The 270,581-nt window shown below is 34.4% G+C and overlaps 18 protein-coding genes, 3 long non-coding RNA genes and 3 pseudogenes across 44 annotated transcripts; 14 read left to right on the top strand and 10 right to left on the bottom strand.

The window, feature by feature from the left end:
- Window positions 1-3,635: 3,635 nt before the first annotated feature.
- On the top strand, window positions 3,636-7,120 carry LOC132610507 (geraniol 8-hydroxylase-like). Its single transcript, XM_060324822.1, has one exon. It carries the CDS (start codon window positions 3,682-3,684, stop codon window positions 4,369-4,371), a length of 690 nt encoding a protein of 229 aa, XP_060180805.1. The 5' UTR covers window positions 3,636-3,681; the 3' UTR covers window positions 4,372-7,120.
- Window positions 7,121-12,390: 5,270 nt separating this feature from the next.
- Window positions 12,391-15,058, top strand: LOC132610485 (geraniol 8-hydroxylase-like). Of its 2 annotated transcripts, XM_060324801.1 has the most exons (3): window positions 12,394-13,049; window positions 13,309-13,593; window positions 14,353-15,058. In XM_060324801.1, exons 1-3 carry the CDS (start codon window positions 12,453-12,455, stop codon window positions 14,956-14,958), a joined length of 1,488 nt encoding a protein of 495 aa, XP_060180784.1. In that variant the 5' UTR covers window positions 12,394-12,452; the 3' UTR covers window positions 14,959-15,058. The 2 variants fall into 2 exon arrangements, with proteins under 2 accessions (XP_060180785.1, XP_060180784.1); XM_060324802.1 differs by lacking the exon at window positions 13,309-13,593 and having other exon boundaries at window positions 12,391-13,049.
- Window positions 15,059-56,529: 41,471 nt separating this feature from the next.
- Window positions 56,530-62,571, bottom strand: LOC132611165 (uncharacterized). Of its 5 annotated transcripts, XR_009571490.1 has the most exons (15): window positions 62,534-62,571; window positions 62,334-62,393; window positions 61,734-61,814; window positions 61,113-61,165; window positions 60,902-61,029; window positions 60,711-60,789; window positions 60,500-60,626; window positions 60,257-60,414; window positions 59,990-60,113; window positions 59,596-59,909; window positions 59,367-59,509; window positions 59,049-59,108; window positions 57,991-58,065; window positions 57,105-57,149; window positions 56,530-56,712 (listed from the first exon to the last, which is right to left on the bottom strand). It is a non-coding gene; the product is annotated as an uncharacterized LOC132611165 (long non-coding RNA). The 5 variants fall into 5 exon arrangements; XR_009571489.1 differs by lacking the exon at window positions 59,049-59,108; XR_009571493.1 differs by lacking the exon at window positions 59,049-59,108 and having other exon boundaries at window positions 59,367-59,463.
- Window positions 62,572-64,055: 1,484 nt separating this feature from the next.
- LOC132611292 (phosphoglucan, water dikinase, chloroplastic) lies at window positions 64,056-75,472 on the top strand. The gene is made up of 19 exons (XM_060325716.1): window positions 64,056-64,531; window positions 66,047-66,641; window positions 67,026-67,112; window positions 67,188-67,319; window positions 67,429-67,554; window positions 67,674-67,852; window positions 67,995-68,079; window positions 68,598-68,765; window positions 69,236-69,288; window positions 69,458-69,666; window positions 69,792-69,910; window positions 71,641-71,711; window positions 71,846-71,963; window positions 72,711-72,797; window positions 72,885-72,971; window positions 73,068-73,144; window positions 73,275-73,431; window positions 73,587-73,698; window positions 74,328-75,472. The coding sequence occupies exons 1-19, from the start codon at window positions 64,305-64,307 to the stop codon at window positions 75,230-75,232; spliced, it is 3,594 nt and encodes a 1,197-aa protein (XP_060181699.1). The 5' UTR covers window positions 64,056-64,304; the 3' UTR covers window positions 75,233-75,472.
- A 1,625-nt stretch (window positions 75,473-77,097) lies between these two features.
- Window positions 77,098-82,582, top strand: LOC132610362 (uncharacterized). The gene is made up of 5 exons (XM_060324665.1): window positions 77,098-77,718; window positions 78,608-78,796; window positions 79,544-79,645; window positions 80,313-80,758; window positions 81,958-82,582. Exons 1-5 carry the CDS (start codon window positions 77,244-77,246, stop codon window positions 82,576-82,578), a joined length of 1,833 nt encoding a protein of 610 aa, XP_060180648.1. The 5' UTR covers window positions 77,098-77,243; the 3' UTR covers window positions 82,579-82,582.
- A 6,343-nt stretch (window positions 82,583-88,925) lies between these two features.
- Window positions 88,926-92,658, top strand: LOC132608889 (uncharacterized). Of its 2 annotated transcripts, none has more exons than XM_060322666.1 (6): window positions 88,926-89,379; window positions 89,624-89,836; window positions 90,335-90,526; window positions 90,649-90,732; window positions 90,857-91,305; window positions 91,990-92,658. In XM_060322666.1, the coding sequence occupies exons 1-6, from the start codon at window positions 88,926-88,928 to the stop codon at window positions 92,617-92,619; spliced, it is 2,022 nt and encodes a 673-aa protein (XP_060178649.1). In that variant the 3' UTR covers window positions 92,620-92,658. The 2 variants fall into 2 exon arrangements, with proteins under 2 accessions (XP_060178649.1, XP_060178648.1); XM_060322665.1 differs by having other exon boundaries at window positions 90,646-90,732.
- A 101-nt stretch (window positions 92,659-92,759) lies between these two features.
- On the bottom strand, window positions 92,760-100,697 carry LOC132608890 (MACPF domain-containing protein At4g24290-like). Its single transcript, XM_060322667.1, has 7 exons — window positions 100,159-100,697; window positions 98,240-98,478; window positions 97,017-97,215; window positions 96,826-96,903; window positions 95,984-96,167; window positions 94,428-94,594; window positions 92,760-93,671 (listed from the first exon to the last, which is right to left on the bottom strand). Exons 1-7 carry the CDS (start codon window positions 100,420-100,422, stop codon window positions 92,946-92,948), a joined length of 1,857 nt encoding a protein of 618 aa, XP_060178650.1. The 5' UTR covers window positions 100,423-100,697; the 3' UTR covers window positions 92,760-92,945.
- A 4,292-nt stretch (window positions 100,698-104,989) lies between these two features.
- On the bottom strand, window positions 104,990-105,436 carry LOC132609292 (uncharacterized). The gene is made up of 2 exons (XR_009570788.1): window positions 105,298-105,436; window positions 104,990-105,091 (listed from the first exon to the last, which is right to left on the bottom strand). It is a non-coding gene; the product is annotated as an uncharacterized LOC132609292 (long non-coding RNA).
- Window positions 105,437-106,429: 993 nt separating this feature from the next.
- LOC132611305 (anthocyanidin 3-O-glucosyltransferase 2-like) lies at window positions 106,430-108,992 on the bottom strand (annotated as a pseudogene).
- A 7,471-nt stretch (window positions 108,993-116,463) lies between these two features.
- On the top strand, window positions 116,464-118,965 carry LOC132609478 (putative UDP-glucose flavonoid 3-O-glucosyltransferase 3). The gene is made up of 2 exons (XM_060323461.1): window positions 116,464-117,560; window positions 118,264-118,965. Exons 1-2 carry the CDS (start codon window positions 117,001-117,003, stop codon window positions 118,802-118,804), a joined length of 1,101 nt encoding a protein of 366 aa, XP_060179444.1. The 5' UTR covers window positions 116,464-117,000; the 3' UTR covers window positions 118,805-118,965.
- A 1,188-nt stretch (window positions 118,966-120,153) lies between these two features.
- On the top strand, window positions 120,154-124,066 carry LOC132609480 (probable aldo-keto reductase 2). Of its 6 annotated transcripts, none has more exons than XM_060323468.1 (5): window positions 120,154-120,520; window positions 121,719-122,045; window positions 122,697-122,869; window positions 122,939-123,041; window positions 123,413-124,066. In XM_060323468.1, the coding sequence occupies exons 3-5, from the start codon at window positions 122,814-122,816 to the stop codon at window positions 123,749-123,751; spliced, it is 498 nt and encodes a 165-aa protein (XP_060179451.1). In that variant the 5' UTR covers window positions 120,154-120,520; window positions 121,719-122,045; window positions 122,697-122,813; the 3' UTR covers window positions 123,752-124,066. The 6 variants fall into 6 exon arrangements, with proteins under 6 accessions (XP_060179451.1, XP_060179450.1, XP_060179447.1 ...); XM_060323467.1 differs by having other exon boundaries at window positions 122,690-122,869; XM_060323464.1 differs by having other exon boundaries at window positions 122,286-122,869.
- Window positions 124,067-126,633: 2,567 nt separating this feature from the next.
- Window positions 126,634-128,815, bottom strand: LOC132609481 (uncharacterized). The gene is made up of 3 exons (XR_009570862.1): window positions 128,299-128,815; window positions 127,919-127,984; window positions 126,634-126,959 (listed from the first exon to the last, which is right to left on the bottom strand). It is a non-coding gene; the product is annotated as an uncharacterized LOC132609481 (long non-coding RNA).
- A 388-nt stretch (window positions 128,816-129,203) lies between these two features.
- On the top strand, window positions 129,204-132,175 carry LOC132609479 (probable aldo-keto reductase 3). The gene is made up of 4 exons (XM_060323462.1): window positions 129,204-129,440; window positions 130,886-131,083; window positions 131,635-131,807; window positions 131,874-132,175. Exons 1-4 carry the CDS (start codon window positions 129,408-129,410, stop codon window positions 132,049-132,051), a joined length of 582 nt encoding a protein of 193 aa, XP_060179445.1. The 5' UTR covers window positions 129,204-129,407; the 3' UTR covers window positions 132,052-132,175.
- Window positions 132,176-132,755: 580 nt separating this feature from the next.
- Window positions 132,756-135,233, bottom strand: LOC132610326 (putative late blight resistance protein homolog R1B-17; annotated as a pseudogene).
- Window positions 135,234-137,929: 2,696 nt separating this feature from the next.
- Window positions 137,930-140,849, bottom strand: LOC132610579 (oil body-associated protein 1A-like). Its single transcript, XM_060324901.1, has 3 exons — window positions 140,636-140,849; window positions 139,144-139,547; window positions 137,930-138,233 (listed from the first exon to the last, which is right to left on the bottom strand). Exons 1-3 carry the CDS (start codon window positions 140,755-140,757, stop codon window positions 138,058-138,060), a joined length of 702 nt encoding a protein of 233 aa, XP_060180884.1. The 5' UTR covers window positions 140,758-140,849; the 3' UTR covers window positions 137,930-138,057.
- Window positions 140,850-142,759: 1,910 nt separating this feature from the next.
- LOC132610473 (uncharacterized) lies at window positions 142,760-144,227 on the top strand. The gene is made up of 2 exons (XM_060324760.1): window positions 142,760-143,139; window positions 143,698-144,227. The coding sequence occupies exons 1-2, from the start codon at window positions 142,815-142,817 to the stop codon at window positions 144,093-144,095; spliced, it is 723 nt and encodes a 240-aa protein (XP_060180743.1). The 5' UTR covers window positions 142,760-142,814; the 3' UTR covers window positions 144,096-144,227.
- A 6,814-nt stretch (window positions 144,228-151,041) lies between these two features.
- Window positions 151,042-164,028, top strand: LOC132610086 (transcription factor bHLH128-like). Of its 2 annotated transcripts, none has more exons than XM_060324344.1 (6): window positions 151,042-151,647; window positions 160,232-160,545; window positions 161,368-161,505; window positions 162,239-162,304; window positions 162,994-163,062; window positions 163,647-164,028. In XM_060324344.1, exons 1-6 carry the CDS (start codon window positions 151,230-151,232, stop codon window positions 163,701-163,703), a joined length of 1,062 nt encoding a protein of 353 aa, XP_060180327.1. In that variant the 5' UTR covers window positions 151,042-151,229; the 3' UTR covers window positions 163,704-164,028. The 2 variants fall into 2 exon arrangements, with proteins under 2 accessions (XP_060180327.1, XP_060180326.1); XM_060324343.1 differs by having other exon boundaries at window positions 160,223-160,545.
- Window positions 164,029-165,886: 1,858 nt separating this feature from the next.
- Window positions 165,887-168,618, bottom strand: LOC132610303 (GDSL esterase/lipase At3g26430-like). Its single transcript, XM_060324611.1, has 5 exons — window positions 168,184-168,618; window positions 167,381-167,590; window positions 167,116-167,285; window positions 166,733-167,003; window positions 165,887-166,540 (listed from the first exon to the last, which is right to left on the bottom strand). Exons 1-5 carry the CDS (start codon window positions 168,530-168,532, stop codon window positions 166,275-166,277), a joined length of 1,266 nt encoding a protein of 421 aa, XP_060180594.1. The 5' UTR covers window positions 168,533-168,618; the 3' UTR covers window positions 165,887-166,274.
- A 33,283-nt stretch (window positions 168,619-201,901) lies between these two features.
- On the bottom strand, window positions 201,902-219,801 carry LOC132609580 (uncharacterized). Of its 7 annotated transcripts, none has more exons than XM_060323635.1 (6): window positions 219,458-219,801; window positions 216,726-216,840; window positions 216,351-216,443; window positions 214,936-215,136; window positions 214,122-214,347; window positions 201,902-201,918 (listed from the first exon to the last, which is right to left on the bottom strand). In XM_060323635.1, exons 1-5 carry the CDS (start codon window positions 219,745-219,747, stop codon window positions 214,132-214,134), a joined length of 915 nt encoding a protein of 304 aa, XP_060179618.1. In that variant the 5' UTR covers window positions 219,748-219,801; the 3' UTR covers window positions 201,902-201,918; window positions 214,122-214,131. The 7 variants fall into 7 exon arrangements, with proteins under 7 accessions (XP_060179618.1, XP_060179615.1, XP_060179614.1 ...); XM_060323632.1 differs by lacking the exon at window positions 201,902-201,918 and adding an exon at window positions 208,230-208,369; XM_060323631.1 differs by lacking the exon at window positions 201,902-201,918 and adding an exon at window positions 212,969-213,346.
- On the top strand, window positions 202,884-241,248 carry LOC132609575 (putative late blight resistance protein homolog R1B-16). Its single transcript, XM_060323624.1, has 6 exons — window positions 202,884-203,001; window positions 203,728-207,754; window positions 207,833-207,891; window positions 208,004-210,707; window positions 239,859-239,996; window positions 240,866-241,248. The coding sequence occupies exons 2-3, from the start codon at window positions 203,753-203,755 to the stop codon at window positions 207,860-207,862; spliced, it is 4,032 nt and encodes a 1,343-aa protein (XP_060179607.1). The 5' UTR covers window positions 202,884-203,001; window positions 203,728-203,752; the 3' UTR covers window positions 207,863-207,891; window positions 208,004-210,707; window positions 239,859-239,996; window positions 240,866-241,248.
- On the top strand, window positions 233,642-236,181 carry LOC132610321 (uncharacterized). Its single transcript, XM_060324626.1, has 2 exons — window positions 233,642-233,842; window positions 236,056-236,181. Exons 1-2 carry the CDS (start codon window positions 233,642-233,644, stop codon window positions 236,179-236,181), a joined length of 327 nt encoding a protein of 108 aa, XP_060180609.1.
- Window positions 238,709-240,922, top strand: LOC132610317 (transcription factor bHLH128-like). The gene is made up of 3 exons (XM_060324624.1): window positions 238,709-239,017; window positions 239,859-239,996; window positions 240,866-240,922. Exons 1-3 carry the CDS (start codon window positions 238,709-238,711, stop codon window positions 240,920-240,922), a joined length of 504 nt encoding a protein of 167 aa, XP_060180607.1.
- An 831-nt stretch (window positions 241,249-242,079) lies between the features above and the next one.
- Window positions 242,080-256,052, top strand: LOC132609576 (putative late blight resistance protein homolog R1B-16; annotated as a pseudogene).
- Window positions 252,791-264,793, bottom strand: LOC132609577 (uncharacterized). 6 transcript variants are annotated; one of them, XR_009570881.1, is made up of 7 exons: window positions 264,468-264,792; window positions 260,182-260,296; window positions 259,807-259,899; window positions 258,394-258,594; window positions 257,580-257,805; window positions 256,967-257,102; window positions 256,401-256,796 (listed from the first exon to the last, which is right to left on the bottom strand). XR_009570881.1 is itself a non-coding variant. In XM_060323627.1 (6 exons), exons 1-5 carry the CDS (start codon window positions 264,764-264,766, stop codon window positions 257,590-257,592), a joined length of 924 nt encoding a protein of 307 aa, XP_060179610.1. In that variant the 5' UTR covers window positions 264,767-264,792; the 3' UTR covers window positions 252,791-252,979; window positions 257,580-257,589. The 6 variants fall into 6 exon arrangements, 5 of the variants coding, with proteins under 5 accessions (XP_060179610.1, XP_060179608.1, XP_060179611.1 ...); XM_060323627.1 differs by lacking the exons at window positions 256,401-256,796; window positions 256,967-257,102 and adding an exon at window positions 252,791-252,979; XM_060323625.1 differs by lacking the exon at window positions 256,967-257,102.
- Window positions 264,794-270,581: the final 5,788 nt, after the last annotated feature.

Below are 270,581 nucleotides of genomic sequence, written 5' to 3'. Positions count from 1 at the left end.
TAATGAGTTGAATGACTTTTGTGTTACAAAGATGAAACTTGAGTGACTTTCCAGTTACAACACAAAGTTAAGTGACTTTTGTGTTACAAATGATGAAAGTTGAGTGACTTTCCAGTTACAAAACAAAGTTAAGTGACTTTTGTGTTACAATTGCGATAGTTGAGTGACCTTCCGAGAAATCAACTCCTTTTTGGTGCTAACATAACCCCGTTAATTTCAAGGCAGAGCATATATATATCTAATACTGAGTTCGGATGAACATGTTACTGAGGAACTACATTCGCCCCCGCAAATCGATCAGTGTTTGATGGAATTTGTATTATCAAATACTCCCCCACTCAAATTAGCTATCGTGTTTTTTTTTTACACGCTCCTTAAGAAATATTACTTTTAGTTATGTCTTAATTAAGATATAATCTATCCTCGTTGAATATTTACTCTATTAATATATCGTCCCCATAATTGAGGTGTTTATAGTCATCAAGAACAATTACTACTAAGGGCAAAATGGAAAAATATAATAATTTTGTCTTGGACTCCTAAACTAACAAATAATGAAGGAAATTGGACCGGCCAACATGTGGGCCAACCCTATCCACATAAATAAAATAAGTAATACTTTTTTTATATATTTAATATTTACAAAACACAAAAGGGGAAAACAACGGTTAGGACTATAACCATTCTACTACAGATAATTGAGAACGAAATTCTGAAACACTGTACGATCATAGACCGTGAACTTTATAGAACATGTGATTGAACTGTTTGACGGTAAAACAAATTCGATGATCCTGCAAACATACGTGTTTGATTTAAAAATCACGACAGATAATTTGAGATGAAGAGAACGGGAGCATGAGAATAAATAATCTGCATTTAACACTGATGGACAAAAGTAGTTATTGTATACCAAACAAGTTAGGCCTTTGATAATAACTCTACATCCATTTTCAGACTATGCAATTCAATAGGAGCATGAGAACAATTACTCAAAAGTTAGGCATTGTGTAATTAGTCTACAGCTGTGTATAAGTTGACTTTTGAAGTTTTTAAAAGTTCATGATAAATATAATGATGCGAAAGTCTTAATGGTTTTCAAATAATGAAATTTGTAAAAAAAAAAAAAAATTTTAAAAAAACCTTGCTTAAAGCTCCATTGTTTTCAGCCAAGCAGAAATTTTTAGCCAAAATAACGAAGCTCAAACTGTGTATCCCTTGTAGATATGTTAACTATTTGTTTCAACTGTGTATTTTTTCTTTTTCAGGTTGAATTGTAAAACATTTGACTAAAACTTTGTCAGTTTTAACCAAATAAAAAAATCAGCTTAAATAGTTGATTTCGAACCAAATTATTATTTTTAATAAAATTGATCGAAAAAGATGATCTAAAATATAATGAGTTTAAAAAGGAAAAAAAAAATATTTTCAAAAAATGCCATGTGAACACAAAAATCACGTGACTAGCGCGTGTGTGTCCCTGGGATGAGATCATCCAAGGGCAACGACTACTCAACCCGTCCGGGGGCGGAGCTACCTGGTCCCGAGGGGTGTCAAGCAACACCCCTTCGCCGGAAAATTACGTTGTATAGGTATGTGAAATTCTGATTTTATACATATATGTATTACTATTGACACCTCCTTTAATAAGTTGAGGGCTTAGCTGAGTGGTTGAGGGGTATCAAAGGTTCAAGCTAACAAGGTTGTGTGTTTGATCCCAGTTGGCAACATGCTTATTTTTTTGACTTAAAAAAAAAAATTGACACCCCTTGATAAAATTTCTGGCTCCGCCACTGAACCCGTCCATGTTTATTTGTTCATGTTTGATTTGACACACCAATTAAGAAATAATAAATAAAATAACAATTTTACTATATCACTCTTAATTATTATAAGTCATCTAATGTTGGGATATGAATTGGAAATAATTAAAGCACTAATAATAATGGTAAAACAGATATAAATTGATAAATTATCTCTTAATTTTCAAACTGGACAAGTAAAAATGAACGGAAGGAGTATTAAATAGCCAAGCTAATAGGGACAATTAAGAGTATGAATAGTTTACAGGGTACACCTAATAACTCTTACCAAATTTAGGAAGGTTTTTAGGTGATCCCGATTAAATGCTTCTGTATTGGATTCCTCTACATTTTATTATTGATAAGCAATTTGACGTGTTGTCATTTTTCTAAATGAGAATTTCATGAGTTAGAGCCCGTTTGAATTAGCTGAAAAAAGTGGCTTTTAAGCATAAGTGCTTAAAGTATTTTTTAAGTGCTAAAAGTTATTTTATAAATAAGCAGTTATATGTTCGGATAAAAGTATTGTTGCTGGAAAAAAAATTGTTGATTTGTTTGATACACAAGTGTTTTTAAGCACTTTTTTTAAGTAGTGAGGGTAATATTGAAATTAGAAGAAAATATAAGAGATAAAAGAGTAAAATCGTTGGTCAAACCAAAATGTCTTTTAAGCCAAAAAGAAAAAAGTTGGGGTTTCCCAACTTCTTGTTTTTGATTTATTTTAAGCACTTTTTAATTTATTTTAAGCACTTTTCTGTTTTACCAAACACCCAAAAAAAAATTAAAAATAGCTTATAAGTTGCTTATAAGTTGTTTTCAGCCTTTTTGAGTGTTTGGCTAGCCAACTTAAAGTCATTTTGTGCTTAAAATAAGTTTAAAAAAATAATAGGGCTCGTTTGACTTAGCTTATCTAAAACAGCTTATAAGCTGCCCAAAAAAATAAGTTGAGCTACCCAAACAACTTATAAGCTGCTTAAAATAAGCCCATCCAAACAGGCTCTTAGTCAAGTTTCTAATGTTTGATACAAGTATTTTCCAAAGATAACATCTTGTATCATGTCTCACTAACATGCGGAAGTCATTTTTCTTATATAATTATTTTAACTTGCAAGTCCGTAGCACTCACTCCAACTAACACGTAAACATTATTATTATCAATATTCTTTGTTGCTTAAAAGTATATCAAAACACAATCCAAAATGTTGATATCGTTATTAATCTTCAATTTTTTTTTTCTACTAAGTATTTTCTACTGACCGACCAAACAATCAGAAAGTACTATCCATGAAAATATTTTTCATGAAAAATAATTCCATCATTCCAAAGCAATTATACGTTTGTCATCTAGATCTCAACCAACATATGAGACCACCAACCGGTGTGGTGAAATATAATGGATAAGATCACTCTATCATCCTTAACTAGAAGTTTCGGGTTGAAGCCTTTAAAATGAAGAAATTCCTAGTGGGAAAACACTTCCCTCTTTTTAAGCTCTACACGACGCAAATCTAGATTAGATTGAGTTTCAGGTATCAGATTATTAATGGAAGTCATGTAACACATACATAGGCGGATCCAGGATTAAATTCTATGGATTCAATCTTAAGATTCTTAGTATAATTCCGTCGTATTTTAAAATTTATGAGTTCATGTCTACTATTTATTGCAGTTTTAATAAAATTTTACACATAAATTTATGCTCCGAGTCGAAAGTTGGGGGTTCAATGGAACCCCACCTAGCAAGCTAGATCCGCCACTCCGCCACTGACTTAATTACACATAAATATGCGTTCGGAATTGGTACTAGAGCATGCAACTTTCTTACACATCAACTTTGTGGATCATATCAAAGTTGAAGGATGAGAGTGGGAGAGGCATAATGGATTACTACACACTTGTACTGGGATCAATTTTTGCCTTGAGTTTGCTATATATTCTAGCAAAATTAACCAGCAGAGGTAGCAAAAAGCTTCCACCAGGGCCATCACCATGGCCAATTATTGGAAACTTTAACTTGTTAAGTGCAAAACCTCATAGATCACTAGCCAATCTTGAACAAATTTATGGTCCAATTATGAGTTTAAAACTAGGACAAATAACAACAGTAGTCATTTCTTCATCAGCCATGGCAAAACAAGTCCTTCAGAAACAAGACTTAGCCTTTTCCACTAGATTTATCCCTGATGCCCTTCAAGCACACAGCCATTGCAAATTTTCTATGATATGGCTTCCTGTTTGTCCTCAATGGCGAACGCTTCGGAAAATCTGGAACACTTACCTCCTCTCTTCCAATAGGGTTGATGCAAATCAACATCTAAGGTCTCAAAAGGTGAAAGACTTGCTTGCTTATTGTGCAAAATGTAGCCAAGAAGGTCAAGCTTTGGATGTAGGTCAAGTTACTTTCAAGACTATTTTCAATTTGATGTCCAACACCCTTTTCTCCAAGGACTTGGTTGACCCCTTTTCGGATTCAAAGGTAGAACTGAATAACATGTTTGTGACAACTCGACTCCGTGTTATGATTTTTTTTTGTGTACTAAACGGTGCATTAAACATGCTGTTAATATAACTTTTTATGACATTTTTTGAAATTTAAAGGTTGAGTTGAAAGACGTGATCTTGGGCATTATGCATGAGGTTGGGAAGATCAACCTAGTGGATTTTTTCCCTGTACTTGAAAAGATTGATCCTCAAAGAATAAGGTATCGCTCAAAGATTCATTTTGGTAAGTTGTTTAAAATTTTTGGTGATTTGATCGATGAGAGGTTGGAGGAAAAGAAAAGGAACCACAGTGAAAAGAGTGATGTTTTGGAAGTATTTCTAAACATTAGTGCAGAAAATCCCGAAGAGATCAATCAGAATCATATAAAATCCACGCTCCTGGTCCGTGCTTTTCTCTTTTATCCTTTAAATTTTAGAGATGCAATTTCCTTACCCCCTCCCAGGCTTCCCAACCTCAATTTTATTTTTAAAATGTCCATAAAGTTAAAGAGGAAAAATAAGAATTGGGAATACTCTTGGATTTGTTGTTGCCTGATTATGCTAATAGTGTTGCAAAAGATTGTGGGTGAACTAAAGCTCAATTACATATAAATCAACTATAGAAGAAGCAAAAACACTAGGATTTAGCGAGGTTCAGCCAAGCCTACGTCTTTAGGGCAAAAAACAGAGAGAACTTTCCACTATGAATGAGAAGAATAGTAAAAATTAAAGAATCGGAAATTACAACCCCTATAAATTAAGTCTCAAGTATCCCCAAACCTACAAGAAAATGAATTTCTCAACCTACAAGGATAATGGATTTTTCAAACCTACAAGGCCAATAGCCTACTAGAAAATATGATGTAACTAGCCTACTAGAAAATCTTGAGATACCTTGACTTGAATTCTCTTCGTCAACAAGAACAACACCTCTTTGCGTTACATTATTTTGAGGAGTGACAAAAAATAGTTATTTATTTATCATATATACAGCTTAGCAACATCAAGGATAGAACTCACAAAGGATGAGCGGCTTTGGCTAAGGTGATACCAAACTTCTCCTCCAGCTGTCTAATTCTTTTGGCCCAACGACTGCTTTGAGTTTTCTATTGAAGAAATTCAAGAGTGAGCCTAACATCTAGAATAGAAGATGGAATAACTCGCAAAGGATGAGCGGCTTTGGCTAAGGTGATACCAAACTTCCCCTCCAGCTGTCTAATTCTTTTGGCCCAATGTCTGCTTTGAGTTTTCAATTGAAGAAATTCATGAGTGAGCCCAACATCTTTGGGACCATTCTCAAAAGTGGCAAGTCAGGGCATATTCTTCAGCCAGCACCAAATGAAATCAATTCAAAAAATTTCCCTTGCATGTCCAAGTTCGAATTCCAAAACCAAATTCGATCGTCCACACGTTAATTAATACTTGTGATCCCTTCGGTATGATGTGGTCACACAATTCAACATCTTGCAAGCTATACTATATCTTTGTCATACATCAACAACTACACGTTAATTATTAGAAATAAGAAAATAATTTTTAAGAATCAACTAATATCAGGTTACCACTGTCGAAATATGTGCCAGACTATACTAGGATACCATCGTCGCAAAGAAGTGACTCCAATAATATGTAACAATTCAAGCGATCATTTTGAGCACACTTTTGATATTGTTGTTTAGGGGCAGCCCGATTCACTAAGCTCCCGTTATGTACGGAGGCTGGGAAAAGATCGGACCACAGATGTCTATTGTATATAGGTTGGGATACAGGGGGTTCAGACAGATTTTAAAACAAGGTGAAATTCAAAAATAATTATTCAAATTTTTGTATCTGGTACAACCGCGGCGTCTAGTTTGTGATCACAAGGTTAGGTGACCTGGTGACTGAGCACATTCATAGATAAATGGATCACGATAACGGAGAAGTCGATACATGTTGACCACCGCGATCGCGTGAAAATACGTACTCTACACCTATGAATATTCTTCAATCTTGAGCAGTGCCAGCTTCATGGTGAAACAAGTAAGGCACTTGCTTTAGTTTGCCCCCATCCCCCCTTCCCTTTTTTTTTTCGAAATAATAGATATATAGATATTTTAAACTCTCCTCCTCATTATTTTGTCCAATATAACAATCTTTCTTTTCCCTTCTCTCATAAGATTACATACTTTCTGTTCTATTTTTTCTTACTTTTTTTCTCCAATAGTTTAAAAGTTCAATAGTTCAAAAGTTTTATTGGTTAAATTTGAGATCATTAAATGGCGACAATTTAAAAAGATTTTGTCTTAACCTTGAATGCTCCTTACAATATAATAGTCCCTCTAATATTGATTGTTTAGACTTATTTTCTAAACTAAAAGTGTGTTGAAAAAAATAGTACAAGCAGAAAATAATACTCTAATTGACATATTCAATTAAATAAAAAGACTTAATTTTTTTTCAAATGTTTATATTTCTTATAAAATAATGTTATCAGTTCATGTAAAGTTTTCTAGAAAGAAGTTTTAAAAATTAAAATTGAAAAATCTGACCTAAAATCAACTATTCTTAAGAAAGATAAAATGAGTTGACAATATTAAATTCAAGGCCTCCCAATAAACCTAGCCCACTAAATGCTTAGAGCCGCCCCCAATCTTGAGTTTCACTAAAAAATAAACATTTTTTCCCTTTCTTCTCGTTTCCTTTAATTTTTCAAATTCTGCAAGTCAATAATTGGAGCATAACAGTATGCATTTAAGACAAATGGACAAAAGTACTTGGTCCAGACCAAGAAAGCTACACTATAGTTAGGCCTTTTGTAAATTACTCTAACTTTGTGTATACTTTTCAATCTTGATATTTTTAATATTTCATGATAAATACAGTTTACTAAAATTATAAAGTGAATAAAATGATGAGACTTACTGAACAAACAAAAAGCCCGTGCCAGTGTTACTTGGTGTGCGGTGTGCCTGTCCGAGAAGATAATAAAAAAGAATTTCCCGTCGAAATCATTTTGAAGGCTTTCATTATTGTGTTATATTATTTGATCACTTTAAAAAATATTCTCTCCGTTTTAAAATGATTGTCTTACTTTTCTTATTAGTTTGTTCCAAAAAGATTGACACATTTCAATATTTAAAAGGAATTTAACTTTATGATATAATTTAAAGTCACACAAATATGTAAGACTTATTTTGGACCACACATGTTTCAAAAGTCCTCCTTTATTTTTTAAAATCTGTGTCAAGTTAAACTAAAATAATCTTTTTAGGACGGAGGGACTATATATGACTAACACGAGTGTGAGACTTTTTTCTATTTCTTGTATTGGTGGATTCAAAATTTGTGGACCTAAAAGAGTTATGATTTGAATCCACTAATTTGTCAAATAGAAAAAAGCCTCACATAACTTGTATTAATTGAGTGAGACATATTTTTTTTTTTTTTTTGGGTAATGCTGTATTTTCTACTTGTTATTAATAATTTTATCGTGTTGCCACAAAAAGGGATATTTAATAGTAGTAATTATATCTTACTCCCTCGATCGGTCTTCTCCGCCCTTTTTATGATTCCCAAAGAGACTGCTGAACAAGTGCCAAATGACATCCATGAGAATCGGAACATGACTAGGTCAAGTTAAATGTATTACTCCTATTTGTGATAGCTACAGGTGATGGATTCATTTTTGTATATAGGGGGCTACCCTTTTATTTCATCTCTATCCTATTTTTGGCAACAGTAGCTCTATTATTGTTCTTGTATTTATTAAAGAGGTCAGGTATAACCCTCGCCTCTTCTACTGGTTGATCCTATTTGATAGTTCAATATATGACACTCAGATCCATCTGAGTATAATTTATTTTAAAAAATTCCTCCATTCTGGTTCAAGTGTCTTTTAAAATTTTATTTTAGCACGTTCATTAAAAAAATATTATGTACAACATGTAACTCCCCACGATGTATGATAAAAGTGGATATCCAAAAGGCTTATGACTCAGTTGAGTGGTGCTTCATCCAGCAAATACTGATAGAACTGGGATTTCCTGCGCAGATGGTGAGATGGATTATGTTATGTGTGCAAACTGTCAGTTACAGCTTTCAAATTAATGGCATCTTATCAGACAACATGGTGGCCAGAAGAGGATTGAGACAGGGGGACCCCAGGTCCCCTATTTGTTTGTCCTTCTGATGGAATACTTGAACAGATGCCTTGGCACACTGAAAGAGGAACCTGATTTTAACTATCATCCGAGGTGCCAAAGACTGGGGATTACTCACTTATGCTTTGCGGACGATCTCCTCATGTTTACAAGAGGAGATGTCGGGTCTGTCCAACTGCTAAGGGACAGATTTGATATGTTCTCTGAGGCATCAGGTCTGAAAGCAAATATACAAAAGAGTCAAGTTTACTTTGGGGGGGTTAACAATGATACAAAGGATGCAATTATTTTTGTACTTGGGTACGAGATAGGTGAACTACCTTTCAAGTATCTAGGAGTGCCATTATCTACAAAGAAGCTCACTGTAGCTCAATGTCAACCGTTGGTAGACAAGTTCACAACAAGAATCACATCATGGATAGCTAAAGGACTGTCTTACGTAGGCAGAGTCCAGATGATTAGATCAGTCCTGTTTGGCATTCAAGCATATTGGTCCCAACTCTTTCTCCTACCTCAAAAAGTGATCAAACTCATAGAGGCAACATGCCGAAGCTACTTATGGACAGGAGAGGCCACCATATCAAAGCGGGCACTGGTCGCGTGGGAAAAAGTATGCCTTCCAAAGGATGCAGGGGGTTTGAACTTCATCAACCTTAAGGTATGGAATCAATCAGCCATATGCAAGCTATTATGGGCTCTTAGTCAACAGAAGGAGAAACTCTGGATCGCATGGGTGCATACATATTATATCAAAAATCAAGATTGGCTGACAATGGGGGTGCCTAAACAGGCCTCGTGGATGATCAGGAAGATATTTCACATGAGGAAATTCTGGCCAGTGCTTACAAGCAACCAAACACTATTTAGCAGGGACAAATTTCAGATTCAAAATGCATATAAGATGCTGCGGGGGGATATCTCGATAGTACCATGGAGAGGACTAGTTTGCCACAATGTAGCTTGTCCGAAACATGTGTTTATTCTCTGGCTAACACTCCTGGGCAGAATACGTACCAAAGACCTGCTATTGAAATGGGGGATGGGCATCAATCGAACCTGTGTACTCTGCGACAACCAACTGGAGACCTTGGACCATCTTTTTTTCGAATGCACATACTCGCAGGAGGTCTGGCAGCAGATACTGAACTGGTTGGGCTGGAAACGAAGTATTTTAGCATGGGCACTGGAATGGCAGTGGGTACAGCAACACAGCAAGCCGAAGAGAGCTAAAAATATGTTACTAAAGGCTTGTTTTGCAAGCGTGGTTTATGAAATCTGGTGTGAAAGAAACTGTCGGGTATTTCAAAACAAGAAAAGTACGACGGAAATGTTAATACATATGATACAGACCCATATATGCATACGAGTTAGACGAAATAGGAACCTTTTTGATACTATTTGTTCTTTATAGGAGTTAAGTATTTGGTAGGAACCATAGGAGATATGCGATGAGCAACCGGGATGTGGTGCGCTCAGGTTATGTAAAGCAACACTTTGGTGATTAATAAAAATCTGTTAATTGCCAAAAAAAAAAAAAAAACTTGCCCTTATTTATTTTTTTATTGGGAAGTACTACTATTAAAGATAGAGTATTATTATTATTCACTTTTTACCCCTTTAATAGCACGGGTAACACTAATAGAAATCAGTAGTCTTTAGCAAATCCGTCGAAACATTTGGATTTTCGATAGATGAAATGTCTATCGGAGAAGCTCCAAAGGATGATTTGCCCGAAATCAAATGATTTTTAGTAGTGTAAAATTGGAAAAGAGTAACCACTTCTATCTTGATATTTATTTTGATAACATCTTTTTGAATTAAAAAGACACTTAAAATGGAACGGAGGGAATATATTTATAAAATATTATTAGCAACGTGGTGGTTATTGACTTGTCCATTTTCAGTGTTCTGATTTTTAAATGTATGACACATACACCAGTATTGTATTCCTCTACTTCATTATTACTGACAAAAGAGGGAACTAAATCATCTTGTCATCTTTCAAAATTAAAGGAAGGTGTGTGAGAGAGAGGCATAATGGATTACTATACACTTGTGTTTGGATCAATTTTTGTTTTGAGTTTTCTTTATATATATTATAGCAAAAATATGTAACAGAGGCACAAAAAACTTGCACCAGGGCCAGTTATTGGAAACCTTCACTTGTTAGGTACCAAACCCCATATATCATTGGCCAATTTTGCGAAAACCTATGGTCCAATTTTGAGTTTAAAACTAGGAAAAACGTCATTTCTTCTTAAACTGTCCAAAAATGATGTTTCTCGGACTATATGATTTATCTAGAGTTTTTGTTATTTTTTTAAGACGACGAGGAGAAAATGTAGTAGACCATGTAAACTCGTCTACTTTTCTTTCTCCTTTCTTTTCGGAACACGATAGATTTATTAATATCACATCACATAATTAAAGAAACACATGCAACTTTAGAAACTACATGTTAATTAATTACTAGAAATATAGAAATTACGTACTCTACACAACTGTGAATAGTTTTCAATCTTGAGTTTCATTAAAAAAAAAAATCTTCTCTCTTCTCGTTTCTTTTAATTTTATCCGCACATGCAAGTCAATAATATAAAGGAGCATGAGAACAAAATGCATTTAACATTAATGGACAAAGTAGTTATGGACCAAGAAAGCAACTGATCGATAAGTTATAGGCCTTCAGCAAATTACTCTATGTACTCTTGATATATATTTTTCAATCTTGATATATTTAATTTTCATGATAAATAATATAGTTTGCTAAATCAAAATATACAGTGATTAAACTGACGAGAAATATGTTAATATTTTGCAAATGAAATTTGATAACCTAGAAAGTGGAGTAAAGGTTACCATGAATTAAAACAAAATTGAGATAAGTTTAGATTTAAAATATTGGATGACTAAAGTAGTTAAAAGAGATCAAGAACAAGAAAAATCTGGACCTACTTTGGTAACACTTGTGGAGTATATGAAACCATCAATCAGACAAAATATGTTATATATGGTAGACTGCTAGTTACACAAGGCAAACCAGTAATTAAGATACAAAAAGTTATAATCAAATGTCTGCCCTCAATTATTTGATGGGAAATCTGGAAAGTCAGATGTGCAGCCAAGTTGATGATATCATTATCAATGAATACAATATCATAAATCAGCTTAATTCTTCTTTAAATTAAGAAATAGGCAAAACAATGAAGAATATGACTTACATTTTAAACGAAAGTCAGATGATACCTTACGCTTTCTTTTTAAAAGAATAGGCGCGATGCATGGATCATATCAAAGGAATGAAAGTCAGATTGTAGCTTACATTTTAAATGTATTGACCACACACACGTGTATTGGATATATTCCTCTACATTATAAAATATACGGAAAAGGCTCAAATATGGCATCGAACTATCAGAAATGGCTCATTTATGTCACTCGTCAATAGTTTGGCTCATTTATGCCATTGAACTATCGGAAATGGCTCATTTATGCCACTCATCAATTGTTTGGCTCATTTATGCCATCACCCGTTACCAAAATGACTCATCCATGTCATTTTTCATTAAAGCCGGTTTTACAATACTAGTTATTACACGTGGCCTCCAACTAGATTATGGTTGTGGGTGGGTAGGGTAGGGTGTATGGGTCGGATTTTTTATTAATTTGGGATTTAAAATTGGGCTGGTTTAATTAAACGACGTAGACCTCTAATTGGAGGCCACGTGTCATATCTGATATTATAAAACCGGTGTTAATGAAAAATGGCATGGATGAGTCATTTTGGTAACGGCGATGGGATACATAAGCCAAACTATTGATGAGTGGCATAAATGAACCATTTTCGATAGTTCGATGGCATAAATGAGTCAAACTATTGATGAGTGGCTTAAATGAGTCATTTTCGATAGTTCGATGACATATTTGAGCCTTTTCAATTAAATATAAAAGAGGTAAGCATCTTTTATCTTTCAGAGTTGAAGGAAGGGTGTATGAGAGAGAGAGAGAGAGAGGAGAGAGAGGCATTATGGATTACTATACACTTGTGTTGGGATCAATTTTTGCCTTGAGTTTTCTTTATACTCTAGCAAAATTATGCAGCAGAGGCAACAAAAAACTTCCACCAGGGCCATCACCATGGCCAATTATTGGAAACCTTCACTTGTTAGGTGCAAAACCCCATATATCACTGGCCAATCTTGCAAAACTCTATGGTCCAATTATGAGTTTAAAACTAGGCCAAATAACTACAGTTGTCATTTCTTCTTCAACCATTGCAAAACAAGTCCTCAAACATCAAGATCAAGTTTTTTCAGGTAGATTTGTCCCTAATGCCCTTCAAGCACACAACCATTACAAATTCTCTGTGGCATGGCTTCCTGTTTGTCCTCAATGGAGAACACTTAGGAGAATCTTGAACACAAAAATCTTCTCTTCCAATAGGCTTGATGCAAATCAACATCTAAGATCTCAAAAGGTGAAAGAATTACTTGCTTATTGTGAGAAATGTAGCCAAGAAGGTAAAGCTTTGGATGTAGGTCAAACTGCTTTCAAGACTAATCTCAATTTGCTGTCCAACACCCTTTTCTCTAAGGATTTGGCTGACCCTTTTTCGGATTCAAAGGTAGAGCTCAAGAACTTGACTGTAACACCCTGACCCCTCGTTTTGAATATTAAATGGTGCATTAGATATACTACAATGTTGAGATAACTGTTTACGATTTTATTTTTATTTTTTTTGGATTCAAAGGTAGAGATGAAAAATTGTGATTGTTACACCCAGACCACTTATTTTGACTTTCTTTTTGTGATTAAATGGCGCATTGAATGCAATATATTGTTGTTGTAACTGTAATTATGACCCCTTTTAATTGGATTCGAAGGTAGAGTTGAAGGACGTTATTTGGGGTATCATGGCTGAGGTAGGGAAGGCTAACCTAGTAGATTTTTTCCCCATACTTGAAAAGATTGATCTTCAAGGAATAAGGCGTCGCACAACTATTCTTTCTGGTAAGTTGTTTAAACTTTTTGATGGTTTGATTAATGAACGGTTGGAGGAAAAGAGAATGTTTCACGGTGAAAGAAGTGATGTTTTGGAAGCATTTCTCAATATTAGCGAAGAAAATCCTGAAGAGATCGATCATAATCACATCAAGTCCATGTTCCTGGTTCGTATTCGTTTCTAATTAGTTTATGAGTTTAAGTTGATATACACTGTCATCCTAACTCCCCATCATTTATTGGCTTTGCCATTAATTACCATCAAAAGTTAAAATGATTTTAATATAGTTACTATTTAGGAAAAAATAAAGATTTCAGATTTCATATTGTGACACCTCAATTTTCTTCACTAATAGAAGTATTTTACATTTTAGAGGTAGCAAGTTTTGTTCTCTCTTTGCTGCTATAGGCTTCCCAACCCCAGGATTTTTTTGGATATCTATATATATATATATTTATAAAAATGATAAAAGAGAAAAAGAATCAGACGTGCATGTGACTCGTTGCTAGTAAAATATATCGAATCAACCCTATTCTCCAATCGAGTAAAGAGTAACATTTTATTGTAAGTCAACTTAATAGTATAAAATTTCTTTATATTGTGGTGCTGCATTAGATATCAACACTTTCGAAAAATAAAGATTCAGGCTTATTACATTGAACGGTTGGAATAACGATGATCTTAAATTTGTTTATCGATTATCGAGATTATTTTACCATGTATAGGAAGTTGTATTCAAAGGGTAAGAGAACGTGATATACTTGTTTAATTTGATCCAATTTATTGTATATGTAGGATTATTTGTTATGGTGATTTATATATGAAGTGATCTATTATAGTTTCTTTTAATTACTGTAATTTATGATTTTTTTTCTTTTTAGTTCTGTAATTTATGGTTATATACTTTCATGTACAAATGTTATAGGACCTATTTGGTGCGGGTACAGATACAACTACAAGCACATTGGAATGGGCAATGACAGAAATACTTAAACAACCTCGGATTATGAAGAAAGCTCAAGCTGAACTTGCAGAAATCATTGGAAAGGGAAAACCAATAGAAGAAATTGATGTTTCCCGACTCTCTTACTTGCAATGCATTATCAAAGAAACCTTAAGAATGCACCCACCAGTTCCCTTGTTATTACCCCGCAGAGTGGAACAAGATGTTGAATTGTGTGACTATATCATACCAAAAGGTTCACAGGTACTAGTCAATGTGTGGGCAATTGGTCGAGATTCTACCTTTTGGGATGACCCTTTAGTATTTAAACCCGAGAGGTTTTGGAGCTCAGATTTGGACATGCGAGGAAAAGATTTTGAGTTATTATCATTTGGTGCTGGTCGAAGAATATGTCCTGGTTTGCCACTGGCATTGAGGATGGTTCCAGTAATGTTGGGCTCACTCTTAAATTCCTTCAATTGGAAACTTGAGGCAGATATTGAACCAATGGAATTAGACATGGAGGAGAAATTTGGTATAACCTTAGCCAAAGCCCATCCTTTGCGAGCCATCCCATCTCCTCTTTGATGTTGTTGCCTAGTCGATGAATATTTATTTGTATTTGGTGTTTACAATGAACCAAACATCTTAGTCTTAATATATATGACTTAATCATGATTAATTGATACATATGCGTATGCAACATATATATATCTTGCAATGCTATATGATGTTTCTCAATGAAATTAATTGTTGTTTACAATCATCCTCGCTATTCGAGCTTTGCCTCATCTAAAGTTATTGGCTTTTTCTTTAAAGGAAAAGAGGATGAAAGTTAAGAAGACTACGATGATCAAAAGAGGAGATTGTTGTGCAATATTAGTTTCCTCATACATGTAGCAATGTTCAAACCTCAAAGACATATGTATGTACACTTCTATATATGAAGTTTTGTATATTGGTCGGAATTACTTGAAACAACATATATAACACGCTTTGGTCCCTCGTTTTTTTTTTCCCTCCAGAAGCTTCCCCTTTTACTTCCTTGCTGACTCGAACCCGCAACCTTCAGATAAGAGGTGGAGGGTGCTTACCATCTGAGCAATATAACACGCTTTGGTACTTTGTAAATTGGAGATTGCGTAAATTCTTGCCTAGTCTCTTTCTCCCTTTACTTCTCCTAACATGAAAGACTTGTAGATAGCATCAAGCTATAATCACATAATTAAAGAAACGCGTTAACATCTAGGCTACACGTTAATTATTTGCAGTTAGAAATTGACCTGGCCACTAAAATAAAAGTTTGACAGTGATACAATTTAAAGTATTTTAGACATATGTGATACACTTGCGACTATAAGTCAACCCCCCAAAAAAAATCTACCTGAAAATAAAATATGATAAAATGACAAAGACCCCGTTTGGATTGGCTTATAAGTTGCTGAAAACAGCTTATGAGCTGTTAAGCTGTTTTCAATTTTTTTGAGTGTTTGGCTGGCCAGCTTATAAGCTGTTTTGTGCTTAAAATAAGCTCAAAAAAATAAGTTGAGGCAGCCCAATTTTTTTTTTTTTTTTTGGCTTATTGCTTTTTTTAAGCTAAGCCAAATGGGCCCATAATATAGATGTTTTTATTTAATCGTTTATTTTATCATTGGTAAGAACATCAAGATACGATCGATCTAAAAAAAAAAAAAAGATACGATCGATCTTGATAAGTTCGTAATTGTTTTCTCTACGCAAAGTCAAAATTTGCAAATCTAACTTTAATATTCTTAATTGTATTGTATCAATTATACTTCATTGATATAAGATGTTATATGTATTTAATTTAGAGTGAGAGCAGTTTCAACTATAAAAGAACCCCTTTAACAACATTCACCCCTACGTCAAACTTGCAGGTTAACGGAATGGATCAAACAAATTAAGATTACTGTATCATAATAGAGATAATATAAAATATGAACTGTAATGTCAATGATATAGTGAAATTACATTGTGCATTAGATATTTAATCTAAGTTCAATTGCTCGATGCTTAGGTGATTTTGATGCCAGTTGATTGGGTTTATTATTTTTATTTTATGTTTTCCGGAGCATTGGAGCTTATGAGAAAAAAAATGTAATAACCAATAAATAATAAGGATATCTTAGTCAAAAACCGATAATATTTGGTTTGATTTGGTGTTAAACTAAAAAAGAACAGAGTCAAACCGAACCAAACCGATAAACATATACGTATTTAAAATATGTATATGTTTAGAAATTCAATACTAATTCAAACAATTAGAAAGTAAAGTTTGACCAATTTGTGTAAACTGCAAGAACACCACTAGCAATCAAATGGTTTAATGGATCTCAAAATTCATTCTTGTTCTGTCGCATTAAAGAACAAGTTATTAAATCTTGATCTTGTTACAAAATTTGTTCACTTTCTAACTAAGCATTCCAGGTAGTGAATGAATACTTTTTTTTTTGTCGAATTAGCTTCACTTGCTTTGTCCTTGTGTACTTGTATCAATTTCATTGCATTACAAAATACATCCTTAAAACCCACAAAAATTGAACCAACCCGATAAAACTGACGAAACCGAAACCGATAGAATTTCTATTATAATGGTTTGATTTGGTTTCAATATTTAAAAAAAAAAAAAAAACTGATTTAATTGGGTTGGTTTGATTTTAACCAAAAATCGAGTCAAACCGGACCATGAACACCCTAACTGGGAGTAATTGCAAGGTTTATCCTTCCAATGGACTGGTCTTTAATGTTTATCCTTCAAAATGGTTGGTTTTTAATTTTTGTCCTCCAAAATCAAAGTTATGCCTAGCTGGGTATAGGTTCGTTAAGGATGCTGGCATAATTTATGGATATTATAATGCGCAATTTATGCCCCTCTAAGCATAAGTTCGATTTTAAAGGACAAAAATTAAAGACCAGCACAAAATAGAACAAAAGTGCAAGTGACCCGAATAAGTGGGCCAAACCCACAACTGATTATACTTTTTTTTGCGCGGATTGCCCTTCATTTGGGGTGGTCTTTATTTTTTCCCTTCAAATTAGTGGTCTTTAAGTTTGTCCTTCGCCTAATACCCTGAGGTTATGGGTTCGAACCCCAGCTCAGTAAAAAAAAAATCGCAAAATTTTTCCTCAAGGCAGAATTTTGCAAATCTGTTCATGCAAATTCTGCCTTAAGGCAGAATTTCAGAAGGGCAAAAGTTAAAGACCACCATTTTGAGGGTCAAAAATTATAGATCACCCCGAGCGAAGGACAATTCTGTAAATTGCCCCTGAATATATCTGTTAAGGATATTGAATTGGGCTTAAAAGCTGCAGAATTAGGGGTGGGTGTTCGGTTCTTCGGTTCGGTTTTATCAAACTTCAGTTCGGCTATTTCGGTTTCGGTTTTTTGAAGGTGGACACCGAACCGAACCCAACTAGTTCGGTTCGGTTCTTTCTGTTTTGATTTTTTGAAGTTCGGTTTCGGTTCGGTTTCGTTTTTTTCAATTCGGTTTTTTTGATATGATATTAGAAGTGATTTCATTTACACTAATTCATAATCTCAAAAGCAATAAAACATAAAACTAATAAATTGAAATCAAAATCAAACAAACAGTATACACAAGAACAGAAAATCATAACCATGATATAGAATTACTAGGTGTTATATACATACAGTAAGAATAATTAATAAAACAAATAAAGGACATACATTAATCCTAAATTTTGGTGGGCGTTCGGTTCTTCGGTTCAGTTTTATCAAACTTCTGTCGGCTATTTCGGTTTCGGTTTTTTGAAGGTGCACACCGAACATCGAACCAAACTAGTTCGATTCAGTTTTTTTGGTTTCGTTTTTTTGAAGTTCGGTTCGGTTCGGTCCGATTTTTTAGTTTTCGATATTTATGCCCAGCCTTAGCCAGAATGCTGGAGAAGTGCACAAGGACTACTAGGTAAAATATAGTTGAGATTTATATTTTTAGCAACTTCGCATCAAACTTGAGTTTTCATGTTTAAGTTGCAACTTCAGTTCTTCTGGCCTGAAGTTGGAAAGCCCAAGTCTAACGTCAAGCCTCATATCTGAAGGGACAATTTGCTCGATTGCCGTTTGTTGAGGGTGGTCTTTAGTTTTTGTCCCTCAAACTGCTGGTCTTTAATTTTTGTCCTTCGCCTAAAATACCCTGTGTTATATCCTATTTTAATCGAAGTCAAAATAGCTTACAACATCCCGGTAATTCCGGGGTTAATTAAAGTTAGGGAGTCGCCACCTAATTATTTATGGTGAATTAGGACACCTAAAGTTCATTAATGTTATTTTTAAAGTTAACTCTGTTTTAATGTCTACGAAACTTAAGATTCTAGGTAAGGGTTCAATTAGTTTAAAGGGAAGGTATTAGGCATCCTTTAAGACCCATTAACAATGGTTTACCGACCGGACTGAGTAAATTAAAAAGGCCAAGTGTTTGAGAAACAAGTAGGCAAGTACTTAACTATAAATATTTACAAACCTCAAATGAATTAAGAAGAGGATGACTATCAGAACACTGTAATATTAAAATATATAAAGTGAAATTAAAATAACATTTGATATAAAATGGACGTACAGAAGTTGGCCTTTGACTTTAAAAAAATGTTGGACTCACAACTTACTTTAGAAGCATATAACGAAAGCATTTTAAGAAAATAGTTGGCAGAAACATTATTTTTTGACATGGCTGAAGCTAAATTCCAAAGAAAACTCTACTTGTTTTTCATTTGAAGGAGACAAAAACTATTTTTAAGAAAATGAATTCGAGTTCTATTCCGATTACGCAGCTTACGGTTCCTTTTGGTATAGGAAAACAATGCACATTTGATAAATCCTGGGCTAACAGCAGTGAAACTCTTAAACATAGGTCATTTTAGAATTACCCATTCTTACCCAGATTAGACATAATTTTAAAAATCCTTTATCCGATATTATAATCCACACGATAGAATGAATAAATAATTTGTGAACTAGGAGGGATGATCCTATGTGACAAATGACTTACTTAACAACTAGATATATTCCTAGTCGTCTGGGTCAAAGATCTCGAATTCAAAACACTTCAAACTTCAAGCCAATCACAAACACAAAAATTTAACAAACAATATCCATGGCAGCAACTAGAAGGCTAGCAAATATATAATTATGGATAGATAACTAAAGGAAGAGTATAGCCAAATGTTATCATTTTCTTTCTCGAATCTTCAGTTCTGTTCGGATGAATTTTGAGGAACTAAGAGGCATAAAGGAGGATGTGGATGCACATTTCAAGCCTTTGCGGGGTGACGTCGAGTCTTAAAGTAAGACTCTTCGACTCCGGTGTATCATGCAAAAGAAAAGAAAAGAAAAAAGTAGGATTAGAGCACGGCATAATTTATAGTATTCGCGATCATCATACATGGAAAACTTAAAGATAATTATCATATGCGAAGGAAATATCCAGCCCAAACAAAAGCTTACAGCCGAACTGATGACATATAAAAATAAATAGAATGGACCGTAAGGCCCAATACCAACAAAGCAGTTAAAGGAAAACAAGTGCAGGCCCAATAACGTGTCCAAGCAACAAAAGAAACGAATAAAGTAGGCCCAAAATAAATGGAGCAGTTTCAGTTTGGTCACGGGCAGAGATGGCTTAAAACAATATGAAGCAAGAAGAGATAAGATGTGATCTAAGGAAATCAGGTTTCAGATCTGAGGACAGTGTAATGCAAGTAGTGCAAGATCAACATTTTGGTTCATGATAAACATTTCATTCACAACTATAAAGAAGGCATAAATGGACATAATTCATAAGCACATTTTAGGCTAAGGTGACATTTAGACATGGGAATGCAAAAGCTGATTTTTCATCACACACTGTTTCAGTTTGGCGGTAAGACCACTCTTTAAAACTTGAAAAAATTAGCATCTTAACCAAGCATATATTAAGACTTAGGAAAAAACCATTTGGTAGCACCCTATCTTCAACATATAGCTTATTTTTGGTTTAACAACTCAACATTTAAGAATTCAGTCAGAATCATATATAGATTAAATGCTATCAAACCTCAAGATTTTAATTACCGACTTAAGGACCTGATATTGACACCTGAGTAGATAGCGATCTACAACATATTAACATCTAAGAAACACAAGAATACTATATAAGTGATTTTGCCAAAGTGATTAGCCCCTTTTAGATTAAGTTATACTAAACTACCTTATGAGCTAATACTATATAACTCATACATGATATAGGCAGAATGTCAGTTCACTTAACCAATGGCAGTACTTAACAACCCTTAAGCATTAAAACTGATCAAACTTAGCATATTAATGATCCATGTATCAACAACCAAACGAGAGATCATACTAACCATCATTAACTAACAAATGAGCAGAAAACAAGCCAAGTGAAAACACATAACTAAACTAAAAGTGAGCTATCCTAGCACTTTTACTACTTAACAACAAAACAAAATAAATAGGCGTGCCTACATAAACAGATGACCAAATTAGCTAATTTTAGACTAAGATAACAATCAAACATGTACAAACTATCATAAACTAAGCACAAACAGGCTATTACTTAGATCTTAATATCGTGATTACATGAAAATGACTCGGAACCAGAACTTCGACATAATATTTTGACATAAGCGACTGGCTAAACAAAACAGAGAACCAAACAAACCTAAACATGATGAAACAAAATCCTAAACCATGGCTTCCAACAAGTCAAATAAGCATTACTACTATATATTTCAGGAACTAAAAATGCAATGGTCTCAGATATTACCTTTTGTTGGTGCAGTGAACTGGGCGTCGAGGCCTGATCTACACTCGATTTTAAAGTGACAGCAGAAACGATAAACGACTTAATCCTTCAAACTGAGTATTCCCAGGTATAGTGAAAAAAGTGTAAATATTTTTAGGAGGGGTTCAGGCGGCTGAAGAGAACTCTTCTGTTGGATCAAAACGTGAGTATTTATAGGATGATTTAGGGTTTGCCTGGTTCGAAATTGGGCTGGACTTTAACATCTAGGGTTTAAAAAAAACGAATCCAAATGGATCCGTTGAAATCTGGCTATTGAAGGCGTTTTTCAGCATATTTCAAATGGTTGACTTGGATTTTATCTGCAAATGGGTCAACCATCTATGGTCTTTTAGGGTCACATGCGTTTGAAGCGATAAAAGGAACGCCTTTCTCTGTCAATCGATAGAAAGCTTAGACGAAGCAGACGTAGAGACAGTTTGTGTGCCAAAATGGTGTAGACACGACTGCTCGTGGTTAAAGAGGAGTGTATTGTAGCCAGAAATGGAGGAAGGAGAGAGAGAGAGAGAAGCTGCGGCGTCTGTTGAAGCGATTAGGTTTAGGGGGTAGAAATGTAGAGGTTGGGCCGGTCGGGTCGGGTAGTTTTTAGGCGGGTAGTGGGTATTGGGCTGGTCTGTTAAAGATATGGACTGGTGGGCTGGGTGGAATCCTAATTTGGCCCTTTTCTTCCTCTAATTAATTTATTGGACATCTTCATCTTAATAATTTGGACTAGAATTAACCACTTTCAAATATATAATACAACTTCTTATTAAAATAAATAACCGTGCAATAAATATTGAAAATATTAATATAGTGCTTTCTTAAGTAAATTTGAAATAACTCGTCCAAATTATTAACGATCAAGAAGTGCAGATAAAATTAATTGAAGGAAAAGTGGGACAAAATTGTGTGTCAACACCCTGAGGTTCTGGATTCGAACCCCCACTTAGTTAAAAAAATCACAAGGCAAGGCTTTGCAAAAAGTTATGCCTTATGCGGCATACTTTGCCTTAATGCATAACTAAAAGTATACCCCATACGGCAGAACTTTACCTTATAAGACAAACTTTTAGTTATGCCTTAAGGAAAAGTTCCACCTTATGGGGCATACTTCACTAAAAGTCTGCCTTATAAGGCAGAACTTTTCCTTAAGGCATAACTAGAAATTTGCCTTAAGGAAAAATTCCGTCTTATGAGGTATACTTTTAGTTATGCCTTCACTAACAAAGTCTATGCATTAAGGAAAAGTTATGTCGTATGGGGCATACTTTTAGTTATGCCTTAAGGCAAAGTATGTCGCGTAAGGCATAACTTTTTGCAAAGCCTTGCCTTGCGATTTTTTTTTTTTTTACTGAGCGGAGGTTCAAACCTAGAACCTCAGAATATTTTCGGCCACCTTTTCAAGTGAAGGGCAAAACTTAAAGACCAGCAATTTGAGGGGCAAAAATTTAAAGACCACCCCAAAAGAAGGGCAATTCGCGCAAAAAAAATGTGTCTGAAGTTTGAATTGTAATTAGAACTTCAGACCTTTGAATTTGAATTTGGGCTAACCAGTTTTCAACTTTATAACGAGCTAAAGATGGATGCGATAAGAATGTCGTAGGTTCAATTGAATTAATTTTTTTTTAATTAGATAGAACATAAATTTATATGAAAGAAATTAGGAAAACTAAATGAAATACCCCCCAAAAACAAAATAATTACCCGCCCCATGCCTCTTCTAAACTAATTATCCGTCGTACCCCCTCGCCCAAAATTATTTACCCGACGTGCCCCCATCGTCCAAACCCCTTCCTCCATGATATCATCGCAGTATATTTATATATTATGATGGTATCATGGAGGACTAAGAGAACAACTGAAGTAGTCCTATATGATTGTCATACCCCATTTTAACCGGGTTAAAGTAGAAGTACGACATATTGGAGATTCCTGTTTTTTGTTGTTTTTAAGGAGTCGCCACCTAATTATTTATGGTGAATTAGGACACCTAAAGGTTAATTAAAGTGATTATCCTAAGTTGATTTTATTTTTAAAGTCTACGAAACCAAAAGATTCTAGGTAAGGGTTCAATTAGTCTAAAGGGAAGGTATTAGGCACCCTTTAAGACCCATTAACAATGGTTAACCGACCGGACTAAAATTTAATTAGGCTAAGTGTAAGTGTAATGTTATAGAAAAGAAAGTAGTTTTGTAAATATTGCTAAAATTATAAATAGACATGTAAGAATGCTATTTAAAATAGGACTTATCGAAAAATGATAATTTATATAAAAAAAGTACTTCTAATGCTATTTTGAAAATACCACTTATAAATGTTGTTAAGGTTTTAAACGAAAGTATAATAATGTTATTTAAAATAATACTCGTAGAAAACATAATAATTTGTGTAATAGAAGATTCTAAATGTTAAATGAGCCTTAAAGATATTGCTAAAGCCTAAAATGAAAATATAGTAATATTATTCCAAAAATAAGATTCGTAAAAAATAGAGTAGTTTGCTTATGATTAATAGCCTTTTTTAAAAAATGATTTGTCAAATGTGACCTTTAGATAAAAATGATGTTATATGAATATTGTGGTGTAGAAATGCCTAGACTTATATTCCTAAATAAGATGAAAAGTCCATAAATTTCTTTCTATTCTTTATCACTCTTTATTTAACCAATTTCGGCTAAAAATATGTATAATTGGGTAAATCTTGAAAATGTTTATAAAATATAATTGGATTCCTATTTAATGACGTTTTGAAATTCATCAGCTAGTAAGAATGAAAAATGATTCCTTTAACCCAAAAATATTTAGTCATATTATTTGAAAATCAATTACTCGAATAAATGTTATAGATACTATAAATAGTTTTTTTTTTTTAAATAGAAATGAATGTGATTTGTGGAATTAACTACCCATACTAAACTAAAACCCTTGATGTTACTAAAGTTTATCTTAATTGACAAACACAAATGTTAGTTATACAAAGCAAATAAAATACACAACAATAAGAATAAGGAAGAGAGGAAAATGTTAAATGGATCTGGCCCATTTAATTTCTTTGTATTGCTGCTGCGGGTTGTTCTGTATAAGGCTGACTCGAGAGAAATTATGTTGGGCTTTTGTCCCAACGCCAAAATGCGGGAGGAAATGACGAGTCGCTTGGACTCGTATGCGAGATGTCATGCACAAAACAAGAAAAGGAGGATTAGTATATAATCAATAATAAGACTAAATGTGTATAATGTAAACAAACAGACCAGTGGACTGGGCATATACCATGTAAATTCAAACAGATTCTCTATCTAAACAGTGTCGACATTTAGCAATTAGGCAGAATGGGGAAGTGTCAACATTGGGCATTACATCCAGATCATAGAACACAAAAACAGAGGGATGAAAGAAAGAGTTCAGGAAGAGGAAAAAGCAAAGAGGAAAGCAGCAAGCGTAATGGAAGCAGGTTTGGCAGTATGTGAATGTGTTGGATTCAAGTCATAGTAAAGGTAAAGGACCAGTGTCGTATGCATTTACTCCATTTATCCCAAGTCCACAGAACATACCAAGAAACAGAGAATGACGTAAAGAGAGAAGAAAGAAAGGCCTATAGGATTTTGACGTAAACGAAAGAGGCAGTATTATAGAACGCTGCATAATTTTCCTAACAGGTTACATATATCATGAAGGTGTGACAAATATAGCATCCAAGGAAAACAAAACACGGAGCAACAAAATTAAAATTAACAGGAAATGGTCCAAACAATATGAAGCAAGAAGAGATAAATTGCGACTTAAGGGAAACAGATTTTCAGATCTGGGGACAGTTTGACGCGAGCAGTGTAAGATCACATTTTTGGTTTATGACCAACATTTCATTCACAACTACGAAGAGGGCATAAATGGACAATAATTCATAAGCATATTTTAGGCTAAAGCGACATTTAGGCAGGGGAATGCAAAAGCAGCATGAAGTAGCTATCAAATTAAAACCTCTCTTGGCACAGATAACTTCAAGAAAACACATAAAATTTCAGCTAGCCTTTAGCATGTTCAAGTATTTCATTTGTTTGCAAATTATTCAGACAGAAGCACATACACTGGGTCTAGCAGGTTTCAGGTTTCGAATTATGACTAAACTCCTCAAAGTAGGCTGGATTTTAAACATAAACAAGACTCACGACACGATCACACTAACACAATGAAATCTGGGCAAAGCATGTAGGTTTCTTAATCATATGTCTTCTAATACATTTACCCTGAACATAACATGCTTGAATGCAATATATTTAATGATTAATCAAACCATGGGCATTGTCTGAGGCTTCAACATACCAACAGATAAGAAGGAAACAGGTCATTTGGGCAGGTTTCGAAAGAAGGAGATTAATCAATTCATAAAGCTAATTAACCATCTAAAATACATATACTTAAACCTGAAGCAGGATAAACAAACTGAAACTTAATTAAACATGATAACTATACTAGTCAAGGCACAAGCATTATGCTAAACAAGTAATAAGATTAACTATACTAAGCATGATCACTAGATTAAACAAAAGAAACAAAACAGAAGCCTAGATACTGTGCACGTAACTGAATCAATCAAAAAAAAGACACGATGAACAGAATTGTACAAACAGAGCACAAAAGCACACAGCAGTCCAAAACATGCTCAAAATCAGTACTCTTTCAACATGGACAACACTTGTATATATTTATCATAACCAATAACACCTACATATACACAGATCAACTGGACCAGCTCATAGAAAAATACGAAATAGCAGTGATATGCATGAAGGCAGCAAACTGGAGAATACTGAACAACAGACCAAGCAGCGTATCACATTTAGTGTTCTTCATGTATATATGTCGGATCTTTATCAATTAGGCAGAAAGGTCCAGTACCAACAAAAATAATTAGATGAAAGCCAGTTCAGGCTTAAAATCATGTTCGAACAACAAAAAGACACAGATAAAACAGGGCAGTTTGAATTCCCATACGCAATATACCTAAGATATACACTCTACGGTATATATATCAGATGTATATCGAATGTATAACTTCTTCTTAGCTTGATAACCCGCTGTATATCCTATGTATATTCGATTTTAAATCGGTTCCAAGTCCTAGAAATTCAGTCTAAATATTCAAAACCACAGTATACGCTTTTCAAATTATTTCTTAGCAATTAGTATTCTATCCTAACAGCCCCCAAACATCAAACAAACAATACAACAACAAAGAAAATACATAACTGCTAAAGATGGCAGAATAAATTAAATTTTTAACCAAAGCAGAAATTAAAGACTACGGGCGATAAATGTGTCGAAGTTTACCTGTTTTGTGCGCAATGAACTGGGATGTCGAGGTCGTCGAATCTACTCGAACTCGAAAACGATTAAAGTAATTAAGGCTTCAGGTTAGAAAGTAAAAATAGAGTAATATGTGGCTATATTATTGATCAAAATTGATGTTTTGTAAGGGATTTTTTGGGTTCCAAATCCTCTCCCCTTCGTTTCCAGCTTCTCCCCCTTTTTATAGGATCGCGATTGGTTTTTTTTAAATGGAAGAGGAGCGGGGTCGTGAATGGGGGACAGAGCGTGGGAGACAGGAGAACGTGAGGAGCAGGGTCTTGAGGTAAATGGGAATGGCAGAGGCGTGCGGCAGGAGGGGTGTCGGGTGAAGTGGGGGGAATGTGAGGATAGGAGAGAGGAAGGAGGAGCGACGAGAGAGGGGAAAGGAAAGGGGGTAGGCGGCTGAGGAGATAAAAGAGGGAAGGGGAAATGGATTAGGTTTTTTTAGGAAATATAAGTGGGCCGGGTCAGATTAAGGATATGGGCTGGTCCGTTTGTAGTGGTAAACTGATTTGGGGTGTTTAATATATGGGCTGATCCGTTTTGTTGGTCCGAAAATGTGGGTTGGGTATTAAAATGTAGGTTGTTTATTTAGGTGGGGAAATAATATTGTATTGGTATTTTGGGCCATTAATTTGGCTAAAAATTGTTGTTCCTTCCTCCGCTATTTAATTATTTTTTGGGCTTCTAATTTAATAACTGGTAAAGATGATGAACAATTAATAATGTAAAAAATAAATATTTTGCAAAGTGTTGTCTTGTAATTAATTTAACGAGTCCAAACCCAAAAAAAAATGAAATGATGACGAATCATTTAAAATTTGTGGTAAAGTAATACTTGTAATGTTAAAAATAAAAGTAGCGAAAATAATAGTAGTGAAAATAAAGTATTTAGCTCGTCAATAAATTTAGACGCTCGAGTGAATAAAATTAAATAAAGGAGGGACAAAATTGGGTTTCAACAGATGCCCCTCTTCGACCGGAGATGATGTAAGAATCTTCGGGCGAAGAAGTTGACGTAGTAGCCAATTTTGTTTGGACCGACGAATATGAGTTTGTAAGAAAGTACGGTTTAGGAAAATTGATGGAAAATATTGTGAGGACCGAAAGAATTATGGAAAATTATGGTTGAATCTCAGTTTCGAGTTGCCTACATATCTCGGGCTGCACGAGAATCAGGCCATGTGTAGTTCGAAAGTTTTTGTGGATTCATAATCTTGTAGGGGTTGCAGACAGATGACGCGAACGTTCAAGAATGTAACATATGCTTATAGCCTCCTAATTATAAATGTGGCGCGCAACACACCTTTAAGTAGGACTCTACTAGGCACGATGTGAATTCTTCAAAGATGCCCCAGTGTTGAGTTATGGAGACACTGGGGGTGTAGAAAGGAACATGAGATTGTGAAAAGAGTTGATTGAAATAGAGTTTTAGTTGGGAATATGAAAGAGAATTTAACCTACGTATCACGTTTTTGTGGACATAGGCGGAATTGAGTTCGAGAGTAGATTCGTGACCTTCGCTTGTGAGTTTGACATTCCTCTTCAGCAAATTTTCCCCAGTTCACTGCGTAAGATAAAGTTCCACGTTGTGTTGCGCCTCTGCAAGTTGTACTTTCTGCCAAAACTGAAATTCATGTCAAAATTAGTAATAAGGTTGAAATTATAAAGAGTGTAAAATGATAGTAAATATGAGTATGGGAATGAAAATGAAGCCGTATGGCCAATGTTGTCTCTGGTTGTCTTCAGCGACTTGAATGAATGTGTGATGCGTATGCCGAGGATGTGATAAGGTCTCTAGTTGCGGTTGGAGATGATAATAGTAAGGCCTCCGGCTGTCTTCCGGGACTCGATGATAAATGATATCTGCGAAATTTAAGGTAAAATCGTTAAAGTAGGTAAAGTAGATGATGAAATAAAGAAATGAAGTAAGGAGTAAAGTAAGTGTATAGCCGTTTGGCTTATGCAGGTGAGGCCGTGTAGCCATGCGATGTCTCCGGTTGTCTTCGGGGACTTGATGATATGTCTCCGGCTGTCTTCGGGGACTTGATGATGCGTCTCCGGTTGTCTTCGGGGACTTGATGATGCGTCTCCGGTTGTCTTCGGGGACTTGATGATATGTCTCCGGTTGTCTTCGGGGACTTGATGATGCGTCTCCGGTTGTCTTCGGGGACTTGATGATGCGTCTCCGGTTGTCTTCGGGGACTTGATGATATGTCTCCGGTTGTCTTCGGGGACTTGATGATATTCCTGTAAAGTTCAAGGTAAAATCGTTAAAGTTGGTAAAGTGAATGATAAAGTAGAGAGTAGAGTCATAGTGTAGCCGTCTGGCTTATGCATATGAGGCAGTATAGCCAAGTGATGCCCCGGTTGTCTTCGGGACTTGATGATGTGTCTCCGGTTGTCTTCAGAGATTTGATGATGTGTCTCCGGTTGTCTTCGGGGACTTTATGATACATCTCCGGTTGTCTTCAGAGATTTGATGAGGGTTCATCTCCGGTTGTCTTCAGAGATTTGATGATGTATCTCCGGTTGTCCTCGGGGACTTGACGATAATTCCTGCAAAGTTCAGAGTAAAATGGTTAAAGCTGGTAAAGTATGTGATAAAGTAATTGGTAAAGTATGGAGCAAAGCGGTAGAATAGCCGTTTGGCTTATGATGTTGATGGTATCGTGACAGGCTGAACTAATGACGTGTGATCCTGATTTAATTCGCCTTCAACTTCGTCAACCTACAAAAAAAAAAGGTATATAAAGGTTATAAAATTATTTTGATAAAAAATAAATTAAAAGATAAGGTTGGAAGTAAAGCCGTATGGTTTTTTGAGGCGAGGCCACAATGGCCCTGATTGATAGACTTGACTGTTGATCTCGCGATTTTAAGTTCGTGCACTCAAAGAAAAATTCTTAGTTTGGGAGGGGGAAGTTGATTCGTGTTGACTCGAAGCTTGACGTTGTTGGCTGCTCCATTCGTCTTATTTGTTTGGATCTTGTGACCTTCGTTCAAACCTCGGTAGATGAACAGTAGTGAAAATGATTGAAAGAAAGTGTTTCATTTAAAAAGTGTATATGTAAGTGTATATATAAGGAAAGATATATATGTAAGTATATGTATATAAGGAAATATATATGTGTAAATATATGTATGTAAGTTGTAAAATATTTCTGCCAACTTCAGATTGTGACACTTCTAAAGTAATTGGTCTATAATACTTCCTATCTGGTAGCCTTAATCTTGTCGGTGTCCAACCGTTCTTTTGTCTATATATTTTCAAAATATGCCCCAGTTTTGGGTTCAGAAGGGTATGTTAAATTTATGTTGTGGTGTGACCGAACCTTGTATAGGTTACCTACGTATCCCTCCAAGGGAATCAGGTCAGAACGTAGTTCGTAAGGTATATAAGAATGGTTTAAAATTTTCTAATAAGGGACCGAACCCGATGTGGATTGCCTACGTATCCCACCAAAGGAATCAGGTCGGCGTAGTTCTGTTATATAAACGGTAAAAGATTTGTTGGATTTTATATCTAGGTGTGACGGATCTGTAATGTTGATAGTCTACGAATCCCGCCGAGGGAATCAGGCCTTGTGTGGTTTTCTTTGTGTAAGGATTTTTGTATTTTCTGTTATAGCGCAACCGAACCCTATGTGGGCTGCCTACGTATCCCACCACGGGAATCAGGTCAGCGTAGTTCGTACGGATCCAAATGGGAAAAATTCTAATCTAGTATGACCGAGTCCCTGTGTGGGCTGCCTACGTATCCCCCCATGGGAATCAGGTCAAGCGTAGTTCGCACGTGGTTGTTAAAGGAAAGGTTGCGAACTAGGTCGTCTCACCTAACGTCGTCCTTTGATCTCTTCTTGGATTGCTAGCTTTCAGGCTTATGTTATCACCTATCGGCTATTTCATTTTTTTGAGTGGAATCTTGTCTTGTCCCCTAGTTTCTTTGTTACTCTCTCGGGATTTGTCTATTCGTTCATTTCATGTCACAATCGTAGAGTTGGCAGATTTGATAAGTAAAGTAGGAAATAATAATAATAGATGATTAAGGAAAATAATAGATGAGTAAGGAAAATCAGAAATGCATTCATAGTTTTCACGATTAAACTTCCAAAAGATGAAGCAAAGCGAACAAAAGTTTTGAGCATGATTCAAGCCTTTAAAAATAAAAGTTCACTACATGTTCAGTCTACCAAGACTCCTGGCGAATCAGGGATGGAGTACAGGTCCAATGCTTTAGAGTTTCTCCTGGTTCTGCACCCTGGATGGTTGGTGTCTCAGTGTTGTGAGTAGTTGTAGCAGCGATCTTCACTGGCACTTGTTTTTAGATCATCCCCACGGGCGCAATGAAAGTTGATGACATGCCCCTCTCCATCTTTTCCAATTGGCGCAATGTCCTCCTTCAGATTCTTAACTTTTCGATAATTATCTTGTTCGCATCGGCGTTTTCGTGAGTAGGGAAAGGGATGGTTATCCATATCGGGTTGAGCTCCAGTGAGCTGGATTGCTTCTTCTTTAATCAAGGTTTCGATTTTGTTTTTGAGGCCATAGCAATCCTCAGTGGCATGTCCAGGAACTCCAGAATGATATGCACAATGCTTGGAACTATCAAACCATTTTGGAATAGGATTGAGAATTTTCCCTTCAATAGGTTGTACCATGCCTGCCGCTTTCAGTCTTTCAAATAGTTGAGCCAAAGGTTCAGCGAACCGAGTGTAATTACGGGTGTTTTTTATGACAGGGTTTGGACGGGCTCTATGTGCGGTATGTGGTCGATTTTGGTAAGTGGGAGCTTGAACAGGTGGGTTTTGATAGTGAGATGCTCGTGGTTGGTGGTAATTTGCTCGGGTGTTGTAGACAGGGTAAGGGAATAGTGGAACTTGGTAGGGTTCAACGTAATGATAAGGGTAGAAAGGCTGTTGTGGATGGTCAGAGTATGTAATGGCTTGGTTCGGTGGGTTTAGAGGAGTAATTGTAGGTGGTGGGTTAGTGTTGGTGGGTAAAGGAATGTAAGGAGTATGACCTAGTGATTGATTTGGTGGGTTGACGGGTGGTGGATCCAGAGCAGCATAGGTAGTGTAGGTTGGAGGTAAGTTGTTGTGGGTAGGTACAGTGTTTTGCGGAGGAAAATGTTCAGGGGCTGGAGATTCACGTTATGGAAAACGAGGCGAGTTTGGTGCGACGTTCCTAGGTTCAGGAGGTGGACTTTGGAGCGTAACAGATGAGTTGGTCATGTTTTTAACCCGATTCAGCTCTCTGCGTAGATCCTCAATCTCTTGAGTTAGGCGGGCGATATGTTTATCCTGTTGGATAGTAAGGCTATGTTCAGAAGTCTCAGGGGGTTTATTAGAAACCATGATGTTTTCTGGATCAGTTGAAATATGTGCGGCGGGATCAGACGTAATATTTGCATTTCCTTGAACAACCCAGCTGCGTTGAGGTAATGATGATGTCTTTGACCTTGTGATGTAAGGATGGTCGACCATTGAGTGTCAACACGAATCAACTTTTGTTTGGGAATAAGATAAAAAAAACATACAGTATAAATGATGTCAGTCTCGTGAACATATCTAGGTAAAGTCATTATCACGTAAAGTCAAGTAAGTCATGTAGCAAATAATTCATCAAACAAGTTGTCAAACAAGTATATCAAACAATAATGCGTCCTAATATGCATATGACCTCTTTGTGCCAGAGGTAGGCCTAACGTTTGTTTGAAGGGTAAAGTGTGTCATAATACGTCATCCCATTGCTTTGATTGATTAAACAAATTTCTATTTCCCCAAAATAAAGTACAAAAGTAATGTAATATTTATTACATGTCAAATGAATACAACATGGAGTGTTTCCTAATCTAAGTAAAGTAAATACAATTTCCTATGTCTAACTGCTAGCTCCGTTTGTGATGTCTTTGATCTTCGCCATTTGTTGTACTCCAATACAAATTCATATCTGTCATAGAAACGTTAGTCATTCCCTCCCTCCTAAAGTTTAATTAATTAGAGCAAATAGTCAATATTTAGGCACAGTTATCCTTCAAATATGCACATAAAGTATGATTGGTGTCACTCGGGGTCGTGAACCCGCTTGGACGTTTGGGTAAAGTCATCTAATGGATTTAATACACCAAGGGTATTAAGTCTCCTAGGTAATGAAATGTATGCTCCTAATAAAGGTGTTGGTTTAGCTCTATCTTAGGCTGACTAAGAGTTGACTTCCTATGACACAAGGTTCCCCCAAGTGGACAACTTGGGAGTGGAAAGTCCGTGGCCGTCGACTGCACCGCCGATCGACTAAATCCACAAGATCAATCCAACTAAAGGGGTAATTTAGTAGTGAACGGGCGCGAACCGCGAAACCGTTTTAACTGTGTGAATATGTGTGAGTTTTCCAGAAGTGGAGGAAATATGACCGGAATGACAGTTTATCAAAGCAGTAACACTTAGGCAGTTTATATCAAACAAACAGTTTATATCAAACAAACAATTAATAGCATGTAAAAACAGTTAACAAACAAATAAAGTAATTAAAATAAGCACAAAAAGCCTATTTAAACTAAATCCGCTATGGTTAGAACCTAGGTTGATTCCCCAGCAGAGTCGCCAAGCTGTCATACCCCATTTTAACCGGGTTAAAGTAAAAGTACGACATATTGGAGATTCTTGTTTTTTGTTGTTTTTAAGGAGTCGCCACCTAATTATTTATGGTGAATTAGGACACCTAAAGGTTAATTAAAGTGATTATCCTAAGTTGATTTTATTTTTAAAGTCTACGAAACCAAAAGATTCTAGGTAAGGGTTCAATTAGTCTAAAGGGAAGGTATTAGGCACCCTTTAAGACCCATTAACAATGGTTAACCGACCGGACTAAAATTTAATTAGGCTAAGTGTAAGTGTAATGTTATAGAAAAGAAAGTAGTTTTGTAAATATTGCTAAAATTATAAATAGACATGTAAGAATGCTATTTAAAATAGGACTTATCGAAAAATGATAATTTATATAAAAAAAGTACTTCTAATGCTATTTTGAAAATACCACTTATAAATGTTGTTAAGGTTTTAAACGAAAGTATAATAATGTTGTTTAAAATAATACTCGTAGAAAACATAATAATTTGTGTAATAGAAGATTCTAAATGTTAAATGAGCCTTAAAGATATTGCTAAAGCCTAAAATGAAAATATAGTAATATTATTCCAAAAATAAGATTCGTAAAAAATAGAGTAGTTTGCTTATGATTAATAGCCTTTTTTAAAAAATGATTTGTCAAATGTGACCTTTAGATAAAAATGATGTTATATGAATATTGTGGTGTAGAAATGCCTAGACTTATATTCTTAAATAAGATGAAAAGTCCATAAATTTCTTTCTATTCTTTATCACTCTTTATTTAACCAATTTCGTCTAAAAATATGTATAATTGGGTAAATCTTGAAAATGTTTCTAAAATATAATTGGATTCCTATTTAATGACGTTTTGAAATTCATCAGATAGTAAGAATGAAAAATGATTCCTTTAACCCAAAAATATTTAGTCATATTATTTGAAAATCAATTACTCGAATAAATGTTATAGATACTATAAATAGTTTTTTTTTTAAATAGAAATGAATGTGATTTGTGGAATTAACTACCCATACTAAACTAAAACCCTTAATGTTACTAAAGTTTATCTTAATTGACAAACACAAATGTTAGTTATACAAAGCAAATAAAATACACAACAATAAGAATAAGGAAGAGAGGAAAATGTTAAATGGATCTGGCCCATTTAATTTCTTTGTATTGCTGCTGCGTGTTGTTCTGTATAAGGCTGACTCGAGAGAAATTATGTTGGGCTTTTGTCCCAACGCCAAAATGCGGGAGGAAATGACGAGTCGCTTGGACTCGTATGCGAGATGTCATGCACAAAACAAGAAAAGGAGGATTAGTATATAATCAATAATAAGACTAAATGTGTATAATGTAAACAAACAGACCAGTGGACTGGGCGTATACCATGTAAATTCAAACAGATTCTCTATCTAAACAGTGTCGACATTTAGCAATTAGGCAGAATGGGGAAGTGTCAACATTGGGCATTACATCCAGATCATAGAACACAAAAACAGAGGGATGAAAGAAAGAGTTCAGGAAGAGGAAAAAGCAAAGAGGAAAGCAGCAAGCGTAATGGAAGCAGGTTTGGCAGTATGTGAATGTGTTGGATTCAAGTCATAGTAAAGGTAAAGGACTAGTGTCGTATGCATTTACTCCATTTATCCCAAGTCCACAGAACATACCAAGAAACAGAGAATGACGTAAAGAGAGAAGAAAGAAAGGCCTATAGGATTTTGACGTAAACGAAAGAGGCAGTATTATAGAACGCTGCATAATTTTCCTAACAGGTTACATATATCATGAAGGTGTGACAAATATAGCATCCAAGGAAAACAAAACACGGAGCAACAAAATTAAAATTAACAGGAAATGGTCCAAACAATATGAAGCAAGAAGAGATAAATTGCGACTTAAGGGAAACAGATTTTCAGATTTTCAGATAACTTCAAGAAAACACATAAAATTTCAGCTAGCCTTTAGCATGTTCAAGTATTTCATTTGTTTGCAAATTATTCAGACAGAAGCACATACACTGGGTCTAGCAGGTTTCAGGTTTCGAATTATGACTAAACTCCTCAAAGTAGGCTGGATTTTAAACATAAACAAGACTCACGACACGATCACACTAACACAATGAAATCTGGGCAAAGCATGTAGGTTTCTTAATCATATGTCTTCTAATACATTTACCCTGAACATAACATGCTTGAATGCAATATATTTAATGATTAATCAAACCATGGGCATTGTCTGAGGCTTCAACATACCAACAGATAAGAAGGAAACAGGTCATTTGGGCAGGTTTCGAAAGAAGGAGATTAATCAATTCATAAAGCTAATTAACCATCTAAAATACATATACTTAAACCTGAAGCAGGATAAACAAACTGAAACTTAATTAAACATGATAACTATACTAGTCAAGGCACAAGCATTATGCTAAACAAGTAATAAGATTAACTATACTAAGCATGATCACTAGATTAAACAAAAGAAACAAAACAGAAGCCTAGATACTGTGCACGTAACTGAATCAATCAAAAAAAAGACACGATGAACAGAATTGTACAAACAGAGCACAAAAGCACACAGCAGTCCAAAACATGCTCAAAATCAGTACTCTTTCAACATGGACAACACTTGTATATATTTATCATAACCAATAACACCTACATATACACAGATCAACTGGACCAGCTCATAGAAAAATACGAAATAGCAGTGATATGCATGAAGGCAGCAAACTGGAGAATACTGAACAACAGACCAAGCAGCGTATCACATTTAGTGTTCTTCATGTATATATGTCGGATCTTTATCAATTAGGCAGAAAGGTCCAGTACCAACAAAAATAATTAGATGAAAGCCAGTTCAGGCTTAAAATCATGTTCGAACAACAAAAAGACACAGATAAAACAGGGCAGTTTGAATTCCCATACGCAATATACCTAAGATATACACTCTACGGTATATATATCAGATGTATATCGAATGTATAACTTCTTCTTAGCTTGATAACCCGCTGTATATCCTATGTATATTCGATTTTAAATCGGTTCCAAGTCCTAGAAATTCAGTCTAAATATTCAAAACCACAGTATACGCTTTTCAAATTATTTCTTAGCAATTAGTATTCTATCCTAACAGCCCCCAAACATCAAACAAACAATACAACAACAAAGAAAATACATAATTGCTAAAGATGGCAGAATAAATTAAATTTTTAACCAAAGCAGAAATTAAAGACTACGGGCGATAAATGTGTCGAAGTTTACCTGTTTTGTGCGCAATGAACTGGGATGTCGAGGTCGTCGAATCTACTCGAACTCGAAAACAATTAAAGTAATTAAGGCTTCAGGTTAGAAAGTAAAAATAAAGTAATATGTGGCTATATTATTGATCAAAATTGATGTTTTGTAAGGGATATTTTGGGTTCCAAATCCTCTCCCCTTCGTTTCCAGCTTCTCCCCTTTTTTATAGGATCGCGATTGGTTTTTTTTAAATGGAAGAGGAGCGGGGTCGTGAATGGGGGACAGAGCGTGGGAGACAGGAGAACGTGAGGAGCAGGGTCGTGAGGTGAATGAGAATGGCAGAGGCGTGCGGCAGGAGGGGTGTCGGGTGAAGTGGGGGGAATGTGAGGATAGGAGAGAGGAAGGAGGAGCGACGAGAGAGGGGAAAGGAAAGGGGGTAGGCGGCTGAGGAGATAAAAGAGGGAAGGGGAAATGGATTAGTTTTTTTTAGGAAATATAAGTGGGCCGGGTCAGATTAAGGATATGGGCTGGTCCGTTTGTAGTGGTAAACTGATTTGGGGTGTTTAATATATGGGCTGATCCGTTTTGTTGGTCCAAAAATGTGGGTTGGGTATTAAAATGTAGGTTGTTTATTTAGGTGGAGAAATAATATTGTATTGGTATTTTGGGCCATTAATTTGGCTGAAAATTGTTGTTCCTTCCTCCGCTATTTAATTATTTTTTGGGCTTCTAATTTAATAACTGGTAAAGATGATGAACAATTAATAATGTAAAAAATAAATATTTTGCAAAGTGTTGTCTTGTAATTAATTTAACGAGTCCAAACCCGAAAAAAAATGAAATGATGACGAATCATTTAAAATTTGTGGTAAAGTAATACTTGTAATGTTAAAAATAAAAGTAGCGAAAATAATAGTAGTGAAAATAAAGTATTTAGCTCGTCAATAAATTTAGACGCTCGAGTGAATAAAATTAAATAAAGGAGGGACAAAATTGGGTGTCAACAGAGATACCGTCTCAGTATATTTATATACCATAATGGTATCATGGTCCTGAGGAGTGTGTCATTGAAGGACTAAAACAGTCCTTCATGATACCGTCACGGTATATGTATATAAGACGATGGTATCATAGAGGTTTTTTTTCGAGAAAAGTGTGTAATTTTTAATAAATGAACATGATCATTCATTATACCGTCTTAGTATATTTATATACCATGATGGTATCATTGAGGACTAAGAGAAGGACTGAAGCATCTTTCGTGATACCATCTCAGTATATTTATATACCATGATGGTATCATGGAGGATTAAGAGAAGGACTAAAGCATCTTCCATGATACCATCTGTTGACACCCAATTTTGTCCCGCCTCTCCTCCGAAATACCTATTTGCGCTTCTAATATTTTGGAAAAATAATTAAAAAAAAATAATATATATTATTTTACTATAATTACTAGCCTCTTATCAATACCGACGTTTCATTATTCTATTACAGTTACTAGCCATTATTATTATTATTATTATTATTATTATTTATTATTATTATTATTATTATTATTATTATTATTATTATTATTATTATTATTATGTTACCAATATTATTATAATTCACAATTTTTATCATTTCGGTATTTTACCAGCTTACGCACACGCATCGCATTTATCTTTGCATAATTAAATAATAGTGTTTATTTACTGTGGATTTTCGAAATATTATTGCACGGCTATTACAACGCCATTTTTTATCTGAGCACTAATAATTGCATATTTTATGTTACGTAATATTTTAACACAAGTTATTTAAGTAGGTCTTTATTTAAACGCAGTAGCCCAATCAACCCATACTATTTTCGGACCAATTCATAAATCAGTCCACATTTTAATTTACCAGCCCAATTTAATTCATCCTAGCCCAAATAATTAACCAACACTTCGGATCAGCCCATTCATTTAATACCCAGCCCAAAAATTGATCCAGCCCATTACCCACGTTACCCGACCCGGTCCAACCCCATTTCCTTATTCTTTTACCCTAAAACCCTTTCCTTCTCTTTCTTTCCCCTTCACCCTCATCGCCGCCTCCTTCGCCTCTCTCTCTCTCCTTCCCTCTTCTCCGCTTCCCCCCACTCGTTCCTGTTCCCCACCACCGCCGCCCACACCCGCTCCCACTTCTCTCTGTTCCCCACTTTCCCTTGTCTCCCCCCGCTCCTCTCTCTTTTCGTCACAAGAAACCCTAAATCGCTTTATAAATATCCATCTCCAAATCAGTTGAAAGGGGGGGATTTTTCGGGTTCACGAAGTTACCTCAAGAAGTAAAGGATTTTTTGGTGAAACCCCCTAAGAATCAAAGCTTTAGAAACGGAGAAATCCCCTGGAAATAGAGCTCTCCGAGTCATCATCCGAAATCCCCCTAAAAATAACAAATTTGCAGTGGTTGTGCTAATTTGAAAACATCGAGTCCAAAATATTAGAATATTTGTTTCCTGTTTTTTTGTCTTCTTTGTTTGTTGTTGTGAATTCGAGCATCGCAAACTCTGGCTCAATAGTCTTCGAGGTAGATATCGAAACCTTCGCCTCATTTCGCTGCACCCGAAGAAGGTAATTCTCTATTTTTTTTATTTTCGCATTCGCTGTTGCTCTGTGTTATTTTGGTTGTTATTCTGGGATTAGAATATTTTAGTTTAGTTAAGCTAATTTTGTTAGACAAACAAGTTGGTTTGCAGGTTTTCTGTGTTGATCTGTTTGTATGGTTAAGTATGACAATTTGGTTTAGTTTGGCTTAAGTATGTGAGCAACTTTTCTTTGGTCAATTAATTTTGGTCTCATAGCTCAGTAGGTGTTGATGTATTCATTCAAGATTGTCGTCTCAGTTGGCTTGTGTTCTGTTTAGCTTAATTTAGTAGCGTTACACATATTCCTATTTTAATTAGTTTAGTTTCGTTTTAGTAGTGAAAATGTTTAAATATTCATGTTCAATGTGGGTTAGTTTCCAGTCTAAGTAGTAACAGAACCTATCTGTTCATGCCTTAATTCAGTTTCAGCTAATTTTAGTTTTATTAGCATGTTTGTGTCTGTATGTAGTTCATGTGAGTATATTGAATGTTCATGCCTCTGTATAATTGAACCCTTATGCAGTATTGTATTTCTGTTCTCCTTTAACTTTGTTGAGCATATGAAGCCATGAGTTTAGAAAACTAAATCGTTTTATTTTTTCCTCTGCTTGTTCCCTAATTAGAATCAGAAAAAATATGATTGTGTGTTTTTTTTTGTTTGGTCTCAACATATGCTGCCTATTTGTCTATTTTAGAAAAAATAGAAGAAGGGTTAAGTGTGCTAATATCCAAATGTTAGAGTCTTTACTTGAATAGAAAATATGGGTTTGTTAGATGCTTTTTTATTTAGTAATGAAAATGTGCATTTTGATAGGTAACTGTGGAATAATATACTCTCTTGTTTTATAGATTTCCCATTAAAATTTAAATTAACTGGATAAATTTGAAGTACTTTCTCAACGGGAATATATGTTTTCATTAAGTTTATTGCCTCCTTGGTTATTTGAAACAAAGGTGTTAATTAATAAGCCACATGCTAACATGAACATGATTAAGATTTTAAGCAATTGTTCCTTTTTTTAAAAAAAAACCTTAATCAGTCACTAGATTTAATTACTTCTTAACTGAACACTCTTTTCTTCATTCTCTTTCAATTGTGTCCTCTAGGTACTGTATGGATAAGAGTGTATTGTTGTGTTTTCTCCCTGATTAGAACGGTTATGAGGTTCCATCACTTCTTCTACACTGAATATGGAAAAGATAAAAGCTTGTCTACAGTGAGATATGATTTGTTTTATAGTAAATATCCATGACAGTGATTTGTGTGTTTTTTTTGTAATTTTTGAATCAGATTACTTCCTCTTTACTGGAATTACCTATCCATGTTAAAATAGGAACTCATTTCCAATGCTGCATTTTCCTTTCAACTCTGTCTTGGATATCGGTTGGATGCATTTTTATTTTATTTTCAAATTCGGTATATCCCAGCATTTTTGATTGAATTCAGGAAGGATTAAGGAAGTACCTCAAAGATAAAATCATGTCTTTTGTCTAGGTTTCCTTCTACACTATGTTGATGTAATCTTATCATGTTTAGCCATTTTTTATTATGCTTTCAATCAGTTCTTCTATGGATCTTTCCATTATCTTTTCCTTCTCAAAGAACTCCCTGTCTATTCAGATGGCTTTAATTTAATTAGATTAATCCATATAGGGCATGGGGTTTAATTTTCTTATGAAGAGCTCTGTATGATTTGATGGTGTGCTATTTGTATAAGAATGAATAATATCTCTGGAGCATAAGCAAAGAGCTTAAAGGATTTCCTTGTTTTCATGGAAATGTTGGTCTGAATAGGAGTTAACCTTGGTTTCTTGCTAAGTAGTTTAACTACTCAAGTTTACAGCAGTTGTTTATTGAAGCATAACACTTTCTTCCTCCCAAACTATATTTGAATGCTAATATGTTTCCTTGGTTCTGATCTTTGTCGTTAGCGTATTATCATGTGAGCTTTGGGACTCTAATGAATAAAGGTGACCTTGCATGAATTAGCCGTAAAAAAAAAAAACAGTAATACGTTTGAGAGTCTTAAGGCAATTGTGCTATGCTTCCTTTCATTTAAATTGATTTGAGCCCATCTGAGAACTAAAAGAGCTGATACATCTAATGTATACTTGACTGTTGTTGTGTGCCTCCTACATGAAATTGTGAGCTTCTGTTCGCTACTGCTGTTGGGCATAATCTTTGCCTTAGCATATTTTTGTCTGCGTGACTGCTGTATGGTTGGATATAGTGAATATACTTAGTCCATATTATGTGCATCTTCATGGGGGCGAAACATGTGTTGGCAGATCCCTAATACAGTCCATTGCCAATACAGTGTTTAAATTTGTGCATTGTTGCGAGCATACTTCATTCGAAGTATGTATATAAGTATGCTTAAATATACCTAGTATATATTGTCTACTGGGCTGTTTTCAGTTTGTATTTCTTTTGTTTAACCTTATTGATTGTATACTAATCTTTTACTTTCATTTTTTGCATGAACTCCGCCTACGAGTCCAAGGGATTCGTCTCCTTTCCCACATTCGGGGTTGGGCTAAAAGCCCAACATAATATTCTCGAGTCATTTTCCCATCAGGCCTATCCGCAGCAAAGAAAACAAAAATATTTGGGCCTTGGCCCGTACAACAGCAAATAGGTCCAGCGGTTCCCAAATGGGCTGGCCCATTCGATATTTTTTTTACCTCTTTTATTTTATTTTGTGCATTTAACTTGTGTTATGTAACTAATCCTTTATCCCGCTCTATTTTCTTAAATTAGCTGAACTTTAGTGTATTAGTGGGCTTAGTTTAGTAATGGGTAATTTAGTTTAAGAAAGACTAACAATTCATCCCATTAGTTTATTTCTCTTCTTTTTCATGCTAAATGTCTTCGGGGACTTGATGATATGTCTCCGGCTGTCTTCGGGGACTTGATGATGCGTCTCCGGTTGTCTTCGGGGACTTGATGATGCGTCTCCGGTTGTCTTCGGGGACTTGATGATATGTCTCCGGTTGTCTTCGGGGACTTGATGATGCGTCTCCGGTTGTCTTCGGGGACTTGATGATGCGTCTCCGGTTGTCTTCGGGGACTTGATGATATGTCTCCGGTTGTCTTCGGGGACTTGATGATATTCCTGTAAAGTTCAAGGTAAAATCGTTAAAGTTGGTAAAGTGAATGATAAAGTAGAGAGTAGAGTCATAGTGTAGCCGTCTGGCTTATGCATATGAGGCAGTATAGCCAAGTGATGCCCCGGTTGTCTTCGGGACTTGATGATGTGTCTCCGGTTGTCTTCAGAGATTTGATGATGTGTCTCCGGTTGTCTTCGGGGACTTTATGATACATCTCCGGTTGTCTTCAGAGATTTGATGAGGGTTCATCTCCGGTTGTCTTCAGAGATTTGATGATGTATCTCCGGTTGTCCTCGGGGACTTGACGATAATTCCTGCAAAGTTCAGAGTAAAATGGTTAAAGCTGGTAAAGTATGTGATAAAGTAATTGGTAAAGTATGGAGCAAAGCGGTAGAATAGCCGTTTGGCTTATGATGTTGATGGTATCGTGACAGGCTGAACTAATGACGTGTGATCCTGATTTAATTCGCCTTCAACTTCGTCAACCTACAAAAAAAAAAGGTATATAAAGGTTATAAAATTATTTTGATAAAAAATAAATTAAAAGATAAGGTTGGAAGTAAAGCCGTATGGTTTTTTGAGGCGAGGCCACAATGGCCCTGATTGATAGACTTGACTGTTGATCTCGCGATTTTAAGTTCGTGCACTCAAAGAAAAATTCTTAGTTTGGGAGGGGGAAGTTGATTCGTGTTGACTCGAAGCTTGACGTTGTTGGCTGCTCCATTCGTCTTATTTGTTTGGATCTTGTGACCTTCGTTCAAACCTCGGTAGATGAACAGTAGTGAAAATGATTGAAAGAAAGTGTTTCATTTAAAAAGTGTATATGTAAGTGTATATATAAGGAAAGATATATATGTAAGTATATGTATATAAGGAAATATATATGTGTAAATATATGTATGTAAGTTGTAAAATATTTCTGCCAACTTCAGATTGTGACACTTCTAAAGTAATTGGTCTATAATACTTCCTATCTGGTAGCCTTAATCTTGTCGGTGTCCAACCGTTCTTTTGTCTATATATTTTCAAAATATGCCCCAGTTTTGGGTTCAGAAGGGTATGTTAAATTTATGTTGTGGTGTGACCGAACCTTGTATAGGTTGCCTACGTATCCCTCCAAGGGAATCAGGTCAGAACGTAGTTCGTAAGGTATATAAGAATGGTTTAAAATTTTCTAATAAGGGACCGAACCCGATGTGGATTGCCTACGTATCCCACCAAAGGAATCAGGTCGGCGTAGTTCTGTTATATAAACGGTAAAAGATTTGTTGGATTTTATATCTAGGTGTGACGGATCTGTATGTTGATAGTCTACGAATCCGCCGAGGGAATCAGGCCTTGTGTGGTTTTCTTTGTGTAAGGATTTTTGTATTTTCTGTTATAGCGCAACCGAACCCTATGTGGGCTGCCTACGTATCCCACCACGGGAATCAGGTCAGCGTAGTTCGTACGGATCCAAATGGGAAAAATTCTAATCTAGTATGACCGAGTCCCTGTGTGGGCTGCCTACGTATCCCCCCATGGGAATCAGGTCAAGCGTAGTTCGCACGTGGTTGTTAAAGGAAAGGTTGCGAACTAGGTCGTCTCACCTAACGTCGTCCTTTGATCTCTTCTTGGATTGCTAGCTTTCAGGCTTATGTTATCACCTATCGGCTATTTCATTTTTTTGAGTGGAATCTTGTCTTGTCCCCTAGTTTCTTTGTTACTCTCTCGGGATTTGTCTATTCGTTCATTTCATGTCACAATCGTAGAGTTGGCAGATTTGATAAGTAAAGTAGGAAATAATAATAATAGATGATTAAGGAAAATAATAGATGAGTAAGGAAAATCAGAAATGCATTCATAGTTTTCACGATTAAACTTCCAAAAGATGAAGCAAAGCGAACAAAAGTTTTGAGCATGATTCAAGCCTTTAAAAATAAAAGTTCACTACATGTTCAGTCTACCAAGACTCCTGGCGAATCAGGGATGGAGTACAGGTCCAATGCTTTAGAGTTTCTCCTGGTTCTGCACCCTGGATGGTTGGTGTCTCAGTGTTGTGAGTAGTTGTAGCAGCGATCTTCACTGGCACTTGTTTTTAGATCATCCCCACGGGCGCAATGAAAGTTGATGACATGCCCCTCTCCATCTTTTCCAATTGGCGCAATGTCCTCCTTCAGATTCTTAACTTTTCGATAATTATCTTGTTCGCATCGGCGTTTTCGTGAGTAGGGAAAGGGATGGTTATCCATATCGGGTTGAGCTCCAGTGAGCTGGATTGCTTCTTCTTTAATCAAGGTTTCGATTTTGTTTTTGAGGCCATAGCAATCCTCAGTGGCATGTCCAGGAACTCCAGAATGATATGCACAATGCTTGGAACTATCAAACCATTTTGGAATAGGATTGAGAATTTTCCCTTCAATAGGTTGTACCATGCCTGCCGCTTTCAGTCTTTCAAATAGTTGAGCCAAAGGTTCAGCGAACCGAGTGTAATTACGGGTGTTTTTTATGACAGGGTTTGGACGGGCTCTATGTGCGGTATGTGGTCGATTTTGGTAAGTGGGAGCTTGAACAGGTGGGTTTTGATAGTGAGATGCTCGTGGTTGGTGGTAATTTGCTCGGGTGTTGTAGACAGGGTAAGGGAATAGTGGAACTTGGTAGGGTTCAACGTAATGATAAGGGTAGAAAGGCTGTTGTGGATGGTCAGAGTATGTAATGGCTTGGTTCGGTGGGTTTAGAGGAGTAATTGTAGGTGGTGGGTTAGTGTTGGTGGGTAAAGGAATGTAAGGAGTATGACCTAGTGATTGATTTGGTGGGTTGACGGGTGGTGGATCCAGAGCAGCATAGGTAGTGTAGGTTGGAGGTAAGTTGTTGTGGGTAGGTACAGTGTTTTGCGGAGGAAAATGTTCAGGGGCTGGAGATTCACGTTATGGAAAACGAGGCGAGTTTGGTGCGACGTTCCTAGGTTCAGGAGGTGGACTTTGGAGCGTAACAGATGAGTTGGTCATGTTTTTAACCCGATTCAGCTCTCTGCGTAGATCCTCAATCTCTTGAGTTAGGCGGGCGATATGTTTATCCTGTTGGATAGTAAGGCTATGTTCAGAAGTCTCAGGGGGTTTATTAGAAACCATGATGTTTTCTGGATCAGTTGAAATATGTGCGGCGGGATCAGACGTAATATTTGCATTTCCTTGAACAACCCAGCTGCGTTGAGGTAATGATGATGTCTTTGACCTTGTGATGTAAGGATGGTCGACCATTGAGTGTCAACACGAATCAACTTTTGTTTGGGAATAAGATAAAAAAAACATACAGTATAAATGATGTCAGTCTCGTGAACATATCTAGGTAAAGTCATTATCACGTAAAGTCAAGTAAGTCATGTAGCAAATAATTCATCAAACAAGTTGTCAAACAAGTATATCAAACAATAATGCGTCCTAATATGCATATGACCTCTTTGTGCCAGAGGTAGGCCTAACGTTTGTTTGAAGGGTAAAGTGTGTCATAATACGTCATCCCATTGCTTTGATTGATTAAACAAATTTCTATTTCCCCAAAATAAAGTACAAAAGTAATGTAATATTTATTACATGTCAAATGAATACAACATGGAGTGTTTCCTAATCTAAGTAAAGTAAATACAATTTCCTATGTCTAACTGCTAGCTCCGTTTGTGATGTCTTTGATCTTCGCCATTTGTTGTACTCCAATACAAATTCATACCTGTCATAGAAACGTTAGTCATTCCCTCCCTCCTAAAGTTTAATTAATTAGAGCAAATAGTCAATATTTAGGCACAGTTATCCTTCAAATATGCACATAAAGTATGATTGGTGTCACTCGGGGTCGTGAACCCGCTTGGACGTTTGGGTAAAGTCATCTAATGGATTTAATACACCAAGGGTATTAAGTCTCCTAGGTAATGAAATGTATGCTCCTAATAAAGGTGTTGGTTTAGCTCTATCTTAGGCTGACTAAGAGTTGACTTCCTATGACACAAGGTTCCCCCAAGTGGACAACTTGGGAGTGGAAAGTCCGTGGCCGTCGACTGCACCGCCGATCGACTAAATCCACAAGATCAATCCAACTAAAGGGGTAATTTAGTAGTGAACGGGCGCGAACCGCGAAACCGTTTTAAGTGTGTGAATATGTGTGAGTTTTCCAGAAGTGGAGGAAATATGACCGGAATGACAGTTTATCAAAGCAGTAACACTTAGGCAGTTTATATCAAACAAACAGTTTATATCAAACAAACAATTAATAGCATGTAAAAACAGTTAACAAACAAATAAAGTAATTAAAATAAGCACAAAAAGCCTATTTAAACTAAATCCGCTATGGTTAGAACCTAGGTTGATTCCCCAGCAGAGTCGCCAAGCTGTCATACCCCATTTTAACCGGGTTAAAGTAGAAGTACGACATATTGGAGATTCTTGTTTTTTGTTGTTTTTAAGGAGTCGCCACCTAATTATTTATGGTGAATTAGGACACCTAAAGGTTAATTAAAGTGATTATCCTAAGTTGATTTTATTTTTAAAGTCTACGAAACCAAAAGATTCTAGGTAAGGGTTCAATTAGTCTAAAGGGAAGGTATTAGGCACCCTTTAAGACCCATTAACAATGGTTAACCGACCGGACTAAAATTTAATTAGGCTAAGTGTAAGTGTAATGTTATAGAAAAGAAAGTAGTTTTGTAAATATTGCTAAAATTATAAATAGACATGTAAGAATGCTATTTAAAATAGGACTTATCGAAAAATGATAATTTATATAAAAAAAGTACTTCTAATGCTATTTTGAAAATACCACTTATAAATGTTGTTAAGGTTTTAAACGAAAGTATAATAATGTTGTTTAAAATAATACTCGTAGAAAACATAATAATTTGTGTAATAGAAGATTCTAAATGTTAAATGAGCCTTAAAGATATTGCTAAAGCCTAAAATGAAAATATAGTAATATTATTCCAAAAATAAGATTCGTAAAAAATAGAGTAGTTTGCTTATGATTAATAGCCTTTTTTAAAAAATGATTTGTCAAATGTGACCTTTAGATAAAAATGATGTTATATGAATATTGTGGTGTAGAAATGCCTAGACTTATATTCTTAAATAAGATGAAAAGTCCATAAATTTCTTTCTATTCTTTATCACTCTTTATTTAACCAATTTCGGCTAAAAATATGTATAATTGGGTAAATCTTGAAAATGTTTCTAAAATATAATTGGATTCCTATTTAATGACGTTTTGAAATTCATCAGATAGTAAGAATGAAAAATGATTCCTTTAACCCAAAAATATTTAGTCATATTATTTGAAAATCAATTACTCGAATAAATGTTATAGATACTATAAATAGTTTTTTTTTTAAATAGAAATGAATGTGATTTGTGGAATTAACTACCCATACTAAACTAAAACCCTTAATGTTACTAAAGTTTATCTTAATTGACAAACACAAATGTTAGTTATACAAAGCAAATAAAATACACAACAATAAGAATAAGGAAGAGAGGAAAATGTTAAATGGATCTGGCCCATTTAATTTCTTTGTATTGCTGCTGCGTGTTGTTCTGTATAAGGCTGACTCGAGAGAAATTATGTTGGGCTTTTGTCCCAACGCCAAAATGCGGGAGGAAATGACGAGTCGCTTGGACTCGTATGCGAGATGTCATGCACAAAACAAGAAAAGGAGGATTAGTATATAATCAATAATAAGACTAAATGTGTATAATGTAAACAAACAGACCAGTGGACTGGGCGTATACCATGTAAATTCAAACAGATTCTCTATCTAAACAGTGTCGACATTTAGCAATTAGGCAGAATGGGGAAGTGTCAACATTGGGCATTACATCCAGATCATAGAACACAAAAACAGAGGGATGAAAGAAAGAGTTCAGGAAGAGGAAAAAGCAAAGAGGAAAGCAGCAAGCGTAATGGAAGCAGGTTTGGCAGTATGTGAATGTGTTGGATTCAAGTCATAGTAAAGGTAAAGGACTAGTGTCGTATGCATTTACTCCATTTATCCCAAGTCCACAGAACATACCAAGAAACAGAGAATGACGTAAAGAGAGAAGAAAGAAAGGCCTATAGGATTTTGACGTAAACGAAAGAGGCAGTATTATAGAACGCTGCATAATTTTCCTAACAGGTTACATATATCATGAAGGTGTGACAAATATAGCATCCAAGGAAAACAAAACACGGAGCAACAAAATTAAAATTAACAGGAAATGGTCCAAACAATATGAAGCAAGAAGAGATAAATTGCGACTTAAGGGAAACAGATTTTCAGATTTTCAGATAACTTCAAGAAAACACATAAAATTTCAGCTAGCCTTTAGCATGTTCAAGTATTTCATTTGTTTGCAAATTATTCAGACAGAAGCACATACACTGGGTCTAGCAGGTTTCAGGTTTCGAATTATGACTAAACTCCTCAAAGTAGGCTGGATTTTAAACATAAACAAGACTCACGACACGATCACACTAACACAATGAAATCTGGGCAAAGCATGTAGGTTTCTTAATCATATGTCTTCTAATACATTTACCCTGAACATAACATGCTTGAATGCAATATATTTAATGATTAATCAAACCATGGGCATTGTCTGAGGCTTCAACATACCAACAGATAAGAAGGAAACAGGTCATTTGGGCAGGTTTCGAAAGAAGGAGATTAATCAATTCATAAAGCTAATTAACCATCTAAAATACATATACTTAAACCTGAAGCAGGATAAACAAACTGAAACTTAATTAAACATGATAACTATACTAGTCAAGGCACAAGCATTATGCTAAACAAGTAATAAGATTAACTATACTAAGCATGATCACTAGATTAAACAAAAGAAACAAAACAGAAGCCTAGATACTGTGCACGTAACTGAATCAATCAAAAAAAAGACACGATGAACAGAATTGTACAAACAGAGCACAAAAGCACACAGCAGTCCAAAACATGCTCAAAATCAGTACTCTTTCAACATGGACAACACTTGTATATATTTATCATAACCAATAACACCTACATATACACAGATCAACTGGACCAGCTCATAGAAAAATACGAAATAGCAGTGATATGCATGAAGGCAGCAAACTGGAGAATACTGAACAACAGACCAAGCAGCGTATCACATTTAGTGTTCTTCATGTATATATGTCGGATCTTTATCAATTAGGCAGAAAGGTCCAGTACCAACAAAAATAATTAGATGAAAGCCAGTTCAGGCTTAAAATCATGTTCGAACAACAAAAAGACACAGATAAAACAGGGCAGTTTGAATTCCCATACGCAATATACCTAAGATATACACTCTACGGTATATATATCAGATGTATATCGAATGTATAACTTCTTCTTAGCTTGATAACCCGCTGTATATCCTATGTATATTCGATTTTAAATCGGTTCCAAGTCCTAGAAATTCAGTCTAAATATTCAAAACCACAGTATACGCTTTTCAAATTATTTCTTAGCAATTAGTATTCTATCCTAACAGCCCCCAAACATCAAACAAACAATACAACAACAAAGAAAATACATAATTGCTAAAGATGGCAGAATAAATTAAATTTTTAACCAAAGCAGAAATTAAAGACTACGGGCGATAAATGTGTCGAAGTTTACCTGTTTTGTGCGCAATGAACTGGGATGTCGAGGTCGTCGAATCTACTCGAACTCGAAAACAATTAAAGTAATTAAGGCTTCAGGTTAGAAAGTAAAAATAAAGTAATATGTGGCTATATTATTGATCAAAATTGATGTTTTGTAAGGGATTTTTTGGGTTCCAAATCCTCTCCCCTTCGTTTCCAGCTTCTCCCCTTTTTTATAGGATCGCGATTGGTTTTTTTTAAATGGAAGAGGAGCGGGGTCGTGAATGGGGGACAGAGCGTGGGAGACAGGAGAACGTGAGGAGCAGGGTCATGAGGTGAATGGGAATGGCAGAGGCGTGCGGCAGGAGGGGTGTCGGGTGAAGTGGGGGGAATGTGAGGATAGGAGAGAGGAAGGAGGAGCGACGAGAGAGGGGAAAGGAAAGGGGGTAGGCGGCTGAGGAGATAAAAGAGGGAAGGGGAAATGGATTAGTTTTTTTTAGGAAATATAAGTGGGCCGGGTCAGATTAAGGATATGGGCTGGTCCGTTTGTAGTGGTAAACTGATTTGGGGTGTTTAATATATGGGCTGATCCGTTTTGTTGGTCCAAAAATGTGGGTTGGGTATTAAAATGTAGGTTGTTTATTTAGGTGGAGAAATAATATTGTATTGGTATTTTGGGCCATTAATTTGGCTGAAAATTGTTGTTCCTTCCTCCGCTATTTAATTATTTTTTGGGCTTCTAATTTAATAACTGGTAAAGATGATGAACAATTAATAATGTAAAAAATAAATATTTTGCAAAGTGTTGTCTTGTAATTAATTTAACGAGTCCAAACCCGAAAAAAAATGAAATGATGACGAATCATTTAAAATTTGTGGTAAAGTAATACTTGTAATGTTAAAAATAAAAGTAGCGAAAATAATAGTAGTGAAAATAAAGTATTTAGCTCGTCAATAAATTTAGACGCTCGAGTGAATAAAATTAAATAAAGGAGGGACAAAATTGGGTGTCAACAGAGATACCGTCTCAGTATATTTATATACCATAATGGTATCATGGTCCTGAGGAGTGTGTCATTGAAGGACTAAAACAGTCCTTCATGATACCGTCACGGTATATGTATATAAGACGATGGTATCATAGAGGTTTTTTTTCGAGAAAAGTGTGTAATTTTTAATAAATGAACATGATCATTCATTATACCGTCTTAGTATATTTATATACCATGATGGTATCATTGAGGACTAAGAGAAGGACTGAAGCATCTTTCGTGATACCATCTCAGTATATTTATATACCATGATGGTATCATGGAGGATTAAGAGAAGGACTAAAGCATCTTCCATGATACCATCTGTTGACACCCAATTTTGTCCCGCCTCTCCTCCGAAATACCTATTTGCGCTTCTAATATTTTGGAAAAATAATTAAAAAAAAATAATATATATTATTTTACTATAATTACTAGCCTCTTATCAATACCGACGTTTCATTATTCTATTACAGTTACTAGCCATTATTATTATTATTATTATTATTATTATTTATTATTATTATTATTATTATTATTATTATTATTATTATTATTATTATTATTATGTTACCAATATTATTATAATTCACAATTTTTATCATTTCGGTATTTTACCAGCTTACGCACACGCATCGCATTTATCTTTGCATAATTAAATAATAGTGTTTATTTACTGTGGATTTTCGAAATATTATTGCACGGCTATTACAACGCCATTTTTTATCTGAGCACTAATAATTGCATATTTTATGTTACGTAATATTTTAACACAAGTTATTTAAGTAGGTCTTTATTTAAACGCAGTAGCCCAATCAACCCATACTATTTTCGGACCAATTCATATATCAGTCCACATTTTAATTTACCAGCCCAATTTAATTCATCCTAGCCCAAATAATTAACCAACACTTCGGATCAGCCCATTCATTTAATACCCAGCCCAAAAATTGATCCAGCCCATTACCCACGTTACCCGACCCGGTCCAACCCCATTTCCTTATTCTTTTACCCTAAAACCCTTTCCTTCTCTTTCTTTCCCCTTCACCCTCATCGCCGCCTCCTTCGCCTCTCTCTCTCTCCTTCCCTCTTCTCCGCTTCCCCCCACTCGTTCCTGTTCCCCACCACCGCCGCCCACACCCGCTCCCACTTCTCTCTGTTCCCCACTTTCCCTTGTCTCCCCCCGCTCCTCTCTCTTTTCGTCACAAGAAACCCTAAATCGCTTTATAAATATCCATCTCCAAATCAGTTGAAAGGGGGGGATTTTTCGGGTTCACGAAGTTACCTCAAGAAGTAAAGGATTTTTTGGTGAAACCCCCTAAGAATCAAAGCTTTAGAAACGGAGAAATCCCCTGGAAATAGAGCTCTCCGAGTCATCATCCGAAATCCCCCTAAAAATAACAAATTTGCAGTGGTTGTGCTAATTTGAAAACATCGAGTCCAAAATATTAGAATATTTGTTTCCTGTTTTTTTGTCTTCTTTGTTTGTTGTTGTGAATTCGAGCATCGCAAACTCTGGCTCAATAGTCTTCGAGGTAGATATCGAAACCTTCGCCTCATTTCGCTGCACCCGAAGAAGGTAATTCTCTATTTTTTTTATTTTCGCATTCGCTGTTGCTCTGTGTTATTTTGGTTGTTATTCTGGGATTAGAATATTTTAGTTTAGTTAAGCTAATTTTGTTAGACAAACAAGTTGGTTTGCAGGTTTTCTGTGTTGATCTGTTTGTATGGTTAAGTATGACAATTTGGTTTAGTTTGGCTTAAGTATGTGAGCAACTTTTCTTTGGTCAATTAATTTTGGTCTCATAGCTCAGTAGGTGTTGATGTATTCATTCAAGATTGTCGTCTCAGTTGGCTTGTGTTCTGTTTAGCTTAATTTAGTAGCGTTACACATATTCCTATTTTAATTAGTTTAGTTTCGTTTTAGTAGTGAAAATGTTTAAATATTCATGTTCAATGTGGGTTAGTTTCCAGTCTAAGTAGTAACAGAACCTATCTGTTCATGCCTTAATTCAGTTTCAGCTAATTTTAGTTTTATTAGCATGTTTGTGTCTGTATGTAGTTCATGTGAGTATATTGAATGTTCATGCCTCTGTATAATTGAACCCTTATGCAGTATTGTATTTCTGTTCTCCTTTAACTTTGTTGAGCATATGAAGCCATGAGTTTAGAAAACTAAATCGTTTTATTTTTTCCTCTGCTTGTTCCCTAATTAGAATCAGAAAAAATATGATTGTGTGTTTTTTTTTGTTTGGTCTCAACATATGCTGCCTATTTGTCTATTTTAGAAAAAATAGAAGAAGGGTTAAGTGTGCTAATATCCAAATGTTAGAGTCTTTACTTGAATAGAAAATATGGGTTTGTTAGATGCTTTTTTATTTAGTAATGAAAATGTGCATTTTGATAGGTAACTGTGGAATAATATACTCTCTTGTTTTATAGATTTCCCATTAAAATTTAAATTAACTGGATAAATTTGAAGTACTTTCTCAACGGGAATATATGTTTTCATTAAGTTTATTGCCTCCTTGGTTATTTGAAACAAAGGTGTTAATTAATAAGCCACATGCTAACATGAACATGATTAAGATTTTAAGCAATTGTTCCTTTTTTTAAAAAAAAACCTTAATCAGTCACTAGATTTAATTACTTCTTAACTGAACACTCTTTTCTTCATTCTCTTTCAATTGTGTCCTCTAGGTACTGTATGGATAAGAGTGTATTGTTGTGTTTTCTCCCTGATTAGAACGGTTATGAGGTTCCATCACTTCTTCTACACTGAATATGGAAAAGATAAAAGCTTGTCTACAGTGAGATATGATTTGTTTTATAGTAAATATCCATGACAGTGATTTGTGTGTTTTTTTTGTAATTTTTGAATCAGATTACTTCCTCTTTACTGGAATTACCTATCCATGTTAAAATAGGAACTCATTTCCAATGCTGCATTTTCCTTTCAACTCTGTCTTGGATATCGGTTGGATGCATTTTTATTTTATTTTCAAATTCGGTATATCCCAGCATTTTTGATTGAATTCAGGAAGGATTAAGGAAGTACCTCAAAGATAAAATCATGTCTTTTGTCTAGGTTTCCTTCTACACTATGTTGATGTAATCTTATCATGTTTAGCCATTTTTTATTATGCTTTCAATCAGTTCTTCTATGGATCTTTCCATTATCTTTTCCTTCTCAAAGAACTCCCTGTCTATTCAGATGGCTTTAATTTAATTAGATTAATCCATATAGGGCATGGGGTTTAATTTTCTTATGAAGAGCTCTGTATGATTTGATGGTGTGCTATTTGTATAAGAATGAATAATATCTCTGGAGCATAAGCAAAGAGCTTAAAGGATTTCCTTGTTTTCATGGAAATGTTGGTCTGAATAGGAGTTAACCTTGGTTTCTTGCTAAGTAGTTTAACTACTCAAGTTTACAGCAGTTGTTTATTAAAGCATAACACTTTCTTCCTCCCAAACTATATTTGAATGCTAATATGTTTCCTTGGTTCTGATCTTTGTCGTTAGCGCATTATCATGTGAGCTTTGGGACTCTAATGAATAAAGGTGACCTTGCATGAATTAGCCGTAAAAAAAAAACAGTAATACGTTTGAGAGTCTTAAGGCAATTGTGCTATGCTTCCTTTCATTTAAATTGATTTGAGCCCATCTGAGAACTAAAAGAGCTGATACATCTAATGTATACTTGACTGTTGTTGTGTGCCTCCTACATGAAATTGTGAGCTTCTGTTCGCTACTGCTGTTGGGCATAATCTTTGCCTTAGCATGTTTTTGTCTGCGTGACTGCTGTATGGTTGGATATAGTGAATATACTTAGTCCATATTATGTGCATCTTCATGGGGGCGAAACATGTGTTGGCAGATCCCTAATACAGTCCATTGCCAATACAGTGTTTAAATTTGTGCATTGTTGCGAGCATACTTCATTCGAAGTATGTATATAAGTATGCTTAAATATACCTAGTATATATTGTCTACTGGGCTGTTTTCAGTTTGTATTTCTTTTGTTTAACCTTATTGATTGTATACTAATCTTTTACTTTCATTTTTTGCATGAACTCCGCCTACGAGTCCAAGGGATTCGTCTCCTTTCCCACATTCGGGGTTGGGCTAAAAGCCCAACATAATATTCTCGAGTCATTTTCCCATCAGGCCTATCCGCAGCAAAGAAAACAAAAATATTTGGGCCTTGGCCCGTACAACAGCAAATAGGTCCAGCGGTTCCCAAATGGGCTGGCCCATTCGATATTTTTTTTACCTCTTTTATTTTATTTTGTGCATTTAACTTGTGTTATGTAACTAATCCTTTATCCCGCTCTATTTTCTTAAATTAGCTAAACTTTAGTGTATTAGTGGGCTTAGTTTAGTAATGGGTAATTTAGTTTAAGAAAGACTAACAATTCATCCCATTAGTTTATTTCTCTTCTTTTTCATGCTAAATGTCTAATATTTTTCATTTGAGAATGATTGATTGGCAAAATGACATGACTATATATTTTAAGTAAAAGGAATCATACTTTCATCATAAACGTTTCCAAACGTCACTAATACGTAAATATAAACTAAGTATATTCATAAATAACTCTTCAAGTTCGAATCAATCATGCATTTAATTAAACATATCACATTATCTTATTCAAAGTTCAAATTTGCGAAGTCTTATATTAAAACTATTACTCATATGCAAATTATCTTTTACAAGTTTTTATTTATTTTTTTATATTTTGAAATAGTATTAGCATTTAAAATCATATCAACATATCTTTAAGTGTTATTTAGCATTTCAAATCTTCTTTTGCTAAGCGGCATTTGAAATTTCCTTTCTATATAAATTATCATATTTTCTATCAGTCTTATTCTAGCTAATATTTTTCATTTAAAGCCTTAGTAATATTTATAAGTATTATTTTAAATAGCATTATTACATTTTTTTTTTACATTTTTTTTTCTTTTAAGATCTTAGCAATAATTTACAAATTATTCTCTTAATATTATGTTTGCGCTTAGTCTATGTTAATTAACCTAAGTTTGTTCGGATAACCGTAAGTTAACGGATTCTAAAGGATGCCTAACCCCTTCCCTTTAGGATAATGTAGAGCCCTTGCCTAGAATCACACTGGTTAAGCAGACTATTAATTGAGGTTTAGTTTTAACTTTGCCTTAGTTAATCTCTAGGTGTCCTAATTCACCGTTAAACTAATTAGGTGGCGACTCCTTAAAACGAACAAACAGGAATCACCAATACGTCATACTCCTAATTTTGACCCGGTTAAAATGGGGTGTGACACCATCTCAGTATATGTATATACCATGTTGATATTATAACTGGAGGGCATCTCGAGTAAATATTTTTTATTTTTTCTGGAGGTATGAGCGGGTAATTATTTTAGTTTGAGGGGGCATCCGTGATCTTTCCCCAATAAATCACTTCTGAATCCACAATTTCGGAATACAATGGGTTTAATTTTGCCTAATAATCATGAGCCTATCAATGGAATATATGTTAAGTTTAAGCCAAAAATTATTTGTGGCATTCCCTTGATTGGAGACTTACCAAAGAGAAAACTTTCATCCTTCTTAAAAGCCCAAAAAAAGATACATCCACGAGCATCGTAACATATTAATCACCTTAGTCATAAAAATATTTCTTCTTTATCTATATTAAAACTAGATGGCCCGAGCACGTGCTCGAATGTTGTTATATAAAAATGGTCTGACTTTTGCAAGGTACTTCCTTATTCGTTTGGTAGGAGTTTTAACCAAAAAAAAGGAACCAGTACCATCAAGTTAAATATTACTCATAACATAATATGCTTCATATTGTGCGGAACAAAGTTATATTATTACATTGCCAAGCTTGCTAGAAAGAGAAAAGTTGTGAAATTCTTGATGTTCTTGGTGTAAGAGGGTACAATCTGGATTCAACCAGTTGTTGTCGGCTGTGGAAATTGCATCTGGGTATTAACTGGAAAAGAGAAGAGAAATCATACAAAGTTAGATAAGAATTGCTACAAGTTACAACTAATACAGTCAAATTGTAATGCAATGTTTAAGGTATACCATCAATCTTTGAGAGAGTTGGAATAAAAGTTCAAAATCATGCAGCAGCATGAGGATTCTATTAACAAACCATAAGAGTTGTACAAATTAAAAGGTGAAGAATGAAACCAAAACCAACTTAATTGAGTAGCAATTATCTAAAGGAGAGGAGATAATTGAGCACATTAACCAAGTTAATTGAGTAGCAATTATCTAAAGGAGGGGAGATAATTGAGCACATTATATTAACTATTAGAAAAATAAATGAGTGCCCAAATTAAAAAGTTGAAACAAACATGTAAAGAAATACAGACAAACCTGAAAGATAATAGGAATAATTGGTTGCACAGTATCCCGATAAACCTGCAAAGTATTACATAAGTCTAAATCATGATAGGAAACTGGAACTTAACACATTAAGTTGGAAATGCTTTACATGTCAAAGACCAGAAGAATGAAAAGAGAAATGTAGAGATTAGAGGAAAGTGATAGTAAAACACCAACCCTTGCAAAGCAAAGAGCTAAACGTAATTCAATGTACAACAGTAAGAAAAGAAAGCAAAACAGAGGTAAGCACAATATTATGGATCTAACGGAAGCTCCCTGTAAATTCTCAAGAAATAGAAGCAGCAAAGCAACATACATATTATGCAAAAGAGATCTGACTTCGAGAAGATAATTCCCTATTTGTTTTAATTGTTTAGTAGGAGTTAAAGAAAGGAAGCAGTACCATCAAATAAAATTAACGTAATATGCCTCATATTATGTACATTCAATAGTGGAACAAAGTTATAGTATTACATTGTAAATGTAACTGGACTGTAGCAGCGATTGTTGGCAGCACGTGATTCATCTAGGTATTACTTGAAAAAGGAGTACCAAGCATGCGAAGTTACAAGTCACAACTAATACATTCATTTTGTGAAGCCAAAAATTTAGATGGCCTGAATTTTCTGAGGTAATAGTTATCCTGGAGAAGTACATGATGTCCATTTTGGTAGATTTAAACATAGAAAGTCGAGGATACGTGCAACAATTCTGAAATCTTAATGACCAAGGTTTATCTTTTCTATCAGAGATTGAATCAATCATAATCAATTATCATCAGAAGTATTAGGCCAAAACTTTAGATACATTCTGAGAAAATCAAACTTCCATCGAAGAGAAGCAAATGAAATCGAGAATATTTTTGCTTGTTAATTACCTTTGTAGAATTTTCTTGTCTATTTCCCTGCATTCTTCCTCAAAGCATGTCGGCTGTGGTACGCATATAAAGAACCTGAAACAAAAATGGCATTTTGCTGTCATTAAAATGTGCAGCTCAAGTAGGACACTTCATACCACGATATTAAGTAATGACGGAGAAGATATATAAATTTATGCATGAAATATGAACCTTCCTTGTCTGATAGTGCAGTAATACCTAAGCTGACCAAATGCAGTATCAGTCTCATAAAGTTTTTTGTTCTGGACTTATATTTAACGAAGTCGGTCAAGTGATTAATAGTTGGCAATAAATAAAATTTCTTAGAAATAATTCAATATGATTAATAATAGAGAAGCCATGTTCATTTAAAACTTGAATTTAGCATTTATTGATCAAGTCTGTATCTTTCAACCAAATCGATAAACAGCAAAGTTAAAGCTCAAAAAAGTATCAGTGACCGCTAAAGCGTACGAACTCTAATAGTTGAAAGCACTTCTTGACTACTAGAAGTTTCTCATGTCTACATCCACTTCAAGGAACCTTTAGACACTCAAATAGTAGCTCAAGGCCGATGACACTTTCTTCCATCTAAGTTTCAGATTTTACCTCACCTTTTTCTTTCCTTTTTAGTCCTTGTTTTGTGATCCTAGTATCAAAAGCCTTAATTTCCCTTTCAGATTTACAGTCTGCAAAGATGTACTGTAATATAGTTCTAAAGAATGATTAGAAAAACTTTGCATAATATATGAAGTTTGGTAAAATAGAAAGAGCATAGCAAAAATGAGTCGTCTATGTTTATCTTAAAACAGAAACTTATCAATTAACTGGATTAAGGCTGGATCTCTTGGCTTTGATCATAACAAATAGAATAGATACGGGAAGGTACAATTTTTGCTATATTCTTTTAGCTCTTGCTGGAGTCTACTTCATTCTTCATAAATACTTAATACTTAAAATTCAATAATAGGAAGTTTCTAAGAAGAGAAGTGTGGAAAGTTTCTTTGCATCATGGAGACTATAGTATGAATAAAGTTCTTCGTCTTCTACTATCATACCTATTTTAGAAGATAGGCACCAATCTACTGGCAAGCAATAAGGAAAATGAAACCAGATACCTATGAGACAAAGGTTGAATGAGTTAAAATCAATTTGCACTTTTGTCATGTACAAAAATTGTTGCAAGCAAAGAAGTCTAGCAAAGGAAAGAAACAACACTTGCAGCATGGTATAAACTTTTTCCGTTTGCCTTAATAAGTATACAATATATAAATAAATAAATAAATAGATTCAAAGGAACAGAAACCCAAAAATAAGAAAGCAGTAAACTGCGCAAAACAAATTAAGATTAGTTGAACAAATGTAATTTTTATTACCTTTGTTTGATGGATGTAAATGTCGTCGGAATATCTAGTTGTAAGACAAAAAGTCAAAAGCAAGCTGCAAAATGGAATTGATTTCCCTGCAAAAGAACTGTTCTGCAAAAGCCAAAAGTGATTGCAAAAGAAAGTTGGTTACCCTGCAAATCTGTTTACCAGAAAGAATGAAACAAGGTACAATATATTTGAAGATTATAAAGAATGAGAAAGAGAACTTTTTAATGACCTTTATTTCATTTTAACTGGAGTTGTTGGCTCCAGTTTTTGTTTCAGCTTGAGCGAGTGACGTCGCTCGTTTGGTACTTTTGTTTCTTCATCGAGGGAAATCAAATGTTTCTTTTTCCTTTTGCCGCCTTCTTCAATGTCAGTTTTTGGTGGTTCAGGGAGAGAATGTACCATGTTTCCTTTTTCAGTGCAGGAAAAAATGTACAATTTTCCAAATGTTGCTTGAGAAGTGTGGGAGAATGATTTTTTCACTTGAATTATATAAAAGTTCTGATTCCGACTGCTTTGAATATTCTGCATTGGTAGCAACTCATCCTGGGGAGAAATATATTTTAGCTTTTTGTTTGTTCAATCACAAAGTGAGCATGTGTAAATTATTCAGTTAGAATGCTTACCTCGGTTGAAGCAAGGTTGTAAATCTCTTCTGTGGTAAGGGATAATAATTTTTTTGCTTCTTTGTCTATAATTATCCCAATTGTTGAGCCGAAGGCATCTTGGAGATTCACATCAAATCGGCACCTGCAAGCGTATATGTTCAAAAGACAATTTTTTTTATAGGAATAGAAAGATTGTAGTAAACATTGTGTTTGGACATATGTGTAAGCTTTTTTTGGATGAAGTAAGTGGTATGGACATATGTGTAAACTTAGAGGTAAAAGTACCTGGGAATCAACATATTTTGTTGCTTACAAGTCATACACTGAAACTTTCTTTTTATTAAACTTCTCACTTCTTGTTTGCAGTTGGGACATAGTAAAACATAGCAACTTTTGAGTTTATTTGGAAGTGATACTTTTGCCTCAATGGAGAAGGAATGCCCCTGCGTTATAAGAAAATGAGACTAATCATTATAAGGATAAGTACAGCCAGAAATTATGAACTATCTGAATAGAAATTATACTAACATCCTGTTGTCATTGAACATTTGCAATTGGCACAATTTATTCATCTACTGAAACCCTGATAAGAGATCCAGATTCAGATGTGCTCCTCAGACTGAAAGAAGCAAGCATTTCTCTATTTTCCATGACCCTATTCGGGGGAAAAATTTAAAAACTTTAGGATAATAATAATTAGGAAGAATGAAGGACAATATAGGCTGGAGTAATGTGATACCATGTGTGCAGTTGTAGGCATTGGGAATAAGGTGGATCAGTTTGTATTGTTGTGTTAAATCTTGTTGTCAACGATATACCTACATTAATTACATGATCTTTTATTTAACAAAGTACAAAGTAATGTATCTATATTAATTGCAATAATATTTTATTTATGAGATACAAACTTATGTTCCTCTTTTAGCTTACCATTGTACTTGGATACCCCAATACTCCTGGCAAAGATGATAGGACGTTCTTGGAATTGGCTAAGGAGTTTCCTGCCTTCGTCCTCAATAATAGCCTCTTTCCAGAGTGTGAAGGTGAAAGTTTGTTTGCTGTTACTTTAAAATGGTAAATATATTGTATATTTTTAATTGTAAAATAATAAGGATTCTGAAAAGTTTGCAAATGCACTTACTCGGTATCGATGGAATGAGTTCTTGCAATCTTTTCTGCACTTTTGCAACAAACCTTGGTGGGAAGCAACGGACAACAATTATGAGTACATCTATTGGCAAACAATTTGTATTCAATAAACGAATGTGTGAAAAGATAGTTTTAACAGCCTGTGTTAAAGTGCATATTTAGTGATAAAAGAAGTAAAATAATCATACTAAATTCTGCGTCCTTAAGCTGTTCTTTGGTAGACTGGGAGGCCTGATTATTGATGTCTCGAAATGACGTAAGATTCAGCTTTGTGGGTGGTGGCAACTCATCCTCATCTGGGCTATCTTTTTCAATTGGATCAACTATGGTTTTTTTGTCGATAACCCACTCAAACGTAAGCAAAGGTCTTTCACATCTCAAATTTGGTACTTGTATGCACGCACCCGTTATCAAATAGGTATGGAACAGTTTGAACAAGTCTTTATAACAGGGGATTTCATCACCGTAAACAATAGCTTTTATCTGGTCTTTCTGTGAGCGATTCATAAGGAAATAGCGGAAGAGACATACACAGGCAATGTAAGCAATTGATTTAGAAATGTTATGTAAAATTAAGATACAAACAATTGATTTTGCCAAAAGAAGGAAGTACCTGTTCATCTTGAAAGATCATGTTCAAATATTTTATCTTTCGGTGAGAACCTTCCGCTGGTTTGCATATATTTTTTATACCCTGAAAAATAATTAAAGTGGGGTAAACAATGAAAGAACATGATGAAGGGAGCCGCTGATGAAAAATATAAATGCAACTAATAACTTACATATGTTGTATCAATAGTTAGTAGCTCTTCAAAAGTCCTAAGAGAATGCTTTGTGAATAATTTCATTATACACTATATTGTAGGTAGAATGGTCATCAGGGTCGTCTGCTGTTGCGGGTCAGATTAACATTTTTACATAGCCTGAACTTTTTGCTCTTGATAAAGCAACATAAAGTTGACCGTGTGAAAAGACAGGTTCACGTAAATAAATTCCTACGGAACCTAGTGTCTGACCTTGAGCTTTATTTATAGTCATAGCAAAACATAGTCGAATAGGAAATTGTGTTCTCATTGGTTAAACAATTTTTTTTTGTCATAGTTAAAATTTAATATATTCCTACAGCACACACACCCATACAATTAAAAATAATAAAAAAAATAATAAAATATGGATATAGCTGGAAACATAGTATTAGGGCAGCGGAAATTACCTCCTATAGTCGGGGTATTGACTGCTTTCAACACGTAGAGCAAATTTCAATTTCAAAAGCCTGTGAAATGGAAATTGTACAACCATTAATAGAAATACGTAACTAAGTGACAAAACAAAGCACAAACCCGAAAACTTGGAACAGCAATTGACAAATTCTCGGCAGAAAGAATAACTCAGTCAAAATCAGAAAACACTAACCCCAAAAATTATACTCACATTGAAACACAAGTATGGCCTAACAAAACATAAGAGAAGAAAATATCTAAAATTTTGCCTTTTTCGAAGCAAGCAGAAAGTCAGAAATAAAACCAATAATAAATAAATAAATGAGCGGGAAGAGAAAACAAAAATTAGAGTCAACACAAAAGATAACCTCCATTTTACTATCTCTGTCAAATAGAGAAAGGCCAATGATAAGTTCTACAAAAAAGAAAGACCAAATTAAGCAGTCTGACAACAATATTGCACACGTGTACAATGGTTTGGAAAAGTTAAAAAGTCATACCATTTAAATTACCAAGTAAATTGCACACGTGTACGGTGGTTTGGGAAGGTTAAACGAGCCGTCCCACAAATTACCAAGTTAGAAACACGTGTCATTGAAAAAGCCAAATAAAGTCATCAGAATGAATTTTTGAGTCAAATGACTGTTTTACCATTAGTCGTCCAAGGAACCTTCACTTATTATTAATAATAATTAATAATAATAATAATAAATAAAAATATAATATATATAATATTAATATATAATAAATATAATATAATTAATAATAACCAAGTTAGAAACACGTGTCATTGAAAAAGCCAAATAAAGTCATCAGAATGAATTTTTGAGTCAAATGACTGTTTTACCATTCGTCGTCCAAGGAACCTTCACTTATTATTAATATTAATATAATATATAATATATATAATAATATTAATATTAATATTAATAAATAAGTAGAATACATCCCCAAATGATGGGAGATTTCCCTTGGAGGCATATTTTGGGATAAATATTTAGCATATGACGTTAACATTAAACCGATCATTTTAGCATAGCAGTTAAAAAAAAAATGTACAAACCAACTAACAATGATTAAGTGACAAATTTGCGATTGACAGACATATATTTTGCATTATCCGTTTGAAATAAACACCGAATGCAAGTAAATTTTTTGAATATTGAGAATGATCAATGGATTAACCACTCCAAAACAATGGATTAACCACTCCAAAACTCTTATAAAACCATTATTATTTGTACATTCAATTTTCCTCATCACAATTTTTCATACATGCTTTAAAGATACATTATAAAACATTGCCACCTACATTAACTTCATTCTTTTGTAATTTCTTTATTTTAAAAAAACAAACTATCTCTCTGAGTCTACAGCTGTGAATAAAAAAATCTTACTTATTACTCTCTCCGAATAAAAAAAAAAGTCTACTTGATCATTTGCACAACCCTTAAAAAACTATTCACTTCAAGAAAAAAAAATATAAATTGACTAAACTATCACTAATTAAATAGACATTGAGATTTGATCACATAACACTTAATATGGGTAAATTTAGAAAGATAAAGTTAATTGATTCTTAATTTAATAAGTGAACTTTTTTTTTTACCCAAAAAAAGATTAAGTGGACATTTTTTCATCCGGAGGAAATATTAGAATAGAAGAAGATTTTTAAGGAAAAAAGATCTAAGAATTGCCATGTGACTGTTATGCAATAACAACACCTATCCAGTATCCACAAATGGAGGGTCCTTTTTTTACAACAATCCCATAATTGTTTGATCCCAATATTCTTTTTTTTTTCCTTAATAATAATTTTTCAAGATCTCTCCTAGGAATTTGTACTTCTATACTTCTCTTTAACTCCACTCCACTCTACCTCAAAAAGCTACTCTTTTTATGTCTTAAATTTCAATTTCAAGAATCAGCACAAACACAAACTTCACTGTTAATGTGTTTTGATAATGGATTCTTTGCATTTGTCACACTGTTATTTAGCTCTAAATGGGAAAAAGAGACAACCCCACAACAATATTTTGAAGAAATTTAATGTTGTTAGTGTGAAAAAATTGACTTTGTTTGAACCTGGTGTGACCTGTTTGCCTAGAAGAAATTTGGGTTTTTTGATGGATAGTTGGGTTAAAGGAAGGAGTAATGGAATTGTTTGTGGAGTTTCTTCTGTTGAAACCAGGTATTCTTTTTCATTTGAATTTATTTTATTGTCTTTCTGTCCATTTTTATCTTTTAGTTTGAATTAAAGCTCAAAACTTTCATGTGTATGTGTATGTGTTTAGATTAATTTATGAGAAAGCTGTCCATTTTTAGGTGTCTTTAAGTTTGATTCTAAAGCCCAAAATTTTCATCTTGAATATTTAATAGTTTGGAGAAAAATTAATATGATATCAAATTGTTAAGCTTAACTTGTACTATTAAAGATCAACACTAAAGATCAAAACTTTCACCTAAATTCTTTATAATTTGGAAAAAGAAGAGTGTGTGTGTGTTAATAGTTTGGAGAAAAATGGAGTTTGATGTTCAAAATTTTGTAATTTTGACCTCAAAGTCAGCCAAATACAGTTGATTTGGGAGAGAGTAACTTGGCGTGTGGTTATATAGGGTCTTCGAAGCCTGAATAGGAGATAGGAAATGCAGTGAGTAATGTGAAACTATAGTGTTAATATGGCTATGGTACTTCTAGACATTTGGTACTGTGAAGTTCCACTGTCTTCTGAGTTAAAGTTTCTATATTGGCTCCTGCCTCATTGGTTTTTGTTGATTTGATTTTGCATGCTTGCAATCAATATGTACAGACCAAAGCTATTTTTAGTTCTGATAAAATGAGAAGTTAGGGGCGTGCTAGTGAAATTTTGCTTGTAAGTGTGAGGTTAAGGGAAATAATTGTTCAAAGAGAAAGGGAAAAAGGCCGGCAGTTTCCTGCTTGATGTCTTGAAAGCATTTACTTCTTCATCTATAGCTGTTACTTTGCAAAAATTATTTCTTTTTGTATTTCTGCAGTTCTCTGTGTCTGGCTTAACGTAGTTGAAAAGATTTGTGAGTATTCTCTCTTAAAATGATTGTAAATTTCGTGGCGTCCACTTTCAAGGTATTCTTGTTTCCAGTTTTCTTGGCAAAGCTATCCTTGGTTGAAATGGAATCATTTTTATTTGATATTCTATACAAAATTCTATAACTTAATTAATAAGTCTAAGTAGCAGAAGTCTGTTTCTTGGATGTTTTATCATTTTTTTCCATTTGTATATGTAGAAATTTCTTCAATAAATTCCTCCCCTAAATGCACCAAGCAGAATAATCATAATCTTTCCTTTATAAGGTTAGAATTTCATGGTTTTGCAAATTCAAGGTCCGCATCAAAAGGGAAGTAAGTGTTTGAATGTAAAGTCAACTCCTTTGTAAAGCTATAGAATGATATTCTTGCCTTCAAACTTCTGTCAGTAATTAGCTTCTTTATTACAATTCATGGGTATAGGCCACAAAATTTCCATCTAAAGTGATCAGGGCTTTGAGGGGAGGGGTTCCTGGCTGATAAACTCCAAAGAGATTTGCTACAATAGTCTCCAACTGTTTCAAGTCATTACTTATTCTATTATACACCAATTATATTATGCATTTCAGCAAAATCATTGTTGTTATTTCACTGATTCAAGAATAGCGGTTTTTGCTTGACTAAAATTTTTTCCCGGTGCAGGGAAAACATGAAGTCTGAATCAGCTAGTCAGAAGGTTCAGCTACGTTTTCGGCTTGATCACCAAGTTAAATTTGGGGAGCACATTGCAGTTCTGGGATCGGCCAAAGAATTAGGGTCCTGGAAGAAGAATATAATGATGGATTGGACAGAAAACGGATGGATTGGCGAATTGGAATTACGATCTGGTGAGAAGCTCGAGTATAAGTTTGTAATTGTTGGTAAGGACAAGAATATGTTATGGGAAAACGGAAGTAATCGGATCTTGAAGCTACCAGAAGGAGGAAGCTTTGAATTGGTTTGTAAATGGAATTCGACAGACGAGCCTGTGAATTTGTTGTCATTGGATTCATTTAAGGTAGAGAAGGAAGGAAAAGAGGCTAGTGATAACGGAGCTACAATTAATAGCCAGGCTGCTGTTGGGGACGTAGTAACAAGTCCGTTTGTGGAGCAATGGCAAGGGAGGTCTGCATCTTTTGTACGTTCAAAGGATGAGCTGGATTCTGAAAAAAAAAGGAAGTGGGACACATCAGGCCTTACCGGGATTTCCCTAAAGCTCGTCGAAGGTGATAAGAATGCTCGGAATTGGTGGCGGAAGGTAAGAAGATGGATTAGATCTCGTCTTGATGGCATGGTTGCATTCTGGAAATTGACTGTGTCGTAAAAGAATTACCTCAGTGCAAGATAGCATCACAGTGTATCTCTGCTATTAGATTTGGATTATTGTTATCCTTTGCCTTATTTAATGGTTGATTTTTTCTTAAATATCAGTACGATGATATATCTTGAGATAGTTACACGGCAGCGAATGTTAGTGTGGTCAGGTTAAGTTGTTTTTCATTGATGTCAATAAGAATGGTAGAACTGTCATTTACCATTAACTTTAGGTTATTTTTACCCGTTCCCACATGAATTTAGTTATCTTTTACTTTTGTCTATATCGCTTTTTAATTAAGTGTCTTCAATTTTTACTATTTTTTAGCTCGAGGTTGTTCGAGAACTAGTTGTTGAAAACATGGATAGTTCAAATCGCTTGGAGGCTCTCACGTACGCAGCTGTCTATCTAAAGGTCTTGTATAATTTTCGATGACCTATTTGATTTGATTCATTTCTATCTCTACTGAATAATTACTCTTGAGTGCAGTGGATAAACACAGGGCAAATTCCTTGCCTTGAAGATGGGGGCCACCATCGACCAAATAGACATGCAGAGATTTCCAGGCTTATATTTCGTGAAGTAGAAAAAGTCTTGAGTAGGAACGACACTTCACTTCAGGTTCACTCATTACGCTTATTTAATTTTTGTTATGTCTCTTCTTCACGAGCTTTGGTTGCCTTACTCTTTTATGAGTGGCTTAGAAAAGTTTTTGCTTAATTATATGCAGGAAATACTTGTAATCCGCAAGATGCAGCCGTGCCTGCCTTCTTTTAAAGCTGAATTCACTCAATCAGTTCCTTTAACGAGAATCAGGGACATCGCTCATAGGAATGATATTCCACATGATCTTAAGGTTGAAATTTGAGCAGCTACCAAATGTTTTCTTTTTTAATTTTCCTTTGCATTTTCAATATTTTCATGTTTATTATGCAATATTTACCTTTCCTCGCTATTTGAAAAAATGTCCTTCAGCAAGAAATCAAACATACTATACAAAACAAGCTGCACAGAAATGCTGGCCCTGAAGATCTAGTATCCACAGCAGCAATGCTCGATAGAATTACCAAAAGACCTGGGCAATATAATGAGGCATTTGTAGAACAATTCAAGATTTTCCACACTGAACTAAAAGACTTCTTCAATGCTGGGAGGTATGACCTTAATCTGTTAATTGTTTCAAAATATTTGATTTCTGCAGAAAAGTCGCTATGTTTCCAACTTTCCATAGAAGTACTTGTACGCTGGAAAATGAAATTTGCTTGACATGACAATTTTTCTGTTCTTTCTTTTCAGTCTTGATGAACAACTGGAATCTATAAGAGAATCGCTCGATGGAAATAGCTTATCAATGCTTTCATCATTCTTGGAGTCCAAACAGGTAAGTGTTTTGTTTTTGCGATAGCTCTACCTAAGACTAGGTCCAAACTTTTACGAATACAATGAGATTTTTAACTATAGCTGGGTCTGTCTTTCTTTTTTTTTTTTTTTTTTTTTTTTATAAATAATGAATGTAGTTTAAACTGTTAGTTAGATAGTTATGCACATATATTTGGCTTGGATGTGATATAGTGAGTTTTTGCCAACCTAGTTTTTCCTGTAACTTAACCATTACCCAACACCACTTATTCTAGAACTACGGAGATTTTAAGTGAATGATCTTTGCATGACATACAAATTAATATCACAACCCTAAATGTAGATTATTTAATCCACCTAAAGTCAGGATTTAAAACCTATTTAAGCTTTGTTCTTTTGGCATTAAATATCTCTTTCCTATTGGCGGAGATTAATGCACTAGTGTTTGTCTCTTGATTTTTCCTCTAAGCAAGGATCTCTTTATTGAGTAATTCCTATTATTAAAACTGATGTTTATTCTGGTTTTGGCGTCTCTCCTAGGAATTGGCTAGATTGGATGAAAAAAATAATGTTTCAGAGACTGAAAAGACTGGATTTCTAGTTAGGACTATCAACTCTCTGAATGCTCTTCGTGAAGTAATTGTCAAGGGTCTTGAAAGTGGCCTCCGAAATGATGCTCCGGATGCTTCGATAGCTATGCGCCAGAAGGTATGAATTGCTTAAATGTACTTATTAACCTGTTTGGCCAAGCTTCTAAAAGTAGCTTATTTTGAAAAGTGCTTTTTTCAAAAAAGTGCTTTTGGTGAGAAGTAGTTTGTGTTTGGATAATCAATTTGAAACACACTTTTGAGCAGCAATTAGTGTTTTGCCAAGCTTTTAAAAAGTGCTTCTAAGTGTATTTTCTCAAAAGTGTTTTTGGGGAGAGACTACTTTTTTCAGCTTCCTGAAAACAGCTTCCGCTTCTACTCAAAAACACTTTTTCTTTCTCCTAAAAGCTTGTGGCCAAACACCTCAACTTTGAAAAAAAAAAAAAAAAAAAAAACACTTCTTTTTTTTTTGGAAAAGATCCAAAAAAAAGCACCTTTGGCCTTGGAGAAGCTTGGCCAAACAGGCGATTAAAGTCGTTATTGATTCCAAGTACTTGAATTATCTAATACTTCCAACTTGTCATTGTCCAGTGGCGTCTCTGCGAGATTGGGCTCGAAGACTATTCATTTGTTCTTTTGAGCAGGTATATACTCTGAATGCCAGATATGTATGGAGAAACATAAAAGTTTTTTATTGTCTTGATGGTTTCTCTTCTTTATTTGAGCATTGTTGCATATGTTTTATATACTTCCCATTTACGGTTACTACAATCTTTTTGTCCCGAGCTAAGAAATTTTCTTCAAAATATATAGGTTTGTGAACGCCATTGAAGCTTCGGGAGGAGCTGATTGGCTAGCAGAGAATGTAACCCAGAAAAATGTTTACTCTTGGAATGATCCAATTGGAGCGCTTACAATTGGAATCCAACAGCTACGTCTATCTGGTTGGAAGCCCGAGGAATGCAAAGCTGTTGGAAATGAACTTTTGTCGTGGAAAGAAAGGGGCATTTCAGAAAATGAAGGTATCCTTTTTTATTAATATTTTTTTAGAAAATGAAGGTATCTTATTGTCATTAATGATTTATCCTATGTGCAATCAAGAATGTATGAGCAATCCTGAATTTTTTTGTGCTTATCTTTACTGAAGGCAGTGAAGATGGTAAGACTATATGGGCATTAAGACTAAAAGCGACTCTTGATAGAAGTCGGAGGTTAACTGAAGAGTATTCCGAGACACTTCTCCAAATATTCCCTGAAAAAGTACAGGTATAACAGCTTTCTGGAAAAGAAATTTCGTCAGAACACAGAACTGGCCTATAGACTTATCACTTTTTCTATTATTCTAAGTTGTTTTGTTATTATCCTGTAGTTTGTAATTTTTATTTTTTAAAACTCCTCCGTTATATGGGGCATCCCTGTAAGTAGGGCTGGTAAAATGGTAAAAAAAGAACAAGTAACCATTCAATCTGACCCATTAGACAACAACAACAATAACAAAAACAAACCCAGTGTATTCCATAGGTGGGGTTTGGGGAGGATAGAGTGAGACCTTTCCCCTACCTCGTGGAGATAGAGAGGCTGTTTCCGAAAGATCCTCGGCTCAAGTAACACATAACAAGGCAGTTTGAAAAATCCAACCTATTAGACATGGTTGGATAACCAACCTTTTTAAAAATGGATCAAGTATGAATGTTATCCACTAAAAATGGATATCCAAATGGATTATATGGATATCCATATTATCGATACCTATTTGTTTGGCTTGTTATTTTAATTTTCATGAGTTCTTGCTTTCTGAGAGTCTAAGGTTATTTTGGCTTTTAGCTTGTCTTCTCACCTGACTGTTCTTGAAACCATGGATAATATGGATATCCATGTTATCCGTCATTTAACCCATTTTTTATCTATGTTAAATATGGGCGGGTCGGATATTTTATACAACAACAACAACAACCCAGTGAAATCCCACCATGTGGAGTCTGGGGAGGGTAGAGTGTACGCAGACCGTACTCCTACCAAGGTAGGACGGCTGTTTTCGAAAGACCCTCGGCTCAATAGAAAGCATAAAAAGAGGTCAGATAAGGCCGAGAAATTCAAAGAGATATGGAAATGCAAATAACGAAAGTAAGATAATCAAAGTACAGGAAATAACAGATAATAGTAGAAATCAAAGCACAAGAAATTATAGCGCCATAGTGTGACTACTAATATGGAAGGATAAACGAGACTATCTACTAGCCTTCTACCCTAATCTGGGTCCTCCAAACCCTCCTATCTAAGGTCATGTCCTCGGTAAGCTGTAACTGCGCCATGTCATGTCTAATCACCTCTCCTCAATACTTCTTCGGCCTACCCCTACCTCTCTTGAAACCATCCATGCCCAACCTCTCACACTCCCGCACTGGGGCATCTGTGTCTCCCCTCTTCACATGCCCAAACCATCTCAGTCTCGCTTCCCGCATCTTGTCTTCCACCGAGGCTACTCCCACCTTGTCCCGGATAGCCTCATTCCTAATCCTGTCACTCCTGGTGTGCCCACACATCCATCTCACATTCTCATCTCGACAACTTTCATCTTTTGAACGTGAGAGATCTTAATTGGCCAACACTCCGCCCCATACAACATAGTCGGTCTAACCCCCACTTTGCAGAACTTGCCCTTAAGTTGTGGTAGCACCTTCTTGTCACTTAGCACTCCGGAAGCGAGCCTCCATTTCATCCATCCTGCCCCAATACGATGTGTAACATCATATTTTATCCGTTTTGTTTAACCTGTTTTCAACCCACCTATATTCGATCCGATCCTTTCCACTTCTACCCGTAAGCTATCAAAACTGGACATTTACATTTGTACCACATCATGATAGGGGTTGACTAACTTGGTTGGCAGGAAATCTTTTTCCTACATCAGCGCTTATTTTATTCAGTGTCATTGACATGCTTGTTAGTGAAGAGACATATAAACGGGAATTTCAATGGAGTTGGTGGTCTTGCAGGTTTTAGGAAAATCTTTGGGGATTCCTGAAAATACCGTGAGAACATTCACCGAAGCCGAAATTCGAGCGGGGTATGATTAGACAAATATTTTATTTTTCTGAATAGTGTTGCTCCAATCTTATTCTTCTTATTTCTCTCTGTGACTGGAAGATGTTACTACAAGTTAATAAGTGCCTAACTTTTTAAAATACATGTCATTTGTAGTGTGGTTTTTCAAGTTTCCAAGCTTGCTACTCTACTTTTGAAGGCTGTTAGAAGGACAATCGGGTCTTCGGGATTTGATGTTCTCGTCCCAGGAGATGCTTTTGGACAGCTAATACAGGTGCGTGTTGTATTATTAATTTCTTGTTCCAGCAATTTAGCTTATATATTTACCGCTCTAGCTGGTATTTGCACAACAGAATAGGTTAGTTTGCTACAAGTAGGGAAGCACATAGGTTGATCTGCATGCTAATTTTTGCAGTGTGATTTTGCCGAGAAAATGACAATAATGGTCCCTATCTCTGAGGGTATGTTCAAAATAGTCCCTTAAGTATGCACTTAACAGTTTTGGTCCTTTAAGTTTGCCTTGACACTTTTAGTCACCGTCAAATATATACGGAATTCTAGCTGTTAGATTTAACGGGAACTATGAAGAAAAAAGAGAAATTAGCGGGAACTCACATTTAGAGGTACAACTCTTGTAGTCTGCTATTTTAAATTTATTTCGAGAGTCTGGTGCAACTTTTTGAGGTGTAATTTCTTCTAGTTTTTATATCTATTGTAGTTTTTGGTGTTGCATATTTTAGGATTTGATGGGATGCATATTTTAGGATTTGACAAATATTTGACGGACACTAAAAGTGGTTACTTTTGGCAAACTTAAAGGATCAAAACTATTAAGCGCGTAGGGACCATTTTGTCATTTTCTCTGATTTCGTCTATCCTGTTGTTTTAACCTTAACTCTATGCTGTTAATTGCATATTTCTCTTTCTGAAAAGTTATTCAAGGTCTACCTAAACGAGTTTTTATGTATTGCTGCTCGTATCCATAACTGGAGTATATGTTTACTGATTACTGACATTTCAGGTTGACAGAATTATCCCGGGGACTCTACCATCATCTGCAACAGGACCTGTTATTCTTGTAGTGAATAAAGCTGATGGAGATGAAGAGGTAAATAATTGGTTTCTTTCTAAGCCATTAGAAACTTATGTATTACTCAGAGCAGGATACTGAATGACGTTGTTGACCATCTTGCAGGTGACTGCAGCAGGAAGTAACATATCGGGAGTTGTACTTCTACAAGAGCTACCTCATTTATCTCATCTAGGTGTTAGGGCCCGGCAGGCGAGTTCCAAATTTTGCCCCCATCTACAAAAAGATAATTATAGGTTTCCTTTTATGAGTGTTAGTTGTAAAAGTGTAACATGCTTTTGATTGCAGGAAAAGGTAGTTTTTGTGACCTGCGATGATGATGACAAAGTTTCTGATGTAAAACAACTAATAGGAAAATTTGTGAGGTTATTTTCTTCAAACCTTTCTCTCATTGATTTCTAGCCTCTTTGGCAATCTTTTGGGAAGCCAAAAGTGCTGTTTTTTTTTCTTTATGTTGTTCTTAATTTTCTTTGTTTTTTTCCCTTTGTTTTTCAGGTTAGAGGCATCATCAACTGGTGTAAAGTTAACTGCTTCTTCATCAGAAAGTCGCCCTGATGTTTCTCCAAATAAACCTTCTTCAAGTACCGCTTCTTCTGCAGGTGCAGCCTCGTCAGACAATGGCGCTTCCTCAATTGATGTCAAATCATCTCAGGTAAATAACTGGTTTCTTGCAAATAACCTTTTTGTACAAATATATGTCGGCTGCAGCTCTGTTGCACCCCTCTTTTCTCACCTTGCTTTCTCTTTATTCTTTTTTCTCTATTTTTCTATCACTTGATTATGAAGCTGCCAACGTTCTACTTACAGGTCGGATCTACCAGCGGTGTTATTCCTCTTGTTGATGCAGATATACAAAGCTCTGGTGCAAAAGCTGCTTCTTGTGCTCAATTAGCTTCACTGGCCACTTCTTCTACTAAAGGTAGTCTTGGTTCTTCGCAGGATAGCCCTCTTGTAATATCATCCAGTACTATTATTATCTTGTTCTTATAGCCTGTTGGCCAAAGCTTCTCCAAGGCCAACAGTGTTCTTTTTCCAAAAAAAGAGCTCTTTTCAAAATTGCGGTGTTTGACCAAGTTTTTTTGGAGAACAAGAAGTGCTTTTGATTAGAAGCAGAAGCTGGAAAAGTAGCTTAAAAGGACTTCTTAAAAGCTTGGCGAAATGCTAATTGCTGCTCAAAAGTGCTTTTCAAATTGATTAGCACTTCTCACCAAAAGCAGTTGCTTAACGAACACCAGATGAATTATTTAAAAATGAACATTTCAAGTAAATGTTCTTGCTCTGTTTCTATTCTTGATTTTTTTTTTCCTTTGCAGTTAAAAATTCTGTCCCTCGCCTTTCCTATAGATTAACCATTACCATTAATCTTATAATAAGGAATAAAAGGCAAAATATAACTATGCTTGTTATACATAGCTAAATTGTGATGTAGGCCAACACTGATTGGAATTAATTTTTGCATTTAGCTTATCATAGTGATGCCATTGGTGCAACATCTCTTCTTTGCCTCTTTTTTATGTTTTTCTTTTCTGATGGTCTATCTGATCGCAGTTTATAGTGACCAAGGGGCGCCAGCTTCATTTAAAGTTCCTGCTGGAGCAGTTATTCCGTTTGGTTCCATGGAAACGGCATTAAAAACGAATAAGTTAATGGAAACCTTCACATCCCTTGTCGATCAAATAGAAACAGCTGAAATTGATGGTGGCGAACTTGATAAACACTGTGAGGATCTCCAGAAGTTAATATCTTCTCTCATGCCCGGACAAGATGTCATTGAAAGCTTAGGAAAAGTATTTCCCAGTAATGCACGTTTAATAGTGCGGTCAAGTGCTAATGTCGAGGACTTGGCCGGGATGTCAGCAGCCGGACTTTATGATTCGATTCCTAATGTTAGCCCTTCAGATCCTATAAGGTTTGGACATGCTGTAGCTCGCGTTTGGGCCTCGTTATATACTAGAAGAGCAGTACTAAGCCGTAGAGCTGCTGGTGTTCCTCAGAAAGATGCTACAATGGCCGTGCTAGTGCAAGAAATGCTTTCACCGGATTTGTCTTTTGTACTCCACACACTAAGCCCAACGGATAACAACCATAACTTTGTTGAGGCTGAGGTGGCACCTGGACTCGGTGAAACGCTCGCTTCGGGAACGAGGGGTACACCATGGCGTTTGTCTAGTGGTAAATTTGATGACACAGTGCGAACACTGGCATTCGCGAACTTTAGTGAGGAGATGGTTGTGGGTGGAAATTCTCCTGCTGATGGAGAAGTTATTCATTTGACTGTGGATTATAGCAAGAAACCTTTAACGACCGACCCCGTTTTCAGGCGTCAGCTTGGTCAGAGGCTTGGCGCTGTTGGTTTCTACTTAGAGCGTAAGTTTGGTTCTCCTCAAGATGTTGAAGGATGTTTAGTTGGTAACGAGATTTTCATCGTGCAATCGCGACCCCAACCCCAGTGAGAGCTTGTTTTGAACTTCCTCACAACACACAACAGTGTTTGTAAAATTCAGCATCTCCTTGAGGTGTACATAGTGAATTAAAGAAGCTTATACTAGTGTTACACAAGTAGTTATGATAAATATTCTCACCCGGATTATGCAATCTGTTGTACTGGTTGAGATCTTACATTCATATTATTCTAGAACATCGATAAAATCAGTCATATATAGTTTATATATTTTTGAGCTGCCTTGGCTTTATCACTGGCATTAATGATCTCAATGGTCTCTGTTACCTCAAAACACTTTTGGATACTTCCTTTGCTTGGTTTTTCCATCTCAGCAACTTTTTATATTATTTTGAGAAGTTAACATAAAGACGCATCCACCCTATAATAAAAATCGGAATATGTATAATATATGTATATGTTGTGTATATTGGATAGAGGCAGTAAATATTTTTGGACGAGCGACCAACTGCCTAACTCCACCTAGTGATTTCAGCGTTTACTCAACATTTTGATCCGTCTTGGAACATTTTCAAATGATCAAGACCGCCTGCATTTTTACGTGGCACTTCTGACTTTTGAGTCAGTTTCAAGAAGGACGACATCTTTCCATATTTGAAATTTTAACCTTCTTGGCGTGCTCTTACAGTTGCAAAAATGTCTTAGACATATTGAAAACCACAAGTTTAAGAGATACTTTTGATACGTGCAAGAAGTCTTTCTTTTTCTTAAGCTATGTGCACAATCAATCTTTTTCTTAAGCTTGTAGTTTGGGGTTCAATTGAACTCCAAACTTTCGACACGGAGCATGAATTTATGTATAAAAAATTACTAAAATAGCAATAAATAGTAGATATGAACTCATAACTTTAAAAATATAATGGGTTTGATACTAAAAATCTTAAAATTGAACCCATAAAATTTAAGTCCCGGATCCACCTCTGGTCAGCCCTTACGTCTTACGATATTCACTTTATGACTTCATATTGGTCATCTTTCTATATCAAAAATAGGAGTTTTAAACTATATTTAGCAAGGAAAGTGAAATTATTCTTTCCATGTATATGAAGTATAAGGCTTTGCGACAAGAACAGAGGAATATCTGGAAAAGAGAGAAGAAAGCCCCTGCTCATTGCTAATATGTTAATTTAACTCAAAAAAGCTGAATCCAATGTTTCTTTTTAAAATTTTCTACAACTAAATTAATTTTAAACAAGAAAGCAAATGCATCTCGAGAGGTAAGTGGGGTAAGTAACTTTTCTTTTTTGTTATTCCAAAGAACTAAACTTGAGCAACTTATTCACTGGTACATTTTCCAAATTACCTCCCTCAGACCAAGGAGGAGGTTAATTTCACGGATGTTCCTTCAACTTTCAATTTATTGCATCACAATCATAAAATTATTTTTTGTTAGAAATAGCTAACTAGACTGTGTCTATACATCACGTAAAATAAAAACTCTATTAAAAGTAGTCACGGAAACACAAAGTAGCTAGGTTGCCACTTCAACCACTCATCTTACATAATATTCACGTGACACCACTTAAGATAAAGAAAAGAGAAAAACTCATCTTCCGACCATCTTAGAAAAACAATGCTAATGATGCATAAATCAGTAAAAGAGCCCACGTGAATACTATGTAAGGTGAGTTGCTTACGTGGTTATGTACTTACATGAAAATTATATAGATGCGAGCAGCTTACTTTTCGTTTTTCTGACACCGAATTTGGCATTTTCTAGCGTCTTTTAATTTCAATAACATATAGATATAATTGTGTTATTTTTCTGCTACTAACCTTGATGTAATAAATTGAAAGTTTAATAACTGGCAAAATTAATCGGAATCATGTATGACATCATTTCATGATGTAACTCAATCTTATTTCAATCTTTCCAAAATATACAGCGATATGTACATGTACATGCACTGTAGTTCACTATATATAAGTAAAAAACTAGGAATCACGAAAACAACTTGTCCAAGCTATGCTCACCACCCAAAAACAAATTATATTAAATTAAAATGCAAAGCGACTTGAGTGCCAAAGCAAGTCGAAGATCAAAAGCTTACAGAGCCGCATCTGGAGGGAGGTCTCTTGATTTACGCGATTTTTGGAGAGAAGAAGGTGTTACCCCGATTGATAATCGGGGTGACAACATCCTTCACTTTCTTGCAATCCACGGTAACGTGGGGGGTTTCGAAATTCTTGATCCTAAATTGAGCATTAATGATTTGGAAATTAGGAACAGTAGTGGAGATACACCATTGCATGAAGCTGCAAGATTTGGTAAAAAAGATGTTGTGGAGATGATTTTGAGAATTGAGAAGGACTTAGTTTTTGTGAAAAACAATTTAGGGGAGACACCACTTTATGTTGCAGCAGCAAGTGGGGAAAAAGATGTATTTGATATTTTGGCTCGTGATTTTAGTGAGGTAACTATGAAGAGGAATGATGGGAAGACAGTTCTTCATGCATCAGTAATCCATGATTGTTATTGTAAGTTTTATATTTTTGATAAACAACTTGATGCTTGCATTAGTCTAGATAAATGATCCATTTAAACTTGGGATGGTCCATCAGGTCAAATCAATAAATGGGTCATGACTCAACTCGTCTAAAGAAGTTCACGTCAAAATCAAAGGCGGGTTCAAGATTTAAACATGCTAGGTTTAGCTTTTATGTTTTTTACTTTTGCAGTTACGGATTCAGAGCTTCATATTTGTTTGAAAAGTTAGTAATTTTCACATTTATATTATACTCTGTAAGAAAAACGAGGTTCAATTGGACCATTAGAGTCTATGTTGCAGTCGCCAATGAAAAAAAGGGACCGGTTAAGTTGGGTCAAATGACGGGTCATAACCCAATCCACCAAACACATGATTCAACCTCCCATCCTTCTTACTTTGATTTTTCGAAAAGAATGTGAGTTATTGTATTATTTTTTTAATTATTAGCTTCTCTTTTTTATCAGATTTATTTTGTATGCTTGGATTTGGATTGCATTTCAATCCATCAGGTTACACTATTTTAATCTGTTTTGTCCCAGTAGTTTGATGAGTCATTTCGGAGTAAATCCCTTTCAATCATTAGCCAATCCATGTACTTAGGCTTGAGTTGGATGGATTACTAGCTAAGAAAGTGATCAATCTTGTCACCTCTGTATTTGTAAATGAGAATCAAGTTCTTTCACATATATAGTATTCTTTTATGTAGTTTTAGAATATATTAAATTTCATTTCAAAAAACTTAAAAGAAGGTTCGAATACACGCTAAAAATGATGTGATTTGACGTCATACTCCTAATTTCTCGCATAAAATTTTGAATGAGCAACCTCAAATATATAGTCACTATAATTACCTAATGATTTTGTTTCATGTGAAGCAGATCTAGCAACAAATATAGTGAATCAATATCCTAAAATAGTTAACGAACGTGATGATGAGAAAATGACTGCTTTGGATGTGTTGGCTACAAAGCAATTATCATTCAAGAGTGGATCTGATTACTTGTTTGCCGAAATTGGGAAGACACCTTCTGTTCCTTTTCAGATCATTGAAACCATCGTCTATTCTTGTAAGCTCATATTTAATATTCTTCTACTGTTCTCGTTATATTTTGAAGCCATTCATACCTTTGTTGTTAAGTATTTTGTCTTACCTTGATATTTTGACGGAGTTCCAGCTTGGACTCGATAAATTTAAAAAAACGTTCAAATTTACCTCTCTACTTTTGTCAATGGTTTTAAATTGCCTTTAATTTGTTATACTTTAGGTTAGAACTTTGCTAGGTCAAGGACAAATACGAGATAATTTTTTAATGAGAAGTGTATAAATGGGCCCCAAATATAAAGAAGAGTTAGTTTGATATAATAATAATAATAATAATAATAATAATAATAATAATAATAATAATAATAATAATAATATATGGTAAATTTGATCGTTTTTCTTGAAACTATAATCAAGACATTTTTTTTTATGACATGGGAACCCGTAGCCGCTACCCTTCGAGTGCGCACAGGATAAACCAACTCCTGTACAATAGCTCGCAAACCACACAAAAGAGGTAACCGCACTAGGCAAGCCCCGTGCGACGAGCTCAACCCAGAAGGCAAATCCCCTGTTGTCATAGGCAGGGAGTTTCAGACCGGGACTTTCATTATGAAAGCCCCATGCTTAACCAACTGAGCCACCCTTGCGGGTACTATAATCAAGATATTATTTGAAACGACCTTTTCATTTTGAAACCTCTTCATGAAAAAAAGTTCTTCTTTCTTTAAGACAATATTATTCTACATTTATTTTTTATGTGATGGATCAGGTATTCCCCCTATGTATAAAGAATGTGATAATTCGAGCAGAACACAAGCTACCAACAAAGTTGACCGCATAAAAAGGCCTTCATTCATCAATTATCTGTTAGGTACGCTCTCCATATAACCATCCATTAATATGATATTCATAATAACGTACTACTTGTACATTTGCTAAATTAGTATATTATCTTTTATACTTCACATTTATTTCTTATGTAAGAAAAAATGAATTCACTTTCGCTGAGTCATGTTTTTTCCTAAAATATTGTTGCTGAAAAAATTCCCCTAAAAAAAAAAAAAACTCTTCTGGAAATAATTAGAATGAGAATAATATCTAAGAAAAAAAGACAATTATTTCTCGAGGAGTATCATCTTGGGAAGCTAAGGTGATGTTAATTTCGAGTTATTAATTCTCGAGGTTAACTTATATATATATAGATCAACGATGCAAGAAAACTTTTACACTACTAGATCACTCAAAAATAATATATACAGGTCCTCCATAAAAAGTGGGATTTGTAATTTTGAAAGTAAGACAGGTTACGTGCTAAGCGGCTACACATAGAAAGGTGACTTGATAGCATAAAAATTATACGGGTAACTCTCCATAGAGAACGGGATTTGTAATTTTGAGAATAAAGCAAGTTACCTATCACAACATGTAAAGGCGACATGATAATGTAAAAATTCTTTATACAAATATTAGTTGACCTCTTAATTACCCACTTCCTCACTTATATTTTTCTTGCATTCTTAAATATATCTTCTTTTTAGGTTTTTCCTGGTTACAAGTTATTGACGAGGCAAAGCAAAACCATATTCTTGCACCAATACTAGCAAAAATGTTGCTGGAAAACTATGATTGGAGCTATATTGATCCTGTGCCAAATCCACTAATACAAGCATCAAAACTTAAAATCAATGAGTTAGTTGTTGAAATTTTGCAAAAATACCCTGAAGCTGTGGAGACATTGGATGAACAAAGGAACATATTGCATATAGCAGCAGAGCACAAAAACAGATTTTTGTTTGAGTATTTGCTCAAAAGAGTGGCTCATAAAGAAAGGATGCTGGCTGATATTGATGAACAAGGAAATACAATTTTGCATTATGCAGCAATTGTTGGATCACCATTTAGGACATCAACTGGAGATCATTTTGAAGAAATTTGGTGTGTGTTGTCTGTGTTCATGATGATGTGGGGAGTGCTTTGGTTTAAGGTACTTTTTCTTTCATCTTTAATTTGCAACTTTGTATGCATTTTTGTAATTTGTGGTTAGCTAGCTAGTTCTGCTAGACACGGATGAGGGTTGCTTGCTCATCTCTAGCCGTCTGTGTGCTTATTCATGTTGTCGGTCTTAAGTCCGAATAGAGCAGGAGAATTGTGGTAAGCTGCAGTCAGCATAAAACTAGTCAATTTATGATGAAGTCTTGCAACACAGAAGGCTTGAGATGAGCTTAAATGGAGCGATATGGTCAGTGATAATTCATATAGCCCACCCTAGTTTGTTTAATAAGGATTGAGGAATAGAGTGACATGATTAGTGATTGATTCGCCAAGCCCAAACAACCCTATTAGAGAGGGTAACACATGACATGTAATGCTTCATATATGCCATTTGAATGCTGGCTAGCTGTTATTGTAGGCAAACTCTATATAAGCCAAGTACTACTCCAATTAATCTCTCGAATTATCCGAGTGGGAGACGTTAGAATTAATGAGCTTCACACATTTACACACGCATATAATTGTATGTGACGTTATATTCCATCATAGAAGGTTTGATGCAAGTTAAAAGTGATCTCCTAAGGTTTGAAGTTACACAGGCCTAAGACACTTTGCAGAGTATGGACTATTATGTGAAGATCCTTAATGTAATTTCTAATTTGGTGGTGGGCTAAATTAGTCACTAACTCAGAAACAAAGAAACTATGTGCAATTATATATATGATTATACTCCCACAATCAGATGTATGATTCTTTTTTGATATTCCGTCGTCGTCAAAAAATAGCAGAGCCGCCTTATTTGAAGTCTATGTCTTGATTCTTGATTTGAAGATCATAACTGTAATATTGAAGACTTTCATTGTACTGATTGATTTAGGTGTGGTTCTGCTTCTAGTTAGAGCCTGTTCGGATTGACTTATTTTAGGTGCTTATAAGCCAAAATAGCTTCTAAGCATTTTTTGTAATGTTTGGATAAAATGAAGTGCTTTTAAGCATTTGTTTATAACAAAATAAGTCAAAAGCCATAAGTTAAAATTTCTAAAATTATGGCTTATGAATTATATGCTATAAGCCATAAACCCATCCAAACAGGCTCTTAACTACTTGATTTGATATGACACATTAAGAAGATGATGGTTCTTACCTGCATTAGCATTTTGGTCATTTTCTTACTTATGATCATTCTTGCAGCATGTAAGAAACCACGTGCATCCACGCCTATGGGACGTTAAAAACTCCGAGGGCATAACAGCAGAAGAAGTATTCGAGAGAAACCATTTACACGTACGAAAAGAAGCAGAGGACGCAATTAGAAACCTAGCAAATTCTGCACTAATGCTTGCTACTCTTCTTTGCACTGTCAACTTCGCTGCAATTTTCACAGTCCCTGGAGGTTTTGATCAGAAAACTGGCCTACCAATTCTCCTAAAAAAAGTGAAACATGAATTATGGATGTTAATATTTTACTTAGGTGCAGCACTTTTAAATTCAGTAGTCACTATTGGTACATTGTTATCATTTGTTCTTTGCAAATTCCATAGTGATGATTTTTACATTTCTCTGCCTACGAGGATCGTAATTGCTATGGTTTCAGTTTTCTATGCCACAACATTTTCAGTACTAGCCTGTGTGCAAACACTTAATCTGGATTATATTTTCTTGAACAAAGATGTATGGTGGCTTATTATAGCTATGGTAGTTGTTGGCTTCATTATGACCCTTATTTATATAGACTTAGCATTTCCGATCTTTGATTATTTGTATTATTTGATTTCTTATTCATTTATATCCAATAAGAGAGGGCCTATGTAAGTTAATGCACTTTGTTGTAAGCTTTTCATTGTTCGATTTAATGAGAAATGAGAAGGTTAAATTGTTGCTATCAGATGCCTTGTTTCTGTTGAGAAACTCTTTTATCTTATCCCTCACATACCATTATATATTGGCTTTGTTTGGTCGAGCTTCTGAAAGGCCAAAAGTGCTTGCTAAATTAAGACAACGAATAAAAGAGTTTGTAGAATATTAATATGTTGCTTCTTGTTGGTAAATCAAATGTCATTTTGTTTGTAGATAATTAACAACATTTAAAACATGTTCAGAATGCTTGACAACTTATGGAAAGATGGATCCATCTAAGTTACACGGACTCGCCATTTTGGGTGCCGTCCCCGTCCCAGATACGGACGGGTGCGGGTGCCGGAACGGCAAACGTTCCGGATACGATCAATCACATACGGATACTTTGACCCGAGTCCGTCGACAAATTTGGGGGGAAAATTTGAGATTTTGATTTCTCAAAATTAAAAATAAAAGAAATTTAAGATAAGGAAAATGATATACCTTCAATATTATAGTACTTTTATTTCATATATGTTGCTTTATGTTTCAGATAAACCAAGAAGTGCTTTTATTTCATATACATGTAAGTTTTTCATAAGAATATCTCCCAAAATTTGTAATATCTTTATAGCTCTATTTTTTATATAATTTTGAATTTTCTTAGCCGAATCCCTGCACCCGTATCCATAACCAGATACACGACCCCAGAATGTTAAATTTAGATTTTGCTATCTGGAAGTTCTTCTCAGATACAAGGAAATGATTCAGTTCCAGAGCTAAAGATCGTAGTTCTCGAACGAGCAATCGAAAAGATTCTGGAGCATTCCTCTTGAGAATGAAGAAGAAGAGAGATCTTCTTTTTCACAGGAAAATTTGGTCACGTAGATCTTCTATTTTGCCGAAATTCGTTAGCTCAGTCTTTCAACTGCTGGGAAGGCAGTCGTAGAAACGAAGCCTATCACCACCCCGACCATCAAATACGAGATTGGGCCCCTTCTCAAAGATTTGATGGAATGGCCCACCCCACCCAAAAATCCAACACTCGAATCCGTACCCGTATCGGATACCCGCACCCGAGTCCATGCAACTTAGGATCCATACATAAAATGTTACGTCCCGTATTTTTATACATTGGGACAACCCGGATTAACTATGACAATTAAGGGCCAAGACTATTACGGGATTTGAAGTCGGGACTTTTGACCATTTGATTTTATTTTGAGACATAAGTTGAATATGAAATTGAGGGCATTGGACACTTAGGAAAAATTGGGACCACAATTCATAAAATTGGAATTTAAAAATCTTGCACCAAAAGCCATGGTGGCCGTGTGGACTTGAAATGGTCCCACACATTGTGTGGCCAATTTTAATTGGTCCAACACGTGTGGGCCATAAACAAAGGGAGATATTTGTGGATACTTAAAAAAAAGAAGACTAAGTCATCTTTCTCATTTCCCACTTCTACACTTAAAGAAAAATAACAAGACTTGGAGAGCCTCCACTCCCCCATGGTTCTCGGCCACAACCAAGAAAAATCAAGTCCCATTTTTGCCTCTCTAAAATTATTTCTTTGGTATAAATCCACTATTTGGAGGTCCCTAAGTAGCGTGGAAGTATTGTTTGGGTCATTCAACCACTCATTTTGCTCATTTGCAAACCCTAGCCTATTGGTGGATTGGAGAATAAAGGTGAGTTCTAATCTTGTTTTTGGAGTTATAAATGTTGTATGCATATTGTAGTATGCTAAAATGGATAAAAATCATGAAATATGAAATGTTGAAGTTGGGTCTTGTGTTGGGTGTGTTGACCGTGTGAAGTATATGTGTGTGGTGTGGTATTGGGTTGATGAATTAATTGCTTGTAGCATATTGATTGTCGTAGAGTGGAGAAGAGAATAAAAATCATCGATACATGTATATGTGTAGTGTAGCCGTGTATATAGCCTCCAAATGGTAGCAAAGAATGAATTAATATCGCTTAGCGTCGTAATGGTTGTTGTGATGATTTGTATGTTGGAAATGAGAGAGAGTTAAATGTCCCGAATTGATATAGTAAGCGTTGCGGACTGATTTGGAGAACTTTGTGCATTTAATTCAATCCTTATATATGAGAACCATTAACATATGAATATGTGTAGTGTGAACGAATGTGAGTCATAGATTATGCCGAATATCGCATTATTATCGCTTAAGCGCTTTCGTGTCGTCGTTACGAATTCTAGTTTGGAATTGAGCATTTAATGACTTAAGATTGATGTTGAGATTGTACGGGTTGATTTGAGGGTTATTGTGCGTTGATGTAATTTGTATATTTTATGAAAATGGTATCGTTATATTGTGAATTGTGATACAAAACATGAATTGAAAGTCGGAAGTGTGCCCAGTGGGCTGCTCACGGGTAGGGGCTGTTTTCGGCCAAAAATTTGGAGAAATTGTGGATTGTTGGAAAAATTATGTGAATTGTTTAGAATGTTCTCGAATGTTGTTAGTATGAGTTTGGGTTAATAATCGAATGTACGAACGATATTGTGGCTTGAAAGTAAGCCATTGAATTGAATAATTGGAAAGTTGTCGAATGGTGTAAAAGAGAGCTACTATTATTATTTTGCCTTTCGAATTGATTATCGATGTTGCTAGGTTGGTTATTGTGGTTGTTGTTGTTGATTTTGAGCGAGTTAAATTCTCGGGATGGCCTATTTACAGGGGAAATGCTGCCGAATTTTCTGTAGAATTTAATGTTAGTTGGAATAAATGGCTTAAGTGCCTATGTTTAATATTGGATATTCGTTGGCATATTTGTAGACCTTGGGGAGCCCGAGGCGTAGATTGGAATTTACTTTAGATTGACCATCTTGGAGTGCGTACGAGGTATGTAAAGCAACCTCCCTTCTTTTTGGCATGTCTTAGTTTTACATAGACTAGATTAGAGCCTTAAGGAAATTCCAAATCCGAAATCCGAGCATGATATGATCTATATATGTTCCTTGGCACTCTTATGTATGATTTGATGAAATATGAACCTTTATGTATTTGAAATAATCGCTTTCCGAACTTTGCGCAAAAAGGTTTCACTTTAAAGAACTTCGAAATTTCTGAATGCCATACATTTCACATAAATGCTCGGATTGCTCCAATATTTTTATAAAAGTTTGCATTATGTATGATACGTATTTTTTCCATAGGCGGGCCCGACTTGGGTAAATACCCGTCCGTGGGTCCCGCGACTTTCCTTTATGTAATTCAGAGAATCTTTGAAAGAATTTGGTATGATTATTATTCCGATTTCAAATATGATCATTTTACTTATGTTTGAATTTATGATAATGATTTTATGCATATGACTACTCACGACTCTACTCGTTCATTCTGCTATTCCTTTCGGCGAGTCCCGGGCCGGTTCTGTTGTCGTGCGCATTTTGATATACTCCGGAGTTATGCTGTGTTTATGGTTCACCGAGCTACTCGCAAAAGAGGGTCGGGTTCCACCTATATTTGGTGTTATGTTGTGTATGGCGTTATGTTGTGATGTGATATGTGACGGGGATACAGAGATTTGAAACTTTCTGGTGTTATATTGTGTTATGGCGCCATCGACGGGTGGGCGACCATATTCTTCTGTACCCTATGCATTACTTACATATTTTTGAAAGTAAGCAAATTTTGATATGTTGGATTTGCACTTATGTTTGGTACTTCCATTTCGTTTATGTCTCAGATTTGCTTTCTGTATATTCTGCTTTGCATACTCAGTACATATTTCGTACTGACCCCCTTTCTTCGGGGGCTGCGTTTCATGCCCGCAGGTACAGATGCACAGTTTGGTGATCTGCCCATTTAGGACACCCTCTTCTGCTGTTTGGAGTGCTCTTCTCATTTCAGAGCACACATTTTGGTATATATTCGTTCGCTATGTATATATGTATTTGTTCAGGGGCACGGCGGGGCCCTGTCCCGCCATATGATTCGGTTTGTCTGTTTAGAGGTCTGTAGACTTATTTGTGGGTGTGTGTGCCTACTTCTGTACGGATGTGTTTGCATGACTCTATTCGTCATGGCAGCCTCGTCGGCGTGCATTTTGTATATGTTTGTGGCAGCCTTGTCGGCGTGCATTTGTATATGCGTTTTGGGCCGTTGTGCCATTTGACAGCCTTGTCGGCTTTTGACATATTTGATAGCCTTGCCGGCTTTTTGATATATGTGCATATGTTCGGCGATGTATATTCCGCTGCCTCTTCTGATTCTGATATAATGTTTTGTACATGCAATCGCGCAAGATAATATTCGTTCTCAACTCTGTTTAAAAATGATGATTTAGTTTGTATGTCCGTTTGGGTGCCCAAGTAGGGCACCAGTCGCGGCCCACGAGGCTGGGTCGTGACATAAAACTTTGTTGCAAAACTTATTCTAGAAATTAATTTGAATAAGGAGTGATCTTAATGCAGTTGTACATTGAAATTACTTTCTTTTTATGATATAGAGTAATTAGTAGCCGTTCGGCCATAAAAACTATTCACTTTTTTTGGGAATTTTTTTCACTTTTTTTACTTTTAGGCATTTGGCCATAAATATTCGGAATACAACTTGAAGTTGTATTCCGGAATACCAAAAATAAGAAAAACTTGTTTTTCAATATTTTTTCATTTTTTTACACTGCATTTCACCAAAAACTACAATTTCAAAAACTATGGCCAAACACAACTCCAACTCCAACTTCAAAATTTCCAAAAAAAGTGAATATATTTTTGGTATTTATGGCCAAACGGCACCTTAGTTTTAAGTTTTACATTGAATAAATTAACGTATTTTCAAGTCTTTAGCGGCAAATTTAAGGGGCTATCTGTGAACTTCGAGTAAGTTTAATGATTGAAAATTTGAAAAGTGAAGGATTTTGCTTATGAGTTATTCTTTCAAATCAAAACCAGTACGTGGTGTATCTGAAATCAAAATACAAACAAAAAGAGAGTTTGGAGGAGTAAAAAGCACATCCAAAATTTTATACTAGTTCGGCCAAGGTTATGCCTTGTAGGCTAACGTGTAACTTGTTTGGGACAGAGGCGAAGTTATTGTTGTTGTTGTTGGCCGAGATTATGCCTTCATTCTTCAGTTCCTTTGACTCCCAAGTGTTTTATTACTTTCGTCCGTGGCTTTTTCAATTATATGCAACAATATTTTTGGTCCTGCGATCACCATGAACAATTACAGAGACGGTTAAAATTTTCTTTCGCTCACCAACACTTTTAGTTGGGATTACTTCCTTAACTTGCATTTTCTTCGCATTGGGCTCGCCGGGAAGTCCCACATTGGGGGTAAAGCGCTCCCTAACAAAAGCAATTTCATACCCAGAGCTTGAACTCAAGAGCTAACTCTAACTGAGTGTGAAAGGAAACTTATTACTCAAACCACAATCCCTGTCGGTACATATTCTTTGCTTTCATACTTTAGGTGTTCATCATTCTTTATCAAAATACTACCCTATGTTTAGCTAGGAAAGTGAAATTATTTAGAACTTTCATTCCTTGGACATGAAGTATAAGTGTTGCTTTTTCAGAATTTCCACAAATAAAAATAATTTAAATAAGAAAGCAACTAAAGGTATTCGAAGGCAGTAGCTTTTTCTTATTGTTCTTCCAATTAGCAACCAAATTTAGTAACTTTTGCTAAAGAAGATACTTCAATCTCTTTCTACAGCAGCAAATGCATTTATTCTTCCCGGACTAATGTCATTCGTGTACGCAAATGTTTAACCATATCGAATAGTATTTAAGTAATATATCCACTAAAGATTTTTTACATTATCAATGTAATTTAATTTGTTATATAGTAGGTCAATTATTATTTTATTAGGTTACTAATTAATGCTTATTATAGAAATTTATCTGTAATTACTTTATATATAATCTAAATGTGTAAATATTTTTATCCTGTCGATTGATCAAACTTAAAATTCGAATAAGATTTAAGTTACACTCGGCGGTAATGTATTCATAATAATATCTTTCAGTATGAATGCATCACTCCTAATTTGGACTGCCGATTTTCCTCCACGGCTCAGTATTACTCATTCTTCAGTAATTTAATGAGTTAATAGTCAAAAACACACCTTAACTATTACTTTTTAGCGAGTTTCACACCCCAACTATCTGTATTTTCGAGAGCTGAACAGCTGCATATTTGGGTGTATTTGTGAAAAAATGATAATTCCGGTGTGTTTTTTACCATTATCTCTAATTTAAAGTGGCTGCAAAAGGTGATGGGGCCATGATATATTTCCATCACTTTTGAGTGGCTTATCTCATACTTTTTCCACAATATACAGTGATGGATATACTTACCACGCAATCCATTTTCATGATTTGTTTTCTCAAGGGGAAGATTCATACACACAGAAGTATAAGAAATCAGGATTATATAACTGGTACAATTGGAGCTACATGCCAATCTCATTCATCACAAATATATACTGAAAAGTATAAAATCACCAGAACGAAAGGAAGCAAAATGCAGAACAACTTCAGTGCCAAAGCAAGATGCAGATCAGCAGCTTATAAAGCTGCATCATCATCAGGAGCACCGCAGTCTCCCGAAGTTTTAAGCAATTTCTGGAAGGAAGAAGGCGTCGCCTCGATTGATAATAGGGGCGACACCATCCTTCACTTTCTTGCCGTAAACGGTAACTTGAAAGGTTTCGAAATTCTTGATCCTTTGAGCAGTAAAGATCTCGAAACTAGGAACAATAATGGAGATACACCGTTGCACGAAGCTGCAAGATTTGGTAATGTTGAAATGCGTGACCATCTCTAGAACACACTTTTATTTATTTAGTTATGTCTTCAACACGTTCTATCACGTGTGAATCTGATTCTGTATTCATGGGTCAAACACGCTCGAATCCAGGACCTCTTCCTTCTCTCATAGACTGAAATGTATCATATTGGAGTGTGACCTTCTAATTAAAAAGTTTAAGTTGTTAAAACTGAGATCATGCTTTTATTTACTTAATTATGTTTCGACGACAGGTAAAAAGGATATGGTGCAGTGGATTTTGAGAATTGAGAAAGACTTGGTTTTTGTGCAAAACAATTTAGGAGAGACACCACTTTATGTTGCAGCTGCAAGTGGGGAGAAAGAAGTATTTGATATTTTGGCAAACTGTGATTTCAGTAACCTCAGCATGAAGAGGAATGATGGAAAAACTGTGCTTCATGCAGCAGTAGCTCATGATTGCTATTGTAAGGTTTACACTAATGAACAAAAAGAAAATTTTCCTCACCGGGTGTCCGGTACTCGCTTTAGGCCCCATCTAATCTGAAGTCTTCCCGCGTAAGGTCCATTAAGGGTCAAGCGCTTCCTATCAGGAAATTTTTTATTACCAAAGCTTGACGCTGAGACTTCTGATTAAGGGCGGAGGGATCTTATCCATTAATAACGGTCATGTTATATTTCAAGAACTTCATTTTCATGGGTAGATATATATATATATATTGGTGTTCTACGTTTGTCAAGTATCCCACGTTGGTTGAGGAAACGGACAGTTGTCTCGTTATATTGTCCGAAATTCGTTTTTCTTAACATAAAAATATGTTGTTCTGTTAACTCAAAGTTGGGCCCCGAGAATGTTATCCACACATTAAATGTGCAGTTCTGGGCGTTATAAATCTCTTTATATGCTTTTTGGAAATACTCACCCGCTCAAACTAATTTTTTTTTTTTGTTTGTTTCGCATCTAGCAGATCTGGCAATATATATAGTGAATCGCTATCCTGAAATTGTGAACGAACGTGATGATGAGAATATGACTGCTTTGAATATGTTGGCTACAAAGAGATTGTCATTCAGGAGTGGATCCAACTACTTGTTTGCAGAAATAGGCAAAACACCTTCTGTTCCTGTTCAAATGATTGAAACTATCATCTATTCTGGTAAGCTCTACTTAATTTACTAGTGATTAAACTCACGGAACTAGGTATGTCGATTTTGTCACATTCAAGTAACTGAAGTTTACCCGCTATAACAGTAAGTCTAAACTTTATTGTGTTAGCAGGTATTCCATCGTTATATAAAGAATCAAAACTTGGCGCTAACATTGTTCGCGTTGAGAGGTGTTCGTTTACCAAGTCTCTATTAGGTACACTCCGACATCATCATCCATAATTTTGCGATTCGCAATTATTTTCCAGAGTAGGTTCAATTGGCCGAAATGAATTTCTCACTTCTATTTTTCTTGCATATTTGTATCTTGGTTTCTCCAGGTAATTCCTGGTTACAAGCTATTGATGAAGCAAAGCAAAAGCATATACTCGCACTAAAATTAGCAAAAATGTTGGTAGAAAAATATGAGTGCAGCTATACTCACACTGTGCCAGATCCACTAATACAAGCATCAAGAAATAAAATTGATGAGTTAGTGGTGGAAATTTTGCAAAAATACCCTGAAGTTGTGGAGACATTGGATGAAAAAGGGAGGAACATATTTCATATGGCAGCAGAGCACAAAAACAGATTTTTGTTTGATTATTTGCTCAAAAAAGTGGCTAGCAAAAATAGAATGCTGGCAGACATTGATGAAAATGGGAATACAATTTTGCATTATGCAGCAAATGTTGGGACACCATTTTATATATCAACCACAGAGCATATTGAAAGTGTGTGGTGTGTGATGTCTGTGTTAATGATGATGTGGGGAGTCCTTTGGTTTAAGGTAAGATGTTTAAACTTCACTTATTTCTTATTATCACTTACTATTTGTTTTGAATAGGTCCGATTCATTAAGATCTTGTACGAACTCTTGAAATTATTGAGTAGTTATCACTTAAAAATCCGTTGTGAATGTGACACTTTACAAATAGTAATTTACTATATCCACAACAACCGCACAACCACCATCACCGATTTTCATTTGTACATGCACCAATGCCAACTATCACCACCAGTCAACACCACTACTAGTCACCACTATCTAGCCACCACCTCCACCACACAATCCACCATTAACTAGAACCATTGACGACCACCTACATCACCAACCATCTTCACCGCCAGCCTCCACCACATAACCACCTCCACCACAGAACGACCACTACCACCAGCCGCCACCAATCACCTCCATTACCAACCACCTGGCCATCATCAGCCACCACCACGACCAACTAGCATGGCACAACCATAAACAAATGGTTTCATAAGCAAAAGTGCACAGGAGAAATGGGGTTGGTTTAACTTGGTATGTACTTTAATTTGAGACCAAAAAAAGTCCAAAATTGACTACAAGACCATGACTCTCATGCAAGAAGCTTACATATGTTAATTTTCACTTGATGCAACTCCAACAAAATACACCATCACTAATGTCTTGATAATTTCTAACTTAAAATTGTTCCTGCAGTACATAAAATACAACGTAAATCCATGCCTTCGGGATGTTAAAAACTCAAAAGGCTTAAAAGCAGAAGAGATATTCGAGAAAAACCATTTACACGTACGAAAAGAAGCAGAGACAGCAATTAGAAATCTATCAAATTCTACACTTGTACTTTCTACTCTCCTTTGTACCATCAACTTCGCCGCGATTTTCACGGTCCCCGGAGGTTTTGAAGAGAGAACTGGCCTACCTATTCTCCTTGACAAAGTACAGCAGGAACTATGGATGTTGATGTTTTACTTAGGTGCAGCACTTTTTAGTTCAGTATTCACCATGGGCACTCTATTATCATTTCTTCTTTGCAAGTTCTACAGCAGTGATTTCTACATATCTTTGCCCATAAAGATCATAATTGCTATTATTTCAATTTTTTATGCAACAGCATTTACAATCCTAGCCTGCCTTCAAGCCCTTAACCTTGAGAATATATTCTTGAACAAAGATGTTTGGTGGCTTATTATAGCTGTTTCAGCTGTTGGCTTCATTATGACTCTTATTTATGTAGACTTGGCATATCCTATCTTTGATTACATGTACTATTTGGTTTTTTATTCATTTTTTGTATCCTATAAGAGAGGACTACATGTAAATTGAAAGTTTCAACCACAATATATTGCAAGTTAATTTCAAGTATGGTCGCTGAACTTGTCCATTGCAACAGTAAGGCCTCAAAATTATTATTCTATGCCTCCATAATTTAGAATGTCTTAAATCTTTTTAAAGAAATGAAAAGGTAAAAGAACAAAGAATACTCCATTCCTTTCACTAATTTCTTTTGTACAATAGTATATATTTCCCTCCCCTGTTTGCCATTTCTTGGATAAACAATATGCTATATCATCAAGACATCGAAAGCTTAAGATTAAATGTAACCGGAAAAAATGGGACAAGGCTACCCCAAAATATGTACACAAATGAAACTATGATTCATTTAAGAAATCTAATAATGCAAACTTGACATGCAAACCTATCTTCCCGCCTTCTGTAACAAGCTTAGCAGCAGTTACCAACCAATGTCCAGGAGTGTCATATGGCCCTCGTGCAATCTCAGCTGTATCTACATACTTGAGCAGCTTTGTTGATCGAACTGGTACTGGGGGTCCATCCGGATATACACCCGAGTTAAGAGCAGCAGGAAGCTGCTTTGGTGCAGCATCTGCCTTTGTTCGTTGAGTGAACGTAAAAGTTGTGCTGATATTTGTCAAGAAACTTGACCTATGAGTACCCTCTGGTGTAGCTGCCCACTCTGTCTTTCGTATTGTGCAGTTGGGAAGATGGGTGAAAAGTAAACGCAGGTGAAGCACCGTCTTAGGCCACTTCCCTTTGCTGATAAGGTGGGCCCCAGTTACCACAAATACGCCACTTGTCTCGTCGCCTTGCATCCAGCTCGGATCATGCTTAACTACAGATGAGCACACATTGGAATATCTCTGCCATCTGATGGGTTCTAAAAATTGGTCGCTAGATTCATAATCATCGGACCCTCGCCACTGACATGGCTTGCGTAAAGTTGGGTTATTAGCACACTTGGATGCCATAATGTTTGGTAAACTAGAAAGATGTTGTACATGTATAGCTAGCTGGTTGCATTTCTTCCCTTCTAAATACAAACGCAAACCAATGACGGGCTTTTGACCACTTGTAACCTACAAGTTAGAAGAAACATGTTGGTCATCCGTTGTCATCAGGAACATCAATCTTCAGACTAGAGCCATTTATCGTTTAAAAAAAAAAAAAAAAGCACAAGATGGTATATGATTGTAGTCTAATGATTTTTGATTCTGGATGGTTAGACACTTTTCCATGTTTGAGCTTCCATTATGCAACCAGTGCATAAGAAGTAGGTGTGGCACAATTAGCCTATGAAAACATGAAACCCCCCCCCCCCCCCCCCCCCCCCAAAAAAAAAAAAAAAACCAAAAACAAATTGACCCATAGAAACCTTGTCCAAATATTTTCAAAAAGATTTTTTTTTATTTGATATTTTATATATAGCTATAGTAAAGAAACAAAATAATTTTACTAGGTACTTAAAATTATAAAAGAACAAACAAAGAAATTAAGACTTGGTAAGAATTGGTCGGGTTGGGTTATGACCCACTTTTTAGCCCATTTTAGCCCAACCCATTTCAACCCAAGTAATTTTTGAGCGGAATAGTAACCTGCCCATTTATTAACTCAGCCCATTTTGACCTGTCCAAATACAGCCCAACCAGCCCATTTGACACCCCTACTAGAAACCTTTCCATGTTTGAGTTTCCACTATCCAACCAGTGCATTAGAAGCCATGGCCAACCCAATTTTTCATTGAAACAAAGCACATATAGTCCAACTTTTCTTGTACTTGTAAATTTGTAATAAAGAAGTGGTCTTTTTGCTAAGAAAGCAACACCAAGAAGTACCTGGGTGGGGCTCACACAAAGCCTTGGGCCGAATAAACTGAACTGCAACGCAGGGCAAGATGCCACTCTTCTTTGATGACTAAGAGGCAGGTCGCAAAACAACGGTGCCCATTGGCTAGGAACTTGAAACTCAAGGAAACACTGTAAATCCTCTAAAGCAGGCTTATCTGAGGATGAAACCACACTACCGTCATCTTTCATGAGCAGAAATGAAAAAGATAAACTTGTGATTTTAAGAAATATGCTTGATACTAGAATTTATTAATAAACCAGGTTCCTCACATTTTCTATATGTAAAATTATTTCTTGTGCAAGGTAAGTAAATATGCTGAAGAATTCAAGAGGATGTCAAAGAGAGAGTAATCACAAGACAAAAGAAAGTGTCTCAGAATAAATGTACAAAACAAATTTCTATCAAATTGTTTCCATGTCACAAGACAGCCTTGTTTATCCACAGTAAAATACTGCAGAGTTAGAACTACTACTAGTTTACAAATAAATGCTCAACTATGAAAAGAAAATGATTAACACTACATGATAGCCAAAAAGGTACTTTGCTCTTTATGAATTTCTAAACATAGTGGAAAATCTCAACATTAATATTCGGTAAGAAAAATTAGGCCAAAGGAAATTCTTGAAATCTTTCAAAATCTCTAATTTGGACTTGCATGGACCAAATTTAAGATAGTTGTAGGTTAAAGTCTAATTTCTTCTGATCAGAAGAGGTGGATGCAAAAAGGTTACTTTAAGGTACCTTGGCTTACAATAACTTTTTTGCACTTCCATTTTTTGGCCAATCAGAACTAGTTGACTCTCATTTTTATCCAAACAGAAGTCTAAGAAGAACAAGTTGAACATCACCAAAAACTACACTGTTTGTACTACATTGAACAGCACCCATGTAAAAGTTTGACTTGCACCTAACTCATCATAAATCTAAAAAAGATTATAACCTACCCGAATTCATTAATGATTAATTTAGCTCATATTCCACAATAATGACTTGATATTAGTCTCTTTTATTTGGAAAACAAAAGTCCCACCTAAGTTAGAGCCTGTTTGGATGGGCTTATGCCTATAAGCTGCAAACAGCTTATAAGCTAAAAAAAATAAGTTGGGGTAGTCTAACTTATTTTTTTTGGCTTATAAGCTGTTTTCAGCTTATAAGCTGCTTTAGATAATCTAAGTCAAATGGGCCTCATTATTTTTTTGAGCTTATTTTAAGCACAAAATGACTTTAAGCTGGCCAGCCAAACACTCAAAAAAGCTGAAAACAGCTTATAAGCAACTTATATGCAACTTATAAGCCAATCCAAACGGGCTCTTAGTGTGCTTGATTGTTAAGGATTGACTTAGAACCAATTAACTATTACTGAATGCTATACAAATCCCTAAAACCCAATTAGAAAAAATATCTGCAAGAACAGTCTCGAAAACACGCTATTTATTTATTTATTTATACATAGAGAGGCAGTAATGCACCTTCTAATCTGATTATGCATAACTAATGGATAGGAAATGTGTGTCTTATCTACAAAAGACTATGAAATACTTACAGCGTAGATATAAATTTATCGCATGGCTAAGATAACCGCTTCCTGGGATTCCTGTTAGGAGCGAAGTAATGGGTACAAGTCTGAAGAGTATGCCATCAGGGTAAGCAGCCACGGTCTGAAGCCACTTCGAGTGGCTTTGTGCGAACACATCACCACCTCTTTTTGACCAAATTATAGTGAGACCCTGATCCACATTATCTGTTAATACCTTATCATGACTAGCACTTCTTCCATTTCATAAAAGAAAATAACAAAAATGGTCCCTTGTCTTTGAGGGTAGGTTCAAAATAGTCCCTTAAGTATGCATTGAACAGTTTTTGTCCTTTTAAGTTTGCCAAAAGTTAACACTTTTTGTCTCCGTTAAATATTACTGAACTCTGTCTGTCAGATTTGACGGGAACTACAGAAAAAATAGCAGGAACTCACATTTAGAGGTACACTTTTAGTTTATGCTATTTTAATTTATTTCTAAAGTTTGCTGCAACTTTTTTTTTTTTTTTTTGATCAGGTAAACAAGTCTGGTACAACTTTGTGAAGTGTAATTTCTGCTATTTTTATATCTTTTTAGTGTCTAGTGCAGTTTTTTTGTTGCATATTTTAGGATTTGATGGGTCTTTCTTGGTGTTTATGGTCAAACTTTTTATCATTGTCACTGCCGAATCTAACGAACATAAATTGTTATAGTATTTGACAGAGACTAAAAGTGTTCACTTTTGGCAAACTTAAGGACTAAAACTGTTCAGTGCATACTTAAGGGACTATTTTGAACCTACCCTCAAACATAAAGGAACATTTTTGTCATTTTCTCATTTCAGAACACAAAAATTCAGAGAGTGACTTACATCTTTGCTTGATGTCTCTGTTATGCTAGTAAATTGCATGGTATGTGACTGCAACATGCGACTGAATACCTCGGGGACCTATAGATTTGAAAGAGAAGTCCATCATAAATTGATTGGCTCAACTTATGTGCATGAATATTAGAACATACCCAAAAACAAATTAAGTGCATATTCTAGTGAGTGTAAAATACCTTCTTTTTGCCCTCTTTTGAAATCCTCTCAGGCAGAGGACTCGTTTCATCAGAAAAAAGACAATCTCCAAGATCATCCAAATGTGCTTTTAGTTCAGCAGAAGGAACTGCTGAAGATGATTTTTGCTTAACGCAAAGTAGGTCCTGGCCTCCAACACCCATACCCACAATTATGTGGGTCCCATAAGTCTGGATAAATCTGGTAAGAACTGTCAAATTAGAAATCACATGAAACGTAAATGCATCTCCAAACACTACCATACAGATGCACAAATACATCTGATAATCATTAATTAGGAGATCTGTTTTCCTTGAAGGACTTACATCAGAGAAGACAGCTCTAGAAAACTGAATTTCTTTAGAGCTCATATCTAAAATACTCTTAGCTACATGCCATTTAAGGAGGAACAATGCTACTTAATAGTACTCCTCTGTCCAATTTATATGACACTAGTACTATTTGGAGGCGCAAATGGTTCTTTGTTTGGCTACAAATTTTAGACAGATGTCTTTTTTTGAGTACAATGATTTTAGACATTTTTCAAATATTTATAAGTTATAGAATACTGTGACTTCTACTATGTTTGCGTAGTCTTTAACTATGTAAATTATATATATATCAAAAAGAAGAACTGAGGGAGTTGGTTTCTGTTTTTACACCAAAATTTAGATCTTTTGACATCATACGTCAAACCTTATCATTCTTTTTGGGTCAGAGGAAGTAACTTTAAAGATGCTTTTTTCCAGCTTTTCTGATATTCATCAGTGTCATTTATGAAATAAAATGGTTTTAAGACACCAATAACTGAAGGTGGGAGGAATTGCAGGATGCATGATCAATTATCAGAGGCTGGGCATGCAGCATGTCATCATTTTAAAACAAACAGATACCTGATATTTTAACATCAACAATAAAAGTATATCATAAAGAAAAGGAAATGAACAAAATGTGAACTACAATTGTTTCTAGTAGGTATATTCTTTCCTTATGATAATCTCATCCAAAAGGTTTATAGAAAGCAACTAATCCGAGGCAAGTTGATCATAGAGTTTTGCGCAATTTTGATATGACAAAAAGATAAAATCACAAATACATCAGTTAACAGATTTCCTCAAAGGCTATCTGACGATATTTTAAAAAATTGTGCTTTGCCTGTTAGAACTCACAAGCAGCTATTTGTCCAATTAAGCAAAGAAAGTACAGAGTGGAATGGAGAAGTTACCTGGATAAAGATGCTGGATCCCAATGCGGTGGAACAGCTTTCTTTACTTGGTCTTGGAGTACTAATGGCGATGCTGTCAGGTGTAAATAGTACAAGGAGACAAAATAACCATCAAAAGCCAGGTATTTAGCATCTGCTGAATCATTCAACCAAGCTCCGCTTAAATCAAAAATGGCATTTAGATAGCCCGATGGAACCTTTCCTTGAACCGATGATTTTTGATTAAGTAATGCTGACATCTGCAATGAAGATTTGAGAAAATGTTGGAGCAAATGAGAAAGCCAATAGCATGCTCAACAAAAAACAACTCTAAAGATGACTCTGATTTTTCTTTTCTTTTTTTCCATTGTCAATGCAGCAAAAAATATGTTTTATTATACCTATATAACAAATCTCGTTCTAAATTCACTCAAGTTTCACTTGGCTTCTTCTAGGTTTATAGTCCTATGAGAGGAAGTCGTTAAGGAAAAAAAAAAAGGAATTAAACAACGACAACAACATACCCAGTATAATCCCACAGGTGGGGTCTGGGGAGGGTAGAGTGTTTGCAGACCTTACCCCCACCTCGTAGAGATAGAAAGGTTGTTTCTGATAGACCCTCGGCTCAAGTAAAGTAGTTTGAAAAGGGAATAAAGAAATGAAAGCAGTAACAATAATGCGATACGGAAAGCAGTACATTACATTCAGTAAATAAAAAGAATTAAAGAATATATAAATATTTTCTTTTTCATCAAGTAAAGAGAAAACATTAAAAATATAAAATATATAAAGATGCCATTTTTTGGAACAGACCAGAAAGGAACGATTATCATATGAAATGAAACGAAAGGACTAATTGTTTTAAAACCTTGACAAAATTAATCAGTAAGATTTAATGACTCTACCCAACTTGAATTGGCCATCAGCGAGAATAATTAAGACCCCACAAGAGTTTTGTGGTTATAACAAATACACATTACTCCCAAACAAGTTGTGATCGGGCATTTCTTAAACAAGCAATTGCAATGGTCATTAGAACAACTTCTCTTCTTTTAGCACTCATTAAGCCAAGTGTTCGAGTGATCAATTTCATCTTAATTTACTAGCACAAAATAGTTCAATATACCATCCTATATATCACACCACCAAGAACATTTCATAACAAGATCGATCCTAGCACACCTCAAAGAAAAATTCTACAACACAATTGAGAAAATAAATTCACCAATTTAACCACACAACTTGTCTAAAAATTTGAACTTGATCAAATGCAACAATACACTTCCACTTTCCATCATAAATTCAAGAGCTAACGGTCAAAAATACACCTCAACTATCACTTTTTTCACAAGTTTCACACTCAACTATCAGTTGTTCCCTTTTCCTACCGGAACTATCACCATCTATGTATTAAAACACATCTCAAAGCTAACTAGGCCAACTGTCAGCTATTCCCTACCTGAACTATCACCATCTACTCAACTAGGTGAGTTTTAATGCATGGATGGTAGAAAAAGGGAACAGCCGATAGCTGGAGTGCGAACCTCGCAAAAAAAGTGATAACTCAGATATATCTTTTACCATTATTTCTGAATTCAACATGGAGAAAAAATTTAACTTACTTCACTACATTCAAATTAAAGCTACAAAACTAATTCACATAAGAACTTCATTTAATCCAAATCATACAATTAACCAAGCAAATAACCATTAAAAAAGGAGGGGTAAAAATGTCACTGATTAAATTCAAGAACATCAGACTTGAATTTTTTTCAATTGTGTTCGAGTTAATGGTAAAAAAACACACCTAAACTATCACTTTTTCGCGAGTTTCACAACCCAATTATCATTAATCCAAATCATACAATTTAAAAAAAAAAAAATCAACCAATTCAATAATAATAATAATCTAATTAAAAAGAGAGGGGTAAAAGAGTCACCTGATTAAATTCAAGAACATCAGACTTGAAACGAATATGGTCACCTTTGTCACACTTAATATTTTCAGAGACATCTGGAATAGTAACACCACTAGGTACAACAATATTTCTTCTATTCTTCTCATCCAAAATTACCAATCTACCCCCACCATTTCTACATCTTTTTACAAACTTTAGCCTGAAATCACTTGCAAAATCAAATCCACAACCCAAAGCTTCCATTGCTTTTACTTCAATTCTCTTCATATCAAATTCCTCTTCCATACTACCCCTTTTTTTTTTTTTTTGAGCTGAAAAAAAGTGGAAAAAATGGAAATTAAGAAGTAGACATATGGGGGTAGGGCGGTATAAGGGGGGGTAGGTAGGGTAGGATTTGGTCAGAAGTAGATGACGAGAGACGGAAAGGGAAGGACAACAGGTTTGACTTTTGACTAAATGTTTCCTTTGTAAATTGTTGACTCCATTTTTAATCTTCTTTCTGTTCTTTAAATTCAAAGTAGAAGAAAGATTAAAAGAGGAAGGAAGAAGGAAGTACCTTGATTAGGAAAATCTACATGTAAATTAAAAAAATTAATGAAAATTGAATTGAATGTGAATAATAAGGGTAAAAATGGATTTTCACCTTTAAAGTGAAACTTAGAATTATACTCTCTTTCATGACCGAAAAAAGAAAAAAAAATCCTATTCTCCCTTCGTCCAAAATAAGTAGTACTTCGTCCGTCTCAATTTTTGTTAAATTGTATGAACTTTGATTAATATTTTTAAGATGTATTTTTTCATTAAATTATATCAAAAAATTACAATTTATAGTATTTTTCATGTAGTTAATCTAGTTTAATTTAGTCAAATTGACTGTCCAAAAAAGGAAAGTATCACATAAATTGGGACGGTGGAAGTATCACTTTAGCAAAAAATCACGCTCATTAAGAAATCAATAAATAAAATGTGGAGTTTACTATATTCCCCTATTTATTAGATTTTTTTTTTAGAATTGAGTAATATTAAAGAGGAATATTTCTTTAATGCTAAAGGAATAGTTTGAAATATCAATTTTTATCTTGAATTTCTAAGATAACCTTTATTTTAGGAAAAAAAAATTCCTAAGTTGCGCATATTTTAGGACAGAGGGATAGGAATTATTCTTGAGGATTACAAACACTTCAATTATGAGAAGATGATATATAAATATAATAAAATAGAAACATGATATATAATTTGAAATAAAGATAGTTATCTACTACCTCACAATTATAAGTATTGAATAACTCTAGTTATCCCCCCAAAATTTGAATAGATAGAAAGAAATCAACTTAGCAGTTGTGTCTATTGAAACTGAACCAGTGGTCACTTTGTTAATTACTAAGCTTACACTCTTATATGCGAGTGAAACTTGAAAAGAAAAATCAATATTTTTTTTTCACTTGTATTCGGTATTGCTTTGCACTCAACTAAATTTAAATCGCGTAAAATCACTAAAGAAGTAATATCGAAAACTATTCCTCGACATGAAGATTACTCTAAATTGAAAAGTTTGTTTTTTTCTTTTTAGAAATTTGAAAGTTTAAAAAATAATGAAACATGATAAGAGCATAAAATAGTTGATTTTACTAAATGAAGAAAGGACAAATTAAGAATGATAAACTCTAACCATCCCAAAAAAGAAAAATCAGAGTAGGTGAATCAACTTTTTTTTATTTTGATCTAATTTTGCACATTGATTCGTTATTTTATTTTTTAAAATTAATTTAGAGAGATAAAAACTAACATATACTAAAGTATTATAAATCACAAATTTATAATTAAAAGCATTTAAAATGTTAAAAAAGTGCAACCAAGTTTGACTATTCAAATAGTAATAACTGCTGCTTCATATAAAATGTGTCAAAAGTATTAAGATGTCATGTTAACCAGTTGTTCAAATTAAATGAAAAATAATCCTCACCTACTTTTAGATAAGTGACTGTGGCATTTTATTTTTTTCTTTTCTAACCCCCTACTAATTCATTTCTATTTCCTTGGTAAATTAATGAAAGCAGAACTATCTGTGAACTTGGAAACATAATAATTAAAGGGAAAGGGTCAAATTTACCCCTCTACTATGAGAAAATGATTAAATTTACCTTCGTTATACTTTGGATTCAAATATACCCTTAATGTTAATAAAATGGTTCAAATATACCCCTCTACCGTTAAAATTGTCCAAGGTGGATGCTTAATCTCACGTGGCACTGCCTTTTTGATGACTTGATAATACATGGCATGCCGCCTCACCACTCTCCATCCATTTACCCACTCCCCCTCTTCTTCTTCCACCACCAGTGCCACCATCAAATTGACCATCATTTTCAGCAATTATACCTTCACTCAACCACCATGCCGAACTATACTTTTCATTTTAATCAAATCGTTGTATGACCATTTAATTGGAAGACTCAGTCACTCAGCAATTCCATTTGCTCAAGTAATTTAACTAGTATTTGAAAACTATTTTGACATTCAATCAATATGCATTTTCACGTACAGTCATCTTATTTTATCTAATATAACTCAAATCGAACAGAAACTAAGAATTATCATCTCATTTAAAAAAACTGCCAGACATTCAAGAACCATTTGACAATAACCGAACTCAAGAAATAGAGCGTCAATAAATCACATAATATGTGATTTCACGATACTAACTGAACTTACATTAAACACAAAGGAACCAAGGGAGAAATGGACCTTTAAAAAATGGAGGATGTCATGGTGGTGTTGATCGTGGCACTGGTGGTGAAAGAAGAAGAGGAGGAGGATTGGGTAAATGGGCGGAGAGTGGTGAGGTGACATGCCATGTGTGTCCACGTCATCAAACTGGCAGTGCCATGTGAGATTGAGCATCCACCTTGGATAATTTTAACGGTGGAGCAGGGGCGGAGCCAGCTTATGTCCAGGGGGTTCATCCGAACCCCCTCGGCGAAAAATTACAGTGTATTTTTAAAGTTAAAATTATTTTATTATGTATATATAATAGATGTTGAACCCCCTGACTTCTTCGTATATTTACCTTTTAGAATTTTTGAACCCCCTGGATGAAAATTCTGACTCCGCCACTGCGGTGGAGGGGTATATTTGAACCATTTAGTTAACGTTAAGAGTATATTTAGATCCAAAGTATAACGAAAGACAAATTTGATCCTTTTCACATAGTAGAGGAGTAAATTTGACCCTTTTCCCGTAATTAAAATACATATATTCATGAACTTGAGTTGGTAAACTAAATGCAGCTTAAAACATACGCACACAGAAGGACAATTTAGATTATTCTAACCCCTTAATAACTAAATTTCATGAATTCAAGCCTCGACACATAAAAAATAAAATTATTTACTCATCCTCAATTAGACACGCCTTTAAACTAATCGGTCAATAAACTTCGACTACTAACTGATCAACAATTTTAGTAGGCATTTGGTCATGAAAATCAAATATTTTTCTCTTTATTTGAAATTTTGAAGTTAGAGTTAAAGATGAAGTTGTGTTTGGTTATACTTTTTGCAAAGAATAATTGGTTATTCGAATGTATTAAAAGTGAAAACAGGGTTTTAGTGTTTTTTAAATTTCAAATACAACTTCAAGTTGTATTTTTAATGACTAAACGCTCATTTTCAAATAAGTAAAATTCAGAAAAAAATCAAAAGTACTCATGGCCAAATGAGTCTAGTGCGACGTGTGAATTGAATCTTTTAAAAAAAAAAAAGTTAAGCAAGATATGTGTGCATACTCATTTTTAACCAATCATTTTAAAAATATAATGAATTTCATGACAAAATCTTAAAGCTAGGATCATAATCAAGCTAAAATTCTGAATCAGCTTCAATATATAATTAATAAAAATAAATAAATGGGGCTTGTAGAATTTTCAAGAACCAACAAACCGTGTGGCAAGCTTTGTCGAATAGTACTTACGTGGGGCCCACTAGGTGGTTGATGAAGTGTTGACTGTTTGTTGGTGAGTCAGCAATCTCCTACTTTTGCTTTGATTATTTATTTTATTTATTCCTTTTCAAATCTCACCTGCTTTCTGCTTTCACTTAATTAATTAAAATATTAACATTAAAAAAAAACATTAATGGAGATATGGATTACTCCATCTAATTAAAAAAACTATGCACATTATCTTTGTCTAGTTCAACTATGAATCAATGAAGATTGCATATTCTAAGAATAAGAATATTTCCTTTGATAACATGTAGGTTAGACCATTCAAATTAGTTGGAGGTATGTGATTAAAATATAGGAAAAAAACTCAAAGTAAGAGCCAAATCACCAACATGAAATTTGTTGTGATTTTTGTATCTACCTCTGGTGGTTATGGATATATAATAAGGTATATATAGTTGCAAGTTTCATGATGATATTTATTACTTGAGAATAAATATACATTTGATTAAATCAACTAGCATTATTTAATTTTTAATTAAATAGGTGTCAATTAGTTGTGTGATATAAACGAACAACAAAGAGAAAAGAAAAATAGCAAGAATGCAAATCGAAAAGTGAAAAATCTCCGGTGGTGAGCGTTTTTTTTTTTTTTTTTTTTTTTTTTAAATAAGTCTTACATGATGAAAATTTGAATTACTGTACGTCTGTACCCCATCGTCATGAGTTAGATCTAACAGTTAGCCAAGAAAAGAAAATAATGAGAGTGCAAAAGAGAAAAGTATGATCTCTAATAGCGAAGGCTTCCTCCTCTAATAATTTTTATGCAACACAAATCTAAATTAGTAGACTAACGGTACCGGATATCAAATGACTATACCAAATGAGACGGAGCAACACGAGACCTTACCCCATCATCATATGAACTAGATCTAAGGGTTGGCCGGATCCTGACTCATCCCATTATCACTATGGAGTGTGACAGGATAAATATTGAGCTTTGGAACCAAATCTGAATTAATCAAACTAGTAAATTACAAATACATATGAAATGGTTAAACAAAAAAAGGCTCATCTTATCTAATCTGACCTATTTTCACTTGTTAATTTCAACTCCCATTTTCAAATAAGAAAGGGGGGGGGGGGGGGGGGGGGGGGGGAGTAATATGGATCTTTTGAAACAATAAATTTTTAAAAAGTAAAATTAATCATACTTACTCAGAGAAAAACTTGAAGAACGTCCTCAATCTGCCAAAGCTCTCCCTCTGGCTTATAGAAAATAATCAAATATCACACATCATAAGCGTATTTAAATAAGATTTTTTTTTATTAAGCATTAAATAACAGATGAGTCAATGAGAGAAGGGTAGTGAATATTGACATGAATGAATTTAAATATAGATTGACTTTAATTAAACTGGATTCTATTCATACAGTTGGTTATATGTTGAGATATAGTTTTGTCATTATAATCCTAGGCTTAGCATTTAATATCAGTGTAATCTTTGACCATTTCTCCTCCATTATTTTCTTAAGAGATGACTATATAATTTACTATTTTCATCTATAGAATAGAATCTTTATGAACTATTTCATATTCTTAGTTGCAGAAGGTTGAAAAGTTGCATTCTACAGTTTGTTACAGGTCTACATACTGGCTTTCTCATTTGTTTTTATTTCCTTTTTCTGAAAATAAATAAAGAGTACTAACTTTTATTGAGGAAAACAAAAGTTAATCATGCATTGAAGATTTTAGGGGTCGGTTTGGACTTTGGTTGATGTAATGAGGACTAACAAAATCTCCACATAAAACTCTGTCATTATTACTGTAAGGGATAATTACACTTTGTACTTTAATTATTGATGAAATCTGAGTTTTGTTCTTCTCATATTTGGCTAAGTATATCCAAATGCAATTAACTAAACTACATATGTTTTTTGTCCCTTTATATAGGAAATTTGTGATATATATACTATTATTAGAACTAGATTACCTTCAGAAGTATAACAATGCAAATTTAACATAACCAGTCGATAATTAAGTGGTATAGCATTTAATAATTCGTTAAATTTGTGAAGTCTTGCAGTTAGAGGGATCAAAAGTGTACATATTAATTAATTAAAGATGAAATGTGTTTATCCAGAAATCAAAAGGACCAAATTAAAATTTGAGATATCTGAGGGACTAAAAGTGCTAATTTCCCTTAATATAGTGGTGGTTATTATTTTCATTTCCTCATAATTTATGCAATATTATGCGATTCGAACGTGGAATAAGAATATCAACAATATATGGATTAAAACATAAAAATGGCAAAATTCTCCACAACAATGGCAAATGAAATTTTATGTTATTTAAAAAGTAAAACATATTATAAATTATACATCATATATATGAACCAAATTCCAAATTACACATTGTTTATTGATGGTGATGTATCAAACCAAACATTCAACAACATATCAATCTTTCCATTACAAATCTATATGCATTACTAATCTTTGCATAATTCCTCTTGAGGAAGGTGGGTGATTAAATCCTTAATTAAACATCCAAGAGACTTATGAGATGATCCACCTTCCTCCATTGCTACTCTACTCTTCTCCTTCATTTCCTTGATTTTTTTCCTTCCTTCACTCTCTTCACTTTTTCTCATCAACCTTAATAAATCACCTTCAATTTCGTCAGCACTCACTATATCAACTTGATTATTTTTCCCCTGAAAACCAATAACATAGTCCATTTTTATCTCCTCGCCAAGTCCTAATTCTTTCACCAACAAGAATGCATTCATTTGTTGTTCTGCATAGAGTGGCCAAGTTGCAATTGGCACACCAAAATGTACACTTTCTAGTATTGAATTCCATCCACAATGGGACACAAATCCTCCTATTGATGGATGAGATAAAATTGCTACTTGTGGTGCCCATCCTATAATTTTTCCTATTTCTTTTGTCCTCTCCAAGAATCCTTCTGGTAACACTTCTTCATAGTTTTTGTAATCACTTGGCATATCAAACTTCCCCTTTGGTGGAGATCTTCTTAAAGACCACAAGAACCTGTTTGAATATAACAATAGAATGACAAAATTAAAGAAAGACTTAAAAGAGGCATGAAAATAATCTTATCAAAAGAGATATAAACTGGATGTAAGTTGATTAAGAAAATACAAATAAATTCTAGCAGGAACGACAATATTGCATGTATATATATTGTGGTGATTGTTACCACTAGCCACCCACCACCGTTACCATAACTACTAATCACTCCAGACAATTGCTACCATCAGCCACCACTATATATCGCTAACCACCGGTATCAATCATCACCATCATTACTAGTTATCAGTATCATCCACCACAATTATCAGCTGCCACCATCAACCACCAACGTTAACCACTACTATCAGCTACACCATCATCACTAACCACTACGTACCCACAATCACCACCATTAACCGATACCACCACCAACAACGTAACCACCCAGGCGGTTGGTATATAAGTTGTAATTTATATGAATTTTATATTTATTAATTTTTAAATTAAATAAAAACAAGTTTTTACATTGAAATATTGGAAAAACAAATATTTTTAATTATCTAGTGTTCATATCTTAATACAACATCTAAATATTTATACGTGTATTAAGATTCAGACGTTATAATCTTATTGAAAATGCTTGGGCCCTTAGCGGACTAAAGCTTATAAACCCCTTACAAGAAACTTTTTCCCATATTCTAAACGAATGTATCCCCCTTGACAAATACTACAAACTAGTGGTGACTCTTAACCAGACGTTTCAGGTCTAAGCTTGGAAAAAGTTCCTAGTAAGAAGGGGTTTCTCCTTTAAATAAAGGCTCCATAAGCAAATTCCGATCGAATTAACCTAATTATGGCAGGTGAATTCCGAATGTCAAATGATTAAAAAGAACCAAATATCACAAACTACAAGTAATAGTACCTGTGACAACTATGCTCCAGTGCAGTTGCTATTTCTTTGATCTGTTCTGCTTCAAAGCTTCCCATACTACCAAAGCACAAAAATACTACAGATGAATCCGGCTGTTCATCCAACCAATTTATAATGATTTTAGCTTCTGATATACTATTTCGACCGTTACCATTTTCATTAAAACTTATTATTGGACCAACTGGATAAATTTTTGGAACAATCTTAGAATCCAATAGAGCCTGAAGACAAAACGATTCCAGCTCGAAAAAAGTGTTAATAATAATGCCTTTAGTCTCTTTAAATCGACGAATTCCATCAAGGAACAATGTTGACGAGGTGAGTCTTGAATCTAATAAATGCTTAGGCAAAACTTTAGTAGGACATGGATTTTTAAAACCCAAGATTGATTATTCTTCATTAGAGTTTATATACTTAGACGTGTCTAAATTTTGTTCTTTTCTCAGGTTTTCGAAATGAAGACATAAGCCAAGGAAAGCAGCATTCGAGGAAAAGAATATATAACTCGGGACATTTAACTCGTTGGCTATGTCAATCATCGAGGTACAAAACATGTCAAGAATGAAACCGGAACAAGAAATGTTTTGAACATATTCTCGTACGTTTGATTTGTGTCCATCGATGAAATCATAGAGGAACGTCTCAAGGTTACTCAAGAATCCAGACGATGTTTTTTCGTCTAGGGAAACATCGATGAATTTCAAACGAGGTTGAGAAGTGAGAGATTGAATGAAGTTTTGAACGCCAAATTCTAAGGGAAGTTTCATTATGAGGACGGATATGGAGATATTTTCATCTCTATTTAGGACGAGTTTTGCAAATTCGATGGCTGGCACGAGGTGACCCCATCCAGCTAAGGGAACGAAAATTAGCTCGGATTTCATCGTCAAAGAGGTTTAAATTATTATATGTTGCTAGTATATTTATTCTCAGTATGAGACTTGATGTTTGTTATTTAAAAAATGTTCAGTGCGGGTATAGTAGAGTTTATAGAAGTTTCTCATCACTAGAAATTGATAGAATGTTAGAGCAATTTTGACAAAAGGAAAGTTCAAGTGTACATAAATCTAGAATTTGGATAGGTCCTTTGTAAGAAAAGTATTGGAACGTGGTGGATAAGTCCTTTGTAAGAAAAGTATTGGAACGTGGCAACTTAGCTAGCAAGACAACAAGCTAAATTTCAACACATTATTGATTGTTCTGTTTTTAATTTAGAATCAAACCAGAAATCATTTTGCATGTACTACAGTCAGATTTTTTTATAACAGTCATCTTTTCTAACAATATTTTATCATAATAATCATATTTTATGTGAAATCGATCATTCATGTCATGCTATGTTACATGTTACTCTATAATATTATTTCGCTATAGCAGCAATAAAATATTGAAACAAATGATACTTGATAATAGAGAAGTTTGACTGTAGAACCAAAATGGTCAACATCGCCTCTCGGTCAAAGATAACCTTACTACTTGGGGGGACTCTTGGTTAAAAGGCTCATTTAAGTCTTCTATCTAATTAAAAGGGTTTCAAGTTTTTTTTCTTAGTGAAATGACCCACTTTTTAGATTAGGTAAAAAACTCTAATTTAGTTGTGATTTAGATTTTAATTATTATGTCAGATTAGTACCCATCTTTTATGAACTACAAATTGGTCCAAAATCAACAATAAAAAAACAAAAACAAGAAAAACCTCCAAAATCTCTTTCAACGTCTTTTTTTCTTCTTTCTTCTATTGTTCTTCTTCTTCCACTCTCAATCTACCCTCTATGCATATGATTGTGTGTTATTGAGGTCCTAAAACTCTTCTCTTTTTGGTGAAGTTAGTTTCAACAAGCTATATTTGGAGAAAGATGGTGTTAAAGTTTTAAAGAAGTAGTCAAACTCAATTTAAATCCGATTAAAGACTGTTTTGGAGTAGCATTAGCGTGGGCTTCTGTTAAAACATTGTATCAAGACCTCAGTTTGAAGGTAGACAAATGAATTTTATATATTTGTAAAGTTATTATGCAGATGGAATCTGGTCTGCAATAGACCGATTGACCATCGATCTGACCAATTATATATCAGTCCTCTATGTTATTCAATAGCTGACCGATCATAGTAATTAGTCCGACAGATTCATTATAGATTTTTTTTATTTTTTATTTCCATGTTTGCAATAATGTTTCATTTTACTAGTTTCTAATAACATTACATTATTTATTGTAGGAAGGTACAAAATCATGACATGAGTTGTCTTACTTGTTGATTATTTTGGAAAGTGGGTAGATGACAAGAAATCGTGGAGATGGAATTCTCAAAATGATACAGTTTGAACAATGCTTGTGAGCAGTGATGTTACCTTTGATAAATTCATGGAAACTATCATTAGAAGAGGTGAATTGAGTTGCGGACATGATCCTGTTTGTGTCAAGTATATGACTAATGCAGGTGCTTTTTCGAGGGACAAAGCACCGCCAGTTGAACTAAAGAATGATAAAGATGTCCAAATTTATTTGAATGATATAAATGGTGAAGGTGGCAAGCTAATGTTACGGGTTTCCTTGATTGAATTTTTTTTGGAAGCGAGTGAAAGGCCGGAAACGTAAGAAAAGGATCCCAACAGTTGGTGAAGGTGTTAAAAAGCGAAACAAATGTTCTCTCTGCAAGCAAGTCGGCCACAAGAAGACTACTTGTCCCGATAAACGTACTTGAACTCTAAATATGCAGTTAGTGTTAAATTTTCTTATTGTAATTTAAGACTACAAGTGTTAAATTCTCTTATTGTAATTTAAGACTACAAGTGTTAAATTTTCTTATTCCTTATTGTTTTAACTCGCACAGATCATGTATCTGTCGGATAAATCAACAATTTGTCAGTGAACATACTCGAACGATCATACTAAGTATTTTTTGAATTTTTCATTAGTTTTACTCCTTATTCATCAACTCTCAAGTCAATACGAAATATCAACATAAAACTAATAAGGAATAAGACGATAAAGAGCGATCGATACCACATCTGTCGGACCAAAGCATCTGCTGTAACAGACAGATCATGTATCTGTCGAACAGATGCTCAATTCATTAGCATTTATACGAGAGAAAATTTGATGTTACATTCTTTTTTTTTGTGAAAAAGAAAGAAACAATATTACAAACTAAATCTTAACTTGGACGTACAAGTAAGAAAACAAATATCGGAACTCTATATGCACCAGAGGTGCCTTCACAAAAACAAATAGTCAGTCTTCTTGTAAATGCTCTTATTGTTTCAACTCGAACGATCATGCTAAGTATTTTTTGACTTTTTCATTAGTTTTACTCCTTATTCATCAACTCTCAAGTCAATACGAAATATCAACATAAAACTGATAAGGAATAAGACGATAAAGAGCGATCGATACCACATCTGTCGGACCAAAGCATCTGCTGTAACAGACAGATCATGTATCTGTCGGACAGATTCTCAATTTATCAACATTTATACGAGAGAAAATTTGATGTTACATTCTTTTTTTTTTGTGAAAAAGAAAGGAACAATATTACAAACTAAATCTTAACTTGGACGTACAAGTAAGAAAACAAATATCGGAACTCTATATGCATCAGATGGTGCCTTCACAAAAACAAATAGTCAGTCTTCTTGTAAATGCTCTTATTGTTTCAACTCGAACGATCATGCTAAGTATTTTTTGACTTTTTCATTAGTTTTACTCCTTATTCATCAACTCTCAAGTCAATACGAAATATCAACATAAAACTAATAAGGAATAAGACGATAAAGAGCGATCGATACCACATCTGTCGGACCAAAGCATCTGCTGTAACAGACAGATCATGTATCTGTCGGACAGATTCTCAATTTATCAGCATTTATACGAGAGAAAATTTGATGTTACATTCTCTTTTTTTGTGAAAAAGAAAGGAACAATATTACAAACTAAAGCTTAACTTGGACGTACAAGTAAGAAAACAAATATCAGAACTCCATACGCACCAGATGGTGCCTTCACAAAAACAAATAGTCAGTCTTCTTGTAAATCCTCTTATTGTTTCAACTCGAACGATCATGCTAAGTATTTTTTGAATTTTTCATTAGTTTTACTCCTTATTCATCAACTCTCAAGTAAATACGAAATATCAACATAAAACTAATAAGGAATAAGACGATAAAGAGCGATCGATACCACATCTGTCGGACCAAAGCATCTGCTGTAACAGACAGATCATGTATCTGTCGGACAGAGGCTCAATTTATCAGCATTTATACGAGAGAAAATTTGATGTTACATTCTCTTTTTTTTGTGAAAAAGAAAGGAACAATATTACAAACTAAAGCTTAACTTGGACGTACAAGTAAGAAAACAAATATCCGATATCACATCTAACAGACAGATCATGTATCTGTCGGACATTTCATAAATTTGTTAATGACTATAAATGAAATAAATGATGATAGAAAATCTACACTGCAAAATTATTAATGAAATTAAAATAAGTCGAATATTTCCATCAGTGAAAACAAAAGTGGCATAATATAAATACGCTAACTTTTTAAACCTAAATACAATTCAAGACAAATTTTAATTAAACAGATTGATCCATACTCTGTCCGACAGATCCAAAAAACATCCTAATAGAATTACTAACTATCACCGCCGATCTTTCTCCTTTTATAAGTCTTCATATTCTTCGAAGCCTCCCGGATTTTCTTTTGTCTGGGATCTGTTGCAAAAGGGGAATCATATTTTGGGTTAGTTTTCCTTGTTCGTTTCGCCCTTGTAGTACATACTCCCGCAAATTTGGTAGCTTCATCTTTGTCAACCATGTTGCTTCCTTCCTCTTCAAGCTCACCAATTACCTTCTTTTCCAACATATCTGGTTGTTCATCACCAACCTGAAAATTTTCATCATCATACTTTTTTTGGCTTAATTTTTCTACCTGGACATGCAAACCACCCACTAAACCACTCAAGTGGTCTACTTTAGCATCGAGACCATCCATTCTTTCATTCAACTTCTTGTTCATATCCTTCATCTCATTAAACATATTTGCACATAATTCAATAAGTTGAGAAAGTTTGTCTGGTGAATCATAGCAAACTCCTTCATACCACAATTCAGTCCGGTAATCATAGCAAACTCCTTCATACCAAATCGAATTGGCTTACCATCAATTATGAACCAAACCTCCTTTTTCTTTAAGCTTACAACACGTCGTTGTAGAAGATAGTGTACGATTTGGCCACAAAAATTTTTGTTCCAATTCTCTAGGTTCACTTTTAATAAGCAGCCAAAACAACTATTCATAAATTGGTTGTACACTTTTTCCTTCTCCAAGTAATATTGTATCATTTTAACAACATCCCACCTTGATAAAATGCTCACAAGTCCATCAAAGTGATCCCCGTCCTCCAATTCCTTATGCAAACTATATTGGGAGAGGTCTACTGAGGTTTCACGTTCTAGTATCAATAATATATCATTCTCCTCAGTAGATTTATCCCCATTACAAGATGTCTCAGAAGACTCATTCCCATCACTAACTGTTTTAGAAGCATTATCCCCATCACTAACGGTTTTAGAAAACTCATCCCCCTCGCTAGATATATCATGTTCCTGAAGATATTGTAACAAATGTAATATCAATTAGACAAATAATGAAAACTAAAGATTGGTGTCAATATTTTAAAGGACTGATTGTAAATCGATCCGACCAACTATTAGTCGGTCTATTATATATTTAGAAAATCAGCTTGATTTTAGATTGTTCAGATTAATGTACTATCAATTGCCTGATTTGGTAAACAAAATATTTTAGCCTTTTGGATGATTTTATAAAGCAGATCGATGGTTGATTGAGTAGACCAATTAATAATTGGTCACGTAAATTGTGACAGATTTTTACTTGGTCGGATCGATTTATTATCTGTCACTTAATTTATAAAAGACGTGATTCCTTTCTCACTGATATGAGAAATTTAAGTTGAAAAGCTAAAAAATGAAGGTGCACCTGATTCTCCTTTAGCTCGCGGCCAACATTTTTAGGAACGACTCGCACCATAAATTCTTCAAAGAACATGTAAAAGTTATGATCAAGAAACAACACCCACAAAGAAAAAGCAATTACTTTAACTATAACTTCATATAAACATTAATTGCATATCTATTACTACAATGTTTTTCTTTACAAAATAAGATTGATGCTAGAGTTAAGGGATAGTAGAAAACTTACAATTTAGAAATTCAAGAAGAATACTCAAAAAGAGAGTTCAAAAGATGAGTAAATTGAATAAGCAATCTGTCTTTAGCAAGAAGGGAGGAGAAAGAGAGAATTGCCTTCAATGGACATAGCAATTTTTTTTAATGTGCCGTTGCAATGGAGAGAGGCATAACAGATTTGAATTGTTGGAGGAAATATTAGGGATGTGCATTGCAAATGGAGAGAGGCATAGCAGATTTGAATTGTTGGAGCAAAATATTAGAATTGTTGGAGGAAATATTAGGGAGCAAAATATTAGAATTGTTGGAGAGAGGCATAGCAGCGGGATTGAATTGTTGGAGCAAAATATTAGGTTTATATATTTAATTTATTTACAAATAAGTCCCTAGCTTATCTAATATTTTAATTATAGTCCAATTATTCATTAAGTGCCTTTTCTCATTTATTTTGATATATTTTGAATTGAATAAATAATAGAAGGCCATTTTGTTAATTGAGGACTTGAATGAGTCTCTCAGCCAAATTTTCTCATCAATAATCATATTTTATGTGAAATCGATCATTCATGTCATGCTATGTTACATGTTACTCTATAATATTATTTCGCTATAGCAGCTATAAAATATTGAAACAAATGATACTTGATAATAGAGAAGTTTGACTGTAGATCCAAAATGGTCAACATCGCCTCTCGGTCAAAGATAACCTTACTACTTGTCTTTCCAGGTGTAAAGAAGGCATTGCTTAGTACACCTGCTATTCAATAAATTTGCGCCGAGTAAATTTGCTAACAGGAAAAAAATAAATCTACCAATTAAATATATTTATTATTAGAGCTCAAGCTCTAAACTAATTCTTTGTTTTTTCGAACTTCATATCCAGTCAAACACATATAAAATGAAACAGAAGGAGTAAATAATGGACAAATCCTTATCTCCATTCCTCATTATCATTTGTAAATGAAATTCCTTTACTTCATGATCATTTTATGGTACCTATATAATGAGTTTCCTCTCACATTCATATGAGTGTCACTATCCAAAGACTTTTCTTACCTAAAGACTTGTCAAAATTCTAAATACTATTCTTTGAAGTTTGAAACTTCAAATTTCCATTTATCAACTTTTCTTACCTAAAGACTTGTCAAAATTCTAAGTACTATTCTTTGAAGTTTGAAACTTCAAATTTCCATTTATCAACTTCTATTCATGAGATGCTTATATAAACTCTAAACACGTCTCTGCCCACACATAAATTAACAAAAATACTCCATCACCATGAAAGAATTAATTTTCATTCCTTTAGCAGGATTAGGCCACCTTGTATCAGCCATCGAATTTGCAAAACAAATTCTAAACAGAGATGAAAAAAATCTCTCCATCTCTGTTCTCATCATGAAACTTCCCTTAGATTATGGTGTTCAAAATTTCATTCAATCTCTTACTTCTCAACCCCGTTTGAAATTCATCGATATATCCCTAGACGAACAAACGTGTGAGGACCCACAGCTGGGCCTTTTGTTCCCCCAAAGGAGACGACTCTCACCAATTGAGCTGCAGCTCAATTGGTGAGAGTCGTCTCCTTTGGGGGAACAAAAGGCCCAGCTGTGGGTCCTCACAAAAAAGGCGACTTTTTGTCGAGGATCCGACCCCCTTGCGAGTCGGGTTGCCCCCTCATATCATGACATGCCCTTACGCATGGACTACTTGGCTATTGTAGGCAGTGAAATCACACCAGTTCGCTACGCCCTGCAGAGCTTCGAACCCGTGACCTCAGGCCCTTTGTCCCCCGAAGGAGCGCCTCTTACCAATTGAGCTGCAACTCAATTGGTGAGAGTCGTCTCCTTTGGGAGAACAAAAGGCCTGAGGTCACGGGTTCGAAGCTCTGCAGGGCGTAGCGAACTGTTGTGATTTCACTGCTACAATACCTGAGTATGTCATGACAAGTCATGGTGTCCAGTTGTAAGGGGCTGGCACAAGGGTTCACAGTATGGCCAAGGCCCAGCTGTGGGTCCTCACAAAAAAGGCGACTTGTGTTTGAGGATCCGCAGGTGTAACCCATGCATGTTGCGGGTTGCCCTCCATGACTTGCTCATGTACACTGCATTATTGTGGCAGTGAAATCACACCAGTTCGCTGCGCCCTGCAGAGCTTCGAACCCGTGACCTCAGGCCCTTTGTCCTCCCGAAGGAAGCACCTCTTACCAATTGAGCTGCAGCTCAATTGGTGAGAGTCGTCTCCTTCGGGAGAACAAAAGGGCTGAGGTCACGGGTTCGAAGCGCTGCAGCGCGTAGCGAACTGGTGTGATTTCCTGCCATACAATACCCCAGTATGTCATGTCATGCATGTGTGTCCAGTTGTAAGGGGCTGGCACAGGGGGTCATCACATCGCAAGGGGTGTGGGGTCCTCACAATTGGTGAGAGTCGTCTCCTTTGGGAGAACAAAAGGCCTGAGGTCACGGGTTCGAAGCTCTGCAGGGCGTAGCGAACTGTTGTGATTTCACTGCTACAATACCTGAGTATGTCATGACAAGTCATGGTGTCCAGTTGTAAGGGGCTGGCACAAGGGTTCACAGTATGGCCAAGGCCCAGCTGTGGGTCCTCACAAAACGTCTTCTAGATTCCTCAATAACCACGAGACGTTCCTCTATGATTTCATCGATGGTCACAAATCATACGTACGTGAATATGTTCAAAACATTTCTAAAACAAGTTCATGTTCTGCTTTCATTCTTGACATGTGTTGTACCTCGATGATTGACATAGCCAACGAATTCAATGTCCCGAGTTATATTTACTTCGCTTCAAACACTGCTTTTCTTGGCTTATGTCTTCATTTCGAGACCTTAAGAAATGAACAAAATTTAGACACGTCGAAGTACTTAAACTCTAACGAGGCATTATCGATCCCAACTTTTAAAAATCTTTGTCCTGCTAATGTTGTGCCTAAGCATATGTTAGATTCAAGACTTGCTTCAACGTTGTTTTTTGATGGAATTCGTCGATTCAAAGATACTAAAGGAATTATTATTAATACTTTTTTCGAGCTTGAATCATTTTCTCTTCAGGCTCTATCGGATTCTAAGATGGTTCCAAAAATTTATCCGGTTGGTCCAGTGGTTAGTTTTGAAAAAACTGGTCATTGTCGAAATAATTCAACGGAAACTGAAGGTATTATTAAGTGGTTGGATGAGCAGCAAGATTCATCGGTTGTGTTTTTGTGCTTTGGTAGTATGGGAAGTTTTGAAGCAGAACAAATTAGAGAAATAGCAACTGCACTGGAGCATTGTGGACACAGGTACTGTTGAAGTTTTTATATTTATGGGGCAAGTGGTATACCCCCACATAGTATACTTTTAACATAGTGTACTGTGTACATACATTATATTATATATGTGTATATGTAGTATGTGCCACCGAACGGTGTGGTAAATGGTAAAGGTTTCTTCATTATAAACCACAGGCGTCGTGTTCAAGCCTGGTGAATCAAGTCTTATTCGGCACGTCACCAAAACCCCATAATGGGATTTTTAAGCAAAGCCAGATTAGTTAGGCCAAAAACTACTATACTACTTTTTATAAGGCGCAAATTTGAATAAAAACAGATATGTCTATTTGTAAAATAAAGTATCAATTCAGATTTGGCTTGTCTTTGTTCTATAAATACAGAAATTCTTCGCGAAGTGCATATAAAAAAATTATGGACCCAAACAAAACATATAGGATAATAAAGGTTCAAATAACACTCCAACCATATTGGGATTAAAGGATAGTTGTTGTATATAAGCTTTATTGTATCTTGAAGTGGCTTGCCAATATATATCTTCAAGGAAAGTTGTCTTCACATATATTGCTCGAAGTCTCCAAAAATATTGTCATGCTTGTATTGGATCCTTCAAATTGCACTTGTGGGCATTTGTTGAAAAGTCCGAACAACCTAGATTTTCACGCCTAAAAATGTTTCTTTAATTCTGTTTTATTCTATTGTTATTTTCAAACAGGTTCTTGTGGTCTTTAAGAAGATCTCCACCAAAGGGAAAAATAGATATACCAAGCAATTACAACAACTATGAAGAAGTGTTACCACAAGGATTCTTGGAGAAAACAAAAGAAATTGGAAAAATAATAGGATGGGCACCACAAGTAGCAATTTTATCTCATCCATCAATAGGAGGATTTGTGTCCCATTGTGGGTGGAATTCAGTACTAGAAAGTGTGCATTTTGGTGTGCCAATTGCAACTTGGCCACTCTATGCAGAACAACAAATGAATGCATTCTTGATGGTTAAAGAATTAGGACTTGCTGAGCAGTTAAAAATGGACTATGTTGCTGATTTTGAGGGGAAAAATAATCAAGTTGATGTAGTTAGTGCTGAAGAAATTGAAGGTTGTTTATTAAGGTTGGTGGTAAAAAGTGAAGAGAATGAAGTTAGGAAAAAAGTGAAGGAAATGAAGGAGAAGAGTAGAGTGGCAATGGAGGAATGTGGATCATCTTATAATTCTATTGGACTTCTAATTAAGGATGTAATCACTAATATTTAGTTCTTAACATGAAGGAAAAAACAACGATATTATATTTGAGGAGATATGTACTATTATTATCTGATAGTGGTGTCCATCTATTTTGAAAAGGATTGTATTTATATGCATAGTTTAAAAATGTTTACCCTATTATAGTATAATTAATTATAGCAAGTTATTTATTGTATTCTTCCCTAACCAAATTAAGATTAGTATAGACATTTATATTGTTATAAATCATCTTAACCTGATGATATAATAAACCTATGAGCAAGCTAAGGTGAAATGTAGCAAGTACTGCTTTAATTGTTGTACCTTCTGCTTTGATGTGCTTAGTGACAATTTTCATGCATTTACCGACGTTTTGTGATACAAAACTTTTTAAATGAGCAAAATGAAGACACGTCTAAGTACGTAGCTAATGAGAAATTATCAATCCTAGTCATGTCCAAACATTTATTAGATACAAGACTTGGCCTTGCCTCGACACTGTTCTTTGATGGCATTCGTCGATTCAGAGACTAAAGGCATCAGTATAGTAACATTCTTTTATAACGATCATCCTTTATAACTATATTTCACTATAGTAAATTTTCTTCCGAACTAATTTCTTATTTTATGTAATGTTATATATGTGTTCATTATAACATCATTTACTCTCAAATGGAGTATTCTTTTTTAAATTTTAATTTTAAATACTCTCTTTATCCTAATTTAGGTAACACAATTGGAATTTGATTAAAAAAACTTATTTACTATCAAAATTCCAACTGTGGTACCTGAATCGGTACTGAGTGAGTATTCTTTTTAACTAAGAGCCTGTTTGGATTAGCTGAAAAAGGTAGCTTATAAGCATAAATGCTTAAAGTATTTTTAAGTGCTGAAAGTTATTTTATAAATAAGCAGTTACGTGTTTTGATAAAAGTGCTTAAAGGGTTTTAGAAGTAAGGGTAGTATTGAAATTAACAGAACATATAAGGGATAAAAGGATAAAGTTGTTAGTCAAATCAAAATGGCTTTTAAGCCAAAAATAAAAAGTTAGGGTTGAGCAACTTCATGATTTTAGCTTATTTTAAGCACTTTTTAACTTAATTTAGAGGGTATTTGAATTGACTTTTTAAAAGTAACTTATAAGCTAAAAGCCAAAAGTCATAAGTTGGCAATACCTAACTTTTGACTTTTGGCTTATTTTTGTACTTTTCTTACCGAAGAGTAAGTGTTTTTAAGCACTTTTTTTGTTTGCCAAACACTATAAATTTTAAAAAAGAACTTAAAAGCTAATAAGCACTTAAAATAAGTCAATCCAAACACTCTCTTAAACTATTTTTTATTTTTGCTAAACACTCAAGTAAGTTAAAAATGACTTATAATCTGATTTGATTCACTTATAAGCCCATCCAAACAGGCTCTAACTCTGTCTCTAACCAAATAAGTCCAAACAAGCTGCTAGTCAAACTTTGGTCAACATATCCTCTGTTGAGATTTCAGAGAAATTTGCCAGAAAAAATGGCAACACCGGCAAGTGAGATTCCCAAGGTAAAGCTCGGCTCACAAGGATTAGAAGTTTCTAGAATCGGGCTGGGCTGTAGGAGCATGTCTCCCAATCACGGCCCGCCCAAGCCCAAGCCCGAACCCGAAATGATCAACCTAATCCAACACGCAATTAATAACGGTGTCACTTTCCTTGATACCTCCGATCAATAGGAACCCCACGCTAATGAAATTCTCGTTGGCAAGGTACAATTATTGCCTTAATGTGTTGTACTTACTGCATTAATAGTTGTACCTTGCTGCTTTTCAGTATGTTTCTAAAATTAGTTCTGCTAAGTCAATTTCAAAATTCAAAGTTACGTAATTTGAGCATTTGTCCTTTTTTCTGTTTTGTTGGTGATAAGTAAATGCGACCAACAAAAAAATTATCCCCCCGTCCCAATTTATGTGACACCGCTCAAATTTTGAGAGTTTTTTAAACTTTTTGATTTTTTTTTTGATTAATTTTTAGAGGCTTTTTAGCACGTGATGTTTAATGTTGTTGGAGTGGAGAGCAATTGAACAACATAAGTTGCCTCTGACCAGTGAAAAAAATTGTATGAACTTTTAGGGTAAAAATTGAGCAACATAATAACTTTTGGGGTAAAAATTGAAAACAAAAAAGCAAAAGTAAAGGTCCAAAACAAAAAATGAAAAAAGTGAAAAATAAGATTTTGGTTGTTTTTTAAATTTCAAATATAACTTTAAGTTGTATTTAAAATTTTTGTGGCCGAACACCATAAAGTGGAAAAAGTAAATAATTCTCATGGCCAAATGGGTCCTTATAATTCTGCTAAGTCAATTTCGAAATTCAAAGTTACAAAATTTGACCAATTTTTTCTTTTTTTGTTGGTGATAGCCAATTTATGTGACATCGCTCAAATTTTGAGATTTAAACTTTTTAATTTGACTATTAATTCGGACAATGAATCTTTCAGTTTTGTTGAAGTAAAATTTACATATTTGAAAACTACGTAAAAGTACTATAAGTCACAATAATTGATATTTAAAATACTTAAAAGACATATGAAAAGATCGCGGTTTACGAAGAACTCGTTTGAGTACTCTCAAAATCCGAAAGTTTCCACATAAATTGGGACGGAGGGAATATATATTTTTTCTTGCAATGTTGCAAGAGTTAGTTATTTGGTACTGTTCTTTTATCCTAGTTTAATTAGTTATATTGTTTACCTAAATTTTTTATAAGTTCAGGTCGAATGCCACTATGTAAATTGATTAACAACAACATTTTCTGGAATTTGAAGTCTAATAAACATTTTGTTCAACTGTAATTTAGGAAAAAATATTAGTTTCCATCTTATCAGATTACTTAATTGAAGTTTCTAATAGCATATATACTGATAGGGGTTGTTAAATATGTGCATGTTAAATCTGATTTGTTTAGGCAATCAACGGGATGAGAGAAAAAGTACAAATAGCTTCCAAGTTTGGTATAAGTTTCAATGACAGGAAAATGGAAATTTGTGGTGAACCAGAGCATGTAAGCTATGTTGCACGGACTCTTCAAAAATATCGTCGGGTGCGTGTCGGATACTCCAAAAGTAGTGCATTTTTGGAGAATCCGACACGGGTGCGGCAACAAAAGTGAAGAGTCCGCGCAACTTAGCATGTAAGAGCTTGTTGTGAAGCTAGCTTGAAGCGACTAGACATCGACTGCATTGATCTTTATTATGTTCATCGGATTGATACCCGAGTGCCTATTGAAATCACGGTTTGACACCTTACTTCCATTCTTTTACTATATTTGAAGATTTCTGGCAAATAGTGTATGATTTGTGTAAAGAGATAATAGTAATCTGGTGATCACTTGGATAAAAGTTTCAAGTCTCTTTAAGAAAATAAAGTGATTGAATCAACTGTGTGGGAAATGGTCCTGAGCTATTTTATTTTCACGCGCTTTTGATATTTCCATACTGATATTTTCACGAAGATCTTCTGATGTATTGTTTAGGTTGTCAATCAACAAGATATAGTCAGAGTTGGACTTACGCTCTACTGACAGTACAAAAAATGTGGAATTGAATCTTATGCTAGAATTGTTATGTGTTGTTCTCAAATTTTAAGAGGATAGGCAAGTACCTTGACAATTTTGTGATAATAAATTTTACTTGAAGACGAAATTAATCATCTTATATTATAAACTGGTGTAAAACATGGGGAGGCAAAGCAGGGGTGGAGCAAAGAGTTTCGTCAATATAAAGATGATACTCTTGTCAAAATGTCAAATAGAAGAATCAACATTTCGATAATGGAGTATCTCGAGGCTTTGTATGACATAAAACGGTAGAATCGAGCATTTTGTTTATTGTGCTTATCATTTCTTGCTATTTTTTGTTGTGATATTGTGTGGCATAGTGTGTAGATTGGAGAACTGAAGAAACTGGTTGAAGAGGGTAAAATCAAATACATAGGTTTATCTGAGGCTTGTGCATCAACAATCAGAAGGGCCCATGCTGTTCATCCAATAACAGCTGTTCAGATGGAATGGTCTTTGTGGACAAGAGATCTGGAGGGAGAAATAGTTCCTACTTGCAGGTAATGTGTCTCTTAGAGTTCTTTCTTTCAGATAATATGAAGGTTTTTCTGAATCGATTCCCTTTTCAGAGAATTAGGAATCGGAATTGTCCCATATAGTCCTCTTGGACGAGGTTTCTTCTCAGCAGGTCCAGAGTTGATAGAGAGCTTGGCCGAGGGTGACTTCCGCAAGGTTAGTCAAGTTAATTGCATTGTCTTTGATCTCAATTATCTCTTCATATGCTCGATAGTTACGAAGGTTAACTCTGCAATAATAATGTTGCCATTCTTATTGATAAGGTGGGGCAATATTTTCCCATGGGGATGTTGAGTTTATCCCTCGGGCTATTTTGCTACTTAAGGGTATTATCATTTGTTTAAATCGTTTATAGTCGTGGATACATTTCAAGATCCAACCAGTTATGCAGGTGCAAGACCCATGTTCTTGATTTTGCTAAGTTTTCCTTTTGGCTCGAAATCTTTTCTAATACTACAATGTTATACGGGCAAAACAAGACGCATAATGTGGCTGATTTATGTTGCTTTTATCATTTGTTTTTCCAGCATATACCGAGGTTCAAGCCTGAAAATTTTGAGCACAACAAGCAAATATTTGAGCAACTCAAGAAAATAGCATCAAGAAAAGGATGCACCACATCACAACTTGCATTGGCTTGGGTTCTTCACAAAGGAGATGACATATGCCCCATACCCGGTACCACCAAGATTGACAACCTCAATGAAAATATCAAAGCCGTATCTGTAAAACTCACAGCAGATGAGATGGCAGAGTTGGAGTCCTGTGCTGCTAAAGATATGGTCAAAGGCGAAAGGCATGCATTCATGTGGGCTACTTGGATAAATTCAGAGACTCCACCATTATCTTCCTGGAAAGCTGAATAAAGGATACAATCTTGTCTTGCTTTGGAAGAAGCCCCGTTAAAGCCTAAGTCTAATGCGAAGTAAAGGCTGAACCCGGGCCAATGACAGTTCAACTGCTCTTTCTAGCAGGTGCAATGGCACACAAGGATTTCCAAATCTACAATGTTCTGGATAAATGTATACACACACACTGTACGCAATGTATTTTGCTAGACAGCCATTAATTTACACAGTACTTGTGACTCCATTGGAATGGAGGCTTGTTTCTTCTGTTTTTTTCTCCCATGGTACTCAAATTCTGTTCGTGAGAGCATTTTTGGTTCGGCTACTTTTCTATTGATAGGTACCATTGCCCCGCACTATAATATCCGATCCCCCGTACAAGAAACTCCATTCCACACTGCTCTTGAGTCTTCGGACTTATCCACCAAGGCATGGAATTTTTGTGGATCACACGGGGAAATCTAAGAGGTGTAAGCGTGCAGTATTAATGATGTATTGTTAAAATTTCATAAACTTTTGCTAGTGCATACCTTTGTATTCGGGTAGTCCTCATATTTGTGAAAAGAATTTCTTGTTATCCCTAGTGTACCTTTGATATGTTGAGCGAGAGTCCTTTCATACCAGACTCATGGATCAGTATGGCCGACTTTCATCTCTGTTCGATTAGTTGGTCTCACAGTCAAACATGCTTATATCACTATGGTCAGTCACTCACAAGCAGAATCTTAGCTGAGCCTGTCTTCGCACACCTCTTTAGGAGGCATCCCCTCAAATAAACTGCCCAGCTCACCCAAAATTTGTTTAATATAAACTGTATACCAACCCATGGATAAGCAGTCTAATGTCATAGTAGACATACTGAGGGTAAAAATGCAAGGAGAATCAATTAGTAAAAAAATAAACGACCATAATGAACTCAAATGGTTCATAAAAGTGTTAATTACACAAAACACTTCTGTAATATGACTCAGTTTCGGATACACCTCTTATATTCTGAAATCAAATACTTATACCCCTATACTATGGAAATCCCACACTTCCACCCCTTATGAAGTATATCCGACACTAAGTATATTAAAATATAATTATTAAAGACGCATTAATTTTAAATAAATAAAATTAAATATAGGGGGTATAAGTGTGATTTTAAAATACAAAGGAGTGTATCCAAAACTGAGTCATATATGTTTAGCGTAATTAACCCCCGAAAGCAATTAGTGGAAAATTGATACAAACAGAACTACAGGAGCCTAACTGTAACTTCCCTAAGACTTTTATGAACTTACAAATGCAATTTTTTTTTTCTGGTAAAACTTTTTTCTAGTTATATAGACCACAAGTTGTAAGAACTTAGTATCTCAGAATTCAGACAGTCGGCAAAAATGACGTCGTTGACAGTATCGAGAATTAAGCTTGGTTCCCAAGGACTAGAAGTATCCAGGATCGGGCTGGGCTGTATGAGTATGTCTGGCAATTACGGCCCACCCAAGCCCGAGCCCGAAATGATAAAAGTACTTCATCACGCAATTGATAGTGGAGTGACTTTCCTTGATACTTTTGATGTTTATGGACCTCTCATCAATGAAATCCTTGGGACTCTTGGTTAAAAGGCCCATTTAAGTCTTCTATCTAATTAAAAGGGTTTCAAGTTTTTTTTCTTAGTGAAATGACCCACTTTTTAGACCCATCCATCTTTTATGAACTGACAGATATCATATCTGGCGGACCAAAGCATCTGCTGTAACAGACAGATCATGTATCTGTCGGACAGATGCTCAATTTATCAGCATTTATACGAGAGAAAATTGAATAAATAATAGAAGGCCATTTTGTTAATTGAGGACTTGAATGGGTCTCTCAGCCAAATTTTCTCGAAAATCCTTATTGGCAAGGTGAACATCTTTTTTTATTTATATTCCATACTCTCAATTTATGTGACACTTTTTTCTATTTAGGTATAAAAATAATGACATATTTTTATAGTTAGTAACAATTTAATTTTAAATTTACTTTTTTACCTATAGTTAAATGGTCTTTAGCGCACAATTTATTTTTACATCATAAGTTTCAAAAGTCGGCAGACTTCTTCTTCTGTCCTAATTTATTTATTCGAATTTTAAAGGTCAAACAGTTTAATTTTGATCGTTTCTTCTTCTGTCCTAATTTATTTATTCGAATTTTAAAGGTCAAACAGTTTAATTTTGATCGTGACTTCGACATAAAATCTTTTTAAGTTTTTGAAATAAAATTTATATAATTAAAACTACATAAAAAGTTATGTAAGTCACAATAATCAAAATAATTAAAAGTTATATGAAAGAATTACTGTCAAAGAAAGACTTATTTAAATCTCAAAAGGTGCAACATAAATTGGGACAAAGCGAGTAGTAATTGCAAGTGCTGCATGAATTAGTTGCACTTCCTGCTGTCTTTGTTGTACCTTTCTGATCCTATTGTCTTTTATATGTTCACTGTGCAAAAAAGAATGTTTATGATAAATTCTCTGAATTTTCAGGTTTAATTGGGTTAAAAGTAGATATCTTTAGTTTCTTTAAGGTTTATATGGAATCTATTTAATAATTCTGCTGAAAAAGGGTGGATTTTTTTAATACAAGGGTTTGATCTAACATAAGCGGATTCAAGATTTAAATTATATGAGTTCAATTTCTTAAATTTTTGGCATTGATTTTAATATATATATGTCACGACCCAACCCCGTAGGCCGTGACTGGCGCCCTACTTGGGCACCCTGACATACCTATCCATATCTGATCACATCCAAATAGCATATACGGCCATAAACACTATATGCCGTCTCAAACTATGTCAAACTGTATCGGACACAATTCAGCGCAAACATATACATATACTTATATCAAAAAGCCGGCAAGGCTATCAAATGTATCAAAAGCCGACAAGGCTAACAGATGGCGCAACGGCCCAAAACATATACAAAGTGCACGCCGACAAGGCTGCCATAACGAATAGGGTCATACAAACACATCTGTACAGAAGTAGGCACACACACCCACAAATACGTCTACAGACCTCTAAACAGACCAAACGGATCATATGGCGGAACAGGGCCCCGCCGTACCCCTGAATAAATATATACATATGCATCAAACAAGTATATATACCAAAATGTAGGCTCCGGAATAAGAGCACTCCAAACAGCAGAAGGGGGTGTCCTAAATTGGTGGATCACCAAACTGTGCGTCTGTACCTGCGGGCATGAAACGCAGCCCCCCGAAGAAAGGGGGTCAGTACGAAATATGTACTGAGTATGCAAAGCAGAAAAATACAGAAACAAATCTGAGGCATAAACGAAATAGTAGTATAGAACATAAGTATAAATCCAACATATCAAAATTTGTTTACTTTCAAAAATATGTAAGTCATGCGTAGGGTACAGAAGAATATGGTCGCCCGCCCGTCGATGGCGCCATAACACAGCATAACACCAGAATGTTTCAAATCTCCGTATCCCCGTCACATATCACATCACAACATAACGCCATACACAGCATAACACCAAATATATGTGGAACCCGACCCTCTTTTGCGAGTAGCTCGGTGAACCATAAACACAGCATAACTCCGGAGTATATCAAAGTGCGCACGATAACAGAACCGGCCCGGGAACCGGCGAAAGATATAACAGAACGCACGAGCAGAGTCATGAGTAACCATATGCATAAAATCATTATCATAGACTCAAAAATAAGTAAATGACCATACTTGAAATTCGAAATGATAATCATACCAAATTCTTTCAAAAGTCGTCCGAATTACATAAATGAAAGTCGCGGGACCCACGGACGGGTATTGACCCGAATCGGGCCCGCCTATGGAAAATATACTCATTATATGCCATATAAACTTCTACAAAAATATTGAAGCAATCCGAGCCTTTCGGTGAAAGATATGGCGTTCACAAATTACGAAATTCATTAAAGTGAAACCTTTTTGTACAAAGTTTGGAAATCACTTCTTTCAAAAACATAATGGGTCATATTTCATCAAATCATACATAAGAGTGCAAGGAATATATATATATATATATATATATATATATATATATCATATCATGCTCAGATTTCGGATTTGAAATTTCCTTAAGGCTCTAATCTAGCCTATGTAAAACTAAGGCATGCCAAAAAGAAAGGAGGTTGCTTTACATACCTTGTACGCACTCCAAGCTAGCCAATCTAACGTTAATCCAAATCTACGCCTCGGGCTCCCCAAGGTCTACAAATATGCCCATGAATATCCAATGTTAACCATAGGCACTTAAGTAATTATTCATTCCAAACTAACTCTCAATTCTACAGAAAATTCGGCAGCATTTCCCCTGTAAATAGGCCATCCCGAGAATTTAACTCGCTAAAAAATCAACAACAACAACCACAATAACCAACCTAGTATCATTATTAATTTCGTACTGTCCCACTTTATTCCAATATTTAATCAAATACCCGCATAATTAATTTCATAGTTCCCGTCTCACAATTTAACTATGACCTAGATGAATTTAAATATACTTAGAAGAGGACAATTCTTACCTTATATATCAAGAAATGATCTTCTTCCACTTTACTTCCCTTCGGAAAAAAAAACCCGAATTCAACAACGAACTGGGTACGCTAATCCTTGATTAATTATGTCGAGTGATTATAATGAGTCAACCCTGCCATTAGATGTCTGCCCTTGAATCCGAGTCAACATGAAGAAATTCTTTCAACCTCTAGGTGTTAGTCCCAAATTTACAATTCTACTTCGAGCATGCAAATGGTAAGCACCTAATCTTTTTGGTTCATATCACTCTTTTGCTTCAATTGTTGTATATATTGAGGGTGATGGATTTTGGAGATTAGATCTCTAGTCGTGGAAGTTACTAAAGGCAATAGATGAACTAAATACTAATCCTTTTTGTATATCAAAAAAAAAAGTTTGTTTGGTGTACCTTTTTTCAAAATAGCCACGTACTATGTCCAGGATAGGTGTTGTCAATACGTTTTCCCTCTAATAAAATGACTACTTAAGTACCAAGATATCTGTGCATGTAATTTGATAAAATAATGGACAAGTGGTGAGCTTACCGTGGATGTATATCCATAGATATAAAATTCAAAATTTCCAGCCTAATATTAAATGACTTGGCCCATAACTTTCTATACATATCTTTGACCAATAATGTATAATACGTGGCAGATTTATGCACTACAATTTATCTTGATCATCAATCTCATTTAGCTTCTCAAATACATTTCAGCACAAGTGATGAGTTATTAACTAATTTTAGATAGTGCCACCCCCACTTATCTGTGCGTGTGTATAATTTCACACTTGTTGCCACTCGTCAAGATCCATATGGATTATATCCACATAATACTTATCCCATTGTCTTAATTAATTTCTTGCCTTCCACTACAATTTCCCATTTTATCAATTGCACACATAATTAATTGCTTGGTCACTATTTACTTAAATAAAAATCATTTCTCCTTTCAACACACCTTATATACTCATTATCATGATCGTGTTGTAGAACTCTAATCCATAGCCTCTTTATATATACACCAGATATTATTCTCAATCACCATCATCACACTTTCTAAGTCCTAAGTTATTTCGGAACTTCATTCTTGTATACACCCAGTTCTTGATTTTCATGCTTGAATATGACCAAATCCTTCAGGCTCGGGTAAATTTGCTCATGTTGGATGATTCAATTTCCTAGTCCAAAAATACAGAATATTATAGCTTGAACCGTATTTTATTCAAATGAATTTTGAACCTCGACGAAAATTAATTTTTCTTCAATTTGTTCAACCTCAAATCCTTACGATACATGTGTACCATCACTTTAACCACCTATAAGCTTGGGGGATAACCTCATGTCCGTTACTAATATCATTTAACTCGCACGCTTTCCGACGTACGAAAATACAGGATATAACAATATATATATATATATATTAATGTTTTTGGGTTCATATTATTAGTACTATTTTGCCATTTTAATGAATTTTTATATATTCATTTATGCTTCGCGTCGAAAGTACTTGGTTCAAATGAACCCAGTACCATCATAGTGGGTCCCCCCTTTGGCTTAGTGGTCAATGAATTGTAGTGTTTAGTTGTTGATTGAGGCCAAGTTAATGTATTATGCCTTTTTTTTATTGTCATTGCAGTTGCTGCATAAATTAATTGTACTTCCTATTTACTTTTTGTACCTTTCTGATCCTATAGTATTTTAATTGTTCACTGAGCAAAAATGAATGTTTATGATAAATTCTCTGAATTTTCAGGTTTAACTGGGGATAAAAGTAGATATCCTTAGTGTTTTTATAAGTTTAAATGAAATCTAATTAATAATTCTCTTGAAAGAGTATGGATAGTATCAAAATTATAAGGACTATATTTCATTCTAGATTTGAGTTCAAATTTGCAGTGTTAAATATTTTGACCTTAGAGTGTGTAAATATATATTCTTTTCTGCAATCATGGTATACGTTAGAAATTACATAGTAGAAAAATTTAATTTTCAATGGAAGTCATAAATAAGCATGAAAAAGGTATTAATAACGAGAGGCACATAATAATGGTCAATTACAATATAGGTTGCTCTTCCTGCACTTGCTTGCTGAAAGTTGTCAATTTTTCAATGTTATCATGTGGGTTGGAATTGTTTATGCTTAATGTGAATACACATTGTACTTGTTCATCTGATACCATGGACGCAAAACGCTCTATAAAGTCGAGCATCATATGTTCATTTCGTTTTTTGAAATCTTACATTTTGACGCTAAGTAGCACTACTCAATTTTGTAAAGTAGGTCCAACGCATATAAAAATTGAGAAAGCTTGTCAGATATATGCTTAAATCACCCAACTGAGTGTATATAAGTTGCACCATTTAGGTGTGATTAATGAATGAAATTTGATTTGTTGAAATTGGTTTGGTTCATTTTATTGTAACGTCGGTCCAAATCTTTTTCTTCTCTTACTTGATTAAAGTAAAACTTGGAGTAGCTCAAACTGATAAATCTTCCAGAAACTCGAATCTGTGTTCTTGTGAATCTATGCTTTATATTTTCTAAGAGAGTTTATAGATATGTTCATATTAAGCTTCCTGATTTTATGTAGGCTATTAAAGGAATAAGAGAGAAAGTACAAATAGCCACCAAGTTCGGTATACGTTTCGAAGATGGAAAAAGGGGCATTTGTGGTGAACCTGCATATGTAAGGGCTTGTTGTGAGGCCAGCTTGAAGAGACTGGACATCAACTGTATCGATCTGTATTATGTCCGTCGTATCGACACACAGTTGCCAATTGAAGTCACGGTTTGACATCTTTGCTCCAAAGTTTTATTTTGTAGTTTCTTATTTCATTGGTCGTAGCCTATAGATTCAAATTTTTCCCTAAGTTTTCCATCCAAAAGTACTACTTGTACTTGGTTTGATTGGTAAATCAGTGCATGTTTTATGTGACACACCTTTTTTAAGACTATGGTGCTCTCCATTTGGCTTCGTTTTCTTTCACGATCTTTTCAGTAAGTCGTTTTACAAATTTCTTCAATTTATGGTAAACACTTTCATAACAAGTCATTTCTAAAATACTTATAATTGGAAATGAATTTCAAGAGAACATAGTTGTCCCAACATTTGTGAAGTTTCATACCTAGTTAATTAAGTGATGCCGTTTTGTTAGGTAGTTTCTTGGAATTTGGTTGTTGTTTTGGCAGTCAGGTCGTGTGATTTATGCAATTATCTGAAGGTAGTAATTACAATATTATCTATGTGATGCACAACAGCGGAATCTGCACTTATCATTACCATATTTACCAAATTGTGTTATATTCCTTCTGATAATGCTTGCATAATACTGTTGTAAGATGGGAGAACTGAAGAAACTGGTTGAAGAGGGTAAAATAAAATATATAGGTTTGTCTGAGGCTTGTGCATCAACAATCAGAAGGGCCCATGCTATTCATCCAGTAACAGCTGTTCAGATGGAATGGTCTTTGTGGACTAGAGATCTGGAGGAAGAAGTTGTTCCAACTTGCAGGTAACATATCTCTTTGCTTCGAATTACTAGCAAACAAGTGTTTGTTCTGATACTTCTCATTTTCAGAGAACTTGGCATAGGTATCGTCCCCTATAGTCCTCTCGGACGAGGGTTCTTCTCAGCAGGTGCAAAGTTGATTGAAAACTTGCCTGATGGAGACTTTCGCAAGGTTAGCCACGTGAATCATTGTCATCAATATCATGTAAACTTAACTGTTTCGCATTGTTATATTGTCTTTACATAGAAGAAAGTTGTCTCGAAATACTTACAATTTCTATGGGTAGATGCAAAATTCGTCAAAGTTTTCAATGCTGCAAGGCATTTTACATGGAATTCCGCGAGTGTTTACGGGGCCAATTTAAACTAAGTTGAGGTGTCTAGATGTGCATTCTCAAAGTTGGGGTGTTTACTGGTCAGTTAAGTTGTCTATCTATATATTATGCCTTTTAAATTTGTTAGGTTGATGATTGGCAGGTGTACTCAACCAGAAAAAAAGCTTTTGTACTCGTATACTTTATCAAATTCTGCAGGTGCTGCATAAAAGCTGTAGGATTATATTAATTAAAGGGGAAACAACCGGCAAACTGAAAGCAAACAAGAAACAATGATTTGACTGGTTCTAAAATTATAAAGCTGCATAACAAAGGAATGATGTTTATGGAAGGCAACAAGAAATCACAGTGAAAGACCATCTGATATATATTGGTCTCCAATTATCATCTAAAACATACAGAAAAAAAATAAGCGAATGCGTCCCAGTCGATCAATCAAAACAAACTTAGCAATCAATAGTAGTGTCACAATATAAGAGGATGGGCATTTCAGCTGGCTGCATAATAGACTCCAGCATGAGCACGGCCATGTAGAAAGAACTCCGTCCACTCTGTCTGTGCTTTTGCTGCAGTTCTCAAAGCAATTGTCAAATTCAAACACATCCGCGTTAGTCTGACATGGAGAAATTCAGCGAAAGCAAGCATCAAATATAGAAAAAATAAGGAACAAGAAAAAACTGAAATATTACTATGTTGTTTTTACAAGCACGTGCTTGCCTCACAGGTGCTGCTTTAGATTTCCCCACATATCTTGTATTGAAGATATTGTTGCACATTAGATGCACGTAGATACTCACTCAAAAAGAGCACATAGGAGTTTGTTTCTACTTACTTTGATAACGAGGTCTATGCGGTCGCATCCTTCAATGTCTTCGGCTGCTTTCTTAATTCTCACAGCTGAAGCCTCCAGAGATTTATTATTCATAATTTTCACAGCTGAATATTGATACTAGAAGTCAAGCAACTTAATCTGTTTCAGTGTTTGAATTTCTGCAAAGCTATGGGGGATCCGCGACAGCTTGTCACACCTTTTTATAACAAGTGTTTCAAGAAGGGGAAAAGATTCCTCCGAGGCTTTCCACCATGAGATACCTAAGTTCACCAATTTCAAGAACTTAAGTTTATGGAACGTGATATCTCCGAGACACCACTCTGATCCGAATCCAAAATATTTTGCATCCCTTAATTGGAGATACTCCAGACTTGGCAGTCCCGCAATGAGGGAAATAGTGCTTTCCTTAACATAAACTGCTCTTAATACCAACTTCTGTAAATTTGAAGGCAAGAATAATTTGGATACAAAAAAGAACGAGTCAACTAAGAGGCGAAGTATTTGAAGTTGTGTAAGACTCTCTAAATTGACACGAATGGTCGTTTCTCCGTCATCCGCACTATCAGAGTCATCTCTCGTAAAAGAGATTTCAAGTTCTTGAAGATTAGGACACCTCTGTGCTAAAACATTCAAGAGAGCAACCTCATAGTATGAAAAGTCAATGTCCCTTAATATCCTCAAATTTTCCAATTTATAGGATTCTTCAGAGATCCGCTCTCCCGAACAACAAATAGCCAGAGTACTCTCAACATGCCTTTAACTTTTTTCATTTTCCAAAAACTTTCTGGTAACACTTTAAACCGGGATAAACCCTTCACAATTAAAGTTTCAAGTTGCAGCAGATGTGAATCCCAGTGAAAATCGAATTCATCTGTGAAGACTGCAAGGTACTTCAGGTGAATAAGTGGTTGCAATGTAGCTGACAAAAAAGGACCCACTTCGGCGGAACTTAAATCCAAGACCTTAAGAAGTCTCAATTTACTACACTGATGGAAGGGATTCCAATTACGAAATACTCCTTGATTGATCGTCATCAGTGACCTCAAATGTTGGTGGAAAGGCTTCCGTGTTTTGGATCCCAAAGATGCAAACTTGGAATCCATAATACTGTAAGTGGCATTGAAACTCACTCGACTTTCGTTCCATTCAGAAGGTTGAAATTGGCTATGATTTCCCTTCACTGCCAGCATAAACTTTTCTTCTCTACTCCTCTCCAAGCAAAAGTGAAGCACTACATCATTAACCTGGCAGTCTTTAACTTTACCATTATATATTGTCCTTGAAACCGTAACCAAGTTACTTCCAATAGATCCATCAAGTATTCTTCAGCTGCCTCTTCCAAACTCCCTGATTCAATGTTCTGCACGAAGCCTTCCGCAATCCACAAACTTATCAATTTAGACACTGGAATTCTCGCATCCTCCGGAAACATCCCCAAGTTAAGAAGGCAAGGTCTTAAATAATCAGGTAAGTTACCATAACTTAACTGCATAGTCGAAAGACTATCCTTCAGACCCGCCAAGATAGGAAAATAGAGAATTTTTAACCTCATGCCACCAAGAGGCTTCGGTTTTCTTCCTTTTGATTATTCCAGCTACCAAGACAACCACTAGAGGCAATCCTCTGCATCTTTTTGCAACTGCTACACTCACACCTTGTAGTTCAGGCAAGCAATCTTCCTTTTGAAACATTTTTTTCTGGAACAATTTGCAACTCTCATTTGGTGTGAGGAATGGAAGGAAATAAAGATCAGTATGGCGCTTGACATGTTCACCCACTTTCTCAAGTCGAGTTGTTACAACTATTCTGCTTCTATTTCCAACATCTGGAAAAGAAATCCTTAAGTTATCCCATGCCGTACAATCCCACATATCATCGAAGACAATGATATATCTCTTTCCCATTAAGCTTTTCCTCAACATGTCAGCAAGTTCACCAACCTCATGTACCTTGTCCTTGGAACCGGTAACTTGACCGAAAATCTCTTGTAGTAGCTCCCTCTGGTTATATGATTGGGAAATGATGCACCATGCACGAATAGTTAACGATCTTGGGCTAGCAGAAGGTTTCCCCAATTTACTTTTCTTTTGCTATATTTCTCTATATGGTATCAGAGCCATAGCCGTAGATTGGCTTCTGGGTTTTATTTCATGATCGGGTTAGTGGTAGATTCAACTGGTTTCTAAATGGATTTGAGCGGTCGTGTTAATGGACTGGGGATGGAAATGTTGAACCAGTCCAATTACAAGGTATGGAAGACATGTATGGAGTCATACATTGTGGGTGAGGATTTGTGGGATGTTGTCAATGAAAGTTACACAAATCCTCCTTCTGAAGGACCGGAAAATAGCAGCGCATACAAGAAGTGAAGCAGATTAATGCAAAAGCAGAGTTCATCCTAAAGAGGTCAATTTCTCACAACTTGTTTGATCATATTATTAGGTGCAAATCAGCTCATGAGATATGGAGGACCCTCGATCGGCTGTTCAACAAGAAGGATGAAGCCCGATTACAAATATTGGAGAATGAATTGGCGAACACCACTCAAGGTAATCTATCTATTGCTGAGTACTTTTTGAAGATTAAGAATTTATGTTCAGAGATCTCTTTATTAAACCCCGACGAGGCTATCTCCGAAGCACGAATGAGATGAACTATCATTCGTGGTTTGAAGTCAGAATATATTCCTTTTGTTACATCAATTCAAGGATGGGCTCAACAACCATCCTTGGAGGAGTTTGAGAATTTGTTGTCATCACAGGAGCTACTAGCCAAATAGATGGCTAGTGTATGTTTTAAAGAAGGGGAAGGAAATGCTCTTGTAGCTTACAAGAGGAATTTTAAAGGAAGACAAAGGCGAAGTAGCTCAAAAGAGATGACACATTCTCAATTCCATGAGGGGTCAATCTCGCCAAGACAGAAGGAGGAGTCTTCTAATTATGGTAAGAAGTCTATTAAATGTTACCAATGTGGTCAAATAGGACACATAAAAAGATATTGCCGAACAAAAGAGAGCAATATGACTCAAGTCGAGAAAGTTGCTGAAGAAGAAGAAGACTGGGGAAGGTGCTTCGTAGCTGAGACTCGAGCAGTAGATGCCTTAGCTTCCCTTAATTTTGAAAAAGACTAGATCGTGGATGCAGGAAATAATACAGTCCATCATGTGGAGAAAGAATGCATTAGTGTCATCAACAAAAAGCAAGAATATTCTGAAGACGTTCAGACTAGTGACGTGGTAGCTGCCATCGAGGAAATCAACGAAGCAGATCCTGAAATTGGTAATAAAAGTCTGGTCGTGGAGGATGTTGAAGTAGATCTTGAGCATGAAGTTTCTGAAACTATATATGGCAACAGGGACCATTCCGGAGAAAGCATTGAGGGAGTTGTAGCGGAAGTTGAAGTCTCTGGTCAATTATCTGCCATATCAGAGTCAATCACTAGCTCAGATCAAATACTGCAAGCAGATGGAGAAGCCGGTTGTCAAATAAACGAAGAGGTTGACCTTGAAGGATCAATTTCATATGGAGATACAAACAGTATGATTTTTGGAAGCTCTGAAGCTGCCAAACAATTTATTGAGGAGCTGGAAAAGGAATGTAGTGGTGGATCCTATGTTGGTGTTGAGTCTTCGAAGGGTATTCATGGTCAGATCGTCATCGACTCAGATGGTTCTCCAGATAACACAATTGTCAAGGAGCTAAGAGAAAGGGGGAGTTTGGAAACTCAAGAACGTAAAACTCAGCATGGAGATGATTCACGTGATTCGCAAAGGCCAAAAAGAAATATTGCTAAGCTAGCTCGCTATAACGATGAAAAATTTACCGATACGTATTCATGCTTTTTTGCGGGCCCAATTAATGGCGGAAAACCTTCGTCATTTGAAGAAACAAGAGGAGACAGGAAAGTATGTTTGAGATCTTCACCAAGGCACACTCAAAAGCTTCATCTGAGTTCTTCTGCAGCAAGTTCGGGGTAATTTCCAAAAAATCACTTTAAGAGGGAGTGTGAAGAAGTAAAGTTGATTTTTTGGATGTACAAAAAATCCTAGATATTTAGTAAGAGATTTAGAATAGTCTAGTGTAGGAACCTGGATAATTATCTTAAAGAAAAATCTAGATATTCTAGAGTAGTGTTAGAAGATAAGGCTAACTAGATATTTTGTAGATATATCTAGATAATTTTATCTAGAACCATCCCTAGACAAGTATAAATAGGGGTGGTCTTAGTCATTTGTAATCAAGCCAAGTTAACCCAACACAACCCACTTCAAGCCAATTCAAGTAAATTTTTCCTTTCCATAGCTTCCTCTTCTTTAGTTGAATTCCGATCTTAGTTAACGATTTTGAGCTAGCAGAAGGTTTCCCCAATTTACTTTTCTTCTGCTATATTTCTCTACAATAAATACTTTACTAAACTAATGATTATCTGACAAAACAAACTTCTCTTTTGAAAAAGAAAAGCATCCCTATACTTAACCAGAAAATAAGTTTTAAATTTATATCCTTAATTTAATTTTGTATGAACGGGATATAGAAATTCGAAGGGGAAATTAGTACTGCGCAAGAATATGATCTGAAACATACAGAAAAAAGAGTAACAGGACAAAATTCTTCCCAGTAGGCATAAGTACACACACAGATATATATATATATATATATATATATATATATATATATATATATATATATATATATATTGTATGCTTCTTGTTTGACTTGGTTATTTTTTAAAATGTAGCTCTAAAGTCAAATGAGCTAATTATGTGTTGTTTGCTTCTTGTTAAAAACAATTCTCTTCCAGGACCCCAAAAAAAAAACTTGCTCATTCTAATATTAAGACAAAGGTAAGACAAGCAACATTTACCCGCAGTTATTCTCATATTAAAAAAGGAGACCCAAGCTATAATTATACACAACAACTGAGGTACAAAATAGTAATACTAGTTTGCACAGGCTATGTATACACCACCATATATTATAGAGTTTGATAACAAAACGTAGAGAATTATTCTTTCACCAACTTAATATCTACATAGGCTCTCTATATATAAGTTCCCATCACCATCATAAAAGAAGGTAAAAAAGGCTTAAACAAAAACTCTAGGGACAGATTCGACGGGCTTGCAATCAACTTCTCTAAGTACAGTCTTAATGCCTTTGCCTCCAGCATTAGCAAGTGGGTGAATCCCATGAGCAGGTCCTTCCATATATGCCCTCTTCTCTCTTTCTTCACTAAATGATACTCCAAAACGTTTCTCCACATCTACATGTCATGTTATGAGATAATGTCAGAATTAACAAAGGAAAAAAAAAACGTGCTTTTTTTGTTTAGAATACAAAGAAAGTCAAGCATTTATATAATACCAAGATTCAGGCTTCAACCTCAATGGAGGTAAATAAATTGGGCATCACTCATGAAGATATATAACATGGAAGTTGGGCATTGCTCATTATCAAACGCCCATATAATGGTTTCGGCAAAATAGCAATTAATAGTTTCAATTCCAACTAATAGAATGTTTGGTCAAGCTTATTTTAGCAAGCTGCTGTGTTTGGCCACGCTTACGAATAGCAAGCTGCTGTGTTTGGCCACGCTTACGAATAGCAAGCTGCTGTGTTTGGCCACGCTTACGAAGAAATAAACGTTTTTGAATAGTAGAAGAAGCCAGTGGAAGCCCTATTTTTCTAGAAGCTAGAAAAAATACATCTACATTGACCCCCTTGGCTTACCCGGCTTTTAAGGCGGGTTTGAGAACTTCGGATTCAATATCAATAGCTGTAGATTCGATTCCTATTCTTATATGCAACCAAGCCCAAAGTACCGCTCGGAGCAAAATGCTTTTTAAAAATGATTAGTAACACAAACTGTTACTCCACGAAAAAATATTTTTTCTAAAAATTATTTTTTCTAAATGTACTTCTGACAAAAAGTGGGTGCTTCCGAAATGGTGATTTTAAAAGTCTGGCCAAACAATGCTTTGCTTAAATCGGGACGAACAGATTAATGCCTCATACGAGCGTACCTGTAACTAAAGTGTGTAATTTCAATACACGACACCATAAAAAAATTACATATGAGAAGAAGCGATACACAATCAGTGAAAATTAGCAAAACTGAAAATACGGCAAGTGAACTTAATTCCATAAAAATACATAAAAGATTTTTTTTGTACCTTGACCAAGATTCTCATCGAGCTGACCATCTCTAGTAAGAGCCATCATAACTTGAGGAATTCCCAAAGGAAGTGTATCACCTCTATCAACTTGCCAGAAATGGATCACTTTCCCATACGTTTTCGCAACTTTTTCGTGATCTTGTCGTTGAATTGGGCCTGGAACACCAGGCATGAAGAGGACACCACTCTTCACCTCGTACAAATGGGAATGCCAGAATTTCTTTTCGTCATCAGGTAATGTTAAGAAGAGTTGCTCAGAGATGATGTACTCGAGCCCGATTAATCGGCCATCGGCATCAGGCCTATCGTAAATAAGACACTGCCTGAATTCTTCGTTTTGGTGCCCACAAAAGTGGTGCGCCTCGACTTGTCGTGTCATGTCGTGTCCATAGAAATGGAACCTGCAATTAGATGCATATTGTACAAATTACCTTTAGCAACTTGAAATAATAGTTTATAGGAGAAATTTGAAGTTTCCACTTCCCATTTTACGATATACGTATGAAAATAGTCTCACAAATATTTTGGTAAATTCAAGATCACAAATTTCAAAAATTTTATAACAAGAATTCAAATTTTGCATTTTATTCTTGATATCACACAAATATTTTAGCAAATTTAATACCAAAAATTTTAAAAATCTTATAACTACAAATTTCAAAAGTAGTGTTGTCTTCTTCTACTTCATTTTTTTTTTTTTTAATTTCGCTCCTATCTTAAACCAAAACTTAAAAGACTTTTCATTTCACTCATAGTATCACACAATTTAAAAAAAAAAAATACCCCATTTCAGGATGTTTAATAAGACAAATTTCAGTTTTACAACTAACTCTAGTTTAAAAAAAAATACTTATATTTTTCATTTTTTTCTTAAGATCAAACAAATATTATAGTATTACACTATATTTTAAGATGTTCAATATCACAACTTTTCTTAAAAAAATTATAACTTCAATTTTTTTTAAAAATTTCGTGCCAATCAAATTATTATATCATATACTCCCTTCAGATCATAAAAAGAGTTCACTTAGCCATTTTGCACACCCCTTAAAAAAATACTAACTTCTAAACAAAAGTAGGTAATTAGACTAAATTACCTCTAATTAAATAGGCATTGAAATTTGATCATATAACACTTAATAGGGACAAATATGAAAAAGCAAAGTTAATTCTTTCTTAATTGCTCAGTGAACTCTTTTTTATCCAAAAAAAAAAAACTAAGTGGACTCTTTTTTTTTTTTATCCGGAGGGAATAAATTGACACAGAAGTAACAAGCAACCGACATAATAAAAATCCAAACACATTACAATGATTACTTTGTTGGAACAACAACAACAACAACATAGCCGGAATAATCCCACAAATGGCGTTTACTGTAACAACAACATAACCCAATGGGGAGGTGCGAGTATTTACCGTAACTACCTTTGTTGTAATCTTATTAATTAGCAAAAGTGAATAAGAGAATGAGACAGAAGTAAAACTAACGCGCAAAGGTGCTGATGAATCTTGTTGATTGGACCAAAGCCTTGAATAGTAGCCGTTGCAGTTTCAAGAATTGCCGTCCCAGTCTTCGTTGGTTCACCTGGAACTTCTGGAGGAGTTGCCATTTTTTCTGAAATCTAAAACACACACACACACAACAAAAAAAGAGAAATGATAGTCAAATATTACTATGTTGTGTTGATCTGTTTAATTTGTGTGTCTAGAAGAAGGGCTTATAGATAGGAATATGACTAGCATGCAGACTCACAAGTGGCAGGACACGTGGCAATGAAACCTGTTTTTGATTGATTTCTTGTTGTAACGTGGCTGTATAGGTGTCTTCTGTTTGGGGTAATTGAAAGCTGACTCTTTCTTGTTCTGACTTGTTCTAGCTTAAGCTAGAACTACAATTGTGACAAAAGCCACTTCAGTTTGTTCCTTTGTTATAATCCGACAAATTTCGGTTGTGTTCATCCTACTTGTAACTTTTTATTTTTACAGAAGAAATGTTAATTAAAAACTCATTCAAAGTATCATTTTTTTTTAATTTTTCACCTGAGCTATCAAATGTTTGTGTTTTCTATTTGAACTATATATCATGTGTATTTTAATAAATAGTTAGTGATCATTAAAATAGGAAACACAAACATCAGATAGTTCATGTAGGAAAATCGCAAAAAAGTGTGTTGTTTTTGACAATTATGTCTTAATATTTCAATTAATTCCTTTATTATCCGCGTGAGTCCCATTTGGCACCATTTTTTTTTATAAAAAGAAACTATACACCACACATCATCAGATACTAATCGAAGTGTATTTTGATAAATAATTCAAATAAAAACACAAATACTTGATAGTTATGATAGAAAAATTGCAAAAGAAAAATGATACCACTTCAAGTGTAATTTGAATCATTATCTCTTTTTCTTTTAATGTTAACTGTACATTTTATTCATCTTAAAAAGCTATGGCACAAATAATTTTAAGGGAGTTGTATATGCTAATAGTTTAGATCACTGTTTTAGAAGTTCAAATTCATAAAGTATATCTCGTGCTGATTTGCTTTAGTGCAATTTGCCATGTCAATCTCAGCCTCTTGAGTTGGTGATGCTTGTCGTTGCCAAAATTTGTCTGGGCCAAGCTCATTAACATTCCAATGGCCCAATGGGCCCAATTAGCTGGTACGACGTGGCATTCCATCATAATTGAACCAGTCCACCAACACGAACACAACACGAACACATCGTCCAAATAAACTGACTACATCATAGATTAACTAAGTAAAACCTTAAATAGGACGCCATGATCGTAACAAAGAGATATTGTTCAAGAAAGAGTTGTTTCATTTCCTTACTTTGATTTATTTACTTTAAGATTGATTTTGAACGCCGCGTATAACAAACATCATTTTCAACCAACGTTCACTCTATTTTTGGTGCCCCAAATTCACATACCTGTCGGCGTGAGAACTCAACGTAAAGTCCACATTATTTAATTTTATATACTGTATAAGTTAGTACTTATAAGGGCCGTTTGGTAAGATGAGTGAAAATAATACATGTATTAGCTTTTGTATTATTAATTACTTGTTTGGCAGTGTTTTCCAATCCATGTATAACTAATATCAGTACTATTCCTATTCTATAGTACACTCTATTCAGTATCTAAAACACCCTATTCATTTAATATAACAAACCAAACACAACTAATCCCAACATAACTATTTTCAACATTATTAATACACCATATAGATTCAGTACTATTCTTAATTATACACTCGATCTATCAAATGACGCCTACACAATTTTGGTATTTGACTACAATAAGAGCAAAAATTCAGTTACGATGCAAAACCTACATATGACATCACATTTATCAACTGTCTTTTATGCACTAACTTTCTTACATCAAAGCCATAGAGTCTGAAACAACTTAGCTTTAGCATCTGCATGATCCTTAACGCATTACCAACTGAAAAAAGAGACCACAAATTTAAAATTAGCTAATACATAACTTATAACGTGACTCCAAAGCAAAGCTTGCATGAAAAATCTAAGCCTTGCATTTCACGTGCCTCTCTCAAACGACTCTTATTATGAAATTGAAAATTTTCGACTATCAAATACACACAACACAACAACAACAACAAAAGAAAAGATTTTATTCCCCAAAAATATCATCAATGAACTCTCAAGAAATCCAACAATCAAACGCTACACAAATCCAAAGTGTTGAGATATCAATACAAAACCTCATCAAAAGCTGGGATAAAAGGCAAAGATGGAATTTCTTTCTCATGAATCCAGCACAAGAACCAACAAAGCAACAATGGAGAACAAATTTAACCAAGTTTTTAGAATCCATACCCCTTAGGATTTTCACAATCGTGTTACTCATTATCGACCTAGTCTTCACAAGTCTTGAGCTCTCCTCCTCTTTGATTTCCTGTCCACAATATCGGAACGAGAAAAATCAAGAAACAGAAGAGGTTTGGTACCATTGGGCAGGTACTGTTAGATGGTTTGTACTATATATGAAGTGAGATTTTCCGAAATACAAAAAGGAGTTTGAAAGACTTTATATTTAAGATACTTGGTATTCTAGCTTTAATTTTTTAAGACAAACTTAGATTTAAATTTATACGTAGATTTAAGTTTTAAATTTAAAAGAACATGTAATGTTCATTCTGTCATCATTAGCGTCCTTACAACTCTATAAACTCATGCATCTTCTAAGAAGTTGCCAAGTCAATTTGTATAGCATATATAGGCATCAGCGACAAACAGCTTCTGTTGCTAAAGAACATAAATCCCATCGTTAATTCTATTTAACGAACAACGGATTATTAAAAGATCATGTTAGCTATACCGACTATTTAGGTAACAAATTAGCATAATTAAGATTTTGTACCTAATTTCTATTTTTTGTTTTTGTAGTGATATATATAACTCTGTTGTTTCCCGAAGAAACTTGTCTATCACTCCCCGCCACTAAATAGTATACATACATTTATTTTTCGGGCTTCAAAACTTTACTTTAATTCTGCCTTTCTATTTTTCTAACAGGTATAGGGATCTTGGGATTGTTGTTTCTGAAAAGTGTAGGCCTTGTTGTAGGTCTAGGAGGCGCGTTTTTTCGAAGACCGGGGTACTTGCTTGATGGCATAGTGGTGATGGTGGCACTATTTTTGGAAGCTTATTTGGAGAAAAAGGGAGGAGGATTACTTGTTGTTGTTAGCTTATGGAGAGTTGTTAGAATTGTTGAAAGTGCTTTTGAGCTAAGTGATGAGGCAATTGAAGCACAAATTGAAGAGATTGTTTGCCAATTTGAAGAATTGAAAGAGGAAAATAGAAGATTGATGGACAATGTAGTTGAGAAAGATAAGGAAATTGAGATACTTCAAGAAGAGTTGGATCAATACAAAACTCAACTTAATACAACTAGAAATTTATCCTGTTCTTAGATATATATTTTTTTTAAATTATTTCTCTGTTATTTATTTTTCGGCAAAGGGCCAAATATACCCTTGAACTATCGGAAAAGGGTCAAATATACCCTTCATTATACTTTGGATCTAAATATACCCCTGTCGTTATACTTTGGATCTTAATATACCCTTGCTCTTATACTTTGGTCTGAATATACCCCTCATTTTAACGGAGACACACGTATCATTATCCTATTGGTCTATTTTAAACTATCACTAATTAATTAAAATTCTACCCATAATTAATTATCCAATTAAAAAGACTCATGACCATACAAGCTTCTTCAATGGCCGACGATGACCATGGCAATAGGTATGGGTAACTTGTCTGTCTCAATAAGAAGATGGAGTGGTTGAAATTCAGAGGCTAGTTTCCAAGGAAGTAATTGCTCAGTTGGTAAACCAGCCATAAAAGTTCTCTCACGTTTTCATATTGAGCAAAGAAATGCCAACTGAAATAATAATTCAATTTCAATAGAGAATTGAAATGGCAACTGAAATCATAATTCAATTTCAATTTTAACCAGTAGTAAGCCAAACAGTAATAACTTTTAGGATCCTTGTGAGAAGATACAGTGCTTCAATAACCCTTGATTTGTAACTGATGTTGCTGGATAAGTTGCCACATTCTTGGGGATAGTGTTGACAGTACTATGTCGAGAGTCAATAAACAGCCGGCGGGAGGGTGATGCCATCGCAGTAGTCATCGTCACTCCATGGTTCCATCAGATACAACTATCTTCCATGGGTATGAGTCTTTTAATTGGATAATTAGTTTGAATTTTAATTAATTAGGGGATAGTTTAGAATAGACCAATAGGATAATGACACGTGTACTTCCGTTAAAATGAGGGGTACATTCAGACAAAATTATAAGGGCGAGGGTACATTTAGATCCAAAGTATAACGGCAGTGGTATATTTAGACCCAAAGTATAATGAAGGGTATATTTGACCCTTTTCCGATAGTTCAAGGGTATATTTGGCCCTTTGCCGTTTATTTTTTGTGATTTCCCCTAGTTCAATGTGATCTATAAATAAGTAAAGTGACAAACTTACAATCGCTCATGAGGTTTGGATGAAGGGAGAAACTTTAGTTTTCCCAACTCAATTAACTAATGACCGAAGAGAATCAAATGATAATGCAATGTAAGGTAAAGCTATACCTTGTATGGCCAAGTTTTCAAAATTTGTTTGTAACCGTTTGTGTTTCGCTAATCAATTTAAAAAATATAAAATATTTTTTTATCGATATTAAAGCTACAATTTGTGCTTTGTCAAAGTCCAAAAGTGCTTCTATGGAAATATTGCTTTTAGCTTCTAAAAAGCAACTTTTACTACTAAAAAACACTCTCTTTTTCCCTACATGCTTAACAAACCTAACTCTCTAAAGTAAATATATTTTTTTAAAAAGAAAAATTGACTTCTCAAAAATTTGACCAACAGGCTATTATTGTCGTACACATTGAAAATAATTTGATATTGTATTGTCATAAGTGCTTCTTCAAACAAATAAATGCATATAAATTTTTATTTCTTAACTTTGATTAAATAATTTGTATTTTTATTTTTATTTAGAATTTTTATTATTTAATTTATATAAATATCAAGTGCAGATAATTATTTGCCGCCTTCACATCCCAAGTGGCATAAATTGTCAAATTTTTGTCTCACTGCCCTACTTATTGCCCACTGAACGAATGAGCTGGTCCATACTACGGGCCTGTTTGGCCTTGGATTCCATTCCCTTTATTTGCATTTCTTTTTGCAAAAGTCTTCAGCTTTTGGTGACTTTTAGACCAATCAGAGGAAACTTTTCTTATTTACCAATTAAAACCGACTATGACAAATTGACAACCTTTTGAAATGTAATTCTTATACTCACCGATAATAAGTGATACCTTACTCAAAAACACGCATATTAAGAAATTAATAATGTAATGTGAAGTTTATCAAATTATCTCTATATAATAAAAATAAATTATTTTTTCTCCTTGATTAGAGCATGCACAAGTAGTAAATCTTTTGACATTGAGAATCCAACAATACAAAGTTTGGCTTTTTCCAACCATCATTTAGATGTTACTTTAACTTGTCAGTTTTTGTCTAAGGGAGTAAAGGGTAGAATTGGAAAAAGTTAGTCAATTGTGTCTTGGTTTCCTAAGATGTCATTTGTTATGGGATAAATTGTTTTGGCTAATTAGGTGACACTTATTATGGAATGGTGGGAGTAATATATTTTTTTAGCATGAAAAGGGCATTGGACAATCAATATTCCCTCGAAATAAAAACCTTAATAGGAAAAGAGTTGCTATTTTCCCTATTCTTGGTACTGTTTTTACTTTTCTCGTATTGATTTTCCTTAAAGAATAAAGCTTTGTGATATACTCCTATTATTCTTACATAAACTTTGAGGTTCTTTGGTTTTGGATAATAACCAAAGTCAATAATATTAGGTTCATATGTGTCAAAAAACTACTAATAGTATTTCTCTCTTGAGAGTATCATCAATCTATTGATTCAAGGAGAGAATAAAAATATTAAAACATTGCAACCTTCCAATTATTGTAGTCAGAATTCTTGAGGGTAAACGTAGGACAAAGGTGCAACTTGTGCAATTAATTTTTAGTACATTCTATATAGGTCATGCACTACATGCATGCATCTAGCTGTTGAATCGATGTGAGAGTTAATATAAATTATTCTTAGGAGAAAAAAGTCGGGAAAAGGTTGAAATTTGTGTAATTTAGCCCGTGTTTGTACAATCTAACTATTCAATCGAGGTGAAATAAGAAAATTGTGATAACAATCAGACGCTCGAGGAGAAACAGGAAAAGAATACAATTTGAATGATTTGATTTTTGAATTTATACCATCTATTCATTGAATTGAGGTGAGCTTAGCGAATTGTACGTAGATCATCAATGTTAATTGTAATATAGAATATTCTATTTTCGAATTAACAAGAAGATCTAAATGAAGGATATCTTTTTCCAGTAATATAAGCTAGAATTAGGAACAATAAAATGCATATAGGTTTTAACGTATACTAGATTTTTAAAATTAGAAGTCGAAAACGGCGAACCTACTTTAGTTTAGGTTCAGTAAGTTGTTCTCTTGTCATAATAGTGTTTTTATGAGCTAAATTATGTTCTTTAATGTCATGCAACTTGAATTGGACAATTAATTGAGACCCTGTTGTAAATGATACATCATAAGTTGCGGTTCTTGGACGAAAAATATTCCTATCAAAATTTTATATCAATTTGTAGACCTCTTTTCTTCAACTCAGAAAAAGAATGATATTAAATAAATAAACAAGTAAAACTTGAAAGTTACTGAGTAAACTTTTAAGTTTTATATATTGGCGAAGTAAATAATACACACACAATCAAATTACTTATAATGTTTTAATGATAATTTTTTCTACAATAATCATTAATTGGTATCGGATGGAAATGGTAACTAACCTGCTTTATATCATCGATTAGACTGTACCAATCGCGTAATATTTTTTTATATCATAAATAAATTTATCTTAAATCCTTATTGAATTGAGTTTTATCTCTCTCTTCTTCCTCTTTTTATTTTCCTTTTCTTCTTTTTTCATCTCTGTGTATTTACAAGTTTGGCCCATTGTGGTTTTGTAATTGAGATTTAACGTTCAAATAAGGTAAGCATAGGACTTTCTGCAGTATACTTTTTCGAAATTATAAAATATAGTGTTCAAATTTATTTTTCAAAATAGTAGTGTTCAAATAAAGTAAGCATCGGACTTTCGTTGGATAGACCAATAAATACTTTTTAGAAAAAAATGTTCACACTGGGAAATGTCAATGCCTAAAAAAAGACTAATTGACATGGTCAATACGATATAACACAGGACTAGAAGACACGCTATATGTTCTCGGGAAAGCGCATGGGAACGTGAAAAAGAAAGAATTTTTCAATATGAAAACATAAAATCTACTCTTCTAATTGTTTATCAAAGAGGAATCAAATTGACCTAAATAATTATTACTAGTAGAATCGTAAAATTTGCAAATGACACTACGAATTCAAACTTTGCATGCATTAGTCTTTGACCCCGGTTAATTTCGCGGAGGGTAACTCAAATTTTACTTTAATGCATCTAAGTTAATGTGTTATTTTTTGTAACAAAAAAGTCAATTAACTTTGTAAATATCACATAAATTAGTGTTTGAACAATTTTTCTATAACAAAAGCGTATTCAACTTCACCTCATAGGAATAATATTATGTTATGATCACCATATCTCTTTGTATCCTCCTAGTGACATTATACGATAATTATGCAAAGTTGAGTTAATTTTAAATTTTTAAAAAAATAGTTTAATAACTTTTATAATACTTTTTACTTACAAAAAAAAAATAGTGATTATGCTGCAATATAATGTAAATTGAGTTAACAGGAACAATATGCATGAAATTAACCTTGTTGAAACTATTAGTACATAGTGTACACGACTACATGCACACTTATTAACCCCACTTGTATATACAACCACATGCAATTAATGCAACCAATCGACTTCTATCATGAGAAGGCAGGATACATATTAATTGTCTTCTATAAAATCCTTGTTGGATCGACAGCCTTCTCGTGATCACCTGATTAATTCAACGGCGATGCACTTGCTAGTATAGTGTTGTTTCACATGCATTACAGGATACTTTCGCACGCCAGATTGAGTAGCAACTTGCACAAAATGGTAATTAAACCTGTCAGAGAGGTCGAGTCAATCACAATGGCGGATCTAGAATTTTTACTCAGAGGTTGAAAAAAACAACAAAAGCAGAGAGAATTTTGAACATCCTGAACCGTTTGAGCTGACCTTATGGATTTGTTTAAGGTATTCAAAACTTATATATGTACACAAATACAAAAAATTTACCCTACATTTACAGTGTAATTTTTTGCCGAGAATCGACACTAGTTCGGATAAACCCTGCAAGGGGGACCAACAATGGGGGTTGTGTCGGAGGGGCAACTAGGCCCGGTAGACCGGCCCAAGTATTAGCCCAATTCTTGGCTCGCTGAGCACCAGCCCGGTCCGAACCAAGTATATCATAATATTTGGATGATTATAAAAGCTTCTAAGAGTAAAATGTGAGATGTAAAGTTACTCTTTCTATTTGAATTTATGTGTCTTAGTTGATTGCACATGGAGTTTAAAAAAATAACAAATATTTTTTAATCTCATGGTTTAAGCTAAAAATTAATGTGATGTACCATTTTTTTTTTCTTGTGGTTTTAATGTTGGAATTAAATGATTTCAAAATATAAAATGAGATATTCTTTTTGAAACAGACTAAGCAAAGTGAGCCACTTAGTCCTCATTTGTGTTCTTTAATAATAAAACGTCAGAATCTGAATACACATCTGAATATTAAAATGTTTGTATTAAGATTTGAATGCTAAATAATTAAGATTGTTTTTTCAACTTTTGAATGCATAAAACTTATTTTTATTAAAATAAATATAAATATAAATATAAAAAAATAGTAAATTATCTATAAATATAATATATAATAAAGTATTAAATTATTCTAATATGTATCGATTAAAAATTTCAAAAAACCATATGGCGATTGGTGGTGACGATAACTAGTTTTGGGGGTCGTAGATGTTGATTGTGGTGTTATGGGTAATGGTTAGCGGTGGCTAGCAGTGGATGATAATGATAGCTAATAGTGGTGGTTGACAATATATAATAGTGATCGATGGTTGTGATTATTAGTAATGATTGATGCTTGTTGTGGTAATAGTAATTGGTGATGACGATTTTAAATGTTGGCTAATATACAGTGGTTAACAGTTGATTGTAGCGATTGACAATGGTGGCGGTTGTGGATGAGGATGTTGATGGTGATTATGGGTGGTGGGAGTAGATAATGGTGGAGGGCGGCACGACGACAACAGTGATAGTTGATAATGTTGGGCGATGGCAGTAGCGGTGATTGGGTGAAATCAGTGAACTTCCATCTTTGTTGAAATCCTTGGATACACATCTTAATAATATTAAGACTTTGTTACAGATCTTTAATCATTCAGATCTATTCAGACCCATTAAGTGGTTGTAACATAAACAATACAAACACACTTAATGATTAACATATGAATAATTAAAATTCAAACCTGAAAAACAAACAAACATAGTAATCGAGACCTGATTGATTAAAATTAAGATTCACATTGAATGTAAGTAAACGAGGCCTTACATTATATTGAAACTAAGGGAATTATTTGTTTTCAAATTTAAGAACATTCTCTTCAGAGGGGATTAAAAAACATTGTGTGTCACAAAAAATGAAATTAGGGACCCATTTCGCCATAAGAGTTTTTTACTTTTTTCCGAAAAATGTTTTTACTTTATTTGAAAATCAAAGTTTGACCGTGGAAATTCCAAATACAACTTGAAGTTGTACTTGAAATTTGAAAAACACCTAAAACTTTTTCACTTTCAGTACATTCAAACAAACAAATATTCTTTGCAAAAATTATAACTAAACACAACTTCATCGTCACTCTCAAAATTCCAAACAAAGTGAAAAATAGTTAATTTTCATGGCCAAACACCTACTCCCTCCATCCTAAAAAAATTGTCTTCCTTTCCTTTTTTATTTGTCTCAAAAAGATTGACACCTTTTCATATTTAGAAACAATTTAACTTTATGAGATGAATTACAGTCACACAAATTTTCAAGGCTTGTTTTGGATCACACATTTCAAAAGTCTTCTTTTATTTTTTAAATTTTGTGACAAATCAAATTAAGATAATATTTTTGGAACGGAAAGAATACTAATATATGACACTCTATTGAAAGCGAGGGGGTGGTCGGTAAGTACTTTTTAATTTTGCATAAAAGGTAAAGACAAAAAAATAACAAAACCCACCATTGGCTGATCCACTCTCTCTTTGTCATAGATACTTTCCTCAAACAAGTGTAGCACATCCAAAGCACCAATACTTTTTAAATTCCCCACTTGCTCTCTCCCTCTTACCTCCCTCCATCTATTAATTTTCTCCAAATCTTAACACATCCAATTTCAAAAACAATTCTCACACATTAAGTTAATTATTACTTCAATGTATCCTTCATCAACATCTTCTTCATCATCTTCAATGAGTCACAGCAGCAGTGGCCTCACGCGCTACGGTTCAGCTCCTGGTTCATTTCTAACCACAGCAGTTGAATCAGTCATTAATGCTAATAATAATAATAATAATAATCATCATGATTATTCTGGTCAAGGATCTCATCACTCATCATCGCATAACATCGGTCCTTCGAGGTATTTTCAGTCAAATTTGGGGTCTTCCAAGGAGTCATTAAAGGAACAACCGGATAATAATTTAGAGAGATCATTTGGTTTTAATGACCTGACAATGGGTAGCGGTGGTGGAGGAGTTATGGGGACGAGTTCAACAACGCCGTTGGTGAGACATAGTAGCTCACCAGCTAGGTTTCTTAATCAACTCGCTGCTGCTGCTGGTGATACTACTGGTAAGTTTTTTACTTACTTTCTCTAATTTCTTTTTGAAGTGTGAATTGACCAATTTGACCTTCCTGTATACTCCCTAGTAATTTCAACATAGATTTATCAAGTTTGTAAAAATAAAATTTCTATTATAATTATAATTCAAATAATTTTAAAAAAATATAAGAAAAATATGATAAAAATTAAAGAATATAACTGGTAGATTCCCTTAATAATAATAGGTTCATTGAAACGAAGGGAGTTATGACTTTTTTTTTTTTAAACTGAAGATGCATAATACTTTAACAAGAAATTATAAAAAACCAAACAAAAATCTTCAATGACTATATTGGAGATATTATTGTGTTACCTTGGTGTGTATGATTCCTTTTTTTTTTTTTTTGTCTGCTAAAGTCTTCAGCTTTTGGTGATTTTTTAACCAATAAGAGCAGACTTTTGCTAATTGACTAATCACAACTGACTTTGCATAATAACAAAGTTTGAAATGTAATTTATATTTTAAGTATTCATTCATGTGACAGCGTTTGATTGAACACATAATTTTTAAAAAATAAACTTTTAATGTATTATAAAGTATTCTTCAAACTTTTGTGCTTAAACATATCATGATAATTCTATGATGTTTAAAGCATGCAATTGTTGTTAAATGAAAAGGTTGAAGTTACAACAACATATCCGGTGAAAGTTTGAAGTTAACTTTTAAAAAAAAAAAATATATAAAAACGTATCTTTTTTTCTAAACAGACTAGATAGAAAGAGTGTCATATAAATCGAAAGATAGAAAATATGAGTAAAGTTAAATTGGGAATAAGGATTCCCACAAAAGGAAATAATGTTGCTATTTTCCTTACATCTTGTGGTACTATTATTGGTTCTTCAAGACCTAATTAAGCTTAATGCTTTCTCATTATAATAACTTTAATGAACCTTGGTGTATTTTGCTTAATAGCGTGGTAGAAAAGGTTGAAGTTAAACAACAACAACATATCCGGTGAAAGTTTGAAGTTAACTTTTTAAAAAAAATATATATAAAAACGTATCATTTTTTCTAAACAGACTAGATAGAAAGAGTGTTATATAAATCGAAAGATAGAAAATATAAGTAAAGTTAAATTGGGAATAAGGATTCCCACAAAAGGAAATAATGTTGCTATTTTCCTTACATCTTGTGGTACTATTATTGGTTCTTCAAGACCTAATTAAGCTTAATGCTTTCTCATTATAATAACTTTAATGAACCTTGGTGTATTTTGCTTAATAGCGTGGTAGAAAAGGTTGAAGTTAAACAACAACAACAACATACCCGGTGAAAGTTTGAAGTTAACTTTTAAAAAAAAATATATATAAAAACGTATCATTTTTTCTAAACAGACTAGATAGAAAGAGTGTTATATAAATCGAAAGATAGAAAATATAAGTAAAGTTAAATTGGGAATAAGGATTCCCACAAAAGGAAATAATGTTGCTATTTTCCTTACATCTTGTGGTACTATTATTGGTTCTTCAAGACCTAATTAAGCTTAATGCTTTCTCATTATAATAACTTTAATGAACCTTGGTGTATTTTGCTTAATAGCGTGGTAGAAAAGGTTGAAGTTAAACAACAACAACAACATACCCGGTGAAAGTTTGAAGTTAACTTTTTTTTAAAAAAATATATAAAAACGTATCATTTTTTCTAAACAGACTAGATAGAAAGAGTGTCATATAAATCGAAAGATAGAAAATATAAGTAAAGTTAAATTGGGAATAAGGATTCCCACAAAAGGAAATAATGTTGCTATTTTCCTTACATCTTGTGGTACTATTATTGGTTCTTCAAGACCTAATTAAGCTTAATGCTTTCTCATTATAATAACTTTAATGAACCTTGGTGTATTTTGCTTAATAGCGTGGTAGAAAAGGTTGAAGTTAAACAACAACAACAACATACCCGGTGAAAGTTTGAAGTTAACTTTTAAAAAAAAAAATATATAAAAACGTATCATTTTTTCTAAACAGACTAGATAGAAAGAGTGTTATATAAATCGAAAGATAGAAAATATAAGTAAAGTTAAATTGGGAATAAGGATTCCCACAAAAGGAAATAATGTTGCTATTTTCCTTACATCTTGTGGTACTATTATTGGTTCTTCAAGACCTAATTAAGCTTAATGCTTTCTCATTATAATAACTTTAATGAACCTTGGTGTATTTTGCTTAATAGCGTGGTAGAAAAGGTTGAAGTTAAACAACAACAACAACATACCCGGTGAAAGTTTGAAGTTAACTTTTTTAAAAAAAAATATATAAAAACGTATCATTTTTTCTAAACAGACTAGATAGAAAGAGTGTTATATAAATCGAAAGATAGAAAATATAAGTAAAGTTAAATTGGGAATAAGGATTCCCACAAAAGGAAATAATGTTGCTATTTTCCTTACATCTTGTGGTACTATTATTGGTTCTTCAAGACCTAATTAAGCTTAATGCTTTCTCATTATAATAACTTTAATGAACCTTGGTGTATTTTGCTTAATAGCGTGGTAGAAAAGGTTATAATAACGAATTAAGTTTCAAATACGTGAAAAAAACAAAATCTTAGTTTTTATGCTAAAACCTAATTATCAAATTTAGTTAAGAAGCTAGTTGTATAGTAAGTGATTAAAAATACATGACGGGTTATTGATTGCATTTAACGGCCAATTAGCTATAGAGATGAAATGAGAAAGTAGGTTTCTTGTAGATAAAATTAATGGATGATTAACGTCATTTGATCTTATTTTGATCATCCATTGGACTATATTAACTTCTTAATGAATTGTCATGAGATTAGAGTACAAAAGTAAGATTTACTTATGTCACAATTAGACGTTATAAACTGACTAGTTGAGCTATTAGACATATATTTAATTACTCAAAAAAGGACTCATAAACAGTAAGTGGGAAAGATGCTTAGAGTTAGTTTGTCTCATCTTACTACATATAACAAGTTGCAAATAAAAACGACTAAAATATAAAAAGAGTTAATGCCTCTTAGCACTTATGTATTTGTTTATGTTTAAAGGAGACACTTAGCACTAATAAAATCTTTAATACCTCCTTACAGCTTGGAAATTCATTTTTCTTTCCTTCCATATGATTAGTACTGTAAACTTTTAAATTTACAATAACGAATGTATCATGTCGACATGCTTGGGGTTTTGTTGTTTAGTGGTAAGCTATGTTGCTCGGACCCTTCACTTTTGCTGTCGTATCCGACACGACACGACACCGACACCGACACCGGATTCGTGTCGGATCTGGTCAAACGACATTGGATACTTTGACCAAATCCATGGACCAATCTGAGAAAAAATTTGAGGCTAAATTGAAAGAAACGGAGAGCTCTTGAAGAGTGGACACTTATTGTATCTAGAAGGGTTTCAAGTTAATTAAAAATTAAAATTTAATTATAAATGAAACATAACTATAAAAAATTATTTTTGTTTTTTATTTCTAGGCATAGATTTAGTTATTTTTCTTATAATTTTGAATTATTTTAACCGAATCCCCGCACCCGTATCCGCACCTAGATCCGTACCCCCAAATCTTAAAATTTAGATTATGCCGAATCCGACCTCTAGATCCGTACCCGTATCCGACACTCGACACCGAGTCCGAGCAACATAGTTGGTAAGAGCGCAACATGTCATATGTGAACGAGGCGCATGTCATGAGTTCTAATCATATTATAGACAAAAAATTGATCTTTAAGTAAAATAAAAGTAGAAGGACGGGCCAATCATGTATCTTCAAATCATGCACCATTGATCCTCAGAAATTTATCGATTATAAAGATAAGTATCATCATATCGCAAAGAGTTTAGCTAATTCTATTGTTCCTTCGGTGAGTGCCATTTTATGTCTGTTCTTTTTATCCTGTTTACTTTCCACAAAATTCTAATTATCAGTCGTTTGGCAAGGTGAAATTGTTTAAAAATATAGTCTTTCATTTTAGATAAGCAAGAAGTAATTTGTTACTCCACAACTCCAACATAGTTTAATTCGATACAGAACTTTGAGGAAAAAAAAGTTTTTAAAATTTATGGTCTTAAATATGCTAAAACATTTGTGGCTATAAAACTTCTCATTAATTAGCCTAAAAGAAAAAAATCAAAAATCAAAAATAAAAATATCAATACAGAAAAGTAACATTATTTTTTGAACGGATAATAAAAATGTAGTGTTACATGAAGTGGAACTGAGAGTCATTTTTTTCTAAATTATTTATGTAGGGGAACAAATCTTGGGTTAGTTAGGGTAAACGCAATCAGTTTCCTAATCTAGAAGGTACTATATAAAGTAAAAGTAAGCAGCCGCAAACTGTTGTTATTGCTCTTTGTTTATCGAGAATAAACTTATCCGTAAAGGGCAAATTAGGAAATTAGTGGAGCTAATAGTTAGGTCTTAATCCTGTCTGAACTCTTGGTGACATGTAAATGTGGGTTCCACATATGGGGAAGGTGAATGCATGTGTCATGTGTGTGCACCAAGTTTCCAATCGCCCACAGCATTTTGCAAATGAAACCACTGGTATTATAATATAAATTAATTGATCATGCTGGATCCCTCTTTAATAAGAAAGAATCTCATAAGGCATAATAAGCACTAACAATAGGGCCTCTTTTTTTTTTTTTTTTTTTGAATTAATTACAGTTTAAATCCCTCAATTATTGACAAAAAATTAATTTTAGTCCTTATAGTATCTGACTATGCATATTTAACCGTTAATTACTTGTTATGTGCACTTTTTATCTCTTTGTCTATGAATATTCACAAATTTTGAGGATTATTAATTGTTCCACCATTTGATTATTCATGTGTTGTGAACGTGTAGTGTTACTCCATATTTGAGGGTATTATTACTTGGTTCTTTTAACTATATCGAATTGAGGGGCAGGAGTCAAATTTTGATTTTTTTTTTAGCTCGGGTTTTGGTCTAATGATAAGAGTGCAACGGTAATGTGTGAATTACTTTCACATTCGACAAGAGTCTAGTATTTAAGTGAAGAAAATTAGAGAGACCGACTCATTATCTATCGAATTTCAAACCGTGCGTTACTGACCACGCAATCTCTCAAAAAACATTTGACCTTTTTATTATTATAATGGCTAGATCCTTAGAAGCAGGGAAGGAAGAAAGAGTGGTGCAACTTGCAAAATTTGATTTGATATTAGGTTGGGAGTTAGAAAAACTGTGTGTTTATTATCAACTGTCAAAAACTCTACAACTTTTTTGGTATATAATAGTCTGTTTCAAATAAAAGGTAGTTTCTATGATCTTTGTCCGACAATATATATTGATTTGGAATAGGACATACAATATGTGTATGTTTTGACCACGAAATAAGGCAATTTAATCTCTATCAAAATCTTAAAAAAATACTACATCGATAGCTTAGTTTTAGGTATAATATTAGAGCATTAACATTATTATTAGTCTAAGTTAATTTGTGTATGAACTAAGTCATGTTCATTAATGTCAAACTTGAATGGGTCAATCAAGTGGTGCCTGGGTTCCTTTATATTTATTTTCCACCTTATTGTAATTGATGCATTAGAGGTTGAATGCTCAATTGAGCACAAGAGTCTTCTATTAGTTAAGTTGTAGTTCTCTTTTCTTCAGCCCAAAAAAAGTTCATAATAAATAATTAATAAATAAAACAAGTAACAACTTAAAAATATGTTAACTCCATTTGTTCCATTTTATGTATCACTGTTTCTTTTTAAAATTTATTCCAAGAAGAATGGTCTGTTTTGATAGATTAAAATTCTTTAATTTTTATTTTATTTTATCCTTATTGATATGCTTTTATGCCATAGAAATGTAATTGCATGTTTTAGACGGTAAATTCTAAGGATACTTGTGCTAAAAGTCCTTATTTTATTCCTACTCTGTATCCAATCAAATACTGCTACATAAGCTACTAGAATATTGAATTGGAGTGAATACTTTATAATTCATGTCAATAAGTTATTTATTCAAAGCTTTCCAACTTGATCGAAATTTCCAGCAATACTAGAAGTACTGAAAAATTAGTTAACTATATACTCCCTATGTTCCATATTATAAATTTTGTGTCCAATCAAACACAAACTTAAGGGGTAGGATAGAAAGACTTAAGGAACTTTTAGGGGCACAAAAGATGTTTATGGTCTTTGTAATTTTATATGAATATTGTGCAAGTAGAGATTACGGGGTCATTTTTGCATTATTATTATTAGTAATTTAGTAGAGCAAGTTGCCAATTGGGCTCCAATGAGCTAGCTGCCCAATGAACAATAGATAATATCATTGTCTTGTTTCCTTAATCATGATCTTAGTAAGAAGCTCCTTATTGGAGGAAGTGAGCATTTTCTTTGGTTTTTTGTTGGGTCCAAACTTTCAGATAGCAAGTTGACATTAAAAAAATTCTAAAGTCCCAACTAGCCAATAAAATAACAAAGAAAAAGTTTTGTCCCTTTATTTAATTGATGGTGATTGTGCCTAGATTCTTTGAATCCATTTTTGCTTATTTTGAGGTCAAGATGCATTCACCAAACAGCTCCTAAAATTCTATGACTGGTCAGTTATCACGTGCATGGGTATTTACTTGACCCGTTATTCCCACTTGCTCTTTATAATAATCCATTAATATTATTATAAATGATTTATATCTTAGCAGCCACCTAAAACCAGCCCAATGTTTTTTGAGTGCTTCACTAGTTTTCAATAATTGATGTTCTTTTATCCATCTCCCTTTTCTCTCCTTCTAAAATATTTTCAAAAATTTTCACCGGTTGTCTGTCAGAAACAATTGTTTAGTAAATGATCCTCCTTTTATTTCTGTTGCAACTTATGGAGTGGTCTAAAGGTCCTTTTGAACAAACTGAAAATCTTATGAGAAAAACATTAAATTTCTAAAATTTTGTAGATGTTAGACTACATTCTAATATTTTGTCAGTCCCAAGGGTTATATTTGTACAACTTTTTAGAATAGGGATAAAATTTAAATGATGACCTAAAAAAGGCACATTTAGGTAAATCACGGCCTTTTCTTTTTCTATTTATATACTACTATTATTCAGTCAGGATATATTGTCATAGTCCCTCCTCTTTAAGATGTCTGAAAATGACTTATTTTTAAAACAGACTTGCAAGATTAACAAAGGTAGAATAACGGTTATTTATGACAGAAATGACATGCCAAATAAGGGCTGAAAGGTTAAAATAAACAAATGAGTTTAAAGTCATGTGACATAGACCATGTTGCTAAGGTTTATGTAAGGTTGTTTTGATCCTAATAATAAGACGAGAGTTTCTTACTGTGATAATTTGTTATGGATTTTGCAATCTCAAAAGGTTGCTCTTTATTGATAATTGAGCTTCAAGCAGCAACATACTCAATGTAAATGACATATAAAGTTGTTTAAGTGCATTTTAATGTAAATATTAATTTACAACATCGCTTGCTACAATTCTTCTTCTTTTAGTTTGATGAAATAATCTATGTCTAAAAGAGGTTTAGAACATTGGTCATTCTTGTAATATGTGGAATCACAAAGAATTTTGTTAGCTCTTAAAACTACCTTTTGAGAATACTGAGTCATTGTTTTCTATTTCTTATAGTTTTATTCTTTCTACCATTTAATTTAATGTAACTAACGAAGAGTTATGATTGTTGTTGATAACTTTCTGTTCTATTCTGATTAACCTACATTCGTCTTTTTAGTCCTTTGTTGATTAATCATCTTTTGCTATTCCTATAGTAACCAAATGTTAAAAACAATTTAATTCCTCAGAGCTCACATCATAACACCACACAGTAGGAAAATAAGTGTGATTTGCTCAATTTGATTCTTTTTAGTTGCTATGTTGCTTGAATCCTCCAAAAATGCCACCACAGCGTGTCGGATCCTCCTAAAGTCAGTTAATAACTTTTGGAGGATCCGACACACACCCGGCTGCATTTTTGAGGATCCAAGCAACATAGGTTAGTTGATATTTCTTGTAGTATGGTACTTCTGTGCTTCTTGTAAAACAAGTAGATCAGTCGTTATTACCCCCATAGCCCAAATTAAAGAAGTTTACTACTCCGATAGACCAAAACAGATTTTATCACTGTAACTTTAATTTGAGTAGCAACATTCATACCTTGTCAAACAAAGACTTCAATTAAGATACCGGAACCAAAGGCGGGCAATTTAATCTGGAAAACAAGAAATTCTTTATGGTAGGTCTGTAATATATTTAAATTTTGTCAATGAAGACCTTAAGATACAGAACCAAAGGAAACCAAATGCTTTGTCAACTAAATTTTGTTTTCCGTGATACATATTTGTAGCAACCTAAGTATAGTCGCCATTAAAATGTTACTTTCCGTGGAGATTACAAGGGTCACACTAGAACTATCAGTTTTTGTGGCTACCAATTTGAGTCGCCACGAAAATGCTTACTTTTTGTCGCTGTTAGAGGGGTCGCCCGTGAAACATTCATTTCTTGTAGTGATTTTAATGTGGAAAAAAAGAGCTCGTTAGGGTTGTAACTTGTAATATAATTCAAGTTTGACTTGACGTTAGGGTTTTCAGTTTCAATGGGGAGAGGAAGCTACAACTCGAAAGGCGTTGGAGATAGTAGCCGGGGAATAACAAGGCTGAACTCTCAGCTTAGTTTCACTAGGCAAGAAGCTCTCTCTCAAATAGCAGAGGAAAATGAGGATGTTGAAGGGACCAGTACAGACAATGGCCATCGAAAATCAACACATTCTTATGCCACTGCAAGTAATTTCGCAATGGGTTCTTGGGAAGACAACAATTCTATAATGTTCTCTGTCACACCGAGCAAACGAGCCAAGCACATTAGCAATGACATTGTCAATGGGCTCGATGAAGGGGAAACTCAGGTAATATTACTGAAACTTTGTAAAAGAATTCTTTTCCCGGTGAAACTCTATTTTGTAGTAGCTAGTGTTAAAGGGTTGTGTTTTCTTTATCCTGGTATTTAACAGTATTTAACAATAAGTTTGTGTACGCTCTACCCTCCACAGACCTCACTCGTGGAATTACACTGGGTATGTTGTTGTTGGTTTTTAACAGTATTTATGCGAAAAAAACGAGATCTCATATTAAAGATATTAAACTTCTGGATGAAAAAAATATCATGTGCTTTGATTTGGTGTTCCCAAAATCTCAATTTCTTTCCTTCAACACACTATTACTTGAAATCTTTCGAAACGTTGATTTAATTCTGCTTTTGACATTCATTTATCCCTATTTTCCTACCTTTCTTCTTTCTTCCAGCTAATAAACTTGATAAACACATAAACTTTCACTGTTTGAAGTCTGTGTTTTCAACATGTCAACGGCACTAGATATATTTCCTTTACATTTCCCCCTTAACAGCCTCACTACCTATGTTGCTCGGACTATCCAAAAAGCAAAAATCCTTCCGTACCCTTGTCGGATCCTCCAAAAATGGTCTACTTTTGGAGGATCCAACACGCACTTGTTGACATTTTTGAAGAGTCCGACCAACATAGCTTACTGCTATACTCTGTATATGATTGTTTTCTTTCTGCAGCAGATTGTAAAATAGGCAAAATATTCCATGTTGGCATACTCAATCTTGTTTCTCGTGCGCAACTCTCACAAATATTGATGAAAACTGCATTGTTATTACTTGGGAAGGATGAACTGATGTTTTTCGATTTTTGAACCATTTTCAGTTTCAGTTTGGCTTGTCTCAGACAGCACTAGAAATGGCGTCTATGGATAGATTGCTGCACATCCCCGAAGATTCTGTTCCTTGCAAAATTCGTGCCAAGCGTGGTTGTGCTACTCATCCTCGCAGCATTGCAGAAAGGGTGAACTTCAAATTTCTTAAGTCATTGCTTTACTTGGCCTTTTTAATGAACAAAGATAAAAATCCAATTGAACTCTATCAACTTATTCTTTCCTTGGTCCGTTTCATTTTATATGGCTTTGATTGGGAATGAAGCTTAAGAAAGATAGAAAGACTTTTCTATTCACAAGTTGAATATATATAACAATACCAATCAAAAGTTATTGTATAACTTGTAGTCTTTACTCTTTAATATATCATGACATTCCTATGACTGCAAGAGCATGTCATTAGGATGGATTATTGTCAAAATAAAAAAAAAATGTCATTAGGATGAAATGAGAAGTATAAAGTTAAAGAGTTTCGGCTATAGAATTTACTCATTCTATTGGAAAAGACGACGAGTGAAACAGACGGAATAAAAAGATAGTCAATCAACTATATGAATTTCTCAAAAGAACTTGTACCATTTGAGAACTTATATTACTCTAATGTTTTGATTAAGTGGTACAAAATAAGTTTTCCTTTTAGGTCAACAAATTAATTTCTTCGTACTTCAAGAAATGTTTTAGTTTGATCAGTCCTAAATGAATATATTATACACGCATATTGTTTGAAAAGAACAGGTAATAATCAGCTGAATTTGGACGCGGCATTTGTAAAAAAAATCCTGAAAATTTGGATAATCATAGCTATGTTTGTGCGCTGATATATACATGATAATGAACATTATTTCCTTTTCTTATCTTGTGCAGGAGAGAAGAACCAGAATAAGTGGGAAGCTAAAGAAGTTACAAGATCTTGTTCCAAACATGGACAAGGTATAGTTCTTACTTGTGGTTCAATTAAGTATTTTCTCATTCTTTTCATGTTAACTTCATTGGTAAAGAAGATCATGAGAAATGGCTTTAGGGTGTTGGGGGTTCAAACAGTGGTGGATTCAAAATTTTGAGTTTATGGGTTCTGAATAAATTTTATCCATAATAAATGGATTTCTTAACCACCAACCCCACCCCACCCACCCCCACCCCCCACTCCCGCCGAAACCCAAAAAATAAGAAAAGAAAAAAGGGAAATTGGCCAAAGCTATTGGGTTCTGTCAAGCTTGTAGCTAGAACTCTAGCTCTGCCTCTGATTCAAACAGGGAGTGTCATTAACTTTTAACCCGAACTTGTGGTATAGCTATGAGGTTGTAAGCATAGCTATTTATGAAGTGTCTCATATACTAATAAGGTTTGCTTGGAACGGAGAAAAATAGTAGTGAATTGGAAGTGGCAAATGGTACTTCCAACGCTTATAATTAATTGGATACTTCTTGCTAAAATGCTGTTCAACTATCAGTTTAGTGAATAAGTATAGATCTTTTGTGTAAAAAAAAGAACTAATCTTTCAGTAATCTTGGTTTTATGCTTGATTTTCTTATGTTCCTCTTCACACAGTTTTTTCAGTTGGCTCTTCTTGGAACATGCTTGAGCTTGCAAATTTTATCTTCTTATTAATTTTTTTGCAGCAAACGAGCTATGCTGACATGCTGGATCTAGCAGTGCAGCACATTCGAACCCTTCAAGATCAGGTTCAGGTGTGTACAATAGCTTTACTTGATCTATCCTGTTACATGTGCCTAGGTGTGAATATTATTTTAGTTCAAGTATGGCTAGGTATGTATGAAAATACTTTTATTTTATGCTATGCAGCGTCTGTGTCTGATCATCCAAAAGCTATGCATTTTTGGAATATCCGACATGAGTGCAGCAATAGTTTTAGAGGGTCTAAGCAACAAAGCTTATGTTTTCACCTAGTGTTTGCACCAAACAAAAAATTTAACCAGCATTACAGTCCTAGGGGTATAACCAAAAGTATCTATCGTGACTTCTATATGAGATAGATAATTCCATGATTGTGGTATAAATTTATCCTGATTTTAAATTTAAACCAAATTTTATCAGGATAACCCCCTTAATCCCTCTAACCCAACCGCTTGAAGATCATAAATTCAAGTGAAAATAATTAAAAAGATTTTTTATGGGATGTAGGTCTAATATATTTTCCAGAAAGTTAGTGATGGAGGAAAGATGATAAGCTTGCAAGATTAACCAGCCCACATTTATACCTGTCAATGAAGTAGTAGGATTATATTTCATATATTTTCTTTTTCTTATGCAGAATCTGAATACAGAACTTGAAAACTGCAAATGTGGATGTAAGAAATCAAGTCAATAACAGTGCATACAAAATGGGAGAAAGCACTTTAGCTGAAGATTGACCTAAAGGATTTTTGTCACCATTGCTTCGTGGAAACTCAAAATTTGTACATAAGGAAGCAATTTTCATACTAGCTTTTTAACGCCAAAAGTGAACTCTCTTGGTCGTTTTTTCTTTTTTTCAGTTAGACCGCGTATATGATTGTTTTGGACTATTTCTAGTTTTTTTTTTCCCCCTCTTAACATTTAAGTTTTAATTCAGTTTTGGGTTTATTTATGTTTTTGGATTCTTTTCTTGAAGATCATGAAGCTAATTCATGGTGATAATTTCTTGATGATGGACATCTACTTCTCCATTTCATTGTTTGGTATTATAAATGGCAAAAGGGGTCAAATTTGGTCATGTACTATACGAAAATAAGCGATATGTCCGCCACTAGACTTCGGTTTAATATTTACCCATTGCTGTAGTAAAACAAATGTTTCGTTTTGCCTTTGTTATCAACGCCCCCGTAGCCCTCTCACGATTGGATTTGAATCAATAGTGTTACCACTTACCAACGATACTTTAGAAAATGGGAAAGTTAAGGCATGTTGAGGCTTTTGCCTCTTTTCTTTTTTATTTGGATAACATAAGCAGTGGATCTTTGAAGAATCCTCTAATCAATTGGAAAATTTGAAGATATTAAGGGCAGTTGAATATACAATTGATATAGCGGATGTGTTATTACAGAAGTGTCCTAATCTTCAAGAACTTGGTATCACTATTTTTTTGACGATGAAGAGATTTGTACTTTTAACAGTCCCAAATTGGAGAATCTTTCCCAGCTTCAATTACTTGTCCTTTACTTTCGTAGTAAAAATCTCTTATCTTTAAACTTGCCTTCAAATCTAAAGTTGTCATTTGAAGGGCCTCATATAGTAAGAGCAGTTTCCGTGATTGTGGGACTACATCTCAAATTAATGGATTCGGATTTTGAGTGGAAAGTGTAGTGGTGATACGTCTGACAAACTTAAGTTGTTGAAACTGGTGTACTTATGTGTCTCAGGGTGGGATGCCTCAGATGCATCTTTTCCCCAGCTATAAATATTATTTGTTATAAGACGGCTAAGCGTCTCGAGGAGATATCAAACACTGAAACAAATTATTTTGGTTTGGTGTGAGAACCGGAGGCAAATTTAGGATCTCAGGAGGATTAGTTCACCTTCGATTTTTTTATAAAAAATAAAAAGATGTAAAAATGCATTTAGTAGGGTTCAATCTCACAAGCTTAAGGGATTAAACCCAGCACTTGACCAGTGCTACACCCAGTCTAGTTTGATCATGTGTTCCTTCAATTAATATTACATATATTTTAATGATTATATACATAATATACTGAGTTTAGTCGGGTGACCATGTGTTCACGTGACCCATATTTTACACATGAATTCTCCCCTGGCGAGAACAAATCTTTCAAGAGAGCAATTTAAGGGAGAAGTAGAAGCATTGAATGAAAACACCGTATTGAACTCATTATCAAAGTAAGCAACAAATAAACTCCTTTGTGCTATTTTTGAGTATCGACATGCATCTAATGTGCAAACATGTTCAATATAGGGTTGGTAGAATATCTCCAGAAGCTGTGAGTCAACCCCTGTTTGTCACAAGCACGTGATAGTGGTTATTTCCCCCCCTTTAATTTCTATAATCCGTTCATCTTACACCATATACAACACCTAAATTCGATTAAGGAGTGAACAAAGACTTCACGATCAGACAACTAAGACAGACTTGCTCAACATACTACCAGTGATCGACAAACATGTAACAATTTTCTATCTAGGAACCAAGAAGAAAAGACATAAAAGCAATTAGCCATTTCCCCTTCTTAATAATTTTCTGCCAAATATTCCGTTCACGCCTTGTTCCTATTGGATGTAGTTCTCGTGATAGCAGAAATCAAAAAATGTAACTTTAATTTCTTGAGTACAATTAAAAATGAAGAAAAAAAAGACAGTACAACTCATGTTAACTAAAGTGTACAACATTGTTGGGTTGAATTAAAGTGAAAATCTAATATCATTTGCTTCTGTTTAAAGAAAACTACTACAACATAGTAAGTCTTTTTTTAATACTAGACAGAAATAACAATAACAGTTAGTTCCTGATGTGATTTGATGAGACTGATAATGTATAAAATCCTTCAGAATACTAGCCAGTTTGAACTATTTAAAGAGCTTTAGTTATTCACATGCAGTTACAATTTGAAACAGGAGTTTGTTCATCTGCTATTTGTGACAATGATGCGGATAAATACTGGTAACTCATTTATTCAAGTTAGACTCTCACAAGCTCCAGTAGCAATTTCATGCCTCACATAACCATCTTTATACCTCCTTATTACCTCCTCTAAAACCAGAGACTTAGAACTCAAGGTGCTATTCCAAATAAAAAAGGAAAAAAGAAACAGTGAGCCGGAGCAGTCTCAAGGATGCTTTTCTCAGCTATTAGTGAATGAAAAAGCTTTTATTTCAGTCAAATGACACTCATGAAACTCTATGTACCTTGCAGGTAGAGTTGTTGGAGACATGAGATTAACCTAAAAATTCAATGGTTAACTCTCTTGCAAGCCAAACTCAAAGGAATTGGAGGGTCTGAGAACGAGCCGTTAACAATTTGATCAAATATCCACTTATTAGCTGCTTCTGTGAAATGAGTTCCATCCCAACTAACTCGAACTGATGGATCTTTGCAAGACTGTGCGATCACGATCTCCTGTCCATTCACCACTTTCTTACTCCCACATTTAATGAATCTGTTGTAGTTGTATTTCCCACCATGACCACAACAAGCGAGGAATGGGTTCTCAAATCCTGTCATTACATATAGAACACTTAATATGCATTTCTAGTTATATAATCGTTAAACTTATCAGGTTTGGTCTAAGAATAGCTACTGCTAGTCATTTCTCTACATAATACTTCAAAATCTAGAAGTGAATGCCATGAAAAAGATTAAAAGGAATTCAAGTTGAAGGTCCTTGGTAAGTTAGATCATGGGATTACCTAGCTTCTTTGCATGACCGATGAGCGAGTATTTAACCGAGTAGACATCAACGTAAGTGATTGCAGCTAAAGGAAGTTCTTTCCTGAGCTGAACAACCGCTTTCTTCAACTGAAGGTTGAAGTATTTTGACACTTCATTGAAGGGATTAGCACAGCCATACTTATCGATTTGTGCTGCTGTGATAAGAAACCGGTCCATAACGTATGGTAGGCAACCTACTGGTCCAGTGTTGTGAATCCAAAATGATCTTCCGCCTTTCACATATATTTTCTGCATTTATAGCAAATGAATAAAACTGGTATAGAAAACAAGTAACTAAACGTAAATTGGTAAAGTTGAGCTGGGGAGTCCGATTGTCATATGTTGGTTCTATTTCACTGACCTTTATAACATTGGATAACTGAGAGAGTAAATCAGGAACATAAGCCTTTACTTGCTCAATCGACATATTGAGCTTGTAGCCAGCAGTGAGATCATTTTGGCCAATATCGAATGTGTACAATGCTTGAGAAAAGTCTTCCTCCTTCGGCAACAATTGGCCAAACATATTACCTGTGCAGTAAAACAAAACCTTTAGCCTGTTACAAAATTGAATTCTAGTACTTTCATGTACACTCTATTATTGCTTTGCTCAATAAAATTAGTACCTTTCTGGCGAATTATCTGGGACCTTGAATGAAAATCTGAGAACTGAACACCCTGTACATCAAGTGAAATAGGACTATATCCACTCTGAGTCATGGTTGTGTTTTGAGGTCTAATTGTTGATCCAGCTGTGGCAAAATTAGCTCCATGGCTGAAGTTGGAACCAATTGAATCAAGAAACGCGCTAAGATAAGGCAAATCTAAGCCTTCAGCTGGCAGTTCAAAAATTAGGAACACAAAAAAAAAAAAAAAAAAAAAGGATCAGAAGCTGAACAAGCATGTCATAACAAGAAAAGAAAAACGTGTCCTTTGTCTGAAGGTTATGTTTGGTTTTCAGAAAATATTTTTCCGGGAGAACATGTTCCACCAAAAGGATAAAAATGACTTCCTCTCTTATTTTTGGACGAAAGCCATTTTCCTTCTCAATTATCTCAACTTTTAACTTCATAACACTGCTTTAACCAATATTTAGACATCATTAGCAACCGTTAATATTCAAAAATTTCATCAAGACACTCTCTGGTTTGCTAATATTATTATCAATATTTACAAACATTTTCGATTTCTACCGCACATTGAAAATATTTTTCAGAAAATAAGTCATTTTCCAGAAAACATTTTTTCCAAAAAATGTACCGCACACTCCCAAAGTCTCTAGGACTAAGTAATTTCTCGCAGCTGGTTAAAAGTAGCGGCAGAGTCATAGACCCAAGGTACGGGTTTGACCGAACCCAGTAAGGCAGTAACATTAGTTTGAACTCTATATTTGTCTTAAGAAATTCATTTAATGTGTAAAAATTATTACCGATGAAATCAATGAGGAGACGGCCATCGGAGAAGCGACCAGCCGGGGCATGAAAGAAAGTTTCACCATGTGGATAAGGAGCTTGTCCAAATGCTGCTGAAAGACCACCTGTATCTGAATTTGAGTCACCAAAGTTGAAAATGGCTGGAAAATTGCAACTGCTAAGACATAGTACTTGGGTTGGCACTAAACACAATAATAGTATCAAGATGTCTGGGAATTTTACCATCTCAATTTTTACTTGAACAAATATTCTGTTACAAACTGATAGATGCCAAACACATAAAAGGTATTGGCTAAAAAGTTGGTCCTTCCATTTTTCAAGACTCTGACTACAATTTGTAGTCATTATTAGTCAATGAATTGCCTATTCAATACTTTATTCGTCAGTCATTTTTTTATTGCTGATAGACTATATTGATTTGATCCATTCTATTGCGTAATTTAAGGAGATAGTTAATTGCTTTTGTAATTCAAGAACGTGGGATTCGACCTGTACTGACCTAGTTACGTATTTTAATTGACCAAATGGTCCTCAAATTATGCAATCAATTTTGATCCGTAAACTACTAACATGTCTTGCCGGTTGGATGGATAATGTATCCATTTAATAGTTTAACTTAAGATCAATTCTTCCACATGTTAAGGTCAATTTGCGTAAAAAAAAGATTTATCCATATCAATCCATAAGAGAATTTCATCAAAAAATGAAAGGAAAAAAAAGGACAAACAACATGGTATTGAATGTAGGTGTAGCTTCACTTCATTATACAAAATCATTTTTTAGCGACTCAATTTTATTATAGTTAAAAACAACAAAACATTTCAAAGACTAAAAGCAGGCAAACAAACTATTTTCGCCTGTTGTCCTTTTTTGGGTAAATGATCTTCTTTTAACTTAAGCACCTTTTATATCACGGTCTAAAGATCTCTTTTAAGCAAATTTGTGCGAAAACGTTTAAATCATGGTCTAAAGTTTTGTTAGTTATTACAAATGGTAAGCAATAATCTAATATTTTGTCTATAAAACGGAGTGACCTATAAGGAAATAATAAATTAAGTCTAACGTTGTTCGAAAGAGAAATTTATTAAGAATTATATTTGCACAACTTTAAAAAATAGGAACAAAAGCTAACTAATGACCTAAGAAAAAACCTAAAAATGGACCTTTGCATAACTCCTACGAATCAGTTTTAATCAAGGTGAAATTCTGACTTGAAAATGAAATAGAGGCTGACAACTAAAATTAAATATATCTCGCACTTTGGCAATCATTTGACAACTTCCCCAGGTAAAAATTAAATTTATTTTTAGCGTTTAGGGTTTAGGGTTTACTTTTCTACCTGTTGTTTACTTTTCTTCGTTTTCCATATTATTTGTTGTTGCTACTATTTTCTTCTCCTTTATTCTAAGCATGACTTCTTTGCTACTGTATTTCCTTTCCATAGTTGTCTTTGATATGATTTACTTGAGCCGAGAGTCTATCGGAAAAAGCCTCTCTTTCTTCACAAAGGTAGGGGTAAGGTTGCGTACACACCACCTTCCGTAGACTCCACTTGTTGGGATTACACTGGATATGTTGTTGTTGCGGAGACATAACAAAATGCACAATCAACTCGATAAAGGCTATATATAGCAGTACATATTGCTGAAGACGAACAAAGAAAGCTTCTTAAGCTGGGGAAATTTAATAGAAATACAAAATGTAGAAAATTATCTTCACTTAGAAATAAGTTTAATCAAAAATAGAAAAGCAAGCAGAATTTTGTACGGTAAGAACTGCTTAAATTCATGATCCAAAGCATTACAGCCAGCAATAAAAGACCTAAACACAAACCTTCTTAAGCTAATGAAATTAACATGTAATATAGAAATGTTCATTCGATAAAGTAACAAACAAAATGTATAATATTACGTATCTCTGAACTACTGAATAAAGCATTAATCAAAGAGTTAATGGTCAAAAACACACTTGAACTATCATTTTTTCGGGAGTTTCACATCTCAACTATTAGTTGTTCTCTTTTTCTATCTGAACTAGCATCATCTATGTATTAAAACGCATGTAGAAGTTGATTAGGACAACAATTAGATGTTCCATTTTCCTACCTGAACTATCACCATCTACTCAACTAGGTCTGTTTTAATCTGTGTTGGTCGGACTCTTCAAAAATGTCTACGGGTGCATGTCGGATACTCCAAAAGTTAGTGCATTTTTGAAGAGTCCAAGCAACATAGGTTTTAATACATATATGGTGATAGTTGAAATAGAAAAATACACAGACGTTGATAGTTCAAATAAGAAAAGGGAACAACTGATAGTTGGAGCGCGAAACTCACGAAAAAATGATAATTTAGGTGTATTTTTTACCATTATCTTTTAATGAAAGGGCAAATAAACAAAAGAAAAAATTATTCAGGTATAAAATTAGTAATTATTTTAATACAAGACAGAAGATAAAGTAATTAATACATGAATAACTAAACCCTACATAAAGTAGTACATAGCTTTCCTCATAATTAATCTATGATTTATTAATACCTGCACAACTCTAACCCGCTACCAAATGATCCCTTACGTATCTCAGAACTATTGATTAAAGCATTAAATCAAAGGAAAGGAAAATGTATCTTGCGGAAAGGACAGAGTCAGGATGAACAATACGTCGAAATAGTTCCAATTGTTCAACGCAAAGTCTTTGGAAATCAGCACTCGGTAATACTAAACCTCTATTCTTCCCTTCGTCCTTTTCAATTCTCTGTACGAACTCCACCAGTGACGTGGAAGCATTACGTATTGCCGCAACAACAGCTGACGCCGACTTAATCTTTGTCATTCTTAATTTAGGTATTTTCTGTACTTATTTCTTGTACATTCTAAGTCGTATCTGCTTAAATTTCAGTGGCTTATTTCGATACTTCCAATTAGGGGTGTCTTTTATTAATCGACCTATCGCACCAGGTGTGGAGACTATGGGCGCAATCTTTTGTTCGAACATATATATTCAGTCGCTAGGCACTTAATTCTTATCCAAACAAACAAAGTTGTAGGGTTCGAGCGAAAACAAGAAAATGGTCTGATCATTCTTCTCATTTTTATTTTGATTTGTAGCGAGATTTATTGGAGTATGCTATGTGGGTTTCTGGTTGAAAGATTTCTGACGTTCATCAAGTGTTTGAAAAAATATATCTGCTTGAAAAATCTTACTTTGTTTGCACTGTTAAGTAAAATTTTGATTTTGTATGCTACTTTTAAATTCCTTGAATGTTCAGAGTTGTACCATAAAATTGGTTTATTTGAGAACCTTTTTAGAAACAATCAAATTCTCTATGTTTCACGCCTCTAGCCTCATTGAACTCTTTCAATAAATCAGGTATATATATGGTTAATTTTTATATATTCTTGTACTTTTTATGCCTTTTTTGTTTAATGGGTAGTTATTTTTATTTATTTATTTATTGTCAATTACTTGATGGGTAGGCCTTTCATGTTTTCTTGTTCCATTTTTGTTTGTCTGTGTGCAACCCTGTGTAGAATGTGAATATGCTTGGTTTAAAGATTCAGTTTATTTTTTTGGGAACCTTTTCTGTAGTTGGGATTTTTATATTCTTGTCAAGTCTAATTAAAGGAAATTGCACTGGAAGAAAGATTTAATGGATCAAAGATCTCACCTGTAGTTACAAAAGAACGTCGGTCGTGGAAGTGAAGGTAAACTTGCACTTCTATGGATAACTAGACGGCGTATGCCCGTGCTGTGTACCGACTCAATACTTTAGATTATAATGTATGTATGTGTATGTAGTTATGTTTGGATAATATATATATATATATATATATATATATATATATATATATATATATATATATATATATATAATATAACATTGTAGTTTGTGTTCTGTATCCAAAGCTGTCGTTTGGTTGCTAGTCAAAATAGTCCCGGAATTACAATTTCGGGATTAATTTATTTCATTTATTGGTATTATTTTATACCATCTGAAAGATGGTATAAAATAATTCTAGTATAAGTGGGTTAAGAAGGTATAAGTTGAGTTATTCCAGCACTAATTTTTATACCATGTTTGGTATAAGGTATAAAATAATTCGGGGATAAATCTATACCTTATACCAAACGTGGTATAAAAATTAGTACTGGCATAACCCATTTTATACCTCAAACCAAACGACCACTTAGTTTTTGCTATGAATACAAAGTTGGCAAAAATTTATTAATACTTTTTAAAAGAGAAGACTTGTTTAAAAGGAAACTATTTTTCTCTTCTTGAAATAAAACAATAATAATATTTAAGCATCAGTTGATACTTTGAATTTTAATTCAATTAATTTAAAGGTATAAAATACTCTACTATTAATGTATGTAGATTGGAACTGAAAAATATTTATTATTTTTTATTAAATTTTGATTTATATAATTCTAATTCAAATTATTAAATTGATTTTACATGTTTAAAACGAAACAAAGTAGAAATTTGATTTTCTATTTAAATGAACAACTACTATTTTTTAATTTTTGGTAAATATTCTTGATTTATCTCATTTTGCTTGTCATGTATCTTTTGCACGGGTTTTTAAGGAAACGTCAATTAAAATTAGAATTTGACTAATTTGTCTTATTAATTATTTGATCTCCATTTAATATTATTTTTCTTTTATGACATTAATTTATTTTCGCATTTATTAGATTAAGGAAAAAAAATATATATTTTATTTTAAAATCTAAATATTTTAAGTATATTTATTTTAGTAAACATAACAAATAAATGACATGGCGGAGTAGCAAATATAACGGTTAAATATCTAGATTAGATCTGAGACTAATATAAGAAGAGAAAAGAAATTGTATGGCTTGACTACTTAACCTTTTGAAAAAAAGCAATAATATGGGGTCCATGTTTTTTGCTGTACAATAATTTCATTTGCTCCCACTAATGGATTGATACGCATGTGGCAATAAATTCACCATTATTGACTTAATGGGGATACTTTGCGAATTATATGAATGTTGTTTGATTTTGTAATATGGGGTGCATGTGTTTTTTTAATATGAGTTTCATTTTTTTTTTATATTGCTTGATTTTTGTAAAACGGGGTCCATTTTTTTTTAGATGAGTTTGGAGATGGTGGGTCTACTTTTTTCCTTTTTTTATAATATTACTTGATGTTTTTAGTATGGGCTCACCTTTTTTTTATATTGTTTGATGTTTTTAGCATGGGCCCACTTTATTATTTTTTAACCGTTTATATTTCGTCTTCCCGATGTTATTTCTCATTATTGGTGTTGACACCCAATTTTGTCCCGCCTCTCTTCCAAAATACCTATTTATGCTCCTAACATTTTGTGGAAAATTAAAAAATATATATATATATTATATTTTACTATGATTATTAGCCTTTTATCAAAACCGGGGTTTCATTATTATATTACAGTTACTTATTATTATTATTATTATTATTATTATTATTATTATTATTATTATTATTATTATTATTATTATTATTATTATTATTATTATTACAGTTCACAATTTTTATCATTTCAGTATTTTACCAGCTTACGCACACGCATCGCATTTATCTTTGCATAATTAAATAATAGTATTTATCTTACTGTGGATTTTTGAAATATTATTGCACGGCTATTACAACGCCATTTTTTATCTGAGCATTAATGTTTGCATATTTCATGTCGAGCAATATTTTAACACAAGTTATTTAAATAGGTCTCTTATTCAAATTTAGAAGCCAAACTATTTCTTGCACTCGGTCCGTATTTTGACTTACCGGACTCCAAATCAAAGTCCGATTAACTTTTAATATCTTTTGGACTAGCCCATATCTTTTATCTTAATTTTTAGAACAGTCCGTGTTTTAATTCGCTAGTCCATTCTTTTAATACCCGGTCTAAAATTGACCCAGTCCATAAATGGACCGGGTCTGACCCATTTATTGAAAAATAAGGGAAACCCTCATTTTCACTTCATTTTCACTCCCTCCGCCTCTTTTCCTCAACTCTCGTCGTCTCTTCCCTTTCCCTTTACCCCTAACCCTAACGCCGCACACACTCCCCCCCCATTTGCTCTGACACCCCACTACCGCCATCACTACCTCCACCACACCTTGTCCCCCCTCCTATTTTATTGTATCCTCCATCCACTGAACTCCCTTCGTCTCCCACTTCCCACGTTACCTCACCACCCACGCGTCTGACACCCCATCTTCGCCCATGCCACTGTCATCCCACTCCGATTCCCTCCACTTCCCTTGTCCTCGGCTCCTCTCTCTCTTCCTCAAAAAAAGAAACCCCAACCCACAATATAAAGGAGGGGATTTTGAATCGGTAAAAAGGTCTTTTTTTTTCGTCTGAGGAAACCCCCCTAGAACCCGAATTCTTTTGTGAAACCTTCCAAGAACTACGTCTTTTTTTTAGTCATAGAGATCCTCGAAATATCGAATTTCTTCAGCATCTGTTTTGGATTCGAAGTATACACGAATTCGGAGTTCTTGGTATCTCGAAGAAAATCTAAAGTGTTCGAGGTTAGATCGAAACCTTCGCCTCACTTCGCTGCACCCGAAGAAGGTAAATTTCCTTCCTTTAAGTTATTTTAGCAATTGTTCGAGTGATTTAACTGTTTATGTGATTTTTTTTGGCTTTGGTTGTATTTTAGTTTCGTTTACAGTTATGATGGTTGAATTAAGCATATTCAGTTCCTCTTAGTTTAAATCAGTGAGTATGTTAGTCTTGTATGAGTTTAGATTCGTATGGTGCCTCAGCTTCATGTGTGTTGATTAGCATGTCATCAGATTGGTCTTACATCATTTGACAAACCTTCTTACAGGTCTAGTTCCCTGCATTTAGTTAAACTCAGATTAATCCCTGATTGAATCCTTTAGAGAGGTTGAGGCTCATTAAAATGATAGTGGCATAATGAAATGATCATTTCCTATTATGTATAAATTTGTCTGTATTCACTAATGTCATTTAAGAGTGTTATGAGGATCAATTGAGTATAAGTCTCGATGTATTATTTTGTTTGAATCTGAGAATTATGATATTGTCATATTTCATTGAGATCATGCTTTACTCAGTTTTTTTTTTTTAAGTAATCATGCCAGAACAAGAAAAGTATTCAAGCATGCTTTCCTTATTCCAGAGAGTCTGATATTTCGTCTGTCTACGCCCCTGTTCCATTTGCCCCCCCCCCCCCCCCCCCCCCCTCCTCCTCCTCTGCTTATTTAGTTATGACATCGCATATCTGCTTACCTTTTAGTGTGTTTAATTTGTAACATTAGTTTGAACTTGTACGGATAATGGGGTTGTTGTATCTAGTTAATACGTTAGAATGAGAATACCCACAAATGCATGATTAAATGCCATGTCTGATCACTATCCTTATGCTCTGTTTACTCAGTTTAATGAAATGCTTGAACTGGCTGTCCCTGTTTCTTCATCACAGATTGCCTTAAAAACTAAGTAGCTTTCAAAGGAATCCTGCAAATATGTGGCACGTTTGATTAAGACCTTGCCTAATATCAGTTGGTTCATCTGAGATTCAGTAGGATATACCATGCCGCACCAAATTGAATGTCTCTGTTTAGTTTTGCCTCACCTCTGTTGACTACTTTACCGGAGTATTTGTTATGCAATTGTTTGTTTTGACTACGTTATGGTGACTTTGTTTTGGCAATGCTGTTCAAGAATGAGAAATATTGATGATGGATTATTGTTTTGTGTTCTTCCAATGTGATGATAGTATTAGCTGCTCATTCTAAGTTACATGTTCATCAGTTACCCAGAGGTATTGAGATTTCTCTGTTTTGAAATCTCAAGTTTAAATCCCTTTTATTTTCTAGAAACCTGCCTTTGTTCCTTTCTGATTTGTTTGGAATTTATATGTCGCGTGTCTAATCTTATACGTTGATTAGATACTAATCCTTTTCTTTTCATTTTTGTGCATGAACACCGCATACGAGTCGCTTGGGCTCATCTTCTTCCGTATTTGGCGTTGGGTTAAAAGCCCAACATGATTCCTCTTGTGTCCAGCTCTGTCCGTAGCAGCAATATAAAGAAAATTCATTGGGCCTAAGCCCGATAACGTGAAAAGTTCCAGCAGTCAGGCCCTAAAAAAATGGGCCATATCCATTTTACCTATTCCTTCTCCCTCTCCCTTATCTTATTGTTGTGTATTCTTATTTTGTATAACTAACCTCATCTTATTAATTTAGACAAATCCTAATGAATTAGTATATTTGATTATTAGTAATGGGTAGTTAATTTAAAAGGGACTAATAACTAATTCCATAAACTCCATGTTTCTCCTTTCTATATTAAAAGTTATTTACAATATCCCTAATAGTCATTTATAGAATAATTGATAGTATAAAATTTATATTTTTATTTAAAATAGTCGCCTTCGCATCGTCTTAGTTTTAAAGCATCGTTAATATACAAACAAATTCGGACATACTCTTAAAATTTAAAAGCATGTATATTCTTAAAACTTAAAAATCAATTAAACACTCCATGGCTTGGTTCGTTTAAATGTTTATTAAACATTACAATAAATTCGCATCTTCATCTAACTCACATGCAAGCTATCTCTTGCGAATTTTAGTTTAAAATGGTATTAATATTTCGAACTTTAGCGACATTTATAAGTTTTTTTTTTTTTGGCATCTTAAAAATTTCCTTTCATGCAGATCACACCTTTTTTACAAATTTCAGTCTAAATAGCCATATTTCTAAGTTTTATTTTAAATGGCAGTTGAAATCTCCTTTTATGCAGATTGTCATATTTTCTATTCACCTTATTTTAGCTAATATTTCTCATTCAAAAACAAAACCTTAGTAATATCTACAAGCATTATTTTAAATAGCATTATTACAGTTTTACCCTTTCTTTTAAAAACCTTAGCAATAACTTATAAAATTATTTTCTTAAGTATTATATTCGCATTCAATATTAAATTAATTAACCTAAGTTGGTCGGATAACCGTAAGTTAACGGATTCTAAAGGATGCCTAACCCATTTCCTTTAGGATAATATAGAGCCCTTACTTAGAATCACACTGGTTAAGCAGACTATTAATTGAGGTTTAGTTTTAACTTTGCCTTAGTTAACATCTAGTTGTCCTAATTCACCGTTAAATTAATTAGGGGGCGATTCGTTAAAACAAATAAACAATTTAGGAATTACCAATACGTCATACTCCTTAAATCAACCCGGTTAAAATGGGGTGTGACAGCTTGGCGACTCTGCTGGGGACTTTAGGCTCTAACCATAACAACTTAGGTTTATGAATAATTTGTGGGACATTTTGTTTGTTTTGCTTTATTTTGCTTATATTGTTGCTTTATATACTTCTAAATGTTTGTATTTCATTCCTTATGTGCATTTTTTCTATGTAATATGTATGTTACTGCTTTTCTTGAACTGGCATTCCGTTCATATTTCTTCCACTTCTGGAAATTCACACTATCACACGTACACGCGAGGTGTGTTTTGCGCACCCGCAAATTTCTTTCGTAGAATCCAAATTTTAGGAGAGTTGGCGTATGCGCGGGGTGCCCGAGTAACGGAGACCGCGTAGCCTTCTTACTCGAGCAGTCCGCTTGGAAACCTTGTGTCTAGTAAATCCATTCTTAGTCTACTTAGGGTAGAGCGAAGCCAAAACCTTGTAAGGACATGCATCATTTTAAACCTAGGAGACTTAATACCCTTGGTGTATTAAGTCCATTAGTCAATTTTACCAAATGTCCAAATGAGTCTATGACTCTAAGTGACACTCTCATTATTTGTGTGCATTATTTGATGGACAAATATGTAGAATATGTGGACCTAGTACTCTATAGACAAATATTTCGAGGAAACTGTCCTTTTGTCGCAGGTTGCGTGGAGCATTCAATTAATGTCGGAGGTTGAAGACAGCCAGAGAGAATTAATGGAGTTGAAGTATTAGATATCTTAGATTAATTTTGAGATGTGACATGTAATAATTTTTATTATTCTTGTAAATTATTTTAGGGGGAGTTATGGAATGATACATAAAAATATGTTTGTCCTTCAAATATTCGTTAGGCCTACCTTTGGCATAAAGAGGTCCCTTGCATTATAAAACGCGATGTATTATGTGCAATAATGTGTTTTATATGCAATAATATGTCATTCCCGTATACTGACTCCTTTTCTTTCTTTTCTTTTTCTTGTTTTTCCTTTTTCTTTTCAAACTTATTTTCAAAACAAAAGGTTGACTTGTGCTAAAGGGGAACTGGCGGAGCATTCATATTTCACACGGTCCAGAGCCAAGAAATTAGATTCCAATCCATCACTAATCACCTGGTTAACCAAAAGGACTCATTCTAAAATGGAACAAAATTTGATCAATGCAACCACTTCATCTGAGCCATCTCTTAGTTTACCAATCACAAGTGATCCCACATCCTCCAAAGAATCAGAAACACATTTGGAGACCATTGCTCGTCTGGAGCGACGAGTTGCCGAACTAAGTCATATGGTACTTCACAACCGGTCATTTTCTCAAACACCGCCACGTATGACTCCGTCCCAGGGAGTTCGTCAGACTTTGCCTGTACCACCTCCATTCCCAAATTTGGACGAATTTAACCAAACAAATTATTTTACCACTTCTCAGCCAGTTCGCTTCGAACACCTCACTCAAAATGCTCCCTTTTTGTTCACAACCACCTCCTCAAAATCTCAATTCATGCCGCCAGCATATGATGTTACCAATACACATCAAGTTCCGCCAGTGTATACTTATACCACAGCTCCACCCATGACACAGATTCAAAGGCAATGTCGCACAGATGCTGATCATTATGTCGAAGTTGAAAATGAAGCACGGTCAGTTAATGATGAAATGATAAATAGAAAGCTCAAAAGTTTGGAGGATGCCATGATAAGTTTGCGTGGACTGGGTAGTAATCAAAGCGTGAGATATGAAGAATTATGTGCATTTCCTGAGGTAGAATTGCCACCAGGTTACAAGATCCCAAAATTTGAGAAGTTTGATGGGTCGGGAAACCCTTTCTTTCATTTGAAAGTTTATTGTGAAAAGTTGATTGGCGTAGGAAAGAATGAAGGGATAAGAGTCAAACTATTCAATCAAAGTTTGAGTGGGAAAGCCTTGGAATGGTATTCCAAGCAAGACACAACCAAATGGCGTACTTGGGATTATTTGGCAAATGCTTTCGTGGATCATTACAAGTTTCATGTTGAGATTGCTCCTGACAGAATTTAAATTACAAAGTTGCAGAAAAAGTTGATCGAATCATTTCGAGAATATGCTATACGGTGGAGAGAAGAAGCATCTAGGGTACACCCACCCATGGAGGAGACAGAAATGGTTACTTTCTTCATTCAAGCACTAGAAACGGAATACTATGAACGTTTGGTGACAATGGGCGGAAAAACTTTTGCAGAGGTGATCAAAGTTGGGGACATGATTGAGGATGGAATTAAAACAGGAAGAATAACAAGTCTTGCGGCTTTACAGTCTATAGTAGGTCCCTACAAATCGGTGCTCTCGGAAACGGAAAGAAAAAAGAAAAAGAAACAGCATCGGTAATGGCTTTGGGAAACACATCATATCGCCATCAACAACCACCACGATACCAGCCTAACGCTCATCACTCACAATATTTCCAATATTCTCCACATCCCTACGACCAAGCTTTGTCATCTTACCAACCTCAATCACCACAAACATCCTACCCTGTTTACAACACACAACCAGCATATCGAGCTCCACGACCACCAACATACCCAGCTCCACCATCACAACCTCATCATCCAAATAATGCACCCGCACCTCACCCAAATAAACCGTTTCGCAATTTTACACCATTGGGAGAGCCATTGAGCGTCGTTTTTGAAAGATTGCAAGCTTCAGGTTTAGTATATCCTGTGGAAGGTAGAATTCTAGATCCACTACCTAGAAGTTTTGATCTCACTAAAACATGTGCATATCATTCAGGGGTAAAAGGCCATTCCACTGACCGTTGTTACGCATTGAAGCATAAGGTTGAGGACCTTATTGAAGCAAAACAGATCACAGTCAAACAACCAACACCAAATGTGGTTAACAATCCACTCCCGATCCATGATAGGGCCACGATAAATATGATTGGAATAAATGAAAATGATGACGACCCAGCCAAATTCATAGTGCCTGTGGATAGTGTGAAAGATCATGATCTTGTAGCCGTTGCTTCTCCGGCTGTAGTGATAAGGGGTTGTGTACCGGTTGAGATATTAGGAGCTTCATCAACACCTGTGGAAGTAGTTCGAGCACCAAATCAGCTACCAGTACTCGATACCAAAGTCGTGCCATGGAATTATCAACAAGCTGTGATGGAGTGTCGAGGAAAGGAAACGATCACTGACAAGGTTAAGACATCAGCAATGACGAGGTCTGGAAGATGCTATTCTCCAGAAGAGCTCGTTAAATTGGGGCAAGTTAAGGAAACCAATGTGCCTCCCAAAAGGGTCGTGACAGAAGCCGAAGCAGAAGAATTTTTGTGGAAGATCAAGGCTAGTGAGTACTCAGTTGCGGATCAGTTGAAAAAGACCAATGCTCAAATTCCTATTCTCTCTTTGCTTTTGAGTTCGAATATGCACAGAAATGCACTATTGAGAATTTTGAATGAAGCATATGTTCCAAGCGAAACAACTAGTGAGGCTTTAGCTGGGATGATTGAGCGCGTGCTTGACAGTCATCGAATCAGCTTCGATAATGAAGAACTGCCGCCAGAAGGATGCATGCATAACAAAGCGCTCCATATAACTGTCAAGTGTCGTAACATGTTTGTGGCTAAGGTATTAATTGATGGAGGTTCGGGACTTAACATCTGTCCATTAACAAGTCTAAAGAAGATCGGATACAATGTTAGTGAGCTCAAGACAAACGATTTGAATATTCGAGCATTTGATGGGGCACAGAGGCGCCCCATTGGAGAAATAGAGTTGAAAGTGTTGATTGTCCCCGTTGAATTCATTATGGATTTTCAAGTACTTGATATTTCCACGACATACAACATGCTGTTAGGTAGACCGTGGATCCATCTGGCTGGGGCTGTACCATCTACTTTACACCAAACTGTCAAATTCGAGTGGGATCAGCAACAAATATGTATACATGGAGAAGGAGACACGTCTTTCTATATAGAGCAATCCACCTCATTCATCGAGGCAGAAAGAGGGTTCGGCGGAGCAGCTTACCACGCTTGGGAGGTTGTGAATGTCACTAAGGAGAGTGAAGTGTGTCAAACTCAAGAGTTCAAAAGATCATGCGCCGTAATTATGGTTGCAAAAGAAATGTTGAGAAATGGATACCAACCTGAATTTGGGCTAGGAAAAACACTAAATGGGCGGGTTGAGCCTGTCGTTCTCCCTACGCAACAGTTTACATTCGGTTTGGGATATGAGCCAACTGAGGAGGAAGTGAAGAAAGCACGAAAGAATAGAGGAAAGGATATTCCATTGCCCAAACCTATTCCTACCATTGATCAAACTTTCTCAAAACCTCCAGATCTGATTGTTGAAGTTGCCTATAAGGATATCGTGGAGGGAGTCAAGAACCTGTTCGTGGAAGATGAAGATGATCATGCTGCGATAATCAAAGACTTTGCTGAAATATTGACTTTATAGGCTGCTGAGCCAGGACCTGAGTTGCAAAATTGAACTTCTATCTTAGCCCCGGTTCGTCGGGAGTTTCAGTATTTTCAGTTTAAATTTCTTGTTGTAGTAGGCCGGAGGCATCAACTAGAGCATTTTTTTCCTTTTGTCATGTTGCCTCTATGTTTTGTTACGGCCTTTTTAAATTAAGATTCTGTCGTTTTGTTTGCAACGAACTACGTTTGGCCTGACTTTCTGTCGGATACGTAGGCAGCCCACATCGGGTTCGACCACTCTTTTCAAATCATTTCAGTATCTTTATTTGTGGTTGGAACTACGTTTGTCCCGGCTTCCTGCTAGATACGTAGGCAGCCCACATCGGGTTCGGCCACTTTTTCAAAATATTTCAGCGTTTTGTTGTATGGGTGGAACTACGTGTGGCCTGATTTCCTGTTGGATACGTAGGCAACCCACATAGGGTTCGGCCCCTTTATTAAAAAACAAAACAAACTCAAAAGTCTTTATTTTCATCACGAACTACGTCTGGCCTGATTCCTTTGGGGATACGTAGGCAACCCGAGGCGGTTCGGCCCTTCTATTTTAAAATTTTTAATATCTTCGGATTGTCCAAACATTTTAGTTCCTATAAAATACATAAGTATTTTTATACAAAACTTGGTCTTCCCACCGTTTAAATTCATGTGTCTTAGTATCTTGAAACTGAGACAAATTTTTGAAATCGGTCAAATCACTTTCAAAAATTTTTCATTACAACTTTCTTACTTTTCGATTGTTTAGAACCAAACGTTTCCAGGACTTGAAACTGGGACAAATTTTGAAGTCGGTCAAATCACTTTCGAAAACTTTCATTATAAGTTCTTATTTTTCAATTATCCAGAATCAAGCATCTCTAAGACTGAAACTGGGATAAATTTTTTAGAAGTAGCATAAAAGGGGTCTTAAATGTTTAACCACTTTTAAATAAAGGTCCATCCATATTTTTAAGTTGCGAGTCTTCCTAATCATTTTACAGATTAGAGCCACTAAGTATTTCCTTTCAAATTCATCCAAATCTCATTACTTTCAAAATACATTTTTTTATAACTGAAACTCCCCGGCAAAGCAGAATATGTGGTGAGACATCGAAGAACGTGGACGCGACCGAGATAAAAATCAATTCAAGGGCCAAGTTCCCCGACATGCACAAGTCAACCAATTTTCTTTTAAACTCACAATTTTTCTTTGTTGAGACAGGTCCAATTAACATGAACATGGTGCGTATATTAAATTATAGACGTGATCGAAGAGTTAATTTTCTTCAAAAACGCAAATATTCTTCGACGTGGATGCAAGGGTAGCTTATGCCGAACGGCGGACGTCGTTCCACTCATCGCGAAATTTCGATTGCAACAGTGGACAGAAATTCATCTTCTCAACCAAGGGCTGTAAGTTGTAATTCTTTCAGACCCAACTATTTATTCTTATCACTAACAATTGTTTTAGCTCGTGACATTCCCCGATGGATCGAATACATATAATCATGGACACTGACCTTGATCACCTGTTATTGGTTAGAATTCCTCAATTTCGACATCACTTCATACATGTTCAAATCATTATCAAATTCTTTTAGAATGAGGTATTTTAATAAGATAACAAGATCGAAATATTGCATCGTATATCAAATTGTGGGGTTAATTATAGACTTAACTTCCGTCACAACGGGACATGGATTAAGATGTGGATATCTTTCTACAATACTATTTCTAAAGTGGACGCGGATTTACATTTACATTGTGGATGAGAGCATGAAAGTGGAAGCAGAATTATATTACAAAAAATATACATATAATTGTAGAAAGTGGACACAGATTTATGTTTTCGAAAGTAAAAGTGGATTTATTTTTGCGCCGCATAATACGGACGTGAAAGTAGATGTAAATTTATTGTTGTACCATATAATACGGACGTGAAAGTCGACGTGGATTTATATTTTGTACCGTGAAATGCGGACGTGGATTTATATTTTGAATTGTGGGGGTGGACTTGGTTTTATTTTTTTTCTACACTCTGAAAGTGGATGTGGATCTACATTTTACACCATGGGAAGTGGATATGATATAGGCACTCACCTTAGAATGCGGTTATTTCAATTTTTAATTTAGGCGCCCACCTTAGAATGCGGGTATTTCAATTTCTAATTTAGGCGCCCACCTTAGAATGCGGGTATTTCAATTTTTAATTTAGGCGCCCACCTTAGAATGCGGGTATTTCGATTTTTAATTTAGGCACCCACCTTAGAATGCGGGTATGTAAATTTTCAATTTTAGGCACCCACCTTAGAATGCGGGTATGTCAATTTCAATTCAGGCACCCACCTTAGAATGCGGGTATTTCAATGTTCAATTCAGGCACCCACCTCCGAATGCGGGTATCTTATATTTCATTTCAGGCACCCACCTCCGAATACGGGTATTTTATATTCAAAGTTCAGGCACCCACCTCCGAATGCGGGTATCTTATATTTTATTTCAGGCACCCACCTCCGAATGCGGGTATTTTATATTCAAGTCCAGGCACCCACCTCCGAATGCGGGTATCTTATATTTCATTTCAGGCACCCACCTCCGAATGCGGGAATCTTATATTTCATTTCAGGCACCCACCTCCGAATGCGGGAATCTTATATTCAAGTTCAGGCGCCTACCTCCGAATGCGGGTATTTTATATGTTATTCCAGGCACCCGCCTCCGAATGCGGGTATCTTATATTTTATTTTAGGCACCCACCTTCGAATGCGGGTATTTTATTTTTCAAGTCCAGGCACCCACCTCCGAATGCGGGTATCTTATATTTTATTTCAGGCACCCACCTCCGAATGGGAGTATCTTATATTTCATTTCAGACACCCACCTCTGAATGCGAGTATTTTATATTCAAGTCCAGGCACCCACCTCCGAATGCGGGCACCCACCTCCGAATGCGGGAATCTTATATTCAAATTCAGGCGCCCACCTCCGAATGCGGGCACCCACCTCCGAATGCGGTTCAGGCGCCCACTTCCGAATGTGGATTCAACTTTCGAAACAGGGGTTGCAAGTGTAACTTCTCCAACCCTGTCTTATTAACACATATATTTATTTATTGCTAACAATTGTTTTTAGCTGGTGGCTTTGAACAAATATCGAAGTTGGCATCACACATCAAATCGTGAAACTTTTTCTTCGGCAGCGAACTAGGGCAATTTGTCGGAAAGGATAATCAGACTTCTCGACACGGGTCAAAGATCTACCTCGAACACTCGTCTCTAATTACAAGTATTCTCTTGCATTCTAGCAATTCAATTTTTCAAGAATTCTCAAGTTTCTATCATAATACCAGTGTTATCATAATTCAACACTGGGATAATATTTTGCAAGCTTAGCGTCAATCGGGGTTCAAGTGTCGTAAGTATCCCAGAACTACACTCAACCTGATTCTCGTACAGCCCGAGATATGTAGGAAACTCAGAGACCGAAGTTCGGTCATAATCCTCTCAAGTTTCCTTTAGCCGAGACAAAATAGGCTACTGAGTCAACGTTTTTGCCCGATAACTCTTTCATCATTACCGGGCAAAGAGGGACAAGTTGTTGACACCCAATTTTGTCCCGCCTCTCTTCCAAAATACCTATTTATGCTCCTAACATTTTGTGGAAAATTAAAAATTATATATATTATATTTTACTATGATTATTAGCCTTTTATCAAAACCGGAGTTTCATTATTATATTACAGTTACTTATTATTATTATTATTATTATTATTATTATTATTATTATTATTATTATTATTATTATTATTATTATTATTATTATTATTACAGTTCACAATTTTTATCATTTCAGTATTTTACCAGCTTACGCACACGCACACGCATCGCATTTATCTTTGTATAATTAAATAATAGTATTTATCTTACTGTGGATTTTTGAAATATTATTGCACGGCTATTACAACGCCATTTTTTATCTGAGCATTAATGTTTGCATATTTCATGTCGAGCAATATTTTAACACAAGTTATTTAAATAGGTCTCTTATTCAAATTTAGAAGCCAAACTATTTCTTGCACTCGGTCCGTATTTTGACTTACCGGACTCCAAATCAAAGTCCGATTAACTTTTAATATCTTTTGGACTAGCCCATATCTTTTATCTTAATTTTTAGAACAGTCCGTGTTTTAATTCGCTAGTCCATTCTTTTAATACCCGGTCTAAAATTGACCCAGTCCATAAATGGACCGGGTCTGACCCATTTATTGAAAAATAAGGGAAACCCTCATTTTCACTTCATTTTCACTCCCTCCGCCTCTTTTCCTCAACTCTCGTCGTCTCTTCCCTTTCCCTTTACCCCTAACCCTAACGCCGCACACACTCCCCCCCCCCCCCCATTTGCTCTGACACCCCACTACCGCCATCACTACCTCCACCACACCTTGTCCCCCCTCCTATTTTATTGTATCCTCCATCCACTGAACTCCCTTCGTCTCCCACTTCCCACGTTACCTCACCACCCACGCGTCTGACACCCCATCTTCGCCCATGCCACTGTCATCCCACTCCGATTCCCTCCACTTCCCTTGTCCTCGGCTCCTCTCTCTCTTCCTCAAAAAAAGAAACCCCAACCCACAATATAAAGGAGGGGATTTTGAATCGGTAAAAAGGTCTTTTTTTTCGTCTGAGGAAACCCCCCTAGAACCCGAATTCTTTTGTGAAACCTTCCAAGAACTACGTCTTTTTTTTAGTCATAGAGATCCTCGAAATATCGAATTTCTTCAGCATCTGTTTTGGATTCGAAGTATACACGAATTCGGAGTTCTTGGTATCTCGAAGAAAATCTAAAGTGTTCGAGGTTAGATCGAAACCTTCGCCTCACTTCGCTGCACCCGAAGAAGGTAAATTTCCTTCCTTTAAGTTATTTTAGCAATTGCTCGAGTGATTTAACTGTTTATGTGATTTTTTTTGGCTTTAGTTGTATTTTAGTTTCGTTTACAGTTATGACATCGCATATCTGCTTACCTTTTAGTGTGTTTAATTTGTAACATTAGTTTGAACTTGTACGGATAATGGGGTTGTTGTATCTAGTTAATATGTTAGAATGAGAATACCCACAAATGCATGATTAAATGCCATGTCTGATCACTATCCTTATGCTCTGTTTACTCAGTTTAATGAAATGCTTGAACTGGCTGTCCCTGTTTCTTCATCACAGATTGCCTTAAAAACTAAGTAGCTTTCAAAGGAATCCTGCAAATATGTGGCACGTTTGATTAAGACCTTGCCTAATATCAGTTGGTTCATCTGAGATTCAGTAGGATATACCATGCCGCACCAAATTGAATGTCTCTGTTTAGTTTTGCCTCACCTCTGTTGACTACTTTACCGGAGTATTTGTTATGCAATTGTTTGTTTTGACTACGTTATGGTGACTTTGTTTTGGCAATGCTGTTCAAGAATGAGAAATATTGATGATGGGTTATTGTTTTGTGTTCTTCCAATGTGATGATAGTATTAGCTGCTCATTCTAAGTTACATGTTCATCAGTTACCCAGAGGTATTGAGATTTCTCTGTTTTGAAATCTCAAGTTTAAAGCCCTTTTATTTTCTAGAAACCTGTCTTTGTTCCTTTCTGATTTGTTTGGAATTTATATGTCGCGTGTCTAATCTTATACGTTGATTAGATACTAATCCTTTTCTTTTCATTTTTGTGCATGAACACTGCATACGAGTCGCTCGGGCTCATCTTCTTCCGTATTTGGCGTTGGGTTAAAAGCCCAACATGATTCCTCTTGTGTCCAGCTCTGTCCGTAGCAGCAATATGAAGAAAATTCATTGGGCCTAAGCCCGATAACGTGAAAAGTTCCAGCAGTCAGGCCCTAAAAAAATGGGCCAGATCCATTTTACCTTTTCCTTCTCCCTCTCCCTTATCTTATTGTTGTGTATTCTTATTTTGTATAACTAACCTCATCTTATTAATTTAGACAAATCCTAATGAATTAGTATATTTGATTATTAGTAATGGGCAGTTAATTTAAAAGGGACTAATAACTAATTCCATAAACTCCATGTTTCTCCTTTCGATATTAAAAGTTATTTACAATATCCCTAATAGTCATTTATAGAATAATTGATAGTATAAAATTTATATTTTTATTTAAAATAGTCACCTTCGCATCGTCTTAGTTTTAAAGCGTCGTTAATATACAAACAAATTCGGACATACTCTTAAAATTTAAAAGCATGTATATTCTTAAAACTTAAAAATCAATTAAGCACTTCATGGCTTGGTTCGTTTAAATGTTTATTAAACATTACAATAAATTCGCATCTTCATCTAACTCACATGCAAGCTATCTCTTGCGAATTTTAGTTTAAAATGGTATTAATATTTCGAACTTTAGCGACATTTATAAGTTTTTTTTTTTTGCATCTTAAAAATTTCCTTTCATGCAGATCACACCTTTTTTACAAATTATAGTCTAAATAGCCATATTTCTAAGTTTTATTTTAAATGTCAGTTGAAATCTCCTTTTATGCAGATTGTCATATTTTCTATTCATCTTATTTTAGCTAATATTTCTCATTCAAAAAAAAAACCTTAGTAATATCTACAAGCATTATTTTAAATAGCATTATTACAGTTTTACCTTTTCTTTTAAAAACCTTAGCAATAACTTATAAAATTATTTTCTTAAGTATTATATTCGCATTCAATCTTAAATTAATTAACCTAAGTTGGTCGGATAACCGTAAGTTAACGGATTCTAAAGGATGCCTAACCCCTTCCCTTTAGGATAATATAGAGCCCTTACTTAGAATCACACTGGTTAAGCAGACTATTAATTGAGGTTTAATTTTAACTTTGCCTTAGTTAACATCTAGGTGTCCTAATTCACCGTTAAATTAATTAGGTGGCGACTCCTTAAAACAAATAAACAATTTAGGAATCACCAATACGTCATACTCGTTAAATCAACCCGGTTAAAATGGGATGTGACAATTGGTGTGAGACGTATGTATCTAAACTTATACCCAAATGTATAAGTGGGTATAAGTTTTAAATCTTTTGATTTTATGACTTTTTGTGTTCAATTAAAATCGTTATTTCTTTTTTTTTTTCTGAACTTCTATTCTTTACATTTTCTCTAAGCGTACCTTTAACATTTTCTGAACTTATTATTATTATTTAAATATTCTATTTTTCTATTGTAGTTGTCTCCTACTTCTTCACGTAGACCTCACCTTAAATGTTTTTCCTAGCAATTATCTCCTACTTCTTCACGTGGGTTCCATATTTATTTTTTATTTTATTGCAATTATCTCCTAAAGAAGATTGCGACACACCTTATTTTTTAAATCTTTTTGGTGACCGACAATGAAAAAGTGAGCAATCTCACTCTTCTATATAGTTCATTTGGTAACTGACAAATAAATTAAAATTTTATTAGTTCATAATACATGTTTTATTTAAATTTATAGCTAATCCTTCCGTTTCAATTCAAGTATCTTATTTTTATTTTTAGTATGTCATTCTTATTTGGTTCTTTAATTCAAATTTTAAATTGCATGTTTAACATCATAAAATTTGAAGAGAGTTTAGGTATATGACATAATCTTGAATTTAATATTTATAAGAATAAAAAAAACTTTTTTTTTAAAATTTCATATCTAATTAAATTGAAACGGAGAATACTATTTTTCTATTTTAGTGAACCTATTACTACCTCCGGATAAAAAAAAGAGTCTATTTATCCAGTTACACTCCTTAAGAAATTATTCACTCACAAAAAGAGTCTATATAGTTACTGGATGGCCTATGCCACAGACACAATACTTCGGATTATAATGTATTTATGTATATGTAGTTGTATTTAGATAATGATATATATATATATATATATATATATATATATATATATACATATTATGTTCAAAATATGATTAATATAATATTATAGTTTGTGCTCCGTATCTAGAATTTTATTTTATTCATTTTTACTACGAAAATTTATTAATACTTTTTAAAAGAGAAGACTTGTTTAAAAAGAAACTATTTTTCTCTCTTTGAGATAAAACAATAGCAATATTTAAGCATCAGCTGATACTTTCAATTTTAATTCGATTAATCTAATGGTGTAAAATACTTATTATTTTATCAAATTTTAATTTAGATAATTCTAATTCAAATTATTAAATTAATTTTACATGTTTAAAACAAAACAAAGTAGAAATTGATTTTTTCCTTATTCTAAAGAGTCCATCATTATTGATTTAATTGTTTAATTTTCTAAGCATTTGGTTTTTAACATTGTTTGTTTTATTAAAATGAGATTCACATTTTTTTTAATATTGCTTAATTCTGTTAATATGAAGTCCACTTTTTTTTCCCGTGAGTTTGGATATGGTTAGTTTCACTTTTTTTTCTTCCTTTTATTTTTAAAGGGACAACGGACGATGAAGCATGAGTCTAAACCCATGCTTTATATAGTTTCTTCTTTTTTTATTTTTATTTTTTATATTGCTTGGTGTCGTTTAGTATGGGGCCCACTCTTTTGGACATTATTAGTTTGCATTATTTTTATGTATATAATATATATATATATATATATATACTATATTCAAAACACGATTGATATAACATTGTAATTTGTGCTCCGTATCTAAAACTTTATTATATTAGTTGCTAAGAATACAAAGTCTGGATTTTTTTTTTTGACATTGTTTATTTTTTAATATAGGATTCACTTTATATATATATATATATATATATATATATATATATATTGCTTGATTTTGTCAATATGGAATACTATGTTCAAAACACGATTAATATAACATTGTAGTTTGTGCTCTTTATTTAAAACTTTATTATATAAGTGTTTGTTACTACACATGGTGTTTAATATGAGGCCCACAATTATTTTCACTTTATTAGAGTAAGAAAAAAATGAAAAAGTAATTAAATTCTATCTTATTTTAATATATAAGTATTTTAAGTATGTTGCTGTACAATAATTTCATTTGCTTCCACTAATGGATTGATACGCACGGGGTAATGAATCCATCATTATTGACTTAATGGGATACTTTGGAAATTACATGAATATTGTTTGATTTTTTAATATGGGTGCACTTTGTTTTAGACATTATTAATTTGCATTATATATATATATTACGAATACAAAATATTTTACGAATACAAAATATTTTTTGACATTATTTTTTTTAATATGAGGTTCAATTTTTTTTTTATATTGCTTGATTTTGTTAATATAGGGTCCACTTTTTTTACCGTGAGTTTGGAGATGGTGAGTTCTACTTTTTTTTTTAATATATTGCTTAATGTTGTTTAGTATGAGGTTAATATGTATGGGGCCCACATTTGGTTTTTACAATTTTGTCTTTTTTATGGGCCTGTTTAATATGAGGCCAGATATATTTTTTTTTATATACACTATGTTCAAAACATGATTGATATAACATTGTAATTTGTGTTCCGTATCTAAAACTTTATTATATTAGTGTTTGCTAAGAATACAAAGTCTGCACTTTTTTTTTTGTCATTGTTTATTTTTTTAATATGTGATTCATTTTTTTTATATATATTGCTTGATTTTGTCAATATGGAATACTATGTTCAAAACACGATTAATATAACATTATAGTTTGTGCTCCGTATTTAAAACTTTATTATATTAGTGTTTGCTATGAATACGCATCATGTTTAATATGGGGCCCAGATGTTTTTTTAACATTGTTTATTTTTTAAATATGAGATTCACTTTTTTTTTTTTAATATTGTTTGATTTTGCTAATATGGGGTTCATTTTTTTTTTTTCTGTGAGTTTGAATGTGGTGGGTTTCACTTTTTTTTTTTAATACTGGATGTTGTTTAATATGGGGCACACAATTTGTTTTTACAATTTTTTTTAATACTGAATGTTGTTGAATATGGGACCCACAATTTTTTTTATAATTTTTTTTAGGGCCTGTTTAATATCGGGGCCAAAAATATGGAATTCACTTTTTTTTTCAATATTGCTTGATTTTGTTAATATGGGGTTCACTTTTTTTTTTTTCCGTGAGTTTGAACGTGGTGGGTTCGACTTTTTTTTAATATTAGATATTGTTTAATATGGGATCCATAATTTTTTTAAATACTGAATGTTGTTGAATATAAGGCCCACAATTTTTTTTTTCAATTTTTTTTAGGATTGTTTAATATGGGGCCCAAAAAAAATTATGTTGGTGGGGGGTTCACACACGAACGACGAAAGAAGCACCAACCGTGCTTCTAATATAGTAGAAAAAATAAAAAATAAAATAAAATAAAAAAAGGTGAAAATTTAATATCATTTGCCTTCTGTTTAAAGAAAACTACTACAACATAGTAAGTCTATTTTTAATATATAATAAAACATTAATCCCACACCGATAAAGTTGATATCTTTTTCCACTAAAGCAATCAATAGGAATGAAGCTCGATTATCAATTAGTAAAGCTTCTTTATTAAGACATAAAAGCAATTAGCCATTTCCCCTTCTTAATAATTTTCCACCAAATATTCCGTTCACGCGTTGTTCCTATTGGATGTAGTTCTCGTGATAGAAGAAATCAATGTAACTTTAATTTCTTGAGTATGATGATAACCAGGAAAAAAAGATAGTACAACTCATGTTAACTAAACTGTACAACATTGTTGGGTTGAATTGAAGTGAAAATCTAATATCATTTGCCTTCTGTTTAAACAAAACTACTACAGCATAGTAAGTCTTTTTTTAATATACTAGTTATGTGAGGTCCGGGCTTAACTCAAAATATAAAAGTAGATATTTTAATTAAAGAAATATAATTTGTATTAGTACAAGTGTACAATAACAACAACAATCATATACTCATTGTAGTTCACAAGTGGTAATTACGTTAGTAATAATTAAATTTCATATAAATATATTTTCAATATATGAAAGCAAAACTTTCATGACACTCCTTTAATATTTTAACTTCCATTTTGATGAAATTATTTACTTCAAATCAAATGTGGAGGCAAAATTTGACAGTTATAACTTATGTATCCTAATTTTCTAAAGTTATTTAATTCTAAATAAATAAATAAACTTTAAAGACAAATACATAATTTAACTTATGCAGCGGATGGAGCGGCTCCTCTCTTAATTAGGAATTAGGGGTTCGGTCCGGGCTCAAACTCAAGATATAAAAGTAGATATTTTAACTAAAGAAATATAATTTGTGTTAATACAAGTGTACAACAAGAACAATCATATGCCCATTATAGTCCAACAAGTGGGCAGTTATATGAAAGCAAAATTTTCATTCCGCTCTTTTAATATTTTAACTTCCATTTTGATGAAATTATTTACTTCAAATCAAATGTGGTGCCAAAATTTGGCATTTATAACTTTATGTATCCTAATTTTCTGAAGTTATTTAGTTCTAAATAAATAATCTATACATAGTTAATGAACTTTTACGACAAATATATAATTTAACTTGTGCAGCGGATGGAGTTGCTCCTCTCTTAATTAGGGATTAGGGGTTCAAATATGGATATGAAAAAAATCTTTGGAGGAAGCGCTCCCCCAAATAGGCGCAATACAGTGCGAATTATTTGGATTTATTGGGCTCAAATGCGGATATCGAGCACAAACCAGAAAATCAAAGAACACGAAAAATGAGGTAGGAGGTTCGATAGCTTTTCAAAAGTAAACTTTAAAAACAAAAAATAAAAAAATTAATTTAAATAAATAAGATTAGGACCTAAAAATAATTAATTAAAAATTTAAAAAAAAAATTGAAAATTATTGTGAGGACTACAAAAGTCCCCATGTAGCTTTTGAAAAGTAGATCTTAAAAACAAAAAATTGACTTAAATAAATAAGATTAAGACCTAAAAATAATTAATTAAAAAGTTTTTAAAAAATTGAAAAATTACTATGAGGATTATAAAAGTCTCCACATTTGCTCTTATATATAATAGTAATTTGCACATAAAAGACTCAAATAAGACTCAAGTGGTTATTTTCCCCTTTAATTTCTATAATCCCTTCATCTTACACCATCTATACAACACCTAAATTCGATTAAGGAACGAACAAAGACTTCAACTAAGACAGACTTGCTCAACATACTACCAGTGATCGACAACATTACTTACGGGTAATAAACCACTAGAATATGTAACAATTTTCTATCTAGGAACCAAGAAGAAGAGACATAAAAGCAATTAGCCATTTTCCCTTCTTAATAATTTTCTGCCAAATATTCCCTTCACACCTTGCTCCTATTGAATGTAGTTCTCGTGATAGATGATAACGTCCAAATACACTCCTCAAAGAGAAAGTGTACACGGTCGTATGCAATATATTTACCCAACTATGAGTCGGGGTCGATCCCACAGGGAACAATATGCTAGGCGATTAAGAAAGTAAGGAACTTTCACCAACTAAGCTAAAGCCAAACGATAAATGATATTTAGGTTTTTTGGAGAAAACTATGACTAATGCGGAAATGTAAACTAACCTAGAAAGCGAGTAAAATGATCAATGGCCACAAGTTTGGATAATAGGAGATTACACTCAAGTAACGATCCAATGTATTTCACGATTTTACAACTAAGAGCGGGCTTATGTTAATAGATAATGATTTCTAAAATCTCATTGAAAGTCTTCCAACCAAATCAATGAATTTCACTCTAAGCTTTTCCAAGCCTTAAAGTGTGATATTAGGCACAATCAATTTAACCTCAAGTAACTATCCTCTTCCGAGCTCAAGTTATTAGATGAGTTTAATGACCCAAATTCTTGTTAATTAATCTTTCCCAACCTAGATTTCCTCTTCCAAGCTCAATCTAAGTAAATGGGTGAGTCCTACGGTTAGCCAATCCCTTTCGAAACATTCAAGAACGAGATTAATTAAATCAACAAAGACCCACTTCAATAGCAATAAGAATCATTCAATACATAAGCATAACAAGAGTTTCAAACCAAACTTTAATCAAGAATACTTTCATAAAAGAGATTCAAGTTATGGAATAGAAAGCTACACACTTAGATATACAATACAAAGCAAGGAATTGAAGAAATGAATTAAAGGTTTAAGAAATACTCAACCAAATCTTCAACCCCAAAGTGTGGTGTAAAAACTAGTCTCCAAACTTGATGAAAAACTACCAAAGATAAATATTACAAACCCTAAAAGTGTATTTATATCATTCCAAAAAACGGGAACAAAATCTGGACCAAAATACCCTTTTGCACAACATGCTGCACCACATGCTATTCGCATGTTCAACATGCTAATCGCATGTGGTGCCAAAACCGTAGCATGTGGTGACAATTTTCTCTGTCACCACATGCTGCACCACATGCTGCTCGCATGTTGCACATGCTGCGCCATATGCTATACTCTGCGTGTAGCATATGGTGCCAGAAAGTATGAATTTGTTCTATTTTTGCTCTATTTTGGTCCGTTTTGCTCTCCGGGCATCTTTTCCTACAAAACAACATAAAAACACAAAAAGTAACAACAAAAGTGCTTAAGAAGTCACAAAAGCTTAAGGAATTAGCGTCGAATATCGCGTAATTTCACGACTCATCAACACCCCCAACTTAAAGTCTTTGCTTGTCCTCAAGCAAACTAAAACAAAAATCTCAATGAGGATCCATTTTAAGCACAAAAACATGACTTTGGTTGGTACCAATAATTAGGCTACAAGCATGTGAAGCTTCAACGAAATAGCTCCCTCGTTTCAAAATACAATTTTAAGAATGCATTAGAGATTTAAAACAATCAAGCAACAACACTCAAGCCTCAATAAGTGACTCAAAACCACTAGCTTACTAGATATGCTCAGTTGACTCAACTTTGGATTTTTCAACATCACCAATCTATCATAATCCATATGCCCTCACAAGAAAGAAAGTCCCAAAATCACAATATTCACAGCAACGACACAAGGGACAAATACACAAAAGTCGCTCACACTCAACAAAGAAGTTCTAGTGCTAACAAATATCACACCATAAGCTTGCCCTTATTTTCGTTTATCACTAACTCAAGAACATTCGGTTGGAGATCACATAGGCGCTTTTTAAGCTTGTAATGTAGGCTTAGGGAAGAGTAGGATAAGTATTTGGGATACAAGTGACTACGCCCTCCTTGAACACTACACATACTTTATGTCCACTTTCCTCTTCATTTCGAAATATCACTCCTTCCTTTGCATACCAGTTTCCCCAATTATTCACACTTCCTTTATAAAGTTTCAAAATATAATGTGCTAGCACATTCGACCCCCAACTATAAATATTGCAGTGTCCTCACTGCACATAATCAAAACAGAGAGAAAGATTTTTTTTTTTTTTTACACACTGGCACGACCTGCGACCCCACATGCGAATCGCATGTCTGAAATGCGAGTCGCAGGTGATGCCACCTGCAATTTTTTTTTTTTTTTTTTTTTTTTTTTTTACAAAGATACATTTTTTTTGCACAAAAAGTTTGCAACCTTTTTGTATTTTCAAATTTTCTTCTTTTCTTTTGACTTTTTCACAACACCAACCTTCACCACTCTCAAGCAACACTAACACCCCCAACTTAGGCTTTTGGCCTCAAATTCACAATTTCATGTTCAAGGAGCGAAAGGTTCAAAAGAGAGACTTTTCATCGAACAGGGTAAAGGCTTGTAATGGGGCAATCAAAGAAAAGGTCATAAGCTCAAATGAGGTTACTAGTGATATTATTTATGCAATGGTAGGCTAGAAAGGCTAAAGAGGCTTTTTCAAAAATCACAAAGATAGCCCAAGGTCATCTCTTCAACCAACATAATCAAAATTAGCAATGAACGACTAACCGGGCAAGTTCTAGATGATAAAAGTAAACACAAGAATTATTCAACAAACACTCACACACATGGCATATGAACTAGTCAAGATGGATCAATTTCACTTCCCAAGCAAGAACAACTAGCGCAATATCTCATAATCCAAAGTCAACACACTAGTAGGTAAAGAGTCACAAAATGAGCCAAAAAGTTATCACAAAGATCATTCTTTCCTATGCACCTTGCTTTTTAACTTTCACAACAATTTGGAGAGGTATTCACATTTCAATTTCACATGCAAGAGACTAATTCTATTAGTACCAAACAAGCCAAGAGTTTTTACATTTTTCCTCAAAGGAGAACCTACACCTAAACTTACAAGACTAATGAAAGAAGCTAAGAAAGAAAATAAAATAATAAGAGTGACTAATCCACAACATGTCAAAAGAACAAAATTTTCAAAAATTTTGAGCAAGTTTCAAAATATAATGCGCTACCACGTGCCACCCCCAACTATAAACATTGCAGTGTCCTCGCTGCACATAATCGAAACAAAACATAAAAATAGAAAAGGAAGGAATTTTTTTTTTTTTTTTACTGGCATGACATGCGACCCCACATGCGATTCGCATGTATGACATGCGAGTCGCATGTGATGTCACCAGTTTTTTTTTTTTTTTTTTTTTTTTAGTGTCTGTCACCACATGCGACGCAACATGCGATTCACATGTATGACATGCGAATCGCATGTTGTGACACCAGAAAATATTTTTCTGCCGTTTTTACTGGTTTTGGGGGCTGTCTGGGTATCCGATATGCTCAAAATAACTCCAAAAATTCTGAAACTTTGCAGATTAGTCAAAAACCATAAACTAAACTATTCTAAAAAATAAAATTTCAAAAATGATTAAAAACTTTTAAAACGATGGGTTACCTCCCACCAAACGCTTGATTTAAAGTCGCGGCGCGACGGTTACCTTTACCACTTTTTCTTCCATTTGGAAGATATGAATTTGCGCCCCAACTTTGAATCAAGATCATGATGACGCTCATGGGGCGGTGGCAGAAAAACGAGGCCAACTTTCGGGTATCGCATTTTGCACTTCTTGGCCCTTAAGTGAGGCATTCCATTTTGTCTTCTTGGCATAGCAAACTTCAAAATGAAAACGCTTTCTTCTTCATCTCCAAAATTCTCCATTGGCTCGGTTAGTTCAACTTCCATATCATCAACCAAGCACAATGTTGAAAAATGGTTAGAATGTGGTCCAGCGCGCTCAAATTTCAAATTTGCATGAGTTTTGACATCCTCACCAAAAAATGAACTAGAGTCTTCAAAAACCATTTCATGAACTTTTTTATGCAACTCTAGTATCATTTCTTCAATATTGGCATCTTGCATTATTTTTGGATTGGTCGGTTGGCAATTCATCATTAGCTCTTGAAAATCAATGTTGACCACTTTTTCATTGGAAACTAACTGAAAACTACTATCCATGACTATTTGATGTTGAGTATTGCATACCTCAACTTTTGCATTCAATTCGGTATTCAAGTCACGGATAGCAATTTCAAGTTCCTTCAACTCTTGACTTTGCTCAACATGGATTTTTAAAAAAAAATCCATCATCTTTGAAATGCCTTCACGATGATCTCCATAGGCTCCAAGTTGTTGAGCTTGAGTCATAAGCCAATCTTGGCTCACAACTTCCACTTTGTCAAGACTTTCTTCATGTTGAGGGTCATTCAAAGCTTGTAAAAATTCACCCTTGGAGAAATTCATGGTTTGACCACTTTCTTGTCTATTTTCAACATCCTCAAGTTGTTGAGCATTATGAATCTGAACCAATAATTTCATTTGATCCTCCAAGGTGTGAATAGCTTTGTCATTGCAATTAATAGTTTGCCTCAAGTCATCAAGTGGTTGCCTCAAGTCCTTAACCGCCAAGTCCTGTTTTTCAACTTTTTCAAGGATGGTCTCTAACATGAGCATTATCCTCTCATTTTGAGCATTTGAGGCTTCTTCCATTTCCATATCCCTACTATCATCAAAATCAAAACTAGAATAGTCATAGTGGGGGTTCGGGGAAGGGAAGGACAAATAATCACAATTATCTCAATGACCATTTTGACCACCACACCTATCACATATACTCCACTCATAGGTTTGGGATTGTGCGCACAATCCGCCCCCGGGAGAATTCAAACAATTTTGCCATGAGTGTGGTCCTCCACAATAAAGACAAGGGTCATCAAAGTATGCATAACTACCATCCGACCAATTTTCATTATATGATGCCATTGTTTTTTTTTTTTTTTTAGAACTGGACAGTTTCTGTAGAAGCAAAAACTGGACAGTTTTTCAGAACTGGACAGTTTTGCAATTCTGCAAAACTGGTCAGTTTTTTTTTTTTTTTTTTTATAAAAATAAAATAAATCAAAAGAAAGCAACTACACAAATATTCACAAGTTTGGACAAAAGCAAGTAAGCTTAAATCCCAAACTAACCCAAATACGCCAAATTGTTCCCCGGCAACGGCACCATTTTTGATAACGTCCAAATACACTCCTCAAAGAGAAAGTGTACACGGTCGTATGCAATATATTTACCCAACTATGAGTCGGGGTCGATCCCACAGGGAACAATATGCTAGGCGATTAAGAAAGTAAGGAACTTTCACCAACTAAGCTAAAGCCAAACGATAAATGATATTTAGGTTTTTTGGAGAAAACTATGACTAATGCGGAAATGTAAACTAACCTAGAAAGCGAGTAAAATGATCAATGGCCACAAGTTTGGATAATAGGAGATTACACTCAAGTAACGATCCAATGTATTTCACGATTTTACAACTAAGAGCGGGCTTATGTTAATAGATAATGATTTCTAAAATCTCATTGAAAGTCTTCCAACCAAATCAATGAATTTCACTCTAAGCTTTTCCAAGCCTTAAAGTGTGATATTAGGCACAATCAATTTAACCTCAAGTAACTATCCTCTTCCGAGCTCAAGTTATTAGATGAGTTTAATGACCCAAATTCTTGTTAATTAATCTTTCCCAACCTAGATTTCCTCTTCCAAGCTCAATCTAAGTAAATGGGTGAGTCCTACGGTTAGCCAATCCCTTTCGAAACATTCAAGAACGAGATTAATTAAATCAACAAAGACCCACTTCAATAGCAATAAGAATCATTCAATACATAAGCATAACAAGAGTTTCAAACCAAACTTTAATCAAGAATACTTTCATAAACGAGATTCAAGTTATGGAATAGAAAGCTACACACTTAGATATACAATACAAAGCAAGGAATTGAAGAAATGAATTAAAGGTTTAAGAAATACTCAACCAAATCTTCAACCCCAAAGTGTGGTGTAAAAACTAGTCTCCAAACTTGATGAAAAACTACCAAAAATAAATATTACAAACCCTAAAAGTGTATTTATATCATTCCAAAAAACGGGAACAAAATCTGGACCAAAATACCCTTTTGCACAACATGCTGCACCACATGCTATTCGCATGTTCAACATGCTAATCGCATGTGGTGCCAAAACCGTAGCATGTGGTGACAATTTTCTCTGTCACCACATGCTGCTCGCATGTTGCACATGCTGCGCCATATGCTATACTCTGCGTGTAGCATATGGTGCCAGAAAGTATGAATTTGTTCTATTTTTGCTCTATTTTGGTCCGTTTTGCTCTCCGGGCATCTTTTCCTACAAAACAACATAAAAACACAAAAAGTAACAACAAAAGTGCTTAAGAAGTCACAAAAGCTTAAGGAATTAGCGTCGAATATCGCGTAATTTCACGACTCATCAATAGAAGAAATCAAAGAATGTAACTTTAATTTCTTGAGTACCATTAAAAAAGAAGAAAAAAAGATAGTACAACTCATGTTAACTAAACTGTACAGCATTGTTGGGTTGAATTAAAGTGAAAATCTAATATCATTTCCCTTCTGTTTAAAGAAAATTACTACAGCATAGTAAGTCTTTTTTTAATATATATTATGGAATAAAACATTAGTCCACACCGATAAAGTTGATATCTTTTTCACTAAAGCAATAACAAGCTCAGTATAATCTCACTTTATGGAGTTTGGTGAGAGTAGATTGTACTCAGATTTAATCTATCTTGAAAGATACGACGACTGTTTTCGAGAGACCGAGAATCTTTTTCCACTAAAGCAATCAATAGGGATGAAACACGATTATCAATTAGTAAAGCATCTTTATTAAAGCACTAATGGCTGTTTACCTACCATTGTTAAAGCACTAATTGCTGTTTACCTAACATTAAAGCATCTTTTGTTGATCCATTATTAATTTTCATACTCTCTTAAGGTTGTTATGAAAATTTTCAAGAAAAAGTATTCATTCACTGGAATTAGTATATAGTATCACGTTAACAGAAGACGGGCTCATTCAGAATTTGAACTTTATGGATTCAATTCGAATTCTATCACAATTCGTTTGATTTACTGGGTTCGGAATCTATTATTTTACTTATTTAAAATGAATTTTTGTTACCACATATACACGGTTTGAGCCCAAGCTAGGGGTTCGGATGACCCCGTAACATGTGCTCTAAACCCGCCCCTGCAGTTAGGGGTGTGCATGGTTCGGTTTGGATCGGTTATTGATTAAAACCATAACCAAACCAATTTAGTCGATTTTTAAATGTCTAAAATCATAACCAAACCAAATAAAATAATAACCACCGGTTTGGTTATTGTCGGTTTGGTTCGGTTTGATTGGATTTTTCGGTTTATGACTAGCAGCTATGAGACTTATCAGTAAAACATTAAAAAGTTGAAAAAGACATGTCTTTTTTTTTCTGTTCAAAATGATAACTTTTAGTTATCGTTTAAGGTGGAACATAAATCATAGAAATATTTTCGCTATTAGTGATAGTATCATACTCAAGTTACTCAAAGTTGCTAAACTATTACATGTAGAGCTAAAAACTAAGCAGTGACTACACCATTTTTGTCATCTTAATACACATGGGCGGACCCATGTGTAAAGTTTGGGTGCTCCGGCACCCATTAAATTTAATCACGGAGTGTATAACTGTATAGAAAATATAAAGGAAACATATATAAATAGTTAATAAAGCACCTCCGAACTCAAAATTTCAGGATCCAGCACCCCCGAACTTAAAATTTTGGGTCCGCCACTGTTAATACACATACCTGAAAATAAAGTAGGGCATAGGAGTTTTTAGTTGTTGTTACAAACATATATATTAATTAAACATAAAGACTACCTAAAATAAAAATAAAAATATATGAAATAAAAAAACTTTGTGTAATGATCCCAAGCGGGCAATACTTGCATTTTGTCCTCAATTCTCCCATTTTATTAAAAACACTTTGTGTAATGATCCCAAACTTCAGATGTTTTTCTATCATTATCCCCAGGGTTAGGGTCTCGATTACAAAGAGTTGTTCTTTTCTGCCTTTTAGGAGGATTACCCACGGAAGAAATATTAGGGCATTACCATGTGCTTGAGTTACAGTAAATGCTGATGTTACTGAAGTAACTTCTATAGGAACCTTCAAATCTACAACCTCTGTCCTTTTCACATGAAAAATATTAGAAGTTTAGGACCTATTCAAACAAGAAAAAAAAGGTATAAATTCAGGAAAAAAATAAGAAACAACCTAAAATCAAATGACTGATAAAGAAAGGCTAAAAATTTAAGTTAAAGGCATTAGACTCTAACGTGAGCTTCTGTTAGTAGGTTTATATTTAACACTTAAAGAGTTAAAAGACTTAAAGACATGGGCTTAGACATATTCTTAAAAACATGGGCCTTAAATAATCATGTGAAATAAGTAGACCAAAAATCAAATTAATGATTAAAAGGTATAAAATATTTATAATTATTTATGAAAAACTAATATTATACATATAAATAATTATAAAATTTATGTATATAATTTATCAATTTGGTTCGGTTATTTATTCGGTTATTTATTCGGTTATTTATTCGGTTATTTTTTACTATAATCATAACCAAACCAAATATTATCAGTTTTCAAAATTTAAAACCAAATCAAATTAAACCAAATGTCGATTTTTTTATTCGGTTTGATTAAATTTTCGATTTGGTTTTGATTTTAACTAAAACCGTAAACAGCCCTACCTGCAGTTGCTAGCATAGAACAAGAAATTAAATTTGATCTTCTGCAGGTACTTCAATTAACTTTCTCTAATCTCAGTTGGTACGTGACATTGGAAATATTCGACTATATCTTTGGTTGGATCTAAAGGTAATTTTCATTTTGTTTCCGAAATTTGATGTTTTCTTATATAAAAAATATATTTTTCAACAAACACCAAGAGTACGGATTAGTTTTCAGCCAAAAAAAAAAAAGATGTACTCGTGTTAATTGAACAGTACCAAATTTCTTATATTATTTGCAAAAAAAAAAAAGGGGTGAAATTCAAGTTTCTACAGAAGTAGGTCCTTTTATATAATATTTTCTCTGTCTTAAATTATCTGTCATGTTTACTAAAATAGTTATCTCAAATTATGTATTATGTCAATTTTTAAGCAAATTATTACTCTCTTTTTTACCCCCATAGGTTTTCGGAATCCGCTTTCAATTTTAATTTTAATTATAATCTCTTTTGCTCCTTTTTAAGATTGGGTCAGAAAATTGAAGATTCTAAACAGGCAAAACGGAAGTCAAAATTATAAATTGGTTTCCCTAATATCTTCATGAAACCAATTTGTAATTTTGTCCATTTTGGGGTTACGAATATACTAAATATGATAGAGGACGAATTTGTGTCATATTTGAAACCACAACAGAGTTGTGTTTTACAAGTCAAAACCTCTTGGGAAGTTTGTGAAATTTCCCATAACAAAAATGGCACATAAGGTGTATAATCTTTCACAAGCATTATAGTTTCTAAACAATAGATATTCAAAGACATTAACGGAAATGTTACTTTTAATGAAACTAATATTTCAAGAGTTGGTGAACTTGCAGGAATTTTCTACTTACTCTACAGAAGATGGCTCAAAATGACATTGACCATGTGTTAGATCATCTAAGAAGGATCGAGAGGATAGGTGATTTGAGGAGAGGTGATTTGAGGATAGCTGATTTGAGCATAGCTAATCTGATAACCCTCATACTTGAGATGCTTGAAATGCGGCTAAGATTGTTGAGAACCTTTATAAAGTACCATCATATTCCTTCGCCTGAATCCTTAGTCAAAATCACAAAGATCGCCCTGTGGATTGTGGAAAAGCTTCCCCTAGTATTTGATTGGATTCCATATGACTGTGAAACTGACCTTGATCTTGAAAAGGTAGTACTAACGTTGCTGGAATCCATTGAAGATAATTGGAGTTTAAGGTACAATTATGAGTTGAATGATTCAGATCTGTCGGAATATATGGATTGCCTTGACAAGAACCTAAATGATGTACTAATGTTCCTGGAATGGACTAGGTCTGACCATCTGGAATGGACTAGGTCTGACCATCTGGAATGGATTAGGTCTGACCATCTGGAATGGATTAGGTCTGACCATTCTTTGACGAATGAAAAGATACTTGAGATAACTCTATTTAGAAAGCAACTGAAAATTGTTCAAAAGAAAATGAGATTTTTGAGATACTTATACGTCTCAGAGATAAATGGTTACGTCGACCATGAGAAACTGGAAGGTCTGGAGACCCGAATTCAGCTCATGGCTGACAATGTGGGAGACTTCTGTCTTGCTTTTTGGAGTATAAAGGAGGAGGGGGATGTAGATGATACATCTAATATCAAGAGTAAACCTCCTTATCTATTAGGCTTGATTGTGTTAGTGGAGCTGGAAATGAAGAAGATTTTTCTTGGTGAGCTAAAGGCTTCAAAGTTTACTCAATCAAGGACTTTCAAGGACAAGAAATTACCAAAAGGATTTTCACATCATCTCCACAGTCTGCTGATGTATCTCAGAAACCAAAAGCTCCAGAACTTTCCTAATAGTGTCTCTGCTCAAAATATTGATGTGGCAATAGAGTTCTTGTTGGTATTTCTTGATGCTGATGTGTCAAATCATGTTATCAATGGTACCTGGTTGAATGAGGTTATGGAAAAGGTTGGAGCTATAGCGGGTGATGTTCGATATGTAATTCAAAAGCTTCTTCCTAGATCTATAAACGAAGATGACATTAGCAAAATAAATATTTGCTCGATACAGATATTGGAGAAAACTAAAGATCTGAATGCACAAGTGGAGACGTACTACAAATCCTTAAAATTCACTCCATCTCAGTTCCCCATGGTTGGTGGATTGAGCTTTCTGGATTCTGTTTTGAGGAAATTGAATGAGATGTCGAAATCTGAATCAGGTTTAGTTTTCGTGATGAAACCTGATATTAGTAATTTAGTGAAAGAACTATCATCTCTTACATCCATTTTAGAGAAGGAGCTGTCATCTTTATCATCCATTTTCAGAGATGTCGCAAAGGTCTACCATGACCATGAACATGAAAATCTTAAAGATCTTCAGAGGCGTACTATCAATTTGGCATGTGAAGCTGAAGTTGCCATTGACTCTATTCTTGCACACTATAATGCTTTTTGGCATATTTTTTGCTCACTTCCTACAATCTTAAAAGAGATCAAGCACATTAATGCGGAGGTGACTGAGATGTGGTCGGCGGACGTTGCTCTGAAGCCTTACTATGTGGTAGCGCCAACTAAACATCTTCCAACTCAACATAGCAATTCTGTGAATGATGAGGAGGTAGTGGGTTTTGAGATAGCAGTAGATGAACTAATTCAGTATCTGACTCGAGGAACAAGCGAGTTAGATGTCATCCCTATTGTTGCAATGGGGGGACAGGGAAAAACAACTTGTGCTAGAAAGTTGTATAATAATGACATCATTGTTTCTCATTTTGATATTCAGGCATGGTGCATCATTTCCCAAACATATAACCGGAGGGAGCTATTACAAGAGATCTGTGGTCAAGTTACCAATTCCAAGGACAAGACAGACAAGGATGACATCCTTGCTGACAAGTTGAGGAAAAGCCTAATGGGAAAGAGATATCTCATTGTATTGGATGATATGTGGGATGGTATGGCATGGGATGACTTAAGCCTTTGTTTCCCTGATGTTGTAAATAGAAGCAGAATTGTAGTAACAACTCGACTTGAGAAAGTGGGTGAATATGTCAAGCACCATACTGATCTTTATTTCCTTCCATTCCTCACACCAGATGAGAGTTGTAGATTGTTGCAGAAAAAGGTGTTTCAAAAGGAAGGTTGCCCGCCTGAACTTCAAAAAGTGAGTCTAGCAGTTGCAAAAAGATGCAAAGGCTTGCCTCTAGTGGTTGTCTTGGTAGCTGGAATAATCAAAACGAAGAAAATGGAAGCTTCATGGTGGCGCGAGGTCAAAACGTCTCTACTTTCCTCTCTTGGTGGGTCTGAAGATTATAGTCTTTCAACTATGCAGTTAAGTTATGACAACTTACCCGATTATTTAAAGCCTTGCCTTCTTTACATGGGGATGTTTCCGGAGGACGAAAGAATTCCAGTGTCTAAATTGATAAGTCTATGGATCGCGGAAGGTTTCTTGCAGAACATTGAATCTGGGAGATCAATGGAAGAGGCAGCTGAAGATTACTTAATGGATCTCATCAGCAGTAACGTGGTAATGGTTTCAAAGAGAGAATATAATGGTAAAGTCAAATACTGCGAGGTTCATGATGTAGTGCTTCACTTTTGCTTGGAGAAGAGTAGAGAAGAAAAGTTCATGCTGGTAGTCAAGGGAAATCGTAGCCAGTTTCAACCTTCTGATTGGAACGAAAGTCGAGTGAGCTTCAGTTTCAGTGAAGCTCTGAGCTCCAAAACACGGAAGCCTTTCCACCAACACTTGAGGTCACTGATAACAACCAATCATGCACGATGGTATGATTGGAATCCCTTACACGGTAAATTGGGACTTGTTAAGGTCTTGGATTTGAGTTATGGGGTCTTGGATTTGAGTTATGGTTGGAATCCCTTCCATCAGAGTACGAAATTGAGACTTGTTAAGGTCTTGGATTTGAGTTCCTGTGAAGTGGGTCCTTTGTCTTTAGCCACATTGAACCCACTAATTCATCTGAAGTACCTCGCAGTTGAAACGGCACATTTCGATTTTCATCCAGAATCACATCTGCCCCATTTAGAAACTTTTATTGTGAAGTGTTTTATGGGGCTTCCAAAGTTACCAGCGAATTTTTGGAAAATGGAAAAATTAAGGCATGTTGAGATTAATTTGAGGAATAAGCAGGGGATCTTTGAAGAATCCTCTAAATTGGAAAATTTGAGGTTATTAAGGAACGTTATAATTGAAACTGAGGATGTTGATAGCGTGGATGTGTTATTAGGGAGGTGTCCTAATCTTCAAGAACTTGAGATTACCTTTCGGTCCAATGATTCTGATATCGAGGATTATTCTGATAGCGAGGATAGCGAGGATGATTCTCTTAGCGAGGATGATTCTGATAGCGAGCATGATTCTGTAGAGATTTGTCCCAAGTTGGAGAGTCTTATCCAGCTTCAAATACTTCACCTTTACTTTCATCGGTCCTTAATTGTATCAGAGTTACACTTGCCTTCAAATTTAAAGAAGTTGGTACTAACAAGGACTCGAATGGAAATCACGGTTCCTATCATTGCGAAACTACCAAGTCTGGAGTATCTCCAATTAAAACGTTCGGAGTTTCGTCTATATGAAGAGTGGTGCCTTGGAGATATCACGTTCCCTAAACTTAAGTTCTTGAAACTAGTGTGGTTACGTATCTCAAGGTGGGATGCCTCAGAGGAATCCTTTCCCCTGCTTGAAACACTTGTTATAAAAAGGTGTAAGAATCTCGAGGAGATCCCCCCTCGCTTTGCAGATATTCCAACACTGAAACAGATTAAGTTGATTGACCCCTTCCGAAGATCTCTAAGGGCTTCAGCTGTGAAATTTAAGAAAGAAGTCGAAGAGATTGAAGGATGCGACCGTATTGACATCATTATCAAAGTAAGTAGAAACAAATTCATATGTGCTTTTTTTGAGTATCTACGTGCCTCTAATGTGCGTATCATACGTTCAATACAGGATAGGTTTGGTGGTATCCGGAAGATGTGAGTCAAGCACTTGCTTGTACCAACAACATGGTATTCTTTCAGTATTTTCTTTTTCCTTTTTCTAATTAGATGCTTGTTTTCTCTTAATTGCTCCATCTTGATGTCAAACTAACGAGGTTGTGTTTGAATTTGACAACTGCAGCAAAAGCACCGACAGAGTGGATGGAGTTCTTTCTTCTGGCCATGCTTATGCTGGCTGGGTCTATTATGCAGCAAGAAGAAACTGTCATCTTATATTGTAACAATACTAAGGTTATTTTTGATTCATCAACATAGACTAATGCCTACTCGGAAGAATTTTGTCATTTTTTTTTCTTCCTTCTATATGTTTCAGATGGTCTTCCACTGTGGTTTTGTGATGCCCTCTATAAATATCATCACTTCCTTATGCAGTACTATAATTTTAGAACCAGTCAAAACATTGTTTCTATTTTTTCTTTTGTAGCTTTGTGGTTGTTTTCCACTTTAATTGCTATAATTCCTTCATCTTGTACCTTTTATGCAACACCTGCAAAATTCTATCAAGGATATAAGTACAAACGTTATTCTCTGTTTGAATATAACACCTCCCAATCATCAACCAACAAACTTAAAATTTTAGCAGCATAGAAAACTACGGTGAATTTAGAGATGATACTCGAAGGTTGATTTGCCAGTAGAATAAAAGGCTTGATAGGCGAAGGGCTGTTGATTTAGGGCCCCTAAAAGGCCGTAGATCTTATACCTTTGGAACTGTTCTTCGTATATACCTTTGTGGTATAGAAGATTTAAACTCCAATGAGATGTCATTTTGATGGAGATTGCATCCCTTATGATTCCCTTAGTAGTTAGGAGTCGCTCACACACAGAGTGGTGGATCCAGGATTTCTAAATTTTGGGTGCTCAACTATTTTCAATTTGAAAGTTGCTACTTATACAGTTATACTGGGTGCCTAGTTAATATATTTGTATGAATTATTAGTTTTTTCTTAAGTAATAGTGTTTGTCTCCAAAAGTAATGGGTGCATATAATGCACAACGTAAATCCGCCATTGAGTCTGAGCAACAACTGATGAAGCATGTCAAGGATTCAATTTTGTTGAAGGATGAAGGCTCATTTTTAAATATGACATCTTGAACCTTTGATCACTTAAAGCTTCTAGGAAAGCCCTGATAAAGGAAGACTATATTAAATAGGCATTATTAAGCATCACGGAAGACAACATATTTGGAAGTTGAAACCAGATAAGGCCATTGACTGGAGACTTTTTTTACCAACTTCACATCATTGTGCTCCTCCAAAGTAGAAGAAATTTGGAGAGGCTTAGACATGACAATTCAGAAGAACTGTTCTTTTATTTTATAGGAAATGTGTTATAGGTACTTGAACTCAATCAAAAGGGGCAAAGTGTTGTGGAAAATGTTGGAGAAGGATATTCGCGTGAACTCAGAGCTAATAATTGCTCGATATTTTACGCTTATGGGACTGAGTTATTAAGTGTAATAATGATTAGAAAGGTTTTTGTTTTGGAATGAGATGACGCTAATACGCAAAAGATATCGTTAATGAAGTTTCACATGGAAGATTTGAATCCTGTAAGTAGTCCGATATCAATATGTGAAAAGTTGAGTAAAGATCATGATGATGTGCAGCTATTGGTATATATTTTGGATTGTGTATCTTCACATAAAGCTCAAAAGGCAAGAGACAACAGAAAAATCTGCATCGGAATCCCCACTTGAAAAACTTGTTTTAAAAAATCCCCTTTAGCTTTGCGGATATTCCAACACTGAAACAGATTAAGTCAATTAGGTGCAAAGAATCTCTGGAGGCTTCAGCTGTGACAATTAAGGAAGAATCGAAGCTATTGAAGGATGTGACCGTCTGAACCTGGTCATTATCAAAGTAAGTAGGAAAATACTCCTATGTGTTGTTTTCTAGTATCTGTGTGCCTCTAGTATGCAAACAATGTGTTCAATACAGTTTTTTTTATAGAAAACCCCAGAAGCTGTGAGTCAAGTGACCATGTTTCAGTTTTTTCTTGTTCCTTTATGTTTTTTCTAATTAGATGATTGTATTTCTTAATTTCACCATGTCGATCTCAAACTAAGAAGGATGTTCATGAATTTGAATAGACAACAGCAGCAAAAGCACACATAGAGTAGATGGATTCTGTCTTAGCAGATTGACACTACTACTGATTTGTATCATTACAGACTCATAACTGGGAGGAATTTTGTCATGTTCCTCTTTCTTCTGTTTTTTCCTCTTCAATAGCTATTTATGTATCATAATTTACTAAAACTACTGTCTTATTCAAGTTGTGTCACCTAAAATGGATATGGAATAACTGCCACATCAAATATACACTTTTAAAAAGTTGGTCCTAGGATGAACATCCAATATTACTTATATTTGGTGTTTGTAACAAACCAACATATACATGTTTGACATAAAGTTTTCACATTTCAGTAGTTAGTAAGAAATCCAGAAAAAATGTCAAGCACTGTCAGGCAAGTCATTAGTTGCAAAAGTGTGACATTTGTTTCATTCCATTTCATATACATAATGAAAACTTTCTTTTTAACAAATATCACAAGCTAGATCGATTTTTTCTTTTTAACTCCTTCGGATAATGTAGGAGCAAAATTTCAGTCTTTCCTCGCATTCTTGGACATGAAGCAGCAGGGTATGTTGTTTCAATTAATTGACTTGAAATTTCATCATTGATCTCTCAAGGGTACTAATTAAATTTTGTTGTTTTATTGGATTTTGATCGTCTCTTAAGGATTATCATTGAAAAGGGAATAATGATTCATGATGAACAATCAAGGTTCTCATCAACAGAAACCAACCTCTACCTTTAGTGAGTACACTTTAGTTCTGTCTTGTTCTTTCTGCTATGTTTAAGGAATCTCGTTATTCAACTGATCCTATTTGATCAGCCTGCCTGGCTGAAGGAGCAAGAATATTGCTGGTGGTTCAAAGATAAGTTGTGTTGAAGAAGGTAATTAAGTTGTACCTACACATGTGCCGATGCTTTAAAACTTGATATTTATCACTTGAATCTTCAACATTCTTGATCCATAATCTTATTTAGTTCTTTCCCTAATGGATTAATTTGCAACCAAAAAATGAAAGGCAGACACAAGTCAAAATTGATCTCCTTTTCTTGGATTCTTGCTTTCTTGATCAGTAGGTAATTGCTGAGATGACTGATGGCGGAGTCAACAGGAGTGTGGAATGTACTTGCCACAATGAATCTATGATTACAACATTTGAATATGTCCATGATGTATGCTTTCTGTTCTGAAGAACAAAGTTCAAGCAACTGAGTTTCTTTCAGTTCTTTAGTTTGTCTGGATCTTGTAGTTGGTGATTTGAGTTGCAATTCAAGAAGTACTGTTGTGAGGTTTTTCAGAGAGAAACTTTTGCTTTTATGCTAATAGTTTAGCTTGAAGGTAGTAGCTACAATGTTGTTGATTGTAGGCTGATAAGTGGTTAGGATTTAGAGCCCGTTTGGATTGGCTTATAAGTTGCTTATAAGCTGTTTTCAGCTTTTTTGAGTGTTTGGCTGGTCAGCTTAAAGTCATTTTGTGCTTAAAATAAGCTCAAAAAAATAATTGGGCCCATTTGACTTAGCTTATCTAAAGCAGCTTATAAGCTGAAAACAACTTATAAGCCAAAAAAAATAAGTTAGACTACCCTAACTTATTTTTTTTAGCTTATAAGCTGCAAACAGCTTATAGGCATAAGCCCATCCAAACAGGCTCGTCTCTTGGATTATGATTGTTTTGTAACTTGAAAACTGTTCATTGTTTTAATGAAGTGTTTTGAGAGAAATCCCAGAAATGAGTCGTGGTTTTTACTCCCTTGAGTAAGAAGGTTTAAAATTCATGTCTTATTTACATTCCGCACTTGTTATGTGAGTTAATAGAACCAGTATCGAGAACCTAGTTCTAGTGATTGAAGGTGTGCTGCTGAATGTTTTAGTAAGCAAACTTTTAATAGGCCGGAGATTTATTAAGACACTGTTCATCACTCATAAATCCCATTTGCTCAGATCAAAACAGTGCAGAGTCCAACGACTTTCAGGATTCATAATAATGGAAAACATTTTTTTTTCTTTTTTAAGGAAAACAAAATTCAGTAAGCATAAATGAGACTGCAGATATATATATATGAAATATGAAGGAATAAAGGATCCAATAAATTTGATGCAGTGTTTTAAAAGGCGTTTTTGGGGCGAGCCCCGGGGCGGGGCGTACCAAAAACGCCTCGGGGCGATGGGTCGGGGCGAAAGTCCCAAAAGGCGTACGCCCAGCAATTTGGGGCGTAAGCCCAGGCGTTTGGGGCGAGTTTTTTTTTGTTGGGGCGTAAGCCCAGGCGTTTGGGGCGAGTTTTTTTTGTTGGGGCGTAAGCCCAGGCATTTGGGGCGAGTTTTTTTTTGTTGGGGCGTAAGCCCAGGCGTTTGGGGCGAGTTTTTTTTGTTGGGGCGTAAGCCCAGAAAACTTCTTTAAACTAAAACGAAATTTGTTAAATAAGTCCTTAGTATAATGCCCAAATTCTCAAAAGTCAACATGTAATTACTCAAATATTTTAAAAAGGAACCGAAACATTAAATTTAAAAGTCAAGACCTTTTTTTATTGCTAGAATACCTAATATATGTTCTTTTCCAATTATTTATCTTGTCTTCTACTATCTCAAAAAAGTAACGAGCAGTCACTTATACTTGTAAGTATGTATAATAGATTGTTCTAATTAGTTTTTTTGTGAGAGTGGAGTATGTATATGTGTGTGTGTGTGTGTGTGTATATATATATATATATATATATATATATATATATATATCACTTATTCATTGTTTTCTTCAAATTTTTACGTTATTTAACCTATTTAAAAGTATTTATTATAATTATATCATTTTATAAAATACTAAAAATTAAAGTTCCATGAGGCTTACGCCTCATGCCTCAGAGCTTACGCCTCGCTGAGGCAGACATAAAACGCCTCGCCTTATGCCCCCGCCTTTTAAAACACTGATTTGACGCCTATGTCCAACCAATTAAGTGACAGAGGATCTTTACATTCGATACAATAAAATCATTTTGTCCAGTGTTAGTGAATTTAACTAAACTTATGAAACACGTATCGATTGATCAAAACCCGAGAGAGTCAGGTACATCAGAAATTGTTTAAGCAAGGAACTCATTGATATGCATCATCTATTACTATTAGAGTTGCTACCACCAGTGCTATCTCCGATACTGAGAAGAATTTGGTCAGATTCCTCCTTTTTTCTGTATGTTTCAGATGATTGAAGACCAATATCAAATGGTCTTGCACTGTGATTTCTTGATGCCCTCTATAAACGTCATGCCTTTCTTACACAACACTATAATTTTAGAACCTGTTAGATCATTGTTTGCTTTTGTAGTTTGGTGGTTGTTTTCCCCTTTAATATTTATTTTCACTTCATCCTTCAACTTCTATGTATGTAGCACCTGCAAAATTTGAGAAGCGATACGAGTACAAAAGCTTTTTTGTTTCCGGTTGAGTACACAATCATCAACCACAAATTTTAAAATTCTAGCAGGATTTAAAATTTTGATGAATTAAAGGATGTACTTCCGGACAAAAGCTGTTTTGAAAAAGGTTTTGATGGGCGCAAGACCATTGATTTAGGCCCTAATGCCTGATACCAAATGATTTGGAGGAAATCTATCTTTGTTCTGATGGTGGTGTCAATCTGATGGACGTTGCGTCCTTTGCAACTTCCTTCGGTGTTAGGAAGATGATTGATGGTTCATCTTGCAAATTCGCATAACGAAAAATTGGAGATTTCATCAAACTCTTCCAGCCCATAAAATGTAGGAACCGATGTGTTCCTTCAAAGTAGAAGCAATTTGGAGAGGCTTATACCAGTCAACTAAGCAGATTATCTTCTTTTATTTTATGGGAACCCACAATATCTATGCTAACATTTGAAGTTCACTGCAATATAATTTTCAGTCAGCACTATTTTGCAAGGTCCAAGTAAACTGATTACTGATATATCAGTCATAGAGGATAATTGCTTCAGAGAGAGAATTTTAAAAAAGAAATACAGCAAAAGGTTGAAAATGGCAGTATAAAAACCAGCAACTAAGAGCTACCAAACAGAAAACAAATTAATGAAGGAGAATTATTGGAAATTTGTTATATGTACGTGAATTCAGTCAAATTTTGCTAAGTGTTGGATGAACATTGGAAAAGAAATATAACATCTTAGGAACTTACTGCATTCCTTTTAGCACCAGGGCCATTTTGCATCCCTCCAAGTGAAGCAATGATGTTTTGAATTTGAATGAGCTGCAACAGCCGGTTGATTGTTCTGTGTCTCAAATACAAACACTGGACAGCATTGAAGATTCTCATCAGATAGTACGGCTTCTCCTCTGTATCTAGGGTTGTAGTACCTTGGATGTTGCAAGAAAGGAACACCCTTCCAACAAAGCTTGAGAGCCTATGATGTATATAGAGAAAAGGAGAAAGGGAATGAAAGTCATTCCTGTATTAATTGTTTAACCTGAAATTCGCTTATTAGGTCAAGCAATCAAATACTATATGATACTAAGGCCATAAACAATATGACTAAGCCAAATTTAATTGATGATTTGATAATGTAAATGTAACGAAAATAACTTAAAGACGATAATGAAGTAAATAATCACATTGAAACAATAAACAGATAGAAAGAGTGATTCTTATTGATTGCGGTGAGCTGATCGATAGCCAATAGTAGTAACAAGCAATGTATGAACAACGATTGTGCTACAGTATTTGGATATCAGTATGTGTCAATGTGTATCAACGTTTGTTAAAATGGTGGGAAAAGGGTGATATTTATAGGAGTAAAAAGAGCAGACATCACAACTAGATTCAACCATGAAAATAGTTGCCCACTGAACAAAGATGCATTAACTGGTGCTTATACAAACTGTCACAAGAAATTCAGATCTATCAGCAACGAAGAGTATAATATCCTGACTAAACAAAATATCAAATATAATGGAAAAGTGAGTCCACGTGTATTTCTTGTATAAAGGGCTACCTGCCAATATATCCAGAATGCAACCTTGTGAGGCATTAGCCAGAAGAATAAAGCTAGATCAGTATGCATGGAGGAAGATACTCTTTTGGCCATCAATGAAGCTGAGAAGTAGTCACCATGTTTCGGATGATTTACTGATATTGTTACAAATAGATTATCCCCGGGTGTATTTGTTTTCATGGTCCAAGTTCCTAGCATATCCTGCAATCAATTCCACAAAAACTACTATGAATATCAACAATTAAGTTAAATTCAAAAATAAGATGAAATTGATGGCCAACTGATCACCAAACAGTAAGTCCCGAAATACCAGGATTAGGATAGTAGGAAAATCTCCGGATGGTAGCCAAGCTATGTACAACGACAACAACATACCCAGTGTAGTCGTATAAGTGGGGTTTGGGGAGGGTAGAGTGTACGTAGACCTTACCACTACATTGCCCGGCCATGTGGCAAGGGTAAAAGGATCAATAGCTTGTTCAGCCTCATTACACTAGTTTAATTGTACTTGTCAGAGACCGAATGTCTATGCTTAGTTCATTTTTTCTTTTGATTAATAATGTCTATAATTAGTACTGCATCCTAAATTGTACGTCAACCTTTGCTCTTGCCTCAAAATAATGTCCGTTTTCTCTATATCCCAAGATAATATCCACTTCTCTTACAAGGAAGGTTTTCGACCATATAAATATACCACAAAAACTAAGAATAAATTCACTTTACTGAAATAAATTCACTTTACTGTTTTTAACACGAACTTTTTTTTCCATTTACATCTTCAAAAGTCAAAAAGTCAATATATCGACATATGTTCCCTCAATAAATAGTAAGCAATTCAGACTCTCAATACTATGTACAAGTTAAACTAAGACATTTAATTTCTATAAATAAAATTAAGAACAAAGATGTCTTTTAGCCAACCTGGAAGGATTATATAAAGAAAATGAGGGGCAAGCACAAGTACCCAACCACACTGCATATAGCAGTTTTAGTAATGACAGGAAACTTTAGAGACAGTGTCAAAGAGTTCTGATTTCAGTTTCTGCAAATGGTCGTGTAACCTTGGACGACACAAAAGCAAGGACTTGCCACCAAAATTGTATAAATGCCAAAAGTATCTTGGACCCAATAACAGGCAACATAGCAAGTAGTATGAAATTCTGAACCAACTCAACCTTTACAGACAACAACTTTGAGGTCTGTATAATGATAACAACATAATCTCTAAAGAGAAAGTAACATAAAATATCGGCACAAAAGATGGAATAGGAAGAACAAGCTCCATGAACAATATGAGATAACAAATCAAGAGCATTACATTGATGTTATGCATCATTTTCAAAGGTCACCAAAAATCAGATTAAGCTAGAGATAGATGTAAGTAAATAAAAGGCAAGGTCACTAAGATGGCTTACCATGAAAGGACTAACATGTAGAGCTTTTGCAACTACATCTGAATTTGGGTTGAACAAAAATGATACTCTTTCACCCCATGGGGTGTCAGTAACCTGAGAAAGAATTCAGTCAGTAAATAGCCAGAATCTTGATATATAATTTGACTTTTTGATCTAAGAAAAATGAAACTAGACATGTAGCAGGTGGAAATTAGCAGAGGCAAAACAGTTGGGTACAGTAGATCTTTCTTTTAATTTGCTAAGGGTAAAAAGTGTGAGGAACCTCTTAAGTAAACAAATTTTGGTTGCCGATATTAGCCAATGGATAATACACAGGTACTAACTCTACAGTATTTCAATTTAGGATTTGGTTACTTGGCAATTAGGATGATTCACCTCAGCAATGCATTTCTTCAAAGTCTGCGAGGAGCCTTCAGTATCATAGCAATAATACAAACTCAACGGGTTTTGCACATACCCCACACTGGGCGGTATTGTCAACAAGAAACTGCTTTAAAAAAGACGAATATCAGTCCATGAGTCCATAGCACTAAAAACACTTCAACATATTACAGTTTTTGAACCATCAGATGTCCGATTTGGTGTGCACAAGTGATACTTTGTCCATGCCAATGAGTATTTCATTAAGACGCCAATAAATGGAACTTTATTTTGACTTTAAAACTAAACCATTATCTAAGAAGAACCAACCATGGAAAACATATCTTTTCCCCTTCAAAGTGAAAATGTTGAAAATGAAAAGGCAGGCAGGTCTGCAACTAACTCAGAATAATATAATGTTTTGAAAGGAGACCCTTAGTATTAGAATGTCACAGCCATGACAGTTGCAGTTCAGCCGATTGAACAAATGCCAGATAATATCACAAAGAAAATAACAAGTTCAATTCAAGCGAAAACTAAAAAGAAAATATCCCCAAAGGATGGCCTAATTGTAGAAGAAGCTGGAGTAACTAACAACATGTTTGAATCTCAGCATAGGTGACACGAGGTGAATTCTATCTATCTGTGGAACGAACTACTTCTCACCACTAAACCCATAGCCTCATTTGTTTTTTAGTTCATAATTAATATATATGTATATTTCAGAGATTCTGCATAGTATACCTATGGTTCAGCGCAGAAAGTTATGGGTTGCTAAACACCAATTTAATTTGCAGAATATACTCCTCGCTTCTCCTCTAAAAACACCAAACTAGAAGTTAGACAAAATATAATGGTTGCTAAAATTGTGATTTAATTTCTCATTGGCCGCTAAATTACAGCAAAATATTGTGATTTAATATCTCATCAGCTGCTAAATTACAGCAAAATACCACTCTACCATCTAGTTTACAAAGCATGTACATAGACTGTATACGTCGTGTATCCCTCTTTTGTACTATTTCTTACTATCCCTCAGCAAGCTAAAATGCAGAAACAAGATGAGCAACACCTACACGGTCCAGTGATGCCAGAAATGAGTCGAGCTTGTTGAGCGGAGAGGTGATCAGATGGTATTATTAGAGGCATGGTCAAGGTCAAGAAGTACTCACCGGTCCAAAAAGAGTGTCCACTTAGCCATTTGCACACCCTTAAGAAAATACTAATTACTAAGCAAAAATAGGTATTTGACTAAATTACCCCTAATTAAATACGTACTGGGATTTGGTCACACTTAATCGGGGAAAATCTGGAAAAGTAAGGTTAATTTTTTCTTGATTTGGTAGGTGAACACTCTTTTTGAACCGGAGGGAGTAATGTTCAAGAATAAGGGCCCGTTTGCCCATGGATAGTTTTCACTTTTTTCCAGAATTTTGGGAAACTTTTTGGACATAGAATTGTTACATTTTTCCGGAATTCAAAAAACTCCAAAAAGCTATTTTCAGTTTTTCACTCCAAATCACTCACAAAAATTTAAAAACAACTCTGATTTGTATTCATGTCCAAATACCACTCTAATTTCCAAAAACCATTTTCAACTTGAAAACAAGTACTCCTTCCGTCCCAATTTAAGTGTCTTACTTTCCTTTTGGATCTGTCCCAATATACCTCTTTCTATGTTTAGTAAGTTGACAATTCAAACATGCTATATGGTAAGTTTATAACCACAAGATTCAAAAAATAATTTAGTGCATTATACACATCTTTAATTTAGGTTCACAAGTTTCAAAAGTAACACTTTATTTCTTAAAGGGAAAAGGGTAAAAAATATCCCTCTATTTTGTTTGAATGGCTAAAAATATACTCCGAACTAAGTTTGAGTCATTTATGCCCCTCCCGTTATGAAAGTTAACAAATATATCTTTGATTTGACTAAAATCCCAGATTGATTAAAATAACCCGATTTCATAAAAAATAACTCATTCTCCTATTTTAACTGCCCCGACCCACCTCCTAAAATAACTCATTCTTCCTTCTCTCTCATATTTTCTCCTACAATTCTCAAGCCGTCGATTCCATCAATTATAACCAGAAGGGAGATCAAGAAGTGGTTTTGAAACCAGAAAACATTTTAAATTTCATCTTTGTCAAACATCTATAATTTATAAACCCGTTATTCATTATTTGAATAGAAATTCTGTTCAAGCTCTTCCCTTAGAAAGGAAAGTAAAGAAAGACTGAAACAATTGATAGTCATTTCGGAAACAACCAGTACATACCTTTAAATAGTTAGTAATGCAGAGCAACCAACTAAGCAGATAAATAAATAGAGTACTAACTTATCACTAACCTATGACCCGAAGTAATGGCTAAAAGAGTTAGACCCATTACCTAACTAATTTCACTAAGATAACTTAACTGAAACATAAAATTGTAGCTCAACTTTTGTATTAGTCAAACGGCTAAAGAGAAAGTAAGTCTCTATCGGCGGGCTTGATAGCCGGAGGAGAAAATATGAGAGAGAAGGAACAATCGGTTATTTTAGGAGGTGAGTCCGGGTGGATAACATTCGAGAATAGGTTATTTTTTTATAAAATTGGGTTATTTTTTAATCAATTTGGGAATTGGAGATAAATGATCCAAAATTAGTTTGGAGTATATTTTTAGCCATTAAATTAAAATAAAAATATATTTTTTACCCCTTTTCTTTTTATTAAACTCCATTTTGGGATTTCGTAAAGACTTACACGGGGCCAGTGGTACCAGAAATGGTACGAGCTTGTTGAGCAGCGAGGTGATCAGATGGTGTATTATTAGAGGCATGGTCAAGGTCAATGAGTGCATAGCGGACGGGGTACTTGAAGGAATGATGAACGGGACGAAATCTTTCGTGCCATACAGTCCCTTCGTAAAGAGAAACAACAGAGTCGCCTTCTGCTCGGCCGCCTAGCACAAGACGGAAAGGGAGGAGAAGGGAGAGGAAGAGGGAAGTGATGCAAGTTGAAAGTATGGAGAAGACAAGATAGAATACTTCCATATCCTATCTCTCAAATCTTGTTGGTGGACAGAGCTTTTAACTGATAATATAGTAAAAGGAATGTTTGTAAGAATAGTTACTTATTATTGATTTTTCTAGACCAATGAATTTTTGTCAAATTATGTGTATTTGAAATTTTATAATAGCGTGTAATTGTGAGAATTTATTTATAAAAGGAACATGGAGATATATGATTTATTAATGTGGTATCTTAGAATATTTCAATACCTTGTTTATGAATTATGATTTACTCATTTAATAAGGTTCGGAAAGTTTTGATAGTTTTTATAAATTATAGAATTTTCATATTTATGAAAAAAAATGCAACATTAGAAATTCAAACTACACGTCTAAATAAAATTTTAACTTCAAATCACCGTGATTTGAAATCATGCTCAAATGCTATGCTAATGTTTCACATAGAAAATATAGACATTCGAAGAGGGGAAAGAGAGCACAATCATAACATAGGAACTACTGCTTAGTATTTTTAGTTGATATAATATCATAATAAAACCGTATGTTATGTTTATACAAGAAAAGAAAATTACGAAAAAAGAACATTATTATTTGATTTTAAGCCCAATCACGTTCTTTAGACCCATTCAACACAAAACCATCTTCCCTTACAAGTTACAACCCAAACACATGATGTGGTAACTTTTGGACCAGCCACTATGCATGCCCATCCATCATCAAACACGTTAAACACTGCCTCTTTTGGACTCCACCAGAAATGACACCAAAAAAGCATACCCCAAAGTGAAATTTTGTCCGACCTTAAGTTTATGATAACCAAGATCATCATCTTTAGATTGACAATGAATCCTCAACGGGACATTATTATTAGGTAAAGCACTTACTATGTGAACATGATATGTCCTGAGAAGTCCTCCTGATGTGTTCAATGGATGAAAACATAAGAGACAAAAATAAGATTTTATTGACTAGAGGATACTTTCATTTTGAGAAAATTATGTTTGGAACAAATTAAGATGCATCTATTAATTTATATGCACTACATGGAACTAAAATATGGAAGTGCACTAAATGAAAATATCTTTACATATTATAACGCACGATTTGAAAATCACTAATTAATTCCACTCTTTTAAACATGGAATAAATTGAGATTGTGTTAATTAAAATACTTAATGGATAATTGCATTGGGTAAATTCTCATTTTAATCGATCTTGTGATATTTAGCTTAAGCATGTGACGGGGGATCATACCATAGGGAGGGAGGGAGGAAAGTAAGCCTGGATAGTGGAAGAGTCGAGGGAGGCTGGGTCATTTGACGGAACTGGAAAACTTTTGCCAAAGGAAATTAATTTTCTATTAATTAAAACATGTGTATTATGTTCCTTTATATAGTGGATATATGTTATATATAAGTTATTTTTATAACTATATTTCTCTACCTCAAATATGACGTGAACATACAAATTTAAGCAAGTATGTATGGGTAGTTAAATAGTTTAAGAGGTAATATTTCGTTAAATTTGTGAAAATTCATGCGCAAAGGGATCAAAATGCACATCGTCTATCTACTATACGATTTACATATTGTAGAATACTCAAATACATAACATGTGTATTTCGATTATTATGATTTTCTCTTCATTCTAAGAGTAAATTTTTGTTTGCTAACATGTGAAAAATTAGATATATACGTTTTAATGAACGACGAATCTATGCCATTAATGGTTATAACAATAAGTAATATTCGATTATTTAAAGTATATAATTAATTATTAAAACTAAAATCAAACCAAATGTTGGTTGTTTTTTCAAATCGAAAATCAAACTAATTATTCAATTAACAAAAAAAAATTCTCAATATGCTTTAATTTGTCAGTTTTCATTGATAGCGCTACCTACGAGCACTGAAAGTGGGCAAGCCATTCAATTGAATGAGACCAAATTGCTCTACTATATACATTAAGGATCTTTTTAAATGAAATTCCAAATATAAAAGACTCTTTTTGGGTTTTCTCAAAGTTTAACTCTCTAATTTGCAATTTCTATAGACTTTAGGGGAGTTACTGCCTTCAAACCAAAGTCTTGGGGAGCAAGCAAAGTATGAGAAAACGACAAAAATGATCCCTTATGTTTGAGGATAGGGTCAAAGTAATTTCTTAAATATGCACTGGACAATTGTGATCCTATAAATTCGTCAAAAGTTAACACTTTTAGTCTCCATCAAATATTTGCCGAATTATGGCTATCAGATAGAAACATAGAACTGATGCGGAGGGGAGAAACACTGATTGATAGAAAAGGAAAGACTTTAAGGGGAACCATGAAAAAAAAAGAAATTAGGGGAAACTTACATTTAGCGGTTCAATTAGTGTAGTTTTTGCAATTTATAATTTTCTTCCTCCGTCCCAATTTATGTGAGGTTTTTTTATTTGGCATATAATTTAAGAACGAAAGAAAGACTTTTGAAACTTGTGGTCCATAATAAGTTATAAATATTTGTGTGGCTAGAAAGTATTTCATTAAGGGTAAAATAGGAAGTTGAAGTTAAATTGTTACAAAATATAAGAAAGATGTGTTCTCTTTGGGATTAACCAAAAATGAAAGAATATCACATAAATTGGGAAAATAAAAGTATTTCTATAATTTGGAGCAGTTTTTTAAAGATTTGACGAGACTTTCTTCGTATTTAAGGTTAAATCCTTTTCTCCACCATTAATTGCATCAAATTTAACGAACATAAATCGGACTAGAAGTATTAACTTTACCAAACTTAAAAGATGATAATTACTCTGATGTAACAAAAATAACAAACCCAATATAGTCCTACTAGGTGAGGTCTGAAAAGGGTAAAGACCACATTAATAAAGGCAGAGATGTATATTTAAGAAACTATTTTGAACATAACTCAAACATAGGGGACCAATTTTTTGTTATTTTTTAAGCTAAAAAGCCTTTTATATTTCATTTCCCCTTCTTCCCAAGCAATGTTCTAGAAAATAGTAGAAGAAAAGCGTTTGATCATCAGAGAAATCACAAATCCCATCACAAAATCCATGTCGATTCTATGGGAAAAGAGTGGAACATGAAGAAGGATAGTGAGGTAAATGAAGGATTCGAAGCCATTCTTCATTAGATTCGCGACTCTTTGAGGCGTTGTTCCGGGGATTATAGATTTCTGCGTTATGTCAGCCCCTAATTTCCGTAATCCTGAAATAGAATTTACATATTTTAAAACAGGTGAAAATCATTTTCACCCTCAAATTTGCTTTAAAAATTAATCCCCTAAACTTTGAACAATAGATATTCTCTCCCCCCCCCCCTCCCCCCCCTCCCCCCCCCCCCCCCTAATCCAATGCAATGCTTATTTTGTCACTGTTGACACCCAATTTTGTCCCGCCTCTCTTCCAAAATACCTATTTATGCTCCTAAAATTTTGTGGAAAATTAAAAAAATATATATATTATATTATTAGCCTTTTATCAAAGCCGGGGTTTCATTATTATATTACAGTTACTAATTATTATTATTATTATTATTATTATTATTTATTATTATTATTATTATTATTTTATTATTATTATTATTATTACTATTATTATTATTATAGTTCACAACTTTTATCATTTCAGTATTTTACCAGCTTACGCACACGCATTTCATTTATCTTTGCATAATTGAATAAGAGTATTTATTTCACTGAGGATTTTCGGAATATTATTGCACGGCTATTACAACGCCATTTTTTTTTATCTGAGCATTAATGATTGCATATTTCGTATTGAGCAATATTTTAATACAAGTTATTTAAACAGGTCCGTCGTTTAAATTTAGAAGCCAAACTATTTCGTGCACTCAATCCGTATTTTTTGACTTATCAGATCCCAAATCAAAGTCCAATAAACTCATAAATATTTTCTGACCAGCCTATGTTTTTTACCCTAATTTGTAGACCAGTCCGTGTTTTAATTCGCTAGCTATTCTTTTAATACCCGGTCTAAAAATTGACCCAGTCCACAAATGGACCGGGTCTGACTCGTTTTACTCAAAATAAGGAGAACCCTTTTAGGGTTTCCCCTCATTTTTTCCTTCCGCCGCTCCCTCAACTCCCCTTTCCCTCTTTCCCTCCTCCATCTCCGCCGCACACCACCCCATCCCCTGTCTCCCCCTGTTCTCCTTCACTTTCCTCTCCCTTTCCTCACTTCCCTCCACGTTACCCCTGACACCCCTCTTTCATCGTCAACCTCCACCACACCCACGTTTCTCCTCTGACACCACCCCACACCACGTTACCACCCACTTCATCTCTGACATCTCTCATACCACTGCCAACTCCCACGTTTCCACTACCCTTTGTTCCCCACGCGTCTTTCTTTTCATTCAACATAACGCAAAAATAGAGCCTATAAGAGAGGGGGTTTTGAATTTAAAAGGGGGAATTTTTCGGGTTCATGAAATTACCCTCAAGAAACGGAGAAAAATTCGAACTAAGTAGGAGTCGCACAAAATCCCTTAAAAAGTTAAGTCCGTTAGCCGCCTATAATCCCCTAAAATACGAGTTCGATTAACAGTTTTTATCTTGTTTTGTTATCAAGTCAAAATATCAAATCACTCTTGTTTTCTGTCGATTACTGTGGTGTTTCTACGAATCCGAACATCGCGAGCTCGAATTTGGTAGTGTTCGAGTGTAGATCGAAGATTCGAAGCCTCATTTCGCTGCACCCGAAGAAGGTAAATACTCCTCCATTTATTTAATTTTGGCAATTACTGCGTTTAGCATGTGCGTTGGTCAGTTATTATATCTTCATTTCAGTTATCTATTTGATATATGTGTGTCGATAGCTATGTCCTTTCAGTCTTATGTTAGCTTTGCTTAGTTTCTTAAGATGAGTTAGTTTAGTTAATTTGTGTGTATGTAGGTGTAGTTGGTTATCGCATAATGAATACAAGTCTTGTCCAAGTACTTGTTTAACTATATTTTGTTTTAGGCTTTAATTAACTAATATGATTAATTAATCAATTATGTTAACCATTTAAGCCTGATGTGTTGTTCATCCCTGCTCATCTTCCTTCCATGTAATGTGTTTTATCCAGCTTATTATGGTTTACTTGTTCAAAAATGGTATGGCTACCTGCTTGGTTAATGGAAAAGTTGATTATTAGCACGTAATAACTTAGAACGATTCAGGATGCCCAGCGTTAAGAATTTGACAAATTGTCCATCTGCGTTTAACACATGTCTTTGCTGGTTTACTCACTCATTTGCGAAACTTTGCTATGAGTCGTTGTGCCCATCTGTTGCTGTGATGCTGCCTAAGGCATACCGATACTTGTTAGTCGTAGCCAAAACCAGTCACAGTCCCTGTTATTGGCTTGCTAAATTGCTTCTCTGGGACAATTAGTTTAAGTCAAATGCTATGCTTCACAACGTATTGTGGATAATGTGATAAGATCTCTATGTTTATCATGCCAAACTGTGCATAGCCAATGTCTGCAAAGTGGTCAGTCCTGCTTAACAGGTCATTTCCTTGCCTTGTCTCCCTGTGCGTTGATCCTACGGCTAACTGAATATCGGGTCGAAATTCTTCCCCTTTTAGCCAGTTGTTACCTGTATGATTAAAAATAATAGCAAAATAACTCTAAAACCAACCTTACCTTCTGGTCCTGGTTAATTTTGAATGCTGGTGTCTGATGTGGTTCGCTTAAAAATCCTGTTTGGCCATAATGATGGTCACTGATTTAGTCATTTAGAATATTCCTGTTCTATCCATCTTTCTCACATGGTTAAGGGGGCTCGTCTAGCCAATGCCTTTGCCTAATTTAAATCGGTTTGGGGAGTGAGGAAGATAGCAGTACTAGTTACGTTTACCTGGTTTAAATTGGTTTGCACTGTTTCGCCTAAAATACTTCAGTTCTGTCTAGTTCCATTGTGCTCGTCGCAATCCTGCTACAGTGAGTGTCAGTTTCATTCTAGTTCTGTTTTGCTACTGTCTGTGCGAAGTTTATTAACATGAAGCTCCCTAGACATTTATAATATGATTATGCATACTTTCATAAAGCTGTCTTATGTGCCCGTTTAAATTTTAAGAATCTTGGAGCTTGTCTAATAAATTAAGCTCGCGTAATTAGTAATGGTTGGTCAATTGGTGGTTATGTTTGAGTAATATATAAACTAAAACCAAGCACGAGTAATATGCACAAAACGTCCCATTTGTCTATTTTTTATGAAATGTCCTGTTTGTACATCTTTACATAGATAGGTTCCAGTTCCCTCTTCTTTATATTTTGCATGTCTAATATTATCCGTTTGATCGTATACTAATCCTTTTCTTTCACTTTTTTTTTTTTTTGCATGACTACCGCATACGAGTCCTTGGACTCGTTCCTCCCCGCCTTCGGCGTTGGGCTAAAGCCCAACCTAACATTCTCGTGTTCAGCCTAGTCCGAGCAAAAAAAATGAATGAAAAGATTCTGGGCTAAAAGCCCAATAGCAGCGGAATCAACAACACTAAATGGGCTGAGCCCATTCGATTTTTTTCTCTTTTCCTTATTTCATTTGCATTTGATTTGTATTACGCAACTAACCATTTACTTTGCTTTATTATTATTATTATTATTATTATTATGATTTAGACGAACCTTAGTGAATTTAGTAATTTAACTTTAGTATACGGGGTAGTGAATTTAGGAGAAACCCACAACTAATCTCCCACAAGCTTTCCCTTTCCTCCTTTTATATTAAAATTACTTATAGTATCCACCGTATTCATTTCTAGAAGAATCGATAGTATAAACTTATATTTTTGAATTAAAGGAGTTACATCCTTATCATATTAATTTCACAACTTCATTAATAGGCAAGCATAAATTCGAACATATTTCAAGTAACTCTCCAGGTTTGAATAGATCACGTGTATTCTTAATTAATAGTGATTAAAGATAAAAACTGAGTAAAAAATCTGTTAGTTATTTTGTATTTTATTCATGCTTCTAAGATTTAAAGTCAATAAATACCTCATTGCTAATTCGTTAGATATTTATCAAACAATGCACAAACTCAGCTTTTCTTCTACTTATACACTTTTATGCAAATCTTATTTAAATAGCATTATTACCTAAAGTCTTTGTAACATTTATGGGTTTATTTTAAATGGCATTTGAAGTTTTCTTTTTGTAAACTATTATATTTTCTACAAATCTCATTCTAAATAGCATTTTTTAAAGCCTTAACAACTTTTATAAGTCTTAATCAAAAAATGACGTTTAAAGTTTTCTTTATACAAATTATTATATTTTTCTGTAAATCTTATTTTAATTAACATGATTTTCTTCTCAAAACATTAGCCGTATTTTAAGTTATTTTCTATAATTTAAACACTATATTTAACTTTAATTAATTAACCTAAGTTTGGTCGGATAACCGTAAGTTAACGGATTCTAAAGGATGCCTAAACCCTTCCCTTTAGGATAATATAGAGCCCTTACTTAGAATCACACTGGTTAAGCAGATTATTAATTGAGGTTTAGTTTTAACTTTGCCTTAGTTAAACTCTAGGTGTCCTAATTCACCGTTAAATTAATTAGGTGGCGACTCCTTAAAACAAAATAAACGGGAATCACCAATACGTCATACCCCCCTAAATCAGACCCGGTTAAAATGGGGTGTGACAGTCACGACCCAACTAGGGGCCGCGACGGGTACCCGATACTTGTACCGAGCACCCCTTATCTCGTATCGTACTTTTACTACTAGGTGGGCCGTATAGACTATACCGTATCTTTTTTTTTTCTGTTGCTTAACGCTAACATTAATGGCATAATTGTAGACATGGACTCATAAACTTTGCTAGCACATTATACAACGACGAGGACCACAAAAGTACAAAACATCTGACTGTACATATCTGTCTACGAGCCTCTAAACAAAGTACATCTACATATACAAGAAGGACCGGTTCTACCGTGCCCGAATATGTACACAAAAGTAGTACCAAGAAATTGAGGCTCCGGAACAACTGGAGCGCTGCCACAGTACTGCTGATGGAGCTTCTAAGAGTCAAATCTGTCTACCTGTTGACCTGCGCGGCATGAAACGCAGCGTCCACAAGAAGGGACGTCAGTACGAGTAATGTACCGAGTTTGTAAGGCATGAATAATAACATAAAAGAGATATAGCGCATGTCATGAAGTAGAAACATAACTTGTACATATAAGTGCACGTTGGCGGATACCATGCATGCTTAGCGCTGCGGAACGTGCAGCCCGATCCATATGTGCATATACTATAACGTATTGCTGCGGCACGTGCAGCCCGATCCATATACATATAATACTTTGCTTTCTTGGAAAACATTTCTTTTCATATATATATAACATAGAACATATCATATTGCCGAGGCGTCGGCTCCGATCCATTTAATCATATATCCCGCGTCCGGGCATCCCGCGTCCGGGACGATATCTTGTACCATACTCCAACGGATCAGGTGGCTATGCGTCTATAGCGCCTTCTCTTTCTCAATCTTCCCCATATACATGTACATATACTTATAACATCTAAGCAGCATGCATTAGAGCCCAAAGGAAATCATGTCCGTATCGGAGTGACATAAGGTCGGTAGTCCCCGATTATCTTATGGAATAACCATGGTCACTTTGTCTCGCCTTGGAGGAACTAGTAATATAAGGCAAGACTATAAATAAAGAGTAGTACTAAGAGAAGACATATAATAAGATCACAAACCTCATAAGGTGTCAACTTGTATTCTTGAAGTCTTTAGAAAGTAGAATCATGTTCAAAGAAATAAGATTGAGGATTAGGAACTAACTCTATTTTCTCATGTTCATATCGAGTCCATAATTCGAGATTTTCAACTATGAAATCATGTTCGTCATAATCATCACAAAAATATTCTCATTAGAATAGTTACAATACTTATCGTTCGATAAACGAAACAATTAAGAAAATCTGGGAATAACGGGCCCACCTCGGGTCAAATGAGGTGGCGTACACGATTTACATACGTTACATTTCATGACGTCACTTGTGAGAGTTTTAAGGTAGTCGGGTCCTATTTGTGCAAGTTCTAGATGTTTAGGCAATTTTTCCAATATTTTACACAATTTCTAATTCAATTCTACTGAATGAAAAAGGGGAAACTTTAAGTGCGGATTCCGGGAAATAGAGTTGTCCCCGAGGCTCGTACCCAACTTATTACGTTTAAGACATGCCATAGAAGGAAGGGTGAAGCCTTACATACCTTTTCCGATTCATACACGTCTCCAAAATCAAGTTTCAAGTTCGCCAAAATCTACAATTTGGTCACAATTACCAAATGTTAATTGTAAGGCTTTAAGATTTCAATCTTAACCAATACTTGTCTACAAAAATTTGGGCAGCATCTCCCCTATAAATACACCATCCCCAAAATTCAACTTAGCCAATTTTTAATCAACAACAATCCGGGAATTCAACCCGGCCAAACTATCAACACAATGACAACAACCATGACTACAAAACACAATATAACACAACTAGTCTTCTTTCCAACATAATGCAATAGCTTTCATTCCAACTTCACATTTCCAAACCAATCTCAATGTTTTTACATTCATTACTAATCAAGATCATTACGATATAATTCGGAAGCATTTCATATCGTTTCTACCAAATATTCACAAGATATACAAAATATACAAACTTTCCACCAAAACCATAATCCATCCAAAACTTCTAATCTTCAATCTACATATTCATAACATATTTCCATCTTCCAATTTCATCAACCATAATCATAATTTGCACCTTAATAATTTCATTTTCATAATTACATAAATCTACCATAAAATCACAAAACTTCTCATAACCACTTAACAACCAATCTTTCATGCCAATATGGACTATTATCCTTCCAAATTCACCAACTAACATAATAATTCACATTTAAAACTCCACTTCCATAATTACATAAAAACTTCATTAAAATCACATAATTTCCTATAACTATTTCCAATAATTTTCCATGCCAACTTGAACCATTTTCTTCCATTTCCAATATAAATTTCACCATAACCACAACTAGAATACAACATAAAATTCAACTCATATTATTTATACAACAATATACATATATGTCCACTTACATATATGCACACCCACTTTGTAAACTTCCATATTTCCATAAATTCTACTCATTTCTACATACTACAACATAAATCAACCTTCATAACATAATAAAAAGGGATTAATTCTTACTTTTTTCTACAATCTTCTTCACTTGACCAAGTTGTCAACTTGAAGAAACAAGTGCTCTTTCTTCCAAAATAATTACACCAAGTTGTAAAGGACCCTTGAATTAGTAGAAATACCACAAGAAAATAATTTTTGGAGAAAGATTTCAAAGGGCAAAATTTTGCAAGCTATGGCCGTATGGCCTTTAAGCTTTTGTTCTTCTTTTTGTTGTTTTTCTCTTTCTCAAATTTTCTTGAAGTTTCTAAGACTAATGATCCCTTCTAGTCTTATTTATCACATGAAAAATTAATTAAGTGACATGGGTTGGGCCAGGTATGGCCGGCCACCCTCACTTTTGGGCCTAAATTCGTTTTTTTATTTTTTTGGACCAACTCGGTTGATCCCGAGTTGGGCCTAGTCCACTGACCTTTCGACCTTAAAACGTCCATATCTCCTTGCACCGACGTCACCTGAGAACCCACTACCTATGGTTGGAAAGATAATTCAATTATCTACAACTTCTATTTCTTGGTATTTTTCCAAATTCCAAACTTATAATACCGTTTTTGCCCCTAAAAGTCAGATCACCCGAAAACGTTTTCTTAAAAATATTCGTTTGGAGGACTTCCACTTTGATTTGGCCCAAGGGTCCTTCTTGAGTTGTGTTTAACTTCACATATGTGATTCATATGACTTTTCAGATGTCCAAAAAAAATCTCGATGTGTGGGCCCCACCTCAGCTTACAAATAATCCGACGTAAAAAAAATACGGGATATAACATATTTGACCCTTATTTTTTTTCAACCCTCCATTTATGCAATATATTTTTATATCATATATATATTTATCTTTTTTATCTAGATATTTATAGACTCTTATTTAAGTTCATTAACATTATAAGTAGAATAATATTTTTATGAATTTGTGATAAAATCTAATTCTATTTTTAGACTTAAGTGACTAAAACGCCTCTGAATTTGACACGTTTTGCAACTTTAATTCTCAAACTATTGATGGACTTCAAGACACTCCTTAACTCAGCTAAATGGGTTTTATTACACCCCTGAGCTCATGATCCGGAGTGAGTGTAGTCACTCGCGGGTCCAGCTGTAATAAAAGGCTTATGTGGCCCTCCATGTGTAAAATATTAATGTCACATGACATTTTTATTCTATGTGTCCTCCACATAAATAAATTGTTTTGAAAAAAATGTAAAAGTGATTTTTTTTAAATAAAAAATCTAGAGCAATGAAATATTTATTTTACATTTAAAAAAATTAATTTAAAAAAAAAACTGAAAAACTGAAAAACTACACTTTTAATTAAAATATCTGTAAAAAAAGGATTTAAAAAAATGAAAACTTGATATTTTTTTAAATTGTCCTAAAAATCTAGATTTTCGCGATTCTTTTAAGACACTTCTTTAAAAAAGAACTAGAAAAATTGTTTTTTTTAAAATGTGGAAAACCCATTTTTTTTTAAAATAATCCCGATAAATTAGATTATTTTTAAATCTAGGAAAAAATCATCAGTTTTCCACTTTATTCTTAAAAAAAAAAATATCCCAGATTTTTAAAAAGTCCAGGTTTTTTAATTTTAAAAAAATCAATTTTCCAGATTTTTTGTAAAAAAAATAATGGGTTTCTCAGTTTTCAAGATTTACAAAGTTCCAGAATTTTTAATAAAAAATCTAGTCCAGATTTATTTTCAAAAATGGGTTTTCCACATTTAAAAAAAAATAGTTTTTCTGATTTTAAAAAAATATACTTTTTAATGAATTTTCCAAAATTGATTTTTCTTTTCTTTTTTTTGAAGAAAAAAACTGATGTGGCAACTCTCACGCGCCTGTTGGTGTGTAACTACACTTGTTATGCCATGTGGCAGCTCGGGGATGAATTAAAACCCATTTTGCCAAGTTTAGGAGTGTCTTGAAGTGCAACAACAGTTTGAGGACTAAAGTTGCAATTCGTGCCAAATTTGGGGGCGTTTTAGTCACTTAAGCCTATTTTTTTATTGTCATTTCAAAATTATATGCAGTATGTGTATATGTATGTACATGCATGTGTGTATATATAAGTTTCACTTCTCTCTTATTATCTATGGTTTATATAAATAAACAAGTGGTTGTCACTAATGGAATCTTTCTTAATTATAATAAAATTCATTTACAATATAAATAAACCATTCTTAAAAATTCTACTCTATTTTTTTTACATTATCTGCATAGAAATATATTTATAAAGTTATTATGACCTGTAATTTTTCACTTATATAAATAAATATTAAAGTTTTAATTATTTTTCTTTATTTATCTTTAGTAAAATTTTATCATTAATGGAGATGACACATAAATAGAGTATATATTAGATTTGGAGAGATTTGAATGTAATAAGGATTTTTAAAGTAGGTCAAACACCCTTAACTGAATAAGGATAAAGTAGGTCAAATACCCTATTAATGATTATTTGTTAAAGAGCATGTAAAACAAAAACAACAGATAATTTAATACGGAGAGAGTAATACGAGATAATATTCTGAAACGATACGTAAACAACAATCCAAACAAAGTGTAAGGGACTACTTTGAACTCGCACTCAAACATAAGGGACCATTTTTTTTTTTGTTTTTTTGTTTTTTTGAAACGGAAAAGGTCCAAAACTACCCTTAAACTATTGAAAAAGGCTCATAAATACCCTCCTTCCATCTTTTGGTCTAAAAATACCCTTCCATCCACCTTTTAGGTCTAAAAATACCCTTAAGGTTTGTTTTTGGCTCAAATATACCCTTTAAACTAACAGAATATGTTTTTTTGTTTTTTTATCGGAAAAGGTCCAAAAATACCCTTAATCTATTGAAAAAGGCTCATAAATACTCTCTTTCCACCTTTTGGTCTAAAAAAATATGAACGAAATATGTTTTTTTTTTGCATTTCATGAATAAAAAAATGAAATAGGAAATTATAATTTTTTTTTTTGCATTTCGTGTATTAAAAAACAAAATAGGAAATTATAAGTTTTTTTTCATTTCGTGTATTAAAAAACTAAATAGGATAAAAAAAAATTAATTTCGTTCATATAAAAACGAAATTGGAATATATATATATATATATATATATATATATTTTATTTATTTCGTTGGTATATATATTTTCCAAGTTCGTTTTTATATGAACGAAATTAATTTTTTTTATCCTATTTCGTTTTTTAATACACGAAATGAAAAAAAACTTATAATTTCCTATTTTGTTTTTTAATACACGAAATGCAAAAAAAAAATTATAATTTCCTATTTCATTTTTTTATTCATGAAATGCAAAAAAAACATATTTGTTCATATTTTTTTAGATCAAAAGGTGGAAGGAGGGTATTTATGAGCCTTTTTCAATAGATTAAGGGTATTTTTGGACCTTTTCCGATAAAAAAAACAAAAAAACATATTCTGTTAGTTTAAAGGGTATATTTGAGTCAAAAACAAACTTTAAGGGTATTTTTAGACCTAAAAGGTGGATGGAAAGGTATTTTTAGACCAAAAGATGAAAGGAGGTATTTATGAGCCTTTTTCAATAGTTTAAGAGAATTTTTGGACCTTTTCCGTTTTTGAAATCATTTTGTAAGACTAAAATACTGTCTATGCTTTTGCCAAGAAAAGTGTGAGAGAATCACAAATTTCATCACAAAATTCGATGTCGATTCTATGGGAGAAGAGCGGAACATGGAGGTGGATAGTTAGACAAACGAAGGAATCCAAGCCGTTCTTCATCGGATTCGCGACGGTTTGTGGTGTAGTTCCAGGGATAATAGGTTTCTGTGTTATGTCTGCTACTAATTCTCGCAGTCCTGAACTTGAAGCTAAGCTAAGGCAGAATGCTCGTCCTGAAACCCTAGTATGTTACTCTTAATACCACATCAATTTGTCCTTCATGTGTGTTGTACCTTCTGCAGTTTTGATTGTACTGGAAATTGTTTAGGGATTATTATTGATAATTGGTAGAGACTAGAGTTAATGGTCAAAAACACACTTGAATTATCGCTTTTTCGCGAGTTTCACAACCCAACTACCAACTATCGGTCCCGAACTATGAGCATGTACTCAACCAGGTGTGTTTTAATACATAGATGGTATAGATGGTGATAGTTCAGGTACGAATATTGATAGTGTTGTGCTTGAGTTCTTCATGTTTGTTGTACCTTCTGCAATTTTGATTGTACGGGAAATTGCTTAGAGATTATCAGTTCCATCACCTAGTAGTATTGTTATTACCAGATTAATTTGTGCTTCATGTGTGTTGTGCCTTCTGCAGTTTTAATTGCACGGGATATTGTTTTGGCATTATCACGTAAATTGACTTGGTGTTATCTGTTGTTATAGTGTAATTTTTTTTTTTTTGGTTGCAATTGGTAATGTCAATCTCCCCAATGGTTAGAAATAGACAAAGTAAATATTCCTCAGTATTAAGCTCCCGCTAATTTACTGTTATTACCGGAGCATGTTTCATTTGTCCAGTTTAGTAGCTGCATCCATATGTGCTGTACATTCTTCTCCGATGATTGTACTGGAAATTGATTTGTCATTATCATTAATTGAGCCGAGGGTCTTTTGGAAACAACCTCTCTACCTGTGAAGGTAGGAGTAAGGTCTGCGTACACTCTACCCTTCCCAGACCTCACTTGTGGGGTTACACTGGGTATGTTGTTATTTCCTAATGCGTGTTGCACTTCCTTTGCTGAATATGGTAACTACTCGTGTAACTTTCACCTGACCAGAGCAGTATGTGACAATGTGCTGCATATGCTTTTTACCTTCTGAGGTTATGACTATACCAAAACTTTAGTTAGGCATTATCAACTCCTAATGTGTATTGCCTTCCCTTTGACTTGTAATGGTATATACTGGAGAAAACTTTCATCTTGCGAGATCAGTATGTGCCTCATATGTCTACTGTACATTCTGTTGTGATGATTGTGCTTTTTGATGTGGCAAATTGAAAAAGTGCTCTAGCAGCATCATTTGATAATGTTTCTTGTTTTTGATGTACTTGTTACCTTTTGCAAGAAAATGATGTTTGGAGCTTTATTTTTTAGTGTGGATAAAGTAATCAATAATTAACATACAGAAAATAGCAATTGATAACCAATCTTGGTAGATAGAGAATGGATACTGTAAATGAATTGGATTACTTCTGAGCATTTGGCTGGAGCACCTCCTCTGTATTTAGGAGACACCATATGACAGAACAGGGAATTTAAGATATTAGATTGACAGGTGTATTTTCTAAGCAGTAGTATAAATAAATATTGAAATCATGGAATTCTACAAGAAGTGGACGCCTGGATGGTATGTTGAGGAACTGGGAATACATTATAAATGGTGCGGAAGAGGACTGGGTTGAAAGACTTTTTATTGAGAAAAGGTATGGCTTGCTATCTAAGGCAGTCTAGGGGACAGTCTCTGATCTCGATGGTTTCAACAAGGGCTTTTTGTTGAAGATGTTGAGTAATCATTAAGGAAGATTCGAAGACCACCTTCGAGTATTTCCTTAAGGAGGAGAAATTAAGATGATCACAGCATTTGAATATACCCATTTATGTCTTGTCTTTGTTGAACATTAAAACTGAGTTGTGAGCACTTTCACATAACTTTGGTTTACACCTACTGGCCACTTGCCATCTATGGGAACCAAAAGGAAAAGGATGGTACTGTGAAAATATTATTCTTACAAATTGCAGGATGTTGCTAGGATTTACAAATAATTTTATTGTTCACTTCTGTATCTTGTGCAATCTTTTCCATCTTGCCATCTTGCTCCAATAGTCCACAGCAAATACTTGTTGAATCTCTTGGCTTATGTAGTGACTTTTCCTGTTAGAATTATTGTTGCCTTTTGTTTGAAGGGAAGTTAGGGATGAAGGAAGTGACAAGTTTATGGTTATCATCTGGTACCAAATAGACTATTTGACTTCATCTTTACAGAAGATGATTGTTTCTTTTCATTCACAGTGATATCTTTTGGTCTCATTGGCTTACTTTTGTATCTTAGTACTTCGACTTATGAGTGGTGAATTCCTGAAGATATATTGTTTGGTTTTTTTCTAACAGATGATGGGTAAAGTTAATAAGGAGAGGTTGGCTGAGTACCTTGGCGAACTTCAGAGGAAGGAGAATACAAATGACAGATACGTTGCAGGAGAGTACCTTGGCGAACTTCCTTATTGGAGGAAGTAAGCATTTTCTTTGGTTTTTGTGGGGTCCAAACTTTCAGATAGCAAGTTGACATTAAAAAAAATCTAAAGTCCCAACTAGCCAATAAAATAACAAAGAAAAAGTTTTGTCCCTTTATTTAATTGATGGTGATTGTGCCTAGATTCTTTGAATCCATTTTTGCTTATTTTGAGGTCAAGATGCATTCACCAAACAGCTCCTAAAATTCTATGACTGGTCAGTTATCACGTGCATGGATATTTACTTGACCCGTTATTCCCACTTGCTCTTTATAATAATCCATTAATATTATTATAAATGATTTATATCTTAGCAGCCACCTAAAACCAGCCCAATGTTTCTTGAGTGCTCACTAGTTTTCAATAATTGATTAGAAGATGCTTTTATGGATTATCAACCCCAACACCAACCTTGAAAGCAAACTGTCTTTTGTATTTATTTAGTTGGGCAAATGTCTCCCCTGTAGATTCACATGAAATTTTTTTGGACTTTGTTAGCTCACTGTATTTAAGATAGTTGTTTTGACCGTAGAAAGCTAACAAGGTGATTTTTGCTTTTTGAAGCTACTAGGTAGCTCTAACTTTACCTATAGTTTGCATCTTCTTGATGCCTGATGCTAATGATAACAATTACTTCATCAAAAAAAAAAAGTTTTCAATAATTGATGTTTTTTTACCCATCTCCCTTTTCTCTCCTTCTAAAATATTTTCAAAAATTTTCACCAATTGTCTCTTTCAGAAACAATTGTTTAGTAAATGATCCTCCTTTTATTTCTGTTGCAACTTATGGAGTGGTCTAAAGGTCCTTTTGAACAAACTGAAAATCTTATGAGAAAAACATTAGATTTCTAAAATTTTGTAGATGTTAGACTACATTCTAATATTTTGTCAGTCCCTAGGGTTATATTTGTACAACTTTTTAGAATAGGGATAAAATTTAAATGATGACCTAAAAAAGGCACATTTAGGTAAATCACGGCCTTTTCTTTTTCTATTTATATACTACTATTATTCAGTCAGGATATATTGTCACAGTCCCTCCTCTTTAAGATGTCTGAAAATGACTTATTTTTAAAACAGACTTGCAAGATTAACAAAGGTAGAATAACGGTTATTTATGACAGAAATGACATGCCAAATAAGCGCTGAAAGGTTAAAATAAACAAATGAGTTTAAAGTCATGTGACATAGACCATGTTACTAAGGTTTATGTAAGGTTGTTTTGATCCTAATAATAAGACGAGAGTTTCTTACTGTGATAATTTGTTATGGATTTTGCAATCTCAAAAGGTTGCTCTTTATTGATAATTGAGCTTCAAGCAGCAACATACTCAATGTAAATGACATATAAAGTTGTTTAAGTGCATTTTGATGTAAATATTAATTTACAACATCGCTTGCTACAATTCTTCTTCTTTTAGTTTGATGAAATAATCTTTGCCTAAAAGAGGTTTAGAACATTGGTCATTCTTGTAATAATTCTTGTAATATGTGGAATCACAAAGAATTTTGTTAGCTCTTAAAACAACCTTATGAGAATACTGAGTCATTGTTTTCTATTTCTTATAGTTTTATTCTTTCAACCATTTAATTTAATGTAACTAACGAGGAGTTTATGATTGTTGATAACTTTCTGTTCTATTTTGATTAACCTACATTCTTCTTTTTAGTCCTTTGTTGATTAATCATCTTTTGCTATTCATATAGTAACCAAATGTTAAAATCAATTTAATTCCTCAGAGCTCACATCATAACACCACACAGTAGGAAAATAAGTGTGATTTGCTCAATTTGATTCTTTTTAGTTGCTATGTTGCTTGAATCCTCCAAAAATGCCACCACACCGTGTCGGATCCTCCTAAAGTCAGTTAATAACTTTTAGAGGATCCGACACACACTCGGCTGCATTTATGAGGATCCAAGCAACATAGGTTAGTTGATATTTCTTGTAGTATGGTACTTCTGTGCTTCTTGTAAAACAAGTAGATCAGTCGTTATTACCCCCATAGCCCAAATTAAAGAAGTTTACTACTCCGATAGACCAAAACAGATTTTATCACTGTAACTTTAATTTGAGTAGCAACATTCATACCTAGTCAAACAAAGACTTCAATTAAGATACCGGAACCAAAGGCGAGCAATTTAATCTGGAAAACAAGAAATTCTTTATGGTAGGTCTGTAATATATTTAAATTGTGTCAATGAAGACCTTAAGATACAGAACCAAAGGAAACCAAATGCTTTGTCAACTAAATTTTGTTTTCCGTGATACATATTTGTAGCAACCTAAGTATAGTCGCCATTAAAATGTTACTTTCTGTGGAGACTACAAGGGTCACACTAGAACTATCAGATTTTGTGGCTACCAATTTGAGTCGCCACGAAAATGCTTACTTTTTGCCTCTATTAGAGGGGTCGCCCGTAAAATATTCATTTCTTGTAGTGATTTTAATGTGGAAAAAAAGAGATCGTTAGGGTTGTAATTTGTAATATAATTCAAGTTTGACTTGACGTTAGGGTTTTCAGTTTCAATGGGGAGAGGAAGCTACAACTCAAAAGGCGTTGGAGATAGTAGCCGGGGAATAACAACGCTGAACTCTCAGCTTAGTTTCACTAGGCAAGAAGCTCTCTCTCAAATAGCAGAGGAAAATGAGGATGTTGAAGGGACCAGTACAGACAATGGCCATCGAAAATCAACACATTCTTATGCTACTGCAAGTAATTTCGCAATGGGTTCTTGGGAAGACAACAATTCTATAATGTTCTCTGTCGCACCGAGCAAACGAGCCAAGCTCATTAGCAATGACATTGCCAATGGGCTCGATGAAGGGGAAACTCAGGTAATATTACTGAAACTTTGTAAAAGAATTCTTTTCCCGGTGAAACTCTATTTTGTAGTAGCTAGTGTTAAAGGGTTGTGTTTTCTTTATCCTGGTATTTAACAGTAAGTTTGTGTACGCTCTACCCTCCACAGACCTCACTCGTGGGATTACACTGGGTATGTTGTTGTTGGTTTTTAACAGTATTTATGCGAAAAAAACGAGATCTCATATTAAAGATATTAAACTTCTGGTCTCATATTAAAGATATTAAACTTCTGGATGAAAAAAATATCATGTGCTTTGATTTGGTGTTCCCAAAATCTCAATTTCTTTCCTTCAACTCACTATTACTTGAAATCTTTCAAAACGTTGATTTAATTCTGCTTTTGACATTCATTTATCCCTATTTTCCTACCTTTCTTCTTTCTTCCAGCTAATAAACTTGATAAACACATAAACTTTCACTGTTTGAAGTCTGTGTTTTCAACATGTCAACGGCACTAGATATATTTCCTTTACATTTCCCCCTTAACAACCTCACTACTTATGTTGCTCGGACTATCCAAAAAGCAAAAATCCTTCCGTACGCTTGTCGGATCCTCCAAAAATGGTCTACTTTTGGAGGATCCAACACGCACTTGTTGACATTTTTGAAGAGTCCAAGCAACATAGCTTACTGCTATACTCCTGTATATGATTGTTTTCTTTCTGCAGCAGATTGTAAAATAGGCAAAATATTCCATGTTGGCATATTCAATCTTGTTTCTCGTGCGCAACTCTCACAAATATTGTTGAGAACTGCATTGTTATTACTTGGGAAGGATGAACTGATGTTTTTCGATTTTTGAACCATTTTCAGTTTCAGTTTGGCTTGTCTCAGACAGCACTAGAAATGGCGTCTATGGATAGATTGCTGCACATCCCTGAAGATTCTGTTCCTTGCAAAATTCGTGCCAAGTGTGGTTGTGCTACTCATCCTCGCAGCATTGCAGAAAGGGTGAACTTCAAATTTCTTAAGTCATTGCTTTACTTGGCCTTTTTAATGAACAAAGATAAAAATCCAATTGAACTCTATCAACTTATTCTTTCCTTGGTCCGTTTCATTTTATATGGCTTTGATTGGGAATGAAGCTTAAGAAAGATAGAAAGACTTTTCTATTTCCAAGTTGAATATATATAACAATACCAATTAAAATTTATTGTATAACTTGTAGTCTTTACTCTTTAATAAATTATGACATTCCTATGACTGCAAGAGCATGTCATTAGGATGGATTATTGTCAAAATAAAAAAAAAATGTCATTAGGATGAAATGAGAAGTATAAAGTTAAAGAGTTTCGGCTATAGAATTTATTCATTCTATTGGAAAAGACCACGAGTGAAACAGACGGAATAAAAAGATAGTCAATCAACTATATGAATTTCTCAAAAGAGCTTGTACCATTTGAGAACTTATATTACTCTAATGTTTTGATTAAGTGGTACAAAATAAGTTTTCCTTTTAGGTCAACAAATTAATTTAACCAGCATTACAGTCCTAGGGGTATAACCAAAAGTATCTATCGTGACTTCTATATGAGATAGATAATCCCATGATTGTGGTATAAAATTTATCCTGATTTTAAATTTAAACCAAATTTTATCAGGATAACCCACTTAATCCCTCTAACCCAACAGCTTGAAGATCATAAATTCAAGTGAAAATAATTAAAAAGAATTTTTTTATGGGATGTAGGTCTAATATATTTTCCAGAAAGTTAGTGATGAAGGAAAGATGATAAGCTTGCAAGATTAACCAGCCCACATTTATACCTGTCAATGAAGTAGTAGGATTATATTTCATATATTTTCTTTTTCTTATGCAGAATCTGAATACGGAACTTGAAAACTGCAAATGTGGATGTAAGAAATCAAGTCAATAACAGTGCCTACAAAATGGGAGAAAGCACTTTAGCTGAAGATTGACCTAAAGGATTTTTGTCACCATTGCTTCGTGGAAACTCAAAATTTGTACATAAGGAAGCAATTTTCATACTAGCTTTTTAACGCCAAAAGTGAACTCTCTTGGTCGTTTTTTTTTTTTTTTTTTTCAGTTAGACCGCGTATATGATTGTTTTGGATTATTTCTAGTTTTTTTTTTCCTCTAACATTTAAATTTTAATTCAGTTTTGGGTTTATTTATGTTTTTGGATTCTTTTCTTGAAGATCATGAAGCTAATTCATGGTGATAATTTCTTGATGATGGACATCTACTTCTCCATTTCATTCTTTGGTATCATAAATGGCAAAAGGGGTCAAATTTGGTCATTTACTATACGAAAATAAGCGATATGTCTAGTAAAAAAAATGTTTCGTTTTGCCTTTGTTATCAACGCCCCCGCGGCCCTCTCATGATTGGATTTGAATCAATACAGTGTTACCACTTACCAGCGATACTTTAGAAAATGGGATAGTTCAGGCATGTTGAGGCTTTTGCCTCTTTCTTTTTTATTTGGATAACATAATCAGTTGGAAAATTTGAAGATATTAAGGGCAGTTGAATATACAATTGATATAGCGGATGTGTTATTACAGAAGTGTCCTAATCTTCAAGAACTTGGTATCACTATTTTTCATTTTTTTGCGCGGATTGCCCTTCGTTTGGGGTGGTCTTTAAATTTTGCCCCTCAAATTTGTGGTCTTTAATTCCTGCCTTTTAGATTTGTGGTCTTTAAATTTTGCCCTTTGCTTGGAAAGATGGGCGAATAGATGAAGTTCTGGGTTCGAACTCCCGCTCAGGCATAAAATAAAAAAATAATTTCGCAAGGCAGGACTGGGGGAGTGTATGCCGAATCCAACATACAATTTTTAAGAAAAAGTTAAAGTTATGCCGGATCCAGCATAACTAAAAGTCTACCCCTCAAGGCAAAGTCTGCCCCTTCCAGACTTTTAGTTAAACATAACTAAAAGTCTGCCGGAGATAGTATACAAAATTTAACTAAAGTGTACAACATTGTCAGCTACTACAGCATAGTAAGTCTTTTTTTAATATATATTACCAAATAAAACATTAGTCATACACCGATAAAGTTGATATCTTTTTCCACTAAAGCACCGATAGGAATGAAACATTAGTCATACACCGATAAAGTTGATATCTTTTTCCACTAAAGCACCAATAGGAATGAAGCACGATTATCAATTAGTAAAGCTGCTTTATTAAAGCACTAGTTGCTGTTTACCTACCATTAATGAAGTAGTAGTGCAATAATTCAGAGATTTAGCTCATAGTATACTCGATCTATTTGTGCCATTAAAATCTCAGAATCATCTTTTGATCTCCTTGGCCATCTCTTTGGACTAGACACCACCTTATTGCAGATTCCATTTGTGATCATTGAGGTAACTTTTGTGAATCCATTATTAATTTTCCTACTCTCTAAGGTTTTTATGAAAATTTTCAAGAAAAATTATTCATTCACTGGACTTAGTATATAGTATCACGTTAGCAGAGGGCTGGCTCATCAAGGATTTAAACTTTATGGGTTCTAATTCAGATTCTATCACAATTCGTTTGATTTTCTGGGTTCAAAATCTATTATTTGTACTTATTTAAAATGGATTTTTTTAGCACATATACACGATTTGAGCCCAAGCTACGGGGTTCGGATGACCCCGTGCTCCACATCTGCCCCTGCAGTTGCTAGCATAGATGGTTTGCTCCTACAAGAAATTAAATTTGATCTTCTGCAGGTACTTCAATTAACTTTCTCTAATCTCAGTTGGTGCGTGACATTTGAAATATTCGACTATGTCTTTGGTTGGATCTGAAGGTACTTTTCATTTTGTTTCAGAAATCTGATGTTTTTATTATTAAAAAAAATGTTTTTCAACCAAACACCAAGAGTTCGAATTAGTTTTCAACCAAAAAAAAAAAAAGATGCACTCATGTTAATTGAACAGCACCAAAAAAAAAGATGCCCTCATGATATCTATTACTTCCAGTCTTATTTTTTCTGTATTTTTGTACCCTTTTTCGGCTGACGTGACACAAAAAAAAAATATAGGTGAGTGTAGCAGTAAAAATAATTTTTAAACCCCCACCCACCCGTTCTTCCACATCCACAAACCCTTCTTCTTCTTCAATAAGAAAGAACCCATTGAAGAGTACAAACCATTTGCAAATCGAATCGAGTTTTTTTTCCTTTTCTGAATCGAGTACAACCTTTTCCTTTTTATGGTTTGATTTGCTTTAAGTTTTTTTAATTGTTTTTCCGTGATGTAAGGAGAGTAAAAATGAGGGAATCGAAGTTGTTTGGAGCTGGAGGTGGGGGTGGCGTGAGGCGTGAGGGCGGAGGAGAAGAGGTGAGCTGAGGCGGGGTGCTAATTAAATGGAGAAAAAGAAGGGTTCAATTGCACTTTAAAATTTTAAAAATTTCATGATTCTTGAACCCAAATAGGTTGTTTTCTTGAAAATATATGTATGATTGATGAAGAAATTGAACGTGGGTGTGTTAGTGGAGGAATAAAATTGGTTTTAATTGAGGAAGATATGAGAAAGAAAAGAAAAAAATCTTGATTCTTGAACCCAAATAGTTTGATTTCTTGAAAATATATGCATGTTTGATGATGAAATGGAATGTGGGTGTGTTAATAGAGAAAGAAAATGGGTTTTAATTGAGGAAGATAAAGGAAAGAAAAAGTTTTTTTTTTCATGATTCTTGAAACCAAATAGGTTGATTTCTTGAAAATATATGTATGTTTGATGATGAAATGGAATGTGGGTATGTTAATTGAGGAAAAAAATGGGTTTTAATTGAGGAAGATAAAGGAAAGAAAAAGATTTTTTTTTCATGATTCTTGAATCCAAATAGGTTGATTTCTTGAAAAAATATATGTATGTTTGATGATAAAATGGAATGTGGATGTGTTAATAGATGAAGAAAATGAGTTTTAATTGAGGAAGATAAAGGAAAGAACAAGAAAAAAATCATGATTCTTTTACCCAAATAGGTTGATTTCTTAAAAATAAATGGAGAAAATACACAAATACCCCCCACGTATACTCGGATTAATTATGACGCACCCAACCTTTGCGGGAGACCGATTACACCATGGCCTTATTTTTTTTTATGTATTTTTGTACCATTTTTCAGCTGACGTGGCACCAAAAAATTGATATCCAGTTGCACAGCACACTCTCCGCCACATTGGCACCACATCACTGCCACGTCAGAGCCACTTTTCCTTTCTTTTTTTCATTTGATTTTTCTTTAATTAATTATATTTACACTTTTAACCTCTAATTAACCATTAAACTCTCCATTAATTTTGTTTTCTTCATCACTAAATCCTTCTTCTTCTTCTTCATTTCAAGAAATTCATCAACCCATTTTCTTCGTCCATTAATACACACACATTCAATTTCATCATCAATCATAAAAATCTTTTCAAGAAATCAACCAACCCATATTCTTCCTCCATTAACACACACACACATTCAATTTCATCATCAATCATAAAAATCTTTTCAAGAAATCAACCAACTCATATTCTTCCTCCATTAACACACACACATTCAACCCATTTTCTTCCTCCATTAACACACACACATTCAATTTCATCATCAATCATAAATATCTTTTCAAGAAATCAACCTATAGGGGGGCCCTGAAATGAAGAAGATGAAAAAGAAGGGTTTAGTGATGAAGAAGATAAAATTAATGGAGGGTTTAATGATTAATTAGAGGTTAATTAGTGTAAATATAATTAATAAAAGAAAAATTAAATAAAAAAAAAAGGAAAAGAATATAAAATTAAAATTTAGAAAGTTCCAACGTGGCAGCGAGTGTGCAACACTCTCCCTTGTGCAATTGGTCATCTAATTTTTTTGTGCCACGTCAGCCGAAAAAGGGTACAAAAATACCAAAAAAATAAGACTGGGGGTAATAGGTCGCCCGCAAAGGTTGGGCGCATCATAATTAATCCGAGTATACGTAGGATAAAATAATAATTAAAAAAAATTCTTTAGATAGATAGAATCATATTAGAGATTAAGGTTGACATAGCTAATGAAATTTGGCGCCTTTAATTCTAAGTATATTAGGAATTACTTCATCCTTATAATTTGTTTGCAACACTACTCTCATTTGGCCCGTGCTTCCCGACGTTAAAATCAATATGTAGATATTTTTTCTGCTCTTGCGTATCCAAAAGACGTCTAAATTATTAATGTAAAAACGTTTTTGAAAGTTAAAAGAAAATATTATAAGTATATATTTAAAAAAAAAAAATCAAACAATTGAAAGCTTTTCTAGTTTCTATTTTACTATAATTTTTTAATAGTAAAGTCTCTGAAATCCAAATCAAGCTTTTTATATGTTAAATTAATCTCATTTGTTTCTTCAAATTGAACCATATTGGCTATAACTTATTTTTTACTAAAAGATATTACAGTATCCAATAAATATAAAAAATATTTGACGCGAAAATAGTGTTTTATGATGATATCAATAAAGTTAACTTATAAATAAATATAGATAATTAAATATCTTGATATTGGAAGATACTTTTATAGATGTTCCTTTCAAATTAAACCACACAAAAAATACTGAAAAGTCAATGAAATTAAATTGTTTTTACTTTAAGCTTTCTTTTTTACTTCCAAAAGATGCATGTTAAAAAATAACATTTTTATTTTTCTTAATTTAATGAACTATTTTATGAAATTTACATTGTAATAACTTTTTTATTCGAACTTAAATATTTTGTCTTAAATATATATGTTGATTATTCGATATTTTGCAAAATACTTTTATATTAAAAACAGTAAGAAAATATATATATATATATATATATATATATATACTTTTTGCAATCGTCTAGTATTATTACTGTTTGGAGATCAAATTGTATTTTTAAGTACAATATTTTTTCAAACATTTTCATAGTATATATAAAAATAACTTTTTATGGTTTCTCTTTTAATAAGTAATTTATTTGATTAATTTTATGTTAAAATCTTGCGCATGTAAAATTTGACTAATTTAACTACCGTACTTTTGAATTCATTTTTCGATTGAGACGGATGGACTATAATTTGCATTTTGATACATTTTTAAAGTATTTAACGATGATATAAGTTATTTGTATTTATTCTTTGAATTTAAAACTTAATCCTACTTTAAGTGAATTTTTTGTTAATTACTTATGTTTGTCAGCATGTACGACACAAAATTACATGAGATTTTTTTTTTTTTTTTTTTTAAATTTACATTTAATCGGACAAATAAAAATATAAAATAGCAAATGATAAATGGTAAATAACATCAAAAAATAATATTATAAGAATAGTATTTTAATTCTATAATTAAGCCTATATTAAGGTAGAATTTGAATGACATGATAATTCTTTACATGTCTACAATAAATTTTAAGGAAAAATATTGGTTAAAACAAATTAATTATATTTACACATAAAAGACTCAAATATGTATGAGTATTCTTTGTGAGGGCCACTGTAACCTTATATAACCTTATTTGCACATAAAAGACTCAAATAAGACTCAAGTGGTTATTTTCCCCTTTAATTTCTATAATCCCTTCATCTTACACCATCTATACAACACCTAAATTCGATTAAGGAACGAATAAAGACTTCACGATCAGAAAACTAAGACTTGCTCAACATACTACCAGTGATCGACAACATTATTTACGGGTAATAAACCACTAGAATATGTAACAATTTTTTATCTAGGAACCAAGAAGAAGAGACATAAAAGCAATTAGCCATTTTCCCTTCTTAATAATTTTCTGCCAAATATTCTGTTCACACCTTGCTCCTATTGAATGTAGTTCTCGTGATAGAAGAAATCAAAGAATGTAACTTTAATTTCTTGAGTACCATTAAAAAAGAAGAAAAAAAGATAGTACAACTCATGTTAACTAAACTGTACAACATTGTTGGGTTGAATTAAAGTGAAAATCTAATATCATTTCCCTTCTGTTTAAAGAAAACTACTACAGCATAGTAAGTCTTTTTTTAATATATATTATGGAATAAAACATTAGTCCCACACCGATAAAGTTGATATCTTTTTCCACTAAAGCAATCTAGGAATGAAGCACGATTATCAATTAATAAAGCATCTTTATTAAAGCACTAATTGCTGTTTACCTACCATTAAAGCATCTTTTGTTGATCCATTATTAATTTTCATACTCTCTAAGGTTTTTATGAATTCAAGAAAAATTATTCATTCACTGGAATTAGTATATAGTATCACGTTAGCAGAAGACGGGCTCATCCAGAATTTGAACTTTATGGGTTCAATTCGGATTCTATCACAATTCGTTTAATTTACTGGGTTCGAAATTTATTATTTTTACTTATTTAAAATGAATTTTTGTTACCACATATACACGGTTTGAGCCCAAGCTAGGGGTTCGGATGCCCCCGTAACATGTGCTCTACACCCGCCCCTGCAGTTGCTAGCATAGAACAAGAAATTAAATTTGATCTTCTGCAGGTACTTCAATTAACTTTCTCTAATCTCAGTTGGTACGTGACATTGGAAATATTCGACTATATCTTTGGTTGGATCTAAAGGTAATTTTCATTTGTTTCAGAAATTTGATGTTTTCTTATATAAAAAATATATTTTTCAACAAACACCAAGAGTACGGATTAGTTTTCAGCCAAAAAAAAAAGATGTACTCGTGTTAATTGAACAGTACCAAATTTCTTATATTATTTGCCCCCAAAAAAAGGGGGTGAAATTCAAGTTTCTACCGAAGTAGGTCCTTTTATATAATATTTTCCTCTGTCTTAAATTAGCTGTCATGGTTACTAAAATAGTTATTTCAAATTATGTATTATGCCAATTTTTAAGCAAGTTATTACTCTCTTTTTTACCCCCATAGGTTTTCGGAATCCGCTTTCAATTTTAATTTTAATTATAATCTCTTTTGCTCCTTTTTAAGATTGGATCAGAATTTTTACCCCCATAGGTTTTCGGAATCCGCTTTCAATTTTAATTTTAATTATAATCTCTTTTGCTCCTTTTTAAGATTGGATCAGAAAATTGAAGATTCTAAACAGGCAAAACAGAAGTCAAAATTACAAATTGGTTTCCCTAATATCTTCATGAAACCAATTTGTAATTTTGTCCATTTTTGGGTTACGAATATACTAAATATGATAGAGGACGAATTTGTGTCATATTTGAAACCACAACAGAGTTGTGTTTTACAAGTCAAAACCTCTTGGGAAGTTTGTGCAATTTCCCATAACAAAAATGGTACATAAGGTGTATATTCTTTCACAAGCATTATAGCTTCTAAACAATAGATATTCAAAGACGTTAACGGAAATGTTACTTTTAATGAAACTAATATTTCAAGAGTTGGTGAACTTGCAGGAATTTTCTACTTACTCTACAGAAGATGGCTCAACATGACATTGACCATGTGTTAGATCACCTAAGAATGAGAGGTGTTTTGAGGAGAGGTGATTTGAGGAGAGGTGATTTGAGGAGAGCTGATCTGATAACCCTCATATATGAGATGCTTGAAATGCGGCTAAGATTGTTGAGAACCTTTATAAAGTACCATCATATTCCTTCGCCTGAATCCTTAGTCAAAATCACAAAGATCGCCCTGTGGATTGTGAAAATGCTTCCCCGAGTATTTGATTGGCCATATGACTGTGAAACTGACCTTGATCTTGAAAGGATGGATTGCCTTGACAAGGACCTAAATGATGTACTAACGTTGCTGGAATCCATTGAAGATAATTGGAGTTTAAGGTACAATTATGAGTTGAATGATTCAGATCTGTCGGAATATATGAATTGCCTTGACAAGAACCTAAATGATGTACTAATGTACCTGGAATGGACTAGGCCTGACGATTCTTTGACGGATGAAAGGATCCTTGGGATAAATCTATTTAGAAAGCAACTGAAAATTGTTCAAAAGAAAATGAGATTTTTGGGATACTTATACGTCTCAGAGATAAATGGTTACATCGACCATGAGAAACTGGAAGGTCTGGAGACCCGAATTCAGCTCATGGCTGACAATGTGGGAGACTTCTGCCTTGCTTTTTTGAGTATAAAGGAGGAGTGGGATGTAGATGATACATCTAATATCGACAGTAAACCTCCTTATCTATTAGGCTTGATTGTGTTAGTGGAGCTCGAAATGAAGAAGATTTTTCTTGGTGAGCTAAAGGCTTCAAAGTTTACTCAATCAAGGACTTTCAAGGACAAGAAATTACCAAAAGGATTTGCACATCATCTCCACAGTCTGCTGATGTATCTCAGAAACCAAAAGCTCCAGAACTTTCCTAATAGTGTCTCTGCTCAAAATATTGATGTGGCAATAGAGTTCTTGTTGGTATTTCTTGATGCTGATGTGTCAAATCATGTTATCAATGGTACCTGGTTGAATGAGGTTATGGAAAAGGTTGGAGCTATAGCGGGTGATGTTCGATATGTAATTCAAAAGCTTCTTCTTAGATCTATAAACGAAGATGACATTAGCAAAATAAATATTTGCTCGATACAGATATTGGAGAAAACTAAAGATCTGAATGCACAAGTGGAGACGTACTACAAATCCTTAAAATTCACTCCATCTCAGTTCCCCATGGTTGGTGGATTGAGCTTTCTGGATTCTGTTTTGAGGAAATTGAATGAGATGTCGAAATCTGAATCAGGTTTAGTTTTCGTGATGAAACCTGATATTAGTAATTTAGTGAAAGAACTATCATCTCTTACATCCATTTTAGAGAAGGAGCTGTCATCTTTATCATCCATTATCAGAGATGTCGCAAAGGTCCACCATGAACATGAAAATCTTAAAGATCTTCAGAGGCGTACTATCAATTTGGCATATGAAGCTGAAGTTGCCATTGACTCTATTCTTGCACACTATAATGCTTTTTGGCATATTTTTTGCTCACTTCCTACAATCTTAAAAGAGATCAAGCACATTAATGCGGACGTGACTGAGATGTGGTCGGCGGACGTTGCTCTGAAGCCTTACTATGTGGTAGCGCCAACTAAACATCTTCCAACTCAACATAGCAATTCTGTGAATGATGAGGAGGTAGTGGGTTTTGAGATAGCAGTAGATGAACTAATTTAGTATGTGACTCGAGGAACAAGCGAGTTAGATGTCATCCCTATTGTTGCAATGGGGGGACAGGGAAAAACAACTTGTGCTAGAAAGTTGTATAATAATGACATCATTGTTTCTCATTTTGATATTCAGGCATGGTGCATCATTTCCCAAACATATAACCGGAGGGAGCTATTACAAGAGATTTATGGTCAAGTTACCGATTCCAAGGACAAGAGAGACGAGGATGACATCCTTGCTGACAAGTTGAGGAAAAGCCTAATGGGAAAGAGATATCTCATTGTATTGGATGATATGTGGGATGGTATGGCATGGGATGACTTAAGCCTTTGTTTCCCTGATGTTGGAAATAGAAGCAGAATTGTAGTAACAACTCGACTTGAGAAAGTGGGTGAATATGTCAAGCACGATACTGATCTTTATTTCCTTCCATTCCTCACACCAGATGAGAGTTGTAGATTGTTGCAGAAAAAGGTGTTTCAAAAGGAAGGTTGCCTGCCTGAACTTCAAAAAACGAGTCTAGCAGTTGCAAAAAGATGCAAAGGATTGCCTCTAGTGGTTGTCTTGGTAGCTGGAATAATCAAAACGAAGAAAATGGAAGCTTCATGGTGGCGCGATGTCAAAACGTCTCTACTTTCCTCTCTTGGTGGGTCTGAAGATTATAGTCTTTCAACTATGCAGTTAAGTTATGACAACTTACCCGATTATTTACAGCCTTGCCTTCTTTACATGGGGATGTTTCCGGAGGACGAAAGAATTCCAGTGTCTAAATTGATAAGTCTATGGATCGCGGAAGGTTTCTTGCAGAACATTGAATCTGGGACATCAATGGAAGAGGCAACTGAAGATTACTTAATGGATCTCATCAGCAGTAACGTGGTAATGGTTTCAAAGAGAGAATATAATGGTAAAGTCAAATACTGCGAGGTTCATGATGTAGTGCTTCACTTTTGCTTGGAGAAGAGTAGAGAAGAAAAGTTTATGCTGGTAGTCAAGGGAAATCGTAGCCAGTTTCAACCTTCTGATTGGAACGAAAGTCGAGTGAGCTTCAGTTTCAGTGAAGAGCTATCCAAGTTTGCATCTCTGAGCTCCAAAACACGGAAGCCTTTCCACCAACACTTGAGGTCACTGATAACAACCAATTATGCACGATGGTATGATTGGAGTCCCTTACACGGTGAATTGGGACTTGTTAAGGTCTTGGATTTGAGTTATGGGGTCTTGGATTTGAGTGATGTTTGGAATCCCTTCCATCAGTGTACTAAATTGAGACTTGTTAAGGTCTTGGATTTGAGTTCCTGTGAAGTGGGTCCTTTGTCTTTAGCCACATTGAACCCACTAATTCATCTGAAGTACCTCGCAGTTGAAACGGTACATTTCGATTTTCATCCAGAATCACATCTGCCCCATTTAGAAACTTTTATTGTGAAGTGTTTTAGGGGGCTTGCAAAGTTACCAGCGAATTTTTGGAAAATGGAAAAAATAAGGCATGTTGAGATTAATTTGAAGAATAAGCAGGGGATCTTTGAAGAATCCTCTAAATTGGAAAATTTGAGGTTATGAAGGAACGTTATAATTGAAACTGAGGATGTTGATAGCGTGGATGTGTTATTAGGGAGGTGTCCTAATCCTCAAGAACTTGAGATTACCTTTCGGTCCAATGATTCTGATATCGAGGATTATTCTGATGTCGAGGATAGCGAGGATGATTCTGATATCGAGCATGATTCTGTAGAGATTTGTCCCAAGTTGGAGAGTCTTACCCAGCTTCAAATACTTCACATTTACTTTCATCGGTCCTTAATTGTATCAGAGTTACACTTGCCTTCAAATTTAAAGAAGTTGGTACTAACAAGGACTCGTATGGAAATCACGATTCCTATCATTGCGAAACTACCAAGTCTGGAGTATCTCCAATTAAAACGTTCGGAGTTTCGTCTACATGAAGAGTGGTGCCTTGGAGATATCACGTTCCCTAAACTTAAGTTCTTGAAACTAGTGTGGTTACGTATCTCAAGGTGGGATGCCTCAGAGGAATCCTTTCCCCTGCTTGAAACACTTGTTATAAAAAGGTGTAACAATCTCGAGGAGATCCCCCCTGGCTTTGCAGATATTCCAACACTGAAACAGATTAAGTTGATTGACTGCTTCCAAAGATCTCTAGCGGATTCAGCTGTGAAATTTAAGAAAGAAGTCGAAGAGATTGAAGGATGCGACCGTATTGACATCATTAACAGAGTAAGTAGAAACAAATTCATAAGTGCTGTTTTTGAGTATCTACGTGCCTCTAATGTGCGTATCATATGTTCAACAGGATATGTTTGGTGGTATCCGGAAGATGTGAGTCAAGCACTTGCTTGTACCAACAACATGGTATTCTTTCAGTATTTTCTTTTTCCTTTTTCTAATTAGATACTTGTTTTCTCTTAATTGCTCCATCTTGATGTCAAACTAACGAGGTTGTGTTTGAATTTGACAACTGCAGCAAAAGCACCGGCAGAGTGGATGGAGTTCTTTCTTCTGGCCATGCTTATGCTGGCTGGGTCTATTATGCAGCAAGAAGAAACTGCCATCTTATATTGTAACAATACTAAGGTTATTTTTGATTCATCAGCATAGACTAATGCCTACTCGGAAGAATTTTGTCATTTTTTTTTCCTTCCTTCTATATGTTTCAGATGGTCTTCCACTGTGATTTTGTGATGCCCTCTATAAATATCATCACTTCCTTATGCAGTACTATAATTTTAGAACCAGTCAAAACATTGTTTCTATTTTTTCTTTTGTAGCTTTGTGGTTGTTTTCCACTTTAATTGCTATAATTCCTTCATCTTGTACCGTTTATGCAACACCTGCAAAATTCAATTAAGGATATAAGTACAAACGTTATTCTCTGGTTGAATATAACACCTCCCAATCATCAACCAACAAACTTAAAATTTTAGCAGCATAGAAAACTAAGGTGAATTTAGAGATGATACTCGAAGGTTGATTTGCCAGTAGAATAAAAGGCTTGATAGGCGCAGGGCCGTTGATTTAGGGCCCCTAAAAGGCCGTAGATCTTATTTCTTTGGAACTGTTCTTCGTATATACCTTTGTGGTATAGAAGATTTAAACTCCAATGAGGTGTCATTTTGATGGAGATTGCATCCCTTATGATTCCCTCAGTAGTTGGGAGTCACTGACACACAGAGTGGCAGATCCAGGATTTCTAAATTTTGGGTGCTCAACTATTTCAATTTGAAAATTGCTACTTATACAGTTATACTGGGTGCCTAGTTAATATATTTGTATGAATTTTTAGTTTTTTCTTAAGTAATAGTGTTTGTCTCCAAAAGCAACGGGTGCATATCATGCACAACGTAAATCCGCCATTGAGTCTGAGCAACAACTGATGAAGCATGTCAAGGATTCGATTTTGTTGAAGGATGAAGGCTCATTTTTAAATATGACATCTTGAACCTTTGATCACTTAAAGCTTCTAGGAAAGCCCTGATAAAGGAAGACTATATTAAATAGGCATTGTTAAGCATCACGGAAGACAATATATTTGGAAGTTGAAACCAGATAAGGCCATTGACCTGAGACCTTTTTTACTAACTTCACATCATTGTGCTCCTCCAAAGTAGAAGAAATTTGGAGAGGCCTAGACATGACAATTCAGAAGAACTGTTCTTTTATTTTATAGGAAATGTGTTATAGGTACTTGAACTCAATCAAAAGGTGCAAAGTGTTCTGGAAAATGTTGGAGAAGGATATTCGCGTGAACTCAGAGCTAATAATTGCTCTATATTTTATGCTTATGGGACTGAGTTATTAAGTGTAATAATGATTAGAAAGGTTTTTGTTTTGGAATGGGATGACGCTAATACGCAAAAGATATCGTTAAAGAAGTTTCACATGGAAGATTTGAATCCTGTAAGTAGTCCGATATCAATATGTGAAAAGTTGAGTAAAGATCATGATGATGTGCAGCTATTGGTATATATTTTGGATTGTGTATCTTCACATAAAGCTCAAAAGGCAAGAGACAACAGAAAAATCTGCATTGGAATCCCCACTTGAAAAACTTGTTTTAAAAAATCCCCTTTAGCTTTGCAGATATTCCAACACTGAAACAGATTAAGTCAATTAGGTGCAAAGAATCTCTGGAGGCTTCAGCTGTGACAATTAAGGAAGAAGTCGAAGCTATTGAAGGATGTGACCGTCTGAACCTGGTCATTATCAAAGTAAGTAGGAAAATACTCCTATGTGTTGTTTTCTAGTATCTGTGTGCCTCTAGTATGCAAACGATGTGTTCAATACAGGTTTTTTATAGAAAGCCCCAGAAGCTGTGAGTCAAGTGACCATGTTTCAGTTTTTTCTTGTTCCTTTATGTTTTTTCTAATTAGATGATTGTATTTTCTTAATTTCACCATGTCGATCTCAAACTAAGTAGGATTGTCATGAATTTGAATAGACAACAGCAGCAAAAGCACACAGAGTAGATGGATTCTGTCTTAGCAGATTGACACTACTACTGATTTGTATCATTACAGACTCATAACTGGGAGGAATTTTGTCATGTTCCTCTTTCTTCTGTTTTTTCCTCTTCAATAGCTATTTATGTATCATAATTTACTAAAACTACTGTCTTATTCAAGTTGTGTCACCTAAAATGGATATGGAATAACTGCCACATCAAATATACACTTTTAAAGAGTTGGTCCTAGGATCAACATCCAATATTACTTATATTTGGTGTTTGTAACAAACCAACATATACATGTTTGACATAAAGTTTTCACATTTCAGTAGTTAGTAAGAAATCCAGAAAAAATGTCAAGCACTGTCAGGCAAGTCATTAGTTGCAAAGGTGTGACATTTGTTTCATTCCATTTCATATACATAATGAAAACTTTCTTTTTAACAAATATCACAAGCTAGATCGATTTTTTCATTTTAACTCCTTCGGATAATGTAGGAGCAAAATTTCAGTCTTTCCTCGCATTCTTGGACATGAAGCAGCAGGGTATGTTGTTTCAATTAATTGATTTGAAATTTCATCATTGATCTCTCAAGGGTACTAATTAAATTTTGTTGTTTTATTGGATTTTGATCGTCTCTTAAGGATTATCATTGAAAAGGGAATAATGATTCATGATGAACAATCAAGGTTCTCATCAACAGAAACCAACCTCTACCTTTAGTGAGTACACTTTAGTTCTGTCTTGTTCTTTCTGCTATGTTTAAGGAATCTCGTTATTCAACTGATCCTATTTGATCAGCCTGCTTGGCTGAAGGAGCAAGAATATCGCTGATGGTTCAAAGATAAGTTGTGTTGAAGAAGGTAATTAAGTTGTACCTACACATGTGCCGATGCTTTAAAACTTGATATTTATCACTTGAATCTTCAACATTCTTGATCCATAATCTTATTTAGTTCTTTCCCTAATGGATCAATTTGCAACCAAAAAATGAAAGGCAGACACGAGTCAAAATTGATCTCCTTTTCTTGGATTCTTGCTTGCTTGATCAGGTAATTGCTGAGATGACTGATGGCAGAGTCAACAGGAGTGTGGAATGTACTTGCCACAATGAATCTATGATTACAACATTTGAATATGTCCATGATGTATGCTTTCTGTTCTGAAGAACAAAGTTCAAGCAACTGAGTTTCTTTCAGTTCTTTAGTTTGTCTGGATCTTGTAGTTGGTGATTTGAGTTGCAATTCAAGAAGTACTGTTGTGAGGTTTTTCAGAGAGAAACTTTTGCTTTTATGCTAATAGTTTAGCTTGAAGGTAGTAGCTACAATGTTGTTGATTGTAGGCTGATAAGTGGTTAGGATTTAGCCTCTTGGATTATGATTGTTTTGTAACTTGAAAACTGTTCATTGTTTTAGTGAAGTGTTTTGAGAGAAATCCCAGAAATGGGTCGTGATTTTTACTCCCTTGAGTAAGAAGGTTTAAAATTCATGTCTTATTTACATTCCGCACTTGTTACGTGAGTTAATAGAACCAGTATCGAGAACCTAGTTCTAGTGATTGAAGGTGTGCTGCTGAACGTTTTAGTAAGCAAACTTTTAATAGGTCGGAGATTTATTAAGACACTGTTCATCACTCATAAATCCCATTTGCTCAGATCAAAACAGTGCAGAGTCCAACGACTTTCAGGATTCATAATAATGGAAAACAAAATTCAGTAAGCATAAATGAGACTGCAGATATATATATATATATATATATATATATATAATATGAAGGAATAAAGGATCCAATAAATTTGACGCCTATGTCCAACCAATTAAGTGAATTTAACTAAACTTATGAAACACGTATCGATTGATCAAAACCCGAGAGAGTCAGGTACATCAGAAATTGTTTAAGCAAGGAACTCATTGATATGCATCATCTATTACTATTAGAGTTGCTACCACCAGTGCTATCTCCGATACTGAGAAGAATTTGGTCATCTTCCTCCTTTTTTCTGTATGTTTCAGATGATTGAAGACCAATATCAAATGGTCTTGCACTGAGATTTCTTGATGCCCTCTATAAACGTCATGCCTTTCTTACACAACACTATAATTTTAGAACCTGTTAGATCATTGTTTGCTTTTGTAGTTTGGTGGTTGTTTTCCCCTTTAATATTTATTTTCCCTTCATCCTACACCTTTTATGTATGTAGCACCTGCAAAATTTGAGAAGCGATATGAATACAAAAGCTTTTTTGTTTCCGGTTGAGTACACAATCATCAACCACAAATTTTAAAATTCTTGCAGGATTTAAAATTTTGACGAATTAAAGGATGTACTTCCGGACAAAAGCTGTATTGAAAAAGGTTTTGATGGGCGCAAGACCTTTGATTTAGGCCCTAATGCCTGATACCAAATGATTTGGAGGAAATCTATCTTTGTTCTGATGGTGGCGTCAATCTGATGGAGGTTGCGTCCTTTGCAACTTCCTTCGGTGTTAGGAAGATGATTGATGGTTCATCTTGCACATTCAAAAAAATTCGCATAACGAAAAATTGGAGATTTCATCAAACTCTTCCAGCCCATAAAATGTAGGAACCGATGTGTTCCTTCAAAGTAGAAGCAATTTGGAGAGGCTTATACCAGTCAACTAAGCAGATTATCTTCTTTTATTTTATAGGAACCCACAATATCTACGTTAACATTTGAAGTTCACTGCAATATAATTTTCAGTCAGCACTATTTTGCAGGGTCCAAGTAAACTGATTACTGATATATCAGTCAGAGGATAATTGCTTCAGAGATGGAATTTTAAAAAAGAAATACAGCAAAATGGTGAAAATGGCAGTATAAAAACCAGCAACTAAGAGCTACCAAACAGAGAACAAATTAATGAAGGAGAAATATTGCAAATTTGTTATATGTACGTGAATTCAGTCAAATTTTGCTAAGTGTTGGATGAACATTGGAAAAGAAATATAACATCTTAGGAACTTACTGCATTCCTTTTAGCACCAGGGCCATTTTGCATCCCTCCAAGTGAAGCAATGATGTTTTGAAGTTGAATGAGCTGCAACAGCCGATTGATTGTTCTGCGTCTCAAATACAAACACTGGACAGCATTGAAGATTCTCATCAGATAGTACGGCTTCTCCTCTGTATCTAGGGTTGTAGTACCTTGGATGTTGCAAGAAAGGAACACCCTTCCACCAAAGCTTGAGAGCCTATGATGTATATAGAGAAAAGGAGAAAGGGAATGAAAGTCATTCCTGTATTAATTGTTTAACCTGAAATTCACTTATTGGGTCAAGCAATCAAATACTATATGATACTAAGGCCACAAACAATATGACTAAGCCAAATTTAGTTGATGATTTGATAATGTAAATGTAACGAAAATAACTTAAAGACGATAATGAAGTAAATAATCACATTGAAACAATAAACAGATAGAAAGAGTGATTCTTATTGATTACGGTGAGCTGATCGATAGCCAACAGTAGTAACGAGCAATGTATGAACAACGATTGTGCTACAGTATTTGGATATCAGTATGTGTCAATGTGTATCAACGTGTGTTAAAATGGTGGGAAAAGGGTGATATTTATAGGAGTAAAAAGAGCAGACATCACAACTAGATTCAACCATGAAAATAGCTGCCCACTGAACAAAGATGCATTAACAGGTGCTTATTCAAACTGTCACGAGAAATTCAGATCTATCAGCAACGAAGAGTATAATATCCTGAATAAACATAATATCAAATATAATGGAAAAGTGAGTCCACGTGTATTTCTTGCATAAAGGGCTACCTGCCAATATATCCAGAATGCAACCTTGTGAGGCATTAGCCAGAAGAATAAAGCTAGATCAGTATGCATGGAGGAAGATACTCTTTTGGCCATCAATGAAGCTGAGAAGTAGTCACCATGTTTCGGATGATTTACTGATATTGTTACAAATAGATTATCCCCGGGTATATTTGTTTTCATGGTCCAAGTTCCTAGCATATCCTGCAATCAATTCCACAAAAACTACTATGAATATCAACAATTAAGTTCAATTCAAAAATAAGATGAAATTGATGGCCAACTGATCACCAAATAGTAAGTCCCGAAATACCAGGATTAGGATAGTAGGAAAATCTCCGGATGGTAGCCAAGCTATGTACAACGACAACAACATACCCAGTGTAGTCGTATAAGTGGGGTTTGGGGAGGGTAGAGTGTACGCAGACCTTACCGCTACATTGCCAGCCATGTGGCAAGGGTAAAAGGATCAATAGCTTGTTCAGCCTCATTACACTAGTTTAATTGTACTTGTCAGAGACCGAATGTCTATGCTTAGTTCATTTTCTCTTTTGATTAATAATGTCTATGCTTAGTACTGCATCCTAAATTGTACGTCAACCTTTGCTCTTGCCTCAAAATAATGTCCGTTTTCTCTATATCCCAAGATAATATCCACTTCTCTTACAAGGAAGGTTTTCGACCATATAAATATACCACAAAAACTAAGAATAAATTCACTTTACTAAAATAAATTCACTTTACTGTTTTTAACACAACGTTTTTTTCCATTTACATCTTCAAAAGTCAAAAAGTCAATATATCAACATATGTTCCCTCAACAAATAGTAAGCAATTCAGACTCTCAATACTATGTACAAGTTAAACTAAGACATTTAATTTCTATAAATAAAATTAAGAACAAAGATGTCTTTTAGCCAACCTGGAAGGATTATATAAAGAAAATGAGGGGCAACCACAAGTACCCAACCACACTGCATATAGCAGTTTTAGTAATGGCAGGAAACTTTAGAGACAGTGTCAAAGAGTTCTGATTTCAGTTTCTGCAAATGGTCGTGTAACCTTGGACGACACAAAAGCAAGGACTTGCCACCAAAATTGTATAAATGCCAAAAGTATCTTGGACCCAATAAAAGGCAACATAGCAAGTTGTATGAAATTCTGAACCAACTCAACCTTTACAGACAACAACTTTGAGGCCTGTATAATGATAACAACATAATCTCTAAAGAGAAAGTAACATAAAATATCGGCACAAAAGATGGAATAGGAAGAACAAGCTCCATGAACAATATGAGATAACAAATCAAGAGCATTACATTGATGTTATGCATCATTTTCAAAGGTCACCAAAAATCAGATTAAGCTAGAGATAGATGTAAGTAAAAAAAAGGCAAGGTCACTAAGATGGCTTACCATGAAAGGACTAACATGTAGAGCTTTTGCAACTACATCTGAATTTGGGTTGAACAAAAATGATACTCTTTCACCCCATGGGGTGTTAGTAACCTGAGAAAGAATTCAGTCAGTAAATAGCCAGAATCTTGATATATAATTTGACTTTTTGATCTAAGAAAAATGAAACTAGACATGTAGCAGGTGGAAATTAGCAGAGGCAAAACAATTGGGTACAGTAGATCTTTCTTTTAATTTGCTAAGGGTAAAAAGTGTGAGGAACCTCTTAAGTAAACAAATTTTGGTTGCTGATATTAGCCTATGGATAGTACACAGGCACTAACTCTACAGTATTTCAATTTAGGATTTGGTTACTTGGCAATTAGGATGATTCACCTCAGCAATGCATTTCTTCAAAGTCTGCGAGGAGCCTTCAATATCATAGCAATAATACAAACTCAACGGGTTTTGCACATATCCCACACTGGGCGGTATTGTCAACAAGAAACTGCTTTAAAAAAGACGAATATCAGTCCACGAGTCCATAGCACTAAAAACACTTCAACATATTACAGTTTTTGAACTATCACATGTCCGATTTGGTGTGCACAAGTGATACTTTGTCCATGCCAATGTGTATTTCATTAAGACGCCAATAAATGGAACTTTATTTTGACTTTAAAACTAAACCATTATCTAAGAAGAACCAACCATGGAAAACATATCTCTTCCCCTTCAAAGTGAAACTGTTGAAAATGAAAAGGCAGGCAGGTCTGCAACTAACTCAGAATAATATGATGTTTTGAAAGGAGACGCTTAGTATTAGAATGTCGCAGCGATGATAGTTGCAGTTCAGCCGATTGAACAAATGCCGCATAATATCACAAAGAAGATAACAAGTTCAATTCAAGCGAAAACTAAAAAGAAAATGTCCCCTAAGGATGGCCTAATGGTAGAAGAAGCTGGAGTAACTCTATTTGAATCTCAGCATAGGTGACACGAGGTGAATTCTATCTATCTGTGGAACGAACTACTTCTCACCACTAAACCCATAGCCTCATTTGTTTTATGGGGTCATAGTTAATATATATGTATATTTCAGAGATTTTGCATAGTATACCTTGTGAAAAATTAAAGTTAATTTTTTGAAAGAATAAATATCATAGATATTTAGAAGAGTTTCTAGAAAGTTATATTGTAATATCTTTGATATATATACTTAGGAAATGTCTAGAAATTCTAGACACTTAGATATTTGTAGTTGAGGGTAGAATTATCTAGATCCTTTTGTATCTAGAATAATATCCTTTTGTATCTAGAATAATATCATGATAGTCTAGAATAGTGGTAGGAGATAAGAGTAACTAGATTTTTCTTATTGATGTATCTAGAATAATATCTAGAATCATCCCTAGACAAGTATAAATAGAGGTGACCTTGAACATTTGTAATCAAGCCAAGCCAACCCCAATTGTAAGTCATTCAAGCCAATTCAAGAAAGTCTTTCTTCCATAACCAAATTCTCCTTTCATAACTTCCTCTTCTTTAGTTGAATCTTCCGATCTTAGTTACGATCTTGAGCTAGCAGAAGGCCTCTCCGATTTACCTTTCTTCTGCTATATTTCTCTACATGGTATCAGAGTCATAGCCATAGCCGTAGTTGGCTTCTGGATTTTATTTCAAGATCGGGTTAGTGGTAGATTCAACTGGTTTCTGTATATGGATTTAAGCGGCCGTGTTAATGGACTGAGGATGGAGTTGTTGAATCAGTCCAATCACAAGGTATGGAAGACATGTATGGAGTCATACCTTATGGGAGAGGATTTGTGGGATGTTGTTAATGGTAGTTACACAAGTCCTCCTATTGACGGACCGGAAAATAGCAGTGCATACAAGAAGTGGAAGCAGATCAATGCGAAGGCGGAGTTCATCCTGAAGAGGTCTATCTCTCACAACTTGTTTGATCATATTATAAGGTGCAAATCAGCTCATGAAATTTGGAGGACCCTTGATCGTTTGTTCAATAAGAAGGAGGAAGCGCGGCTACAGATCTTGGAGAATGAATTGGCTAACACCATTCAAGGTAATCTTTCTATTGCCGAATATTTTTTGAAGATTAAGAACTTATGTTCAGAGATCTCATTATTAAATCCGGATGAGGCTATCTCTGAAGCACGAATGAGAAGAATTATCATTCGTGGTTTGAAGTCAGAATATATTCTTTTTGTTACATCAATTCAAGGATGGGCTCAACAACCATCCTTGGAGGAGTTTAAGAATTTGTTGTCATCACAGGAGTTACTAGCCAAACAGATGGCTGGTGTATCGATCAAAGAAGGGGAAGGAAATGCTCTTGCAGCTAATCGAAGGAATCTTAAAGTAAGGCAAAAGCAAAATGGCTCAAGAGAGATGGCGTATTCTCAATTCCAAGAGGGTTCAAGCTCTCCAAGACAGAAGGAGGAGTCTTCTAATTATGGGAAGAAGTCTATTAAATGTTACCGATGTGGTCAAATAGTACACATAAAAAGATATTGCCAAATAAAAGAGAGCAATATGGCTCAAGTTGAGAAAGTTGCTGAAGAAGAAGAAGACTGGGGAAGGTGCTTCGTAGCTGAGACTCGAGCAGTAGATGCCTTAGCTTCCCTCAATTTCAAAAAAGACCGGATCGTGGATTCAATAGATAATACGGTCCATTACGTGGAGAAGGAAGGCATTGGTGTCATCAACAAAAAGCAAGCAGATTCCGAAGACGTTCAGACTGGTGATGTGGCAGCTGCCATCGAGGAAATCAACGAAGTAGATCCTGAAATTGGTAATAAAAGTCTGGACGTGGAGGATGTTGAAGTAGATCCTGAGCATGAAGTTTCTGAAACTATATATTACAATGGTGACCATTCTGGAGAAAGCATTGAGGGAGTTGTAGTGGAAGTTGAAGTTTCTGGTCAATCATCTGCCATATCAAGGTCAATCACTAGCTCAGATCAAATGCTAGAAGCAGATGGAGAAGCCGACAGTCAAATAAATGAAGAGGTTGACCTTGAAGGCTCAATTTCATATGCAGATACAAACGGTATGATTTTCGGAAGCTCTGAAGCTGCCAAACAATTTATTGAGGACCTGGAAAGGAAATCTAATAGTGGATCCTATGCTGGTATTGAGGCTTCGAAGGAAAATCATGGTCAGATCGTCACCGACTCGAGTGCTTCTCCAGATATCACAATTGTTGAGGAGCTAAGAGAAAGGGGGAGTCTGGACACTCAAGAATGTGAAACTCAGTATGAAGATGATTCACATGGTTCACAAAGGCCAAAAACAAATATTGTCAAGTCTCTCCGCTACAGAGATGAAAATTTTATCAAGATGTATTCATGTTTCTTTGGAGACCCAATTATTAGCAGAAAACCATCAGCATTTGAAGGAAGCAGTGTCGGGCAAATATTGTTGAGATCTTCACCATGGCACGCTCAAAAGCTTCGTCTGAGTTCTTTCACGACAAGTTCGGGATAGCTTCCAAAAAATTACTTTAAGGGAGAGTGTGAAAAATTAAAGTTAATTTTTTGAAAGAATAAATATCATAGATATTTAGAAGAGTTTCTAGAAAGTTATATTGTAATATCTTTGATATATATACTTAGGAAATGTCTAGAAATTCTAGACACTTAGATATTTGTAGTTGAGGGTAGAACTATCTAGATCCTTTTGTATCTAGAATAATATCATGATAGTCTAGAATAGTGGTAGGAGATAAGAGTAACTAGATTTTTCTTATGGATGTATCTAGAATAATATCTAGAACCATCCCTAGACAAGTATAAATAGGGGTGACCTTGAACATTTGTAATCAAGCCAAGCCAACCCCAATTGTAAGTCATTCAAGCCAATTCAAGAAAGTCTTTCTTCCATAGCCAAATTCTCCTTTCATAGCTTCCTCTTCTTTAGTTGAATCTTCCGATCTTAGTTACGATCTTGGGCTAACAAAAGATCTTCTCGATTTAAGTTTTCTTCTGCTATATTTCTCTACATACCTATGGTTCAGAGCAGAAAGTTATGGGTTGCTAAACACCAATTTAATTTGCAGACCACTCCTCGCTTCTCCTCTAAAAACACCAAAATAGAAGTTAGACAAAATATAATGGTTGCTAAAATTGTGATTTAATTTCTCATTAGCTGCTAAATTACAGCAAAATACCACTCTGCCATCTAGTTTACAAAACATGTACATAGACTGTATACATAGTGTATAAAGTATACTAAATATACATATACAATACATACCTATACATACACATAATATCCATACCTATATATATAATATACATAACTATACATATCTATACAATACCTACACAGCCAAAGTGTATAGGCAGTGTATACTTCGGCCATATTTGGTAAACTAGATGGCCGAAGTGTACGTTTATGTAAGTGTCCCTAATTATTATGTATCCAATACTCTATTGAGTTGAGCACTTTCAATATTTTATTATAAAATCTCAACCATCTTCCATCAAATTTGACCACAATCCAAAGTATATCAGTCTGAATGTCATGTCTATTAACTATTATAATCAATGACCCATTTTTTTCTCAATTGCACTTCTCATCCAGGAGTATCCCTCTTTTGTACTATTTCTTACTTATCCCTCAGCAAGCTAAAATGCACAAAGAAGACGAGCAACACTTACACGGGACCAGTGGTGCCAGAAATGAGTCTAGCTTGGTGAGCAGAGAGATGATCAGATGGTGGATTAGAAGCATGGTCAAGGTCAATGAGTGCGTAGCGGACGGGGTACTGGAAGGAATGATGAACGGGACGAAGTCTTTCGTGCCATACAGTTCCTTCATAAAGAGAAACAACAGCGTCGTCGTCTGCTCCGCCGCCAAAGAGAGGGCGGAGCAGAAGACGAAAAGGGAGTAGAAGGGAGAGGAGGAAGGAAGTGATGGAAGTTGAAAGTAACGAGCAGACAAGATAGACTAGTTCCATCTCTTATCTCTCAAATCTTCTTGGTTGGACAGCTTTTAACAGATAATATAGCACTAGTATTCGTTCCGTGGATAAAATTAAAGAATATTAATCATATTAAAATATAATTTATGAGATATTTTTTACTTTTTGAGAGTCAATTTGTTTAAATTTTAAAGCTAAATTGAAATGGATTAACTCAATATTTGGAAATTAATATTTTATTTGAAAACTACATGAAAAATAAGTTATAACTTTTACCATATCAATTTGGTAAAAAAATATATCTCAAGATGATGATCAAAATTCATGCAGTTTGAATGTTGGAAAGCAAAAAGTATACATAAATTGGAATAGAGGAAGTATAAACTTTTGTATCCAGATCAAGCATTTACCGAACTTACAAACTATCCACACTATGAATAATTCAAATCATTCGCGACAAATAATTTTCTTGTTCCAAACATACGTTGAGAATTCAGCGTTCAACCTCCATTAACTCTTATTTTGAATTAGTGGTATCCTTCAGAAAACTTCTCATCAACATTCTTGATCTCCTACTCTACCAAAACCTGGTGTTGAAAGGATAAAAAAGAAAAAGATCAAGAAAGTCAATCATCTTTATATCATAATTATGCAAAACAACATAAAATCAAGAAACTACACATGTAATACAGATTATAAACACTGAAAATTTTAAGCATGAAAAGCAAAAGCAAGGAGGATGTTTGGAGAGTTGGTTGATGGCACAAATAGAACGACTCCAGAAATTTATCACCCTTTTTTTGCTTAATAATTTGCACAAAAATAAATATACCATAAATTATGTATCATTATTGATTGATATTCTATTATTTCATACCTTATTTATGTGTCCGCTTCATCATTTTTGTAACTTCCACTCAAATTCTTCTTAATGAAGTTCTCGTTAAATCTCTCTTAATTTTATGTAACTGACTACTTAATTATCTCTACAAATTTCGGGAAGATTTTCTGGACTCATATAAGGCATCGATTGTTTTTTCTAATTAGTGATTGTTTTTTTAATTATTTATTTAAATAAAATATAGCAGATTAATAAGAGAGAATGCAAAATAAAAATATATATAAATAGAGAAAAGACAAAAAATAAGATAATTTTTAACCATTTTTCCACAGAAATATATGGCTAACTACTTCAAATTCAGAATTTGAATTAAACATTTTAGAATTAATAATCAGTTACCTAAATTTTAGGGGGTATAATCAATTTTAAATTTTTATTGCATTATAAATTCATTACAACCAGACCCCAAGATGTGGGATTTCACTGGGCTGTTGTTGTATAAATTCATTACAAAGATAACTCAATCTAGGCGGGGAGGGGGGGGGGTGGAGGAATTCTAATATTCCTTATATGATGATATTTGAATTGCGCATGTTTTAACTTTAAATTCAAATTCAAATTCAAATTTTTTATTGCAGTTCAAATATTTGTATTGGAATATTTTCTCTACATAGAAAGAGAAACATAGAAAAGGAAATTGATATTTATTTATAAAATTTAGTTCATCAGATCCATAAAACTTGTCGATTTGATTTTGTTACTACCCTAGCTTGAAAGAAAATCTTCTTCTTAAAAGTAAGTACCAAAAAAACTTTGATGTGTTCCATTTTTTTACTTTTAGGAAGGATAGCCATTTGATTAGTTTAAAAAAGGTAACTGTCTTTCAATTTAATTCAAATCCTATTTTTTATTTATTTATTTTAAGTTTAAATTGTTTTACATCTATATATAGTATGAATTTGGTTTAAAATTCAAAGTAGCATTATATTTGTTTTCCTGCTAATTATGCTAATATTGATTCGTTCAATTATTAATAAACAAGGTGATAAAATCTAATTGTTGTATCTCAATTTCGTTTAGACTTATCATTTTCTATATTCCTAATAGATTACTTACACGGTAACATTTTAAAGTGAAAATATTAAACAAATGAATTTCAATCATGATTTTTTGATACATTTTAATTTTGATATTGCATTCAATTTAATTGTACGGGTGCTCTTCATATAGGCTTGAATTTATCTTAATTGCGGAAAGTAATAAAGGATAATATTATATCTTACCATTTAAAGGAGCATTGTTGACTATAAATTAGAATCCAAGAATATCAATTAATAATTTTCTCCATCAATACACCAAATTAGGTGAGTTCGTTTAATAATGTCAATTAATTTCTTTTTAGAATTGATACAAATAGAATTTGTTGCCAAGTGGCTTGTTCATATTACGCCACTTAGCTTAATATTAAGCTAGACTGCCCTCCTTTTATTATAAAATAGATATAGATATATATAGATATAGATTATTATTATTATTATTATTATTATTATTATTATTATTATTATTATTATTATTATTATTATTATTATATTAACAACTCCACTACTATGGGTTAATAATATCGTATGAGTATATTAGGTGAGTTCATTATTATTATTATTAACAACTACTACTACTACTAAGTGTTGATAATATCGTATGAGTATATTACGTGAGTTCATTATTATTATTATTAATAATAATAATAATAATAATAATAATATTTTGAACTACAATTAATAACATCTTTAATAATTAACGCAGATAGAATTTGTTGCCAAGTGGCTTATTCATATTGCGCCATTTGGCTTAATAGTAAGCTAGACTACTCTCCTTATATATATATATATATATACATCAGCCATCTCTCTCTAGAAAATTTCCATATTCCCCTTCTCTTTCAGCAAATGCTCCAATCCCTTGCTCAGTCAAAAACCTGTGTAATATAAACCCCTATTGTAAATCAATATTAAGTTTTAATAACTACCCCCTAGTGTGAAGTAGTTTTTTGGGGTTCCCCGAAAGGGAAACCTCTCTCCTTCTTCAAACCATATAAGTTATTTACTATGTTTTCTATACTAATCTCCCTATTATGTAAATTATTTTGTGATTATTATGTTTAAGTAATTACTTCCTTATCATCGTGAATTTGTTATGCTTAGTATATGGTTATTCTTTTAACTTCTTAATAACCTCGATGGATTAACCTGTAAATTCCTAGATTTTGAAGAGGCCGTTTAAATGTCCAAATGATAAAGGACGATGCTGGCCGTAGGTTACCGGGGTGTGGTTAAAGAAGATAGGTATTAAGAACAAAGGTTAAGAGAAAGAGATGAACAGTATAACAAGATTCGTGACTGGACAAAGTCCAGATTAAGATAAAAAAAATTATATATATATAATTAATAATAATTATTATTATTAGTAGTAGTAGTAGATTATTAAATTAGATAATATTTTGAACTACAATTGATAACTTCTTTAATAATTAATGCAAATAGAATTTGTTACCAAGTGACTTGTTCATATTACGCCACTTGGCTTAATAATAAGCTAGACTACTCTCCTTTTATATATATATATATATATATATATATATATATATATATATATATATATATATATATATATATATATATATACTAGTTATGTGAGGCCCGGCCTTACTCAAGATATAAAAGTAGATATTTTAACTAAAGAAATATAATTTGTGTTAGTACAAGTGTACAACAACAACAACAACCATATACCCATTGTAGTCCCACAAGTGGGTAGTTATATGAAAGCAAAATTTTCATTCCACTCCTTTAATATTTTAACTTCCATTTTGATGAAATTATTCACTTCAAATCAAATGTGGAGCCAGAATTTGACATTTACCTAATTTTCTGAAGTTATTTAGTTCTAAATAAATAATCTATACATAGTTAATGAACTTTTAAGACAAATACATAATTTAACTTGTGCAACGGATGGAGCTGCTCCTCTCTTAATTAGGAATTAGGGGTTCGGCCCGAGCCCAAACTCAAGATATAAAAGTAGATATTTTAACTAAAGAAATATAATTTGTGTTAGTACAAGTGTACAACAACAACAATAACAACAACAACAACCATATACCCATTGTAGTCCCACAAGTGGGTAGTTATATGAAAGCAAAATTTTCATTCCACTCCTTTAATATTTTAACTTCCATTTTGATGAAATTATTCACTTCAAATCAAACGTGGAGCCAGAATTTGACATTTATAACTTATGTATCCTAATTTTTTGAAGTTATTTAGTTCTAAATAAATAATCTATACATAGTTAATGAACTTTTAAGACAAATACATAATTTAACTTATGCAGCGGATGTAGCTGCTCCTCTCTTAATTAGGGATTAGGGGTTCGAACATGGATATGGAAAAAATCTTTGGAGGAAGCGCTCCCCTCGAATAGGCGTGATACAGTGCGAATTATCTGGATTAATTGGGCTCAAATGCGGATATCGAGCACCAACCAGAAAACCAAAGAACATGAAAAACGAGGTATGAGGTTCGATAGCTTTTCAAAAGTAGACCTTAAAAACAAAAAACAAAAAAATTGACTTAAATAAATAAGATTAGGACCTAAAAGTAATTAATTAAAAAGTTTTAAAAAAATTTGAAAATTATTGTGAGGACTACAAAAGTCCCCAGGTTCGATAGCTTTTGAAAAGTAGACCTTAAAAACAAAAAACAAAAAAATTGACTTAAATAAATAAGATTAGGACCTAAAAGTAATTAATTAAAAAAATTTTAAAAAATTAAAAAATTATTGTGAGGACTACAAAAGTCCCCACATTTGCTCTTATATATAATAGTAATATAGATGTGTAGTGTGGGTCCTAGAAAGACCCAACAATAAAAAAGTTTACATTATGGTAGAAAGTGTTTTCTAGAAAAATAAGTGGCGTTTTATTTACATTCTGGTGTTCGGTATATTAGCAACAAATATTATCATACTATAGTACTAAGTATTTTTTTTTTCAAGTTTAACAATTCTTATGTCTAAATATGCACTTAAAGAAAAGTAGCAAGCTAAAATGTATAAAGAAGAAGAGCGAGACTATTCCGATACCTTGTTTATGAAGTATGGTTTACTCATTTGATAAAATCGTATAAGAGTTTGGGAAGTTTTCACAAATTATGGGGTTTTCATATTTATGAGAAAAAATACAACATTAGAAATTCAAACTAAGGGTGTCAAGTGGGTCGGGCCGGGCCGGGCCATTTAAATGTGGGCCACAAGGGGCCGGGTCGGGGCCCGGCCGGGCCGTAAGTTAAGTGAGCCGGGCTTGGAGAGGGAAATGGTGTCCGGCCCAGCCCACCTCGGATAGGGGCTACACGTCGGGCTAACCGGGCCCGTTAGTGGGCCGGCTGGGTTTTAGTTAGTGGGCCGGGCCGGGTTTTAGTTAGTGGACCGAGCCTTATTTTAATTATTTAAAAAAAAAATCTAATGCTAAAATTTATTAAGTTTAATACTTTAAAATCTAGTTGTTGTCAACTTTATTTTAACCTTCAAGTTCCTTAAATTATACTTTGGCCCTATTTTCAAACTATAAATACCATTCATTCTTCTCCATATTATCTCACAATTCCCTACTCTCCTCTTTCTCTAAATTTCCTACTCATCTAAATGGGAACTAAATGGGAACAATGCACATGAGTTTTGATACTAAACTAAAGTTCTTAATTTAATTATCTCATCTGATCCTAAGTCCTAATGTCATGTGCAGATTGTCACGTCTCCATCATCGGTGGAGACATTTCAATATGCTAAAAAATATTTAATTATTATTATATATAAAATATTTGAAACTAATAAGATTATATTATTATATATATAACTAATAGTTTATATTATTATATAGTATACTGTATAACCTATTGAAATATTTTTGAACTTGTGTAAGCCAACAACAAGATAGTAACTTAAAAGGGGTATTTG

This window comes from Lycium barbarum, chromosome 9 (assembly GCF_019175385.1).
Source record: "Lycium barbarum isolate Lr01 chromosome 9, ASM1917538v2, whole genome shotgun sequence".
Lineage (NCBI taxonomy): Eukaryota > Viridiplantae > Streptophyta > Magnoliopsida > Solanales > Solanaceae > Lycium > Lycium barbarum.
Note: the sequence above shows the minus strand (reverse complement) of the source record. Positions and strands in the feature narration are given on the sequence as shown.

Excerpts from the sequence above, each read along its gene's own strand:
- LOC132610303 (XM_060324611.1), bottom strand. The coding sequence starts at position 168,532 with ATGACTACAAATTGTAGTCAGAGTCTTGAAAAATGGAAGGACCAACTT. Across the intron at positions 167,286-167,380 it reads CCAGATAATTCGCCAGAAAG|GTAATATGTTTGGCCAATTG; the intron begins GTACTAATTTTA and ends TTTACTGCACAG. Across the intron at positions 166,541-166,732 it reads CGGTCATGCAAAGAAGCTAG|GATTTGAGAACCCATTCCTC; the intron begins GTAATCCCATGA and ends ATGTAATGACAG.
- LOC132608890 (XM_060322667.1), bottom strand. The coding sequence starts at position 100,422 with ATGGAAGAGGAATTTGATATGAAGAGAATTGAAGTAAAAGCAATGGAA. Across the intron at positions 96,904-97,016 it reads CAAAAGAGGGCAAAAAGAAG|GTCCCCGAGGTATTCAGTCG; the intron begins GTATTTTACACT and ends TCAAATCTATAG. Across the intron at positions 94,595-95,983 it reads GATAAATTTATATCTACGCT|ATAAGCCTGCTTTAGAGGAT; the intron begins GTAAGTATTTCA and ends TTTCATCCTCAG.
- LOC132610507 (XM_060324822.1), top strand. The coding sequence starts at position 3,682 with ATGGATTACTACACACTTGTACTGGGATCAATTTTTGCCTTGAGTTTG.
- LOC132611292 (XM_060325716.1), top strand. The coding sequence starts at position 64,305 with ATGGATTCTTTGCATTTGTCACACTGTTATTTAGCTCTAAATGGGAAA. Across the intron at positions 71,712-71,845 it reads GAAGCCGAAATTCGAGCGGG|TGTGGTTTTTCAAGTTTCCA; the intron begins GTATGATTAGAC and ends TGTCATTTGTAG. Across the intron at positions 73,699-74,327 it reads GGCCACTTCTTCTACTAAAG|TTTATAGTGACCAAGGGGCG; the intron begins GTAGTCTTGGTT and ends ATCTGATCGCAG.
- LOC132609480 (XM_060323468.1), top strand. The coding sequence starts at position 122,814 with ATGGAATGGTCTTTGTGGACAAGAGATCTGGAGGGAGAAATAGTTCCT. Across the intron at positions 122,870-122,938 it reads GAAATAGTTCCTACTTGCAG|AGAATTAGGAATCGGAATTG; the intron begins GTAATGTGTCTC and ends TTCCCTTTTCAG. Across the intron at positions 123,042-123,412 it reads CCGAGGGTGACTTCCGCAAG|CATATACCGAGGTTCAAGCC; the intron begins GTTAGTCAAGTT and ends TTGTTTTTCCAG.
- LOC132610321 (XM_060324626.1), top strand. The coding sequence starts at position 233,642 with ATGTCGATTCTATGGGAGAAGAGCGGAACATGGAGGTGGATAGTTAGA. Across the intron at positions 233,843-236,055 it reads ATGCTCGTCCTGAAACCCTA|ATGATGGGTAAAGTTAATAA; the intron begins GTATGTTACTCT and ends TTTTTCTAACAG.
- LOC132610579 (XM_060324901.1), bottom strand. The coding sequence starts at position 140,757 with ATGGCAACTCCTCCAGAAGTTCCAGGTGAACCAACGAAGACTGGGACG. Across the intron at positions 139,548-140,635 it reads ATTCATCAGCACCTTTGCGC|GTTCCATTTCTATGGACACG; the intron begins GTTAGTTTTACT and ends ATCTAATTGCAG. Across the intron at positions 138,234-139,143 it reads CGATGAGAATCTTGGTCAAG|ATGTGGAGAAACGTTTTGGA; the intron begins GTACAAAAAAAA and ends CATGACATGTAG.
- LOC132609577 (XM_060323627.1), bottom strand. The coding sequence starts at position 264,766 with ATGGAACTAGTCTATCTTGTCTGCTCGTTACTTTCAACTTCCATCACT. Across the intron at positions 260,297-264,467 it reads TCTGGCACCACTGGTCCCGT|CAGTTTCTTGTTGACAATAC; the intron begins GTAAGTGTTGCT and ends TCTTTTTTAAAG. Across the intron at positions 258,595-259,806 it reads TACATGTTAGTCCTTTCATG|GATATGCTAGGAACTTGGAC; the intron begins GTAAGCCATCTT and ends AATTGATTGCAG.
- LOC132609479 (XM_060323462.1), top strand. The coding sequence starts at position 129,408 with ATGCTTGAATATGACCAAATCCTTCAGGCTCGG. Across the intron at positions 131,084-131,634 it reads AGTTGCCAATTGAAGTCACG|ATGGGAGAACTGAAGAAACT; the intron begins GTTTGACATCTT and ends TACTGTTGTAAG. Across the intron at positions 131,808-131,873 it reads GAAGTTGTTCCAACTTGCAG|AGAACTTGGCATAGGTATCG; the intron begins GTAACATATCTC and ends TCTCATTTTCAG.
- LOC132609580 (XM_060323635.1), bottom strand. The coding sequence starts at position 219,747 with ATGGAAGTATTCTATCTTGTCTTCTCCATACTTTCAACTTGCATCACT. Across the intron at positions 216,841-219,457 it reads TCTGGTACCACTGGCCCCGT|CAGTTTCTTGTTGACAATAC; the intron begins GTAAGTCTTTAC and ends TCTTTTTTAAAG. Across the intron at positions 216,444-216,725 it reads TGAAGAAATGCATTGCTGAG|GTTACTGACACCCCATGGGG; the intron begins GTGAATCATCCT and ends ATTCTTTCTCAG.
- LOC132610362 (XM_060324665.1), top strand. The coding sequence starts at position 77,244 with ATGCAAAGCGACTTGAGTGCCAAAGCAAGTCGAAGATCAAAAGCTTAC. Across the intron at positions 78,797-79,543 it reads TGAAACCATCGTCTATTCTT|GTATTCCCCCTATGTATAAA; the intron begins GTAAGCTCATAT and ends GTGATGGATCAG. Across the intron at positions 79,646-80,312 it reads ATTCATCAATTATCTGTTAG|GTTTTTCCTGGTTACAAGTT; the intron begins GTACGCTCTCCA and ends TCTTCTTTTTAG.
- LOC132609575 (XM_060323624.1), top strand. The coding sequence starts at position 203,753 with ATGGCTCAAAATGACATTGACCATGTGTTAGATCATCTAAGAAGGATC. Across the intron at positions 207,755-207,832 it reads GTATTGACATCATTATCAAA|GATAGGTTTGGTGGTATCCG; the intron begins GTAAGTAGAAAC and ends CGTTCAATACAG.
- LOC132609478 (XM_060323461.1), top strand. The coding sequence starts at position 117,001 with ATGTGTTGTACCTCGATGATTGACATAGCCAACGAATTCAATGTCCCG. Across the intron at positions 117,561-118,263 it reads CTGGAGCATTGTGGACACAG|GTTCTTGTGGTCTTTAAGAA; the intron begins GTACTGTTGAAG and ends ATTTTCAAACAG.
- LOC132610473 (XM_060324760.1), top strand. The coding sequence starts at position 142,815 with ATGAACTCTCAAGAAATCCAACAATCAAACGCTACACAAATCCAAAGT. Across the intron at positions 143,140-143,697 it reads GGTTTGGTACCATTGGGCAG|GTATAGGGATCTTGGGATTG; the intron begins GTACTGTTAGAT and ends TTTTTCTAACAG.
- LOC132610086 (XM_060324343.1), top strand. The coding sequence starts at position 151,230 with ATGTATCCTTCATCAACATCTTCTTCATCATCTTCAATGAGTCACAGC. Across the intron at positions 151,648-160,222 it reads TGCTGCTGGTGATACTACTG|GGTTTTCAGTTTCAATGGGG; the intron begins GTAAGTTTTTTA and ends ACTTGACGTTAG. Across the intron at positions 160,546-161,367 it reads TCGATGAAGGGGAAACTCAG|TTTCAGTTTGGCTTGTCTCA; the intron begins GTAATATTACTG and ends AACCATTTTCAG.
- LOC132610317 (XM_060324624.1), top strand. The coding sequence starts at position 238,709 with ATGGGGAGAGGAAGCTACAACTCAAAAGGCGTTGGAGATAGTAGCCGG. Across the intron at positions 239,018-239,858 it reads TCGATGAAGGGGAAACTCAG|TTTCAGTTTGGCTTGTCTCA; the intron begins GTAATATTACTG and ends AACCATTTTCAG. Across the intron at positions 239,997-240,865 it reads CTCGCAGCATTGCAGAAAGG|AATCTGAATACGGAACTTGA; the intron begins GTGAACTTCAAA and ends TTTCTTATGCAG.
- LOC132610485 (XM_060324801.1), top strand. The coding sequence starts at position 12,453 with ATGGATTACTATACACTTGTGTTGGGATCAATTTTTGCCTTGAGTTTT. Across the intron at positions 13,050-13,308 it reads ACCCTTTTTCGGATTCAAAG|GTAGAGTTGAAGGACGTTAT; the intron begins GTAGAGCTCAAG and ends TTGGATTCGAAG. Across the intron at positions 13,594-14,352 it reads ACATCAAGTCCATGTTCCTG|GACCTATTTGGTGCGGGTAC; the intron begins GTTCGTATTCGT and ends CAAATGTTATAG.
- LOC132608889 (XM_060322665.1), top strand. The coding sequence starts at position 88,926 with ATGGATATACTTACCACGCAATCCATTTTCATGATTTGTTTTCTCAAG. Across the intron at positions 90,527-90,645 it reads TGAAACTATCATCTATTCTG|CAGGTATTCCATCGTTATAT; the intron begins GTAAGCTCTACT and ends TTATTGTGTTAG. Across the intron at positions 90,733-90,856 it reads GTTTACCAAGTCTCTATTAG|GTAATTCCTGGTTACAAGCT; the intron begins GTACACTCCGAC and ends TGGTTTCTCCAG.